The sequence below is a fragment of the Periplaneta americana genome, chromosome 7 (assembly GCF_040183065.1).
Source record: "Periplaneta americana isolate PAMFEO1 chromosome 7, P.americana_PAMFEO1_priV1, whole genome shotgun sequence".
Taxonomy (NCBI): Eukaryota; Metazoa; Arthropoda; class Insecta; order Blattodea; family Blattidae; genus Periplaneta; species Periplaneta americana.
In genome coordinates this window covers 64,734,416-64,971,005 of record NC_091123.1, presented here as the reverse complement: position 1 = coordinate 64,971,005, position 236,590 = coordinate 64,734,416, and the positions used below count along the sequence as shown (strand labels likewise).

Genomic DNA, 236,590 nt, shown 5'->3' with positions numbered 1-236,590 from the left:
TATTGCCAGTATGGTTGTACTCAAGTTATATCATTGTCCCATTCTGCTCAGTATAACCCCAGATCACAAATATAACAGATTGCTCATCCCTATGTTAAAATTGCTAGCACTTTCAAGAGAACAACCGCCAGGTTCGCCACCCTTCCGCCGTAAACCAACACGAGATGGCAGTACAGTCGCTAATGCAATTCAAATGGGAGTTATGACGTAACTACTTATGTAACAATTAGATGGCAGCACAGTAAACCCGACAAATGTTGTTGTCGTCAAAGCCTATAAGGCCGAGCAATCTGGGTATATATGATCTAGGGTATAACTTAACTCTTCGCCTTCGTTATTGCACCAACATAATCACTCTACCCACTTAGCACACCGGTCAGGAAGTAATTCTAAACTTTAAAAAATGTTCTCTTTCTGCAAACCTCTATTTCACAGTACTTGTTTCTGGTTAATTTAATGGGTACTTTTTCCCTTAGAATTTTTTTTAAATTTCGGAAATAGGTTGGATTAATTTCGCGAATATGAGGCATGTTCAATCGATGAAGCCAATTTCTTGAATTTTCTGCAATGCAATCAGAGAATTCTGAGCGGTTGCTTTGTCTTGCAAGTGCTGCACATCTTTGGAAATTTTATCACGGCATTTCTCCAAATCTTTCCTCCTGAACTTAGTTAATGATGAAGAATAATTCGCTTCCTTCACGGTTTTACTTTGTTCTGTCTAATCTGTCATTTCGTCTTTCTCCAGTCCCAAAGAAAAAAAACTCTTTCTGCCGATTTTTAGTGCGACATTTCTTTGGGCGGAGGACCAGAGTATTTATGTTCTTTTGATAGTTCTTTTGTTTCTAGATCATAGTGATGGATCGATTTTTCATCCATAGTTACAATACAACCCAAAAGTTACAATAATTATCAACAAAATTTCTGCAAATCGGCTCGGAAATTGTCACACTGAGTCGTGATCAGAGTTCAGGCAATTAGGTACCCATTTAACAGACAATGTTCTGCTACCAAAATGATCTTGTACGATGTAAAAGACATGTTCATGGGAAATTTAAAATCTCTAATATACGTTTGAACCCAATTATTCCAACCTTCAAAATCATATCATGCACGGCATCGATATCTTCTGAAGTGGTCACAGAAACACGATTTCCAATACGGTGTTCATCTTTGATCTCCGTTCTTCCTTTCTTACATTCCGCAATCCAATTTTTATGGTACATATTGGCCAACAGATCCAAACAAAATACCTGAGTTATTGGATTTCTTTATTGTCAATGGAATAGGGAACAATTATATTGATGTCGAATCTTGTTTTGATATTTGTTCTGATCACACTCCAATTATAGCCACAATAAGTGTAACAGTAATTAAGAAAATACACTCCCCTTCGCTTTACGACAAACATACAGACTGGAACTCTTTCAGAAGTTGGATAGAAAATTGCACCCTTAAACTTCCCCTCAAAACAGACACAGACATTGATACTGCCACTGAATATTTAACAGAATTAATTCAACAAGCTGCTTGGAGATCTACTCCAGTTCTGAGACCCAAAGAAGAAACTTGCATCAATTATCCAGAAGAAATAAAGAAGAAATTTTCAGAAAAAAGAAAACTACGAGCAATTTAGCAAAATCATAGACGACCTGAAGACAAAACCAAACTAAATAAAAGTATCAAAGAATTAGAACAACTTCTCTTTAAATTAAAGAATGAAACCTTCGACGATTATCTTGTAAATCTTAGTGCTGCAAATAGAGATGACTATTCCTTGTGGAAAATAACTAAGAAACTGAAATGTCCTCAGAGAGCGATACCTCCAATTGGAAAAAGCAATGGTGATTGGGCCAGAAGTGACTTAGAGAAAGCTGAACTTTTTGCAAGTCATTTAGGAAATTTTTTCACTCCAAATCCAGCATCTACAGTAAATTCCAATGATAATGAAATTAACGAATTTCTCAGTGTCCCACTTCAGATGTGTTTACCAATTCCGAGGAATTTCTCCAAACGATGTCAAGAAAGCAATAGAAACAGAACTACATCCAAAGAAGTGCACTGGCTACGACTTGATAACTACTAAAATTCTATTGGAACTCCCCAGAAAAGCAATTGTGTTTATTACAACTCTTTCTAATGGAATTCTTAGAACTTCTTATTATCCAGCACAGTGGAAAGTTTCTCAAATTATCTTGATTCCAAAACCAGGGAAACCACCAAATGAAGTGACTTCATATCGTCCAATTAGTTTGTTACCAATACTATCTAAATTTGAATAATTTCAAGGGAAAAATTGTTCCGGGGCCGGGTATCGATCCCGGGACCTCTGATTGAACGTATCAGCGCTCTGCCAACTGAGCTACCAGGGAACTCCACCCGACACCGTCTCAACTTTTCCCTTTATATCCACACAACTCGCGTGGGCTGACGGAACGCCAGACACCCACATCGAGTGCACACAACCTCTGTGTGACTTGGAATTGTGGTTTTCTGTTAAGGTACACAGTGACGTATATATTATGCAAATCTAGTCTTTCAGGTGAAGCTCCCTGTAAAGCAGATTTTAATAATTTGAAGGGAAAAATTGTTCCGGGGCCGGGTATCGATCCCGGGACCTCTGGTTGAATGTACCAGCACTCTACCAACTGAGCTACCCGGGAACTCTACTCGACACCGTCTCAACTTTTCCCTTTATATCCACACAACTCGCGTGGGCTGACGAAACGCCAGAGACCCACATCGAGTGCACACAATCTCTGTGTGACTTGGAATTGTGGTTTTCTGTTAACGTACACAGTGACGTATATATTATGTAAATCTAGTCTTTCAGGTGAAGCTCCCTGTAAAGCAGATTTGAATAATTTCAAGGGAAAAATTGTTCCGGGGCCGGTTAAATATTAGGTCTATGCACTATATCCAGGGATAGACAAAACTCCAAAGTAAAATTCCAGGTTCATTGTAATTACTCCAAATTCTGTTAATGATGTGTTATAATTGAGCCGTTCAGAGCAGAAGTGGTGTAAGTCAATTTTGACTTACACCACTTTTGCTCTGAGCGGCTCATATCAACTAGGCTAATGATTCGGTCGTTATTATACAAATTTAAATGACATGAATATATATTTTGCCTGTAAATGTATATACGAAGAACAGAGAGATTGAAAGAGAGAAACAAAACAAAGAAAAAGTAGGAATTGTATTTTGTATATTATTTATTTGAACCGTTCAGAGCAAAAGTGATGTAAGTCAAAATTGACTTACACCACTTCTGCTCTGAACGGCTCAATTATGCAGTATAAATTTCAATTTAGAGTGATGTTAATTGGATTTTTCACAGCAACATGAAACTTTAAAATGCAATTATCTCAAAACTTTAAATTTTGAGTTGTTTGTCTTTTGAACTGGGCCGTTAATATGCATAAATTTCCTTGCTAGACCTTTTCCAAAATAGGTAGGCCTACTTCATCACTGAGAAATACTCAATTTTATCAAAGCAGGAAATCTGCAAAACTTTGTATCACCAGTCATGGAGTAACTATTTTTCAAACAACACATTCTTTTCCGCGGTAAACGTTTTTGACATTGTTTATAACGGAGGTCCGAAGCTAACTGCGTAGGCTATATCAATAGGCTACTTCATGGTGTAGTTTCTCCTCCTGAATCTGCAGGATACATCGAAGGAAATGAGATGAAATTTATTACTTAAATTCTTCTGTGTTATATTAACACTAAAAAACACCAATCTGAATATACATATATTATAGATAAAACTATTATTTCAAGCAAATACCTTACTATAATAATACCGGACAGCTAGCAATTTTACGTGCGAACGACGCTGGTGCTGCTACCTAGGCGGCCGGTGTGGTGATACTCGTGAAACAAACTGTAATCAACTGCAATGGTGCTGGGCTAGTTAATAGTTTTATTAATTAGTGCTGTGTTAAAATGTCAGGGTGTATATTATGTGCTGTTTATAATTGCTACAAAATTACAGCATTACAAATTGCTCCAAATCGTACTTTCGATTTCCGAGGGATCATAAAACGTGAGTCAACAACATTCTTTAGTATGCCTAATTCCTTCGTCTTTGTGATGATAGAAAAATACAAATTAGCTTTTTTATCTAGACCTTATAAATGAATAGAAGTTAAAATGTATCGGAAATTTTAAGGTTTTATCAAATTAAGTTTTTTTGTTGTCCACTTGCCTTTACTAATTATTACAAGCATCACATTACTATCAGTTTTATCTTTGCAGTTGTCAGCAATGCGTATAGGGTAAACATTGGTAATTTCGTGGCAGTGGTTATTTCGTGATACCTTTTCTTTGCTCTTTTGTGAACTAACCAATGGTGTTACGAGATCCAAATTTCCGCCAAGGGATTGCATATATTGTCCAGTTTCCAGAAACATACAGCTAAGCTTTGTGTGACTATTGTAGTTGCTGCAGTGAGCTTTTATGTTTGGAGAGAGCAAGTTTGCGTCGACTTCTCAGGCGTACAAATTTTGTGGTTGTTTGTAATTACATTACAGGCTTATTACTAAAGGTAAACATATGATATTTGGTACAAAGATTTATAGTATCTTTATGAAATTTTAGGAAATGTTTTTGGAATTTTAGATATATCTGTAGTCGCCATATAGGCTTAGCTTTACTGATAGAAATCTTAGCTGTTTGAAATTTTGTTGAGCATTAAGTGTTACATTTTATATTATTTTAAAAATTGTATTACTATAGGAATTTTAGAAATCTGAAGATAAGATGTGATAACAAAAAGAAAACGGAGACGCAATGGGTTCAGTGTAGCTTCTGTTTGAATTGTTAACATGCTAAGTGTCAATGATAAGTGCTAGATGACTTACTTGAAAGAATTGTAACAGAAGATGGAACATGGCTCCACCATTTTGGACCGGAGACAGAGGCAGACAATGGAGTGGCATCATGCAAATTCACCAAAGAAATAGAAATTCAAAAGTACACCTTCGGCAGGAAACGTTATGGCTACTGTGTTTTTCGATTCAGAAGGACTCTTGCTTGTGGACATCATGCCATACGGAACCACCATTAATTCTGACGGGTATGTTGCAAATCTCAAGAAACTTCTAGTTCGACTGAGTCGTGTTCGACGACATCGGGAGAAGCAGGATGTTCTGCTATTGCACGACAACGCACAGCCATATGTCAGTCACAAGACCACAGACCAGATCAGAAAATTCGGATAGACAACACTGAAACATCCGCCTTACAGTCCTGAACTGGCACCATGCGATTACTATCTCTTTGGTAAACTGAAGGATCCCTTCGCGGAACGAGGTTAGAAGATGACTCCCTTGTGCACGCTGCTAAAGATTGGCTCAGACGTGTTGGTCCAGACTTTTACCGTGCTGGTCTACAGGCCCTCGTTCCTAGGTTACGCAAGGCAGTTGGAAGGGACGGGGATTATGTGGAAAAGTGACATTTTGTTCCTTAAGGATGCATCTACATTCTGTGAAAATAGCAAAGCTGTAGGATAAAAATATAATTTTTAAACAAATGTTATGCATTACTTTTGGAGTTACCATAGTAATATAAGCTATAGTAAAGTCCGTAATAAAAGTGTTCACCCTTTCAGGGCAAAGAAGATCCCTTTTCAATTTCAATGTTTACTTTTATTTCATTCTTATTATGTGTTGATATGTATTTCTATGTTTTCTTGCTATGAATATTAGACAGAATTACTATGTTTGAAGTCTTGTAACAATAAATGAGAATTTCATTTGACTTTAATTAATTTTTCGACAATTCTTCTACCTCTCACGAAATTATCAATGCAATATCACGAAATTACCAAGGTTATCACGAAATAACCAACCTTTCAGCTTAAGCTGTAAAAGTGGTTTTTGGCACATGTTCAAGAACGTATCCAATCTTTTATGTCTCCAGATTTGTACAGCAACTTATCGTCTTTTAGATGAAAAAATCGGAATAAGGATATATTTATACATTTGCATTTTAAATTAGTTTTCATGAAATTATCACGAAATTACCAATGTTTACCCTATAAAGCATGATTGTAAATTCATTCCTAATATCAGAATTGATTTTGTCTCACTAAAACATAGAAAAAAATGTAACAATTAATTACGGAAAGTAATATGAAGTATGCAATATTTCTCATAATATGCAGCTTTGATATAAGATAATAATTTTACATTAAATATTAATCAACATTTCTTAAGTGTTTCATATATTACTCCACATTTGTAACTCACGTTTTAAACAACAGTCAGAATCCCGCTATGTCAATGTTTTTTATATATGGACGTAATTCCATCCCGCTCCGCTAGATGTCAGGTCCGCGATATTTCGCACTCACGCCAATGCTGCTAGTATACAGCTGTCCGGTGTTATTATAGTAAGATATTTATTTCAAGTGACAAATAACTGCAAAATAGTAGCTCAATAATACATACAAAAAAGCTTGAAATATTTTGGCGTTGAGCCCTATTATTTTTGGAATGAAATGTTTTTATGCAATTTTTATTTTTAACCTATTTTTGGTGATTCCAGAACTTCCTAATTTGATAATAACGCTACTTACTCTATACTGAACTCAGAAAATTGTGTGTTTTGGATGATGCCTATATCATGGAGTGGAGGTTATCATTGTGATGTTGATGGTAGTGGTGGCGGTGTATGTTGATAATCGTTACTTTCCGGTCTGTAATAGAAGTCTTGCCTCAGATCTGAGCTTCTTTCAAACAAAGTGCATATTTTTCCTATTGTCTGATATTTGAATTATTCCTATAAAATGGATTGGAATAATATGCATTGATAACTGAAAGACTTTAAATATTTAGAATTTATACTTCAGGAATAAATTGTTATAAGTTGAAGTACCCAAATAACAGACACTTTTTTTTTCACTGCTTGTAAATGAGGATGGGAATAGATATTTTTAATCTGAACGAGTAGAATACATACAGCATTTCGTCTATTTTTAGAATTGACAATATAAATTTTAGTCAGTTTTTATTATTACTTCAAATTATAAAAAAGTAAAACTGGGAAATAATGATGTTTTGGAAAGGTGTTTGGAATAAGAGATACATGTGTTATTTAAGTTTATTTTTGAACATGGACAAAAATCATTATCATATGTCTGAAAATTGAAGCAATATATAACATTGTGAAATCATGTAGATACTTTAATAAATCCAGGAATATTTTAAAATTGAAGGGGTCAATGCAACAGTGGTCTAACTCCTCTCCTCTCTGTTGTTTATTTGGCATTTCTTCAAGTGAAATTAAGATGTTTACGAAAAGAACACAAAGTCGGTCAAATAGGACATGAATGTCTTATTTCGGCTACTATTGCTAACGTTAATATTTAGTTAGAGAAAGGAAAATGATACAATATTAAACTTCGATCTCCAAATTTTAATTTTAAGTTGATTGCACTTATTTTTCCCACCTCTTTAATTGACACAATTCTTATTTCGGTGTATTGAGCAAGTTGGACAAATGAAAGGTTCTTCATCAATGCTGCAGTCTTCGTGTGCCCAACGATGACATTTTGATCAACTGAATCTATTTCTCCTCTCTGGGCCCTGGTGTCCTCTGAAAAAAATTCCGTGCAAAACAAGCACTCTCCATCATCATAATTTTTTCCATCTTCCGAGTCACTAGAGTTAATTAATTCCATTCCCACATCGGATTCTTTATCACTGGACGAACTCAAACACTGCTTCTAGCACTGAGTTTTCTGTGGTTTTTGTTATTTTTCGAACAACTTCTTGCGAGCTCCATCTTTTCTTTGTTTTTCCTTATCTATACTCTCTCTGATTTGTTTCTGATAAGAGTTGATATTATAATAGCTCCTTTTCCTGCCCTGGATGACTTTACATGCGACTACCCACTGGTTGAAGCTTGCGGTTCTTGAAGTGGTTGTTGCTGCTGCTGTTTCTGTAACTCACCGTTTCCAAAGTCACCGTTTCTGGCGCGTGAAATAAGTAATGGGAACGTTAAGAGCGAATAACTTATCTTTGCCACAGTCTGAGGGCATTAAAGCTGACAGCTGTGGTTGGCAGATTGCTGACGTCACATCTGTTTAGACGGTGTTACCACTCTCAGTCTAAGTGGCAACAGATGCCACTGACTGGTCAGTGTGCTCAAGGACATATCCCAGAAACGCAAAGTGCGAGTGTCTTGCCTTTGACGCAGTCAGTGGGCAATAAGACTGGCAACTGTGATTGGCAGATTGCTTACGTGACGTGTTGGGTGTTACCGTTCTCAGCTACACTGGCAACAAATGCTCACTGACTGCTTTTTACTCAAGAACACGCGCTACAAGCTACACTGGCTGTAGTGGCGATATTTACACAAGTCCAACGAAATTTTCGAAACCAGGAATCACAATTAAATGTAATAGTTTTAATAATTACACAAGATTTTTATTTGAAATGTATAGAGAATATTTTACGAACTACTCACTTATGTTCTGATCTTTAAGTAAGGTAAATATTGTCGGACTACACAATTTTAATTGATTTTGGCTATTGATATTACTGTCATCTCAATGAATAATTAATTTTAGTCATTAATCATTTCAATTGGTAATTTTTGTAATGAATAATTGAGGACAATAGATAATTAGTGATTGACCTAATTTGTAATTAATTTTAATTAATAGTTAAATTAATCTTTCATTGGTTCTTATATAGTTATTGGTAGACAAACTGACACGACTATGTAGAAGCATTAACGCTTTTCGTACTCTCAAATTTAAGCATTATAATAATATCAAATAAAGATTCTAAATAAGAGACACTATCTCTTAATAGGACCCCTAGGTATCTCTTAATAGGACCCCTAGGTATCCCTAGGAGTAAATAAAAATGAAATAGCTACGCAAGGTCATAAATTATTATCTTCCTTATTAGCAATGTAGCTTATTACACCTATGCAACATTTTGCCAGCAATTTTCTTAAATTAATAATACATTTGTTGTAGCTTCCATTAACTGCTGTTCACTTCCTCAACAAAAACCACTAAAAAGTTCAAAGTGTGAAAAGTTACTTTGCTTGCTCTCAGTTTCGTTGCTTACTTTCAACTGAGGTTAGACAAAGAACACGATGCCTTAGAAGCACAAACATTGATTTACCATAGTTGTCGAGAGATGGCAAATTATACCAGAGAAGTTAACAATGTATCTCTTACTAGGGCCCTGTCTCTTATTTGGGTACTTTACCTTATGTTATTGTACAATTTATATGCTGATTGATCGGTATAAAGATTTCACGGAGACCGTGTTGCTGCTAGTACCGAAGAAAAACAATGCTAAGAAATGTAATGAGTTGAAGAAAATGTGTGAGATGCCATTGGACTACTGAGAACAATAGGCGAAAGATACCTCGAGGTAGAAAAAAAAAGAAGTGTATGTAGTATTTGTGGACTTGAAAAAGGCTTTTGACAGAGTGGATTGGAATAAACTGATGGGGATCCTGAACAAAATAGGTGTGGATTGAAAAGAGAGGAGGCTATTCTTTAATCTTTATATGAAGCAACAAGTCAAAGTCAGGATAGGAGGAGAAATATCAAAAGGAAGTGGAATATGGAGAGAAGGTAAATAAGGATAACCTTTATCATCTACCATGTTCAACATCTACTTGGAGGGTTTAGTGAATAATGTTTTCAGAACATGGGAGGGGTGATAGTAGGAGCAAGAGAAATGATTGCGAAAATAAATAGTAGGCCCAAATAAAGTACATAATATAAAATTACTCTTTATTGTTTCTTTCTCATTTAGCAGCAATATGTTGTTTACCCTGAATACACTTGAAGAATGAAGTGCATAAGATTTGCTGATATGGCGTTGTTAGCAGGTCCCCACCTGCTACGATACTATGGGACATGCTACTGTTTGATCGACACTCGAACCTATTCAAGTTCAAGACAGATTGTGAGTTTAGGTACTTTTATTAAAGATTTTGATATTATTATGTATAACAATAATGTTAGACAATTTTGGATGCAAAACTGTTGCTTTGAGAACGAATACTTTGAACATAATGTCTTGTCTGTACTGTATTTTATTGTACTTTATACAAGTAGTATATTTGTACATTATGATATTTACGAAATAATTACCCTTGTATTTTTATGATAAAAGTTGTTCTGTTTGCATAAGGTTCATACTACAATTTTCTCATCGAACAGATTCTTTAGGATATATCGATGGCCCAGAACCAGACTGTTCCATGTTCATTTTACTATTTTTTTTCAGAAGAGCTATTTTAAGCTTCTGACATTCAAAGCTTCATTAAACAATTTGGAATAGCTTCATAGCAACCCTATGGAAAGGAATATTTATAATTTTGTTCGATTCATATATGCAGACAAGAACTGGAACACAATGAAACACAGACTTCTGTCTTATAAAAAGTTGGACTTAGAACAGTCTGATTCTCAGCCATCGATATATCGTAGATATGTAAATTTAATTTTATGCGAAATGTAGTATTTATTTAGCATTAAATGAACACATTGATGAAAGACGCTATAGTCTGTACAATTTAACGTGAGATACTAAGTTGCAACTTAAGCATTTTTTTATTATCAATATCAATCCTAGAAATTTCATATCCAAATCAACCACCTAAGAATCTAACTAATAATACTAAAGTCTTTAAATAAAAAGGTAAACAAATTAATAAAGGAGTAGGAAACATAATTCATCTAAGAAAGCTACCCCCTATAACAGCCATAATTAATAAACCTAATATCCGTATTACTTGATTACCTGCTTAAATTTAGTGATTTTCTAGCTGATAGGTTCACTTTACTACTGGCAACAGTTTCTCGAATACAAGTCATCTTGTAACTGTTACGTTGGCACAATTTGAGAAATTTATCAATCGAGGCAAGCTACTCTAATTTCATCACTTTTATTCAGATGTCATATTGTGTGTACATTTTACATCGCAAGTATAATATAACATAACAGCTATATTGTGGAAATATAATTACTTTTGCTTCATATAGCGTCTTGTATATAAAGTTAGGCCTAATGTTTTCATCACTTAATGCAACTTCTTCTTAACATTAGTGCTTTAGTTTCAAGGTTGGTAGCATTGAAATGCCAACCATCTTTGATCTTTGATACTTCACCACATATTGTTTTGAGTATAGTATATAGTGCAATATAAGTGTGGTGAGTGCATCATTGCAAAATCGAAGAAAATTTTGGAAAAAAAATGAGGCATAAATTCGAGATTCTGTCAATGATTAGTAGCTTTGATCAGTGGATGCAAATGTCACAACTCTTATTCCAATTTTTTACAGAGGGCCTCTGTTTTCCTACAGAGACTTCTGTTCACAAAGTTGGAAACTGATCAGCAAGAAACAGGACGTTGAAACTATTCAATATTGCAGTAAACTTAGTATTAAATAAATATAGTTGAAATAATTAATAATAATGAGATATCCAAGTGAGATTAATAATTTCTCCCTCTTCGTTATCAGATTTTTATGTAATCTTAGTGTATATTCCATGAACTTGGGTTCTCTCGCTCTTTAGATGCTGTACCCCTTCATATAACTGCATACAGAAGCCAAGCACTGGTGAGACATGCTAAAGAGACGAATTTTGTGTTTCCGGAACCTGCAACAATTAAAAATATAAAAATAATAGGTATTAATGCTCACTTAACGTGTATAGGAATAAGTATGCATTTCTATAAATTTAGAGAATATCTACTCTTATTGATTTGTCCCTTGGTTCGTAGGTTGATCTGTTAATGGGTTGGTTAAGTGAATTTGTCTCTTGGCTGTTAGATTGATTTATCTCTCGATTGTTTGGTTGATTTGTCTCTATCGAATTTTTTTTTATATCTCTAGGATATCCGAAACACCTTGTGGAAGAAATTAAATCTCTCTATAAAGAAACTAGCATATGCTTAGTGATAGGAGGAAACTTGACAGAAGCGATTCCCACTAATAAAGGAGTAAGAGAGGGCTGTAGTATCTCGCCGACACTTTTTAATATTCACATTGACGACATGTTTAGAACATGGAAATCTTATGTTAATCCAGGAATATATTTAAAGAACAACACTTTCTTGAACTCCCTTTTATATGCTGATGATAAAGTAATTATCCAAGATAGTGAGGATAAATTACAGAAATCAATTTATGTTTTAAATAAAATAACAAAAGAATATAATTTTAAAATTGCAGCTCAAAAAACCAAAACAATGGCATTTAAAGGAAAATACCCAATAAGGACAAAAATAGTAATCGATGAAATAATCATAGAACAGTTTAATATTTTAAGTATCTAGGATGCTACATTTCATATGAAAGAGATATAGACCTGGATAAAAAACTTAATAACTTTCGAAATGTCTGTGGAACAATCCACAGATATTTAAAAAACAAAACAAGAAAAGATACACGGATAAAATTTTTCAATACAATCGCAGTACCCATGCTAACTTATGGAAGTGAAGCCAGAATAATGACAGAAAAAGATAAATCAAAAGTCCAGGTAGCAGAAATGAAATTTATGAGAAGTACACTAGGATGTACAATACAAGATAAAAAGAATAACGTAGATATACGGAAGAAATTAGAGGTGGAACCATTGCTGGAGAAATTAAAGAGAAATAACAGAAGGTGGTGTGAACATCTACAAAAGATGCCGAATTACAGACTGCCAGCTTTAGCAATGGGATATAAACCAAAAAGAAAACGAGATGTAGGAAGACCAAGAGCGAAATGGGCGCCGGAACAGGTTCAACACGAACCTAATCCTTGAAGTGAAGAAGAAGAAGAAGAAGAAGAAGAAGAAGAAGAAGATCTCTAGGTCTTTTTAATTTCCCGGTGGCATCGTGTGCAATAAATTTTTGTGTAAAATTTGTTCCATAACTCAGAATCAGAATTGTTACATCTCGAAGGATATTTCATGCTTACGTAAAACATTTACCTTTAACTCGAACCTGGAGTTAATGTGTTCAATAATGTGTAACGTAACGATTGACATAAATTACCTGTAATGTAACGTTCGCTGTAATTACTGTTTTCATTCCAATGGGAATTTCAACGTCCTCAAGAACTAAACAATATCATTGGTCTTATACTGTAACTTAATGCCTTTGTTCCAGGAATCAAGAATAATCCTACTTCTGTCTTTCAATTCAGTTCAGTAGCAGCAAATACTCCCTATAGAATACAAGTAGTTGTCTAATTCCGTAATACGTTTTCTTCACTGAATGTCACGGGGTTGGGTATCTTGCTAGGAAGTTCACCGATCTCAAAAGTAGGCGAAATATGCAACGGCAAAATTTTGACTGGCATTCGATTTTAAAAAGTATCGCGGAATTAGGGGTATTACGGAAAAAGGCAACTTTACCCTACACTAAATATGTACTTGGCTTGGTTTTACGAGGATTGGACCCAGGGGTCCGTACACTTAGGCACGTTTTGCCCCGTTTTGTGCCCTATAAATTCGATAACTGCCAAGTCCGACAATGGCCTAGATGGCATTCGTGAATCCGACGCTGACAGGTGGACTATCCTGTCTCAACTCCCTGATAGAGCCACGTCCCATTTCGCGGGCGAGTAGCCTAATAAGCTCCAGGAGCCACAAGCCATTTCTGATCATCAGACGGTGACTGGTGGGCCATCCTGCCTCAGCCGCTGATAGAGCCTTGCCTCATCCGCACACGAATAACCTGACAACGCCCGGGGACTCGGAGTTTAAGCTATTCCTATAGCAGCATCGGAAACCCGTACTACCTCCAAGGCTTCACCCCAGCCTATATTTATTATTGCAGATGATAGATGAAATGCGGGAAGGTGGAAAGTGTTAGTGGAATGGTAGAGGGAATCGGGAGTACCCCGAGAAACCCCCCTGCAAGATCTGTTTTGTCCACCACAAATTCCATCACGAGCCGATCAGGAATCGAACCCAGATCACCTGGATGGAAGACCAGCGCTCTATCACGTGAACCACAGACGCGACAACTGTAGTAACTTATAGCGTAGACCAGGGTAATTGTAAACACTTTTCACTGATTTCAAATATATTTCAACATTACATAACCCTCAGTAACGGTAAGCATGACAAAGAACATTGTATTATTTTTTTATCTTTCTTTTCCCTGAAAATGGGTTTAAAATAATAAGGTTGATTTTTTTTCATCTTTTAATTACTAGTTTACATTTAGCTCACCTGTTTTATTTTACCCGTTGGGAGGGGGTAATTGTAAACACCAATTTTCGCACGGGCTATTAGACACTGAACATTTTTTGTTCTGTTTCAGAAGAAAGAGCTGTACTCCTTCCAACTCCAATTTTGGTCACTGGTACATTTCGTCCCTTTAACCTATGATATATGACGATATAGGAACTCGTATCTCTCCTGAGCTTCACGATAACTGTAGTTACCATTTTTCACATTTGTGACAACCCTCCCTAAATCCTCTACAGTATAATTGGGTGGAGGTCTCTTTGCTTACTGAAAAGTACAAAATGTAACCATAGTAAAAGATTTATTAAAATTAAAACTATGTGGCAAATGTAAACACGTCATAATTTAATGAACTGAAGTTATGGGAGGTCTCAAAACCATTGTAATAAGTGTTAACTACTATACATTACCCATAAAAAAACATATTATTAAAAAATAGCACTGTACGTTTACTTACTTACAGTTACTCCTATTTGGCGCCAAACTGCTTTTTAGGTTAGCCAACATGTTAATTTAAATATTCCCCCTAATTAAAATTTTTATATTGGTAGTTTTGTATTTCTTATAGCATTTGTTTACAATTAGCCCCTGTTTACAATTACCCTCATCTACCCACTATTGCAGTAAAATGGGGAAGAATATTTAGATTCCTCAATATTATTCTTTGAGAGAAGCGGTCATCAGCACAGTGCACTTTCAGGCTAGCGTCTCTTACCCGCGGATAAGATATGCACGCTATGCACCCGTGGCTGCTGTTGGGATGCTTTCTCCCTCTCCCTTCTGCACGACGGTGCATATTCCGATACACTCCTTACCCGTTACCCATTTCAGCAAGTGCTGGCGATCACTTTTTAGAGCAATTTTCTTTCAAAATTAATATTGAAGTTCATCTTTTTTGATATGACGATAAAATCGACAACTTGAAGCAGAGATGCAGTCTACAGACAATCATGAAAAATAGAACATCTCGTAAGTTCTACTGCTTTCTCCCTTTACTGTACAATTTTGAACCTCAATAGTACAATTTTTATTAAAGTACCTGCAACGGATTTAATACGATGTAGATGGCAATACGATAGGCCTACCACAACAGTTTTAGATTTGTACAGTGCATTTTAAAAGACAAAATATGTATGCGAACAGTTTATTAAGTATGAAATTGATAAGCTTATAAAATGTGACTAGTTGCGTGAAATGGACCTAAAGTCGGATTTTTCATATTTTTTTATGGTTTCAAAAAGAGGCTGAAATACTGAGCATTAAAACAAAATCTGGTCCTAGGCGCTATAGTTTTTAATATATTACTTATTGATATTACATTATGTACCTTTCGAGAAAAATGCAATTACAGTTTTCATTTTTTTCTTAGCACCTATAAGAAAGATTTAGGTATTTAAAAAGCACTGTGTAAAACTTTGTCCTAGTTTAGTATATAAAAAAGCCTACAGGTAGCGCAAGATGTCAAAACGTATAAATGCAGTTTTTACACCACAAATTCGTTATTTTGTTCTCCTGTAAAATTTTCTTTTACGACTTTAGGTCTCTTTTCGCGCAATACTTTTCAATAAGTACTGAATTTTACTTATAGCATTAAAGCCGTACAGTTGTAGTAATTGTATAATTGTATTAGGACATAACAGCTGTTAATAATTATAGTAACTTACCGTATGTGTGCAGATAATTGAGATTTTGGCATAATTTCTATATATCGAATTTTCGATACCTCGAAACATTATCCATTTCCGAAAGCACTTCGAGATATTGAAATTCGACTGTATTTTAATCTTTTCTTCATGCATAAATAATAGGATGTGAAACTGCTGTTAATACCATCTAACATCGACAGGAAGAAGTAACGAAACTGGCGCCCGGTGTCCTAGGTGGTAGACATAAGAACTATGTCATGACAAACACGGCCGACTTGATGCTCCCTTCGCTTCTTTGTAGAAGCGAATCGAAGCGAGCATCAAGTCGGCCGTGTGGCAAAATTATGTTAGTCCTCCTTTGGTTCTCCACTTATCCGTTAGATGAGAAGACAAGATGAAATCATGAAAATGAAAAAAAAAAAAAAAAAAAAATCGAGGCAAATGTTCTGTCCCTGGATGCAGGAATGAAGTACGTGTGTGTTCCCTACGTGCAGCGTATGTTAAGCAATGTTGTTTGTGTTACTCGGATATATTGTTTAAATATTGTAAAATAGTAGATACCGGCAATTAAATACAATTTAAATTATGTAGTCTTTTGTTCTGGTTTCTGTTCATTTTTGAATACTTTCCACGCGGCTTAGTTCATACGTCTCATCTTTGCCTGAGCAACAGCCTAACTAACAGCGGCTGAGTATTAACATTACCATTAGACAACGTTGCTTAAGAACGACTTTGAAAGTCATTTCTATTTTCAGATAAGTAGTATAATGCTTAGGTATGTTTATTTTTATTGTTATGTCAGTCATCAAATTATCGGCTTATGATGGAAGTTTACGACCTATCAAATCATGATACACAAATAATTTATCACTATAGACGAGAATTTCATGCACTATAAAATAATATGGAATATGGAATATACTTATAAGAAGGGGATATCCTAAACACCTTGTGGAAGCAATTAAATCTCTCTATAAAGAAACCAGCATATGCTTAGTGATAGGAGGAAACTTGACAGAAGCGATTCCCACTAATAAAGGAGTAAGACAGGGCTGTAGTATCTCGCCGACACTTTTTAATATTTACATTGACGACATGTTTAGAACATGGAAATCTTATGTTAATCCAGGAATATATTTAAAGAACGACACTTTCTTGAACTCCCTTTTATGTTTATGCTGATGATAAAGTAATTATCCAAGACAGTGAGGATAAATTACAGAAATCAATTTATGTTTTGAATAAAATAACAAAAGAATATAATTTTAAAATTGCAGCTCAAAAAACCAAAACAATGGCATTTAAAGGAAAATACCCAATAAGGACAAAAATAGTAATCGATGAAATAATTATAGAACAGGTTAAATATTTTAAATATCTGGGATGCTACATTTCATATGAAAGAGATATAGACCTGGATAAAAAACTTAATAACTTTCGAAATGTCTGTGGAACAATCCATAGATATTTAAAAAACAAAACAAGAAAAGATACACGGATAAAATTTTTCAATACAATCGCAGTACCTATGCTAACTTATGGAAGTGAAGCCAGAATAATGACAGAAAAAGATAAATCAAAAGTCCAGGTAGCAGAAATGAAATTTATGAGAAGTACACTGGGATGTACAATACAAGATAAAAAGAAGAACGTAGATATACGGAAGAAATTAGAGGTGGAACCATTGCTGGAGAAATTAAAGAGAAATAACAGAAGGTGGCGTGAACATCTACAAAGGATGCCGAATTACAGACTGCCTGCTTTAGCAATGGGATATAAGCCAAAAGGAAAACGAGATGTAGGAAGACCAAGAGCGAAATGGGCGCCGGAACAGGTTCAACATGAACCTAATCCTTGAAGTGAAGAAGAAGAAGAAGAAGAAGAAGAAGAAGATAAAATCCCAAAATATGCATGTATTCATGCATTATCAAACTATAAAACATGCACGATCAAGCAAATAATACTTTAAAATATTCACTTTCAGTTTTGTTCCAAATTCCTTATTTCACTTTTTTTCACAGTTAACAACTAACAACATTTCTAAATTCGTTTCCATGAGGTTCCTACGCTTGTCAGTCAATATGTTTTTGTATGAAGAGATTTGCCTCTCTACATTGCAAGAAGTTAAGGGTGTAAACTTGAATGAACTTTTTTTCTGTTATTTAGTTGTTTTTTTTTTTCTTTTCCTTCTTCTATCCTGATTCCTGAAGCTAAAATAAGGCACATAAAAATCGAGGAACTGAGGTGTCCACCATTAAAACATGCATTTAAACTGAATATAATGTAGGCTATATTATATGCTTGATTAACCTAAAAATTGCTTAAACATGCATTATGCATGTTTTTATCCCCGAAAAGACAAAACATGCAAATATGCAGGTAAAAAGTATACATATTTGGAACCGGAAAGTAATAAATGGATAAGTACTAAGTTTGAGCTATGTCCTATAAAAACATGCATTTGCATGGAATTCTCGCCTCTATTTATCACAAACGTTTTCAAACTTTTAATAGGTTATCTCTAGGTAATGCATAATTACAATGAATAACAAAGTATTTTAAAACAAGGTCTAAAGATATATGATGATTAATAGTAAATAAAAAATATATGATTACATAATAAATAAGCGATAAAGTAGTGTATTAACAAAGGTGTACGTCAGTGTAAAATATAAAATGTGGTCAAGTGGGTTCTTAAACACAATTTGTTCCTATGTCACAGAGTAAAAAAGAACGAACAAAAAAACGAACGGCTCGCATTATTCTGGGCGGCTAATAAGCCACAACTTTCATGAACCAAGTCGCATGAAAAGGGGTAGACCTATACATGTATTTTAATAAGTTGTATTAGAACACAGTGTAAAATATAGGCTATTGTGTTTTTCTCAGTTGCATGTCAGGATCCTTACATTCTTTTATCTTCCTGTTGACTCCTATACGAATTTTCAGTGGAAACTGGGAGGAATATCAATCTGAATGATTTATATTAAATCAGGTGGTTTCAGAAGGGAAGATGTTTTGTGCACACAGTTTGCTTTTCGCCACTTCGCACACTGCTAGATATACGGAATAATAAAGTTATCACTGCACAAAACAGGTGGCAGCAAGAGCAATTTCTACTTTAGCGTCTCTAGCGTTTGAGACGGAAAGGTAAATAAGTTTTATATCTTAAGTATTCATCCACGTTACCTTTCTGAGAATTGTCTCGTCCACTGGCTTTAGCAGTATTTCTCGTGGTGACGCTGAAGATGGTAGGCGTGTAGTATGGTGTGTAGTAATCGGGGCTAGTTGCAGGATCGGAGCTTCGTCCCGTACTGGTTCCCGAGTTGGCGCTCAATCTGGGACTGATTCGTGTAGTCGCTTCAGAGGTTCTGAATTTCCCTGAACTAGTCCTAGGAATCTGGGTAGTGGTGGACTTCTCCTTTGTAGAAGGGGGCTGTGTCTTCGAGCAGTTTCCATATGTAGCGCAGTTGAATGGAAACCCTGCAGAGAAAGGATTAACAGTGTAACGTGGGAAGGAAGTGAAATAATAATAATAATAATAATAATAATAATAATAATAATAATAATAATAGTAATAATAATAATAATAATAATAATACTTTATTTTTTTTCTGGCAGAGTTAAGACCGTAAGGCCTTTTCTTCCACTCAACCAGCAAAAAGTGTACATACATATTAGTGAGCTTAAAAGTTACAAAGAACACAACAATTTGATTTCGATAAAAATTTACATTGTATACTAATGAATTAAACAGTAAAATACTATTAACTATTAATTAAACAATGAAATACAAACTGTGTGGCAGAATTAAACTAATATTTATTTATTTATTTATTTATTTATTTATTTATTTATTTAAATCCACCACTAACAGAAGCAGGCTTCCAGTTATAAGTGGCTTACATAGATGCATACACAAAATACATAATAAGAAAAAAAAACAAAGCAAACAACACAAACGAAAGAAAGAAAATACATAACGGTAATAGATGCTAGAATATAATATTGCAGTTAATATAGTGCTAAATGTCAATATAATGATACAAAATTATTTAAAAACTAGAGTAAAAATATTATTATACACTTCTTCATAATTTAAATATCTAAGGAAATACAATTCTTTTTGTATGAAATTTTTCAACTGTTAAACTGAAATCTAATTGAGAATCACAGTTTAAAGACAGAGAGTTGTATTACACATGACAAACAATGGAGGGTTCTTGAATAAAACTGTTCTAGGAATGGGAATAACAAAAGGTTGCCTATGACGTAATTCTGTTTTTTTTTTTTACATTGAACTGAAAGAATTTAAGAAAATCACAGTTATTCAATATACCGTTAAAAGTCTTATAGAGTAAAATTTGACTGTTAAATTCAAAAAGTAACTGATTATATGAAATTTGCTTGTCATAAGACGACGCGTGATGTTTTTTTAAAATATAAATAACGTAAAAAATCTTTTCTATATCCTTTCTATTTGTATCTGATAGGACTGGAACTAAGGTGACCATATTACAGACACATACTAAATTTTACATAGAATGTTAATATATTTCAAATAATGTTAGATAATAGGAACAGATTATTATGAGACAATTGTGTCCACACCTGTGGAGTAAAGGTTAGCGCGTCTGGCCGCGAAACCAGGTGGCCCGGGTTCGATTCTCCTCAACCTAATATGAGCAAATAGTGGGTAACTTTCGGTGCTGGACCCCGGACTCATTTCACCAGAATTATCACCTTCATGTCATTCAGACACTAAATAACCCAAGATGTTGATAAAACGTTGTAAAATAACCTACTAAAAATGAGACAATTGTGAAAATGCAGCTGTCTAAAGCAAGAAGTTACCATCTAGTCAGTTACAGTTAAAGTCCGTAGGATTAGAGTGAATTGCTAAGACGGTTATCCTTTAGGCTATTTTTTAAAGTATTTTTTGTCTTGCAGTCCCTAATACTTTGTGACAAGGAATTCCATTGTCGCGAGAGGGAGACTGTAAAATATGTTGAGTAACAAGATGTTCTATTAATAGGTACACTTAGCGTTCCACAGATAAGTGATCTGGTATTTATATCGTGGTTGTAGTCTAGATAAGAGAAACGAGACGAAAGATAATTTGGAGCTGAGGTGTGCAGAATTCGAAAGACTAAAGACAGAGAGTATAAAGTTTTACGTTTCCTGACTCGGATCCACAAAAGACTTAAAAAGGACGATGGTATGTGATCATATCGCCGAATGTTGCACACGTATCAGACGCACATATTCTGAACTCGCTGTAACTTGACTGACAGTTCAGAACTTAGGTAACTGAACAGAACGTCACAATAATGGAAATGCGGCATTACTAGGGTTTATACTAGAGTAAGTTTTAGTTCCTGGGGCAAGAAGTTTCTTAAGCGATTCAAACAGCGATTGGAGGAACAGATTTTTTTATTGTTTCTTTAACTCGAAAATTCAAATTCAGATTATTACATTATCGAACAAAAAACCAAGATTTTTACGACAGGTGAATAAGGGATTAATATGTTGTTAAGTGTAACGACTCAAAGATTACCGTTATTAAGAGAGTTAACTAAACATTTATGTCCAATAATAAAATTAATTATAGCTTGAGTCTTACTTGGATTAAGTGCGATTCCGAATTTGGTCGCCCAAGTGGAAACAGTGGTTAAGTCACAATTCAAATTATCAATTGAGTCATTGATCGTATTGGGTCTGTAATATATGTAAAGTTGTAGGTCGTCGGTATAGAGATGATACTGGCAATATTGTAAGTTTTTTGATATGTCATTAATGTAAAAAGAGAAGAGTAGTAGTCCTAATACGGAGCCCTGCGGCACTCCCGCCTTTGTGCATCGCCATGGGGAGAACTGATTATCAAGTGAAACACACTGTTGGCGGTCACGTAGGTAGGAGTCCATCCAGGTCAAGGTATTGTCTAACAGGTGCAAAGTCTTCAATCAACTTTGCAAGAAGCAGGACGATATCAACAGAACTAAAAGCATTGCTGAAATAGAGAAGAGTTAGTGCCGTTACTTCAAATCTATCCATAGCTTCACGGGTGTCCTCAGTACTTTAAGTAGAGCTGTAGTAGTGCTGTGTCCATGCCTAAACCCCGATTCATAGTCTTCATGGAGTTTGTATTCGTCGAGATATTCCGAAAGTTGTCTGTGTACAATATGTTCTAATGCTTTTGAGAGAGTGGGAAGCATTGATATTGGTCTGTATTGGTTTACTGTAGATGGTGTGTTAGATTTAGGTAAAGGTTTTACTAATGCCATTTTCCAGAGTGAAGGATAGGACCCAGTCATAATAGATGCATTGAATATATGGGTAACAGTCGACAGGATCACATCTATTATTTTACACAGGAGAGTGATATTCATATTGTCTACACCTTGGGCTTTAGATTTCATACGTCGCAACGTCTTCATTACGTCAGTGGGGTTAATGTGTTTAAAGAAGAACTTATCCCACACAGGTTGAGGATAAGATCTGAGAAATTCAAGAGTCTCTAGTTCATGTAATGGTTCAGGTGGAGCAGTGACGAAATGTCTATTCAGACCATTGAGTGACATGTTGATGTTATCTACCCGAGGTTTGCTTTTGTTAGATCCAGGGCATTAAATTTACGCCACATTTCTTTCACACTGACCGAAGGTAGAATAAGCGAATGTGCATGGCGTAAGTTAGCATTTCTTACTGCTTGATTACATTTATTTCTTAAAATTCTGAAATTATTAAAATCTCTTTAATTCTTGCTCCGTCTGTATCTACGATAAGCAGTGTGTCTGTCTGTCATGAGTAATTTTATGGCATCGCATATCCAGGGCGCAGGGCGTCTGCCAACTTGTCTGGTTTTCAAGGGTGCGTGTTTATCGTATAACTTAACTACCAGATCGTTAAATTTTTCGATTTTGTCGTCAATGTCTGGTAAATTCTACACTTCATTCCAAGGTAGGCCAAGTGCGTCATTGATTAATTCATCATGCTCAATATGCTTCAAGTCACGATATGATGTGATGTGAGGTTTATATTTTGGACAATACAAGAAATATTCTGGAAAGATAATGTCATAAGCTGAGGATTAGTCGTAGCAATAATGTCAAGAAGTATCTCCGACTCCTGGGTGTGGTGAGTAACAGCGGAAGGAAGGTTGAATATAATGTAAGACTCAAACATGTTATTAAGGAGTTAGGTACAGCTTAAAGGAGTAAAATTTTGGAAATATTCAACTTTTTTTTTTCCTCCATTACTGTATTTTGTGCAATAATAGAAATTAGTATGTATAAAACACTGTCCTTCTGCTATATGATAAACATGTTTTTAGGATTAAAAAAATATTTATATTTTTTTTTTCAAAATTCAAAGTGAAGTAATGAAGCGTTTCCCTCATAACACAAAAAGTATCCAACATTCTGTGATGAAAGTTTTTGTGTGTATTTATATGCATGTTATATCTACAATATGATGCAAAATCACTTCTCTGCCTTTGATTGATTGTCTGATAAAAATAAATTCATTTTAAAAAATGGTCAAATATCTAACACAAAATCAAAAAAATATTGTTTATTAAGGAATGTAGTTGAAAGAGCATGATATTGTAAACATGAGTTTCAGCAATAAAATAAAAGAGAGAGAACATGAAAAAGTTAACAAGTTTATGAGTTATGAGGGAAAAGCTTCATCACTGCACATGAATTTTGAATTTTGGAAAAAAATATAAATATTTTTTTTAAATCGCAAAAATATTTTTGTCATATAGCAGAAGGATAGTGTTTTACACATACCAATTTTCATTATTGTTCAAGATACAGTAATGGAGGAAAAAAATATTGAATATTGCCGAAACTTTCACTGCTGTAAGCTATACCTAACCCCTTAAGTTGAATTGCAGCGTAATTACGAGTACTTGAATTTAATAAGTTTGTATTGAAATCAACATAAACTAACAATATGGTCATAATGAGGTACAATATTAAGCAAAGGTTTCATTATTGAATGTATACCTACGTTAGGGGATGCTGAACATTTTTATACGTGGACGTTACCGAATGTTAGACATTTTAGTATATGAATATATACGTTAGGGGATGCTGAACATTTTTCATATGTGGACGCTACCAAATGTTGAACATTTTAGTATAGTGGACTTTTTACACATGGGCCATATCTCTGATCCATTGGTCCTTTGTCCTCATTAGGTTTTTGCATTGCTAATTCTATTTTCTCTAAAATTTACTAAATCTTACCCATTGAATACAGTATATATATTATTCCAGTTCATTGGAGCACATTACTTTATGTTTCAGTACTCCTAATAAGGGAACCTTACAAATCTGACATGTAGAATTTTCCAGTCTTGTACTCTTCGATACAAAAGGCTTGTAAAGAAAATACTATTGACAGAAATTGCATGACCCTCAAAACGAAGACTTATGGCCAGTTGCAGAAATGTTAATCATTTGTGATCGAAATTTCATCGATGGGTAACTGGAGTTTGACCGGCAATCAGTTACATTCTTGTTGCAGAAACAACAATCTATGTTTGATCGGCGATCAAAACTGTCATCAGGTTCGATCAGCAAATTTTTGCTGGTCAAATAATGATGCTCTGATCAAGTTTGTTCCCTGTGTTATATTTACATATCCATTTGATATTCTTTTGGAAAATATTATGCTATGGATTCTTCAGATGAAGAAATTTTTTAAATATATGAGCAAGAAATATTGTTAAGACACGGAACATACAAAGACGAGACGAGTTATATTTCATATTTGAAGAAAAGGAGTTTGAAAACGATTTGGTTAAGTAAAGAATCTTGTTGTTTGGCACTTTCAAAAATTGAAAGAAATATATGTAGACAAACTAAAAGAAATTATCCTCTGCCTCCAATGAATCAGCTTCTAATTACGTTAAGGAATTATGCAACTGGGACCTTCAGATAGTCTTGGGTGATATTGTAAGAGTGCATAAATCTACTATATTCTGAGTGATTAGAGAAGTTACCCATGAACTTGCTTTATTAGCACAGACTTATATAAAGCCTCCATATTCTGAAAGAGAATGTCTTGAAATTCACAGAGAATTTTCAGCCATATCTGGATTCTCACGAATAGTTGGTTATATTGACTGCACCCACATCCCCATTATATCACCTGGTGGAAATAATGCCGAATTCTACCGGAAGAGAAAAGGCTTTTCGATAAATGTGCACACTGTGTGTATATCAACATTAAGGTTTTGTAATGTAGTAGCCCGTTGGCAAGGTTCCACATATGATAGCACGATATTCCTCATTTGCAGATTACGTGCTCAGTTTGTGAATGAGGAAATGGAATCCTGTTTGGTGATGGCGGCTATTCTTGCTCTAATTTTCTGCGAACACCTTTGTCTAATCCAAGGACTGAACCAGAGGAACTGTACAACACAACTCAAATACGAACAAGGAGCTGTAGAGAAGGAACATTTGGGGATGTGAAAAGGAGATCTCCATGTTTATCAATGGGTCTTAGCTTCAAGCTGGGTAGGGAGTAATCATTTCTACGCTTGAGTGCATTATTACAACTGTTTATTTATTTTAAATAATACGCATAATCCCTCCATTATATTTAATAACAAAGATCTATCAGGGAGCTCAAATTTGGGTCTCTTGGTTTCTTCTTATTGGAATCACACATCATCTTGATCTCCTAACATCTAAAAAACATATAATAACAAATTTAATGTTCATTTCAACAGCTGAAGGTTGTATTGCGAGCTAATTTGGCGCTATTGCCATATTCATTTCTCGGTCAAATCGACAATCTGTTGACCATATCCATCTGATCGTATATTAACTTTCCTGCAACTCAATCTGTCAGTCAAGTAAACGAGACATCAACTGATCTCCGATCACAACCTGATTTGATCAACATTTCTGCAACTGGCCGTTAAAATAACAAATATCACTTGAGTAGGCCTAGTCTTTCAAGTCGGTGCTTGCGAATAAAGGATGTACTTCACATCAACGAATGAAACGTAAACATAGATAAGCGTAAGCGATAGAGGTGTGGCTGAATAAAGGTGGGAAGAAATGATATGCTCTGCTGGTTAGTATGGGTTTGAATCAGTGTTGCTAAATCTGGCGACTTTCAACTGTTTTTTTTTTTTTTGGCGACAATAATTCTTCTAACTTTTATATAGCACTTCACTAGTCTCTTCCTTAGTTCTTTTCCAGAAGTCCGCAGAAGATGCTCCATTTCTATTAAGAAATTATTATTATTATTATTATTATTATTATTATTATTATTATTATTATACAGTGTACAGGTATTATTATTATTATTATTATTATCATCATTATTATTATTATTATACAATACTTTATTACATTGCATTTTTGTCTGCACCAGATATTTACACACTTCAAAGGTTTCGATGAGGACTACTGTATGTTTTGGGTCATTAACTTACGGCTTGGAAAACTGTAATTTATCACTCCACATACATACATACATACATACATACATACATACATACATACATACATACATACATACATACATACATACATACATACTCTCTCGCTCTCTCTTTCTCTTCTTTTAACCGTTAGGCTTTAACACAATGGGACACAGTACTGCCAATTAGAGTTGGGCAACACGATTCTTTTTCAGAAGTCGATTCCAACGATTCAATCATACATTACGAATCGATTCTAACGATTTGTTCACGATTCTTTTCAGTCTGCGATTCTAACTATTCTTTTGAATCGTCAACGAACGACTCATAGGACACTTTCCTTTGCAAACAACGGATAGAACAAAAACGTTCTACATCTCTCACTTAGATACCATAAGAGGCGAGACATTGGATTGCCTCTTTCTCATTGGCTGGAATCATCTATCATGACCTCCATTAGTCTACAAAATTATCCAAGATAGTGTTTCTTAATCATAAGTTATCAACTGAACCTTATTATCAAGTACATTTTTTGCATTACTATTCTATTTAACTACGGTAAGCAAATTTCAGGTCCGTGTTCATTATTTTGCACACTTAACAAATGCAGTATTTTGATTTCACTCTCGCTCGGGAGCATTCGGTACGATTCGGAAATGTCCGCTGACAGGTTACATCAAACAAGTAAATAGAATTGTGGGTTACGATACCATGCCGATTCGTTACTATTCTTTTGAACGACGATTCATTACAATTCATTTGAACGACGATTCTTTGATACCACGAATCGATTCTTACGATTCTTTATTATTAGTCGTTCGAATGAACGATTCGTTCACGGATCGACCCAACTCTACTGCTAATGAGCGTAGTAAAACATGTCTATCTACCTGTTTCCTAATTCTCTCTATGATTTTCTGGGGGAAAAAAAAAAAAAAACAAAACAAAACAAAAAAAAACATCAGAATCGTGGCCAGCATCGTTGCTGGAAATGATTTCATTGCAATTTTTCCTACTTGCCCTTCTTTCGGTATAATAGAGGGGTAGATATTGTATCTTGTTCTTTGTTTGTTCTTGCGGTATTAGCTAATTGTCAGAGCAATGACACGCTGATTGATATTAATTCTCAAACCAAACGATAACAGATAAGGTGTACAAATACAATACGTACGTTTTTTTATTTCTCTTCCGCATTATATAAGCCGTTTTTTTTTTTTTTTTTTTTTTTTTTTTTTTTGTGAAATCCTGAAATATTGTATTCTATTTCCGCGTTGGGCACATTCTGCAGTTCACATTGCATATTCTATCCGCCGTGACTTGAGAAAATGTTGGCATTGCACAAGTTTCCGCCTTATTCACGTTCCGCCTTGTGCAAGTGTCACCGTATATGTAGATCTAATTAGCTTAGAGCCTTAGAGCAAACATTATACAAAAGCTGTACGTATATTGTAACCATTTCTAACATTATTTTCTTATTTATGAAACTCAGAATTCAGAAATGATTCACTCACGTGTGTCATGTGTTTGATAAGGGCTCTAATACTTACTTACTTACTTACGTGCTTACTTACTTACTTACTTACAAATGGCTTTTAAGGAACCCGAAGGTTCATTGCCGCCCTCACATAAGCCCGCCAGCGGTCCCTATCCTGTGCAAGATTAATCCAGTCTCTATCATCATACCCCACCTCCCTCAAATCCATTTTAATATTATCGTCCCATCTACGTCTCGGCCTCCCTAAAGGTCTTTTTCCCTCCGGTCTCCCAACTAACACTCTATATGCATTTCTGGATTCGCCCATACGTGCTACATGTCCTGCCCATCTCAAACGTCTGGATTTAATGTTCCTAATTATGTCCTCTAATACTATAACAAAGACAAGATCTCGGATTTTTAGGCTCGTTTAGCTAAATCTGGCTACTTTCAACTTTTTTTTTTTTTTTTTTTGGTGACAATTTCTTTTAAATTTTATATAGCACTTCACTAGTCTCTTCTTAGTTCTTTTTTCAGAGGGTTACTGAAGGTGCTCCTTTATCTATTAAGAGATTATTATTATTATTATTATTATTATTATTATTATTATTATTATTATTATTATTATACAATGTATTGTTATTATTGTAATACAATACACCTTGTCCGGGCTAGAGGTATCAAGAAATAATATTGTTCACAATTTATTAACAGAAGGATATTTTATTATTACTTTAGGGTAAAGTTGCCTAATTCCGTGATACCGTGATACTTTTTCTAAATTGAATGTCAGTCAAAGTTTTGTCGTTCGATCATAGCGCCAGACATCTTTCTCGAAATAGTGCATCTTTCGCCTACTTTTGAGACATCGGTGAACTTCCTAGCAAGATACCCAATCCCGTAATATTAAAAAAATTTATCATGGAATTAGGGGTATAACGGAATTAGACAACTTTACCCTATATGTTTGGCAAGGGATGTACAAACTCCCCAAGATTTTATTTTTATTATAACAACAATGCTATAAATCTATACAACAAAGCAAGAAAATTGAAGAAAGCAAAAAAGATACTATTTATCATTGCGATTTATGTCACGAATTTCTAACAGTCAACATCAGTCATTCTAATTGAACGTAAAATGTGGACACCACAGCAAAAAGTAAAGTAAGTGCTATGGCTTTGCTGAATATAAATCTGTTGCCAGAGTTCGAAGCAGCTTTCGTCTAGAATTCAACGTGGATACACCTACGTCGAAATCAATTTTGCAGTGGGATAGAACTCTTTAAAGAGACAGGATCCTTCATTCCACAAACAAAGATCCCAAGAAAAAATAACCGAAGAAAAGGTCGATCGTATACTAACTGCATTCAGCTCAAGGAAGTCCATTAGGCAGGTAAATCATCAGTTACAGATTCCCAAATCACCTGTTCATGAATTTCTTCAAACTACGTTAATACAGCTCCAGCTTCTTCACCGAATTCAGCCGAGCGATAGAAGATTGAGACAAAATTTTGCGACTGAAATTTTGCAACGCATTGACGAAAACCCTTCATATAGTACGTCCGCTCAAATGAGAGCCACTTGCACCTACCTTGAGCGGGAGGCGTCAGGTGTTTCAGTCTGGAAGCACGCGGCTGGTTGTTGGTACGCCAGCGCTGTAGACAGATCTAAGTCGGTGCTCCGAGAACAAGTTCATAGAGTATTTGGTTTCAGACGAGCCCGCAAATATAATGCAGTTAGCTCAGAACAAGGCAGAGGACAGTAAGTGTATATTGTGGCGTTTGTGTCCCATATAATATAAATCAAAAATAAAATAGCTCCAACGTCAAATAAACTTCTCAATGCAATGCGTAATAAAACACAAGCTACCCAATATGAGTTTCCGTATCAAAGAAATACTTTAATGGAACTATTACATTAAATGGGATTTAAATATAAAATTCATGGATCTCAACTAGCAGCAATGGAATCATTACGAATACGGATGTGGCGTTCCTCGTATTTACGGAATATAGAGTATTATCGACAACTGGGTAATGAAGAAGATTACTTAGACGAAACATGGTATGATACCCAGGACGGTGTAATGTGTTGTTGGTCAGATGGGTCAAGTTATTGTGATGACAATTTTTCTTCAGGTAAAGGACAACGAATGATAATTTTACATGCGGGGGAAAGAAATGGTTTCATTCCAGGAGCATTATTCGTTACCCACCAAAGTATGTGTGATGCCCCGGCTGATTACCGTGGGACTATGAATTCTAAAATCTTTGAAGTATGGTTTGAGGAATGTTTGCTAAAACGACTGGAAGAACCGTCTGTCATCATTATGGATAATGCCCCATACCATTCCCGTATTGTGAATCCTGTACCTACCACTAGATCAACAATATATAGATGTCATTAAAACGTGAAAATAACATCCCTTTGCCCACGCCAGTCCCAACAACAAAGTTACATCTGTTACAAGAGATAAAACATAGCCATTACAGAAAAAAGATGTATGTAATTGACGAACTATCACCGAAATACGGCCATGTTGTACTACGACTGCCTCCCTCCCACCATTGCCATAGAATTCGTTTGGTCGGAACTGAAGAGTAATGTCCGGTCAGAAAATGGATTGGGAAACAAATCTGTTCAAGAAGTACGTGATTTGATAGTAAATGTGATGGATGACATTAATAATAAAAAGCATTAGGTGAAGCATATTGAAAACATGTAAAGACAAAAGAAAGTGATTATCGCTCCTTAGAAGCTAGCTTGGATTCTTGTGTAATTGACTTAAATAATGACTCAACGGACTCTGAATAGGAGGTGTTTGTGTTTATTGCTGTATTTACAAGACGCATACGAAGGTTCACTTCAGTCTTCAGAAGGGAGAGATGGCAACGCAGCGTTGTTTACATGGAACCTGTTCGGAGTCGCGTGCCTACTTGCTTCCTGCGGTAAGTGTGGCCAATCGCACGTTACAAGTGGCTCTCATTTGAGCGGACGTACTATATCTTGATTCAGTGATGAAGCTACATTCTATATCTGCGGTAAAGTTAACCGCCATAACTGCCGCATATGGGGGTCCGAGAACCCTCGTGCTATAGTGGACCACCAAAGAGACACGGAAAATGTTAATGTTTGGATGGGGTTAATGCACAATGCAACTATTGGTCCATTCTTCTTCTTGGAGAAAACCGTGACTGGACACAGTTACCTTGAAAATTTCGCTGTGCCCCAAATCTCCCTTGGATCAACATTTCAACAAGACAGTGCTCCACCGGACTATCACCATGATGTCACCAGTTTCCTTCATAGAAATTTTACTCGTCGTTGGATTGGAAGAAGCGAACCCAAAGCATGCCATCAAGGTCTCCTAATTTTACTCCGTTGGGGTTTCATCAAGGACTTTGTCTATCAACAATATCCAATCCAAAATTTGTTATAATTGAGACGACGCATCAGGTTAGCAATTGACCTCATAACGCCTCGAATGTTACAAAACACTTGGAGGGAATTGGAATATCGTTTGGACATTTTCAAAGCAACAAGAGGTGCTCACATTAAGATATACTGAACTGGATGTAAAACTTGGAAATTTTTATATCACATTAAAACAAATTTTCATTTAATTACTCTCATGGTTAAGTCAGGTTTTTCTTTTATTTCTTGATACCTTCTGCCTGGACACGGTGTACTTCAATATAATGATAAAATGTCTAAAACACATCGTATATAGTCCTATGTACAAGGTGAACCAATTAAACGGGCGATTTTCAGATTCGTGTCTTTTCGGTTGTTATCGGGTATTTGAATTCTTACATTCAACAATCTGTTCATTCGATAGCATTTGTTTATAATGGATCGTTGGACGGGTTAACAACGTGCTTTTCCTATTAAGGCATATTACAAAAATAATGATACAATATCCATCACAATGATCCGATACCATCAGCCCATGCAATACAAATCTGGATTCAGAACTTTGAAGTAACTGGTTCTGCGTTAAAGAAAAAGTCTTCAGGCAAGCAGTTCTGTACGTACCCCGGAAAACATTAACGCCGTAAGAGTTGCTATGATCCGTATTTCTAAACGTTCTGCCCAGCATCATGCAATTTCACTTGGCTTGTCAAACACCAGTATACGAAGAATTCTTCATAAGGACTTACACATTGCATCCATACAAAATTCAAGTAGTGCAGACATTAAAAGATGCTGATAAAGTAAACCGCATCACTTTTTGCCAACAATTCTTGGATCTAAATGTTAACGAAGGCATTGTCCACAATATGCTGATGAGTGATGAAGCTCATTTTCATCTCCCTGGATACGTCAATAAAGAAAAGTTTAGATATTGATCACAAAATAACCCTTATGAAATGCATGAGGAACCATTACACAGTGTCAAAATCACAGTTTGGTGTGCAATCGTGTCATTTGGAATCATCGGTCCTTATTTCTTTGAGGACGATAATGGGACATCGGTTACTGTAACATCACAGCGATATGTCCGAATAATTCAAGAATTTTTGTCTCCACAAATATCCAATAATCCTCTCATCAATAGAGACACGTGGTTTCAACAAGATGGTTCGACCAGTCACACGGCTAGACTTAGACTTGAAGAATATGTGCAATGAAATGGGTCCCATCTTCGGGATGTAGTGCTCAAAAAATAAGAATTTCATGTGACACAGGTAAATGCTATTGTGTACACTTTAAATGTAAAGTGAAAGTTTCGTTTCAAAGTAATCAGTGCAATAATTATTGAAGTTTTAAAATCGCCCGTTTCATTGGCTTACTTTGTATAACACAAAAATGGTCATATGGACTGAGCGAGTTTTGGTATCACACTCCTCAATGGTAGCTTACTTCAGTTCCGAAAACACAAATATTTACATACATTTAACAAAAAATACTTATATCAGGATAATAACATACCTTGTGCTGAGACAGTAATTCCTATGAATACCACGGCTACGATGAAGATGCACATGCATTTTTGAAGTGGGTACTCCATTTTGAGGGTTGCCTGGTGTTCCAGTCAGTCGAGACGGCTGCAGCAGATACGTGTGAGATGTGCGATCCGGTATGGCATCAGCAATATGCTTTTGAATGTTATCAGGAGGAAGTTCTAGCCTTACCCTTGTTTGCTCAGTCTTGATCGGAAACAGAGGCAGTTTATACGGATCGGGCTCCACCTTTAACCGATAAAGGAGGGGTTGCTTTGTACAGGGCTCATCAATTCTTGTATTGCTCAACAGAATACAGAGGCCCAGGGAAACCAGAAATGATAACGAAGGACCAGGATAAACGGTGATTTTTAGTCGAGATGAGTAAAGGAATTACGAAAATTAAAAAGGTAAAGAATGAAATCTTGGTTCCCAAGTTACCTTTGGATAACTTTATGTAAAATCGTATATGTATGGTGTGATTTTATTAAATACAGTATATTCACGCATATACTGTGCACGCTAGCTTATCGCCGGCATGTCTCATCTCTAGATGACATCACAGTGAATTGAATTGAAAGAGAAGAAGTGGAAGGAGAAATTTAAAAGGTACGTAAAATTCGTCCTCACAAAGGGTTCAGGGCTGAAAGAAACTGAATATGTGAGCTCCAAGTCTGTTGGCCACTTGTCTCACTGCGGGTTACGCTGATCCACTGAAGAAGCTCTAGAAAATTTTGAAGAGAGAAAGTCGAAAATGGGCGTAACCTCTTAGGTACTACATACGCGAAGGAGAGGGAAATGTGATCAAAGTGATCACAGGACAGGACGAAGAAGAAATGGCGGAAGGTGTAAGTCTGCATATTGAAAGAAACTTTGTCATTTCGCAGTGCAGGTGGAGTCGAGAAGACTCGTTTGTTTGCTGTTCGGATGGCAGAAGTAAGCTTGCACATTGAAAGGAGCTTTGCCATTTCGCAGTGCAAGTGGAGTCGAGAAGACTCAGTCGTCTGTTGCTCGATGACTAAGGCAGGTGAAGGCCGTCAGAAGAGACACCGCGAATTCTAAATCTGCAAATTAAAAGGTTCTCTGTCCTTTCGCAATGCGACTAAATGAGTGACCTCGCCCATGTAACGGATATTATAGATTCTGAACCAGGGCATTTACGTCATTTTGTTAGAAATTGGGAAACTTTATAGGGAAGGGCATATAGATCCGTGTCCCATTTCTCTTAGGGCTCATCCCGACATTTGCCTTAACGCCTTAGGAAAACCACGCAAATACCTTAGGTAGGATGAGTTGTCTCAATATAAGAGACTATCCAATTGCCTTTTAGGTAGAGGGTCCATTGAATTATGACTTGAGTCTTGTTGAATCGTCTCAAAATAGAGACCAGCCAATTCGCTCTATGGTGACTCAATTAGAGGACTGCGTAACAGTCTTCTTCAATATAACAAAGCTTTGTTAACAAATTACACCAAAAATTTTGAGCCATGAAAGCTAGTTAAAATCTAAGAAAAATTTGAAAAGCTCGTGTCGTAGCCTATATTACAAATCGATAAGGAACTATTCAGAAGTATCATTTCTTTAATTGGCTAGTATTCTGAAACTAAATATAAACTATGTTGTGAATTCCATAGTTGCTTCGTACAGAAAGTTCTTTTCGACTTTTAACTATAAAATTACATTTTTGACCCACTTATCACAAAAATTGTTACAAAATCACGTCACTCTTTTAACTCTTTAAGACTGTACATTAGGATTCAAAATTGAACTGTAAAGAATCAAGTCATGTGATTTGTAACAATTGAATACCCCTGGAATCAGGTATATGGTACATTGTTTACCTATGTCCTTAGACTCTTAATCCGAGGGGCATTTAATTGTTGTGATAAATGCATAAGAATAATGTAAGTGTTAGTTGAAAATTGAAAAAAATACTATACAAAACAACTAAGGAATTAACAATACATTTTTAGCTTCAGAACACTAGCCAATCAAAGAAATTATACTTCCGAATAGTTCATTCTCTATTCTTTTACTCAGTGCTGTCATGGTAATTTTTCTCTTGGCCTCACCCCTTGTTTTCTCCCTTGAAATATATTTTACTCTTCTCTCTCCGAATATCCCTTAATGATTTTTTTAATATTAAAGAAGAAGTAAAGAAATTGTTTTGCTTTACATTTCAATTGTACAACAAGCTTGATTTAAAGAGTATACCATGTAGCCTCACCGTAGATGCACACTTGTCTCGATGAATCTTGGAGTGTGTATTTGCAGCACTTCTTGTTTTTCAACCATTATTTTATATAATTCTGGATTCCAGTGCTGCAGTGGTGGACAATTTTTGTTTATGAACATCAAACAAAATACATTAGGAACAGCAAGAGATTATCTAAGATCTGTACAGATCTCCGCGTACAAAACTTAAGCACCTATATGGCGTATGGCTCCATGTAGACAAAATTTTCCTTTCGCCATACGATTAATTAAAAAAAAATTAGGTTCCCATATGATGTATGGCCCCGTATGGCCTCCATGACAGCACTGCTTTTACCCTTAAAACTAAATAAAAAATTTATTTTACAAACAATTTCAAATTAGTGGAACTCCGAAAATATTGAGAAGATGACTCATGTTTATATGACATTTTTTGCTCAAAATGTCTTCGGAAATAAGCTCCATAGGTAGCTATAACTTCTCGTGAATCGAATAAATAGTCAATATTTTAGAGTATTTAGTATGGGCTATTCTGAGTAAGAACATGTGTCGAATTTTCACTGATTGTGGAATTACAGCTGTTTGAATGTGACGCATGATCCAAATCCCACATTTCCTGGATGATGGATTGGTCATTGTGGTCACGTACATTGACTACCAAGATGCCTAGACCTTATTCTTATCGATTTTTGTCTGTAGGGATGGATGAAAGGTAAAATATACAAAATTAAAGTAAACAAAAGGAATAGTGTTGGTCTCATAAAAGAACGACACTTACTGTCGTCAGTAGATCGAAAAAATGCATTGAACAGTTGAAATGTATTGTCACCATAACCTGTAAATTAGCAGTAAATCATTAAGTAATTTTGTCTTTCCTTTTTGCCACTTATAACGATTGTTATGCGTAATATTAAAACAGTTTCATCTCCATACCGACTGAAAATTGGACACATGTTTATGTGATTTTTTTACTCAGAATAATCTACACTAACACCCCTCTTGAAATATATACTATTCCTTGTGAATAATCCTGTACAGATTCAACTCTTGTACTTTGGACGTAGTAAGATATTGAAGTTGGGGAGTGAGCGAAAATTGCATATTTTCAGTAATTACGTAACAATATTCATTCTACATCTTGATAACACAACTTTTAACATCATATCACACGGAATAATATGTATTAAATTATGCCTTTCTCGTGTTAAATTTTACCGTACCTGGTTAACATGTTTCAGCTCGTTATGGGCCATCTTCAGAACTGGTTGGTGCTGATCTTGGCGCCTTTTGTTTGTGTTTAGAAGATGATGTCATAGATGATATTAAGATATATTATGGATCATATAGGAAACGAAAATAATAGGGAACTGGCAAAAATATAATTATGAACTGTAAAAGAATGCAATGACAAGTGAAAGAAAAGAACTAAAAAAAAAGAGGGCATGTATGTGCTCGATCCAGGAACTTTCGGGCTGCATACCTAATCACGTTATTCAATAGACTACACTAGACCAGGGAATTCTTTAGAATCACAGCCGCTTATGTAACATTTTCTTATATTACAAGGTTGAGAATATAATTCGAAAGCTAAAATCTTGAAAATTGACGTCAATTTGGCAGGATCAGGTTTTCGGGTGGATAGCCTAGCTCTAGCCTACTCATTTTCCTTATATCTAAAGGTCACAGCTTATTTTAAGATTATTTCCATAAAATATAAAGATAATTATAGTAGTACTGATATATTAATTATTTTCATCTTACATTATCATTCAATATTACTAAAATTATAACTATCTTTATATCTCACAGTCCAAAATACATATGATCAGTGGCGGCTCGTGAACTTTGGATTGGGAGAGCTGCAGTAGATTTCGGTACATACAAATTTTACTTCTTGATACCATTACTGATAAGTATAGGACAAAAATAAATGCACTACATATCGAAAAACCAAAACTTCCTGACTTAGTTGGGAGATGTCTGTAGGACCATTTGCTAATCCCTAAGAAAAACTAATACCATCGATTTCAGTCTGAATTTCAGATCGGCAGACCCTCAACTTACAATCTACCAGTTCATTCTGAATTGTCTAAGAATAACCTTAAACAGTGACATGTTCCAAATGATTTTTGAGAGGCTCGTTTAGATTAGTCACGAACTGTAGCAACCCACGAAACACATCAGGGTTCTTCGAATCGTTTTTTCATCATGTCCCCTAAGGGGAAGTTCATATTGGCCACAAAATTTGATACAATCAATTTTTTTTAAATAATTTCACGATTTTTTCTCACTTCTTGATTATGTTTGAGAATGTTTGTTCTGTTCGTTTCACTTAATTGCACAGCAGTATGAGTTGCGTAACATAGCCAATGAAACAACATTTTTCAGGTGAGACTGCGAAGATTCGTGCATTTTGATTTTTAGGGACAAATGTCCTAAATCTGTCACACCACTCCTAGTCCATGCAGTATCACCACCGAAGAGGAGGCAAGGAAAACAAAATACAGATTTTTTTTGTTCACATCCACGTAACCACAAATGCTTAGCTTAAATTTCATTACATATATGCTCTATTTCGACTGGCTGAAGCTTAAGTAAGATTTAAGTCGGGTAACGGACGACCCTTTAATTTCACTTCATTATATCAATATTCTCCGCAAGGGAAAGTTGAGAAAAATAAAATTAATATTCTGTAATTCACACACACTCATACTTGCACATTTGCACTGGTTAAGTTACGGCATTAAGACGTCACACCAAAGCAACACTCAGATATACTGATGGTCAACAATTTTCTAAAACTGGAAAAGAAGTCTCTTTCGTATTTTACGTGCTATATCAAAAGGATTCTACTCGTGCAATCATTTTGAGTTAAGGCAAATATTAGGTTCTGCTGGAGGCTGGATATATACGTAATAATAAGGCAAAAGAGAATATTAATTTCGTTATATTAACTCGATAAGATTCTACAACAATAAGTATGTGAAAAGAAAAGAAAAATGTTGTCATTAAGTTTCAAGGGAATAGAGAATCCATTTGACGCAGCATTACAATAGCGGTGTGGGAGGAGAGGAAAGATCCCTTGTTGCCTGGCTCTGCAACCACTGCAGCGAAATATGGTTTTTAAACAGCGGCAGTTTTCCTCTGTTTCCCTTCACCTCTCTACCCCCTGACCAAGCAAGACACACTCTCTATGAGCTGACCACCCTGCAGATCCCAGGACGACTTTGAATGCAGTATCAATTCCAATACAGTCGACGCGCAAAAAGATTATGCATAAGATAATAGTACATATTCCCGCCTAGATGAAATATAAAGCAATTTACCAATAAAAGCTGTAACAATTCTTCTAAAAATTAAAATAAATATTATTTTTATTTTCCTGTCAAAGCAGGGAGTGCTGCAGCTCCGCAGCTCTTATGGACGAGCCGCCCCTGCATATGATAAATGTGGTTTTACTCCCTAAGTATGTATTAATACATTATAGTCCTTCAAGCTGCATTTTCTTGCACATTAGAGAGAGTACAAAATTACACAATTTACTTTGGAATTGTTGTAAAAATGAACAGCAGGTCTGTTCCAACGCGATGTTCCATAGCCCTTTTGGCTCTTAGCTGCTACTTGTCCACAGTGTTGCGAACTCAAATATTCGGAAAAGCGCCACACAGTAGTTCAAACGTCTCTAGATTCCTTAGTATCATTAGAGGAAGTGTTATTTTTGTCGTTCGAGGGTGTTCAAAAAATCACTAAATCCCTATTTAAGCAACAGAAAAGATAAAAGAAATTTTCGCCAGAAAACAGTTTAAAATCCAAATTTAGCGACAAAATAGCTAAATTGGCACCACTGCAGTTGTGTGTCTGCAGTATAGCGTTGCTCAAGTCTAGATAATATTATAATATATTATGTTCCTAGACAACGTACAATTCTCGATTCCTCATACCTGCTCGTTTCGAAACAGGAGAATAGTTTCTATCCTTGCCGAATGTAACGATATCTTATGATGTGGATTATGGCAATGCTGTTTATAATGATGCTGAAGGGAATGTAGTGCGAATGGAAATAACAGATTTTTCACTTAATACTTTAATTGAATACAAATTACAAACATAATCCTAATAAAATTTTCGTTGAAATAATACTTTAATTGAATACAAATTACAAACATCATCATCATCATCATCATACATGACATTACAGCTCATTATGGGCCCTAGCCTTCTTCAGAAAGTCCTTCCAGACTTCTCTATTTGCTGCTAAATTCTTCCAATTTCTAATTTTACTAATTCTAATATTCTGCAAGACATCATCTTCCCATCTTAATTTCGGTCTTCCAACTTTTCTTGTTTGTAATGGTTGTGTCATATAGATCTTTTTAGCAGTTTTATTATTGTCCATACGTATCAAATGTCCAGCCCAGGCGAATCTATTAATTTTAATATAGGCCTACTTCACTAAGTCAGGTTCCTTATATAATTCATACAATTCACAATTTCTCCGTCAACGAACATAATAATTTCGTGTTTTATTTCCATCTTACGTTTAGGCCTACTACTACAACAGTATCTTCAATATTATCTTTTAATAATCTGTGATTAATATTCAATTAACAGGTTCTCAAAGTCAACGAAATTCTTATCACATTTAGCAGCCATTGTTATTATATTATTAACATTATTGACAGAAATACTTAATAATTTATTTTTACATTCTTCAAATAACTTATACTCCGCTTCAGCAGAAAATGCATCTGAAGGTCAAATACAAGCTCTTCTGCCGTCTCCCAGTGAATCTTAAAACTCCGTGCGGTATTGCGAGTGGGAGTTTTATCTCTACCCCAGCATGTCTTGAATCAGCATAGGCCACGCGGTGCCATGGTGGTACCTACTATATGCGTATAAATGAAAACATCAGTCTTTTACAGATTGCACAATTAATTTTTATTTTGTTATTGGGTTATTTTACGACGCTGTATCAACATCTAGGTTATTTAGCGTCTGAATGATATGAAGGTGATAATGCCGTTGAAATGAGTCCGGGGTCCAGCACCGAAAGTTACCCAGCATTTGCTCGTATTGGGTTGAGGGAAAACCCCGGGAAAAACCTCAACCAGATAACTTGTCCCGACCGGGATTCGAACCCGGGCCACCTGGTTTCGCAGCCAGACGCGCTGACCGTTACTCCACAGGTGTGGACTGCACAATTAACATACTACTGTTTTCAATACGGCTGAGTCATTGCTCTTTAAATTCGTGTCTGCTGTATTAATTGTTTTATTATTCTACATTTTTATTTAGCTAATTTAGTTTATTGGTTATTTTGACATTATAGTTATCTACTACACTATTTTAAAAAAAGGCAAATAAAAAGGACAATCTGATTTGCGAAGTCATACCAAAAAGACCTTTTACAATGTGTAGGGTAAAGGTGCCTGATTCCGTGATACCCCTAATCCCGTGGTAAAATTTCAATTGACTGCCATGGAGTTGTGATCTCTGACTTTTAAGTTTTTGAAATACCCAACAGATGCCAGGAGGTGTCTTCTTTTCAATCCTATTGATTACCCGCTTTTGAATACTGTAGAAGCAGTCGACTGCAGAAGCTTTTGTTCAGTGAAAGCTGGTTGACCAGTAAGTTTTTCTTTCTTTTGTGACCACTTCTGAAGAAACATTTTATATTTGAGGTAAGAATTAATATAGAATTATAAAAATGATATATTACTGTAAATTATAGTCAGCTGAATCAATGTGTATGATTTTTTAAACATTATGAGACAATAACAATGCTATAGGAGTTTTCCTATTTTCGGATTTACTTTCATATTTTCCTTCTTCGCTCACTCGACCAGTGATGCCAACGCTAAATTATGAAAATTAATGTTTATGAAAGAAAATAGTTCGTGGAAATAATAATAGAAATAAGTTATAGAAAACATCAATTATAATTATAATAAAATAATAGGGCATATATTTAACTTGATTACTGCTGTTAGAAATATAAATAATGAGAAATAATTGTGTTATAATTCAATTTAATCAAATTTAATTTTGTATTGAATTTAACTTTCAGTTTATTTTGTTTATAATATATTAAAATGTAATATGTATTCCTGTAGCTACACAAGTATTTTCTATGAAATTTGTCACTTAGGCCCTTTTTCTATGTTGTAATTTCTTGCTTAAACCATATTAAAACAATATACCGTGAGTTTAATGTGTTTTTCCAAATACACGTTTGTTTTCTGAGCAATTAATGAGGATTATTTTAGTATCACGTAATTAGGATATCACTCACCGAATTGGAAACCACTACCACAGAATTTGGATCCCTGTCACAGATTTAGGAGCCACTGTATAACAATGAAGAATCATGTGTGTATATATATATATATATATATATATATATATATATATATATATACAGTTTCACAAGTTTGATATATATATATATATATATATATATATATATATATATCAAACTTGTGAAACTGTTGACACTGAATGTTGTAAAAACTGTAGCTAAAGATCAAAATAACGTCATTTAGGCCTATTATTTGAAAATTTTTATTACAATTTTGGCATAAATATAGACTTTATTAAATATGTCACGGAATTAAGCAACCTTATCCCATAACTTTCTTAAAGATCTTGCGGAACATCCCAAAAAAATTGCCATCACTGATTTTGAGAAATCTCGAGATCTGGCTGCAAAAATGTGTGGAATTTCAAAACGAACTGTACACAAGGTTTGCGAGGAAGTATTAAAATCTACAGAACCTCTTCTGAAATTTTCTTCTCCTATGAAAACAATCAAACAACGTAATGTGACAGATCTCAATGATTTCGATAAAGATGTGTTACGCCGTACAGTAGTGTAGGTACTTGAATTTTATTACAGGAGTGAATCTCCGACTTTATCTACTGTAAATTAAGGAAAATTATGGCTTGGGTTTCAAGAATCACAATAGTCTATTTTAAGAATATTAATGAAACTGGTGTTTAAGTACAGAAGATATATTGGTGGAAAAAGATTTTAAATGGAAAGGCAAGCTAATGCAGAGGCAAGGGCTGCTATATTGAGAAGAATGCACAACATCCGATCATCTGGTGACACTAGGCCCATATTTTATCTGGATGAAACATGGATCAATAAAAACTCTTCGTTAAAATACATATGGAAGGACTCAAAATCATCAGGTGTAATGAGGATATCTATTGGAAAAGGGGGGAAACTTATTGTATGCCATGCTGGATCGGACAGGACTCGTTTTGTTCCCGAAAGTAGGCTAAATTGATATTTGAGACTAGAAACAATACTAACAGAATTAATTCAAAGAGTGGTTCGTGAAATTTTTTTTTAACATACGTATATGGACCAATGTCTCGAAAATATATATTTCTGATTTTTAAAGAATGACTATTGCACTGGGGGTTAATCTATTTTGTGAAAGCGAATATTAAACATTAGGAGTCATTGTCTTCATAATGTGGCTATTTCTCATTTTTAAAAGAACGGTCGTATTACACAAAGGGCTAAATTATTTTGTGCAGGCATATTAAACATTGGGAGTCAATGTCTTCATAATGGGTATATCAATTATATTGTACTGGGGATTGATCTATTTTATGCAAGCGTAACTTACGTAGTAAAAAATATAGGCATAGAGGTTAATGTTTTCATTCATAGATATAGCACGCAGCGTATGAAGTTCGCTGAAACTTCTCTTGCCGTAAACATATCTGAACCAAAGCGGCAATTGTGCATTAACCTTGAAGTGATTATTTAATTGATTCTTACTTTTCTTTTAGTAGCAATCAACGGTTTATAATACGTTGGTAGCAATACAAAAACAACGCCACAGCCGACTTGATGCTTGCGAAGAAGAAAAGCAAAGCGAGCATCAAGTCGGCCGTGACAATGCAAAAACGTATCGACATCTATTAGCAGCGGAAGTAACTTCTTATCCAGTGGTTTGTTATTTTGTCTGTAGATTTGCTTTCAGTAATGGACATGTGTTCATCCATTAAAATAAAGTTATAGAATTCATAACTATCTAGTAGGTATCTCAAGTTATCGAACAAATAGTGCTATCGAGTAGATATCTGACGTTCCAGAAACTGGCCATACAATCGATAACACGCTTTAAATCTGTCCACTAGATGGTGACATGTGTTTCCAGCTTGATTTTGAGCAGTCTTACAAACTTCGTGATTTTGATGGTACATTTAAGTAGAAAAAATACTCATTTACTATTGTCGGTATAGAAATTTATCGACTTTATAACTTCTCATTGGACAAAAATATAATATCTATCATCGAAAATTAAACCTTAAGAAAACCTTTAATACAATTTCTTTGAGGTCTTCCATGAATATTATTGCCAACACTGATCGTAATCTATTCCCTGAAAAAAATGACAGTAAGACGTGCAAGAAATTTCGATGAATTTGAAAAGAATCTAGTAATAGAATTAGTTTCCGAATATGAAGATATAATAGAGAACAAGAAAACCGATGGCGCGACTGTGAAAATGAAGAACGCAGCTTGGGAAGAAATTGCTTTGAAATACAACGCGTCGTCGTCGTGTCATACCGGGAGTCGAACTGCAAAACAACTTCATGCACTCTATGATTGTCTGAAGAAGATTGCACGGAAAGAGCTCAACAATGACAAGGTAATTATATTATTGGCTAAACTAGAGCTGAGATAGTTCCCTTCGTACTTCCCTTATTCGGTATACCTTGCACATACGAATCTGTAACAGGTTAGGTTTAATTAATACGAACAACTGCATCTCCCATAAAAAAAAAAGCTCTTATAAATTCGACGATTTTCACTTCCGAAATCACCGAAACTACCTCAGCGCTAGTTTAACCGAATGGTAACATTACAAATAAGAATAGCCTACACTCGTGGACACTTTCTCCAATCCATTTTTCACATTGACAGATAGTAGGCCTAAACCCAGTGTTTGCAGTAAACGGTAAAATTGTAGCCCGACATGACGGCCTTTTTCTTTTATGTTTTTTTTTTTTCCTTAAATGGCCACATTTCGTAGTTTTCCAAAAACGAAAATTACTGACAAATGATAGGAAGCATAGTAAACCCAAATTAAATGTTACAAATTACAAATTTCAAAAATCGCTAAAAATGTATAATTTTACGAGAAAAAAATACAAAGCAACTTGCTTTTCACATACGTAGCACAAAATTAGGCTTCTACTTTCTTTTTCCAATTTTCGCATAAAAAAAAAGTAAGGTATACCAAAAGCCTGAGCAAACCAAATCTAACCTACGAAGAAAGAGTAATGGAACAGAGAAAAATTCTCTCCGGCACCGGGATTTGAACCCAGGTTTTCAGCTCTGCGTGCTTATGCTTTATCCACTAAGCCACACTGGATACCCATCCCGGTGTCGGACAGAATCGTCTCAGTTTAAGTTCCAAATCCCGGGATGAGTATCCGGTGTGGCTTAGTGGATAAAGCATCAGCACGTAGAGCTGAAAACCCGGGTTCAAATCCCGGTGCTGGAGAGAATTTTTCTCCGTTCCATTACTCTTTCATCATATGATGACGCAGAATATCTGCTTGGAAATATCGTATGTAAGTTACTTCGGTACATTAAAATAATATACAAATCTAACCTGTCACTGATCCTAGACCTTACGAAAACTCGCTTTCTATCTATTTACTTATCTATCTAAAAGCGTATACGCATGGCATGCCAAAAGCCTGAACAAACCAAACCTAACCTCTCACTTATCCTCAACGTTAGGAGAACTTTCTATCTATTTATCTACCAAAAAACATATATGCAAAGACAATTTTCGGATAAAACGTCATGTCCTAACAGAAAAAATCGCAGTTCTTCAGTAGGCCTATTTAATAATGACCCCTTTGAAAATTTTCAAACCATCCATTGACAATTGTCGCGCAAATCACGCATTTCACTTGGTTTTGCATTCTCCATGATCGTCAACCAAAAGACTCAATGCTGTAAACTTCGAGAAATAGCCTACAATTAAATCTACCATCTACATGAACGCCAACTAGCGGGAAATCCATACACTGTAACATATTACGAAAAAACATTGCCACAGTGACAGTACTGTAACTTCACAATCTCATAAGCGTATGGGTCACTCACTCATTCATTCAGTGTTCTGCCCAAGGACAGGTCTTTCACTGCAAACCAGCTTTCTCCAATCTTTCCTATTTTCTGCCTTCCTCTTTGTCTCCTCATATGACCCATATAATCTTAATGTCGTCTATCATCTGATATCTTCTTCTGCCCCGAACTCTTCTCCGTTCACCATGCCTGCAGTAGGCAGTTTCTTCTCAGCCAGTGACCCAACCAATTCCTTTTCCTCTCCTGATCAGTTTCAGCATAATTCTTTCTTCTCCCACTCTTTCCAAGACAACTTAATTTCTTATTCTGTATGTCCACTTCACATGTTCCATTATTCTCCATATCCACATTTCAAATGCTTCTGTTCGCTTCTCTTCACTGTGTCCATGTTTCTACCCCATACATTGCCACATTCCATACAAAGCACTTTACTAGTCTCTTCCTTAGTTCTTTTTCCAGAGGTCCCTGGAGAGCCATATTTTAGATACCACGAAATGATAAAAGCGCAGAAATCAAATATACACAGAACAAACTTTTTATTGCATGACTACTACTTCTTGACCTTAAATGCACTCAAACGAATATTAACTTCGAAAATAGACCAATTATTTTTGTATTTTATCTACAGACACTCTTTCACTGCTTTCACTCATGCTGCAGTATTGGATTCAGTAATTCTTCAATAACCAAAATCTCAATGACTCGTAAAATACTTTAACTATCGAAATTTAAAAGCTTAACGTGTATAAATATTATAATAGGCCTACACATTAAAATATATTTCAACTACTGTTACATACCTGTTTGCTACATATGTCGCAGAATATTATTTTTCCATCGAAAGTGAATTGTGGAAATTCTTTTAGCCATTGCCGGATCAGAAATAGATGTTGCACTTCTATTTTTCGGCATTAAGCTGCATAGGATAACATCCTACAACTTAAAACTTCTCAACACAAATAAGTAGAGGGAAAGAGGAACAGCTAACAAACATTCAAACTAACCCATTATACAGCATTGTTTTTGAAATTCTATTTGACGAAAATACAACATTCCATCCATGATTGCATTTCCTGGTAGTGTTAATCCATGAAAAACTGACCTTTAATATTGCTTACACATATGAGCATGTGAGTAAAGAGTGAAATAACGAAACTTTACATTGATATAGGCATTTTAAGCCGAATATTAACAAATTAGGCTCTAACAATCATTTTAGGGCACTTTCAAACTATACGAATAGCTTTCAATTTTCATGAAACATAAATATTAATAGGCCTAATTATTTTTTCATTTCTCCTATAGTAACAAAATAGGCATTTGCCCTAAAATCCAATGTCTGCTAATAAGCAATAATTAAATGACATTTTTGAGTTCCGTATATTCACGTTTGCTCTTCTCTTGATTTTCAGATAGAATTTTATAAAACTGGAAGTGGACCATACCGTCCGAAATTAACAGAAACCAGCGAAAAGATTATTAATTTGTTAAAGTCACAGTTCGATTCTGTTAAATCTGCATATGACTCTACTGCAGATTACCTTGAGGATGGTAAGACACAGTGTAACCAGTTACAGTATACAGTTACGAAGCTCAATATGTAATAAATATGCATCCATAGATAGTTGCTAACCACTAGGATCGCTACTATTGCCTCATTACAGACAATGCGAAATAGTACCTACACAGTCTATTGTTCCTAGCAACCTCATCAACTCAAGCTTCGTGACTGTATATGCTAGACTGTGGTGTAACCTACATAACAAAGCTGTAAGGCTTCCTCAGCCTGCTACACAAGACTTTTTTTTTTCAGTGTATGGCTTAGGCCTAAGTAAATTATATATATCCTTAACATATCCCTACCATCACCATCACCACACTGGTGGATAGAGATAGGACAATATCTGCATATCTTACGAATTCTTGTCTCTCCTATTTCTCAGAGATTTTAAATTCATGTTGTGTTAGTTAAATCAACATTTACTTAATAATCATTAGGGTTGCCTAATTGCACGTTTTTGCTGTATTCTTACGTTTCTTTGGATGATAATTTGGCCTATCGGTTTATTTCCTCGTATAACACTTTCTTGTTCTCCTCCCCCCCCCCCCCAGAATTTGGCTCTGGTTAATAGAATTGGTTTATTGCTTTCTCAGTATCAAACTGCCTCAAAAAGAAAAAGATTATCACATAACGGACTGCTTATGATCCATAACAAGATCACACAAAGAAATAATGATAAATTTTATGGAAGCAAGACCAAAAAACTAACTCTTAACAAAATCTCTCTGAATTTGATGATTTCTATGACACTTCGCTTAAATATCTTCAAATCCATTACGATTTTTTACCTTGTAATAAATATGAAAGTCATTGACGTAACTCAGTCGACTGAGGCACTTGCCTGCTGATCTGGAGGTGTATGGGTTCGATTCTCACTGGGGTTGATTACTTGGTTGGGTTCTTTTCAAGGTTTTCCCCAACCATAAGGCAAATTTTAGGTAATCTATGGTGAATCCTCGGCCTCCTCTCGCCAAATACCATCTCACTAGCACCAATTCCATCGATGCTAAATAACCTAATAGTTGATACAGCATTGTTAAATAACCTAATAAAAATAAGTAAATAAATATGAAAAGTTGGGAGCTCTTTGAATAGGGAGATGAAAATGTGATTTCGAACGTGCACCTTAGCTTCTCAACCTATAAGATCAAGTTGTATGTTGTATGAAGAATTTTGTGAAGTGAAAAATAATTTTACTGAGTGTATAGCTAAAAATGGTTGTGTCTAGTGAGTAAAATTCTTCACATTGGTGATCCAGCAAAAAATTTCAAATATTTTCTGACTCATATGTTTCATGCTGAGTATACAAATCTCGAACGGATGTTTTACACGCTAAAGAATGAGTGAACTGATGCTAAGAACAGGTGCTCACCAGAACTGATAAATTCAGAACTTCAAATTGTTATCAATTTTGACATGTCCTAGTTTTTTTTAAATGTACATTGCATACATTTTATCTCCCCTCACTTGCATGTGTACAGCTGCGCTATGCACTGCCGTGTCTGCTCTACATCTGCGAGCTGGGAAAGATAAAATGTTTGTACTGTATATTACACATACATTCACCAGTACACGACATAACTCTCCACAGATACACATCATGCATAGCTTGGTCCACCGAAGTGGTGTGCAACTTGAAAATGGGTCATAGTTCTGCCATCTATCAGCAATATGCGGAATGCAATTTCTAGCGCAATAATTAATAATAGATCCCTATTAGAAACAACAACAACCAAATTTCTTGGCTTAAAAATCGATAATGTGTTAAAGTGGAAAAATCATATTAAAGAAATTACCCCCAAACTAAATTCAGCATGTTTTGCTATTAGATCTATGCAAAAGATAGTAAATATCAATACCTTAAAAACAATATACTTTGCATACTTCCACTCGGTAATGAGTTTTGGAGTAATATTCTGAGGAAATTCCACAGATAGTAACAGTATATTCCTATTACAATAAAGAGTAATTAGAATAATAGTAGGTGCCAAATCTAGGGAATCGTGTAGGACTATTTTAAAAAACTACAAATAATGCTTGTCAATATATCTTTTCATTAATAATCTCCCTTGTATGTAATCGTGAAAACTTTGTAACTAATTCAACAGTTCATAGCATAAATACACATCAAAAAATGACTTTCATACTCCATCAGCAAGTCTATCATGCTATCAAAAAGGAGTGCGTTATATGGCAGTAAAAATTTTTAATAGCCTCCCTATTGATATAAAAAATGAAATCAAAACATAAGATTATTTAGGGCCAAATTAAAGAAGTACCTAATTTCTCACGCCTTATATTCCGTAGGTGAATTCATGACATTCAGTAACACTTCATGAAATTGATACTAAAACTTTGTGTTGTACTAGTAGGCTATATTGTAAATCTCGTCTGTATATATTTCATCTAGACTGTGACTATAAATTAAGACTTTATAATAGTATTAAGTTTTTTGACTTGTTCCATATTCTAGCTGTAAAGCAATGTATGAATACCATGGAATGTTAATAAATACAATACAATACAATACAACCCGAATCACGCAAGAGAATTGGATAGGCATTGGATAAAGAAACACATGAGTCACTGAAAATATGTCGATAATATTTCCTTTTTTATTTTGAAAAGTGGTAACTTTAATAATACCAGTAGTCTATTTGTCATCTCCTTACAGTTTGCTGAATCTTCTGTCACTAACCGACTTTTATTTGCACTGTTCACTTACAGATTATATCATATTCAAGGTAGATGATGAACTTGATGCTATATCCACACATTCACAGTCTCCTACCACCAGTCATATTGTACAACAAGCTGAGGCATCTCACACTCGAACGGAACTAGATAGAGGGCAAGGTGAAAAGGAAACAGAATCAGCTGCCCCTGTCCCTGTCCCTGTGCCAGTAACAGTAACTTCCTCCTGCAGTGGCCCTACAGTAAATTCCACAGAACTCAATTTCACATTGGAACCAGTTACGCCCCCTATTCCTACCTCAGTATCTAGACCTCCATTGCGAAAAAGACAATTAGGAAATTCTGAAAAAAACAAGAGACTGATAGATGTAAAGATTAGAAGAGAGGAGACAAAAATAGGCCTGATGGAGGAAGAACAGAAGTTGAAGTTGCAACACATGCAAGAAGAGCACAGTAGAAGAATGGACATCTTACAGTGTGAGCTGGAAATGAAACAAATCGAACTTAAAAACAAAATGGACGAGAGGAACAAAAATTAGAAAAAAGAAAAAAAAAAAAAAGATATTTTGGCAATTGATGTGTGAAATTTCTAACTTTTACCTGTATATTTGCACCTATTAGTCTGAAAGTTTTACCACATACTAAATACTACAGGGAATGGAATATATAACTTTTCACTTTTTTATCATAAATAATTTATATATCGTCGCTTAAGATGCAAATGCTGTATCCCACAAAATCATAATCTTACAGTAGAGCGAAAATAAACTATTCTTTGTCACCATTAATTGCCAGCTTACATGGTATTGAAATTTTTTACTTTTCCGTGATTAATATTAAATTATGGTTTACGACAATTTTGCAAATAGATGCACATCACTTAGACGAATTCAATTGTACCAAAAACTCATTGTCGAACATTTTGAGGGTTACGAGTATTTGCACCTCAAGCAACAATATTATAATCTATTTTTTTTTCTAGTGCCATATAATAATTGTTCCGATTTTCAAATGTTACGTAATTTTTCTTTAAATCATGTAATCTGTTCCTAATAAATGTACAGTGTTGCCAGAAAGTTTAAGAACTCCTTATAATTCTTACAAAATGCTGCCCTGGCCTTAAATTATTAATAATGAATCTAACAATGTTTTTAACTGTCGATTAAGAATAGGAAAGACTAATTATTTTAGTGAAATTTCGATATTTATATGATGACTGTTAGTCCTTATAGAGAATTTATAAGTTTTTCAAACAAAATAAAAAATCTTACATTTTCAGTATTAAAGTTGAAAATGAATGAGTAACTAATTGGTGCACGATTCTCAACTGTTGCTGGATGATGTAGGATATTATCTCTTTAAATGAGTAAAGATCAAATATTTGTAAAAGAATACTCTTTGTGAATGTCTCAGTAGTTTCTAAAGTTTTGAAGGTTAAAAAATGGAGAAATTTTGTTATTGGTTGGTTCATCTGTAACTGTTGAATGGATCTGCATTCCTTGGGACCACGGTGGTAGGGGGGATGCAGCTGTGCAAACCTCATTGCTTGAGTCTGTGTGACTCAAGTCAAGATCGATACCCGCCCCAGAACAATTTTTCCCTTGAAATTATCCAATTCTGCTTCACAGGGATCTTTACCTGAAAGCTAGATATACGTTGCTGTAGGTACTTTAACAGAAAACCACAATTACAAGTCACACAAAGTTTGTGTGCACTCGATGTGAGTTTCTGGCATCTTGTCAGCCCACTCAAGGTATGTGGATAAAACGAGAAAAGTTGTTGTTGTTTTCTAATGCCAGGCGTTTGGCAATAAAGTAATTTGACCTCTTGCACTCCAATATTTTTCTAAGATATTATCATGGTCAGCCACTGAAGCACAGATTTTGAGGTGTTCCGAATCAATTTCTTGGTTTGAGTTGCACAATGGGCAGTTAGGGGACTGATACATTCCAATTCTATGCAGGTATTTGACCAAACAATCATAGCTGTGGATTATAATGCAGAGAGTTCCATTTTTTCCCTTGAGATTTTGTTTGTTGAAGTCTAAGTATGTAGATTTAATAAATCTTTTCACAGAATAATACGTAGATTTAGCAACAGGTCTGTAAGTAGCAGTGCTGCCCTTCTTTGCTAAAGCATCCGCATTCTTGTTTCCCAGGATTCCACAATGGGATGGTATCCTTGGAATACAATTCTTTTATCGAGTGATATTAATTGAGAGAGCATTTTAGTTATTTCTGCTGTTTGAGAAAAGTTGAGATGGTGTCGGGTGAAGTTCCTGGGTAGCTCAGTCAGTAGAGCATTGGTGTGCTAAGCCAAAGGCCCCGGGATCATTACCTGGCCCCGGAACAATTTTTCCCCTGAAATTATTCAATTCTTCTTCACAGGGAGCTTTACCTGAAAGCGAGATTTCCAAGAAAGTTCATGTACAGATTAAAAAATAATTGAACTTAAACATAAACCGTTTATAGCAAAAGCCTGGAAATATAGCATAACCTTGACTGACAGGTCATTTTAGGGTCCAATTTGATGGGAAAAACCCTTGGCTCAGCAGATTCTGTTAATATAGAAAAATATCGAAAATAAATAAGGCTATTACGCAAATCTGTATCATTAACATTTTATTATAAATAATTCTTGCCTTATCCACTTGTAGCATCTTTGCTTCCCATAGAAATCCTTCTCATCACCATTTACTTCAGACAGTTCATCTTCACAGGCACTTTGTTCTGAATCACTGTTGTAATCACTACCTATCAATTCACGTTCATTATCACTCCAATATCACTATTGTCCGACTCAAACCATGACATAATTGAAGCGTCGGCTGGAACAATGTTATAAGTTACATTTGGTAAAATTTACAGGAGCTGAAAAAATGTGTTCACATACGTTGTTCCAGGGTAGCAAACCTTTGAGTGGACAAATTTCACGTATTGCATTGATGGACAGTTGCAAGCCAAGGAGTATAGCAAGGTAACATGACTTATACACGGAAACATGCCGAATGAAGATTTTGTAACTTACAACATTGTTTCAGCCGACGCTTCAATTGTTTTCGAAAAGTTTTGGTCACTTGTACACACAGAAAACAATCGCTAATATAGGCATGCAGTCTAACAGACCTCTTCGAAACTTCAGAAAGCTATGGACAACACAGGCTGAATGGAAACATTCAACTGATTGCTCTAAACAATGGAGTTATATGAAAAAGGAAGGTATTGAGAACAGCAATAATGCCGCGCAACGTTAATCCGTTTAAATTCTATTTCTGTTGCGATCTCTCTGACTGTATACCTGTACTTACAGATTGAGTCAAATTCTCTTATATTAGGTGATATACCGTTCGATTACACATAAATTGTTCTGCACAATATGTCATGGGGAAAGTTGTTGCTTCAGTCAGAACAGAATTTAGTCATCTTGTGTTTTTCAGTCAGTCTGATACTTGTCGAGATTGATGAATGAAATTTTCTTTACTGTGGCAATTCCTACACCAGTGCATCTACAGTTGATTAAATTTTTAATTCTTATTTATTAAGACACCCCCATTATCAATTACAGAACACAGAAAATGTTTAACTTTTTTCACCATCTTCACAGTCTGTGTCCGCAATTTCTCTCCTTTTCCAATGACAAGGTTCTTTATGTGAGTCTTCTGAGATGAAGGACCAGGGTTTGAATCATTTTTTGTAGGAGTTCTTTGAGACAAAGAACCAGAATTTGAATTTTGCTCTTAATTTCTTGCCTCACAAACTTCTGTACCACTTAACCATGGCCGAAAAATGGAAAACATTGTTTCAGTCGATCACTGCACTGCACATACGAATATTGACATAGACCAATAGAAACTGAGAAATTTGTCTTTTGCTTAGAATGTTAGATACTTGTCAATGCTGAATTTTTCCTTAATGAGAGTCTGGTTGCTACTGTTCTTTTGTCGGTCTGAGGGTCAGTCCAATAAGTAAATGTTTGGAAAGGGGAGGCTTCTTTGCCATATCCAAAAAAAAAGAGGCTATCAAGGCTTGTTGTCCCTAACTATAACTTAACGATGCCTCCTCTACTGTGCACTTAAAGACAAAAAAAAATGTATGTATGTGTGATGTATGCAGTGAGGGAAGTGAGGCAGTATGCACCGGTATGCCCACTGGTTTCTATGGCTAGAAAACATACCGTTTGTGAAAAATGACATACCATCACTGAAAAAATGTGATCCATAAAAATTTGTTTATACATTTCTTCACAGCAAAGAGTGCTATCTATCTGCTTCGTAAATCTAAACCACAGCCTTCTGGAACTGTATTCAACATTTATTTAGACACGTTTATTTGATAAATCGACCCCTGGAATGCTTAAAAGGGTAGTATTTGAACTATAAAGGCTTATGGTGGCCATTGTTGCCAATTTAGTTACTGTGTCATTTTTGTTGTTGCACTTTTTATTAATAATTAATTAAGAGACTTTGAAGCTTTATTTTAAATGATTAGTCTCATTGGACATTACAAAATAATCTAATAAATAACTGAAGTAACGTGAAATTATTTCATTAAGAACTTTAATATGTTGCGTAAACTTAAAAGATTCGCTTTACCGACTGCAAAAAACAATTTATTGTATACATCATATTTGGTTTGTGTATGTTGTAAGGGAGGGAGTATACCTTTTTTTAATCGAGGTATGCCAGTAGAAAATCTTGGGGTAGCATACCCCCCCTCTGTTTTTTCCCCACTTCCAACACTGTATGTATGTATGTATGTATGTATGTATGTATGTATGTATGTATGTATGTAGGCCTAATATATTGTAGACAACGAGATTTAATTTTATATCAACATTTAACCACAGTCTACTATATACAGTCACGAAGCTCAATATGTAGTAAAAATGCAAACATGGGTAGTTGCCCACCACTAGGATCGCTACTATCGCCTCATCATCGCAGATCTCTCTCCTAGCAGATGACAAAATATGTTACACCCTACATCTAGGGTTACATTTTCGTTGTCGTGTTCTTTTGGAAAAATTAACACCTTCCTTCCAGTATTGAAATATTAAATGCATAAAGTTAATTTATTATTTTAATGAAGTATATTAAATTCCACCATAAACTCGAAGATACCTGCAAGAAATAAGTTAATATAATTTTTGTTTGTGCAAAACGAACTGAAATTTACTATAATAGCTTCACACATTCAAGATTATAGCGATAATTAACTATGAAACCAATAAATATTAATTTGCATTTCCCTTTACAACAATAATAATGGAAATATGAATTAATGGATTAACTTACGTGTACCGGTACTTGTAGTGTAGGCCTACGTAGTTAACAAAGTAGGATGAGGTTAAGCAATAATAATCACACCAGAATTGAAAATAAAACGTGATCAATCAATTTTATTGTAACAGACTTTTTCTACGTCTCTAGTAAAGCAATAAATAAAATAACAACAAAATTAACAGCTATAATTAAAAACATATCCTTCGGGAAAAAAAGTAGGCTAAGCAATAATAATCCCACCAGAATTGAAAATAAAACGTGCTCAATAAATTTAATTAAAACAAACTTAATTTTTCTACGTCTTTAGTAAAATAACACATAAAAATAACAAAATTAATAGCTACAATTAAAAATATATCCTCTGAAAAAAAGTAGACCTAACCTTTATTTCTCTGGAAATTTAGCAGCCTAAGTGACAGAACTTTAACCGGTATCTAATGTCCTTTCGGTTAGACTGAAACATTTCATTGTGAAATTTAAGGATATAATGTATTCTAACAGTCACAAAGAACTTCAAAATTAAGAGTTTTGTTTCTGCACAGCATTCTTGTGGAAACCCAGGAACCTTTCTGAATCTTTCGGAAATCGGAAAAAGGATAACTCTGGCCTCTTTCTCTTACTGCTGCTACAGTTTATAGCACTACAAACGTCTCCTCCTTGTCCCATTTTATTATTCCAATTATTATATTTTAGCCATTAACATTTTCATTGCAACCAATAACGAACATTTCACAAGCAATGTGAAATACGCAACGAGCTAGCACTCAATAGAAATACGACACAGTCCAAAGTCGACCATGGACAGTCTATTGTTTCTAGTTGCTAACCACTTGGAGCGCTTTATCACGAGATTTGCAAAAAAACACCTCAAGCTTCGCGACTGTATATAGTAGACTGTGATTTAACTGTAGGGTGTAAAATGTAATAGTATTATATAATAGTGATAATACATATTAAATTGTCGAAATAAACTAAGAAGTAGAATTACACCACATCAGTTCAGAATGAATTATGTGAAGCTGAAGCTGAAGCCAAGACATTTATTATTTCAAGATAATCCATTAAAATGTCATAGAAAAATAAACTGATTAATCTCATACATTATTTTTTGTGTTACTGAAATTATAATTTATTTTATGTAATAAAGTTTTTTGTTGTCACATAAATATGAGAAAAGTGATTTTATTTCTTAGCCTAAGTATACATTAATTATAGTCCTCCAAGCTGCATTCCCTTGGATATCATCAATTTGTATAGCATGATGATTTTCTGCCTCTGGTATCAGCTGTTCACTCACATCATCACGTACTTGGTCTCGTCTGTTAATTGCAATATTATGAGCAGCGTCACGTTGTTGACAAGTAACTCCATCAGTTAGCACAAACATAAAGCATTAATAGATGCTATAGAGTTAACAACAACGGAGGAAAAAAAATGGATGCAGTTGGGCAAAGGCAGAGTTAGTTTTACCAATTCTATTTGAAACATCCTCTGATATACCTCCATCTGCTGTCACTATGCTACCTAGATATGTGAATGATTCGACAGTTTCAGTTTCCTGATTTTGTATTTTAAACTTGGTTTGTGATTTAGCATTAATCTTTAACTCGTGTGTTTTGTGACCATTTACTTTCCAACCCACTATTCGAGATACTTCTACCAATTTGGTGACTTTTTTCTTGCATACCTGAGAAACAGTGTGTTAACAGATGAAATGTACATGCTGGAGTCCATGAGTGAGGTTAACACTTAAGTCAGTAAATAGAGAGTCACAAGAATCAAAATGGGGTATAATGAGTGTTTCTTTAGTGTAGACTGTAAGAAATTTTTCAGCTGATTATGTGTATGAATCAATCATATACTGCTATCGAATAAGTATCTGACGTTCCAGAAACCAGCTATAATTCACTCAAGAAGAGTCTGAATTGCTGTTTATTTCATTTACCATAGCAAAAATAGTGAAACAATTGAAATGGAAGTTTCTGTAAATTAAAGCAATCTTTTCCGGCTTTTGAATAACCATATAAGTGTCATTACAAGTAATGTTTGTTAATATTGTTTTTCATATAAGTGAAAATGAATTGAGAATTTTTAGTTTTTTGATGAAATTAAATGCGACGTGTAGCAATGGTGCAAAGCATTAGCAGCAGCATGCACTCCTTCAAATTACTTGAGGTACCGGTACTCCGGCTGCAGTGTTGCCGGTTTTCTGCAGCCACATTACTAAAGTTGAGTGATCTCTGTAGTTCTTTTTAGGTGACTAATCTAAACCTCTACTTTTATGATTAAATTATTACTAAAACATGGTCATAAATACCCCACACTACCCGAAAAAAAAAACCAACTCGCAATTCAAAATAATTTCAGGGACTTTGCAATAAAATGTTATTTTCTGAAACTGCCCACAAAAGAACAAATTGTTACAGAGTTAACTCGTACGTTCGTCATATTTCAGGAATCCTATCTGAGAAGGAATGTAATTCTGACAAAGCTACCAGCATAGCTCAGTCGGCTAAGGCGCTTGCCTGCCGATCCAGAGTTGCTTTCGGGCACAGGTTCGATTCGTGCTTGGGCTGATTACCTGATTGGATTTTTTTTCCGAGGTTTCCCCAACCGTAAGGCAAATGTCAAGTAATCTATGGCGAATCCTCGGCCTCACCTTGCCAAATATCATCTCACTATCACCAATTCCATCGACACTAAATAACCTCGTAGTTCATACAGCGTCGTTAAATGACCAAGTAAAAAAGAAATTCTGACATTGTTCGAATTTAAGCAGGGAAGCTGGGAAACTTCTTCCCTCCGGACTTTTTCCCCGACTTCTGTATTTCTGTATTCATTCCCAACTGAAGAAAGAAAATTCACCTCGTTTTAATATTATTTTTTTTATTGTTAATGTACATTGTTAGTATGCTTAGGTTTTATTAAGAGGGTTGACAATATTAATTTGCCAATTTTAACGTTGATTAAAAAAAAAATCATACATTGTTTGATGGTCAAGTAGGTTCTGTAATGTGAATTCCAATATGTTAAAATTGAAATTGATATTAATGTAAAACCAGTGGTGTTACCAGTACATACAGTTCCATTTGCTCTTGAACCTAAAGTTTAACAAGAATTAGACAAAATGGAAAACGTGGGAATTGTTAAGCTGATAACAGAACCCACAGATTGGGTTAATCAAATGGTGATTTGCCAAAATAAAAATGAGTCATTACAAATATGTTTAGACCACAGATCACTCAATAAGGCAATTAATAGGTCACATTTTCCATTTCCCTGTATTGATGACATCTCTGCGGAACTAGTGGGTGCTAAATATTTTTGTAAACTTTATGCACAATCTGGGTTTTGGATGCTTCCTTTAGATAAAACTAGTTCCCGATTATATATATTTCAAACGTTGTGAGCTAGATATTCGTTCATGAGATTATCGTTTGGACTAAACTGTGTCCCTGAAATTTTTTATAGAGCTATATATGAAATATTAAAAAACATTGAAAATGTCGTAACATTATCAAGATGGTATTTTGTTATGGGCTGTTTGCAAGCAAAAACTAAATATAATTTTGTTGTAAGTTTTAGAAAATGTAAAACAACAGGGCATAAAATTTAGTATTCAGGAATGTGAATTTTTTGTTAAGAAATAATTTTTGGGGGCACGTTTTTAGCTCAAAGAGTATGTTAGCTAAAGAAGATAAGATTAAAGCAATCAGGAAATTTAAACAACCTACTGAGAAGAAGTCTTTACAAAGAATGTTTAAGGGGTCACTATACTGAAATTTTTAAGTTTCTCATTTTTAAGGGTTCACAATAATGAATTCAATAACTACCATACTTATGAAGCTAGATTCACCAAATTTTGATCACTGGTATATCTGGTTAATAGTGACAAATGTAAAAATTTCATCTGTCTATGTTAAGTGATTTGCATTTTATTAAAATATTGAATTGCTCTATATAAGAAGTCCCTTGCACCACAATTTACATTATTCGTAACTGATATTTACTTACATGGATTGTTATATATATGGGATCAAAACTTACTATAGGGTTTTGCTGTAAAATTAATCAGTAAATTACTAGAAATTTTTAATATAAAAGAATAAAAAATAAAAATATTAATAATTATAATCAAGTTCTTCACAACGGGAAATTTTCTCAATCTATCCCCTTAAAGAGTGGTGTGCGCCAAGGATGTATCATATTTCCAATATTATTTATACTGGTGTTAGATGATTTAATGAACTCAGTAACCAAAGACCATGTGAGGGGTATTAGGTGGAACCTTTTTGAGAGTCTTGAGGGTTTGGAATATGCTAATGATATTTGTCTTCTATCTCGATGTTTCGATCATATGCAAGAAAAAGTTAGCAATTTACAATCAAAATCAAATTTAGCAGGTCTTAAAATTAGTATAAAGAAAACCAAAGAGCTCCAGATAAATTCGAGAACGTCAAGACAGCTTTTGGTTGGTGAACAAGTAATAGAAGCTGTGAACTCATTTACTTATCATGGAAGTATAATCACTCATCGGGAGGAACATCGGAAGATGTTATAAACAGAATTAAGAGAGCGAATGCTATATTTGTACAACTTTATCTCGTCTGGAGAAATAAATATATCTTCAGAAACACCAAATTAAAAATTTTTAGAAGTAATGTCAAAGCTGTTCTTCTTTATGGATCAGAGACTTGGCTCTCAAATAAAGCTATCAGTGCAAAATTGCAAACCTTTGTCAGTAGATGCCTGCGAAGAATTTTGAACATTTTTTGGCCAGTAATAATAAGTAATAAAAATCTATGGAGATTGGCAGATGAAGATCCAATTGAAGTACAGTAGTGGCAAAAAAACCGGACCGACCCTTGTAGCTGATTTCAGAGCCTTGTTCACTCCAGAGCACGATAGACTGGTAACTAAGATTTTCGTGGTTCGAATCCTGCCTGGGAAGGAAAACTTTTTTTTTGTTCCTTATTCAAATTTATTCCCAATACGTTTCAATTGTAGCGATATTTTACTACTTAATTAACTTATTCCCAGAACATGAATTTTACCAGCAATCGAAGAGTATTGGGAATAAATTTGAATAAGGAACAAACTAAAGTTTCCTTCTCAGGCAGGATTCGAACCACGAAAGTCTTAGTTACCAGTCTATTGTGCTCTGGAATGAACAAGGCTCTGAAATCAGCTACAAGAGTCGGTCCAGTTTTTTTGCCATTACTGTACAAATCAGAAGGCGCAAGTGGAGGTGGATAGGACATTCGTTAAGGAAACCGAGGGAGGTTATTGAAAGGCAGGCATTAGAGTGGAATCCCCAAGGAGCCCAAACAGTGGGAGTTAAGAGGCACATGGAGGAGATCTGTGAAAGAAGAGGTTGAGAGCACTGGAAGAGTGTGGAATGAGGTCAAGGCTATTGCTGTCAATCGTGTCCGATGGAGATCTCTCATTGATACCCTATGCTCCTCCAAGGAATGAAAGGACCTATTACTACTACTACTATAAAAAATTTCTAGTAGTTTACCGATTCACTGTACAGAAAAACCCAATAGTAATGTTTGTTCCAATGTATAAAATAATCATATAAGTGAAAATCAGTAAAAAATAATGTAAATTGTGGCACAAGAGATTCTTATATAAAGTGATACAATATTTTATTAAGATATAAATAAAATACAAACCACTTATCATGGATGAAATTGTGTACATGTGTTATTATTAACCAGATACACCAGTGATAAAAGTTTTGTGAATCTAGCTTTAAAAACATGGAGGTTAGTAATTTTAGTATAGTGTGCCTTTAATTTTACATCTAAATTTATTCCTAACTAAACAGATTTGGCTGTTCCTCTCAGAGAATTGATTAAAAATGACGTTGAATTCCTCTGGAACAAGACTCATGAGAAATTGTTTCAAGAATTATTAAATAAACTGAAGCACCAGTTTTACAGTTTTATGATCCAAACAAAGAGTTGACCTTGAGTTTTGATGCAAATTCATTTTGATTAGGAGCAGCTTTGCTCCAAGAAGGCTGCTTATATCTCTATTTATTTGTCTATGGCTTATACTGCCTGGTCATAAGACCATTCTAACAATACTTTCGTTGAAATGGTAGGTGGCAGCACCAAATATACTATGTTCATCCATATGACTACTCCAAGCTATGGAAAAAAAAAAACATTCTATCTATTTTGTGCCAGTGTGATGTATTGAAGTGTGTTAAGAATAATAACCATCAGAATTGTGTCAGAAACTCTTATGGATAAATTCGTGAAACCTCTACTTAGTAGTGTAAGGCAGTTCCACACAAAAAAAGTTTTCCGGTCCCCCCCCCCCCCATAAGCAAACAATATAATGGATTAACGAAGAGAAAGAGGAAGCTATTAGAGTCGCGAAACATAGTAATATTTTAATCACGTAGTACAAACATAAAGCATAGGACCTATATTCACAAGCAACATCTCTGGCCATAAGGAGATGCCATCTAGCGACAGTTTTTTCTATTCATGTTGCATGTTTGACCATTGAATGAACAGGCAGTTTAAGCAGCCATTGGATACATTGATGTGCTCAAGCAGACAGTGGTCTCCACATATGATCTGTGTATCTTAATGTCGTCTATTATCTGATATCTTCTTTTGCCCCAAACTCTTCTCTCATTCACCATTTTTTCCAGTGCAACCTTCAGCAGACAGTTTCTTCTCAGCCAGTAACTCAGCCAATTTCTTTTTCTCTTCCTGATCAATTTCAGCATTCTTCTTTCTTCACCCACTCTTTCCAACAAAGCTTTATTTCTTATTCTGTCTGTCCATTTCACACGCGCCATTCTTCTCCATATCCACATGTCAAATGTTTCTGTTAGTTTCTCTTCACTTCGTTGTAATCTCAATGTTTCTTCCCCATAAAATGCCACACTCCACACAAAGCACTTCACTAGTCTCTTCCTTAGTTCTTTTTTCAGATGCTCCTTTTTCTATTAAAAGCTTCCTCTGCCATTGCTATCCTCCTTTTTACTTCCTGGCAGCAGCTCATGTTACTGCTTATAGAACACCCAAGTCATCTTATGATATTTGTCGGAAAATAATGTTTAAAAAATTGGCCCTCATACTTATCACATTCAGGGAGATGGAGGAGGAATATATACAAGAATGAGATAAAACTCAATTATAAGGACAATTTTAGAAACAATTATTCAAAACCTCATCCTCCAGTTATTAGGTGAGGGAGTGTTGTAAAACGTAACAGATTTCTTTTAAAAATAAATTAAACATTGAGTGTTCTAATTAATGGTACTGTTATTTAGTTTGTTATGAAAAAAGGAAGATGTTATAAGTATTGATACTGATAGTTACAGTATTCATGTACATCAGTATAGTTACAGTAACTATCTACACTATGTGGTGATATTTTGGCTTGTTCTGAAATCAGTTAAATAAACTTTTTTATATAAAACACCACCCTTACATGTTTTTTTTTTTTTCAATTCGAACACTGCATTCTGAGCATTATGTAAAAACTTAAAACTTTGCCGTGAATTGCGATGATTTTTTTTTATAATTCACAGTATTTTATTAAGAATATCTCATACAAAAACATTAATACAAATTACACAGATATGATGATGTCTGAAACATGACAAACGTTAACATCTTAAAACTCAACAGTTTACTGTACACTGTAACTGTTAAATCTCAGACCTGTGAACATTATCTCTATAAGACTTGATAAAAATTGTATATTGAATAATTTAAATATTATTTTAAACTTATTCTTGCAAGGAACACGTTCACAGAAAGCAAAATCCCCTTAATTTTCACACGGATTACCTGCAGAAATCTACCTGCTAATACAAACTATAAGGCAGACACATTGGTTTGAGAAATAACAGAAAAATAATCCTAACATTAGTGCTTGGATAATCTTAATTTTCGCTAGTAGAAGTCATATCTTATAGACAGAGTGCAATAACTTGCAAGTCACAATTGAAGCATTTTTTTTTTTCACTCTGTCTTTGAAAGGAAATTAAATATGATGAAAGTCGGAGATAGAATGTCAATGTTTGATCTAGCTCTGATATCGTAAAAATATGTACAGTGTGTCCCGAAATGAATATCATACCCTGATTTCAGACTGTTACTGTTTTCCATTGATGCCACTGATTTCTGATTTTCCTTTGTAAGTAAGATGGTGCACTCTTAAAGTTTTGGTGACTATGTGCTTTAGTTCCCAAATCTGCTGCTACTGTAGCTACTGAATATGTGAAATGACTTCACTACAGGAAAAGCACAGTATGTAGTGTACAAATTTCACGAAAGGATCCTTGCAAGGGGAGTATGGTCCTTGTGGGGTAAAAGGAGAGGGTAAGCTAGTAACTCATTGCTTCTGAAGGAGCAGATGGGTGGAGGTGTTGTCATTGGCCGACTGGGACAAACAAAATTCAGTCATTGGCCGGCCAATCCCATGTTGGGGGTTGTATTCTATTGTATATTTGCATTCCACGGTATTTGTAAGTCACTTCACAGCTAGAATATGGAACATGTCAAAAAAATCTTAGTAGTAATATGAAGTCTTAATTATAGTCACAGTCTAGTTGAAATATATCAGAACAGTTTTATGATTACCGTAGTCTACTACTACAACACAAAGTTTTAGTATCAATACTTAATACAAAACAAAAATATTCATGAAACATTGTTGAATGTCATGAATTCACCTGCAGAAAAGAAGGCGTGAGAAATTAGGTATGGTACCTCTTTAATTTGGACCTAAATAATATTATGTTTTGAGTTTGATTTTTTATACCGGTATTCATAGTGAGGTTATTAAACATTTTTACTGCTATATAATACACTTCTTTTTGATAGCACGATAGACTTGCCGATGGAGTATGAAAGTCATGTTTTGACGCGTATTTATACTATGAACTGTTGAATTAGTTACAAAGTTTTTCACAATTACATACGAGGAAGTTTATTAATTAAAAAAAATATACTGGCAAGCTATGGGCATTATTTGTAGTTTTTTTTTTTGGAAATGGTCCTACACGATTCCCTAGGTTTGGCACCTACTACTATTCTAATTACTCTTTTTTGTCGTAGGAATATACTGTTACTGTCTGTAGAATTTCCCCAGAATATTATTCCAAAACTCATTACCGAGTGGAAGTAAGGTATAAGAACTAATAGCAAAACATGCTGAATTTAGTTTGGAAGTAATTTCTTTATTATGATTTTTTTTTTTTCAATTTAATTCATTATCAATTTGTAAGCCAAGAAATTTGGTTGTTGTTGTTTCTATTATGGACCTAGGTTAATTATTGCACTGAAATTTGCGAAGTTGAATTTGGGCAGGATTTAAATTGAATTATGTCAGTTTTGTTAGTTGCTTGTAAGAGTGGAGGAAAAACTCGCATTCCTTGCTCGGATCTTTTTCTGAAATGCGACCATATTCCCCTTGCAGGGATCCTTTCGTAAAATTTGTACAGTATATACCCTACTACCATCTCACTTACAAAGGAAAATTATAAATTGGCGACATCAGTGGAAAGCAATAACAGTCTCAAATCAGGCTATAATCATTTTGGAACACTCTATAGTATCGACTGCCAGTACATGTTCCTTGAGGAGAGGAAGTTTTGCGCAAGAGATAAATATTAAGGCGCGCCAATACACATTGTCAGTCAACAGTGAGATTAAGTAAACATCACTGGCGAGTAGAGTACGTAATATAAAAAAAGTGCAATTGGAAACTACTAAACGTTCTACGAAAGTATACACTCGAGAAGAGATAGAAGAGAGTTTCCTACTAACATATCAGAGCACTTAACTATCTGCATCATCGTCTTCAAGGGCACAATCAGAACACAGTGCCTATGTACGACATAAAATATTTCTTACTGCTAACAGATGTTTCAAATGAAAATATTTATAAAGACTGAACTCCATTACTTTTCATGTTTGCTGTAACTTCAAAATATTTGGGGAAATAAGTTCAAAAATGTTTCAATCAAATGGAAAACTTGAAATTAAGATTGGAATAAAAAAGTGACAACAGATGTACAAAATCCCTATGATGATTGCGTGAATATTTTGTTTCATTGTTTTGTATTTTATTGTTATTTCTATCATTATAGTTATGGATTTATATTGTTTAATATTTTTATTGTATTTTATTTTTGGTTATTAAAAATACAATTCTTCCTTTGATTGAGATTCTGGCTGATATGTAGACCTACAGCTATTATTAAGCAGTACATCTTACTTGATGATATGTGTCAGAGGAAGAACAATTGTTTGTATGCATCTGATTAGTGTAACATGTAGCTAATCGGCAATATATGCAATGGAGGGGGGAAAGGAACTGACCACTTTACCCGATTATCTCTTGGCTTAGTTGCTTCACAAGTGGTGCCTTGTTGATGTCACTTGCGAGGTTCAGACCTGTCTTCGGACATTTGACTAAACAGGAAAAAAAAAAGGATACAATTGAAATTTTCTTCTATAAAAATAAGCTCGTCTCTTATTACTTGTAAGTACATTATGCAAAGCTCGAAAGATGGTAGTGTGCATACGCTTTGATATGTGTAGCATCTAGTGAAGACTGCTTGAATCTCATGTTACACTAAAAGTGTCAGATTTTATCTTATCAATCTTATTGTACGGTACCTCGAAGACGTATTGAAGAAAAAAAAAAAAATACTTGCTGTCCGAAAATTTAAGTTGCAAATTCATATAAAGTGCAGTGACTTGTCTAGGATAACATATTGAAAGCTTTTTGTGTCTAAAAATTAGAGCAATCTTTGCCTCCACATTTATAAGCCAACAATTTAAAACTCAAGGACATGACACCAAAATCACGATCATGCTTAAATGATTAGCATCTGCCTGTTCAATTGCAAGTGGTCACCTGTCTCATGACGTCATATTCTTTGAATGATATTGGAAGAAAACTCATAATACATGAGAAAGTTTTATATGAATTAAAACTAAAAATAATATATTTCGGTGTACATACATAAAACATTAGTTACTGGTATTGTAAGAGCCACTATTTTTTTCTAGTTGTCTATCTTACAGTCCATCACTGCATATGGACTTGCATTCTTACCTCCACGGTTATCCAATTTTCTGTTTCTTTATTACGAGTGGTAACTCAGGTGTATTTCCCACAAGACAGATTTTCCACCTTCTGGTCCAGCTAATAATGCAAAAATCTTGCGTTCAAGTAGTCTGTTAAAAATTATATTCGAAAGAAGACATTTGCACTATTTCTGCAAGACATTTCTTGCTTTACATTTCCAGTTCATATTGCAGCTAACTTTTTTAAAAAACTTCATTTTGCACTACTTTTCATGGAGGCCTTCAATCTGATGACTGCAGAAGGATCCTTAGAATTACTACAGATTAGATTTTTAGATAAATCCTTTCATACAGTAAAATAAACTTAAACAAGTGTATTAGTCAGACTTTATCTGAATAATCATATTTAAAAATATATTACTAAAAATATATTGTGAAAATATTGAGAAGTTATGTTGGAAGTATCTATTTATATTTAGTAGAAAAGTTAATTTAACGATTTGAACACTAGATCACTGCAGATTTTGCTTTCTTGCAGTTTTCTGAAGTTTTTATCACTTCCACGTCACCAGATGTAAAGCTATGATACTCAAGAGGCAGGTTACAGACAAAATGCTGGTGGTTCCAGAACCTGGAAGAGAAAGTTGTTTTTATATATGAAGAGTAAAAGAATAAAATAACTTTAAAACTGTTAATGACTGTTTAAGGGAGGAAATGAGTGAAATTTTGGCTATTTTTTTTTCTGAGAAAAGCCCCATTTTCTGTATTCTATTTTTTTTTCTTTCTAAAAAAATAATCAATTAACTTTAATGTATATGTTGGCTAAATTTATCAACATAATCGTCCTCAAAATACATGTTTAATTATATTTCACAACTACAAACAGATTTTTGTGACTGAAAAATATAAGTACTTTAGTATGATTCTTGATATCTCTCAGTGCAGTCCCTACCCGGAGATCCGATTGAGGGACTATTTTACCTCAGGAGAATTTTACCTGGAAATGTACAAAAACTTGCCCAGACATGTTCAAACATTTTTAACAAGAGCCAGAACAGGTCACATTGTCACTCAATTGTACCTACACCGATTTCACATTTCTGATAATCTTACTTGTCTGTGGTGCAATAATCATGATGAAGATCTGGAACACATTCTTCTATACTGTCCATCCATAAACCACAAAAGAAGTAAATTAAAATCATCAGTACCAGTTGCAAAAGACACAGCCCTACAGTATATATTGACTACACCCCACCTCTGGCTACTAGCAACAGGCATCTAAGTATAATGAACACCCCTCATTTCTCGTGAAAAACAACAACTGAATAGACTACAGTGGACTATAGTGGACTTCATGTTGTCAGCAAACAGCTGGATACATTAAGAAGATTGATTTTTGTGACTGAAAAATCGACATTTTAAAATCATTTTTCACACTTCTATTTTTACTTCTTTTACTCGGTCAAATTTTGCAGACTTCAATAAATTTCATGCTAAGAAGTTGAAATTTTTAGAGCAACTTCAGAGAAGTATAGTTAACAAAACTACATAATTAAATATACTAACCAGACACTAAAAAATTAAAATGTTTAAACTGAATGGATTAAATTTTTTTCAGATCCCTCATACATTCAGAATTCAATTTATGGTTCTACTGTTAAGTTATATGTGTGTTAAAGATGCTATACAATTTTTTTCACGCCTGTAATGCATATTTCTTGGACATAGCTACATTTTGGAAAGTAAAAATATTTTGAAAAATGTTAATAATTCGAAAACTATTAAACTGATACCAAAGAAAATTCGGGTCATTAATACTAATAACATTACGTTGCTGTATACAAACAAATTAAGTCTCTAACTTTAAAAAATGTAGAAAATATAAATTTCACCCATTTCATCTCTTAAGCTTCAGTATATCTTTAGAACTACCGGTACTTTATGTGCAAAGCAGAAATTTGATTATGAATCTTTGTGATGATTATTGGATGTTTGATCATAAGGAGGACATTAATGACGATCAGGATGATCGAAAGTCAATTGCATACTCACTCTTGCAGCTGCGCTCATCAGCAGTAAGTGTAGATCCTGGTTTGCAATTGCATTTCTTGTTGTCATCGCAGATTATGTTCTGGTGGTCTCCATCGTCTTCCAAGTAGCACTCTGACTTGTCGGTACAACTGTCGTTTATACCTGAAATTACAAAAATATTATACAGGAATGAGAAGGACATATCAACACCAGAAACCAAAATAGTTGTTTGTAAAGGACTGGACTCCAGTAACAGCTACATTATATTATGTACTAATACCAGGGGATTTACCCCCTGTTGGAAAGTTATCCCCCTCTCATAAATTCTTATTAACATCCCTGCCAGGGATAACATCTATCCTCCTCACAAAATATAATTGTTTTAACACGAGTATACTTTATAAAGTACATTACAGACGTGGACAAATTATTAGACTAAATTTTTTTTTTTTCCTCACTGTTATTTATACTCGCTTTAACATCTTTGGTCATATTGCGAGTTAATCTTTGGTTGAAATCCGAAGGCCTGTGTACTATTGTTGAGACTGGTTCTATTGTTGTGAACTAGATGGCGACTATATACGTATGACTGATTTGTTATGAATATGATGTCGGTGATGAATGAGGCCGGTGATTTTCAGGGATGTTGTGGCCCGAATTTCCTGGCATTTGCCTTACGGTTGAGGAAAAACCCTGAAAAACCTCAACCAGGAAATTCAACCCGACCGGGAATGGAACCCGGGCCCTCTGCGTAAGATACCAGCATGCTGACCCCTACACCACAGAGGTGGTCTAAAATAATTATATGTGCAACGATGCTGTATTTATCGGTAGAAATAATGAACAAAAATGTATTTTGCACAGATATAATGAACAGAAAATTGAGTCTGGAGGTTACTAATATTTTGTGAACATTCCCTTATTCTTTATTAACACGTTGATTTTGTTAGGGATGCTGGAAACCAAATTTTGACATTTTCTTTGAACGTCAGCATCAATTAGCAGATATCAGACAGTGCTTAAATGAGTCCATGTTTTGATTTAGGCCTCTTTTTGTTCACTTTCTTCTTCAGTATAAATCACAGATTTTCAATTTCGTTCATGTCCGGTCTTCTTGCAGGCCATGGGAGAATATCTTCTGCAGTATATAATTAAAACACCAGTAGTGCCAACATAGCCAGAAAAAATTATACTTAACCATTGGAAAAATATACCAGAAGATGTAAACAATCATATTTACAACAATAGATACTCTGTGAATTATACTGATAGTTGATATGACGAATTATATTACGTTTTCAAGAAAATGTTTTACTCTAATAATTTGTCCACGTCTGTATAAAGTAAGCAAATAAAATAATATTGATGTATTATCATCACCGGCAAACTGACAACAATCAGGAACTTAGGAATTACACATCTCACCTTAAGCCTGGACATGGATATAATTATTAAAATAATCAAGATGCAACACAAGCAACTCAGTGCAACCAAGCATTGAGTGGTATCGAATGAAGATAATAATAATTGTATGTATGGTATTCTCTATCTAGGATTCTATCCCCCCCCCCCCCATCAGAAATCTTAATTCGCACCCTGACTAACTAAAGGGTATACCTCTGGTTGAGGTTCTGGCTGATACAAATCTCCATTTGTATGGAAACAGAAGGGTTCAAATTGAAACTGCCTAATGGCTGATTGGATACTTTGTATACCGGTACAAGTTTATTTATTTCTTACTCTTTACATCGTATCCAAAATATTAACTACACAAAATTAACAGTCATGGTGGTTTGTTGGTTCCCTTCATATCATGGAATATAAATAACATGCACTTTTTCATCCCTTTCGTCCACAACTTTAACCCTACAATACAGGAGCAGCAAACTTTATTTGGTACCCATAGTTTGTCTTGGTCTCCAAGTTTCACTTTATTTTAAACATAGTAGACTTTCTTCACAAAATCTGTTATATATCTGTTCAATACGACGTAACTTCCCCAAATGTAACAAAATGCAGCAGAATTGTTCAAACACTTTCATATAGGTATTGTAAGACTTCAAGTAATAATAATAATAATAATAATGATAATAATAATAATAATAATAATAATAATAATAATAATTGACATTACTGTGATGAAACGTAGCCATTGGAAGTAAGAATAATGAAGTAATGAATAAACTCACCTCTATACCACATCATGACTGGATCACACTTTTAAAATTAATTGACTTGACATCCATGAGCAGGCTTAAGATAAGATGTGTAATTTCTAAGTTACTGATTGTTGTCAGCTTGACGGTGATGAAAATATATCAATATAATTTTCTGTGTTTGTTTGTTTGTTTGTGTCTATAACAGGGCAAAGCCCCAATTACAATAGACAGTACAGATATTTGCTTAAAACATAAAATTGGAGATAACATGAAAAGAGAAATAAAACAGATATAAATGCAAAATACAAATGTAAATACAAATGTAAATACAAATTAAAAATGAAAAAAACAACAGACAAATAGATACTACCTAAATAAAAGACACAGATATAGATATAAATGAAAAATACAAAATAAAAATAAATGAAAAATAGATAAGTATAGATATCATAACCAAAAGATGTAAAATGTAGGCATAAATTACAAATTATAGAGTAACAAATAGATAACAATATTATTTAAGATCAACTACCTTCAGTATATTAATAAGAAAATGTTTATATTTCATGTAAGAAATGCTCAAATCTAGATCCCATGTTTTACATATTTCATTGAAATTTGAACACATTTTTAACACTGGTGAATTTTTATGTGCTGAAGAGTTTGGTTTCTATAATATAACAATTGACGATTTCTTAAATGTGATGTTCTAGCGTTAATCTGGATTTGTGATAATATATTATTCAGTAGACTGTTGAATATTTTATATAATAAAAGTTGCTCAGCAAATAATCTACGACTTCCAAGAGACATTGAATTAAATTCAGCAAGTAGATTGTTGAATTTAATTATAGAGTGTACTCGTATTGAAACAATTTTATTTTGTGAGGGGGATAGAATTTGTTCTTAGCAGGAATGTTAATATGAATTTATGAGAGGGGGATAACTTTACCCCACCTCCCTCCCCCGTTAATTCGCACCCTGCCTCTGCAACATCCACTTTGTCCACCACAAATTCTGTCACGATCTGACAGGGGAACGAACCTGGGCCATCTGGATGGAAGCAGGGTTGCCAGATGTCCCGATTTGGCGGGACATGTCTCGATTTTCATATAAGAGTCCCAAGTCCCGCTTCGATTCGAGGCGGGATGCAAAACGTCCCTCCTTTAGAAAAGTAACGTCATAATTGTATCGTTACCTAGTAACTACTTTGTTCTAGGCCTTACTAATTACAACAAATTTAAATTAATTTTCTTAAAAATGTAGGTTTTCATATTGGAAAAAACGAATATTTTGCCAAGTGTAAGGTTTGTAACAGCTAATTCATTCGTCAATATGATGTTTCTAAGCAATTAAAAAGAGACGTTCATCCCAAATGCATGGCAAAGAGAATGGAAAAAAGCTTGTTAAAAATGCTGAAGTCCAGTAATAAATATGTAGGAAGCTCTGTATACTGCACAGTATGTTAAATTATGGATTTCGAGCAGTAATATGGTACCGTAAAACGGGGTGACTTGATACGCTAGGGGGACTTGACACGTTTTGTAAATTGATGTTTCGGAACCGAAACATCAACCTACAAAATGTATAAAGTCCCTCCAGCATATCTAATCACCCCATTTTATATGCTGGGAGACTTGATACTTTTTGTAGGTTGATGTTTGTTGATGTTTCGTTTCGAAACATCAACCTACAAAACATATCAAGTAACCCCCTAGTGTATCAAGTCACCCCGTTTTACGGTAAGTCACAAAATGAATATGAATTCAGGTTTCAGTAAATGTTATGTTATTGTTATCAATTAATAAACATTGAAGTTTAAATATTTTGTTTCATCTAGTGCCATCTTTTGGAATATGTGCTTTAGAATTAATAAAAAAAAAAAAAAAAAGCTGGGGAAATCTTTGAGTCAGAACTACTATTAAGTCATTAAGTTAATAATTTGGCATAACATATTATTGCTACAAGCCCTTCAGAAAGATGCTAGAGAAACATGATGTAACTTACAGCCAGATAAATATTATTTTGTATTGGAAACATGTATCTACAATATGCTTTTTTAATTAAAATTTCAATTTTGAGATTCATATTAGTTTCTTTTAATGTATATAAAGGGATATTCTTTATTTCGTTTTTCATTTTTTTTTTGTAGTCATGAAAATGTCAACTCCGTCCATGTTCATACCAGTACCATTCGTTCTTTAAAATAAAATGTAAGTATCCTACTGTATATTATGATGAAAAAAGAATGTCCCTCTTTGGTAGATCTAAAATCTGGCAACCCTGGATGGAAGACCAGCACACTTGCACTTGAGGCCTAAAATCCTTGATTATTCATGTTTTATGATTCTCTCACATTAAACTTCATACTCGCATTAGTAATCATTGTTATCATCAATGTTACCCTACTAAGTACAGTACCTATCTGTAGTGAAACAAAAACACATTCTGTTAAACAGTCTTATTCAGAGAGCTTTTTGGATAAGTTACTTTTTTTCTCTCTATTAAAACATGAGGCAAAAGATATATAGTACTTTGTATATTTAACAACAAGTTTTGTCATTTTTGCAGACTTGTTAATTTGTAATGTTATTTCGAACTCACTAAAATCAAAACCAGTCACTGAATTTCTAATGAAATTGCACTTCAAAGGACTGAATTTGAAGTGGTAAGCGGTTGAAATTTTAAACCTTTCTTCTGTAACTTGCTTTTAACCTGAAATAAAGTGTCCGAGTTTAAATAGTATCCCATAACGATGAACTTCTAAGTAGTCTCTTGCCACTTACCTTTGCTGATGACGCACTTGATTTTAGTAGATGTAACATCATGGTGATTGGGTTTGCAGATGCACGTCCCTTGGTCGCTGCAAATCGAATTTTCGATGTTGGTATTGCACTGAATCGTCTCCTGACAAGGATCGCCCAGAGATTTGGCAACTGAAACCATTTCAACAAAACAGAACATCACATTTCTGCCTGAAGTAATAAGAAAATATTATGATACTGCAAATATCTATTTCCAGTTTTACAAATTTTACACTTTCCAACCATTAATACCGAAAACATAGATTTTTTGGAGTTTCTGCTTTCTGGTTGTGTCCAGCTGCGTACAGTCACTTTTATTTCTTTAAAGGATCTTCGGTTGAACTTTCAGAAATCACAACTTCTCCTAGTTTGGATTTACCTTATCTTCGGGTTGAAAAATGGTGAAAGTGAAATTCTACTCCTCCAAATGATTAGAAATATTTAAATCCATTTCGTTGAATAATTTAGATATATATAATGCTTCCAACAGATAGAATACTTATCTCAAACATCTGTGAGCTGAAAACAAGTGTAGACCCAATCTTCGAAAGGTAGAGTTTATCTACTGCATCTTTTCTGAAACTGTTACATCTCCAAACATTTCAAGAAAACTTGCCAGAACCATTGGAAGTAAATAGGAACTGCTCTTGGAACTGCATCTTTCCTTAAACTGTTACATTTTGGAACACTTCAAGAGAACACTGTCGGAACCATTATAAGTAGATAGGAACTGATCTTTCTTAAACTATTGCACTTTGAAATACTTCAGTAAAACTGTAGGAAGCACCGGAAGTAAATAAAGACCAATCTTAGAATTTTATCATTCCTTAGTCTGTTACATTTCGAAACACTTCAAGAGAATCATACGAACCATTAGAAGTGAATAGGGATCAATCTTGGAATTGTATCATTCCTTAAACTTACATTTTGAAACACTTCAAGAAAACTATAGGAACTATTAGATGTACGAGAAAAGATAGGGAGGGACTATTGTTGGAACTGCATCTTTCCTTAAACAGTTACATTTTGAAACACTTCAAGAAAATTGGCAGAACCATTAAAAGTGGATAGAAATAAATGTTAGAACTGCATTTTTCCTTAAACTGTTATATACCATATTGAAACACTTCAACAAAACAGTCAGAACTGTTGGAAGTGGACAGGCACTACTCCAGGAACGTATTTTCTTAAACTGTTATATTTTGAAACGCTTCAAGGAAACTGTTTGATTATTGAAAATGAATAGGGTCAACTCTTGGAATTTAAACACTTCAATAAAGCTGTCGAGGCATTGTAAGTGGAGAGGGATCATTCTTGAAACTGCATCTTTCCTTGAACTATTACATTCTGAAAAAACTTCAAGAATGCTGTCGCAGTATTGGAAGTGGAAAGAGACCATACTTGAAATTTCATCTTTTCTTAAATTGTAACATTTGAAACACTTCAAGAAATCTATCGGGATCATTGACAATAGACAAGGACTACTCCTGGAACTGCATATTCCCTTAAACTTTTAACTTTTATATTTTGAAACACTTCAAGAGAGCTGAATGAAAAATTGGAATTTGATAGAGGCTACTTTTGAAACTGTATCCTTCCTTAAAATTTTACATTTTGAAACACTTAAAATACTAGGAACAAACGGAAGTGAACAGAAATTACTCTTGGAATTGTATTTTCTTAAACTTTTACATTTTGAAATACTTAAAAAAAAAAACAGTAGACACCATTGGAAATGGACCTAGATGCTCTTGAAATTCTGGCTTTTCTTAAAACCTGTACATTTTAAGGTATGGTACTAGAAAACAGTAAGCTCCATTGGAAGTGAATAGAGATTACTTTTGGAACAGATTGAAAGGGATGATAGGGTACACTTAAATGAATAGAAAATCTATATTACGTTTTGTGATTAAATGCACGGTTAATTAGAAAATTAAGTTGGAAGTTTCAGTAGTCTGGCAACATAGCCACTAACACACTGCTCTTTTTTCTCGTAATACAGATGTAAGAGTTCAATGAACTCAGGTCTGTCTGCCTTAGTGAACTACCATCCATCTCCCTTTCCGGCTACAATATTGCAAGATGATTGTTTTCGGTCAGTGGCTTCAAATTAGAAGTTTTTAAATTAAATTTACACGAAAACCGTCCACACTATTGAAATACGGCAGAGGGATAAATGATTCTTTATTCAATTTTTTTATCGATATGGACAATAACCACGACCCTACTTGTAATATTTACCGAATAAGAAGATGTTAAAAATTTGGGGAAAAAAAAACTTTTTTTTTTTTATAAAACTATGGACTTTGCACCAATATGGTACCATATTACACTTTTTAGTTACCTGCAACATGAGCTATTCACTCTGAAAATCTGCAGCACTATTTCACTTACACTCTGTACAAAAGTTGAATGAGAAAATAAGTAGCATTTACATTATATTGTTTCTTATGAAATAGAAGATTGGTTTAGCAATGTGCTCACTCACCTGGCAGACACGATGTGTTCATTGGATGAGGGACGAACGAATCTTTGCAGGCACATAGGTTTACTACCTGAGAGCAGAAGGAATTAGGTATATCTTTCGTACATCTTTCGTCCAAACCACAACTTGATCCTATGGCTGGAAAAGAAAGTAATTATTTATCAACCAGTTTTTACATTCTCATTTGCATAATTCTAGCCGCTTATTTTTACCTTATTTAATATAATTATCTGATATTAAAATTTTTAATTTGCTGTCATTATCGAAGAGAACAGGTTGTTAAAAAATTAGAATAACACCACTGGTGGTGTGTTACAAGTGAGGGAAAATGAACTATAAATATGCAGTGGCACAGCAGCAAATCAAGAACCAAAACCTCAACAGAGGTGAACGATCGTCTAACCAGAACAGAGCTATCATGTGTTTAGTAGGATGCCTGCAGCTGTTGTAATTGGTTTTCGAAATCGGATTTCGCTACCTATCATAGCTCTCCAAATTCATCACGATGCTGCGTGGGCATCGGTTCCATACTTTGGCCGAAATTTCATGAGAAAATTTCTTCCCCCATGGATACGCAAACCAACACGCATTCTGTAATGGGAGTCCTAGACATGATGCCTTAAACAATGATGCTACAGCACAGGACTAAAATGTATTATACACCATCCAATTCACTTATAAATGCTTCAGATGAGAGGACGTGACCTATATGATACGAAAACTACTGTACAAGATGTAAAATTCATTCATTCATTTATTTTATTCCATAGATCTTACATGAGCAATGAAGCTTTAAGATGTGGAACAAGTCAAATATTTTACAATATTACAATTACAATTTTTACAAATTTTTATAGTTTTACAATTTAGTAATTTTCTACAATTTTTACAATTTTGTGCAATTTTTTACAATATGTTGGCGAGATGTAGTGAGATGAGGTGAGATCCGAGGATTCGCCAAAATATTACCCGGCATTCGCCTTTTAGTTGGGGAAAACCTCGGAAAAACCCAACCAGGTAATCAAATCAAAGAGGGGGGGGGGGATCAAATCAAAGCGGTTCATGCCAAGGACTCGCCATAGACCATCCGGCTTCAGTCCCACGGCTGTGGAAAAACAGGTGTAGAAGTCAGTTTTAGTAAGACAAAATACCTTTAAGTGTTGGAACTCCTGACCAAAGGATTAAATTTGTTGTCAGATAATACATACCATAATACAGTATGCGCCAAAACAAACTTCTTCTTCTTCTCCTTCTTCTTCTTCTTCCTCTTAAATTAGAATTTTATCCTGTTCTATTTCAATTGGTGCTATTGTGTTCGGAAGCAGGTACCAGTTGTCCAAGGCACCATTGATTCTTTGAGCAGTAATCTATAATCCACTCTAGTAGGTTGCTAGCCTCACTTGAGTGCGTTTTTCTGTAGGGGTCTGCTCCCTCAGTTGAAAGTTTCGGGTTTAAGGCACCGAAAGCTCGTCTTCACCCTCTCCCGTCTGCTACAACTAATGTTGTATTGCCTGGGGATCACAACGAGGACGTGGGAGTAGGATTCGCTGGCAGTGCTAACAGATGTTGCGTTAGATGGCATTACACAAGATTTTTGGATATCGTCTATCAACATCAACGGTATCCCTTGTGACCATACCAGCATTTGATCTCCAAAACAGACAATGCTGTAAATGTTTATTGAACTGAAAATTGGTACAATATAAGTACAAAATCAACATGAAGACAGCTCATTTTTCTTAACATTCTCTATAAAAAAACATGTTCAAAATGCTTTCCATTATGTTCCAAAGAATACTCACAACGTTTATGTAGGTTTCGAAACATGTTTGCAGATGTTGATTGTTGCAAGTGGCGAAAAAACTCTACGATTTTTCCTCGCAATTCCACAATTATTGTCGGCAGGTTCTGTCGAAAAATTGATACCCATACATACACATCGGGTGGTGTAAGGTCAGGTGAATGCTGTGGATATGAAAAATATGTTCCACGGGAAATTATGTGTTCACCAAAATGTTCCCGGAGAAAATTGAATGACTTTCTGGCAGTGTAGCAGGTGGATCCATCTTGCTGGAACCATTGAGTATGATGTGCAATGTTTTGTGCATGACAAAGTCTTCGCAGATCCCTCAGAAATGTTGTGATAATGAGGTTCCTGTACTGATCCTGGTTAACAGTCAGCGAATGTCCACCATCGTCTTCCACAAAATAAGGGCCAAGTACACCTTTGTAGATATAGCACACCAAATGGCGCTTTGCACTGATATCAATTTTCAAAGCTGTTCGCTTAAGACTTCTTTTTACAGACTGTAACACTGGGTCAGAAGCCGTCTATGATTATCATTATTTGTCACAGTAACAGGCCGACCTGTGCAGTCTTTTCTTTGAGTGAGGACACTTCCTGTATGGCGAAACTTACCAACAGCTTGTAACAAAACGGTGTTACACGACGGAGCTTTGTGAAACTTATCTAACAACCCTACTTGAGTGTCAGTCACTCTCTTTCCTGACACTCGCACACCTCCATTGTGTTTGCTGAATGTTGACTCTTGTGGATTCACTTTTTTAATGCTCTTTTTAATTTTTGCTACAACCTTCACTATTTTCATTTTCTCGCGGCACACCAACGGATCATCCGTGGCACACAGGTTGAAAATGGCTGCTTTAGAGTGACAAAATTACGAAAGAAACCACAAATACAGTATATAATAATCACTTGTTGAATCAATATGTTTATACAGAGGAGAAACTTGAGATCTTAACACACGGAGTATATCAAGAACATCAAGTGCCTTATACACAGATTATTGGAGAAATATGGGTGTGTTTCGAATTCAGGAAATTAGGAAGGTTAATGACGAGCACAATGAGGAGAAACAACTGAAGTGACGTGGCCACATAAAGAGAATGAGAGATGAAAAGTGGCCTAAAAGAACATTGAGTTGGATACCTGAACAACGAAAGAATAGGGGACGGGACGGCCTAAACATAACCGGAAGCAAGACGTCGGGAAGGCCATGACATCTACAGGTCTGAAGGAGGGAGATTGGAAAGGAAAGTATTACACGAGTGTGGGAAATGGCAAACGGCGACAACCCTAAACAAAAAGCTATCATCATCATCATCATCATCATCATCATCATCATCATCATCATCATCATCATCATCATCAATAATATCAGTTATAACCCTTATTCATTCATTCTTAGCGTTTGCCCAAAGGTAGATCTTTCACTGCAAACCCAGCTTTCTCCCATTTTTTCCTATTTTCTGCCTTCCTTTTTGTTTCCGCATATGATCCATTTATATCTTAATGTCGTCTATCATCTAATATCTTTTTCTGCCCCGAACTCTTCTTCCGTTCACCATTCCTACCAGTGCATCCTTTAGTAGTCAGTTTCTTCTCAGAAAGTGACCTAACCAATTCCTCTTCACCCACTCTTTCCAATATAGCTTCATTTCTTACTCTGTCTGTCCACTTCACACGTTCCGTTATTCTCCATATCCACATTTCAAGCGCTCCTATTCGCTTCTCTTCATTTCGTCGTAATGTTTCTGCCCCATACAATGACACACAACATACTTCACTAGTCTTTTCCTTAGTTCTTTTTCCAGAGGTCCGCAGAAGATGCTTCTTTCTCTATTAAAGGCTTCCTGAATCCCCCTCCCGGACATCCGAATGAGGGGATCGGTTACGTCCGCAGTATTTTACCGTGAAAAGACTCATCATGCCATGTTTGCAGTTTTTCTTGGGAAAGGTAGCTTCTCGTTGTTTTCCGTACACTACTTTCTCTTTCACATCTTAAAAAAGATCCCAGGGGGCCACAATGTGAAGGTGAGAAGAGTAGATTTGACTAATTAGGCCCTCCGAACTTCACCGAAATTCACCGAATGGGTTAAATATCAGTTGTATAATTAAGGGTTTTTGACCCGATCAGATACTGGGAAATTCCAATTAGCCTGTGTAATTTTATCACTTATCGGTAGGTTATTTCAACAGTCAGATATCGACGATACTGTTAAGTTTAACCACAGTTTAATACATACAGTCACGCAACTCATACGTATAAAATATGCCAACATTTGACAGCTGGCGTGACAGTAGCCCTCTAGCGGCAGGCAAGTTAAAAGTGTGCACACGACATATGATAACACATCAGAAAACGGGTTTTGCGTAATTTATTTTATATTTTTATGCTATACAGTAAGTGTATATGGTTCTTATTAATTTTACTTTAGAATCCTAGAAGAATTTCACACGCAGTTAATCTACAAGTTTCAGAAGCTGGGAATAAACGTAATTCTTTCTGCTCCTTACAACTGAATCATGGCCCTGATCACGTATCATAGTTTGAAATAATATAATTGTTCGTACGTGGATGGTTAATTCAATTCATTCCTAAATATATTTATGAATCATTAGAACTCTAGCCTATATTTCCTGTGAGAAGAGTCAAAATTAGTAGCTTCAAAATTGTAGGGCATATCTCGCAGGGTACATCGCGTGGTGAACTCCTCTCCCTATTTCCTGAGAAATTAACTATTTTCCATACCGCAAATTGGGGTAAACTCGGCCGCTGAGGTAAACTTGAAAATAAAAAAGGGGAAGATTTAAACCTTAATATGACAGACATTGATTTATGAAGTTCATTATTTTTCATCCCTTAAGAACCGGTATTTCCTTTATTATTTTGAGTCACAAATAGTGCTGATATTATGGTTTAAATTTTTATGGCAAGTTTACCGCATTTTACATTACATTTCCAGTTTTCACACATAAGCTTAATTTAAATTATCCTACCTATTTAATACGTAATTTACATGCACTTACTGTTAATATGACGTAGGTGAGAACAAATAAATGAACACACAGTTTTGTTGAAAAAATTGTAACTTCAATTAACTCAGAAAATGTAGGCATAATTTTATTTTCAGAGCAGAAGTGTCGTAAGTCAAAAATGGGTAATGAGGGTTAAAGTAAACATTCTTTGAAATACAGCGCAAAGTAGCAGTTAATAATGAATTTATTTAAACTATTAGTAGTCAGTGAATAGCACGAAGGATATATTAATTGCTACTTTGCGCTGTATTTTTACTTTAAACCTCATTACCTAATTTTGAATTACACCCTTCTGCTCTGAACGGCTCAAATAATCACTGGGAATGTAAAATCAACACCAATAACAGTCATGCAAATTATTACAGAAAAGATTGATTTTTATATTAAATTTAAAAAGGCTCTTGAGAACTTAATACATCTGCCACATGAATTTACATCAACACATCAGAAATTTATCCACACAGTCTGGATTTATTCAAGAAGTGAATATTTTGCAAAAGGATTACAATACTCCATGAATTCTTGAAAAATTAACACCATGATCCCTATTTGAATGCAATATAGCATTCAACTTTTGAAAAATATAAAGAAAAAAACACGAAAACAAAACTTATGGAATTACTTGCATTAAAAACTGTAGATACATTATCCAAAATCGGAATGGTTACACATTTACACATATGATCTCTGCAAAAAAATAATATACTGTAACAGGTATTTACTTTGTTTTTATTTAAACTCTCCTTCCTGACATACAAATAGGTAACTGATAACTAATAAATGTTTTATAGAACACAATACGTAGGCTACCTACAACGTGGATTATTGGTTATGAATGAGTTATGATTTTCTCTTGGTCTTTAGGGAATCTGAAGAACGACAAATTCGGAGATTTAAACTTGTTGTTACTGCAATTTTCGTCATTGCACACATTGCCTTTATTCCGACGCATGATTAAAACGTTATTATAACATCTCGCATCCCTTTAAAGCACGTGCTGGCTGAACGAGACTGTATCAACCCTATGACCAGTGCCTTGCCTGCCGCTTGGGCGCTAGTGTCGCGAATGTTGGCAGAAAAAGTGTTGAAGTTGCGTGACTGTATGTATTAGACTGTGGTTTAACAGAACAAAATTTTGGACATGTTCTTAAGTAGGTACAACGTTTTATCATGTTCGCAACCAGTAGACTTTCATTCTATACATATACTACCTGAAAGAACCCGACGTTGCTCGAGTTGTCCTTTTTGCTTCTTTTTTTAATTAAATTGGTTGTTAGACTTCTCGGAAATCTCAGAAACTCAACTATAGAGAACCAAAAGAATTGTCTTTAATAAGCTTTCCTCCTCGTCCATAAAGATGAATCTTTACATAGCGTCACTTACGTAAATTAATGAACTACTTAGCCAAATGCCTGAAAGGATTAACTCAATTTAAAACAACTGCAGATCAGGCAACAAAAGAAAACATTTCATCATGTGCCTTATTTTCAAATGTGTTTTAATTTGTATGTATGTATGTATGTATGTATGTATGTATGTATGTATGTATGTATGTATATATATATGTCTACTTATACTTACACATTTATTTATTTATTTATTTATTTATTTATTTATTTATTTATTTATTTATTTATTTATTTATTTATTTATTTATTTATTTATTTATTTTGGCGTAGATAAAGTCATCAGGCCTTCTCTTCCACATCACGAGAAATACAAATAAAATAATAAAAAAAAATCAAACTATAAATAAAGTAAAACCAAACGAACATATATTTAGGCTATAGTCACACAAACATTAAACGAATTAGCATTGTCTTGAAGTTCAGCAAAACAAAAACATACCTCTCGGTCCCTATAGGCCCACTTGGCATTGCATCAATGTTCTACAGATCTTAGGCCTAAATTTTATCTCTGCCGGTCAGTGACTGTTAAATTATCTTACATTTTATCTCTGCCGGTCAGTGACTGTTAAATTTCACGTGGCTTATCTTAGTCATGGGAGTCAACGTATTAAAAAGCATTACAACCTTTCTGCCGTCTACTTTCCTCCCCCCGCAAATGTGAGCTTGCACAGAGGCAGAAATAAAATAATTATAAGATCTGTACATTGATCTGAAGCTGTGCATTTCATGTAATTTCATGTCTGTGTGTGCTTTCACTTGAATTTCAGAGACAGCTGACGATAAACAGGGAATTCCCTTGTTCCCAGTCTGAACCCGTTAGGGTGTCATCGAGAGCCAAAATTTATCTGTCGTACCAATATATACGTATATAATTTAATTTATATTGGAAGATTTTTTACCCGTTGACCGCTATACGCTTATTTTTTTAATATGACTTGAGAAACTATATCTCACAAATTCAGAACATATTATATTAATTCTTATTTTATACACAGAATATAGATACAATATAAACTCGCAGTAAGTCATTTTTTGACAAAAAGACTATTATTCTGAGAGGTATACCAGTTTTTTTTTTTTTTTGGAAAGTAAGATAATTTGTTTATTTCCACAACGCATAACATACGATATTGGCAACGTGATTATACAGTTAGAATTTCTCAGTAAAACATTTTCGGACATGAACAACAATATTTTGAGAGACATATTTTATAATTAATACAGTGTTATTTTCAGTCGTCTTACGTACATTCACATGTTACATTAGTAATATGACAAAAGTATCACTGAATTGCTTTTTGATGTGTGTAAAGATTTTATTTCTTTCTTCTTTGTATAAAATATAGTTGAGAATGTGAAAAACACGGAGTTTTTAAGTTAATGTCTGCAACTTTGAGCGACTGTCCTTGAACTTAATTTTAATATGGCCATTACGAATGCTGGTCGCACTGAAATCGAAAGGCATGTTAGTGGGTATCATAGGAATGCGTGGGATAAAAAAATCTTCTCTTCCGTTTCGCCAGTAAATGTTGTCACTTCTATTACTACATTTTTTCACACCAATTCTTGTTCCATTACATAATTTTGGTTGGTCAATATTTCGCAATAGTACTATTGGTGATTCAATAAGTATTAAATTATATGGTAGCAATCTTTGTAGTTTCAAAGTATGCAAGAATTAAGTTGGACAAAACAGTCTGCTCACTATCTACAATTGCATCAAGAAATTCATAATACGATCCTGGAATGCGTAAAGATACTTATTGCATGAATTATCTAGTTTTAATCTTCATTATGTGTATCAATAATGTTATTTAATTTCGTGTTATAATTTCCATGGCCTCATGAAAGTCGATGTTGAATACAACAGACAATAGCCTAATAATAGTACATTATGCAACGAGCCTATAATGGTAGTAATTAAGAAGCGAGTATATTTATGAAACGAGCGCAAGCGAGTTTCATAATTTTCATACGAGCGTCTTAATTACCATTATAGTCAAGTTTCATACGACTTTTTATGCTCGACCATATTTCTAACTTGAAATTATTCATAAGTATTCATGTTATTCTTATCTGACTGGGGAGCGGAACTGACCTTGTGCAATATCTCGTAAATTGTGAGATGTGCGCAGACGCGAAAGTATTGATTTTTTTCGAGAAACAAATTCATTGACCTTGATATAATCTAGAGAGTAAAATAACATTAATCTTGATATAACCTTGAAATTGATTTAGACATTGAAAAACGAGATGACAAATTGAATTTATTTGAATATTATTTACAATTAACGCTAATTATTATAGTAACAGAACATAACCTTCTGCGACAGTATTGGATTTCCAGCCTCCGTGACGTTTCGCTAGTTGTCTTTCGATTGCATATCCGAGAATAATTGCGCTTTCATATTGCTACAATGGTGTTTTCTGATTGGCGGAACACCTGAACTTTAATGAATAGGTGTACTTTAATGAGGTCCATTAAAGGGCTGCTACCAGGTGTATAATTAGTACATATCGGCATGGTCGAGCATAAAAAACAATTGACTATAGAAGATTGCATTTTAATATTATACATGAATGTTTGATCGTCTTATTTTATTTCTATTTTTTGTTTTTTAATTAATGTAACATCCACTTGCACAATTTTAATGTAGCCTATGTTTTTCACCTGGTTATGAGGTTAAATGTGCAAACTTTGGCACATATCGGTCAAAGCGTATAGATTTGTATAGAGAATATACATAATAATAATAATAATAATAATAATAATAATAATAATAATAATAATAATAATAATAATGTTTTATTTTCGCTGGCAGAGTTCAGGGCATAAGGCCTTCTCTTCCACTCAACCAGCCTTCATACATACATACATACATACATACATACATACATACATACATACATACATACATACATACATACATACATACATACATTACAGAGTGAATCGTAAGTAATGTCATTAATTTCAAGGGGTTATTCTTTGAGATATATCAAACAAAAAAGTTTAATACAATTTTGCTCGTTTTTGCTTCCTTTTCGAGATAAAAATTGTTTCATATGAAACATTTCATAACGTGTTTTGCGTAAGTCATTAATTTAATTCCCATAATGCTCAATCAATCTAAGGGAGCAGAGTATTGTGATAATAAATGACTGAAAGAATTTTAGTTTTGTCCTTTAAATATGCAGAAATCCGAATGAATGTAACATTGTAAAATTCCTTCGCAGAACGAAAAGTTACAATTGTTCGGATCAAATTTCTGCACATTTAAAGAACAAAACCAACATTGTTTCAGTCATTTATTGTCATAATACCCTGCTCTCTTAAATTGACTGAGCATATTGGAAATTAAATCAATGGCTTACGCAAAAACACACAATTAAATATGTCATATAAAACAGTTTTTATCTCGAAAAGGAAGCAAAAACGAGCAAAATTGTATTAAACTTTTTGTTTGAAATAACATAACCTAAATAATATAAACAAGTGTTAGAAAGTTTCAATTAGGGATGATGAAATAAACAAGAAAACTTTTAATTAAGGATGATGAAATAAAAAATAAACATGACTAATTTTAAAAGGAACAATTATTGAAAGTACAATTTTCAAATTTGAATGTTTTAGTGGTCCGGCCGAGCTACGAACGCACTGTATATTTAATTTTTGCAGTTGATACTACAGTAATAGTATTTTCTGATACTATATAATGGGGGGAATCGTTTGTCAATATTTTCCTTATTTAACATTTTATAATAGGAGGTAAAAAATCTCGTCTTACAGGTGGTCATGTCTCTTAAATGTAACACAATGCTATCACAATGCGACAGTCGTATCTTTAGGTTATGGAAATCAACTGTCACTGCCTTAGTTACAATTCATCTTATTTGTAATCATAAAAATATCAATGTTCTCAAATATTTTATTTATTTATGTATCTGGTGTATTAAGAAGGAATTGTAATGATAAGACCATGCTGTGCCATTCTACTTCAGTAATGCAAAATAAAATGTGTTCTTGTTACATTCTAGCATTAAAAATAGTTTCTTGACATTAAATTTGTATATAAAAGGAAAAACTGTGGTCTGTCACTTAGGATTGCGTGTCCACCGAATTGTCACGTATACTTGTTACACCACGCGTGCACTTAGATCTAGCCCCCTGTCGATAGTTGAATAAAACTTTATATTTTGGTGGGGGTAAGATATATCGACTAAACTAGCGTGCTATGCAGGTATTTGTTGTTTCCTTCCATACTCATTAAATTAAATTAAAGCTGTATTTCAAACTGTGAAATTCTAGAATTGGCACAATAAAAATTGAAGTTTGTTCTAACTTTTGAACTTTTGTCGTGTCCCCATCTAATAGAAATTCACCACAAATGCGTTTTGTTCTTCAATTAGAATCCATATTAACCTAATATTGTTCTGATTTTGTTCGCTGATATAATCACTTATCGATAGGTTATTTCGACCGTCAGATGTCGATGATATTGTAAAGTTAGCACAAGAAAATTTTTAACTTATTCTTAACCACAACGTTTTATCATATTCGCATCCAATAGACTTTGTTTATAATATAATTTTGTTTAAGTTTTTGCAGTTGGTACTACTGTAATAGTATTTCTGATAGTATATAATGGGGGAATCGTTTGTCAATATTTTCCATCTACCTCGTGTATTGTTGGTGCTGAAAGAAAACTATACATTTGAAATGTAAAATGTTTGATCATTCTTTTAGCTTCAGCGCTTTATCTCACTGTAGAAACACATGTTATTTGCCTATTATAATCTGTATTAATCATATTCTTTTGATTTCCTTTGGTTAATGAATCGATTGTTGAGAGACTTTATGAAATGTCGGAAATCGACTTTTCATACAGCAAAATCTTGGGACTATTTTCATATTCTGAGTATTACAGTAGCGACATAGAGTTGACATTAATCACAACTGCAACTAACAAAAGTAATGTATTATAGTTCGTATTCATTGTTTCGTTATTTAGGAATACTCAAAGATTCCATTATTGATAGCTTTATTGATTTTCAGATATAGGTAGGCCTATACTGACGAAAACTGATCGCAGTAAGATTTTGGATGTGCATTTTTATACGCAGAATCTCATTTTCTTTCACTGTGGTTGTTCCTCGACTTTGGAATTCCCTACCGAGTAATGTCAGGGACTGTCAGACATCAAATCAATTTAAGAATAGGCTAACGAGATATTTTTCTAACAATTATTGTCAACAATAATAGCTGTTTCAGGTTTCTCAATGTTTAATGGTTATATATATATCACAGATAAATATCTAAATTATATTATTATTATTATTATTATTATTATTATTATTATTATTATTATTATTACCATTATTATTATCATTATTATTATAACTATTTCTTACCAGTGTTTATTATTGTCACACTAACATTAGTTATCCAATTTTCATTATTTACTTTCATGTTGTTTTATGATCTAGATATTAATGTAATAACTATGTAAGCAAATGTATTTAATTAGAATTAGAGTCTAGCTGGGCGGAAGAGAAGGCCTATTGGCCTTAGCTCTGCCAGATTAAATAAATAAATTATTAAATTATTATTATTTTGTTCATATTCAGCAGAAATTTATCAGGAATATATTTATTTACTAATCATTTTCGATATATTTGATAGTTTCGTTATATTTCTGTGCACTGATAACATTGGTTACCTATAGACTTTCAGATATTGGTGAGATTGATTGAAAGTTTCAGATTATTTCCTTTGGACTATTTAACGACGCTGTATTAACTGCCAGGTTAACTAGTTTTCATATACCCTGTGATAGCGAAATAATATTTCTCGAAATGGGACCAAGGATTCGTCTTGATATTATATGACATTTGCTTTGCAATTTGGGAAAGCTCGCAAAAACCCATACTACGTAATCTTTTCCAGCGGGATTTGAACGCACGCATGGACTAACCTCAGATAACGAGTCCAGCTCAATTATCCTTAGTTACGTCGGTGGCTACATACCACAAATCACTTCGGTAGGTAATTAGCTACATAGACATATACACACTATTCATATGTTGTGTCTGTGAGCCTCTGCAATAATTTCTTCTTCTTCTTCTTCTTCTTCATCTTCTTCTTCTTCTTCCGGTTTCATGACTGCTGACACCGTCTTCCGGAAACCAAACGCCAAACCTCCTTATCCATCCACTGCTCTGGTGTCAAATTCCTTGAAATCATGCGAGCCTGTACCCCTTCTATCCACGTCTCCATACATGATACAATAACTACTATGATAATCCCAGTCCATTGCAAACGTTCATATCCAGTGCTATGCTACTCGTATTCTATCATATTTCCACTCATTCCACCCTGTCCTATACTATGTTATTCTGTCGTATTCCATCTCATTCTATCACATCCTCTGCTATTCTATCCTATTCTACCTATTTCCGTCGTATTCAGTGCTATGTTATTCTGTCATATTCTCACCCATCCCACCCTGTTCTGTGTTATGTTATACTGATTTCATCCATTTCATCACATCCTCTGCTATTCTATCCTACTCTACCAATTCCTTCAAATCCTGTACTAAGCTATTCTGTAATATTCGCCCCATTTCACCCTGTCCTGTTCTATATATATATATATATATATATATATATATACAAGCCTTTTCTCAGCTTCTATTTAATCTAGAAAGCTGAAATTTTGTTCTTTTTTTATAATTAGAGACGAGAATTTCATGCAATATAAAATACCAAAATATGCATGCATTCATGCACTATCAAACTATGAAAATGCTCGATCAGGCGAAAAATACATTAAAATATGCACTTTCTTTTTGTTACAAATTTCTTATTTCACTTCACTTTTTTCCACAGTTAACAACTAACAATAATTTCTAAATTGGTTTTTTGAGGTTCCTACGCTTGTCAGTCAATATGTTTTTTGTAGGCTGAGAATGACCTCTCTACATCGCAAAAAGTTAAGGGTACAAACTTGAATGAACTTTTTTCTGTTATTTAGTTTTTTTCTTACCCTTCTTCAATTCTGATTTCTAAAGCAAAAATAAGAGACATAAAAATCGGGAAACTGGTGTGTCAAAACCATTAAAACATTCATTTAAACTGAATATAATGTATATTATATGTATAATTAAGCTAAAAATTGCTTAAATATGCATTATGCATGTTTTTATCCCCAAAAGGGCCAAAACATGCAAATATGCACGGAAAAAGTAGACTATACATATTTAGAACCGGAAAGTAATGAAATGGTTAAGTACCGTCAAACCGGGCTACTTGGACTTTACTTACCTTTGGAGTAACTTAGGTGAAAATATTTGTACAGATGAAAGTTTGCAGAGAAAAAAACCACAACTTTCACACCAAACTGTATTTTACATCGACGAAAACATTTTTTTCTTCTGGGTTCAAGTAACACCTTAAGGGTCCAAGTAGCCCGCTTTGACGGTACTAAGTTTGAGCTATGTCCTATGTTCCTATAAAAACATTAATTTGCATGGAATTCTCGTTTATATTTATTATATATTCTAACAATGTTTTTGAAATTTGTTAAGTTCTGGAGATGTTACAGAAGGAAATATACTGAAAATCGTTGAAAAAATATATGAATGGGGAAAAATTATTTTTCAATAGGGAGCTCCGCTCTTTAGCGTCGTAGTCTAAGGCATCCTGCCTAGGACTCGCGTTACGGAATGCGCGTTGATTCGAGTCTTCATGGGGAAAGAAATTTTCTCATGAAATATTGGCCAGTGTATGGGACCGGTGCCCACCCAGCATCGTGATGCACTTGGGGAGCTACGATAGATAGCAAAGTTCGGTTGCGAAAGCCAGCAATAACGACTGGATAGGTCATCATGCTAACCACACCATATCTCCATTTTGGTTGGATGATCGTCCACCTCTTCTTCGGCATGTGGACGTGAGGCCAGCAGCCGACTGGTCGGTCTGGGCCCTTAAAGGGCTGTAGCACCACGAATTATTTGTTATTATTTGCTATAAGTAGACAAAGAAAAACTACTGTTTCAGCATAAAGTCAAGTTATGTTCATGAGGTGTAATAAAACAGCTATCCACCTTCAACAGTTTTTGAGGAAAAGTTCCTTATGTAAGACTTAATAGTAACATTGTCAAGATAGGAAATCCCGTTTCCCGTTAAAGACGCACCGCCCCTGGTCCTGACCTATTTATGCAATCTATTTATCCTATGTTACCGTAACTCAAAATCATTCATCCTATCATAGCCATATTCCGGTACACTGTACTAACCGATACTATCTTACCACAGTCTAGTATATACAGTCACGAAACTTGAGTCGTGAGGGTGCTAGGAACAATAGACTGTGCCGGTACTATTTCGCATTGTCTGTAATGAGGCGATATTAGCGATCCTAGTGGTTAGCAACTATCTATGAATGCATATTTACTACGTATTGAGCTTCGTGACTGTGTATACTAGACTGTGATCTTACACTAAAATATTCTGTCGCATCTTTCCATGATAAAAAGACTTACTTGCAGGAGGCAAAGGGGCTTGTTGCAGGGTGTGTTCCGTGTTCCATAACACGAATATCCAGATCGCCAGCACCGTTACACAATTGCGTCCAGCCATTCTTCCACTTTGTCCTACACTCGTACCCAGTCTCGTGTGAACTCACTCAATCCATTATCGTCACTTATCTGCGGTAGATAAAGTTCTAATGAAGCTCTTTTTTTTATCTATTTGGTAACCACGTGCATAGGGGCGCCATGAAAATCTTTGCATAGATCAGAATTTAATACTAATTTTCCTATCATTGCTTCAACGTTCAAATCTCGCTCTAACTGCGTAGAAGGAGAAAAATTACGACTTGTAATGGAGAATTGACATGTCTGCATTTGCGAGAGAAATGTTGTCATAATATTGCTTGTAATGTTATGGATGTAGAATATTTGTAACGGATTCATGGGAGGCAATTAACACTTAGGGATAACTATAAATGCTGACAATGTGCATTTATAGTATCGAAAACAGAGCCAAGAATTCTATTTGTGTGGAAATGTAAGAAACTGAAGTGAGGAAAAATAAACTGTACGTAGTCTTATTACTGTTAGTGGAATTCGTAAATAATCCTTTGAACAGAAATTAAACATAATGTTTTGAGTGGAGCACGGAAGTGAACACAAGGCAAGACACAGACGGATTGAGCGAGAAAATCGAGAACCTGAAAACGATTTTCCTCACCTCACAATTATTCTTTGAAATGACATTCTTGAAAGAGTGGACAGAACATGAGAGCTAACATATATAATATACATTTAATAACACTGTAACACCACAGTCTAGTATATACAGTCACGAAGCTCAATACATAGGGAATATGCATCCATAGATAGTTGCTAACTACTAGGTTCGCTACTATCGCCTCATCACAGACACAGACACAGTCTATTGTTCCTAGTAGGCTACCCTCAACAACTAAAGCTTCGTGATTGTATATGCTAGGCTGTGATAAAAACTATGATCACATGCAACAGCATAATACACAACAAAGATTTTATATGATATAAAACGAACTAAATTTGTATATGAATTGTAAACAAATCTTCATATATTTTATTATATCAATATTTGTATTTTAATCACATAATATTTTTAATAGGACCACAAACAAATAAATTAAGGCATGTAAAATATATATTAAATCTTGTACTTTAACTTTAAAATTTTAACTCCATTGACGTTGATATTCAAATGTTATGCAGAAAAAGAGGTTAACGTATTTTAATTTGTAAAACAGCAAACGTATCTGATGATGTCGCAATCAAGAGCGATGAAAACGTTAATATGAACATTTAATTACGTAATATAAAGGAATTTTACCTTGTGTATGGCATGTTAAAAAAAGAATAAATCCGCTTAATTGAATTTCAGAGACTTATCTGAAAATTCCCTCAAAATGAATTGCAAAATTCTAGACATTGAGGCCTAAACAAGAAACTTGTTTTGCAAGCTTATTGTAAATGCAGATTCTACTACGAAAGCGATTTTTCTTATGGAGCCCATTACTTTATAATCTCATCAACTGACTTTTCCATCTCATACATAGTCCATTATTGAAAGCTCGAAATGTGTAGTCTGTTTTCAGAATTCGCCATTATTACCATATTGATATTAGAGAACAGCTTTCTTTAAAGAAGGCATCGCCACAATTCCGTTTTAATTGGTCTTTCTTTAACGTCTCAGTTTAAATTCTGAGGGTGCTATTCATAGACATTTCGCTAGCCCGCGCTACGAGCGTGCTAAACTAGCCCCGGCAATCGACTGGTTACTTGTACGGGATTCATATAATATCATATCGCTAACACTGGTTTATGAATATGAAAAACCTTAGTTCGCTGATCATCCACCGGAAGCCCACGCTAAGAATGTCTATGAATATGGCCCTTAGTTTTCTATATAGAATGAGAATGGTTTGAAAACACAATTATCTGAGGAGAATTGCATTGTTTACACTTTATTTATTACTACAAAATTCTAAAGAAAATTCAAGGAATGGAACACGTGTTCATTTGAAGAAGACAATTATTTTCGTGTTTACCGTCTTAACACAATATAACTTAATGAATCCTTTGCGTAAATGTAAGATGTTCCTAGTGTCTGCCTCCGCCTTTAGAGCATACCAAAGTTTGCTTTTCCTGTTCAGCACAGAAAATCATAATATTTTTTTTCATAAGTAAGTTGTTGAAATTGTTACGTAAGCCAATATCAGCGTTTTCATAAAGGACTTGATAAGCCTTGCCCCACTTCTCGCTCTTATTGACAACCTCTCTAGATAACAGACGACTGAACAAACAAACCCGGCCGCAAGTAGGGTGGCTCCCCTGGGATTTGTCCTGCAGAGATATGGCCTGCAAGCTTAATATGTTATAATTGTGAGAATTAATATTAACTTCCTTGTAATAATATCCTCTCGTTTCCTTTTCCTCTACATACATACATACACAAGTGTTCTGCCTGAGGGCAGGTCTTTCACTGCAAACCCAGAAATCTCCAGTCTTTCCTATTTTCTGTCTTCCTCTTAGTCTCCGCTTATGATCCATATAGGCCTATCTTAATGTCGTCTATCATCTGATACTGTATCTTCTTCTGCCCCGAACTCTTCTCTCGTTCCTCATTCCTTCCAGTAAATCCTTCAATATGCTGTTTCTTCTCAGCCAGTGACCCAACTCTTTTTCTGTTTCTGATTAGTTTCAGCATAATTCTTTCTTCACCTACTCTTTCCAACACAGCTGCATTTCTTATTCTGTCTGTACACTTCATATGCTTCATTCTTCTCCGTATTCACATTTAAAATGCTTTTAATAGCTTCTCTTCACGTCGTCGTAATGTCCATGTTTCTGCTCCATACACTGCCATGCTCCACACAAAGCACTTCACTAGTCTCTTTCTTAGTTATTTTTCCAGAGGTCCGCAGAAGATGCCTCTTCTCTTCTCTTCTCTTCTCTTCTCTTCTCTTCTCTTCTCTTCTCTTCTCTTCTCTTCTCTTCTCTTCTCTTCTCTTCTCTTCTCTTCTCCAAAGCACTTCACTAGTCTCTTTCTTAGTTATTTTTCCAGAGGCCCGCGGAAGATGCCTCTTCTCTTCTCTTCTCTTCTCTTCTCTTCTCTTCTCTTCTCTTCTCTTCTCTTCTCTTCTCTTCTCTTCTCTTCTCTTCTCTTCTCCAAAGCACTTCACTAGTCTCTTTCTTAGTTATTTTTCCAGAGGCCCGCGGAAGATGCCTCTTCTCTTCTCTTCTCTTCTCTTCTCTTCTCTTCTCTTCTCTTCTCTTCTCTTCTCTTCTCTTCTCTTCTCTTCTCTTCTCTTCTCTTCTCTTCTCTTCTCTTCTCTTCTCTTCTCTTCTCAGCAATAGAAATAGGTGAGTTCTAATAATCTCCACAAGTATAGCCTTCCTTATTCATATGGTAGGAAGCTGTAATCTGAGTGGTTTCCAGAACCCTTAACTTGTTATCAAGAAAATACAGATAGAAGAAGACAAAGAGAGTAAAGAGATTGCTATAGACATCCGACAAGGAAAACTCAGTGCGCAGAAACCAGAGGGTGTGACTGTCTCGCGCAGATGACATATGTTCCCGTTCCCAGCATGCTCTCACGTCTACTTCAGGGGGGTAAGAGGGGTATAGCATGCGCGCCGCGAGGAGTCCGAGCTGAGTTTTCTTTATAGGATACCTATAGGAGAACAACGGGAATACAAGACGAACAAGGGGAATACAAAGGCTGCAAGGGGAATACAACAGGAACAAGGGAAATTAAAAAAGAAAAGGAAAATACAAGGATAAGAAGGGGAATAAAAGAAGAACATGGGGAATACAAAAACAAAGGAAATATAAAGATAATAAGGGGAGTACAGTTCAAAGTCAAAACGTTCTCTCGTTTGATATGGATCTAGTGCTTCCAATTTGAATGTAGCCTACAGCTGTTACGACTTTCGAGTTGAATGTGTCCATAGAACTGTAGGTCGTTGAAAATCATTTCCTATCTTTTTTAATAATCCATCCTTCATGGAAAATTTATTATCGAGTTTAATTAACAACTTTCGTCGTCAGCTCTACAAATAAATACATGTTATTGCTCAAGCTGCAACAATTTTAATGAAGAGTGGAATACACGTATTAATCCTGAGCAACAGTTATCACTTATCACATTCTGTTTGCCACCTTGTAGGCCTAATATTATTATGTTTTAAGAATCCCGTTTGAGAACCATTCTCTCATTGACGTTACCACAATACGACACTCCTTTCAATCAACAGGAAATGGAAGTGGATAAAGCAAAAAAGGTGAGGATTCGTGGAATTCCCACAGTTCTCTTGAAACCGGATTTGAATGTTTGAGGTGTGTGTGTTGAACAACAATCATTCCAATGAAGTAGAGAAAAAAAATTATCTCTGTATCCCTTTTCATATTCAAATGTGAGATCAGATATGAAACCCAGTCATGTATCGGGTAAGGAGTCCTTTGCGGTATAGCGGTTATCTTTGATTGCTACTAGATCTAAAGTTCATGGCGTGACAAAAATCGTTGCCTAGTTTTCGTTTGGGATATAAATAATGCTACAGGTCCCGTTTTCTAGATTTAAGGTACTTATACACAGGGTTATCCCCCCCCCCCATTGGAAAGTTATCTCCCTCTCATAAATTCATATTAACATCCCTATCAGGGGTAACTTCTATCTCCTCCTCACAAAATATTATTTTATTATTTTAATAGGAGTGTACTTTATAAGGTATAAAGTAAGCAAAGAAAATAATATTGATGTATTATCATCGCCGGCAAACTGACAACAATCAATAACTTAGGAATTACACATCTTATCTCTTAAGCCTGCTCATGGATATAATTATTATTATAATCAAGATGTAAGACAAGCAACTCAGTGCGACCAAACGTTGAGTCATATAGAATGAGGATAATAATAATAATAATAATAATAATAATAATAATAATAATAATAATAATAATAATTGTATGTATGGTATTCTCTATCTAGGATTCTATCCCTTCCTCATCAGAAATCTTAATTCGCGCCTGCTTATACATAACTCAAATCAGACAAAGTATAACTGATGAGCTACAACAATGTCATACATTATTTAAAAAAAAAAAAAGAAGTATACAATTTTACATTTATAAAAATATGGCGATTAATTTGGACCGGCCGTACAAAAATGGGACAAGAGTTACTAATAAAGTAATCAGTGTCACTCAAACTGGCCGTATTTCCGTCATAGTAAAACATTTGAAAGTTCGGTACTATGTCAAAGATGCAATAACGTCCAACATCTCAGACAAACAGGAAACAATCCGTCGGATTGACTAGCAACAGTTAAAGTATTATGTAGGACTAGTTTTACCCCGTTTTCACTACTAGTAGTGGAACCAACAGATAGTCCTATTTCCCTGCCTTTCCTAATAGTTCTTAATAATGGTTCCAATAGATACAGGACTCGGCGTGGAAACATGAAAGACTTTGATTGTGTTTTACTATTTATTACAAGGACTCATAAGATAACACAAAACATTCATATTCAAGGTACATGGGAGATTCAGTTCAATTCAATTTTTTAATATTGTTCGCAGCAAATGGCCTCCCTTATTTTCAATACACTCCTCCATTACTTTACGTAGCAGTTCTTTGATAATGCCTGCGATTTCAACTTCAATACGCCTTTTCACCTCCTTGGTGATACGGGTCAAGATGCTGTACACAAGACTTTTCAAATGGCTCCATAAAAAGAAATCTGGCGCCGACAAATCCGGGGAACGGGCTGGCCATGATACATCTTCAAACCTGGAGATAAGAGGTCCTGGAAATATCTCACGGAGAAGGGCCATACTTATCCTTGCGGTGTGGGCTATTGTCCCATCCTATTGAAGTCATAAGTTAGTTACCCTGTTCTCCAGACGATCGATTTTAGGACGCAAATTCTCGATCATTCTCACGTAGCGGGCTACTGTGACTGCCGCTGTTTCACCATCGTCACCTTTAAAGAAGAAAGGTCCGAGTATGCGAGAAGACGACACAGCACACCAGACAGTGACTTTCGGAGAATGTAGTGATCGTTCATGAAGTTGATATGGATTTTCTGTTGGCTAGTAACGACAATTCTGTCGATTTACATCACCATTTAAATTAAAATGGGTCTCATCACTCATGAATAAATTCCTGTGAACTGTTTGATCCCTCAGCTGCAATTCCAGAAAGTGGATGCAAAACTCAGTCCTCAACCTTTTGTCATTTGCACTTAGCTCTTGAACATTAGCGATTTTACACGGGTGAAATTTCATGTCGTGAAGGATTCGTCGGTCTGTCCGTTCTGACATACCCAGTGGAGCGGCGCGATTACGTGCTGATCTCTTCGGACTGCGAATGACAGACATGCGCACTCGTTCCCTGTTCTCAGGTGTAATTACAGTACGTCGAGGTTCAGGTGGTGAGTTATCCTTCACTGAATCAATAATACGGAATTTCGTGTACCAAGACATGATGGTATTGTGGCATGGCACATTGCCTAGCCTAAATTCCCTACGAAAATTTCGTTGCGTTATTGTGGCAGACTATGTTTCAATATGCCACTCTACGCATGCAATACGATGTTGTATGCTCCAGCGATCCATGTTGATTAATCTCCAAAGCCTCTTCTTTCAGGTCACAACAATGTTACAATAATCACTGCGCATATGAGTTTATTACCCGCGAAAATCTTTCATGTTCCCGCGCCGGACTCCGTACATTTCCCTTTCTCTGTCTTTCCTGATAGTGGAGTCGACACATATCTCCAACTGGAACTGATCCAACTGGAGAATAATACTTAATAATGGATCTAATAGATACATTCCACTTTCTTTGCCTCTCCTGATTGTGGAGTCGACACATATCTCCAACTGGAACCGATCCAATATTGGAGAAAAATTCTTAATAATGGATTTAATAGATACATTCCACTTTCTCTGCCTTTCCTGATAGTGGAGTTGACACATATCTCCAACTGGAACCGATCCAATACTGGAGAAAAATTCTTACGAATAAATGTAATAGATACATTCCAATTCCTTTGTATTTCTTGATAGTGGAGTCGACATATAACTCCAACTGGAACCGATCCAATACTGGAGAATAATTCTTAATAATGGATCTGATAGATAAATTCCACTTTCTTTGCCTTTCCTGATTGTGGAGTCGACACATATCTCCAACTGGAACCGATCCAATATTGGAGAAAAATTCTTAATAATGGATTTAATAGATATATTCCCTTTCTTTGCCTTTCCTGATAGTGGAGTTGACACTTATCTCCAACTGGAACCGATCCAATACTGGAGAATAATTCTTAAGAATGGATCTAATAGATACATTCCACTTTCTTTGCCTTTTCTGATAGTGGAGTCGACATATAACTCCAACTGGAACTGATGCAATACTGGAGAATAATTCTTAATAATGGATCTAATAGATACATTCCACTTTCTTTGCCTTTCCTGATAGTGGAGTCGACATATAACTCCAACTGGAACCGTTCCAATACCGGAGAAAAATTCTTAAGAATGGATTTAATAGATATATTCCACTTTCTTTGCCTTTCCTGATAGTGGAGTTGACACTTATCTCCAACTGGAACCGATCCAATACTGGAGAATAATTCTTAAGAATGGATCTAATAGATACATTCCACTTTCTTTGCCTTTTCTGATAGTGGAGTCGACATATAACTCCAACTGGAACTGATGCAATACTGGAGAATAATTCTTAATAATGGATCTAATAGATACATTCCACTTTCTTTGCCTTTCCTGATAGTGGAGTCGACATATAACTCCAACTGGAACCGTTCCAATACCGGAGAAAAATTCTTAAGAATGGATCTAATAGATACATTCCATTTTCTTTGCCTTTCCTGATAGTGGAGTCGACATATAACTCCAACTGGAACCGATCCAATACTGGAGAATAATTCTTAATAATGGATCTAATAGATACATTCCATTTTCTTTGCCTTTCCTGATAGTGGAGTCTACATATAACTCGAACTGGAACCGATCCAATAGTGGAGAATAATTCTTAATATTGGATCTAATAGATACATTCCACTTTCTTTGTCTTTCCTGATAATGGAGTCGACACATAGCTCCAGCTAGAGAATAATTCTTAATAATAGATCCCTTTCTCTGCTTTCCCTGAAGTTGAGTCGAGACATTGAGCAGTTGCGCAGAAAGCGTTGATGGTGAAGAAATGGGTGATGAATTAATGTAATTTTATTGCGGTAGTAAAGACGGGAGTGCACTGGGAAAAGTTATCCTGAAAGAGTTGTTTTACAATATAAATTCCACTTTCACCCAACAGAATTTAAAATTGCTGTCCAGTGTGGAAATTCCATACCCTTGCAACTTGGCTAACAGTGAATTTACCTGAGATTACCTTCATTATTACTCGATCATTTCTTCTCACACAAGTTATCATACGATGCAAAGCGGGAAAGCTATTCCTACAGGAGCTGTTAATCAAATCTTTAAAATTGACGTGTTAGGATTTCCTTGAGAGACAGGAAGTAGGGTTACTGACAGGGAAACATGTGGTTAGTGGACACAAAGTCTTGCTCACCAGTGGACGGAATGTATAGTAGTTCACAAAATGGGGACAGTTGTTGCGCCTTTATCTTCTTGTAGCTTCGTAAGATCATCTCTTCTGGTTGTCCTGCCAGTTGTACTGTTATCACCATCTCACATCGCAGAAGCACAGTCTAGAGGTGAATTTTTGCTTTATTAATTTCTGTATCACAGTGTATAGACTTTATGTGTATAGTGGTTATTTTAGTACACTTTCAGAATTATTTGTAACTTTATTTTGAAAATGTATTAGATGTACCCTTCAGAATTTTTCGTAGGATATTAATTCACTTATAAATTTACAAGACTAATCTCAGTATCTTCAACATATATTAAACGTTATGGATTCACTGCCCTCTTCCGGTTTCACAAAGACTAGGTTAATTTCAAATTACCCTTCCAACTACAAATTTATACACAGTCGGTCTAATTTAGGCAGTGATCGAGTTAGAACCTAATGGAGTGAAATCATATTTCTCATTGTTGAACATTATGTTCTTTAGGAAAAGTTCTCGAGAAATAACGATAACTTGAATTCAAGTTTCACTTATTGTATGCTATTACAGAAAAGAAGATTTGTAAATTAAACTCTGGCGTAGTGAAGTGATTATGATCTTTCTTTCAGCAGCCATTAACGTAAAACAAAATGCTACTTTCTTAAAGAATCAATAAGTTAGATAGGATGAGTTTCAGTAAAAATGTGCATTTTGTTATTAAAATATGAAGTGCACTATTGTATACACTTTACAAAATAAGTAGCTATAGTATTATGAAATAAAATATCTTTGCATTACAATGCACAACACTGTACATAAGCTTAATAGTGCAAATAATTTATGATCAATGTAGGTATACATTCTTTATTATAGTGTAAATAGTGTATTCTAGTGTACATATTGTAAATAATAATTAAATTGTAAATAGTAGAGTAATGGTTAAAATGGCCCATATTTTGTTCTGCCCAAATTGACCAAACAACAGTCGCGTGATCCGGCTGTCAAGTATTTCGCTTGCTAGATGCACGTTCTTTGTCCAGTTAACAATTCCAGTAATACTTAATCTTGTAGCCTCCTGGGACAAAGTACGATCTCTAATTAAGACTAGAGAGAGGGAGTTTACTAAGTATACCATTATGTTAAGTGACTTGGACTATATTAAACCGAGTCGAGTCCTTAGCCTTGCAGTTAAATCTGTAAACAGATAGGATATTCACAGGAACAGGCTACTTCAGAAGCAGTTAAATCTGACTGAAGAACACACTGGAAGACAGTACATGCGAAATATCTAATTACGTTAACTCACTGTGCATAAGGGTGTTATTTACAATTTATATTCTTCCTGTAACTGGTCCCTCTTGTGTTTGATTCAGTGAAGTTGCACTTCTTCTATTGACTGAAGAGAGTCTGACAAGCTTGATTTTGAGAATTCTAAGTAGGCCTACTGTATCTTATTGTAAACTGGATTTATTACGATAATATTAGGTCACGGTTCCCGTAAGACGGCCGCCACTGCAATTTAAAAGGCATTTTGCGTGCTTCAATTAACCAAAATGAATTTTGCTGCTTTCTTCATCAGTGGTAGACATACAGTAAATAAACATAACGTTCGAATATAAGGATTGAAAATCCTAGAGCAACAGTGGAGTATGTTGGAGGTTCCCCAAAGGTTAATGTGTTTTGTGCTATGTCCTCAAAATGTGTACAGCCCCTTCTTTTTCCAAGAGAAATATATTACAGGAGTTTCTTATCTGGACATAATCATTCATTGGTTCATGAATCAACTGCACGAAGACAGTGAAAACTTCATTTTTCAACTGAATGGAGCACCATCCCCCCCCCTTGCCACTGGGAAGTTAAAGATTTCACTAGAACTTTTCCACAATCCTGAATTGGTCGTGCAACAGTTGAAAACGAATCTCTTACTTTTTGGCCACCAAGGAACCCCGACCCAACACCTTACATCATTGTTAATTGGGGTGTATGAAAGACCGGGTTTTAATTCCTTCTCTTCCTAATGACCTACTAATCTAGATGACAAAAAATGACATTAGAGCAGCTATTGAAAACGTTGATGAAGATATGTTACTGCGTGTTTGACAAGAATTCGACTATATCTCCTTGATATATATCTCATGTCGTAGAGTGTACATATCGAACATTTACAGGCTGTTGAAAGAAACTTCAAGAATGTACAGGGACATCATTTTATTTTTACTAACATTTCTAATATTAACCTGGCTATACCTTTGGATTAACGGTTGAGAACCGGAAACACCGTTTGCTACCCCTTTCCACTACTGGAGTTCGATGATACTGGCGTAAAATACAAATAAATCACTTTACTATGTATAGGAGGGAAGAAAAGTAGTTCATCCATTTACGTAAACTATTAAATATCGCGATTTTGAGTTTGATAATTTATATTAGTTTTTGTTTAATCAAAATATAGTATTGTATTAACAATAAGTGTTTTTTACTCACGAACTGAGCTATCCATTCGGACGTATTCATTATGCAGTGTATATTATACTGTCTACAGCACATTAGCGTACAATATAGAGAATGAAGTTAAATTGAAAAATAATCATAATATGAATATTTAAACATATTTTTGAAAATGGTGGCCGTTCATTTCGATACAGGCTTCAGCTCTTCTTTGCATATTATCGCATTATATACTATTGTACCTAATTCCAATTACCAGTTTCGTCCTTCGTACCAGTAACTGATGTTGAAATAATTCTGTACTTACTCTATAAAAGAGTAACTTACATATTGTAAATTCAATCTTCACTTCTGCCCGATTTGAAAAGATGAAATTACTCAGACATGCTATCTACTGTCCGTCCAAGTGGTTTTGTCGCAGAGTCGTAGAAAGGAGGGAAATCACGTGACAGTTAATTTCTTAATGAGAGCCTTTTATTTAAGTTATTTTAAATAATTATGTATTATGTAGACGTCCAATTCGTAACAGAAATTAATGTTTTCAGAAAAGAGCTAAGACAGCCCAGCCACTAGCCTTTACAGAGGGGCGAGCAGAAGCGGGGGGGGGGGGAAACCGGAATGCGACATAGGCAAACGGAAGACAGTATCTGTGCGAAAATATGATTCAATATTGAAAGCTCTTTCGTCACTAGAAAACGCGAACATATTTCTGGAACGTACTGTACACACCATAACTCAGTACTGTTTACTATGACCGTAAGGCGACTTTCACTGCATACGCGGCCTTGGTTCTGTGTGGAGGACGGTTGAAAGTTTACTAGTAGAGGAGGTGGGAGTAAGGTACATTCAAAAACTCAGGTATAATAAAAATTGAAGTAAAAATAGAATGATGTCCCTGTATTTACAAAACAATGTAAAGTGAATTTCGATATCTTAAACAGTTCTCGCACATTAACTTGTTGAAGTTGTCTATTTCTTTTGTAATCACCCCATATTAGATGTGCATCATTTCCGGATAAATTGGCTTGAAGACGCTGAGCATGAATAAAGTCTGTCCAATAGTTTAGGAGAAACCATTACACAGTATACAGACAGAAAGCATATCTGGAATAACTACTTCGTTATTTTGAATGTTTAAATATATTAAATAAATGCTGAAAATGTATTAAATAAATGCTACACCATCGTAATAATTTCTCTTCATATTTCGTATGAGAAAGTTAAATATCTAAGGTCACATAATCTGCTGACAAAAATAAATAATTTCCAGTATTGGCATTTCGTAACGAAAAAATGTACAAAAGCCTTTTATTTCAATAAGTAAATATTTCAATATAATGATTTACGGTACAGAAAATGGGGATGTTTATAGTGGGTGATCATACTATTAGGACCAGTTGATGAAAATCAGAAAACCCGTCTTTCGATTGTAGTAGGCCCTACACTGCTCTGTCGAAATAGGAGAAAGTCGATGTTTACCTACTTAGATATAACACGCGGAGCAAGTCCCCTACAATAGGCAAACATGATGTTTAGGTAGAGCATGAAAGTTAAGAAGTATTATGTACAGTAAAAAATTGATCACAAGGTAATGGATATTTAAGAGTTGTTAATTCATTATAAAAAGTGAATCTGATACAACGTTAATACAAATTAATTTTCATTCCTAAAATATATCTGGCGGCCGGATAGCTCAGTTGGTAGAACAGTTGGCTACGGGCTGGAAGGTCTGGGGCTCGATCCCGAGTGGTGACGAGATTTTCTCGTTGCTAAACTTCCAGAACGGCCCCGAGGTTCACTCAGCCTCCTATAAAATTGAGTACCGGGTCTTTCCCGGGGGTAAAAGGCGGTCAGAGAGTGGTGCCGACCACACCACCTCATTCTAGTGCCGAGGTCATGAAAGCATGGGGATCTACCCCCATGTCCCCCAAGTGCCTTCATGGCGTGGACGGAGATACCTTTACTTTTTTTTATCTAAAATATATCTATAAAATAAATAAATGACATCTAAATAAATAAATGAAAGAGTGAGTGGCTGAATGAATGAGTATTTACTTTGTCAAATATAGGCTCAGACGTGAACATTTTATGACATGATGCCTTACCGGTGTGCGGGGGCTTGGATTCTCCTCACAACAGACCACGTTGTACTGTTTTCTGCTTTCTTTAGACTCAAACGGGTGGAGCAATGTATTGGCAATAGTATTATGTTGCTTTCTCTTATTGGATATCATAAAGTACACATTTCAGTAATAAAATATGTCTTTTTCAACAATTGGGAACAAGTCGTGACGGTGGTCTAGTAGTTACAGCACTGGACTTATAATCCTGTGGACTCAGGTTCGATCCCCGATGTACCCTCGATTTATAACTTGTGTTGGGAAATCTCGTGGTCCAGGGGTTTTGTCCGAGAGCTCCGGTTCCCCTGTAACATCCCAAAAAATCTCCATCAACATCCTCATCTCATCTTATTGCGGATTTAGCGTAGACTAACTTCCAATGGCGCATTCTGGGCAACGTCTCTCAGTGAATTGTCTACACAACTGACTTCATAACGGGGAATGGCGGACAGTCAAGTACCTGCCATTAATTTAAAAAATTGGAAATAATCGAGTCTATTTTTGAAGTTCCATTGAAAATCCTACTTTTATCAAGTGGCCCTAATAATGTGATCACCCACTGTACATTTAGAAGTAGTTAATGAAAAGAAAATCCAATTCGTAATGAAAACACAAATGACGACTACAGAGAGCATTGTCCGGGGTCACCATAGGGGGTGAGTGTTCGGACTTGTTGGCAGAACTCTATTCAGTGGTTGTCGTTATGGCACTTCCTGGTCTATGTTCAAGTTCCTGTTCGTGCAAAGAAACGAAGTGCAAAATCTTTTCATGAAGTAACGTTTGCGTTCAGCACGGACATTCATGTCGGTAATGTCAATTTCCCGGTTAACATTTTGTCCTTCCACGAATTAAGTTTCGCTGAGAATATTAAAAATATATTTAATAATATGAGTAACTTAAGAATATACTTACAGTATCAAATATGTATTGATTTTTAACATAAGACATAATCAGAAAAATCATAATATGATAGCATACGATGTAAGGTCAAGATTTCTAAATTTTGTAAAACAATTTTACAGGACCTCACTAACTAACTACAACAACAGAAAGGCAGGCAACATAATTTGATCAGGTCTAAGATGGGTAAGAAGTTGTATCTGAACCATGAACTGCCACGGATGCAAATACACGCAAGTTCTTTGAATGACAAATCATTCATGAAACGAGAGGATGGTTGAAAGGAGAGAAGGCTGGTGGCTGGTGTTTCGATTAATGTTTCTTACTGGTTTTATCAATACTCAAAATTTCAAAGACACATGGTTAGACAAAGCAAAGTGAATGTATTTTGTTGATGGGATCTATGCATATTCGAATAATAATGAATATTTGGTATCATGCGATCGTCTCTCCGGAGATAAACCCTTCAGTCTCTTCTTGTAGTTATATCTGGGACCTATTTCACAAAATTTACAATTACTGTAAATTTTAAATTTGTTTGCAAGTTTTCAAATTCTGTTTCAGAATTCGAGTTTGTAAAGTTGAACTTTACAAAGAAAATCAAATCTTTACAAATGAAATTTTGCATTTTTCAAGTTGTTTTATTTCACATTGAGGGAGTGACTTTACAAATATGTCAAGTGTACTTGTAAAGCTAGTACATTTTCTACAAATAATGCCTTCGGATGTGTAAAGTTTTAAAGTACTACAAATTATGCATAAAATAAATAAATACGTATTTATTAAATTCATTTCGCTCTTTATCATCAACCATTTTCAACATCTACTATGAAGATTTAGTGAAGAACTGTATTTAGAACATGGAAGGAGTGATAGTAGGAGGAAGAAGAATAAAATGCATAAGATTTGTTGATGATATGGCGTTATTAGCAGAAGAGGAGACAATACTAAGGGATTATGCTACTGGAACTAAATGACAGCTGTGAGCAGTATGTGATAAAGATAAAAGCAAACAACACGAAGACCATGGTTATCGGAAGAAAAATAAAGGAAGTAAACAAGCATATTCTAAATGATGCAGTAGAGCAAGTGAACAGCTTCAAATACTTGGGGTGTACTATAAACAATAACATGAGCTGCTGCCAGGAAGTCAAAAGGAAGATAGCAACGGCAAAGAAAGCTTTTAATACAAAAAGGAGCATCTCCTGTCCTCTCGAAAAAATAACTGGGAAAGATGCTAGTGAAGTGCTTTGTGTGGAGTGTGGTGTTATATGGGGCAGAAACATGGACATTACGACGAAGTGAAGAGAAGCGACTAGAAGCATTTGAAATGCGGATATGGAGAAGAATGGAGCGTGTGAAATGGACAGACAGAATGGAAAGAGTGGTTGAAGAAAGAATGATGCTGAAACTAATCAGAAAGAGGAAAAGGAATTGGCTGGGTCACTGGTTCAGAAGAAAATGCCTACTGAAGAATGCACTGGAAGGCATGGTGAACGAGAGAAAAGTTCGGAACAGAAGAAGATATCAGGTGATAAACGGCATTAAGATATTATACGGATCATATTCGGAGACTAAGAGAAATGCGGAAATTAGGAAAGATTTAAGAATGCTGGGTTTTTAGTGAAAGACCTGCTCTTAGACAGAGAAGTATGAATGAAATGAGTAACTGGACACCATTACTAGTTAAACTAAAGCTATTGTTATTTAGCAGTCTAATGACACACGAATTTAATCAAAGACGACGTAATATTTTCCGGCCAAGAATTAACAACACATTCATATCACTATATAAATACAATGAAATGATTGAAATGAACCCATAAGAGTTCCGATGTAGACCTAATGGAAGTACTGCTGCAAGATATAGGACGTCACATCCAACAGGGAAAAGTGGAGCCCAACCTTAAAACAACTTCGCATTGCTTTTCATTGGATGAATACTAGGTGTCAGTTCCATGCAATAGCAGACATGTATGGAGTTTCTAAGTCTTCAGTGTTCAGGTATCTTTTTCCTCCCTTACCTTTGTTAAAACTGCAATTTTATTCTCATCAGTAGGGTCGGATTTCAGTGACCTAAAAATAGGATATAGGGGAAGGTGTTGTACCTTGGGTCATTTTTACATTTAGTTTCTATTTTTACCAAATTATGATTATTAGGTTGTCCAAATTATAAAATAAGATGAAGCTACTCTTTGAGATATCATTGGTAATCTTTATTTACGAATTTAATTACTCTGATAATATTTATATTCAATTAAATGTATACAAGTATAATGGACCAAGGTACAACCTCATGTTGTAGCCTACCTTGGGTCACCCGATGTTTTACCTTGGGTCACATTATAAATTTAGCCTACAAGAAAAGAAACAAGAATACAAATTGTGGATAAACATAAATATGAATGCAAAGTGTACATATCTAAAAATCACGAAACTTCTGGAATATAATAGGAAACAAATTAAAGATACAATTTCTTTGCAACATATTCATGCAATAATGCATTTTAAGCAGATAACAAACACAAAATCGATCTACTTAACATCATAACTACTGAAATCAACCGCGAATTGTAGTTGGGAAGTTTGTCTCTTAGATGAACCTTGTTGGTAGGGAGGTGGTAGCTTCACATCATTGTTAGCCCTGTACACAAACTCATTTTCATTAGAATCCTGCATATTTTTAAGTGCCTAGACAACGTAGTTTTCGAAATATCAAAATTTTTGGCAGCAGTTCGCACTTTAGTTCCATTTGTTAACACATCCTTTATAGCCATGCGAAGTGCTTCTACATCTACTTTTTCCCGCCTTTTTCCATTCTTGCTTCTTGGCATGGTTCTATAAAAATAAAAGTATGACGATATAATTTTTCCAACATATTGAGCAATAAACGATATTAAATTAACTAATAATTTATAATGATTTGTACACTTCTGCTCATCATCAGTTCAATGTTGTACCTTAGGTCGACCCAAGGTACAACGCTTCAAGTGGACCGAGGTACAGTTGTCAAAAGAAAAAGTGGCCGCTCTCCTGAAACAAAGTTTCCTTCGGGTATCTTCGCTACAATTCGGAGACAGGCGATGTTACATGTTGTTGTACCACGTTGCCTGATATCTACAGTTATGATTGAAGTATTTTGTGTGTTATTTGATAGCGTAATGGTAGCGTTCAGGCCTCTTATTCAAGAGATCCTGCGTTCGACTACAACCTCGTGCTTTTTATGTTCTTTTTTGTTCTGTTTTTTGAGAGAGACAAACTATATATAATGGCTCCTTTATCTTTTACGATTATTTTAGTAATTAACATCAGGTTCATTAATATATTATGCCATGACTTTATCATTATGATATTGTGGCTGCAAATGGAAAGAAAAAAGATTTTATTCTCAATAAAAATATCTTTCGTGGCATAAACAAAACAAATTTACTGGCGTCGGCCTTAAAACATTCAAACAATTAAGCGTTCAAAAAACGAAACAAAAATCCACAATTCAATATTTAGTCTATCTTCCTCTTATCTCGATCATCTTGCAGTCGAGTGGGCATGGAATCGACTAGTCTTTGCAAATAGCGACTGTTCTTAGACACGATATTCCAGGCATTCTGAACATACATACATAAGTGTTCTGTCCATGGGCAGGTCTTTCATTGCAAACCCAGCAATCTCCAATCTTTCCTATTTTCTGCCTTCCTCTTAGTCTCCGCATATGATCCACATATCCTAATGTCGTCTATTATTCTTTTCAACCAGAGACCCAACCAATTCATTTTTCTCTTTCTAATCAGTTTCAGCATCATTCTTTCTTCACTCACTTTTTCGAACACAATTTTATTTCTTATTCTGTCTGTCCACTTCACACGCACCGTTCTTCACCACATCCACATTTCAAATGCTTCAATTAGTTTCTCTACATTTCGTCGTAATGTCCATGTTCCTTCCCCATACAATGCCACACTCCACACAAAGCACTTCACTACTCTCTTCCTTACTTCTTTTTTCCAGAGGTCCGCAGAAGATCCTTCTTCTTCTATTAAAAGCTTCCTTTGTTCATGTTTGCAGTTTTTCTTGGGAAGGATAGGCCTAAATGCGGTAACATCCCGTTGCTTTCCGCACACCACTATCTCTTTCGCATCTCATTAAATTCCAGGGGGTCCAAGCGTGGAGATGTGGAGAGTGGATTGGACTAATTGGGCCCTCCGTACTTCACCGAAAGTCACGGCAAGGGTTAAATATTAATTCTATCAGGATGTTTGACCCGATCAGAGATCGGGAAATCTCAATTAGTCTTCTTCCCCCGCATCCTGGACTAGCTTCTACGAATCATCAGAGTGTGATTGGGCCAATTTTTCCGAAAATGTTTCCACACTTTTGCCCTCGTAGCTCAGCGGACGAACGTCGAAACTTAGATGTCAACGTCTCAGGTTCAATTCCTCGTTTTCATTTTATTGTGGTTCAAGATAGTGTAATGTAATAATACAAAAAGAAAAACTAATAGCAGTAGGCCTATTATGCAACTGGATTTTTCCAAACCCTATATTAAATTTATGTTATTTATATCGCCAAAGAACGATTACAATATAAATAACTTGAATATTATTTATACAGTATCACTAAAGAACGATAACAGAATATAAATGATAAATACCGGTTTGTTTAATTAATATAAGATATTATATAATACGTATTTAATTATCTAAATAAAATAACCTATTTTACAAAGAAAGATGTTTATTTGTGTTATAATAATTACTTACATAAAATACAGGTTATTTGTATTGCGAAAGAACAATAACAATATAAATAACTTGAATATTATTTTATAATGCTAATGAAGGAAAACAGAATATAAATGATAACTTCAATATTATTTATATCGCTAAAGAACGATAACAGAATATAAAAAAAACGTAATATTATTCATATCGGAATTTCACAGATTTATTACAGATGTATTTAAGAAATTGTAGAAGAATAGTAATTAGTAACAGTGTCCTATTTATTCTTCTTGGAGCCAAATTTGTAACTTTTGAAAGTGTGGTTACTATGTTGAAGTGTATGTGTTGTAACGGATGCTTGATTTGTTATGTATGTGAATCAGTTATGGGATGCTTGATGTCGTCGCAATGTCGTAATTATAGTTTGATTGTGTTTGTGTGACTATTGTGAAATAATTTATGATGTATGGTACGGAAAGCTGCATATTTGTGTTATAGAAGTGTTACGTATGTGTGTTGTTAATGTTTTTGTACGTTTCAAATTGATACCTGATATTTGTTTTGCAATCGCAGTGCCTAATTTACGGATTGTTTATATTTTGTTTACATCGCGTAAGCTAATTTAATTTTCTTTTCCATTTCTCTTTATGCTTATCTTTTTTGTGTATGAAACTATAGCCCTAACATACATATGTAAAATAGGGCTAACCCCCATTGGAGATACAATAATAATTATTATTATTCATATCGTTATAAAACGATAACAGAATACAAATGATGACTTGAATTTTATTCATATCTCTAAAGAACGATAACAAAATATAAATAACGTGATATCCATAAAGAACGATAACTGAATATAAATAATAATTTGAATAGCATTTACATCGCTAAAGAACGATTAAAAAATAAAATGAAAACTTGACGAAGGCCAGAACCCACAACCTTCGAATCATTAAACAAGCACTCTACCGCTAGTCTACGAGACGCAGATGTGGAACACTTTCATAGTTCCGGAACTGCTTGTACAAGCACATGCATCGTGTAACATCGCCGCGACCCGAAGTGGACTTTGAAAATATTCGCTGTTCACGAGTGCGGTCACTTTTTTTTTTTTTTTGACAGCTGTACAACTACTACTGTTTCAAAAGTTAGGTTATATTCTAACAATAACCCAATATACCATTCGAACAAGAAAGAAACAAAGATCTTACCTTACTATTGGAAATGTCTTGAATTGTAACACAGCCCCGTAAGAAAAAATAAAGAACACACTATAAATACAATACTTTCTGAGATCAAAAATAAATTTCTTCACAAAGAAAGCAAACCACTGTATCTGAAGATCACCAAGCTTTGTGAGAGGACTCTTGTGTACAAATATGTAACTTGATTGTAATACTTAATTTTTCAAAAAAACAGATGGCAGAGAAATGATGAATGACCCAAGGTACAACACCTTCCCCTATGCATGCATTCATGACCTAAAAAACTAAAAAATGTGACCAATGAAATTCGAAATATGACTTTATCAGTAACACATGTAGGCTATGTTAGATTTTTTAAAATTATCGGCATTACACATTGATTAAAATACAATGTCTAACCAGTTGGATGTTATATTTAAGCAAATTACTTCAAATGTCCTCTATCTTTAGAACAGCATGTTGGAAAGATACTGAAGAAGCAAGAAGCGGCTGAGAAGAAGAAGAAAGTTACGAACACTTGAAAATTGTAAGGAATAGCGTCGTGCATTGCAGGCGCTATGTTCGGTTCAAGTTTGTCGAGTACGGCGAAGTTCGATATTCACCGATGTTCACCCTGCAGAAGGAGGCCTGTCGTGTTTGTTCCACCTTGTTATAAACATAATCGCTGTCCTTCATTCATGTTTTAATCGCTTATGAATTTTAGCACAGATCTTGCGATCAGTTTTTCATATGAAATAAGACGAAGTTTTTAATGTCTTAGTTGCCTAACTCATGTTCAAACATTGCAAGACACTAATAAGAAAAATCTGTTTTGTTGTGTACAGCATGTTTTCGCTCACAGGGCCAAACAACAGAAACCTACCTGCTACTTGAGACCCCACATTCCACAGTCAGGGCATACTTTCTATTCATTGCATTTTTTGCGAAAATATATGTAGTTTAGAGCTATCCTGAAAAACGTTCATAGTATTGCATTTTACCATAGCTCGTTATGATTTGAATGACTGCATTAAATATGAGAAACGCGCAAAATATAACATTATGACGCGAATGTTTACTAAATATGCCATAAAGCTTAAAAAAAAAATGCCTAAATATATATACAGTTATTCCCAAAATATAACGTTAATATGCAGTTTCGTACTAAATATGCTACAAAATTAAAAACGGCTCAAATATGCATTTATATGCCCAATAAAAACCCTTCCACTTTCTTCAGAATGCTTGAAATCAAGTTTAAATCAGTCTGAAAACTGAAACAATTCCATAGGATAAAATATGACATGTCATGGAAATCCTCTCCTTACTCATCAGTAAAGGTTGGTTCACAATAAACCGTGAATGAAAACAACAATCAGAACGAGAACGGAAATAATGTTAAAATAAATGTGTTTAAATGTAATCATTCACAATAGTTAATTGTGAATGCTCACATTTAAATACATTTATTTTAACAATATTTCCGTTCTCGTTCTCATTCTCGTTTCTGTTCCCGGTTTATTGTGAATCAGCCTTAACCTGGAAGACAACCATACTGAACGATTCTGAATCTGTTGAACTTGGAGATTCCGATGGGTCACTTATATCGTAAAGCAATCAACGCATTGATGTTTGACCAATGACAACACGAAATCTCAGCGTTGTCAATATACCGAAATCTGGAGACATTTAAAAAAATGTTTTTGGCGATATTTTTTATTTTCTATTGTTAAAATATGGATTAGTGAACTTATTTAATCTATTTTTTGGTAAAATATAAGTATATCAATAATTTTATTTATAGCGGTAAAAATAGGACAACTTTAGAGCTTTGTTCCTTAGCGATTTTTCGTAAAATGTCGTTGGCGACATAGCAGTTTATTTCATGAAGCTTGTCAAACTTTATAAATTGAAGATCTCAGTACAATAATTGGGTTATGAACCAAAAGGCAACTTTTCAGGGGAGCAAAAACAAAGTTTCTATTCATTTTATTTTTTGGAAGAGCATATTACATGATCTTCAGTTTCTAATACTAAAAATGAGTTTATGAGAGAACCAATGACAGATTCTGATTCTATGAGGCGGGAATAGTAAGAAAGTTTGAAAAATCCGAAAATGCCACATTTGGTCGATAACCCACTTATTGTTCTGAGGTCTTCAATTAATAATAGTCTATTGCATTGTGAAACAAAGTTTACGAACACTTGTAATATATTTAACTTGTGATTTGTAAATAAAATTGTTAATTTCTAATTTGTTAACATTGTAAAACGCGTCCCTCATCGTAATATTCTTTACGTTTACAGGGGTCAGTAAGCATTCTGAGCAGATCTTGTCTGTTTTCCGGTATTAGTCGTTATTTTCCATCTGCCTGTGACGAACAATGTACACAAACTATGACGTCATCTGATAAGCTGGGCTTGGTTTGTACAGATTATAGGCCGTTCACAACGATGTCTTTACAGTGAGTCAAACGAATTCAACCTGGAAGTGGCAGATGTTCACTGTGTTTCTATTGGCCGAGAGCAGGAGAGCGCAGTAAACATGGAGCGATTTGTTGGACGGTAGAGATAGGAGAAGTTTTTCCTTTTCAGAACTTCCCCCATCAGTTTCGGTTTTACTGTAATAGTAAGTTTCACACAACATTTCGTATTAAAATTTCTACAAACGAATTCTGTCCACTGCTATGAACTCTTAGCTGGAACTATTATACCACCAGCACTGTAGTATTCCTACGTTGTCTGGGAAGAAGTTATAGGAAGTTGTATGACGTCATATATCTCATAATGAACGTTGGAATGGATTTAATTTTCATAGTATTGCAAGTTATGTATGAAACAGAATAAAAAATGTGTGTGTATTATTTTAACATTCGAATTTCTATCTCAAGATACTCATTCATTCACAGTTTTCTGCCCAAGGACAGGTCTTTCACTGCAAACCCAGCATTCCCCTATTTTTCTCAAGATATAGAAGATAAAAATGCATGCTTGGTCTGAAGGATACTTCATTTTGGAAATCAATTTTACGTGGGTTATATATTGTTCTCGCAAAGTCTGCTATTTCCCACTATTACTCCTGGTCACATACATATCAGATTGACCGTTCGATGTTATAAAATGGCAACATATAAAAGAGAACAACTGCTAGGATCTCCACTTTCGAAAATGAATTTTTTGGTAACGATCGATAGATGGAAATACAGCTGCAAGCTATTACTCTATGCCATACCTGCACAAACAGCGCTCAACGTGCGCGCGCACTCCTTGGGAGCGAGAGAGCCGTGTTTTCCGCTCGCCGAAACGGAGATAAAGATACGCCAGAATGACATAGACTTGCTATAGGTAAAGGAGAGGGAAACGACCACTCATTTATCTAGTGGAGTGCAGTGTGTAGGCCTATTCTCAGTAACTGTTTCACGTTGCTTACCTACTGCTACAGTACAGTATGGAGGAATCTAAAAGACGGAACATAACATTTAACATTTAACGATTTACAGCTCGAACTTATTGATCTTCATTGTGACCTAAGGGCTAAAGATCGTTTGAATAATACTACTAGCCTGGTTGAGTTTTACAAGACTAAACATTAGCAATAGTAACCACGACTACACAGGCTGGCTGTGAAAATGATTGCTATGTTTGGCTCAACATTTACATTTGTGAGCAACTGTTTTCTATAATCAACTTTAATAAAGGCAGGCATCGAACATCTGTAACTGATGTTTCATTACGATCAGTAGGCTACTGTTCCTTTCAACTGCCAACAGCATAAAACCTCGTTTTGATGTACTGATAAATAAAAATATAACAAAATGATATTGCACATTTAAGTAGCTATAGAATTTCTATTATTTCTGTAAAATAAATATTTCTTTATTAATTAATAATAGTCCAAGATAGTTTTGCAAACACTGAACGGAACTTCATTTTATGAACACTCTTACTAGTACTGTATTTTCTTTTGTGTATATTTTGTACGATATCACCCCTTCTTCCAGTCCACCCTTATACAGAGCGCAGCTAATATCTGCATTCCGATCATGAGCTGTGAGCCGGCTCGGAGAGCGCAAACCTTGTGCATGCCTGCTCTATGCATTTCCATCAGGGTTATAACGTGACTTCTTTTGCAGTCGCTAGATGACAGCATAGTGAAATTGATATAAGTTATTGTCTTGAAAGTGCTTTAGGCTGATCAATCTGTTGTATTTGGTGAGGGACATAATTTTCACAGTATGTAAGTTATGTATGAATAAGAATAAAAATGTATGTGCATTATTTTAACATAGAATTTCTATCCCAAGATATTAATTCATTCATAGTTTTCTGCCCAAGAACAGGTATTTCAGTGCAAAGCCAGCATTCTCCAATCTTTCTCAAGATTTAGAACATATTATATATGCGTTCTTGATCTGAAGGGTGCTTCATTTTGAAAATAAATTAAACGTGGCTTATATATTGCCCTCCCAAAAGTCTGCCATTTCCTATTATTACCCTAGGCAGAATATGAAAGCAATGTTTTCAATATGTTCTATAATCCGCAGTTTTGATTGTGTTGTGGAATTTACAGATTCAAGGCAATTGTTAACTTATTCTATTGCTATTATACCATTAATGAGGTGGGCGAGACCTCATTCATATTTGATACATTATTCTATTGCATTTATTTACATTCCATGGTATTCGCACATCGCTTCACAGGTAGAATATGGAACAGGTAAAAAATCTTAATAGTAGACTATTATAAAGTCTTAATTATAGTTACAGTCCTACAGTGCATAATAAAGACGTGAGAAATTAGATATTCTTTAATTTAGCCCTAAATAGGCTAATCTTATATTATGGGTTTGACTTTTTATATCCATAGGGAGGCAGTTTCAAATTTTTACTGCCTATAACGCACTCCTTTTTGATAGCACGATAGATTTGCCGATGGAGTATGAAAGTCATTTCTTGATACGTATTTATGCTATGAACTGTTGAGTTAGTCACAAAGTTTTCACGGTTACATACGAGGAAGTTTATTAATAAAAAAATATACTGACATGCCATGAGCATTATTTGTAGTTTTTTTGAAAATTATCCTACGCGATTCCCTAGATTTGACACTTAGTATTATTCTAATTACTCTTTTCTCTAGTAGAAATATAATGTTGCTATCTGTGAAATTTCCCCAGAATATTATTCCAAAACTCATTGCCGAGTGGAAGTTTGCAAAGTGTATTGTTTTTAAGGCATTGATGTTTACTATCTCTTGCATAGATCTAATAGCAAAACATGCTGAATTTAATATGATTTGTTTTCAATTTAATACATTATCGATTTGTAAGCCAAGAAATTTGGTTGTTGTTTTTATTAGGGACCTGTTGTTAATTATTGGGCTTGAAATTTGCGAGGTTGAATTGGCAGGATTTAAATTGGATTATCTTATTTTTGTTTCAATTTAATACTAATTTATTGGATGAAAACATATTTTGAGGAGAATTGCTTCCGCATAGATCTGCACACTGCTTTTCTGTCTTAATTTTTCTGTTATCGTTGTCGTCGAAATGATGAGATAAGTTTACGTAATGAGTGTCCATTATCTCCACTTCCACGTAAGGTAATATTTAACAATACTATCAGTAATTAATTGGTATATTATCAGAATCTAACACAAAATATTACATTCATTTATGGCGTGTAATTTATGTTTTTTTTAATCTATACAGTGTAATCTGATAATATTGCACAGCATGAATAAATTATTATACTTGCAGCATACTGTTCGTCTTTCTTTGAGTCCACTCTGAAGATGACGTACACGGACTAGACTTAGACTGACAGTGAAATTCGTGACAGAGAAGGACAATGCACCGCAGCAGTTGATAAAGCGTCGTGAAATAACTCACTAAAAAAAGGATTATGCAGTGTAGTGTAGCTGATGCTCACGATCAAGATAAAAGCACAGTCACGAAGCTTGAGTTGTGAGGGTACCAGGAACAATAGACTGTACCGGTACTATTTCGCATTGTCTGTTATGAGGCGATAGTAGCGATCCTAGTGGTTAGCAACTATCTATGGATGCATATTCTCTACGTATTGAGCTTATATACTAGACTGTGATAAAAGTATCCCCCCTTTACACATCTTGAAGGCGCATGGGGACATGAACGTAAAGCTCCATGATCTTGACACTAAAAATTGGTGCTGTGGTCTGCACTTTTCCAGTAGAGTACATAAAACAAAAAGTAGACACACCTGACTAAATTCACTTCTTCGTGTTTGATTTGAATGGCAATGCTCCTATGAACAGACATCAAGGATGTGACAGTCGGCCTGGATAGCGTAGCGTAGTCAGTATAATCCTGGCCTTCTGTGCCGGGTTCGATCCGGCCCAGGTCGAGGCATTTATCCTTCTGTGCTCGAGATTGCGGGTTCCATCCCGGGCCAGGTTGATGACATTTAAGTGTGTTTAAATGCGACAGGCTTATGTCAGTAGATTTACTGGGATGTAAAAGAACTCCTGCGGGACAAAATTCCGGCTCACCGGCGACGCTGATATAACCTCTGCAGTTGTGAGCGTCGTTAAATAAACCAAAATTTATATATATATATATATATATATATATATATATATATATATATATATATATATATATATAGGACATAGAGCCTTTCTTCTCTCATACAATTACACAAATAATACTTCAGACTCCTAGAAAATATTCTTTCAGATGTCACTGTAGACACAGGAATTGCAGCTAAGTTACGTGAATGTACAGTTTATATTCGGAAAGAGGTCCTTAGTACATGGAGATGATAACGCGTAAGCGCACAATCTGGTCAATCAACTTTTGGAATTACATACATACATACATACATACATACATACATACATACATACATACATACATACATACATACATACATACATACATACATACATACATACATACATACATACGTACATACATACATACTGTACACACACACACACATACATACATACATACATACATACATACATACATACATACATACATACATACATACATACATACATACATACATACATACATACAACTGGTGCCTACTTATGCAGATTCAAGCTGAGGTACAACCCGTCGTGTACGTGTGGAGCAGACGATCAGATCGTTGACCACGTCTCCTTTTCGAGTGTTCGAAAATGATCAAAGAAAGACTAGCGTTCCAGCGGGAAATGTTAAGAAAAATTGGCATGTGGACTTTCATAAAGCATAAACTAATGCAAGAACATGCGCATACATTCACAAACTATGTCAACGTTATAAAGTTAGACGAGTAAACGTAGGATAATTTAATCTAGGATAGATAAGAGTAGGCATTAGATATAGTGAAAGACTCTAATTTTCACATCAAAATAACAAACATACATACGCCTAGAGAGTGACAGAAACGAGGCATAATGTGTATTTTGTAAACATACAGGTAGCAAGGCATTTAGTATTACCTTTATTGTAATAGGACATGCCGTTCAACTAATACTAAAAAAAAAATACATACATTCATTACATAGTGTTCTGCGAAATGGTAGGTCCTTCAATGTAAACCCAGCATTCTCCTATCTTTTTCTGTTTTCTGCCTTTCTCTTAGTATCCGCATATGATCCATATATCTTAATTTCGCCAATCATCTGCTATCTCTTCTGCCTCGAACTCTTCTCCCGTTCACCATTCCTTCCAGTGCATCCTTCAGTAGGCAGTTTCTTCTTAGCCAATACCCAGGCAATTCTTTTTCTCTTCCTGATAAGTTCCAACATTATTCTTTCTTCACCCATTTTTTCTAGCAAAGTTTCATTTCTTATTCTGTCTGTCCATTTCACACTCTCCATTCTTCTCTGAATTTTATAACCACATTTCAAATGCTTCTAATTGGTTCTCTTCATTTCGTCGTAACTATTTCCCATGTTCCTGCCCCATACAATGCATGTTTGCAGTTTTTATTGGGAAAGTTAAATGCTGTAGCTTCCAGTTGCTTTCCGCACAAAACTCTTTCTTTCGCATCTTGAAAAATCCCAGGGGCCCCAACGTGGGTGGGTTTGATTAATTAGACCCTCCGGACTTCAGCAAAGTTCACCACACTGGTTAAATGTAAGATCAGAGACCGGTAAATTCCAATTACCCTTTGCCCCACCCACTGCGGGTAGGGGAGGAAGATTCATTGGCTCGTCCACTAGACATATATCACAAAATAATGCGGGCCTCCTTGGTCATGTGATTAGCATGGCGCAGGCACTGCTCTGGGCGCAGGGGCGCAGCAAAGACATCACAGGACAGTCACAAGACAACGGACAAACACCCAGTCCCGTGGACGGAAAATAAATTATCTGCATTACCTACACCGGGAATCGAACCTCAAACTGCGACAAAGTGGAATACTTTTGAGATGGGAAGTATATCCTGTGATAATCGTGGTCCAGATAAGTGTATTTAAATACATGTACGTTACTTTATAATGGCTCCAGTAATGTGTTGAAAGCTAAATATAAACTCAACATATTATGATGTCATTTCACCGTTCGGAATAATATCGCAGGAAGATAAACGCATACTCATAGCACGGCGGAAGTAACTGCAGAGAAAAGCTTTTGTCATGCTCGCGGGACGCGGTTAAACTATTTCCCGTTTAGTTCTTACTCGGTTGACACATTATAATTCTGGCTTCACGAAACTCAGTTTCTTGCTTCAAGGTTACGTTCCAGAGAATATTAGTTATTATAATATTTATTTACTTATTTATTAGTTCTTTCATATTAATTCGTTCTCCCTCCCCTACCTGTAGTGGTGTAGACGGAAAAGGGGGAAGTTAAACCTACTAAGGAAGAAGGCTTTATTTCCTTATTTGCATAGTTTATTTACTTATTTTCTTATTTATTTATTTAATTATTTATTTATTTGCTTATTTACTGTACTTATCTGCTTATTTATCTTATTAATTTATTTACTTATTTGTTTATTAATTAATTAATATATTTATAAGCCAATTTTACTTTAATGCTGATTCTCATTATTACTTTTTTTATTCATTTCATTATCGATTCTTTTCTATATTACTCTGGCATCAGTCATGGCATCATGGAAACGTATGTGTAAGATGAACCTTGTGCCTCGTAGTTTTCCACGCGGTCCATCTCATTTCATTCTCTGTGCCTCGAGGTTTTCCAAAGAATAGTCATGAAAATAGTGGTACATGGGTTATGAATAAAGATGAGGGGTTTGTGCGCGGCACGAAAAACACGTTGACTCCACAGGGAGCATAGGTGGACAGACAGGTGAACAACTGCGACCAGTGCAACCAAAAGAAATGCAACTACACGCTATCCTTCTGCCTACTTACCGTCTTTTAACAACATGAAACGAACACAGGCCTTCATAGTCCAATGCACTGCAGTGGTGAACAGACGTAGTGAGCAGTAGTTACCTACAATGGCGGAAACCAAGCAAACAAAGGATGCGAAATTAAATATAAATTGAAGATATAAAGTTCATACACCAAAATCACGGAACGATACCGGAAAGCATAACACAGAAACATCTGGTTTGGAAATATCCAAAGGCATAGCAATAATAAAAGAGGTGTCACAAAAAATCAAGAAAAGAACCTCCAGGACCGTGCACACAGAGAATAAAGAATAAATGGCAAAGCATTCTACAGAAAAATAAGGGCTATTTAACAATTTATACCATGCTGAAGAACGCAAAATCATCAGGCGATAGAACAGTATACTTCATATAATGCACCGTTAACGTCCTGTGACGTTGAAAGAAGCTTTTCGCAGTTCAAAAACTGTTTGACTGATCGATGACGACGTTTGACATTCGATAATTTAAGAATGTCTGTAGTAGTGCAGTGCAATTCGGCTTGTGATGGCTCTGAAGCTATGGATGAATCATAAAGGCAAGTTTCTTCTTCTAACTATACCAATGTTTCAACATATTCCTCATATTTGTATATTGTCATCTGATAGACCTTAACGGAGTGTTGCATTTGCCATTTCTAGGCTGTACTATTCGCGTGGTTTGTTTACGTCGGAAGTCAACTCAGACACTGTGCATACAGCTGTATAACGTCTATGCACACGCAACCTGACGACAAACCGCACAAATCCCTCATCTTTAGTTATGAATATACGTTAATATCAAACAATACTCCAGTGTTAAAGGAAATAGGCCTACATATATATTGAATTTTATTTCTTTAATTCGAGTATTTCCTCTGATTGAGGTTCTGGCTGATATGTACAGTTACCCTGAAAAAGAATGAGACGATTCTTGGTCGTCGGAAGTTAAAGTTCTACAGCGCGGTTCACTCGATATCGACGTAACGATACATAACATGAGAAATAGTACAAGAATTGTTACAAGGACCACAACAAGGACAAGGACCAGAATAAGGATCACGAAGAAGACTGCCATTTAAGGCCAGGATTTCACAACATAGCTCGAGTCACAAAATATCATTGCTTCACTGCACCGAATGGCAAATGCCTGCTAAGGGATCTACATTCTGGACTGCTGCTGTCACTGTCTTGTCTCGTTAGCTCATATAGTAGCGTGTCGGTTTCACTGTATGACCGAAACATCTCGTGTTCGATCCCGGGTAAAACTTTTTTTTTTATTGAGGTGTAATTAATTTGTTCAGAGTTCCTCGACTGTCTAATTTGTCGAAAAATATGGAATAATTTATGCCCAATTTCTGGGTCTTACAAGTGGGCTGAACCTCGTCAAAAAATAAATAAATCTTACTTGGAAGTTAAAAGTAATCTTCCTCAAACAAAAATCATAAGAAACAAAAAAGAGACAAGTTAACTTAAAATCTTGTCCACATGCCACCAGCTTCTATTACAGCTCTAAGTCGATCCGGCATGGATGTCACGAGATTGTGGAATAAGTTCTGATCCCCGGCGAGATCTTCCCAGGTGTCAACAACTTGATCCCACAATTCGTCTCGATTTCGAGGGCGTCGGTGGGCATAGGTGGCTATCCCTCTCTTTTTCAATTCCGCCCATAAATTTTCGATGACATTCAAATCAGGTGACTTCGGAGGCCAATTAATGATTTCGATCTCGGGTCTCCTTTGAAACCATCTTTGAATGCTTGCAGCATAGTGCACGGGATGGTTATCTTGCTGGAACAGCAATGTTCCTTCGGGAAAACGTTCTCGGGCGGAGGGAAGGAATATATTTTCCAGAATGTGCTCGTAAGTTCCCACATTAAACCGGCCATCGATGCATTCTATAACGCCAGGTCCATCGTAAGACATCCACCCCTAACACGATATGCTAAAGCGCCCCGATCTTTCATGTCGGTGCACATAGCGCTGATCATGTCGAAGACCATCCTCACGATAGACACGGACAGGACCTTCGTAATCACTCGAGATGGTTGTTTCGTCGGAGAAAATTACATTTCTCCAATCGAAATCCACTCGATTGGTAGCGAAGGCAAGATGATCGACAGCTTGTGCTTCCCCCAATATTTCCATTTGCGCAGCCCTCCGGCTCCTAATACCGCGGTTCCTCAACCTGCTGATCACAGTCTGTGAAGAGCCGGGAAAGTTAGATGCTGCTCTTATTTCGTTAGCAGTCAGAAAGGGGTCCTGTCGAACTGTCTCGAATAAGAGAGCATCCACTGAAGATATCCGCGAACGCCCAGGAATAGGGCGATTTTCGACCTCCCCTAAATTTTGGTAACGATGAACCCACCTCGCGGCTGTACTTCCAGGAACACCGACCAAACGGCCAGCATATCTAGCCCCATATCCAGCCTCAACTAGAGCTATAACTCGCTGTCGTTTGCGATCATTAACACTTAATTTCAGGACTTTGTAAAACTCTATTTCAACGTTACTTAGCTATTTCAACGTTATTTAGACCAAAAAATCGTTGTGTAGACTAAGGATCGAACTCGCACTCTTCTACACAACACGCAGAAGTCTTACCGTCTGAGCTATTGAAACGACATGAAAGCGTTCCTTTCTGTGCGGTGTGTCGATCTAGTCATGAATGTCCATTGTCGATTTAACTACACGATTTATGTATATATTTATCTTTTATTTACGTAATATTATCATATTTTTTGCAGTTTTTGAAGTGAATTTCGGAACGATGCTAGTAACAAACCAAATAGCCTGAATTTAAGTAACTCAATATTCGTTATCTTGTGTATCAGTGCTCTGGTCTCCGATCATGCGCAGTGTCTTACATCTGAGACTTAGGAATATTCAATCGTCTCATCCTTTTCCAGGGAAACTGTACATCTATTATAGGTATCCTACAAGCAAAACTCAGCTCGGACTCCTCGCGACGCGCATGCTATATCCCTCTACCTCCCCTCAGTAGGTGTGAGAGAATGCTGGGAACGGGAGCATACATTATCTGCGCAAGACAGTCGCACTGCGCACTGAGTTTTCCTTGTCGGATGCCTTTACCAGGCAGTACATCTCACTAGACGATATGTATCAGAGGAAAAACAATTGTTTGTATGTATCTGACGTCTGATTAGTGCAGTACGTAGCTAGTCGGCGATGTATGCAATGGAGGGAGACAGGAACTGACCACCCCTACCCCATTACCTTCCGGCTTTGTTGCCTCATGAATATCGCCTTCTTGGTATAACTTGTGAGGTTCAGACCTGTCTTCGGACAGTTGACTAAACAACAATTCGAGTATAGACGTTTTACATAATCATTGGTATTTCCTTAAATCCTCTGTCAATTTTTTATGTTGTTAGAGAAACTCTTTTATTGACGTTCCTTAAATGGGATAGTGTGAACGAAGTGAGTCAAATGGCCTTTAGGTTACGAGCTCACATAAAAGTTAAAATAAGTTCCAAGAGTCCTTGTAGGACGTGATCATCATCGTGTTCCTTTTATTTGATAGTACTTCCTCTCTCATTCATTCATTCATTCATTCATTCATTCGAGTCCTTTTGTCAGTTATTTTACGACGCTGTATCAACTACTAGACGGTCAGCGCGTCTGGCCGCGAAACCAAGTGGCCCGGGTTCGATTCCCAGTCGGGACAAGTTACCTGGTTGAGGTTTCTTCCGGGTTTTTCCCTCAACCCAATTTGAGCAAATTATGGGTAACTTTCGGTGCTGGATCCCGGACTCATTTCACCGGCATTATCACCTTCATCTCATTCAGACGCTAAATAACCAAAGATGTTGATAAAGCGTCGTAAAATAACCTACTAAAAAATCAACTACTAGATTATTCGACGTTGGTCGAATTGGTGGTGGTATTTGGCGAGATGAGGCGAGGTTTCACCATGTAATTACCGGACATTCGCCTTACTGTTGAGTAAAACCTTAGAAAAGGACCCCGCCAGATAATGTACCCAAGCGGGAATCAAATCTACTCCGAGTGGAGTTGCATATTAGCAGTCAAACGCATTACCGCCCAAGCTACGCCGGTGGCTTCATTGGGCAAATATTCTGATGCAGCAAAAATTCGATTTCGAGATTTTGTAAAACTATTGCAGCATTCACATCGTTTTATAAGGATTTTAGTCTTCTGTAACTTTTTCTATCTGCTACGGAACCGGTCTCTTCAATATTTTACAATCTTCCACAATGATTACAAATTTCACGGTCCATACCTAAATCCAGTCCCGCGCCGTGGCGTAGCGGTCTAGGGCATCCCACCTAGGACTCGCGTTACGGAATGCGCGCTGGTTCGAGTCCTCAATGGGGGAAGAAATTTTCTCATGAAATTTCGGCCAGTGTATGGGACCGGTGCCCACCCAGCATCGTGATGCACTTGGGGAGCTACGATAGGTAGCGAAATCCGGTTGCGAATACCAGCTATAACGGCTGGGGGATAATCGTGCTAACCACACGATACCTCCATTCTGGTTGGATGATCGTCCACCTCTGCTTCTGCATGTGGGCGTGAGGCCAGCAGCGGGCTGGTCGGTCTAGGCCCTTCACGGTCTGTAGCGCCACGGATTATTATTATTATTATTATTATTATTATTATTATTATTATTATTATTATTATTATTATATACCTAAATCCATTTAGAGTTCTTCTCATTCCGCTGGAACTATCACTATTACATTCATTGGTCAATTCGCATTTGTCGGGGCAAAACCATTATTTTCTTCATCCCTCTTAGCCCCAAATATTTTCATAAGCACCTCATTCTCAAACAGCCTTAACCTCTGTTCCTCTCCCAAAGTGAGAGCTCAAGTTTCATAACCATAGGTACAGGACAACCGGTAATATAATTGTTTTATAAATTATAACTTTCAGATTTTTTGAAAACAGACTGGATGATAAAAGCTTCTCAACCGAATAATAACAGGCATTTCCCATATTTATTCTGCGTTTAATTTCCTCCCGAGTATCACTTATATACGTATTTTGTTACCGTTGCTCCAAGATATTCGAATTTTTCCATCTCTTCAAAGGATAAATTTCCAATTTTTATATTTCCATTTCGTACAATATTCTGTTCACGAGACATAATCGTATACTTCGTCTTCTCGGGATATACTTCCAAACCTATCTTTTTAAAGCCTTGGTTTTCTGAACCGACGCATGCGAGATGCGAGGTGCGAGGCCCGCCTCGCACAAATCCGGACTAAGCGAGAGATAGTGAGTGGTTTCTATAACTGCAACGTGCGAGGTCTGCGTAACTCGCAGTTATAGAAACCACTCACTATCTCTCGCTTAGTCCGGAATTGTGCGAGGCGGGCCTCGCAACTCGCATGCACCGGTTCAGAAAAACCAAGGCTTTACTGAAGACATTACACTGGTAAACTTAAAAACATTCATGTCCTAGGTAGTATTCGAACAGATGATGGTGACTGCTTCTTCGCAAATTAAAGCTAAGAGTTTCAGCTATTGCCTACACCAGGCCTGCACAAACAGCGGCACGCTCTTTCGGAGCGGGAGAGCGGTGTTTACCGCTCGCCGAAAGGGGGAGGAAGATAACGTCAGAATGACAGACTTGCTATAGGTAGAGGAGAGGGAAACGACCACTCAGCTATCTAGTGGAGTGCAGTGTGTAGGCCTATTTTCAGTAACAGTTTCACGTTGCTTACCTACTGCTGCAGTACAGTATGGAGGAATCTAAAAGACGGAACATAACATTTAACGATTTACAGCTCGAACTTATAGATCTTCAATGCGACGTAAGAGCTAAAGATCGTTTGAATAATACTACTAGCCTGGTTGAGTTTTACGAGACTAAACATTAGCAATAGTAACCACGACTACACAGGCTGGCTGTGAAAATGATTGCTATGTTTGGCTCAACATTTACATTTGTGAGCAACTGTTTTCTACAATCAACTTTAATAAAGGCAGACATCGAACATCTGTAACTGATGTTTCATTACGATCAGTAGGCTACTGTTCCTTTCAACTGCCAACAGCATAAAACCTCGTTTTGATGTACTGATAAATAAAAATATAACAAAATGATATTGTACATTTAAGTAGCTATAGAATTTCTATTATTTCTGTAAAATAAATATTTCTTTATTAATTAATAATAGTCCAAGATAGTTTTGCAAACACTGAACGGGAATTTATTTCATAAGTACTCGTAATAGTACTTTCTTTTGTGTACATTTTGTACGAGATCACCCCTTCTTCCAGTCCACCCTCATAACAGAGCGCAGCTAATATCTCCATTCCGCTCATGAGCTGTGAGCCGGCTCGGAGAGCGCAAACCTTGTGCAGGCCTGGCCTACACCGTAATCGCAGAAAGAAAAGTTGCGGTTTTAATTTACTTCTGTTGTTATCATTAAAAACTCTTAAGAACCCGTGCGTTAGATGGTTCAAACGGAACTAAAGATGACGGACTATTAAAGGCGTTAACAATTTTATTGCCATCATAATTCATTTGGAAGAAAAATGCGTGTAAAGTTAATTTTATTAAATAATTCTGCCTGTGATTGAAGAGGATCCAGGCAAAACTTGCGATTAAATTTTCGCCATTATTAATATTCCATTCTGACATTAATCACCGTTGACTATTATAGTATCTTCAGAGTAATTAATACTGTACCTTCTTACATGGGCGTCTACTTCAGCAATGGAATTCTTAAAAGTGCCTTGCCTGCAGAGTCGGGAAGGATTGCAAACAAAGCAACTATTGCAACAGTTCTGATCCTAGTCAGTGTAAGTCTCTCTTTGCACTCTAAGTTTTGTTACATTTTATTATAAAACGATATATTTTTATTTTTCAGCTTATGGCAGTTGGTGCAGACTTGACTCGGGTTGTAGCTTCGAACATGGTTTCTGCAGAGATCGTAAGAAATGCGACTGTGTCGACAACTACACATACAACAAGACGTCAAGAGCTTGCGTTATAGGTAAGAGACTATCAAGGGAACGTTATAATATGATATGATATATTTTATTCCATCAGCTTACATCGGTCGTAATGGCCCTTCACATTTCTGTATACAGTGCCATCACTCCCTTGGATACATATTCTGCTTACGCTGTTTTAAACATCCGGCTATTACATATAAATGACTCTGATCACTTTTCTACCACGTCTCTCCCTTCTTTTTCTAGTATTTCTGGCAAAAATTTCAGGATCAAATCATATTCATGCTGAGAATAGACAAAGCAAAGCTGATTTTTGTCTTCCTACATTGAATAGCGAAAAAATCCAATGACTTTTCGATCTCAGCTTTCATCTCAGAGGTTCTGAATTCCGACACGTGAGATTGTGTTCTGCGAGTGCCATGCAAAGTCTGCACCACGTCACGAACTTCAAAAATTAAATATCATGTGCATGCAGTGGATATCTTTGACCTCAATTCTTCGTGCAGCTAATGGTTAGAGTTGGGCATTTTATCCACAAACTTTGATAATGCCGGATTGCAACCCTTGTGTGTAAGATATGCATCTACTAACAAGGCAGAATTCCATGGAAGCTACCTCTGTGAAAGTGTGATTCCCGGCAGTTCTATTCATTTTGTTTGATATGATTCTTAAAGCAGCATGTGTTAATAAACCTAGAATCGCACTCGGTGTTGCGGACGAACCTTTATCGTAAGATTTTGTCTTCGTATTGTGTCGAACGGTATTTGGCTGTTGTTTTGCTGTCTATATTCAGTGATTGAGTGACAGTTGAAATGATACCTTACATATACTTAATTACAGCTTTCAAAACACCCAGAGATTCATTGCCGCCCTCACATAAGCCGCTCTTGGTCCCTATCCTGAAAAAGATTAATCCAGTCCATAGCATCATATCTCATCTCCCTCAAATCCATTTTAATATTATCTTCTCATCTACGTCTCGGCCTCACCAAAGGAATTTTTTCCCCTAGTCTTCCAACTAACACTCTATATGCATTTCTGGATTCACCCATACGTGTTACATTCTATGCCCATCTGAAACGTATGGATTTAATGTTCTTAATTATGTTAGATAAAGAATACAATGCGTGCAGATCAATAGTTATGCTCAAATGAATATACAATGTTAAAATTGAAATATACCGTCTATGCTTATCTAGTATTATATGATTAATTATAACATAAACGTTTTCGGCACTAATGTGCCATTTTCAAATGTATGAGAATTTGCCTAATTACATGTTCAAATAGGTGCGCATGAAGTGTGTGAATGAAACATATAATGTGTATCCTGGTGATTTCATGTCACATATAAAACAATCTGTTTGTAGATAATTAATGATTAAAATTAAAACACACACTTATTACTAACATTTTAAAATTTGCTGCAATTACCCATCAATTTGTGGAACACTGGGGTTTTTCTTGACGTGTTGTGTGGTCAAATGCAGTTATTCATTTACTTGAAGAGTTGTAACCTTACACTAAGATATTCACTATTAAAATATTAAAATTCTTTGTGTTGGTTAGTTATTATTGCAATGTTAATAATAACATGAAATTATCAAATGAATATGCTAAATACATGGAACAACAAATTATATGCAGAAATGTACAATGTGGGTAAAATCAAGAAGTAAATTATTCAATAATATAAAGACATAGTTAATAGCGTTATGTTGTGTTCAAATTTATGAATGTACACAATATTTATCAATCAAATGCATAAGTTGGTTTGGATTAGTAAGTATCATATAAATGTATAATAACTGAGGTTAAAATATAAATTGTTTAAAGTTAAAATACAAAGACGTGACTACAAGCTTGTTACTATAAAATTCTTCCGAAGGAAGGAATGTCACGCATCGAGGTTCATCATGGCCGAGTTTTACTGCAACACATATTGTACATTTCTGCATATTATTTGTTGTTCCATGTATTTAGCATATTCCTTTGAGAGTAACTGTTGATCTGAAGATGGCATCTTAATGCCGAAGACGTTACTCATTTAATAAAATGTACTATAGTAATTAACATTATATTGTACTTTGATAAGCAAATAGACGGCCCAAAACAATATACATACTTACATGAGTACATGCTGTTACAAAAGAAACATTACAAATGGGGTATAGAAATTCTTATACATTCAGAAATTTAAAATAAATATTATAGTCCAGACACATGATCTGAAGACATTAATTAATCAATTTAAGCACAGAAACTTAATCATAAACAAAAGTAAAATAGATCTTATGAATTCAGTATTTTCTAACGTTAAAATAAAAAAAAAAGGTTCAGACAAGTTTGAGCTACGCGACATCGAAAAAAAAAAAAAAAAAGACAGGTTTTAGTAACATTAACAATTATGAAATGAATTATTTCTGAAGTATATTTTCTGACAAGTTACAGGTGTTTAAAGTGATTATATTCATTATACCGTCGTAGCAGTGATTATCGAACTCTGTCAAACATTACTGGCCTGTGTCGAATTTGATAAAAAGCAGCTAATATTAGTAGTCAGTTACTCCCTGGTGTCATTTCGAGTGGTGTACACTTCACAAAGAATAAATAAGGAACGTGAAGTCGGGTGATCACGCTGGCCACGCAACAGGTCCCGCTCTCCCTATCCATTACTCCCCGTAGATGTTGTTGAGTTATGCTCGTACAACTAGACTGAAGTGTGTTAGAACGTCTTAGAATCACATGTCCTCGCACATCGTGAAGGGTACATGAACAGCGGAAGTGTGTTCCGAGGGCATTCCATTCAAGCGGAGCAGCAAAATTACAGGATACCTGTCTGGAAGAGTACTTGAAGAAATAAATTAATAATTAATTTCATAATTAATTGTGAATCTGTATTTTTTCGATGTCGCGTAACTCCTAAACGAGGCATCGGAGAACATGAGTTGTTTCACGAAAAGTGATCCTGATTGTGAGGTCTATTGATCCCCAGAGTTTTTTTCTAGAAACACCCTGTATAATTCAGAACAGATTTTAATTTTAAAAAACCCTGTAATATAGGAAAACATTTTTGTAATGTTAACAGCCAGTTGCAATGCCGACACTGATTGTAAGGGCGTGGGCTGGGTCTGCAAGAACTACAAGTGTGACTGCGATGATGCATACTATTTGGAAGACGAACAGTGCACGAAGAAGAAAGGTGAGTGGTATTTTAAGAGTAATAAATTAGATTGTCATCACATCATCAGGGTAATGAAGTCTAATAGGTCTACTTTATAAGTACCTCCACATAAGAAATGCAAGCATGTACCTCGGGAAAAATCATGCGTTTCTCTCCCTGAATGTAAATATAATAAAAAAGGTAAAGGTATCCCCATAACATGCCATGAAGGCACTTGGGGGGCATGGAGGTAGAGCCCCATGCTTTCCATGACCTCGGCACTAGAATGAGGTGGTGTGGTCGGCACCACGCTCTGACCGCCTTTTACCCCCGGGAAAGACCCGGTACTCAATTTTATAGGAGGCTGAGTGAACCTCAGGGCCGTTCTGAAAGTTTGGCAACGAGAAAAAATCCTGTCACCACCTGGGATCGAACCCCGGACCTTCCAGTCCGTAGCCAGTTGCTCTACCAACTGAGCTACCCGGCCGCCATGTAAATATAATATTGTTACTATAAAATTTTAATTGTTGTATAATCCAAAAGTAATCATAACATTTTTATAAAAATGATTAATTGTTCAAAAGAAGTCTTAAAATGTAGATCTGCCATCCATTAGAACTGAGAATTACACTGAACTCCACTAAATAAATTAATGAAATTTTAAAAATTGTGTTTGTAAAGTGAGTACACGAAGTTGTTTTGTGGTATGGTACGGTACTTTGTTCTTGTTAACTATTCCTTCTATTATTTTCCTTATTCCTATTTTTCCTTATCTCTTAATTTTTGGCATCTTTCTTTCGTACATTTTGACTTATAGGCCTAAAATCCGTTTTTGGAATCTGTCGACGCATTTGGGTAGAGCCGATGAGAAACGAATGGGCGAATCCTATCAGTGCGGGGGTGTGTTCCGGGCTGCATCGTCTCGCCGCCACTATAGGGTAAGATGCGCGTGGCAGAAGGAGATGGGTAGTGTGGCATTTTAGACGCTCGACTTCAAGCAATGCTTTCCCCCCCAGAGCGGTCATTGGACTGGTCCCCTCCACTCACCATTTGTGTAAAGGACTTGTTTCATCCTCTGCAGTGTACAGATTCCAGAAACGGAGTTCATATACACAGTGTCCGGTACAATCACTACCGACAAGAAAGTTTTATAACACTATAACTCAGTAACAAACAAATTAATTGTTTGCTCCAAAGACAAAAGAACTCGCCAAGTTTTCATTATGGCCACTCCGTAATTCCATTTCTCGTGATTTTTTCTATCTGTTGAATTATTGTAAGATTTATGTTATTCCTTTCGCTGTTGCTGACGTTTCCGCATTGACACGTCCATTTTCAGTCTGCTGAACCACACAATGTGCACATGTGGAGTTTTATTGGATACCATAAAATTTTGTTGATTCCTCTGTCTTTTGCAGCAAACGACGTTTGGATACATTTATCGGTTGTTGAGTTACAAAACTTTCTTATCGGTAGTGTTCTTCCCGAAGCTCTGTATTTTATCTCTAGCTATTTTCATTTCATTTATCCAGGTGCACATGTGAAGTTTTCTTGACCACCATAAAAATGTGCTGAATTCCTCTGTCTTTTGCAGCAAAAGACATTGTAGTGTTCTTCCCGAAGCTCTGTATTTTATTTCTAGCTATTTCCGTTTCATTTATCTAGGTGCACATGTGGAATTTTATTGACTACCATAAAATTTCCTGAGTTCCTCTATCTTTTCCAGCAAACGACATTTGGATACATTTGTTGGTTGTTGAGTTATAAAACTTTCTAATCGGTAGTGTTCTTCTCGAAGCTCTGTATTTTATTTCTAGCTATTTCCGTTTCATTTATCCAGGTGCACATGTGGAATTTTATTGACCACCATAAAAATTTGCTGAGGCCTTCTGTCTTTTGCAGCAAACGACATTTGGATACATTTGTTGGTTGTTGAGTTATAAAACTTTCTTATCGGTAGTGTTCTTCTCGAAGCTCTGTATTTTATTTCCAGCTATTTCCATTTTATTTATCCAGTTATCTCTCTCTCTCTCTCTCAATATCTACATTACATCTTGTTTCTCTTGACTTTGTGTCCCATGTGTCTTCATGTTCTCTGTTGCGTGTTGCAGTTGGTCTCGACCATGCGTGTGCTGTTGCTTCCGACTGTGGCCTCGTCAACAGCATCCGGAGTCTGCAGTGCCTGAATGCGCGATGTAGTTGTGAGCTTGGCTTCCGGCCCACGGCCAACAAGACAGACTGCGTCCCTTTAGGTCGGTCTCGTATTGAATACACATCTATTTGCGACACTCTTAGTTGATTCATATTGATGTATAAAATATTGTGATTTGTGACTTTCCAATTCCAGTGTTTTGCTCTTCTATTCGTAATAGAACAACTGAGGAATACAGTTTTGTGTTTTAATATTTGGTAGTGAATTTAATTTTAGTGTAAAAGTTTACATTTTTGTTGAGTTAAGAACACTGTTGTTCTAAAATGGCCATCCGGTACTTCTAACGTACTTGATTTCAGAAATTCTAGTCTATACAAAATGTCAGCTTTCTAAAGAAAAATCTTATTAGTAGCTTATTTAACGACGCTGCATTATCTACTTGGGTAAGTTAGTTTTTTTTGTTAGATTTGTACACTTATACAGAGTGTCTCGGAGGAATGTGAAATACTTCAGGATAATATTGTTTCGGTAAACCTCATTGATTTAACCTGATATAGCTATGTCCGAAGTCTAACAGTTGGAGGGAAATTAAGGGGAGAAATACTGAAACATCCTGCGCTCCCGTGTACTATACTTGACGTGTTACGCGAGATCTTTTGTACATGGTAGCATCTGAGCACCGCTACGCCAGCACAACACACATCACTAAATCCATAGTAATTTTCTTGTGAGAGAAGGATTTAATTAAATCATCAACCCTCCAGTGAGGATCAGAATACAGAACAGTTAAGGTTTTAAGTCGATTAATTAAAAAAATACTAAATTTGGATTTGGGATTCGCTTGATGCCAAAATGTCATATGGACAAAATTACCTTTCTTGAAAATATAGATGATATTGAATGATATGTAAAAAGTCCCTAAGAATTCGTAATAGGATGTTTTGTATTTGAAAGACTTGGAATTTTAATTTCACTAATAGTTTGTAGGTAGACTGTGGAAGGGAACCTCTCGCTCCAAATAACATACCTTTGACGACCCACTGATTAACAGGTATGTTATATTTAGAAGAGAGGAAAGGTAGGCATGGTAGATATATTTCTTGTTTTTCCTTGTTGACCTCGTCCGCTTGTGAGAGGTCTCTCTCAAAGTGGATGGTTGGATCTAATACCATGGCCTTATCCTTAACCCTGTCGATGGCTATGATGTCCGCGCGCCTGTTGGAATCTGCGGGCGAAATGCAATGAACCTCTTCATGAACCTCCCAATCAAAGTGTCTTAGGACTTCTGCAATACTCTATGATGTCTGTTGTTCCGTAGCAGCTCGCTTTTCCTGCAGAATCCCAATACGTGACCAATAGTTTCTGTCTCGTTGTAGTCGGCATGCCTACAACGGGTTGTATTAAAGGATCTTCCAGGAACTTACTGAGTTTGTACTTAATTAAGAAATAAACTTATTTGCACAGCATAAGCTGCGGCAATTTTAATAATTTATCATCATATCACAATGTTCTAAAAGTAGAAATACATCTATAATGCCTATCTCCATTTAAAAGTTCGCCCGTCAATAACTTCCCAACAGTTACATTTCAGACACAGGCATATCAGGTTAAATAGATGTGTGTAACCCACACTACATATCCTGAAGTATGTTACATTTCTCCTGAGACATCCTATATATGAAAATTTAAAAATATTTTTCAAATTTTAAGTTATGTAATAGTGAGTAAAGGAAAAATTATGCAATTACAAGTTATATCTGACCCTTAAAATACTAATAAATTATCCATTATATGGCTACAAAAATTAGGTACCGTACGTCAAAAGAAGGCTGCAACTTTTTATGTATCTGCAGTTTTTAAAGCAGATTTGTAATAATTTTCTGTGTGTTTAAGTAGAGATCCCTTGAAAAGCAGAATTATTATTCATTCTTTCTCCTGTTCTACAATCTCTCTGTGACAGTTCCGCCGTGTTGTTGCAGTTGGTCTGGGAGGCAACTGCAGCGTGTCAGCAGAGTGCGGCCTGTTCAACAGCAGCCGACGTCTACAATGTCTGCACGGGCGTTGCATCTGCGAACACGGTTTCAGAGAAATTTTCAACAACACCGACTGTGTGCCTATGGGTCAGTCACAATCTACACCAAGTTATATAGAATATAATCGTTAGGGACCGTTTTTTTAGGTTTTTGAAAAGAAGGGGTGAAACCAAGCAGACGGCCTCTCAGATAAATAATTAACTCAAACGTTTGTAGATATCTATAGGCTATATATAATTTGAACTGGTAATGGAAATTACGGGAAAACAGCTGAACGGATTTTAATAAATGACTCCTCATTTTGAAGCTTGGAACCCAAAGTTTTTCAGAAAAATAGTAGTTTTCAGAGAAATGTGAATTTTTCAACATAATTTTCCTATTTTCTAAAATCCATCTGTCGTCACTAACTAATTGCATTTCAGAATAAAACAAAACACACACTACAGTAAACAATATTACACGAAGGCCATGATTTGCAAGAATGCTGACATATTTACAGCTTAAATTAAATTGGTTATTAAAAACTTTAAGACTTACTAAAAATAATTTACAGATCTGATTCTGCGGTGTGTAATTTTCTGAGTATAGCTGTGTATTGGATATTAAAAACTACAAAAATTGAGGTGGTAGCAAACCTGACATTTTTTTTTAACTTTCACCTACAATGCACAATAACCTGAAATAGCTACTGCTTTACTCCCACATTAAAAAACCGACTGATCGTCCTGACATTGTTACTTGCGTTTTCGCTTTCAAACTAAAAAAAACTGAAGGTATATAGGTTCAAGAAAAAGTATTTGGCATAAAAAACTATTCAGAGGGAGTATGTTTCATTATTATGGAAGCAAATAACTTTCAGAATGTCTGGTATTCTTCATTGAAAATAATTCTGAAAAATGTTTATTTGAACGTCTAATGAACTTAGTTTGCAGCATTTGCTGCACAAGCCACTAGTTAAATATAAACAACAAATTTAAACCAATAAGCCTGCAATAAAAACCTCGCAATGAAAGCATAGTTCTGTCAGAATAACATCTCTAATACCCAAGCACATAATAAGGAAATTCTACAAATTTCCTACTAATCCATAATTCAGGTCATATTAACAAAAGAATCGACAATGTTTTATTTGCGGTACTTTTCACTTGAGAGTCCACCATTTTGGAGCAGTAGACACAGTTTCTGACTGCGAGCCCAGAATCGAATTCTGGCTGGGAAAAGTTTCCTGATTGAGGTTTTCTCCGAGGCTTTCTTTCAACTCATTAAGAGCAAATGCTGGGTACCTTTCGGCGCCGGACTCTGGTCTCATTTCGCAGTCATTATCACCTTCATCTTCATCCAGCCTTCCCACTTTTACACACGTCATACTATCAAGTGACAGCAGAATCCAACCTAATGGGTACCTCAACCTCAGAATAGGATTCTTCATCATAACCGCCAAAAATTAGGCATAGGCGCTACACGTCAATACGCGCAGCGTTAGAGAAAAAAAAATCACTTGATTTTTTTCCGGATCTTATTTTTCAGTTCTTCCAGAGTTGTGGATTATTTTGTACACTTCATCTTTTAAAGTTTCTTAATGTTAAAAGTCACAAAGAGTTAGGCCGAAGAATCGAGGGAACTATAAATTCCCATTCATAAATAATTAAGTCCTAGAATACTCTATGAATATGAACATAAAACAGTTGACTGTCACAGGATCCTGTTGGAGGAGAAGTATATTTTTGCTTCTTTCCTCTTTAGTTTCTTGTTTAAACAAAATATGACTCGACGATTTTGGAGACTGTGTTGAATGTAAAAATGATAATCGTGAAATACGATTGCATTGTTGTTCACAATTAAAGTTAAATAACGCAGAAATATGCTTTGTAAACTTATTTTTCTGGAATGTCTGACAGAAATTCAGAAATGGGAAGTAGAGCTACGCACAATTTTTAAATTGGACGATTTGAATTTAAGAGCAATAGATTGCTATGATCAAGTAATTCTAGCAAAATCAGAAGATTAATAAAGTAATATTTATTTATTATATTGAATAACAAAAGTCTACACCTGTGGAGTAACGGTCAGCGCGTCTGGCTGCGAAACCAGGTGGCCCGGGTTCGAATCCCGGTCTGGGCAAGTTACCTGATTGAGGTTTTTCCGGGGTTTTCCCTCAACCCAATACGAGCAAATGCTGGGTAACTTTCGGTGTTGGACCCCGGACTCATTTCACCGGCATTATCACCTTCATATCATTCAGACGCTAAATAACCTAGATGTTGATACAGCGTCGTAAAATAACCCAATAAAATAAATGAATAACAAAATACCTTTATCTTTAAAATAGTGCATATTATGTCAACAAATTATGTATCACATTCTCTAATATATTATTCTCTGGAACTTACAGGATATTGTGATCTCAGTATTATGCTTCAAATTGTTAATAGTGTACGAACTTATTTGTATTCACTTATTGCTTCACAAACGCTTAGGATAAAGTCATATATTGACTAGTATTATTTGTGGTTGTAGTAGGCCTAGTAGTAGTAGTAGTACCATTACATCTTATTTAACAACGCTTTTACTGTAGACGTTATTCAGTGTCGAGATATGTTTACAAATCTGGTAAACACAGGTGTCATACTCTTTATCAGAAACAAGATAAGACATGTTTCGAGATCATTTTTTCTCACGATGGCTAGTATTCTATTGAAACCGTACTAGAAGTGCGTTAATATGTCGAAATGTCACTGGAGAAGTTCTTCATGATAGTATTCATGCACCATACAACGGTATGATGATGGCCAACATTAGGATACGTAGTTCGTATGCGGAGAAAAGAGGAAGGCGGAAAATAGGAAAGATTGGAGAATGCTGAGTTTACAGTGAAAGACCTACCTTTGGGAAGGACATTATGAATGAATGAATGAATGTAATGTATAAGCCACAAGACTTTATTGCCGAAAGTTGATACACTAAATCATCGCTAAGAGGGTTATTACTTGCCCATGTCATTTTCCAAACGGAGACGTACGTATTTAAGCGAAACTTGTTTGCATGTATACACCCGTTAGAAGAAGTGCTAAGTAATAAAAACTCTTTATACAGACGTTTAACTGTCTTATACTTACACAGTGAGTAGCTAGTTTATACGTCATGTGTAAATTCGTTAGTAATAATCGCTACATACGTCGTGTATAACAGCATAACTGTTACAGAGCTACGTCATAGTTTCGTCATTACTTCATTGCGAAAGGTAATAGAATATCTGAGATTCTCTATTGCATCCGGTAGAGCGCTCTAGTGTGCCGTGTTAATTATCGATAGAACAACTGGCCCTGATCGATTACCACACTATATTTTGGCCAAAGAGTACAAGCTTACTTACTTACTTTTAAAGGCTTCTCCACTTTATAAGCGGTTGCCTTGGATTCCCTTTTTCCATTCTTCTCTGTTATTCCAGGATCCATCTTCCAGACCTCTAGCTCTCATTGCTTCTATAATTCTTCCCCTCCACATATATCTAGGCCGTCCTCTTTTTCTTCTTCCAGGTGGAGACCAATTCAATACTTTCTTGGGCCACCTCTCATCTGACATCTGTTGCACGTATCCAAACCATTGTAGTTGTCTTCGTTCCATACGGTCGATTATATTTTCTTGTAGGTTCAATTCTTCCATAATAATGTCATTCCTAACCTTCTGTAGACGAGACACCCGCAAGCTACGTCGTAAACCATCCATCTCCACTGCTTTAATAGTATTTTTTTGTCTTTCATTCAATGTCCAGCCCTCGGCACCATATGTCAGAATAGTTTCTACTATCACATTTAAAATCATCAGCTTAGTCTTATGTGTTATGTTCCGACTCCAAAGGACTCCATTTAACTGCTTTATAGCAGAGCGGCCTGAGACACACGATTTTCAACATCTCTCTTACATGTACCAGATTGATGTAGTACTGATCCCAAGTATTTAAAATGGTCCACCGCCCGAATTACACCATTCTCTAAATTCAAATTTCTACTTTCTCCGCCGACAACCAGATATTCTGTCTTTGTAAAATTAATATTTAGACCTCCTGATTTATAACAGCTTATTAACTTTTTTGTCATGAAATTTATTTCATCCCTTTCTTGTGCCATGATGACCTGGTCGTCTGCAAAAAGTAATGAATGTATAATCTTATTCTTAATTTCAATTCCCATTAAGCTACAAGACCTATTCCATTGATTGAAAACAGTTTCTAGATAGATCTTAAATAGAGATGGTGACATTCCACATCCTTGTCTCAGTCCTTTAGATACAGCAGACTCTGAGAGTACAAGCTACAGCAATATTATTCTAATTATTCTGTGCTCTTTGGTTTGTTGTTCTTGGTTACAAGGCAACCATCATTATAAAATGGCAGTCGATACTGTTAGAGAGGCGTTCATTTTTTCTCTAGGGGCCTATATACAACGCTTAAACAAGGGGTTTCGTGCATATAACTACTGCAAAGGAATTTCCATTGTATAGTTACAGACTGTTTATACATCCATCGCTTATGTATGGTTTATTAGTAACGTTTTCTGTCCAAACTCTACGTAAGCCTCATATAAAAACTATACACGGTTTATTAGTAAGACCATAATAGATCACCTCACTCTGTCAAAAAGAAGTTTACGGCTCGCTCAGCCACTAGTCGAAATAATTATGACAGACAATTTTGACAGGAGATTTTATAGAATAAAGACAATTGATACAAGGATACTTCTAGAAAATTTTCCCCATCATCTTTTTTTATCTCCATAAGTTCCAGTTGGATCCGGTATAAATAGCATATTTGAATGAGTTATTTACGAAAGGGCCTAAGTCACTAATTTTGTGAAAATGAGTTTGTAATGTAATAACTGCTTTTTGGGTGTAGATACATCGATTCAGATATGAAGAGGATAAGTTTCACACTCTAATGCTTAGTAGAATTTATGATACAATTTTTATTTCAGCCTTAATTTAAAAATTTCGGCCTGTAAGCAGTTATTTCTTAAATTGCTAACAATTTAGTATTCAAGACTTAGGCCCTTTCATAAATAACCCATTCATTTATTGAAACCGTAGTCTAAATGAAATTCGAAATATCCACCGGATGGATTTGAAAGTTATGTAAAATACACTCTTGGTTTGATTCGCAGTTGGTCTCGGCAAAAGCTGCAGTTTGAACGAAGAGTGTAAACCTACGCTCAGCGCGAAACCAACGGAGTGCTGGAAGGGAGTTTGTTCCTGTAAACCAGGTCTCAGGGCGACGCCCAGTCTGGATTGTGGTCCAAGTGGTGAGTATAACTTATCTGCAACATCAGATACCTACGATTTATCTGAAATATATTCGGTAATTTTGTTACGTCTTACGTTGACAGAGCAATCCCAAACTTTCAAAGAGGGAGACAGAGAGCCATGCTCCTCCTTTTCCCAAAAAATTCAAATTAAAAAAGAATTCCATGAAACTTATCATCTTCTTTTCTTGTTTATTATTTAACTGCAATGTTAAAATGTACCCGTTGCGCGAAAACAGACCTGAAGTCATGAAAGAAAGTTTTACAGGAGAGCAAAATAACGAATTTGAGGTGTAAAAACTGCATTTCTATGTTTTAACATCTTGCGCGAATTATAGGCCTTTTTTTACATACTAAACTAGGACATAGTTTTACACAGTGCTTCTTAAATACCTAAATCTTTCTTACACTTGCTAGGAAAGCAAATGAAAACTTTAATTTGCATTTTTCTCGAAAAGTACATAATATGTATATCAACATTCAATAAGTAATATATTAAAAAACTATAGCACCTCGAACCATGAATTTTTTTTAATGCTCAGTATTTCATCCTCTTTTTGTAACCACGAAACACATAAAAATGAAAAAAACCGACTTTAGGTCCCATTTCCTGCAACTATAGATTGACAAATCGAACTGAAACCCTGACCGAGTTACTACGTGAGCGCTGGATGTCTTGGGGAGGAGCAAGTGAGAAAGCACTGGGGGAAGGGAGAGAGCACTATGCACTATGTACTTGCAGGTCCACTCACAGCTTGTCAAACCTGCTAACAAAAGCATTAAAAGGTTGACTAGTTGTCTGTAATGCTAGCATAATGGAACCTTCCTAGCCGACAGTCGAGGCAAAAATGAAGAATCCGTTATTGTGGTAATACTGGAGAGTGGTTCTTCTATTGGTCGCGATGCCCACACACACCCTCTCAGATATTTACGTGGTGATTGGTGACTGAATGACGAGGAGCGAGGGAGAGAGAAGAAAGAAAGGGAGAGATTCCAGAAGTTGGCGTGTTTTACGGGGTTTCACTTGAAGTTGTCAAACTATAGTCACAAATATAACGTCGATGAAATCGGCAACAGCGAGATGGTATTTTAGACATATCGATGGTGAACAGCAACCTTACGAGGTTCGGTTTTAAAGAAGAACGAAAAAAAAAAAAACATTTTGATCTATTGATAACGAAAAAAATGCCTCACATAAGTTAATATTAAAATATATTCATGGAAAGTTTGTATTCATGCCTCGACATAAGTGTGTTTGCAGAAGATTCGGAAATACTTTTTTTTATATAGGGATAAAGTGAAATCTCATTTAGTTCATTTTTTATTTTTTGACATATGAGATTGCTGTTCAACACCATCGATATGAAACCGAGGATTCGCCATGGATTACCTGATTCATAAAAAAACACAATCAGGTAATCAAGCCAACTCATGATCAAGCGCATATTGCATTGTACTCGTATTCTGTTCGTAAGAACACATCAAATGCCAAATTGTAGCAAGTAAAAATTCCTGGCCACACGACAATGAATTTCACGACCAATAATTTTTCAGTCTTCTAAGTTATCTTTTCGTATTTAGACAGAAACTTTGAAGTCTGTACCTATATTATTCTATGTTAGGTGTGTCATCAGAAGGAGAAAAGATGAAGTGTTGCATTGACTTTGTCCTGTATTTGACGGAATATGGATTCACTACTTTGACCCTGAAACAAAATATGGTCCTAGGTGGTCTTGTGATTATCAAGCTAGCAGGGCCGAAACCCTGTCAATGGCGGTGGATTTTAAAGGACGATGAATTCTTTAGCATGGCTTCCACCGGGTGGGAAATAAAGCAGGTCATAAAACATGCCTGTCCCTGATAGATTCTGCCAAAATTGGTCGCTGATTTCTCGGCCATGTTAAATTTTGACGCTCAATAAGTTCTGAGGCTGAAAGCGTCGTTAATTTGAATACTACTCCTGAAAAAAATTAAATAAAATGTATGCAGACATTCCATTTCTCTTACCAGAAAAAAAGTCGAGCACAGAAATCATCTGGGAAGTTCTGGTTTCAATTTTCGAGATAAAGAAGGTATTGTCATGGTTGATTTTCTGAACATGATATTCTCAGTGCTGAGTATTATTATAACATTTAAGACGATTGCCAGAACTGAAGCGGAAAATGGAGAAGCTAAGCAAAGAAGTCATCCTTCAACAGAGCACTTGCAATTCAAATGATATTGCAATACTGTGAGTTTGAACTGATATATCATCCATCATATTCACTACAATTAGTCTGAATTCAGTGTTTGAGATACAGAAGGACTTATCATGGTTGATTTCCTGTAACATGGTATCATTCCCGATGCAAAATATTATTACAACTTTGTAAGATGACTTCGATAAGAACTGAAGCTCAGGAGGGGAGACAACTGAGCAAAAAATGCATCCTTCAAAAAAGTGTTTGCAACTGAAGTGACATTATAAGACTGTAGGTTTTAAACACATTGTGTCATTCACCAGATTTGACTTCATCAGACTATTTTCTGTTTCCAAATCTCAAACAAGACTTGGAAGGAAAGAACTGAAGCTTAGGAGGAGGGAAAGTTGAGCAAGCAATGCATCCTTCGAGAAAGTGTTTGCAACTCAAGTGACGTTATAAGACTGTGAGTTTTAAATATATTGCATCATCCATCATATTCACCAGATTTGACTTCATCACACTATTTTCTGTTTCCAAATCTCAAACAGGACTTGGAAGGAAAGAACTGAAGCTCAGAAGAAGGGAAAGCTGAGCAAGCAATGCATTCTCCAAGAAAGTATTTGCAACTCAAGTGACATTATAAGACTGTGAGTTTTAAATATGTTATATCATTCATTATGCTCACCAGATTTGGCTTCATCAGACTATTTTCTATTTCTAAACCTTAAACAGGACTTGAAAGGAAAGAACTGAAGCTCAGGAGATGGGAAAGCCGAGCAAAGGGTACATCATGTATGATTTGAGGCTTTCTCGGCGTTGGTTCGCTAATATGTTTTCGCGGGATATCAGCCGAGTTAAGATTTTGGAATGCTCCAAGCTTTCGACTGCTATCTCTGCAGCCATCTTCAGGGAAGTGATGTCCGAACAGAAAGTCGAAAGGTTATATAGATGTGGCTGTCTCAGGTGAAACGGGATTGGTTGGCGGATCGGCCAATCCGGGGCCGGGAATTGTCATCGCTCGTAAGCTCCGCCCCTCCCGGGATTACTGCGTGAAGTTTGGCGGGCGGCGAGCCCTGTTCCGCCGGTTGGAATCGGTTGCCGTCCTCGGTCCGTGATCTTCATGACCTTGATTGTAAGAGGGCCTGAGTTGGTCTAAGGCCGGTGTCCATGCCTGACTGAGCTGGAGCCCACTGTCTCTGTTAAAGTTGTTTTTCTCCAGCTTGATCTCTATGGCCTCCTTGATTGTACGATCCCAGTAGTGGCTTGATTTGTTAATGACCTTGGTGTGGTCAAACAGTATTTTATGCTCCTTTTCTATGCTGTGTTGCGCCACTGCAGATTTTTCCGGGTAATACAGCCTCAGGTTCCTCTTATGTTCTTTGATTCTGTCTTCTACTGTGCGGCCAGTCTACCCTATGTATACTTCGCCACACTCGCATGGAATCTTGTAAATCCCTGGAGTCCTTAAGCCCTGACTGTCTTTAACCTGACGTAGATGACTCCGGATTTTGCTCTGTGGTTTATGGATGGTTTTGATATTAACTTTCTGGAGGATTCTGCTTATTTTGTGTGACACGCTCCCGCAGAATGGAATGAAAGCTTTCTTTGTCGGTTCTTGCTTGCTGTCTAAGTCTAGACCAACTCAGGCCCTCTTACAATCAAGGTCATGAAGATCACGGACCGAGGACGGCAACCGATTCCAACCGGCGGAACAGGGCTCGCCGCCCGCCAAACTTCACGCAGTAATCCCGGGAGGGGCGGAGCTTACGAGCGATGACAATTCCCGGCCCCGGACTGGCCGATCCGCCAACCAATCCCGTTTCACCTGAGACAGCCACATCTATATAACCTTTCGACTTTCTGTTCGGACATAGAGTTGAGCTTAAACGATATTTTCAAGTATCTGTGACAACTGTGACTGTGACAATTAAATATCTGTGACTTTTATCTGTGATTTTGTCACACCGATATTTTATATCGCTAAGTAAGCACGATATGCATGAATTACACCGATATTTTGTCACACCGATATTTTATATCGCTAAGTAAGCACGATATGCATGAATTACACCGATATTTTGTCACACCGATATTTTATATCGCTAAGTAAGCACGATATGCATGAATTACACCGATATTTTGTCACACCGATATTTTATATCGCTAAGTAAGCACGATATGCATGAATTACACCGATATTTTGTCACACCGATATTTTATATCGCTAAGTAAGCACGATATGCATGAATTACACCGATATTTTGTCACACCGATATTTTATATCGCTAAGTAAGCACGATATGCATGAATTACACCGATATTTTGTCACACCGATATTTTATATCGCTAAGTAAGCACGATATGCATGAATTACACCGATATTTTGTCACACCGATATTTTATATCGCTAAGTAAGCACGATATGCATGAATTACACCGATATTTTGTCACACCGATATTTTATATCGCTAAGTAAGCACGATATGCATGAATTACACCGATATTTTGTCACACCGATATTTTATATCGCTAAGTAAGCATGATATGCATGAATTACACCGATATTTTGTCACACCGATAAAAATTAACAGGAAATATTGAAGAGCAGTGCAATGTGAATACGATTTCTCTATACACGCCACACCTCAGTGGTGTATATGGGAAAATCCAACAAATAAGTTATGTACATGTACCATTAACAAATAAATACTAATCTAACTGAACAGTAACATGTAAAAAGTTAACCTCATATACCAAGAGGTTTTATCGTAGTTGATTGTAGATATGGATCAGTTGATAATTTTTAATGTAGTTGAGTGCGGAGAAATTGAGGTTATGTGATTATCCTAATCGTTTTAAAAATTGATCCTTTTTATTGTATATAATATAATCGATAAATTATTTTAAGTCGTGCATTAACATTATAATATTGAGTCAGAATAAAAATTAACGAAACATCAGTATTCGGAAAAACAATGGAAAATAATTACAGAACAAGACAGTTGTTCAGACAGGATTTTACACAAGATAAAGTTTTGGTAAACAATGGTATTATTATTATTATTATTATTATTATTATTATTATTATTATTATTATTATTTAAATCGTGTAATCACTATATCATTTATAATAAGATGGTGACACTAGCGCTGTAGTAGTTTCGGCAATTTCGGATGTGAAAATCATTACATTTATAAGGAATTTTTTTGTGGAGAGACAGTTGCTCAGGTTAAACTAGAGCTGAGGTAGTTTCGGTGATTTCGGAAGTGAAAATCGTTGAATTTGATTGTTTGTGAAGATGCAGTTGATCGTATATCCAAGGCATAACAAAGCCTAAACTAACCAAACCTAACTTGTCACAGATTCGTATATGCAAGGTGTATAAGGTGAATACGAAGGAAACTACCTCAAGGTTAGTTTAGCCAAGTAAGTTTTATCTCGTTCGGTTTTAATTCTATAGGTGCTGTTGTCGGCTTGTGAGAAATGCTTCGAAAGTTCGGAAGAGCATAACGTTCAGTGACACGGAGTGAACTAACATGATTTACGTTTGATACCCCTTATTTTCAAATGTAATTAATTATCCCATTTATGTGTAAGTGTAGGTCTATTTTAAAAGTGAGCAAGGGCAATGAGAACGATTTGTTGGAGCAGTGTCTGCTAGATGTCAGATCTTTTTGGAATTTATAAAATTGACAATTTTTGCTAACTACCCTATATTATTGTATTTAAAAGTTGAAAATTACTTGCAAGTTGATGATTTTAACAATATCTAGATAAATATCACTAAATATCAAGTTTAGAACATTGATTAGGCCTATTAATTGGGTGAAGTAACACCCCACACGAGTACCAATGTTAGGAAGCACTGTGCGATTTCCTAAGAGTTAATAACCATAAACAACATACCGGTAGTGAACTTATTACAAATAATTTTATTTTTAGTTTAATTATTTTAATTAATACTACCCTGCACTGTTCGTGTTAGAGCTATACATTAAAACTGGATCATACATAAATGAGAGAAGTACATGTAAAGTTATTAAAATAATGTAGGCTCCTGTAACTATTCTGTTTGTAATTAATAGTATAACTAAAAAAAATTGTTACTGCGTAAAAATTGAGTGGAAAATACTTACACATTAATATATATTCACAGTAGTATGAAAATGTGAAGATCTCGGGGAATATATAAAATATTTATAAAACATATATTCAGACTTAATATGAAAACAAAATGTCAGATTCATGATTGTATTATTATAATGCCGCTAATAACTTTGCAACACATCATCACTTTGAAAAAAATAATATTGAAAAACAAAGTATCACGAAAAAATAATCAAATACCACCGCCCGATTGCTGTTATTGTATCATGCGCATGCGCAAACCCACGACGTAGAGGAGAAAATATCAGTCGCAGACGTTGCAACAGTCACAGAGTACTGAATACGGAGCAGATTTCGATAGCGATATTTTGTCACAGATATTTCGCGTCTTCAGTCACAGGTTTATCTGTGACAAAAAAATACCTGTGACAAAATATCGGTTTGTGAAATATCGGCCATCTCTATTCGGACATCACTTCCCTGAAGATGGCTGCAGAGATAGCAGTCGAAAACTTGGAGCATTCCAAAATCTTAACTCGGCTGATATCCCGCGAAAACATATTAGCGAAAGGGTACATCCTTTAAGAAAACGTTTGCAACTTACGTGATTGTAAGACTGTGGGTTTTAAATATTGTATCATCATTCATATTCACCATATTTTGCTTCATCGGACTAGTTTCTGTTTCCAAACCTTAAACAGGACTTGTAATGATAATATGAACAAGAAGTTAATTATTGGTCTCAGTCAAAACTTCTAAATTTTCTTTCAGAGAGTATGACAACTTTCTGATCTTGCGAATGAAAGGAAATTATGATGAAAAAAAATATGGAAATCAATTAAATCCTGACATATTTTGGGTGGTGGCATAAAAATTTAACAACCTTCTCTCGTACATTAAAAGACAGTACGTTGCAACAACATTATGAATGTCGTCATGTGTGTCATTGTGTTACAGTGATTGGTGGCGCGTGCTCCGACGACCGTGAGTGCCAGTTCGCACCCAACAGCACAATATGCGTGAACAACACGTGCGCGTGCAAAACGTTCTTCGTGCCTTCAAAGAAACGTAATGATACGTGTTTACAATGTAAGTATCCCCTTCAAATATTTATTATACTGTGCCAACCATTAAAGTCTTGTAAATAGCTACGTTCATTAAGACTGTTAACCTTAAATATGTATTAATATTTGACTTTCTTCAATGTGAAAAGGAACCTCTATAAGGTTTCAGTGTTACTAAAATTATTAAATTAGAGCCAGTGGCGGTTCGTGCCAAAAATGACAAGGGGTTTACTACTTTTATGATCAACAATTTAAACAATATCTCATTTCTGAAAAATTAAAAAAATTGCTACAGTTCTTTAAAGTAGATAATTGCCTTAAAATGAGTCTCATGATGATGATGATCATAGCGTACTTATTTCCTTCTCTTCCACCGAAATTATTAAAGCATTATTATTACTATTATTATTATTATTATTATTATTATTACTACTACTACTATTATTATTATTATATTATAACTTTTGTATTTGTATTTATTGTAGACCTGGTTGAATTGAAGATAAGGCCACAAGCATTTAACGCCGCCGAATAAAGTGTATTCATATTTCCATAGGCCTATTTTTATTGCATACAAATCTTCATATTAATAAATATATTTTTACCTTTCTTCTGAACTCAAGACTTAGTAAACCAAGTAAAGTGTTAAATGTATCCGAAAGAGTTAAAAGAAGAAAGTCGGAGATAGCAATGTCAGATCTTGATCTTGACATTCTTTTCATTTTTCTCAATTTCAAAGTGTGACATGGTAATGTTTAATCAGCGTAGATGTTATTTATGTACTAAAAATATTTTAATTACGTTTCAAAACTCACGGTTAACTCGAAAACCTTAAACAATGAAAATATTGTGAAAACAAATTTGAAATCAGAGCGATGATTTCTATGAGAATCCGCAGTTCTAACAGACAAAAGTGGTTACTCTGCATACGAAAGTCCGCAAGGCAATAAGAAAAAAAAAAGTATTTCTTTAACCAGTAAAGATTTTGAATAGCAGCCACTTTTAAAAGTAATTTCCATTCTTTCTAAACATTTCTTTCTCTTTGACCCCCTATCTAACGTGAAAAATAAAATTAAAAAACGTCACTTATCATGTCAATGTCTATTTTAGACCGTTCACTTCGAAGTTAGTATTGTTTCTCTCACTTTCCAAAACAGATTTTGATTTAGAATTTTTTTTCTATGCTTTCCTTAGACATTTATCTATGAATCCTAAAAGTTAATTGATTGCCTCTCATAGGAGCTATGACATGATAATATTTAACGGTGCGACAAATAGCGCCCTCGTGTGCTTTCTACGAACGCCAATGAAAGAACGAAAATGGCGGGCGATTATATTCAGTATTTATCTAGCTTTAAGAAGTGTATAACGTCATGAGCAGCGAATGACAAGACGCACACGTTTAAAATGTAGCCGACCTGCGACGTGATTGGCTGCCGGACATAGAGCGACGCGACTATAGTAATTGGCTCTTTTTACTCTTTGCAGCAGCCGCGATGGGCGTTTTCTGCGAAGAGTCACAACAATGCGATTCAAGTAACTCGATGTGTGAGAAGAATATTTGCGTGTGCAAGAAGGGTTACCGACTAAAGAAGACCGAATGCGTCAAAGATACAGGTATGATCTGCTTCACTTTATATTTGTTCCTTGATATTTATTTTTTTATTACACGAGGGCGAATCGAAAAGTCTTTGCCCCAATTTTTTTTTCAGCCACAATAATAAACCACTAGTTTGGACATCCGCTGTTGTAGACTTAGGCCGTCGAGCGCAAAACCGCCACCGGACAGCAGTCTTCGCATCAGGAAAAGCACCAAGGAGTTCTCGTGGACAACGTGGTTCTCCTTCATGACAACGCCAGGCCTCATGTGGGAAACAGTCGCCCAGCTGGAGTCATTCAGGTGGAAGATTATGGAGCATCCACCATATAATGCAGTGATTACCACGTGTTTGGTCCACTGAAGAAGTTCCTGGTAGGCCAGAGGTTCACTTCCGACGACGACAACGCGACGACCACTATCCGGCGTTGGTTCCGCGCTCTACCGGTCGAATTCTACAACAGCTGCATCTCCAAACTAGTGGTGCGATGGGACACATTCCTGAACCGCGGTGGTGACTATGTGGAAAAATAATCGAAGATACTTGGAACACTATCTGTATGTTTATTATTGTGGCATAAAAAATAGGGCCAAATACTTTTCGATTTGTCCTCATACATAAAGAGGAAATATTATGGATTTGAAGATTTTCACGAAAACACACCTTTTCATCGCGACTGATAATATAAAATGGCTCTGGGAGTCCTATTCGATTAGTAATTATTTTTGTTGAACTTATGAAATAATGCACAGGCTAATGCAGAGCGTTTGCCAGGAACAGATTTCGCTCAGGTAAATTCCTATAGACGTTTACTATTACAGATCTATACTTGTTTTTTTGAAAGATGGGACATCGGAGCGTTACGATCGGAAAAACAACTGAATGTCACATAGTGTGGTAGGCCTGTTGCTATGGTAACAACGGTTGAGTTGCCAAACTTACCGTTCCCACGTGGTTAGTGCTTAATAGCTCTCTTGACGATATTTATTATGCACACAATGTTAACATTGGTACGTTTCGTCATTGATTCTCTGTCGATTTTTGTATTGTTTTCTTACCTTCGCGTCAATTGTCAATGAATGTTTTAACGTCAGCCATCTTAACGACTATTGCTAGCTTCCATCAGCTGGCAGCGTGGTAGTCCATATTGGCAACATGGCACTGTAGTTCTAAGCTCGGCCGCTTAACTGTCATGTCCCATCTTAAAAAAAAAACAGGTATAACGCGACTGCCGTACGTGCAAGACGGAGCTTGGTTGGTAGTTGGTACCCCGACCGGTTACCTAGTCGGAAGGAATGCCCGAACGTTAAGCAATGGAGACGTGCAAGAAGAAGCCTGGTGGGTAAACTGCTACGTAGCCTGTTAGTCCGCTGGTAGCTCGTAGAATGAATCACCTCATTTTTCCAGCTACTAGGCAACTAAATGTCTTTACTGCGCATACTTCCGTAGAACTTCCCCACGTGCTAAACGCCTACTGCCACGGTCGACTCTAGTAGAAGGTCGGAAGGCTCAACTTGGCAACACTATGTCGTCTGCTGTTGTCAGTCATACTGTTGTCATATTTCGTTAACAGAACCAAAGAGTTTTAATGTTAGTATCAGAAGAAAACCGTTAAAAAGTTAATCATACGTCGTACATGGACTCAGTATAATACATAACGGATTATAGATTGATATATACATTTGCAACAAAGTAAAGTAAACCTTTTATATATTTTTAAAATCTTGAAAAATGTACTCTCTTAAAAAATTGCTGTAATTTAATACAAAGATTCGTAAGGGTTATGTCGTGTCTTAATTATTTTTGTCATTATTTTCCACATGCTATAGTTTTATATTAACCACACAATACTTCCATTCTGGTTGAATGATCGTCCACCTCTGCTTCCGGCATGTGGGCGTGAGACCAGCAGCCGCCTGGTCGGTCTTGGCCCTTCATGGGCTGTAGCGCCATGGATTTACTTTACTTTACCTACAGTCTTATATTATTTATAAAAATATTCCGTTACATTAAGTACAAAACTCAAACAAGTACAATTCATAGGCGTGAATATTCAAACATTTTGTTACATTGTACTTTATTTAGGTCATATACCTACGTTGGTTTTCAGCCAGAATTAATAGATCTATCGACTTATGCTAGGCCATCTTTTTCAGACTTCAGTAATATTCATTTATAAAAAGACACTGTAATAATTATATGAGCCGCTCAGAGCAAAAGTGGTGTAAGTCAAAATTGGGTAATGAGGTTTAAAGTAAAATTTCTGTAAAATACAGCGCAAAGTAGCAATTAATATGTCCTTCGTGCTATGCACTGACTACTAATAGTTTAAATAAATTGAATATTCATTGCTACTTTGCGCTGTATTTTACGGAATGTTTACTTTAACTCACATTACCCATTTCTGACTTACACCACTTCTGCTCTGAACGGCTCATATCTTCAAAGGAATCGTGTCTTTATTATTAGATATTATCTTATTTCCAACTTCTATACTGCAGTTTTATATTGTTTATCAAAACATCATTCCATTACATTACATTACATGCAATATTCAACACATATTGTACAATTCCTAGGCCAAAATGTCTAGGTCAGGGCTGTACATTATATTAAATTGTATCTTATTTAGGCCTACATTTTTTACGTCTTTTTCTAAAATGTCTGCAATTCTCTCTTATATACTGGTTTACTGGCAGCTATGACATCATTCCTTACCTTTGAAAATTATTTAATTACGTGCATAATGCCTGAAAGTATTTTATCAACAAGTTTAACTTATTCCATCGCACGTGGGCATACATCGTTTACAAAGCCAACATCACTACACAAGACTGTTTTTGAGAGTAACTTCAACAACTTCTTTTGATTTCCATATTCTACATTAACAATGTTTGAAATCAATGTATTTATAATGCAGTAGGCAATTGTTGCAATGTAAAGTATAAAATTTGAAGGAAGAATAAACTCCTTCTCGATTCAGTATAAACATAAATAGCCTACCTATCTTGATTGTTGGTTTCTTTCCCTACCAAGTAGGTAATCAATACAAAGTGAGCAATGTAACTTTGAGGACACCTTGAAATAGGCATAAGCTGATATGTTAAGGAAGGCTGGATGTATCAGCTTCAAAGTTAAAAGTATCAGGGTCTTGAATGAATAACTCTAAAAAATTGAGTTACCGGTACATCCACCATTTCGTTTCTTTCTGGTTCTATATCGCCTACTATTTCAAATTTTTCCGAGGACCATTTTAGAAATCCATACTTGGCTGATTTCATGCAAAACTTAAAAAGAAAAGCTCAGCATAAATGTAAATACTCTTCAATATGCGAAAGCAAAACTTAAATCGCATAATACACCGCGCGCTCGTAAGAAGACTGATCCCTGATGCACATGTTGCCAAGTTTCCGTCTTCCGACCTTCTACTAGAGTCGACCGTGCTACTCCTCGTCATTTCGACGCGTATAATGGATTAGGAAAGTTTAATTCCAAATAATAATAATAATAATAATAATAATAATAATAATAATAATAATAATAATAATAATACTTACTTACTTACTTACTTACTTACTTACTTACTTACTTACTTACTTACTTACTTACTTACTTACTTACTTACTTACTTACTTACTTACTTACTTACTTACTTACTTACTGGCTTTTAAGGAACCCGGAGGTTCATTGCCATAAGCCCGCCATTGGTCCCTATCCTGAGCAAGATTAATCCAGTCTCTACCATCATATCCTACCTCCCTCAAATCCATTTCAATATTATCTTCCCATCTACGGCTCGGCTTCCCCAAAGATCTTTTTCCCTCCGGCCTCCCAACTAACACTCTATATGCATTTCTGGATTCGCCCATACGTGCTACATGTCCTGCCCATCTCAAACGTCTGGATTTTATGTTCCTAATTATGTCAGGTGAAGTATACAATGCGTGCAGCTCTGCGTTGTGTAACTTCTCCATTCACCTGTAACTTCATCCCTCTTAGCCCCAAATATTTTCCTAAGAACCTTATTCTCAAACACCCATAATCTCTGTTCCTCTCTCAAAGTCAAACTCCAAGTTTCACAACAATACAGAACAACCGGTAATATAACTGTTTTATAAGTTCTAACTTTCAGATTTTTTGACAGCAGACTAGATGATAAAAGCTTCTTAAACGAATAATAACACGCATTTCCCATATTTATTCTGCGTTTAATTTCCTCCCGAGTGTCATTTATATTTGTTACTGTTGCTCCAAGATATTTGAATTTTTCCACCTCTTCGAAGGATAAATCTCCAATTTTTATAGTTCCATTTCGTACAATATTCTAGACACGAGACATAACCATGTACTTAGTCTTTACGGGATTTACTTCCAACCGTATCGCTTTACTTGCTTCAACTAGAATTTCCGCGTTTTCCCTAATCGTTTGTGTATTTTCTCCTAACATATTCACGTCATCCGCATAGACAAGAAGCTGATGTAACCCGTTCAATTCCAAACCCTGGCTGTTATCTTGAACTTTCCTAATGGCATATTCTAATGCGAAGTTAAAAAGTAAAGGTGATAGTGCATCTCCCTGCTTTAGCCCGCAGTGAATTGGAAAAGCATCAGATAGAAAATGGCCTATACGGACTCTGCTGTAAGTTTCACTAAGACACATTTTAATTAATCGAACTAGTTTCTTGGGAATACCAAATTCAATAAGAATATTATATAAAACTTCTCTCTTAACCGAGTCATACGCCTTTTTGAAATCTATGAATAACTGATGTACTGTACCCTTACACTCCCATTTTTCTCCAATATCTGTCGAATACAAAAAAAATTGATCAATAGTCGATCTATTACGCCTAAAACCACATTGATGATCCCCAATAATTTCATCTACATATGGAGTTAATCTTCTCAAAAGGATATTCGACAAAATTTTGTACGACGTCAACAAAAGTGATATTCCTCGAAAGTTATTACAGTTAGTCTTGTCCCCCTTCTTAAAAATAGGTACGATTATGGACTCCTTCCATTGATCTGGTACAATTTCCTTTTCCCAAATTGCAAGTACAAGTTTATAAATTTCGCTAGATACTGCCCTTCCACCCTCTTGTATTAATTCTGCTGGAATTTGATCAATACCTGGAGACAATAATAATAATAATAATAATAATAATAATAATAATAATAATAATAATAATAATAACAATAATAATAATAATGTTTATTGCCAGAAAAATACAATACAAAGAAATTGTAAATTTACAACATTCTAGCACTCCCCTAAAAGAGTGTTCTCGTGCTCAGGGTAGTATTCGATACATAATAAATGCAGACGCATAAATTATAACATAAGAACATCTAAAAATTTATCATGACTCATAACAAATTGCTTACGTACATTTTTAAATTTCGAACTGTTGGAGAAAAATAAATTTGCGTATTTCTTTATTAATTTGTTATAAATTCTAGGGTAGATATTAGTACTTTGGTTGAAAGAACTGCTCGTTACACACTTGGGTTCCAACAAACGTATTGTATTCATGTTTTTGGTTTTGTTTGTGAGTATATGATCTCAAATATGTGTAATTTTTACATAGGCCTATAAAATTTAATAATGCATTGATATAAATTTTATGTATTTTCAAGACTTTGAATTCTAAAAACAATTTTTCGATAGGATAACCAATGTTTACAAATTTTGAAATCAGTCTCAACCTGACCACCAAAGCCCATATCTTATTGTAAAATTGTGAGATGAAGTATGAGTTGAAATGGATACTAATAAAGGTAAAGGTAGCTCCTTCACATGCCATAAAGGCACTTCGGGAGCATGGAGATAGAGCCCCATGCTTTCTTGATCTCTGTATTAGAATGAAGTGGTGTGAAATGGATACCAGTAATAAGTAACTTTGTAAATGCATAATTTATATTTTACAAAAAGTGACGATTTTAGAAACAATATAATTACCGGTACTGACCTTTTGGCAATTAATACGTATTATTTTATCAATACTGTATACAGGATGATTCACGAAGAAAGGTTAAAAAATTTAGGAGTGAAAAAGTTCATATGAATATAGGTCCGTTTTTGAACGGTTACGGAGATATGGCTCTTTAATTTCACAAAAACTTCTGGGATTCCATTATACTAACTCGCATTTAGAGACAGATAACGGACAAATTTAAAGTTTATATTCACGTATGCTTACATACCTAATATTCTAGATGTCGGGGTCGATGTTTTCGCACATTTTCAAAGGTACCTCCTCCTGCTTCAATGCACTGTTGCGCTCGAGCGTGAATAGCGCTCATCACTCGAGAAAGTTGCTCGTGGCTGTTCTTTAAGCGGAGTGCAGCATCCAAAATACGGTCGATTAGTGCCTCTCTCGGTTCCACCTTCCTTTGGTATACCAAGTCTTTCATCCAACCCCATAGACAGTAAATACTCTTCGATATGGTACCCTTCTGTTCGGAAAGCGTCGTTCATATTCAGCGACGGCACGCTAGGAACTTCCATCTCACAAACCATAAATATACACAATATTGGCATATTCTGCCGTCGAAAATTTATAAGGCATCTTGAAAAACACAACTTAACACTTCCGATAACTGTACCTGTATAACTACTGTACTTTAGGTAGTTGGCTGAACTGCTGTGAACTGATAAGTGATAGTGTATTTGTGTTATGTGCGGATTCTGTGTCATTACATCAGACAAGGGCAGGCGATTCGACATTTGTAATGTCTCATCACCCGGTTTGTGAGATGGTTTAACTTATCTTATCCACATCACTCACAATACTATGTCATTCATTGCGATCCGTGACCTTGTCTCACATCTCACGTCAGCAGCATATGGTAACGTCTGATTCATATTGGGGCAAAAAAATACATCTAGCTCCGCCATCGTTCGAAAACAGACCTATGTTCATATGAACTTTTTCACTCAAAATTTCCTAAGATATCGTATACTAAATGTTTTTACCTTTCCTCGTGAATCACCCTCTATATATCAGAATGAACTATATGAGATTTAATGAAAGGGTTTTATTATGACGCTTTCCAGAAAAGTGGAATTATTTATGTGATTATTTCCTTACTGAAAATACCCAACTATCTAAGGAACGTTTATGTGAACCTGAAGACCAATACAATCCATCCTGGCACTTATATAAATTCTTATTGTTTTTTAAGGACAATTTTGAAAAAGCAGAGTAAGTTCAGCTACACTGACTGGCAGGCGCAAACAAGCTTCGTTCTCATCTCCCCGATCTTCTGCCCAATCACCAGCTAGCTTACGAGCGACCAGCTCGGTAACCAGCCAGGCTCCGTCTTGTACACTCCAACTTTCTGCCCGACGACCAACTAGCTTACGAGAGACCAACTTGGTAACGAACCAGGCTCCGTCTTGTACGTACCCTTAGATTCTGATCGCTCTCTAACCAAATTCCCGTAGAGTCGCATTAATTTGACCTGAACCAAGCCTTCGTGAGCCTGTAACAAGTGTAACATAACACAAATGTACGCAATAAGTGAGACATCTTGTAGGGAGTATTCCAATGATGCGGAAACAATTTTATGTTTTAATGTTTTCTGTTTCAGCATCAATGACAAGAGACAATTTGTGGTTTGCTGTGGCCATTCCTCTAATTTCGTCGTTGTGGTTGTGATACAGTTGGACTGTGTATACAAATTGCATAACTTATCAGACGTTGGAGTTAGAAAAATTCAAATGTGGAAGTGAAAGTGTAAATTTGAGACGAAACAATACAGTTGTTCTCTCTCCCAACAGCGTACCTGAACAACAGCAATCCTATTACCCTGAAGTGTCTGCTCAGTCATCTTCTTTTTACTTGAAGCACTTGAACCTGCTGTAAGTTATTTACAGACACAACTTGTTAATAGTATCCGAAGAGTTGAAATCGACAGATGATTATCACTTCTTAAAAATATCTTACTATGATAGCAAGTCAATAAAATATTATTATTCTCTATGCTACTATTTATTTAACCCTTTTAGGTCGAAGGACCAATTTGTCGGTCTGAGTATAATAAAAACACAATTTTCTTAGGCTAATCTATGGACTTCAGGTTTTCAGTAATTTTAGTTCTCGTAACAAAGATAAAATTGAAGCACAAATCGAATAGACTTCAAAGTATTTTTGTTAACAATGATCGACGTCCTGAATAAGATACTGGAGAATAAACAATCAGTATGAAAGTCTGATTTACTGTCACTGAGAATAAATCTTAAATGAAAAGTATTGAATAATAATTTAATAGTTATTAACGTCTAAAAAATAAATCTTCAGAAAACATTGATATTTATAAATAATCATATAAACTTAATTCTTCTCTAATTATCATTTAACGCATCAGAAGTTGGCAAATAAAATTATTAATAAGACACAAGCTTGGTATTTCTATTATAGTTTTATACCGGATGATACTGGACTAAATAGGGTCTTTTCGAGAAATGATTCAGGCAAGGAAATTTAAATATAAAAGTGGTTGTTTGTGAACTGTTTTTGAGATATGCATATACTAATAAAAGCAAACAAATGACAACATTGCAAAACGTGTTCACGTAACAGTAACGGTTGAGCCGCAAAATTATGTACGTAAGTGGATGAATATCCTAATGCATTACAGAAGGACATTGGCGACTCTGCAGTTCCTCCTTCCCTCTCTAGTCTTGCTTAAAATGTACTTCTACCGTCACTGAATGCACGGTTACCACGTCTTTTTGTCACTTACTTTGTTACCGATATTTAATGGAATTGCTACAAAACAGTCAATGTTACGCAACAAACAAGCAAAGGACACATTTGTTGGTATTTGCTCTACAAAATACTCCAACATCACCTCTCTAGCATCTCACGTTTTTCTGTGATACGCATTCCAAAAATTCGACTATACACCGTCCGTAGAATCTGTAGAGTGCCTGTCACAAAATGAGACTTCTGGGCAACTGGCGTAATAGCTGGCTGGTCCAATGAGTAGTGAAGTCGCGAAAGAAATGACGTGAGAGAGGAACGCTATGTGAACTCTCGCCCGTTCGCTAGCTACCTTTGGGGAAGGGAAGGAAGCAGGCCCCCCCCTCTCTCAAGTAACGTCATGAGCAAGTTATTCTACAGAATCCACGGACAGTCTATAAACATGCTTCTTTTCTAAAAACTTGTTCAAAAAAACCACAATGATATTAGACTTACCGTAAAAAAAACAGCTTGTTACAAAACCCCAAAATAAGAATGGATTTGAGGGAGGTGGGATATGATGGTAGAGTCCGGACTGATCTTGCACAGTGTAGGGACGGATGGCGGGCTTATGTGAGGGCGACAATGAACCTTCGGTTTCTCTAAAAGCCATAATTAAGTAATTATGCTTAAATCACTACCCTGATTCATCTCTCGAAAGAACCTTATTTAATCCCCATCCACCTTATATGCATATCTGACTTTAAAAGGGTTAAATGAGTAACGATTTCAACTACAGAGGTAGTTTAATGTTGATTTGTATTAGCTATGACGATGGTTGTGGTGGTGGTAATTGTGATTTTGATGGTAGTGGTGGAGGAGATGGTGGTGGTGGAGTGTGTCGAAGAACAAAAATATTTTTGAGACAGAAGAAACTAAAATTTCATTTTCAGGAGATACCAGGTAAGATTCTGTAGAAAAATTTGTCCCAAAGACCTTTGGGCTTCTCACGGTAATGTCCTGTGAAGTATGCTGTTATTATCCGTTTTGAATTTAAAAATGTGTGTTATGACTTTAACTAACAAAGAAAATAACCTACAAATATCGAGATTTTAGACTTTTACGGTGATTGTGGATAAAAGCAGACTCATGTATTCCACAGCCATCCGGGTCACCGGAATATCGTCTCTTCAGATAGGCAATTCCAACTATAACGATGGCTTATTTATTGATAAATGAATATTTTTTATTTTGATTCTTCTTTATTACAGTGATTTATATGTTTGTACGAAGTAGGTCGAGCTAAAAACATTTGTGATTTCGGTATCAGATGGGTTTGTAGAAATATTCATTCAAAAGCTTAAACGAAAGATTAGTGCACAGTGGGCTATTTGTACTTTAGTACCATAGTTTAAATATATATCCTTAAACCAGAAAAGTAAACGAAATATTAAATTTAATTAACAAATTGATTAACAAATACGATGAGTATAAATGTAGAAATAGTTAATTTGACGTAGCCTAATTGTAGAGTACTTAACTGTGGTGTTAATTTCCAAATGAATCTATTCTCTGTAATGGCACATACAATTGAGACCCGGAATCCAAGAGGGGCCCAAGTCCATTACATCAAACTTTTGGGAAATTGAAAAAAAATGTTTGCTGTTGCTACAAAATGCCTCTGACTAATTATTTTTTGTTTCGTAAGTAGATCTCCTTTACATCTCCATGGCAACAAACTTCTACTAATTATTTTGCATGAGAAATAAATTTTGAAAATGATTAAAATATTGGGCCCCTCTTGGATTCCGAGTCTCAATTTAAAAACAACTCATTGACGTCATATTAATCTGTGACGTGGCTAACGAGAAAGATGCTTTTGTGAATCGTTTCGACTGTCAATTGCATTGTTGTCTCGAGACTAGACCTTATGGAATGAGAAAATGATTATGAAGTAATTAACGAGGAGGCTTCATTTTGTTAAATTTAAATGCTGGGAGTAAGAAGAGAGAAATGAAAAGAAATATCAAACTTTTATTTCAAACTCCAAACACCTTTACAGTCTCGACACAATAACAATCATTAACAATATAAACGTTTTATGTACATAATTATAGGAATTCGATAAATTCCCTGACACTTTTTTCTAATTTTTTCATCAATTTGGTGTTACGTAATATGAAGAAGTTCTACATTCTGAGAAAAGAAAATTTACCTGTTTTTCATTGTTTTATAACTCTGCCACTTTTAACTACTGTACGGATAGACTTAAAAGTGAAACAATTTGTTTCTTGTATTAGAAACGTTTATTTTAAGACGTCTCGATAACATTACTATTATCCATATCTTAAAGATCAAGTTGGAGATATCATTATGATGTAGCAATACAGTAGATAATGCAGTAAAAATAACTTCTCGATAGCACTCGAGTATCTTTCACGTTCATTCTAAACAATTTTCTTACGTTTGCCTCCAATTTGTAAAAAATAGACACTTGAAGATTAATTTGTGATTATAATATGCTAGTGCTATAAGATCTTTCATTTACCCTATATTTCCATTCTTTAACGCCAATTTTGTTTTACTTAAAATTTTATAGTACATCGATCGCGGCTCACTAAACATTTAGTGGGTGCTGTTTTCTAACACGTAGGAGTTGCGTAATTTTGTTGCAGAGGAAAACATTCTCGTGCACGGCCTGTAGTAGTAAGTGTAAAAACATAGAATAAACTTCCGGTGTATTTTAGATTTAAAGTAATAATTGTTTAAAGAAATTTGCATTCTGCGGTAACCATAGTTTTAGAGTTTATAGTATAAAGGTACAGTACATCAGTTATTCATACATTTCAAAAAGGCATATGACTCCGTTAAGACAGAAGTTTTATATAATATTCTTATTGAATTTGGTATTCCCAAGAAACTAGTTCGATTAATTAAAATGCGTCTCAGTGAAACGTACAGCAGAGTCCGTATAGGCTAGCTTCTGTCTGATGCTCTTCCAATTCACTGTGGGCTACAGCAAGGAGATGCACTGTCAACTCTACTTTTTAACTTCGCTCTAGAATATGCCATTAGGAAAGTTCAGGATAACAGACAGGGTTTGGAATTGAACATCAGCTTCTTGTTCATGCGGATGACGTGAATATGTTAGGAGAAAATCCATAAACGATTAGGGAAAACACGGAAACTTTACTTGAAGCAAATAAAGCGATAGGTTTGGAAGTAAACCCCGAAAAGACGAAATATATAATTATGTCTCGTGACCAGAATATTGTACGAAATGGAAATATAAAAATTGGAGATTTATCCTTCGAAGAGGTGGAAAAATTCGAATATCTTGGAGCAACAGTAACAGATATAAATGGCACACGAGAGGAAATTAAACGCAGAATAAATATGGGGAATGCATGTTATTATTCGGTTGAGAAGCTTTTGTCATCTAGTCTGCTGTCAAAAAATCTGAAAGTTAGAATTTATAAAGCAGTTATATTACCGGTTGTTCTGTATGGTTGTGAAACTTGGACTTTGATTTTGAGAGAGGAACAGAGATTAAGGGTGTTTGAGAATAAGGTGCTTAGGAAAATATTTGGAGCTAAAAGGGATGAAGTTATAGGAGAATGGAGAAAGTTACACAACACAGAACTGCACGCATTGTATTCTTCACCTGACGTAATTATGAGCATTAAATCCAGACTTTTGAGATGGGCAGGGCATGTAGCACCTATGGGCGAATCCAGAAATACATATATAGTGTTAGTTGGGAGTTAAGTGCACCCAGGATAAGCTAAAGCATCTAAAATTTTAGTGGCAAAGGGATATATCTTTTAACAACTTTACACATTAAAATTAAAATAAAAAATTTCACGGAATTTACGAAAGTTTAAGTACTTACAAACACATTTTCTCAAAAATAACTTATACTCATTTGCTTCTGACCCCTCACTTCTGAGCTTTATATTCTTTTCTAAGCATCACTATTCAATCCTGGTTTTCATGTAAGAGAATAGAGGCCAACATTAATTCATAAAATGAATAATAGCTTTCTTTATTACTCCAATTTAATGTCTGTGCTTCTCAGAACGAAGCAAGTGAGTTAGGTCAGGAAAACGGCTTGAGTGCATCACATCTGCATAATTTATATAATGCGACATTTCATCAGCTGATTTTTCATCACGCACATGCCTTTGCGTCATGGCACGTTGTCATGGTTACTATCACGTGCCAAACAATTCCTGTGGTTAACGTGAAATATGTGGCAGCCGACATCTTCCAGCAATACCGCCATCAGGTGGCTCAATCAGCAATTACTACACGTTCACACCACAACACCATTGTTATCTGCCTCTCTTTGCACTGAATGTTTATCATGACTTGTAATACAATTTACATGTATATTGATATGAACTTTGTTATAAATTTAAGTTGCTCTGTACTAATGGTTGATAAATAGCAAGTCATTGTAAACAAACTAGAGGAGTTTTCAAAACAAGCAAAAAAGACATTGATCAAATGAATATACTTACCGAAAATTATTAAGAATAAGATAATGAACTTTCACTATTTAACTCATATTTTATTAAAACTGTTCAGTAAGGCCTTCCCCAAGGTACTGTTCTTGGACAAATTTTATTTCCAATTGCAAATAAAGACAATATTAATTACAATCGACTCCCAATAATTCGCCATCTTCTTTTGGCGGAAGCGGTGGGCGGAGTAACGTCATTTCCGTCTTTACTTTACTCTCTTCCTCTCGCTTAAAACATTTGCGGTCTAAACTTAATAGAAAATGAGTAATCCAAAATGTTTTAACAGGTTGGTCCGAAAAATAATAGTCAAAAGATTTTACCTATTTAGATACCTTTTTCTCATAAATCTTCGTAGAAATAGAGCTCTGAAATGTTTACTATATAACATGTGGATTAAATAATCTTTTAATCAATTTAATGAATATTTGTTTAAGCAAATTTTTAAATGACGTAAATTTTATTATAAATTAAATATATAATTACTTTTTCCAAGTAGTATGTTCTCATTAAGCCAGCACAAATTGAAAGAACTATCGGATATGTCTGGGAAAAATGCACCTAATTGATTACAAGTGCATGGTAATTATTTTGGGTAGTATTGTAGTCTTATATGTAAAAAACTTATAAATTAAATGATTAGTAGTACACAAAATACGTAATATCGTAAACGTATTTCTTCTTTGTATTATATTTACTGTATTTATTTGTTTTCCTTTGAAAAATGGAGAAGTTCAAATACCTCGGAGCACCAATAACAAATATAAATGACATTCGGGAGAAAATAAAACGCAGAATAAATATAGTAAATGCCTGTTATTATTCGGTTGAGAAGCTTTTGTCATCCAGTCTGCTCTCAAAAAACCTGAAAGTTAGAATTTATAAAACAGTTATATTACCGGTGTCCTGTATGTTTGTGAAACTTGGACTCTCACTTTGAGAGAGGAACAGAGGTTAAGGGTGTTTGAGAATAAGGTGCTTGGGAAAATATTTGGGACTAAGAGAGATGAAGTCACAAGAGAGTGGAGAAAGTTACACAACGCAGAACTACAAGCATTGTATTCTTCACCTGACATAATTATGAACATTAAAACCAGGCGTTTGAGATAGGCGGGGCATGTAACACGTATGGACGAGTTCAGAATGCGTATATAGTTTTAGTTGTATGTCCGAAAGGAAAAAGATCTTTGGGGTGGCAGAGACGTAGGAGGGAGGATAATATTAAAATGCATTTGAGGGAGGTGGGTCATGATGGTAGGGACTGGATAAATCTTGCTCAGGATTTAGAACGATGGCGGGCTTATGTGAGGGCGGCAATGAACCTCCGGGTTCTCTAAAACCCATTTGTAAGTGTTTATTTATTTTTATCTTATAGGGACACTAGTTTATTGTGACATCATTTATTTAATCCCTTCGATGACTCTGTAACCAAGGTCAACTGTGTTAGCTTAATGAGATTAGAATCGGATCCTGTAACGGATAACTTATTCGTATTTATTCTGATTCTTCAGAACAGTCTTATTGTCAGAGGTTTTTTGACTGAATTATTATTTGAACATAAAGTCAAGCTACTATTGGGTATATGCGCAAGACATAGTACAGAATCAGTTAATTCAGAAGGAAATATGTAATTAATATTTGTATTATAAATTTATGAGACCGTGTAAAACTGTAATTTTTTTAGAAGTCAGCCATTTTTAATTACTTGAGACTCCTCGATTGAAATTTCCATATAAAAAGCCATAAAAAGGAGCTCCTCGGAACATATAATGAGGTTCCAGGAGTCGCATTTTGGACAGCCCGAATATACAGTAGATAGCTTATCTTGGCAGAACAGTTGTAAGTGTGAGGGTGCAGATCAGGATGTTGCACAACGCTTAGCAAAGGCAAATGGTGTCTTTGTATAGTTATATCCAGCTTGGGAATGTACTAATTTATCAAGTAGAACAAGGTTTACAAATGTCTACATAAAGTAAACTGAAGAGGCTATAGCCTGGGACAGCAAAACTCTGAAGCGGCGACAATTTTTTACTTCTTTGTAATAACACGAGGACAACTCTGGGACAGACATAAATTCAAAAGCTATTATGGTTGCGGTAAAAGAATGTTAACTGTTATAAGTAGAAGCTGGGATTTTAGACCCAGTAATGCTTCGTTTTAAACACAGAATACATATGGGAAATACCTGTTATTATTCGGTTGAGAAGCTTTTATCATCCAGTCTGTTTTCAAAAAATCTGAAAGTTAGAATTTATAAAACAGTTATATTACCGGTTGTTCTTTATGGTTGTGAAACTTGGACTCTCACTTTGACAGAGGAACATAGGTTAAGAGTGTTTGAGAATAAGGTGCTTAGAAAAATATTTGTGGCTAAGAGGGATGAAGTTACAGGAGAACGGAGAAAGTTACATAACACAGAACTGCACGCATTGTATTCTTCACCTGACATAATTAGGAACATTAAATCCAGACGTTTGAGATGGGCAGGGCATGTAGCACTTATGGGCGAATCCAGAAATGCATATAGAGTGTTAGTTGGGAGGCCTGAGGGAAAAAGACCTTTGGGGAGGCCGAGATGTAGATGGGAAGATAATATTAGAATGGATTTGAGGGAGGTGGGATATGATGATAGAGACTGGATTAATCTTGCTCAGGATAGGGACCAATGACTTATGTGAGGCCGGCAATGAACCTCCGGGTTCTTTAAAAGTCAGTAAGTAAGTAATGCTTCGTTTCAGGTTTTTATTATATCTAAAATACGCTTTTATAGGTATTTTGGTAATGTATAGAAAAATATTTAGGACATGAGCTCTTAATTTTGGGCATTTTAAGCAGATAAAGTTCATTTAAGCCTTCAAAATGTTTCTTTATTTAACGACACATTGAAAACCACTCAAAACTGAGTCAGTTTTTACTGTACTGCTAAATTTAATTACAGAAGAATAAAATTAATGATCTGTAGAATCGTTTAGGGGCATCTCTACATGCTAAGGATAAAGGTTAATTTTGGTGCCATTTATGCAAATTTGTATTCTAATTTTTTCCTCCTAATATATGTGGACGTGTTTTTCGTACATTTCACATAGGCTATCTGGTGCCAATGTGATCATTTTATATCACTGTACTATTTAAAAAAATACTAATTGATGCCGAAGTGTCGATTTCTGCCATAATGGGGAAAATTTCGACATACTTATTTACTTACTTACTTACTCACTTACTTACTTACTTACTTATTTACTTACTTGCTTGCTTGCTTACTTACTTACTTAGTTACTTACTTACTTGCTTGCTTACTTACTTACTTAATTTATTTACTTACTCACTTACTTAGTTACTTACTTACTTACTTACTTACTTACTTACTTACTTACTTACTTACTTACTTACTTACTTACTTACTGGCTTTTAAGGAACCCGCAGGTTCATTGCCGCCCTCACATAAGCCCACCATCGGTCCCTATCCTGTGCAAGATTAATCCAGTCACTATCATCATATCCCACCTTCCTCAAATCCATTTTAATTGGGAAAGATTTCGACATAGTATGACAAATAGGAAACACTTTAAAACCCAACACTTACAACACAAATTTTGTTTCTGAAAAATATATGTTTTATAATACTCTTACTAGAGTTAACTACTTGCGATGACATTTCCCACACCTGTCTCGTGAAACCATTATTTTTTGGCATTCTCCAACATACTGAACACAAAGTTCTCTAGCTTTGTCATCATAATAATAGCCACTACATACGGCACAACAGAATTTTTTTTAATTGCCCAGATTGTTTGATGACCTAGCTCCATCCCCCTTCACGCCGTGCATTAGATAGCTCCCTTCTGTAGGAAAGCCTAACTTCTTTTTGCTGTTTAGTCTCCTTCAGCTGTTTCCTATAGTTTTCAGAAGTAATTAAGTCTGATTTTTGCAGTTTTATTACTCTTTTGCCACCAGTTGGAAGTGTTAGCAGCGGAACTCGCGACAGTTCTTCAAAGGAAGTATCAGTAGGTGAGGAACTGGACAAACCTAAATATCATTGTACATATGGTGTCTGTGGTGTTCTTGGGAGAATTGTAATGTCTTCTTCAACGCGAATTTCACATCAATTTTCGGCTAGAACCAGATCATATTGAAACATGTTATTCTGCAGTGCGTCAGACTGCCAATTTTTTACGTAATTAATTGTTAATCTATATAGCCTTTAGAATCAAGGCTAAGAATATGCCGAACTAATTGATCTTCCATGTTTGTAACGAGAGTTGTGCCTCTTCCTATTTGTCCGATACCAATGAAAGTTAAAATATAAAGTTTAATTAAGATTGGTTCAATGGAAGATGAGTAGTTTCATACATGCAGGCAGACACACAGAAAAACAGATAAACAGACAAAGTGGCACTAAAAGCTCTATGAAGGATTGCGAACTATCCAGAGACCAAGCACAAAAAAATTTTGATAGAGACAGTTCCCCAAGACTTCTCATAAATACTGCAGGCGAAATCAGGGAGAACTCGACACTATGTGCAGAGGTGCACTCATTACGAGTGACTAAGTGGCCGGGATCCGACGTAATGAGCGCCACCTTAAATCACTAAGTGATTATTTACGCTAATCATAGTGTGCTGGACATTGTGCCACGGTCACACATCTGTGACACAGTGCATGAGGGTTGGCCACTAAAGGGAAACTAAAAGGTGAAACTTAAACTGAGAGGATTCAATCCTACATCGGAACTGGAATCCGATGTGGCTTAAGCCTTGGTTTTTCTGAACCGACGCATGCGACGTGCGAGATGCGAGGCCCGCCTCGCACAAATCCGGACTACACGAGAGACAGTGAGTGGTTTCTATAACTGCGGGGTGCGCAGACCTCGCACCTCGCACTTACAGAAACCGCTTACTATATCTCGTGTAGTCCGGATTTGTGCGAGGCGGGCCTCGCACCTAGCACGTCACTTGCGTCGGTTTATAAAAACCAGGGCTTAAGTGGATAAAGCGTCAGCACGTAGAGCTGAAAACCCGGATTCGAGTCCCTGTGCCGGAGAGAATTTTTCTCCGCTCCATCCATCCTTCATGCAGAATTCCTCCACAGAAATATCAAACGTACTTCGGTACATCACAATTTTCCAGACTGTAATGTTGAAGTAACTGTTCGAAAATGCACAATGACATTTCAATTTTTCTCTTTTATTATCATATATACTATATGCTGATTACAAATGTTAAAAAATTGTTCAAAATTAATCATATTTGTAGTAGTTACAAGATATCCCCTGTTCGTACTACATGTTATTTAAAATACTTTGGTATTGCTAAGGTTAATACAATTTGAAGAGTCCACTGCAAGAATGATGGATGTCACTTTCTTGTCGAAAACGAACCAAGACTGTCAATGCATAGCTTAAGACATAGAATGTACATACAGAGTTATATGGCATTAACACTGATAGCCATTGTCCAGTAATGATCGGAAAATCACAGTTAAGCTTTGAGCGCTAAGCATTTCAAACTTTCAATTGCGTCTCCTGCAAAATGTATTCCAAATGACATCCATCATTCTTGCAGTGGACTCTTCATTTAATATGTTATATCTCTTCATAAACAAAATAGGTTTTACTTAAAATGTGATATCTAAGTTATAAGCAATATGTCATATTTTTACTCTGTATATTTACTTTGAAAATGTAATAGGCTACTTTACGCACAACGTGCAACGAGAGTGTGGAAGTACCTTGTAAGTAGAAGAAAGTTACTGCCTCAGTAATGTCCGAACCCTATAGAAATATCATGGTCAATAACCTAGTGAAGCATAGCTAATTAATCACTAAATTTTCTTCCTGCCTTTTCATGGTGGCACGCGATGGGAAGGTCCATAATCACTTCCTCGATGCGATGAGAAAGAGCACTAGTATATTAATCTCTCTGTTCTAGCTAAACAGGTGATTCATAAACATGAATCTCGGTGCTAATGGATTTATAAGCACTTTTGAATCGACGTATTTTAATAACATCAGCATACATATTTACAAAGCTCCGGGCTTTTAAAGTAGGAACATGCGTGATGTTTATCCGCAACGTATTTCCAGTTCCTTATATAGAACGTTTTACACACATCTGCGTTACGGCACCAGACATTCTGAATCTGTTGTATCCAATTATGATTACAAAAACAGCTCTTTGATAAATCCTGGAATACAAAACCTTAAATTAGCAATTTCTGCATATATTTGTGATTCAAGTAACCCTTACCATTGTGCTGTGTCTTTGTCGCTTAAAAGACTGAAGTATACCCAAGGAAAAAATGAATATTCTATCACGCTAATAGTGTGTTACGTGAGGTAATTAATGGTCTTCGATAAAATCACAACACGCCACTCGACATTCATATGTTTTTATGCCGTTCCACGTACAAGGAAACAATTTCGCACACAACAACCTCAATATAATTTACTACTTTCATACGTTTGGATGATTGATAATGTTAATTTCGAACTGAAAAATGTTATTGGTAGAATATTACCAAAGGCATATGGTTAATGCAACTTCAGTAATTCGTAACAAAATGATCTGGTTAAATATTTCAAGAACTCCTCTCAAATAGAGGTAAGTATAATAAGATTTCTGTAAGGACAGAAGAAATGAAAGATTCGTGAAGAACTTCTTGGATAGAAAAATAATTGACACTATAATATAAGCATGTAAAATGCGAAGATTTTTCGAAACGTAGTGTAGGTTAACACGAATTTTCTTCTAGAATGCTTTAAGGGGACTGGGTAGACTGTTGGCTGTTGTGTAGGAGTGAAGAAATTTTGCTATTACTCTTCAATTTTTGAATATACCAATTTACAGTTTTTACAGCATACACACAACATTTGCACATATATTTTGGTTTTTTGATCACACTGTACAATATGAAATTTGTCCTTTTTATAAAAATATGTGTATTCGATGTATTTTGTGGTCGCAAAAACGAATCTGCAGTTAGTTTTTATCCAGCACGTACAGTTGCTCCAAAACAGAAAGTTATTTAATGTTAGTGAAATGTTACACTACTTTCACCTTATGGGATGCAACATGTCACTGAAAGTACACTTTCTAGACAGCCACCTGGACTTCTTGCCAAAAAACCTTGGTGCTGTAACCGATGGACACGGGGAGAGGTTTCATCAAGAAATATCTACCTTCGAAAAGCGTTTCTGTGGAAGGTGGAATGCAAGTATGCTGGCTGAATATTGCTGGTCAATCATTAGAGAGATTGCAGAAGCTGTCTACAAACGTAAAAGATAAAAAAAGACATTTTAATTTGTGAATTTTGGCCAAACAAATGTTGCTTCATGTGCTAGTATAACAAATTTGTGTAAATGAATGAAGTGCGTCTATCATAAAAATGGTAAGTGTTAGAAAATTTTGGTCTTCAGAAACGAATTCAGCACCTCTCATTTAGTTAAAATTACATAGTTTCATCTAAAGGACAGAAAAAAAGTTTAAATTTGTTGTCCAATGTTATCTTTCTACCTCATACACTTGATTAAAATTTTAAACCAGAGAAATATTAATTAAATTTAAGTTAAAAACATAGGTATTTAGGAACATTTTTCTCAGAAACCCTTTGCACTACATTTTCCTAAAATTTTAAGCATATTTTTAATGCAGTTGACTATAGTTGCTGTCATTTTCATCACATTATGAGTATTCATTCAATATAAAAAAATATTTACAATCCTGAAAAATATTATTTAAAAATTTTCAAATTTGTTCATATATCCTGGCTGTAAAATCCATAATAACTCTAACTACATGAAAGTTGCCTTGCGTCCTCATTACTATTTGAAATAGAAATATGAAATTTTAGCCTCCTAGGCGAAGTAGTTTCTGAGAAAAATGTTCCTAAAATACCTTAGTTTTTAACTTAAATTTAATTAATATTTTTCAGGTTCAACAATTTTTATAAAATGAAGTATATGAGGTAGAAAGATAATCTAAATACCAAACCATAACTGCAAATGTTGTGTGTATGCTGTAAAAAGTTTAAATTGATAGATTCAAAAGTTGAAGAGTAATTGCAAAATTTCTTCACTTAAATACAACAGCCATGTATAAAGACAAGTAAAATAGAAAGGGAAGGAACATGTGCTTGGCCTTCGCATTCGCCTCACCTCATTATGTTTTACATACTTAAAATCTTTACTATAGCCTATTCAGCCCGTCATGATCTGAATATTAATTCGTTAATTTTAAACAACTTTATAAAATTAAATTTCCAGCAGCATAATAAGTTTTGAGCATGACTCGAAAGTTTGAAGACTGTAAACGTTACTTCTTGGAAAATGAAGACTATTACATTATTTTCATTGAGTAGGGACAAGAGGGTGGAAGTGCATTATATAGCGAAATTTATAAACTTGTACTTGCTATTTGGGAAAAGGAAATTGTACCAGAACAATGGAAGGAGTCCATAATTGTGCCTATTTTTAAAAAGGGGGACAAAACCAACTGTGGTAACTTTCGAGGAATATCACTTTTGTTGACGTCGTACAAAATTCTGTCCAATATTCTTTTGAGAAGATTAACTCCGTATGTAGATGAAATTATTGGGGATCATCAGTGCGGTTTTCGGCGTAATAGATCGACTATTGATCAGATTTTTTGTATTCGACAGATAATGGAGAAAAAATGGGAGTATAAGGGTACAGTACATCAGTTATTCATAGATTTCAAAAAGGCATATGACTCGGTTAAGAGGGAAGTATTATATGATATTCTTATTGAATTTGGTATTCCCAAGAAACTAGTTCGATTAATTAAAATGTGTCTCAGTGAAACATACAGCAGAGTCCGTATAGGTCAGTTTCTATCTGATGCTTTTCCAATTCACTGCGGGCTAAAGCAGGGAGATGCACTATCACCTTTACTTTTTAACTTCGCGCTTGAATATGCTATTAGGAAAGTTCAGGATAACAGGCAGGGTTTGGAATTGAACGGGTTACATCAGCTTCTTGTCTATGCGGATGACGTGAATATGTTAGGAGAAAATACACAAACGATTAGGGAAAACACGGAAATTTTACTTGAAGCAAGTAGAGCGATCGGTTTGGAAGTAAATCCCGAAAAGACAAAGTATATGATTATGTCTCGTGACCAGAATATTGTACGAAATGGAAATATAAAAATTGGAGATTTATCCTTCGAAGAGGTGGACAAATTCAAATATCTTGGAGCAACAGTAACAAATATAAATGACACTCGGGAGGAAATCAAACGCAGAATAAATATGGGAAATGCGTGTTATTATTCGGTTGAGAAGCTCTTATCATCCAGTCTGCTGTCCAAAAATCTGAAAGTTAGAATTTATAAAACAGTTATATTACCGGTTGTTCTGTATGGTTGTGAAACTTGGACTCTCACTCTGAGAGAGGAACATAGGTTCAGGGTGTTTGAGAATAAGGTGCTTAGGAAAATATTTGGGGCTAAGCGGGATGAAGTTACAGGAGAATGGAGAAAGTTACACAACACAGAACTGCACGCATTGTATTCTTCACCTGACATAATTAGGAACATTAAATCCAGACGTTTGAGATGGGCAGGGCATGTAGCACGTATGGGCGAATCCAGAAATGCATATAGAGTGTTAGTTGGGAGACCGGAGGGAAAAAGACCTTTAGGGAGGCCGAGACGTAGATGGGAGGATAATATTAAAATGGATTTGAGGGAGGTGGGATATGATGATAGAGACTGGATTAATCTTGCACAGGATAGGGACCGCTGGCGGGCTTATGTGAGGGCGGCAATGAACCTTCGGGTTCCTTAAAAGCCATTTGTAAGTAAGTAAGACTATATAACAGAAACTTACCGAATACGACCGTGTGACTGAAGTTTGGGGATTAACAGACGTTGCAAGGTCACTCCCATCCCAAGGAAGGCCGGTCAGTCATCACATGGTAGGTCATTCATTCCTTACTTTCCGTTATCCATCAATTCTATTGTCATTCTTCGTCAGTGCTCCACTGAACGTGCGGTAGTGTGGTGTCAGGTTTACCTAAGTGCAAAATGTTTTCGAAACGACGCAAAGTCGAAAGTGAGTGTAGAAAGTATAATGAATCTTGGCTCGGTAATTATTTTGTGAAAGAGCATGAAAACAAAGTGAACACCACAGAGCAGAAACCGTATGTCGACAATTTATTATCTTCAAAATACCAATTACACACTTCTCATTAGGTGAATAATAATTATGTATGCTCGTTTATTCAAGTATTTTTCAAAGTTAAGTAATCCAGATTTTATAAAATTAATTAATTTAATTATAGTCTGTTTTGTTGTAATATCAACAAAAATTACACCTGCTTTTTTTTTTTTAATATTAAGTAGGCTGTAATGTGGCCCGAGACGAATCACTAGAGTAATTATTGGCCCCTCATGGTAGAAAGTTTAGGCGCCCTTGATAGAGATGATTAATTTATTATGATAAAGATGATTCTCTTCACTGCTGCGCTGATATCACATATAGTTCTTATCCTCTTATCACAGCATGGTACTCGTTCTAAAAATGGCCCTTTATTATCTATGCCTTGCCATAAAACAGCTCACTGTTCTTCCTCTTTTACAGTATCAACAATTCGTTTCTGGAACTGCCTACCCAGCTCCCTCAGGAACTGTCGAACGATATTGCAATTTAAAAGTGTATTGATTAAACACGTGACCAGTATTCAGGTTTAATTCTCCTTTGTGTGTATATGTGTGTATATATGTAATTTTCCTCAGTGTTGTATAGTTATAATTTACATTTGAATTTGTTATTCTTGTAATTTGTAATATTGGTTCACTTACCGCTTGGATATTCACTGAGTGTAATTTCTAGCCTTGTATTATTTTGTAATTATTATTTAGTATGTTCGCATTATTTTACTCGACTTGTGCTTGTATAACTATATAAATTTTTATTAATGTTCTTTAAATATTAGTATGTAAAATTGTACCAGCTTATTTTGTTTCTGGCTAAGTGGAAGAGAAAGCCTGATGGCCTTAACTTTTCTAGAAAAAATAAATAGGTATTATTATTATTATTATTATTATTATTATTATTATTATTATAAAATAGATATTAAGTTGTCTCAGCTATTCAAGACTAATCCAAATACAAAAATTACAATCCCGATCAGATTCTGTAAGATCGTGGTAAACAAATTGTTGTGGAATATATCGCCTTCAATAAATTCCTTTGGGTTTTTTCTTATTATCGTTGTATCATCGTCTTGTCTCTGAATATTCTCCAGCGTTTGAATAAGGAAGCTAAATAAGGAATTGTCTATCAATTATGACACAGGTTGTATTGACGAGAAGTTTTGCTTAATTGCATTTTTATTATCTTAGTTTTTATGAAATTAAAAAATAGAACATGGTTACAATAGGAGCAAATAATACAAGAGTGCGGTGCTGACAAGCATGCTTTCAGGTTAGTAGAGTCTTTGTGATTGTTTAGGCTCGGTATTGTTCACGCAGCCACCAGTTGCACCATCCAGTAGACTGCCAGGGCCACCAGTGATACTCGCAAGTCACTGGCCCCGCCGCCATCAGCTGAAACACAAACATTTATACATTTCAATAATAATTATTAATAACGTGACCAGCACTTTGATATTAATTACATGCAGTACCTTATTTGATATTTTAGACAATTGAATGGTTCAGAACCATAGTGGGCCAAGCGCCATTTTCTAAAACTGTAGAAAACAAGGGTTAAAATGAAGTTATTACCATACTTCAATGGAAATATATAGTAAGTTATATAAAGTATACACACTCAAACTAAGTGATATGTTAATCTTCATTAAACTATGGTGTTCACTTAATTTTAACCTTTACTTTCTTCGTTTTTAATAAATGGCGCTTGGCCCACTATGGCTCTGAATCCTTCAATTTTAGCTAACAATATTTACCCTTATTGCAAAAATAAGGTATATACTTAATAGACAGTTTTGGTTGTAATGATTTGAAATTTTTCTCTTGGTCCCATATAGAACAGTGGTCGGCAAAGATGACGTCATATAAAGTACAATCGTGGCTAACGAGAAAGACAGGCTTCGGCACGAATCGGAGTCACGTGATTATCATGGTGTAGCCACGGCCATCTTGACAATCACCTAATATAAATACATGTTCAAAGTTCTAAAAAGACAAAGGAATTGCTATATTAAACTCGTGTTAAACTTGCATTTATATATAAACTTTTCAATGTCGGCCATGTTATGACTAAGAATGTGACGTCGCGCCGTAGCCTGTCTTTCTCGTTAGCCACGGGAACAAAAAATAGCCTGCAAAAAACAGGAGGAGGGAGTTATAAGAGGAGAAGGCGAGAACACGTTCACTATTGCACTTGAAAACTTAGTAACTTGAAATGAACAAGTGATGGCTAAGGGAAGGAGGATCATGCCTTACTCCTCCATCTTGCTCGTATATTAAGCAGTTGACTCGCGAGTCAAGAAATGCCGATCACTGATATAGATAATCCTAGCTTACAATACTTGACCTGGTTACAGTAATATACCGGTACATAGTAAAATCACAGCCTAGTATATACAGTCACGAAGCTTGAATTTTTTAGGGTACTAGGAATAATAGACTGTGCAGGTACTATTTCGCATTGTCTGTAAAGAGGCGATAGTAGCGATCCTAGTGGTTAGCAACTATCTATGGATGCATATTTATTACGTATTGAGCTTCGTGACTGTAAATACTAGACTGTGGTAAAACTCCGTTAAGCCGGTCTCCGTTAAAGCGTAGATTGCTTAATGCGGACAAGCGTTCTGAGAAAATAAAATTTTAAACAGGTAACTCCAAAACAAATGATTGTACTCACGCGAGACGAGTTTAATTTGCAGCATACAACGTAGCAAAAAATAAACTTCCACATACTAATAGTACATGAGGTATCTGCATGAACTAAAATTGAAGGAGATGTGTGACAAACATAGAAAGAAAACAGTAACACAAGTGTTATACTTTATTTGAAACGTGAATTGCAGAAATCTCATATGTCCATTTCAGTAAATTTTTCAGGAGACACAAAAACTGATTATCTTCAATTATATTTTAAATGACTATTGTTTAATAAAACAGAATAATAAGTTTTGTGTTTGACATACAAGAACTTCAATTTTTTTCTTCAGCATCTTCTGAAAAAAAAAAATCTGAATTGTCTGGACATGTGGACTTTCTACAATTGATGACTAGTAACAATCATTTTATTTCTTTAAAATAACTTTTAGACGAAGAAGACAGAGAACGGCTATTTTGTTATCTTATAAATAACTTTAAATTTATATTTAAGCCAAGAAATAGAAAAAAGTGCACAAACATAGAAAACTGCAAAATTATGTGAATAGCATATTCAATTCTTCAAATTTCCTTAATCCAATAAAAACAAAGAAAAGAAAACTAAATTTTGTTTAGTTTCTAAAAAATTCTACATGCTCTGGATTTGTGGTATTCTTGCAATTTCCTGCAATTCATTGTTATTGCCTCTGTTAAATGTACACTGAGCACTAGACGTGTGGGATTTCTACATCACTTGAAAGATCTAGGTATGAATATTACAACCATACGAGAAACTGAATTTGAGGAAAATATTTGTCCTGTAGGTTTTCTGCAATTCATGATTCAGTCATTTTCTTATTATACTGTGCAATTACTTTTATTCATGAAATTGTCTCCTATATTACTTCCGTAAATCCGGACAACTGCTAATCTGGAAAATTATCAGCCCAATTAGTCCGGATTAAGGCGGTTTTACTCTAATTATTAATTAATCTTTTTTACCATATTTCAACACATCTAATTACCGTACATAATAATATAATATTATTTAACATTTCACAGACAATATCAATTATAACATACAGTGTAACAAAGCAATCTACCAGAAATAAAAAATATATGTAAATATATAGTACATACACACATATGTCGGGTAGAAGGGATCTATTTTATTTTATTTTATTTTATTGGGTTATTTTACGACGCTTTATCAACATCTAGGTTATTTAGCGTCTGAATGAAATGAAGGTGATAATGCCGGTGAAATGAGTCCGAGGTCCAACACCTAAAGTTACCCAGCATTTGCTCGTATTGGGTTGAGGGAAAACCCCGGAAAAAACCTCAACCAGGTAACTTGCCCCGACCGGGATTCGAACCCGGGCCACCTGGTTTCGCTGCCAGACGCGCTGACTGTTACTCCACAGAAGGGATCTAAATAGGTTCCTTTTCAGAAATGAATCAGGGAATGGAGTTAAACGTAAAAGTATAAAACGATTTTCGAGATATTTATAATACCACTAAAAGCGAACAGATAGCAACACAACATTGCACCACGTGTTCATGTAACAGTAGCGATTGAGTCGTGAAATTATATACCTGCATAACTGCACAAAAGGTTCAGTAAACAAACGGGTCGCAGAGGGACATTGTTGGCTGTGCATTTGCTTCTTCCCGCTCGTCTAGCTTCTGACTTGCTTTCACCGTCACTGAATGCACTGTTGTCACGTCTTCCTATCACACATTTTGTAACCAATCTTCAATTACGGCCAAATCATCAATATTATACAGTAACTAATTTTAAAAGGACACTTTTTTTGGTATTTTCCAACATCACCTTTGCAAAGTCTGCCGTTTTTCTGGAATACACATCCCAGAATTCAACTAAAAATGATACTATGCACAAAATCCGTGTATAAAAAACACAATGATAACTTATTAGACTTCTATGTTCAACTCACAGTCCTGAGCCCTGAGACCACATTTAGCCCCCTTCCATCCTGTACACATATACACACACTATATATGGAGAGATGAAAATAAAGTGACACAAGTGACCAACAGGCTCGGAGCCAACATAGGTTCTTCCTCATAGCCCCAATTAATTTGCTATCCATTTAAATATTCTACTAAGTTATGATTCATACTGTGTTAATTAATACTGAAGTTAGAAGCGTGTATTGCTCGATCCCGGGTAGTGATGGGATTTTCTCTTTGTCAAATTTTCAGAACGGACCCGAAGTTCACTCAGCCTCTTATCAAATTGGGTATTGGGTCTTTCTCGGGTGTAAAAGGCGGTCGGGGCGTGGTGCCGACCACACACATCATTCTATTGCGGGGTTCTACCTTCATGCACCCCAAGTGCCTTCATGGCATGTGAAGGACTACCTTTACCTTACCTTGTATTGCAACGAGATTTGCTTTTCTAACTGCAAATTCCTTGATCTTATATACAAACAATGCTTAAAAAAGTACATTCCATAAGTCGGCCTGAGTAGTAGTGATGGCCTTCTGTGCTCGAGATTACGGATTTTATCCCGACTCAGGTCGATGGCATTTAAGTGTGTTTAAATGGATAGACTCATGTCAGTAGATTTACTGGCATATAAAAGAACTCCTGCTGGACAAAATTCCGGCACACCAGCGACGCTGATATAACCTCTGCAGTTGCGATCGTCGTTATAAACCATATTTTTTTTACACTCCATAACTCTACATATATTAATAGAATGGAATTTCAAACATCAATGCCAAAGTAGAGTAAAAATATACATAGATAACAATTATAAACTCAGGTAGATTTTCTCAAAAGAAGGAAATGTTCGGTTGGAACCTGGTCATTCTAATACAGGGAAACAAAACTGTGCTACAATTGTAGCACACGTCACAAGCAGGAACATGTAACTAACACCTTCCCTTCAACCCTCGCGTCAATGTAGGGTAGGGAGAGAAGAAATATGTATTCAGTGTGCTTGCCACACGTCACAGAAACGTCATTGAAGGCTCCGGCCTTATGGACGGGGGAACAAAATCTTTCCCCATGCTTCCACCCCTCTCTTCACCAGTTCTGCATTCCTGTTCTAATGCAACGGTATCTTGCGACTTAATCTTATCAGAAAATGTTTCCGCAAGCTGTCAAATCATTGAACACTCAATTCGGAAGTAGTTCCAAAACTTAGGTTGCCACACGTCACAGAAACGTCATTGAAGGCTCCGGCCTTATGGACGGGGCAACAAACTCTTTCCCCATGCTTCCACCCCTCTCTTCACCAGTTCTACATTGCTGTTCTAATGCAACGGTATCTTGCGACTTAATCTTACTAGAAACTTTTCCCGCAAGCTGTCAAATGTTTGAACACTCAATTCGGAAGTAGTTCCAAAACTTATCTGGATTGTCTCTTAAATCTGAAAATGATATACATACGGAATCTACTTTTGTAAGTCTTAATCAGTGAATGGATGTATCCAACAGCGCCCCTCTTGTTTCAAAATGTATATTTTTGTACACAATGTAAGCAAACATTACACGATGGCGGTAGAATGTGTACTTGCGTCATTTCACGGAAGAGTGTGCATTGAGTTTTGCGATGCAGGTCCGGCCACGCAGCGGTACCGTATGTTTAAACAACAGATGTGTGCACTGGGCCTTATAGTACCATTTCTGTACTCTATGCGCATTTTGCTCCTCAGCGGTAGCGTCACAGTCTAGTATATACAGTCACGAAGCTCAATACGTAGTAAATATGCATCCATAAATAGTTGCTAACCACTAGGATCGCTGCTATCGCCTCATTACAGACAATGCAAAATAGTACCTGCACAGTCTATTGTTCCTAGTACCCTCATAAACTCGAGCTTCGTGACTATATACTAGACTGTGATAGCGTGCCGAAACAACCCGCAACATATCAGAAGTTTAACGGGCCGATGTAATCCGGAACATGTAATAATTATTGGCAAAATAAAGTTTAAATATTATAATCTATTATATAATTATATATAATGAACCGTAAGTAATGTCATTAATTTCAAGAAGTTATAAGCATTCTACGAATCCTCTGCCATCTTTTCCTATTGACTTTCATATTACTTTATAGCCTATGTATAGTGAGACAATACTGCAATTTTTATTTCGTTTCATTTTGTAGATTTTAATTATATTTCTTTTTTTATTTTATGCCTTAATAATCTACAAACTATTTTACATATGAATTTTTTTTTCTCTAAATTAAATACGAAATAAGATTTTAAAATTGAGTATACGAAGATAAAGTTAATACTGTTTACATACTATAAACTCGGTCTGATTTATTTCCTCTTAACATTTTATACCGGTTCTGCGTCATCACGTACGTCATATTTCTCTTTAATTTATGAACTGCACAACGCGCTCTGGGCCAAACTTTGTTTTAATAGTGAATGTGCTCATAAATTTTTATAATGTTAAACGTATGCAAATTACACAACTGACGTTTTCAGAAGGAATATAAATTACTCATGCGTCTTATCATTGTAACAGAGAAAAACATTTCAAATATATTGCATACGTAACTTTATATGAACGTTCATCAAGCCATGACGTATTTAATTGTAGCAATCCTTACAATAATAATTTATAAATATTTAATGCCTACTTCTTCCGGGACAGACTATGTGTGGTCTAGAATAGCGTTTCTCAAAGTCTGTTCCTCAAAAAAAGATCACGAAATATGAATCAATAATAACATAAAACATCATCAATTTATTATAATACACTCAGGGACAAAAAAAAACCTGACACTTTAATATTTGCTGGTATTTTGCAAAACATTATCTTCTCATACAATATTATGGTAGCCATCTGTTGTTATGGAGACGTGTATACATCGTTGATTGTTTTTTGTTTTATAAACAAGCCATTACAACTAAATATTCCAATTTTGCTTTCGGAGTCTCAGCTATGACAATTTTGTCTCAACCATTTTGTGCTTCATTATCGTTATCATTCGTTATTTCTTTATTTTTACATTTTCTGAGTTTAAGTGGGGTTGTAACATTTGTCTTAAAACAAGATGCGACCTGAAGATGTGGCTCGAGCTGTAGCCCTTTACGATGATGGACGCAGTGTACGTTACATTGCAAATGTTATGAATATGGCTAGAAGCACAACCCATGATGCCATAAAACGGTATAGAGAGACCCTAGAATATACCAGAAAAACAGGTTCGGGTCGTCCAAGAGCTACAAATCCAAATGAAGACAGGTATATGGTGTTGAGAGTTCTTAGGGAGAGCAACCTGCCAGCTACTAGTGTAGCCCAGCAATTTGTTAACATGCATGGATGCCCAATTTCGGCCAAAACAGTTAGAAGGAGATTGAAAACAAGTGGACTGATATCAAGTAGACCTGCAACTGGTCCCAGACTTCTCAGGATGCATCGAGTTGAACGACTGTGTTTTGCAAATGATCACAGGGATTGGAGAAATGGACAGTGGAGCTGTGTTCTGTTCACCAATGAGTCCCGTTTCAATCTGTGCTCACCTGATGGACGTGAAAGAGTTTGGAGAAGGAGGGGAGAACGATTTTCACAGTGTTGCATTTCCGAAAATGTGCCGTATGGAGGTGGTGGAGTGATGGTTTGGGCAGGAGTGTACAGATGTTCGTACAGAGTTGGTTTTTGTTGAAAATGGAAGACTAACAGCTGATAGGTATATAAATGAATGTTTGGCTGATCATGTTGTGCCATTTGGTCAATTTGTAGGCGATAATTTTGTTTTAATGCATGATAATGCACGGCCGCATATTGCCTGCGGTCGGAGATTATCTCCAAGAAGTGGGAATCCATGTTCTTCCATGGCCAGCAAGGAGTCCAGACATGAACCCAATTGAACACGTGTGGGACATGCTGGGACGGCGTGTTAAGAATAGACGACCGAGACCAGAATCGTTACAAGAGTTGAGGCGAGCACTTGGCGAAGAATGGGAACTTATTCCTCAAGAAGACATTGCTAACCAAATTGAGAGCATGCCAAGACGTATGGATGCAGTTATTCAAGCCAGAGGGGATAATACCCGTTACTAAAAAGAGATTTTTTAGAGGCACCATAAAATGAAAAAACAGACCAAACGATGCCATAGTTATACGCCCTTTGTAATTTTTTGTAAATTTTCTCATCAGAGATTTTTTTTTCAAATGTTGTCGTATAAGGTGCTAAATGAAACATTATTTTGTTTAAATGGGTTTTGTTTCATTTTGAAATAATTGGCAACAAAATACAAGCAAATATAGAAGTGTCCGGTTTTTTTGTCCTGAATGTATTATGAAAGAGTGGGTGAAGAAATAATGATGCTGAATCTGATCAGGATGAGACAAAGGAATAGGTTGGGTCATTGGCTGAAAGGAAACTGCCTACTGAAGGATGTACTGGAAGGAATGGTGAAAGGGAGAGGAGTTCAGGACAGAAGAAGATATCAGATGATAGACGACATTAAGATACATACATCATAAGCGGAGACAAAGAGGATGGCAGAGAATAGGAAAGATTGGAGAAAGCTGGGTTTGCAGTGAAAGACTTGCCCCTGGGCAGAACACTGTGAATGAATGAGTACACAGTAATGCTTTGAGAGATTATATTTTAGTTTTCTTTTGTTGCTAACATAAATATACTGTATTATAAACATATTTTTTGTTTTGTTTACCTTCCACTTACATCAGCTCGCCAACTTATTTCAATAAAGTACTCACTTCTAACTTAGTCCTAAATGGTCGTGGAACTATTAATAATTGAAAGGAATGTTTATAATAATAATAATAATAATAATAATAATAATAATAATAGAAAACATGAAATATAAAAATTGGATATGTATTTATCCTTTGAAGATATGGAAAAATTAAAATATCTTGGAGCAACAGTAACAAATATAAATGACACTCGAGAGGAAATTAAACACAGAATAAATTAAGAGTTCAGAGCCAAGTGGGCTAAGCGCCATTTATTAAAAACGGAGGAAGCAAGGGTTAAAGTTAAGGGAATGCCAGAGTTTAATGAAGATTGACATATCATTTAGTTTTAATGTGTATACTTTATATTGCTTGCTATATGTGTGCATTAAATTATGGTAATAACTTCATTTTAACCCTTGTTTTCTACGGTTTTAGTAAATGGCGCTTGGCCCACTGTGGTTCTGAACCCTTCAAATATGAGAAATGTCCGTTATTATTCTGTTGAGAAACTTTTGTCATCGAGTCTGTTTTCAAAAAACTGAAAGTACGAATTAATAAAACAGTTATAATACCGGTTGTTCTGCATGGTTGCGAAACTTACTCGTAGACCGTCACTTTGCGAACAGAGGTTAAGAGTGTTCGAAAATTGGATGCTTAGAAAAATATTTGGGCCTAAGAGGAATGAAGTTACAGAAGAATGGAAAAAGTTACAAAACGCAGAACTGCACACATTGCATTCTTCACCTAACATAATTATGAACATTAATTCCAGACATTTTGAGATGGGCACGACATATAGCACGTATGGGTGAGTCCAGAAATGCGTATAGAGTGTTAGTTAGGAGACCTGAGGGGAAAAAACCTTTGGGGAGGCTGAGAAGACGTAGGTGAGAGGATAATAGGTACTAAAATGGTTTTCAGGGAGTTGGGATATGATGGTAGAGACTGGATTAATCTTGCTCAGGATAGGGACCGATGGCGGGCTTATGTGAGGGCGACAATGAACCTCCGGGTTCTCTAAAAGCCATTTGTAAGTAAGTAATAGCAAAACAAAAAAAAAATGGATGACAAGGTTCCACGATGATGTTGTAGGTTAAATGGGGTCCCGCTGTGGAAAGAGTTTTGAGATACACTGATTTCAAAAGCTTCATCTTAGTCTGTTGCCTGGTCTGCCATGTCTGATTTATCAGAAATCATCGCTGAATTGAATCATGAGATATTATCCACATGAATTGTAAATTCAGTAACATACGCACAAAAACATAATACATAATAGAGTTTCTTTCCGGATTTCTCTGTAATATAATTCGCCTTCATACTCACAGAGGGCACGTCTTCCGGGTGTGATACATCCCCGATAGATGGCAGACCTATCACGAAGATGTATTGTTCGCGCCAATTTACATTTGTACTAACTGTTGCAAAGACATCGTTATATATTTATTTTCCTCGCGTTTGCAATCCATCGATGCGAAAAATGTTCGTTAAGGACAGTCTGTCATTCAGTTTGTCTGCCTGCCTCCTGTCCGTTTTTTCAAAGACTGGCTGATATTAGGGTGCGTTCACGGATTGTGACGTTACGGCTTTGATCGAAAGTTCCGTCATACGAATTTTCGATTCGGTGTATTTTATGTGATGTGTTTATAGTATAATATATGTAAGCGGGCCCGAGTTCAAATCCTGTTTGGGACAAGTTACCTGGTTGTGGTTTTCCCAAAGTTTTCCCTCAACCAATTCGTGGCTAGGCTAGTCCCTTCATTGCATCGCCAGCGACCTTCGGAGAGTGCTTGTGAATGATAATCTATGTGTCGCCGAATGTTCGCACTCTTGTTTGAATACAGGACGCTCCACCGTGAACTTAATCCGGACTATGGTAATAATGATAACGACATTTGAATAAATGAGGACGAACTGAATCCGAGGTCCAACGTCGAGGGAAGATCTTGGAATGCGGCCTTATCATATGCAATGAAGGTGGAATGGTAGGGGAGGACTAATGCAACAACCAGCACGTTCGCCGGATTTTACTCTCTGCGATTTTTGGTTATGGTGTATGCTGAAAGATCGTGTATGAGCAACCAAGTCACTTAATGTTGACGATCTGCGAGAGGGAATAATGGATGTAATTGCAGCAATTTCACAAGAAATGTGCATCCAAGCTATGCATACCACATGTGTTAAACGCGATGGTGAACAAATGGAGAAATATTAAAGTTCGTGTGTATAATTATGAATCGCTATCAATTTAATTAACATTTTTAGAGACACGCTTTAGGTATATGTATGTAATTTTCAGAAAGGATATGAAACATGGAGCTTCATGTTTTCTGAAAGAAAAGAAATTTAATTAAAATAAATTCAGTCTCATGAATAATAATCAATATAACATTAATAAAACACAATAAATAGAAACAAAATGAAGAAAAATATTTCATACCATAAACTGATTTTCTAGCCATAATTGCCGTATTAAAACATAAATTCATAAATTGAAAACATTGTCGCTCTAGGTGACAGAGTCGGTATAGCGCTGGCCTTCTATGCCCAAGGTTGCGGGTTCGATCCCGGCCCAGGTCGATGGCATAAATGCGACAGGCTCATGTTACTAGATTTAGTGGCAGTTGCGAGCATCGTTAAATAAACCATAATTTTAATTTTTGAAAACATTATTATCAAACATTCAAATACAATTTCTATGTAAGCTACTGAAAGTTATGGAATTACGCCGTTAAATCAGTTTGTCGTATTCAAATTAAACTATCCAAAACTCTTTCCACATCTATGTCTGATAAACCGTATCATTCACCATGATATTTATAGTTAGTCATCTGTTTCTTGCCTCTTCATAACAACAAGGAACCACAGACCTTGTAATTTCCCACCCCTTATTGTGAATAACCTTGATGGATCTTGTTTTATGTCTTCACGTAAGACAACAACATGATTAACTCTTCGATCAAACAAAGCAAATGTAATTGGACGGAGTTTCGCAATAATAGACCAACCGACAATTTGAAAAAAAAAATATATATATATATATATATATATATATATATATATATATTTGCACAAATCTGTTGATGGCAGGCTAACTTAACTCGGAAGAAAGAATGCGATATCTGAATTTTGCTACTATTTATAAGCAAAAATTTCGTTTACTGCATAAAATTTATTTATTTATTTTGCTTTGAAACATGAATTCAATTGTTGGTCTCCTTTTAAAAAACGATTAGCCTTTTTTGGTACTATTTGTGCTATTTTTTGCAATAGTAAGTTACAAATGTTATAATACTTCTTGCATAAAATGTTTTATTAAAAAAAACAGATTTATGGCAATGGCCAATATCTCAAAACAGTTTTTGGCGCTTGGATGAATATTACTAATCACCGACCAATTTATCAGACACGCACAGTACGAGGGTGCAGGCGTCTCATTTCCATCGGCGATAATTTGAGGGGGCAATATGAGAAGTGATGGTGAATATTAATTAGAAATGGAAAGAGGCGATCAGTGGTCGTGTAAATTGAAACTATCTCAGTATTGGCCTGAAAGGACTTGGGAAATCACGAAAAACTCAGAATAGCTAGCTCCTGGGATCGAATACCAGATATTATATCCTAAGTATAAAGACGGGAATGACAATCAATATTCAAACTTGCTTGAGAAAAATGTAGTAATGTTCTGTCGTACAGTTGCATGCCTGTATTGTTTTAGTTTAATCTAGTGGTCGCAAACAAATTAAGTATGGGAATTAGTGCGAGATTTTAAGTGTTTGCGCCGGGGCATATTAGATGCATCCAACGTTTTGAAGCTAAGTATTGGCTCCATTATCACAGAAAATTGGATCTGTCATTAATTGGATCCATTACTAACAGCTAAACCACAGTTTCAAATCATAACACAGAAGACAGGGTTTGAATTTCAAAATTGTGAGGTGAGCTACACATTACAAAATATTAATTACTAGCCGCACCCGTGCGCTCCGTTGCACTTGTTAGAAATAAATATAAAGTAATTACATAATTAAAATAGGACATTTGGTCCAGGGAATATCCGTGTTTGATAGCAGGATAAATCGTTTAATATGTTACTTAATTGAAATTGTATTTAAATAATTAAAATACGTCATTTTGGTTCAGACAGCACTCCTTTGGTGCAAGGATAATTATTTTAACATGTTCCTTAATTAAAATAAGATCATTTGGTTCAGAGAACATCCGTTTTTGGTGCAAGAATAATTTGTCTAATATTTTTCTAAATTAATCTTCGCTGCATCCTTTAACAAATCACTCCAAAATAATGTCAATATAGAGTGGATTGTGTACGAAGATAATTTTTATGTTGACCTCACTGTGAATCTTTTTTTTTTTTTCTTTGCTAAGTTTATTTATATATACTTTAACATCTGTGGTCATGTAGCATGTTTGGATGTGAGTATACCAGTAGGCCGTTTTTACTCTTGTTGAGTTTCCGTTTCTATAGTGTGTTGTAGGTGACTTGTGTTCATATAACTGATTATAGAGTTTAATTAATGTTTATCATATTGGTAATTGCGGCTTTGAAAAGGTAACAAACATCCAGACAGACAGAGAGACATACAAACAAAAGTTTCAAAAATGCGATTTTCGGTCTCAGGATGATTAATTATACAGTAGGTTATTTTACGACGCTTTATCAACATCTTAGGTTATTTAGCGTCTCAATGAGATGAAGGTGATAGCCTAATGCCGGTGAAATGAGTCCAGGGTCCAACGCCGAAAGTTACCCAGCATTTGATCATATTGGGTTGAGGAAAAACCCCGGAAAAAGCCTCAACCAGGTAACTTGCTCCGACCGGGAATGGAACTCGGGCCACCTGGTTTCGCGGCTAGACGCGCTAACCGTTACTCCACAGGTGTGGACTTAATTATACGTGTTAACGCCAATTATTTTTGGAAAAGCGAAAATTACCAGAAAAATTTCGATTACAGATTTATTAATAGTATAGATTATACTTATATTAGACATATTGGCTACTCCACCGGCAAAGATTATCCCCATTGATACATAAATGGGACGTCATATCTGATCGGCTGCAAATCCCGAAAATAGTATCAAAATAAATGTTCTTCCTTAACTTCTGGGTCGTAAACGATACATCCCTCTAGATAAAACCAGAAAATTGTTCCCCAAATTTGGAGAGATTGTAAGTATAATAATTTTATTATACTTCAACACAAGACTTAAGCATCTCTACCCAATTTTAAACACATTAAAACTTCCAAATCTCATTTCTCGATCTCTGTTGACATACATAAAAGGCCTGAACGGCAGTTTCTTTATCGATATCCATGCACTTTGACCTTAATTTCAAAAGCTAGTACCATTTCTTCATCGCCATAGAGTGAATCAATATTTAAGGTGTGTACCTTCGTGTAAGGAACCCTTTCTTTCTGCGCTACAATGTTCGTAATGCCTGGATCTTGATGAACAAGCCAGACGATATTCGCTAGACGGATGGGAGAATAACATGCCAGAAACCATTTCTTCGTATACAGGGTTGTGTAAAACTCTTTTATCCGGTGTAATCTTGAAATTTAATTATTGTTGCATCATTTTATTCTTCATTATATTCAATCTAGTCTTAGTGTGGTTAACTGACAGTTTATGACCAAAGAAGGTCGTGAAAGAGAACGCCATTATATAATTTGGAGCAAAATTATAAAATTGTTTCCAATTAGGGAGAAAATAAAATTTGAAACAATTTTGGATTATGCAAAAGGGATTTGGAAATGATTTCTTTAATTAGTAGCTCATTGAAGGATTTCGTAATCCTTTAAATTGGTAAGGTACTTATGGCGTTGTTAGCGGAAGAAGAGACGATACTAAGGGATAGTGGAGCTAAATGACAGCTGTGAGTAGTATGGGATGAAGATAAATGCAAACAAGACAAAGACCATGGTTATCTGAAGAAAAATAAAAAAAGATAAACATGCGAATTCGAAATCAGGCAGTAAAACAAGTGGAAAGCTTTAAATATTTGGGGTGTACTATAAGCAGTAACTTAAAGTGAAAGGAAGCGACTAGAAGCATTTGAAATGTGGATATGGAAAAGAATGGAACGTGTGAAATGGACAGATAGAATAAGAAATTAAGCTGTATTGAGAAGAGTGGGTGAAGAAAGAATGATGCTGAAACTGATCAGGAAGAAAAAAAAAAGAAATTGGTTGGTCACTGGCTGAGGAGAAACTGCCTGCTGAAGGATGCACTGGAAGGAATGGTGAAAGGGAGGAAAGTTCGAGGCAGAAGAAGATATCAGATGAGAGACGATATTGAGATACAATGGATCATATGCGGGAAAGAAAAGGAAGGCAGAAAATAGGAGAGATTGGAGAATGTTGGGTTTGCAGTGAAATACCTGCCCTTGGGCAGAAAACTATGAATGAATGAATTGGTACTATAGGTACAGGAGGAACTTGGGAAATCACTTAGAACCCAAGTCAGGATAATCGGCTCCTGGGATAGAACACAGAACCCCTACCCAAATACAAAGAAAGAATGATAACAATCATTCCATTGTGTTCGCTTAATTTATGTCTTTGTTGTGCTATACTATTCTAAATATAGATTTGGAAATGTATTTTTGGGGGACAGGTCAATAGGGATGAAGAAGTGATGTTAGAAGGCAAAGTCAGTGGGTAGGCCTACTAACTTCTTTGCCTACTTGATGTCAATCATTTTAGAAACTTTATGTTTTCGTGTCATACAGTAGCTGTGAACAAAGATTACTTCAGCATTCAGGCGTACTATGTATAGACCTAGATCTGTTGTTAACATCGTAGAGTCGAAATAAATAATGGCACTTCTACTTTTAGATAATATTTAGGATCTTGATTAATGTACAGGTCCACAATACGTAGTTCCTTAGAGGGTCTTGGTGGTGTGTTTATTTCTGCCTCTCAAACAATGCGAGTTACAGCAACCAGTCAGCCTTAGAGATGACGATTGAGTGCAGACAAAATTATACCATACAAACAACAAATTAATCAAATAGGAAATATCATACATTTTTCTGGACCATTACATACATTATGAACAACACCATCACAACAACCACCATCACCATTATTATGGTTACCACCACCATGAACATCACGATTATAATAGCCATCATCACCATCATGATTACCAGCAACATCCTGATTACCAAACACGATCATCTTCACCAATATGCACACCATAATCACAATTTATTATGAACGCCACCATCATGATTACCAACAGAATCATGATCACCATTACCATCATCATGATCACCAATGTATGATCACCACCACCATCATAATCACCCCTACCAACAAGGTCACCACCATCATAACACCATCAAGATCATTACCACTACTACGATCACCAATATCATAACAACCACCACCATCACCATGATCACCAACACATCATAATCACCACAATCATGATCACCAACACCATCACATTCACGACCATCATCATGATCACCACATCATTATCACCATCTCATAATCACCACCATCATGGTCACCACCATCATAATCACGACTTTCACCATGATCACCTCATCATAATCACCACCATCATAATCACACCATGATAATCACCACTACCATCATCATCACCATTGTCATAATCATCACATCATGATCACCACCACCATTATAATCATCACCGCATCATAATCACTACTATCATCATGATCACCACTACTTCATAATCACCACCACAATCATGTTCACCGTCATCACCATGATCAATACTGCATAATAATCACCACCATTATGATCATACCATCGTGATAACAATCGCCATCGTAATCATCACCAACATGGTTACCACCACCCAACCATTCCGACCACCTTCAACACCATCGTAATTATCATCACCACCATGTTCATCTGCATGATTACCAATACCATCATCACCACAGCCATGATAACCGCCATCATAATCACCATTACCATCATGATTACACCACCTCATTATCATCATTATTATCCCGCCCACCATGATCAACATCATCGTCATTTTCTTTCATCTGCTTCACAGGGAGCTTTAGCTGAAAGCTAGATTTGCATCATCGTCATTAGACTATCATTTCCACCATCATGATGAGCATCACTATCATTATCATCCCCACCATCAATATAGTTGTCACCATCACAACTGCTATTGTCATTATTATCGAATCATCATAAACAACATTCATGGAGACAATAATGTGTAATACTGTATGAAGAATAGGCATCATCATCACCTTGAACATTTTGTAAGACGTATTTTTTCTTCTTGTTTTTCTATTTCATATTCTTTTCTGACAATAACTGCATATCCCACATGCTTTCGCAAATGTAAAATGAGAAGCAAAAATGCGCTAAATGGGTTAGAAGCTGAGAAATCAATTGTATAAAGATAGATTAAATAGCAAGGAATGGAACTGCTAGGAAATTAGAAGGAAAAGATCAAAATGTGACCTGAAGTCAGCGTGCGAATTAAGATTTCTGATGAGAGGGGGATAGAATCCTAGATAAGAATGCCATATATAAAATAATAATAATAATAATAATAATAATAATAATAATAATAATAATAATAATAATAATAATAATATAACATTATTATTATATAACATTATTATTATTAATATAACATTATTATTATTATTATTATTATTATTATTATTATTATTATTATTATTATTATTATTATTATTATTACGGCTCAACGCTTGGTCACACTGAGTTACTTGTCTTCCATCTTCATGTAATTCCTAACTAAGTTATTGATTGTTGTCAGCTTTCCGATGGTGATAATGTATCAATATTATTTTCTTTGTTTACTTCATACTTCATAAAGTACAGTGGACTCCCCTAAGTTCGACTGAACAGAATTGAAAGTTCATTCCAATAAGGGTAGTGGGTGTGGCAGGTGAAATGAATACAAATTCTTATTGGTTATCCATCGACGAATACAGTACTGTACTTGCATTTCCTGCCCGCCCCGAGACTTGTGTATGCGCTTCTAGTACCACAGTGGGTTTCGACAGTTCCGTCTCACAAACGGTACAATGCAGTCTGCCTCCTGCAGTGGAAGGAATAAATATTGTACCTTAAAGGAAAAATTAAATATTCTAAAACGTGTTGAAGGCGGAGAGTCTCTGTCTCAAATAGAAAAAGAAGAATTAATTAATTAAAAACCAGTCATTAAATATGGCTGTCCTAATCAATAAAATATTCTGTTTTCCTTTAACAAAAGTATCACTACAAGACACAGAACCAATTCCCATTCAAATGGCAAACCCATTTCTTAGTGCCTGTATAGGGGCGTGTCTAATTCTCCTACGTAAGCAGTCGAACTATATGATGTCGAACTTAAGAGCTTCCACTGTATACTCGTATTAAAACAATTATATTTTGTAAGGAGGATAGAAGTTAACCCTGGCAGGGATGTTAATATGAATTTATGAGAGGAGATAACTTTTAACGGGGGGGGGGGAAATCTCCTCACCCCCCCCCAGTTAATTCACACCCTGCCAAAAGTAGAACGGTAATGGATAAAATACGAGACTAACACTATGTTGAGAGAAAGTACATAATAGGAGTAGTAAGCACAATAAGCCTCAGGCTGCAGTGCAAGCCTTTGGAGTCCCTCCTCCGTACAAGAGAGAGAGAGAGAGAGAGAGAGAAATTAACAAATAATTGTCCGGAAACAAAGTCCTGTAGCTAAAGTGCATTGAAGGTATGAATAAAAAACAAAGTTTAATTGGTCCTCACCTGTTATTATATAGATGTAAGAGTGACAAAATGTAAGAACATTCATTATTGCAAAGTTTACGCAACGTAACGTATGAATCAGACTCGCTATTAAATGCCTAATAAAGTACATTAATGCTGGATGTAGGTCAGCCAAAGGAAATAAAGAGGTTATTTTAGTCTGTCGTGCACCCTTCTGGAAGTTATGTGACGTGAAACATTCTCTTGTCGGATGTGAGAACTGAGTTTGCATCATTAAAAGCTCATAAAACAACATTCGCAGGTAAAAGCATGGTCTGTAATGTTCGTAAGAAAGTCTGTACAAAACACACTTTACTATGTTAACTCTATATTTATTGTCCCCAGGCTCGCCGTTTTTAGAAGGCTAGAACTCCGGATTTGAACGCCAGGGAACTGGGTTCAAATTTAGAGTGGCCAAACTGTAATTTTTTTAGTCTCCCTCGGTAGCGTAGTTGGTATAGCGCTGGCATTCTATGCTCGAGGTTGCGGGTTCGAACTCGGCCGAGGTCGATGGCATTTAAGTGTGTTTAAATGCGACAGGCTCATGTCAGTAGATTTACTGGCATGTAAAAGAACTCCTGCGGGACAAAATTCCGACACACTGACGACGCTGATATAACCTCTGCAATTGCGAGCGTCGTTAAATAAATATTAATTTAATTAATTAATTAAACTGTAATTTCTGAGAAATCAATTTAATGTTCGGGGTAGGAACTACCATTTACGTTCTTGAAATTTCAATATTTCTCTAATTGGATAACCATTTGTTAAAAGGGCAAAAACTATATTATTTTCCAAAATCACTATTTTAGTTTAAAATGCTGTTTGAATGTAGACACAGATTTATGTTAGGAGGACAGATACATATGTAATTAAGTGGCAACTTTTGCCTTAAATAAAAGCAGTCCGTGTTTTTATTTGTTGTTTTACGATACTTTATCAACTGCTTTGTTTATCTAGAAGGTGATAATTCCAGCGAAATGAATTTAGTGTTCAGCGCCGAAAGTTACCCAGCATTTACTCTTGATGGGTTGAGGGAAAACCCCGGAAAAAAACCTCAACCAGATAATTTGTCCCCACCAGCATTTCGTGTTAAAAGGGTCGTTTTAACAAACAACACAATGCACTTGGAACTTTGGATGTTGGCTGAACTCCATCAATTTTATTATTTTAATTGAAGCTAATAATGAGGTTTGTGGTCATTGCTGCAGTAGATGTCTTTGACTTAACACACAGCTATATAGAGTATTTCAAAAAAGATTTTACAACTTTAGAAGCCTATAGAAATTTATTCACATGTCTTACAGAAATGGTTAAGGTGTCATTTTAAAGGACAATACATAAAGTTTCCATCAAGCAGTTATTTTTATTCGATGTGACTAACGATTGTGATATGGCAGATATCCAACTTATAGTGAATTTCTTGCCACACACGAGCCAGTAGATCAGGAGTTATTTCTGCAACTGCGACAGTAATTCGATTTCTCGCCTCAGCGAGATGGGCAGGTAAAGGAAGAAAGAACACTCGATCTTTGACTAATCCCCACAGGAAAAAGTCGAGGGGGTCAGATCTGGTGAGCGAGGTGGCCGTGCAGCTGGTCCTACACGACCAATCCAACAACCTGGGAAACACCGATCAAGTAGCTAACGAACCTCCGAGCGATAGTGAGGTGGTACTCCATCTTGCTAGTAGTGAATGCGTCCGTCTTGGTCATCCTCGTCAGTCTGCGGAATGAGGAAATTTTCGAGCATATCTTAATACACAATACCGTCTATGGTGAAATTCGTACTACGGCAGTACATAAATCAATATACCCTTATTGTGTACGATAGGATTCTCTGCAAAAGAGACAAGGACAACACTGAATTAGAAAGAGACAGCAATAGGCTCTGGCGCTCAGCATTCGCGTCACACTTTTAAAGCATTGAGTTGTGCCTCCAGTTTAGTATAGAGCTCACTGGTGTTACACAACAGATGCGTGAAATAGTGTTTAGGGTGCATAATTTATTTCAGAACGAGTCTCACAGCCTCAGTTGTTCCGAGTGCTTGTCTGTTAACAACGTTTCCATGTATCAGGAGCATTGCTACGGCTTGTGGAATTGAGGGGGTCAGCGCAACAGTAGTCTAATCCTCCTCAATGCGAAAAATTAAATATTGAGCCTTCTATTGGTTTTGACGTGAACTATCTTCCTACGAAATGGAATAGCTCAATCCACCATTATATAGCTTGTTAGGAAGCATGTAAATCCCCCCTCCCTTAAAAAAAAAAATCACTTATACCTATTGGCTATATAACTTTAACTTGCTTTTGCTACATTAAAAAGTGGCTTAGACCACTGTTGCGCTGAACCCCTCAATTGATATTGAAACTATACAAACAACCTTAGATCATATATGTAACAGATATGTCGGGGTTATAGACTTTGAGGTTAACAACTTTTGTCAGGTTCACTACGCTGCCATCTTACTTACTTACTTACTTACAAATGGCTTTTAAGGAACCCGAAGGTTCATTGCCGCCCTCACATAAGCCCGCCATCGGTCCCTATCCTGTGCATTTAATTGTTACATAAGGAATCACGTCATAATACCCATTTGAATTGCATTAGCGAATGTGCTGCCATCTCGTGTTCGTTTACGGCGGACGGGTGGCGATCCTGGCGGTTGTTCTCTTCAAAGTGCTGCCGACTTTAACGTAGCGAGGAGTTATCTGTTACATATATGATCTAGGAAACAACTTAGAGTAGTTATTACCCACTGTGTTATTGAAATATTACTGGTAAAGAACTCTAGAAAGGCACTGAGGAAGATAGATGGAAAATGAGAATACAGAAAAAGAAAGAAAAGTAAGAAAAAAAAAGAAGGAAAATACTCGGAAATGAAGAAAATGTTAGAAATAGAAAGAAACAAACATAGAAAGAAAAATGAAAGTAGATAGAGGAAAGGAAAGAAAGAAAGGAAGAAAGAAAGAAAGAAAGAAAGAAAGGACGGAAGGAAGGAAGAAAGGAAGGAAGAAATAAAGGAAGAAAGGAAGAAAGGAAGGAAGAAAGAAAGGAAGAAATAAAGGAAGAAATAAAGGAAGAAAGGAAGGAAGACAGGAAGAAAGAAAGAAAGAAAGGAAGAAAGGAAGGAAGAAAGGAAGGAAGAAAGGAAGGAAGAAAGGAAGGAAGAAAGGAAGAAATAAAGGAAGAAAGGAAGGAAGAAAGAATGGAAGAAATAAAGGAAGAAAGGAAGGAAGAAAGGAAGAAAGAAAGGAAGAAAGAAAGAAGGAAAGAAAGAAACGAAATGAAAGACACGAAAGAAACGAAACGAAAGAAACGAACGAACGAGCAAGCTAGCAAGCAAACAAAATCAGGAAGTAATAAAGGTAGAAATGCAGAAAATGAGAGTTACAAATAAAGAAAAAAAGCTACAAATGAAGTTGGAAACAAAGGATGGATTGAGGCCAGAGAGAAAGAACACAAGAAACAAAGAAACAAGAACAAATTATAGAAAACAAAAGTCCCACATGATAGAATTAGTCCGAAATCCTAGACTGAGGACGTTGAACTGATGGCAATCGGAAGTGGCTGGAGGTGCGCAGACGGGAAGCGAGTTGTCATTACCTCGGAGCCATATTTCACTGCATGGAGAGCATTTCCGCTTGACCACTTCATTTTCTTTACTGTTCCCGCAATAAAGTCAAGCAACACTCGCGTGAGGCGATAACGACCCGGGTGCGAACTCTGCTTACGTGCGTGCTTCGACCCCCGGCGCGACAAGACTCTGCAAATTCAGGTCAGATTGAGTCGTGATCCAATTACAGGGCCACGCGTGCAGTTGGGACGCGTGTGATGGATTGAAGTCCGCCTGTATTAGAGATGAACGAAACTAACTGCCGCTCTCGCTCGCTGTGTTCGTTGCATTTGTCTTTCGAGTCTCGTCTAGTAACTTTTGTGCGCTTCGAGTCTCGCTCATCATTCTCGAAATAGCATTTGGTCGACGTGGAAAGATTTCGTAACTTTGAATAACATACATCATTGAAATAAATAACATTAGAGATTTTGCAATTCATTTTGCGTAATTTTCAGAAAAGTCTATGAATATGTTAGAAATTTATTTTTTCAGTCGTTGACTTTACTACTTTATATATTTTGTTAGGTGTTAACCTTTACATAATAAATTGTGTGATGTATGAACGTTTTCGTTGAGCATGTCAACATCATCAGATACACTTTGTCATTTTACAATATCAATACTCTCAGTATTATCTACACAATCTACACATACAATACATGTTTACTATCATATGGGGATAAAACCTATTAAAAATTATATGAATTAGTTTTATAATGTTCAATTGTGGATACCCCAACTGTCAACAATTCAAATATACTTATATTATCATGGATATATTCTTTGCAAGTCATCACATGTGAATGATATTATGAACGATATAATGATATGAGGCTAAAAGTAAGATAAAATATAAAAATAGAGTTAGCTCATTTTTATATTTTATCTTACTTTTAGCCTCATATAATTACATCGTTCATAGTAAACATGTATTGTATGTGTAGATTGTGTAGATAATACTGAGAGTATTGATATTGTAAAATGACAAAGTGTATCTGATGATGTTGACATGCTCAACGAAAATGTTCATACATCACACAATTTATTATGTAAAGGTTAACACCTAACAAAATATATAAAGTAGTAAAGTCAACGACTGAAAAAATAAATTTCTAAAACATTAGAGATGTTTAATTAATACAAAAAGACAAAAGAAAACATTACCACAGATATCAAAATATTCTAGTTCTACTATCAGATATTACCTATGGTTATATAAATAAAAAATAATTCTCAAATAAATTTGAATTTCTAAGACACATAAAACATAACGTTAAATAAAGCGGTTTTTTTTTTACTTGAGATCGTATACTTTAGATTCAGATTTTTTTTTAATAATAACATATACATAAAAACGTTACATTAAAATACCCCGAAAGAGCAAAGCTCGTGTTCGGGGACAGTTCCGTTACATAGATACACATACTTTGTAGACAAAATACTTAAGAAAAAAGCTCACATAAAGATGATAATAAAATTAGTAAATAATAATACTAGTAATAACTGAGTGAAAAAAGAGACGATGTTGAGATTGATGGATTAATATTAAATTATTATTAGTAGTATAATTAGTGCAGGTCATGTTGATATAGTAACCAAGATAAAATAGAAAAATACACTTAGGATAGAAATAAACTTGTTTTACAATACATGGTACATTATATATATATATATATATATATATATATATATATATATATATATATATATATATATATATATATATAGAGGGAAGTCTGTCAAATACATTTTTTAATTCTGGATCTGAAAATTTCATTGCTTAAAGTAGTCAATTCTGGATGAAATTTTATTATCGAATTATATAGACGTGGACCATAATTTGTACTGTGTAGTAAAGCAGCAGATGTGAAACATTTAGGTTCAACTAATTTAAGAATTTCATTTCGTCTTGTAGCCTATTATGAGCATGTGCCTGAGCTCAAATTTCATTCTATTTTTATGATAGAATTTCACTAAAGAGTATTTATAAATTTGGTCAATTCTAAGAACATTCAATTCGGAATGGATCAAATTTGTTGGATAATCCAGTCGCCTTTTCAAACAAATTTTGATTATACGTTTTTGCAACATAATTAGAGGAACAAGAGCAGTTTTTGTAATGCCTTGATCTCAAACATACGAACAAAAATTTCCTATTTCTTTAATAAGGGCCTAGTAATTAAATAAAGATTGGGGAACGGATTACTACACTGTAGGGTAGAGATCAGTGGCGGCTGATTGACTGAGGCAAGTGAGGCCGGGCCTCAGTCACTTGGCTTAACTGAAATCAAATTTTGTTTTTATGTAATGTATTAGTTATTTGAATGAAGCATATATCGCTGTAGAAGCATTTGAAAACTTTGTGATGTAGATAGACCTGTTTTGCAGTCAAATTTGTTCCTGAGGCCAGGATCGCTCGTGCCGGGTCTGCTTCTGGATTTTCGTTGTCTTCGCGGGCTTTTGACGTTGCGCTTTAAACGTTGTAACTGAGGCACAATTCGTCTGGCCTGGTCAGGTTTCACTCCTCTCAACCCTGGGCCGGTCTCAAGGGTAGAGTGGGGTGGGAATAGGGTGACTTGTCTTCCTAAATAGGCCATAAATAACAAACATTCCAGCTCTTTGGCAGGCAGAGACCCACACTATTCTCTCCTCTTATGTCTTAGTTTATGACTTAAGCGAGGGTGTTGTACTATTGTACTTCGTGTAGTGAATCTGGGCCAATGTTATTATGCATTTCGGGAAAATATAAACAGAAACAAATGCCAGAAATAATGCTGGTGTAGTTCATTCACTGTTAGAGTATCCTTTTTCGAGAAGAAATAATATTGAAAGAAAGGAAGTTTTAAATAAAGAGAGAGCCGACTGAGATACCTACGACATCACTGACAATTTTTCTGACAGATAATCTTAAAACGCGAGTTTCTATTGCATCCTGGTATGGCAACATAAATAGTTAAGTGTGGTGCAAAATAAACTTCTCTGTTTTCCTTGTTTGTTGGTGTCAAAGGAAAAAAATAAAAAGAAAAGAAAGAAAGGGAAATTTCAACACATAATATGGGTTGCTTCATCACACTGAAACTCGCAGCATAACAGCTTATTTGGTGAGTGAAATTATTATTTTCATTGCTAGTAATAATAATAGACTAATAATAATAATAATAATAATAATAATAATAACAATAACAATATGGTAATAATGATATTAATAATACTGTATAACAAATATAATAATTATCATTTTCTATCGGAGGCACTTAAACTAGTTGCATCTGGCCTCACCGAGGATTTCGATCACCGGCCGCTACTGGTAGAGATTATGTTTCAAATAGGCTACTTGAGGCCGGGTACACACAGAATCAGACTCGACGCGACGTTACGTTTTGCTTTACAACACCTCGCGACAGCTTAAAACTGTCTGCTCGAGACAACTGATTTGCTGTATTTGGTCATTATTTCCTAAAGACGTTTAATACGCCTAAAAATCTATGGGTGCTATTCATAGACATTTCGCAGCACGCGCTACGAGAGTACTAAGCTAGCCCCGGCTATCCACTGGTTACTTGTACAGAATTCAAATCATATCCTATCGCTAACACTGGTTTATGAATACGAAAAACGTTGATCATCCACCGAAAGCCCGCGCTAAAAATGTCTATGAATACGGCCCTATACGATTGAAAGAGTCTTAAAATTAAATACTACTAATGTAGTGCACAAACGTCATTTTGTATGTTTATGACTACTTCACGACTCACAATAAAGAAAAATAATGTATTAAATCAATAATGAGTGATAGTATAGACCAGAGAATTGGACTTACTACAATTATTATTGTTATTAATTATTATTCACCTGGTGTTTTCATCTCATTTGCAGATCTCGGGAAATCTGTATACAAGGAGGGTAGCCTATAGTAGCATTGAAGCACCGGTGGACCAAGTGTGTGAATCTCAGGGAGGATTATGTTGAGAAATAAAGATTGTTTCAGAATAGTTCAAGTTTAATTTCTGGTATGCAACCATTTAATATGCTGGTAAAATTATATTCTTTGTAGGATGTATTCAAATCAAAGTTAAAATAGTAGGGCCTACAGTCTATATATCACAAATTCAGTAACACGTTTTTGGCCTAACGTTGTGAAGCCAAGCACGAAATACAATTTACAACGTCGTGGAACATTTAACCCAAAAGTGTGTTACAAACAGTGGCGGCCGGTGAGGTATTCTGGTGGTGGTGCCAAAAATGAAAATAGGTTGTACGCAAATCTCCCTAGTGAAAGTAATAATCCCAGCTCACGTTCATATTATGTTAAATAAAACACATTAATTAAACCAGCTGTTTTACCAGGTGTACAGTTAATAATGCATCTATTAACAATTACAATAACATTTCCGAAGCTAATAACGAAATTTACAGATACAGATTATGCAAAACTTTCTCAGTATTGTTAGTCAAATACAAATAACTTTTCTAACTAGTAAAATTACTGGCAAAACACACGAGATAAACAATTATATAGATAATAAATGAACACGTTTGCACTTTATTTAACAGGTCGACAAATCCAAGGCAGCAGCCTGAATAACACATGTTCATGTCCTGCACAGATCTCATGTATCGTTAATAAAAGCATCAATACTAGCAACAGTGTAGCGATATTTAGTTGCCGCGAAATAAAACAAATATTACACGACTTTAACAAATAGTGTTACCCTATATAATATGAAAAAAATATATTAACTTTCTAAAAAGAACCATGACTATCTCTGCATTTAATATAGGCCTAGTTAAATGGATAGTAATTTACACATTCCAATCCAAGTTGTGTTCATTAGTTTTGAATTGGCAACATTACATTAAGATTTGGCGCGGAATTTTAACTTGTGTTTTAGTGCAATTTTGCGCTTGATGGTTCCCTGCCTAACGTCTCCAACAACCCTGCCATCTACCGAAATTTCTGCATTACCACGTTCTAGCGGGCGGAATGTTAACTATTGAGTCAAATTGAATTCGCCTCAAAGTCTGCCATAAGAATCGCATATGAACTAGAATCAGTAGCCTTTTGTACAGTGTTATATAGACATAGACAGTGCCACACCGAACTGGCTCCAACGTTCGGAGAAACGCTGCAAGAGTGCGTCCCGACCTGTGCGCACGCTCGTTCAGAGAAATACGTATAAAATGTGTAGAAATAAACTATTACAACTGCTTTTCAGGATATTATTTTCTGTTCCTTTCATTGGTGGTGCCAAGGCACACTGGCACTATCCCAAAAGCCGCCCCCTGGTTACAAAGTATACCAGTGAAAGAACCGGGATTTCAAAGATACACTATTGTCCGTGTCTGGAATCTGTAGACCTGGAAGACAAAGCAAGTCCTCTGCGCATATGGTGAGTGGAGGTGGCTGGGCCAATGACAGTTCTGGCGGGGAAAACATTGCTTGGAGGGTTACGAGCGATAATATCACCTTCTGCCACGCGCATCTTACCCCTCAGCAGCTTAGCGCCGGTGCTGCTCACAACACATTCCCGTACTGCTAAGCTCCGCCCATTCACTTGTCTTCGTCACCACCCAAATGCGCAAGCTAGGTCTACAAATTCCAAACACGGATTTTAGTGAACACTATAGTCCGACAAGATGAATGGTTATTAACCAGCAGAGCGGAATTTTTTTATTGAAACATAAAACAGTACATTAACCGAGCATTCGGGAGGTCCCGGATTCAAACACAGTGGCCGGCCAATCTGAGTGAGGTTTCCCTTAGTCACAAAAACAAATACCGGATTGTATATTTACATACCACGATTCATCATCGCCTAAATCATCAGTATTATAAACATTAATCACAACCCAAAAAATCAGTTACACAAGCCATCTACAACACACAATAGAAACAGGAACTCAGACAATAGTAACAACGGCCTACTGGTATGCTCACAGATCCTGAACACTTAAAAAAACAGTACGTTGAGAACTTTCTTTATTAAATTATAAAACTTTGTTACTTACATTGTTTTCTATTTAAGGTTATAAACCTCGAGCTTCCTATGCCCCTGGAATTATAACCTGCAAAGAGTTTCAAATGCATTCTTTCATTTGTTTTTCTTCGACCCACAAAATAAATGAAAGACAAATCTCTTTCAATCAATGAATTTGACATCCGGTACAGGCAATCAGCTTTTCCTTTCTCCACCGCTTGTAAGTCCCTTATATAATCCATAAGCACCCTTCAGACATAGCCTAATCGCTCTTAAGTAATGGCTTTCCAGCATCCTGGTTCTTATTTTCTCTTGGTAAAATATTTCTCAACAAACAATGTCGAGGTTCGATGCCGCTGGAAAATTTATGGCGTAAAATATTGCAGAGGATTTAATTTTATTATTTATATACATTATTTAAAGATTATGACATTCTTAAAACTACTGAAGATATGTAAAGAACAAGATTTATATAAAAATAAAACCACCATTTCTTCCACAGAAGTGAACTGCAATAATTTGTGTAAGGAGTGATTAAAGTAAAATTAAAATATAACCTCCATTTTGCAACGAGCTTCCGAAATAAAGACAATTTCAACATCTACAATTCAAGCTATTTGTTTAGAGGTATGTATCCTGTCAGAACGTTGGAAAATTCTCTGTTCTACTCATAATAAAACTCAATAATACTCATTCGAGATTGCAGAGACAAAATCATTATTTTAATAAAGAAATATACGAAAGGAAATAACAATAACCTTTAGAGAAATAGCTTGCATAGCTTTAGTAAATCAACCCTAAATTAAAAAAATTAAAAATTTTTATCGTAATCTTAAGCTTCATGCTCTTATGACAGATAATGCGTTTCTATTATTATTTTTACCTGATTTTAACAAATGTGTGTAATTTTAAATATTTCTGACTTTACAATAGCCCTATTATTTCCTTCCTAAGCTAATTTCACTATCACTTTGCTATCATTATATCATCCTATAACCCCTAATTGCCTCTCTCAGCGTTTCTCAAACTTTTCTGAAGTGGGGACCAATTTTTTAAGTCACAACAGTTTCGCGGACCACCTTACTCTTGTTCCCCTCGAAAACAAATTTATCATTTATGTAGCATATTTCAATAATCAGTATACTTACATTTTAATGTAAAAATAACTAATTAAAATTAATGTAATTCAATTAATTTTATATTAGTATTAACTAATTAAGTTAATATTAATGGAATAAAATTTCTTATATCGTCATTTTCAAAAACAGAAATAAAAAAAAATAATGCAGAAACATTCCTGATTTTCAGCAAGTAAAGATGCAATTTGCATGTTCTATTATTGGTGTACGACGTACAGTACGTGACCATTTGAATGTTCAGACTGGGTGTCAGCAAAAATATTAAGAAAATCATAAATACATGAAAAGGTTCGATACTTTGGTCCTGTTATGAATTCGGGTGGTCCCTAGCTGGGTAACAGGCACAGCGCCAGATTTGCACGGAAAAGATGGCGAGAAACATCACGATCATAGTGCTTTAAATCCCTCTTTTGTTGCTGAGAGTAGAGTGGGAAGGCGATAGACGGGTAGGGTAAATAAATTTCATAAAATGTCAGTACTGGGAGAAAAAGTGAAAGACGATTGCCATGTGTCATTTAGAAACTCTGCGATTTTCAGCTATAGTGTGATACACAATTCAATTGAATTTTATTTTTTCTTCTGTCTTTTTTGAAGGACCACAGAAGACTAGAGTTAAATAACGAAAACAATAGTTATTAGAGGAGAAAAATTCGCTCCGGCGCCGGGGATCGAACCCGGGTTCTTGGTTCTACGTACCAAGCGCTCTAACCATTTAGCTACGCCGAAGTTCAATCCACCGCACCGGATCGAATCCCTCTCCTCTAGTGTTTTTCCTTTTGTGGCCTGACTCCAGGTTCGGCGTATATGTTGACATATATAATAAGTCAACACTAGAGGAGGGGGATTCGATCCGGTGCGGTGGATTGAACTTCGGCGTAGCTCAATGGTTACAGCGCTTGGTACGTAGAACCAAGGACCCGCGTTCGATCCCCGGCTTCGGAACGAATTTCTCCCCTAATAACTATTGTTACCATAACAGATAAATTCTGTAGGACCAGAAATTAATCTTTACGTAGTTAAATAAGGAAAGTCAAGCCATCCATACCCTAAAGCAAAATTAACTAATAATTAAAATTTAATATATTCATATTTATTGTTGGTTTCATACATTTCCCGAAAAAAATTTCCAAAAGACTTGTAGTTATCATCAAATTATAAACACAAAGAAGATTGTGAACTGCACTTTTTTTCGTATATTATCCATCTTAATAAACTCATACTTTAAATCATTGTAAATAAAGTACCGGTACAAGTACACTATTCTTTTAACGAATCATGTACCCTGATAAACTCAAACGAATGACTAAGCGATAGGAGAATATTAGAAACGCATTTTGCCTGTACCGGAAAGCAAAGTATGGGCTCTTCAATTACTCCGATTTCACATTGTAGTATTAATAATAATAATAATAATAATAATAATAATAATAATAATAATAATAATAATAACGTTTAATTGATTGTTAAGATCTAGGGTAGCCTATATATTATTAATTGTATTAAGTACCGGTAATACATAATTTATCGTGAGAAGTTATAAATGCAATAACACAAGTTGAATTAAAAGCAGTGCTAGTTTCAAATTTCTAAATTCCCATGCATTTGAGTTTATTAGAACGTATGCAATTCACGAAAGCATTAGTCTATTTTATATTATCGATATCTATATATAAAATCAAATAATTATAATTTTTAATTGTTATTTTCTCAATAATCTGATTCTAACTTATTATTTAAATTACTAACTTTATTATAGTTACTTCGTTATTTACCTGAAATTATTCACATTACAAGATTAAACGTGAGAATAATTGGCTGTGCCTAATTTCTTTAATATTATATTTATTTAGTTATATATTTATTTATTTATTATTTATTTATTTATTTATTTGCTTATTTGCTTATTTATTTATTATTTATTTATTTATTTATTTATTTATTTATTTATTTGCTTACTTCAAGTTTTTTAATTTTCTAATTATATTTAACTTTTATTACAGTAGCTAGCCCACACCTGTGAAGTAACGGTCAGCGCGTCTGGCCGCGAAACCAGGTGGCCCAGATTCGAATCCCGGTCGGGGAAAGTTACTTGGTTGAGGTTTTTCCGGGGTTTTCCTTCAACCCAATACGAGCAAATGCTGAGTAACTTTCGGTGTTGGACCCCGGACTCATTTCACCGGCATTATCACCTTCATTTCATTCAGACGCTAAATAACCTGAGATGTTGATACAGCGTCCTAAAGTAACCCAATACAGTAGCTATGTTCGTTACTGTAGTTCTTTTCTTAAAATTTCAAAACTCGAATTAATGAACATAAATTGTTACATAGGCCTACAAGACCATTTATAGTTGCATTATTATTAAGGTTCAAAAGTTTATTTAATCTCATTGAGTAATTAAGAAAATAAAAATGTTTATATTTATTTAGTCATTAAATTAAATTTATATCCTCTATCTAAATGATTACGTAATTTTGAAAATTATTATTTAGGTACAATAATAACATATATAATTCTTAATAATATAGAAAAGGAAACTGAAAATTAAATTAGGTATTATACAATTTTATCAATGAGTGACTGGCTAAGTAAATGTATTATTATTTGTATTGTTATTATTATCGTTATTATTGATATTATTAGCTGTAGCAGTAACAGCAATGGTATTTAAGTTTCAGTAATACAGTATGAAATTTTTAAGTTAATAGTGAAATAACTGATTAAATTATTTTGTGCGAGATCGTGCGTATTTGCTTGGTTTCCGCACAAAACCAATCCGCGGAAAGTGTAAAATTCCACATTCAATATTCCCAACCTAACACACATAACAATTTCCCTCTTCTTACCGCTTAAGTGACATATTGATTTTACTGCTTTAGGCTTTTAACATATTATGCTATTTTTAGAGACGTTTAACATAGTAATAATTATAAATTGGAAACTTACCACTGCAATTTCACCTACATTGCACTGTTAATTATTGTTTTTAAATATTTGCAAAAATTAAGTAAACTCTACAACTCCACTAAAGTTACTGCATTCGTGATGCAAGTAACATTAACGAAGCCGTAAAAAAATCAACAAGATTCCAGATGCCGATGTTATTACTGCAATATGTTATATAAATAATAATGTTAAAATATTAAAATGAAAAATAAATCATTACATAACCTTATCGTTTGTTTTAAGTTCGCATTTATAGACTGGGGGAAAAAAAGACAGACGTATATCACGGCCTGCTGGAGTATAGTAAACACAGAAAACATTTTAAAGCAACAATGTTGAAGATAGATATTTTTGTTTTGCAAATTTGCCGTCATTGAACAGAAACCAAGATGGAGATTTTATTGCAACTAATTAGAAATTCCTCTTTCAGGTATGTAATAAACGATCTTCGCACAAAATAATGTACGATACACGAGTGGTATGTTTTCTTTCAATTCTCGGAAATTAAAAAAGCTCAACTTCGTTTCGCTTTTTCAAACTTTTCCTCGAACATGAAAACTTCAACATACCGCTCTTGTAACGCATATTACTATTTCTACTATTTATATTTTAATTACCTAAATAATAAATTTAAGTCACCAATTCTACATTTATTTTATTAGTTATTATATTATTATTATTATTATTATTATTATTATTATTATTATTATTATTCATTAACTTTAAATAGCTCAATAAGTATTTTCATAGTAGGATATTCATCTCAAAAAACTTGTTTATAAAACTGATTTATACATTTTTGTAACTGATTGAACAAATTCCTATACTTATTTCCTTATTTAAGTTTCAAAAATTTAATTTATAAATTTTAGTTACCGGTACAACATTAATTATTGTAGTTATTTCATTAGAAAGTCTCATTTGTCTAATATATTTTAGTCACTAAATTAAATGTTAAAGTTACCCCTACGTCATTATAACATCTCAATAATCTGATTTGTAAATTTTAGTAAATAATTAAATTATTAGAATTATTTTTAACTTTAAAGAATAGCACTAATAAATCGCAGTAATTGCATACCTTGGATCTTCAAACTCAAGAGTAAGAATGCAACGAGGCAGATCGTCTTCACCGCAAGCATCCCCATCGAGCTGCTCTTTACTATGTTATCTGGGAAATCCCCGAGCCAACTGTTGCGACCAAGCTCTGCACATTTATTTCAGAAGAACTGTTCCGTAAATCGCGTGAAATAACACTCCTCAAAAGCGAACTAAACGAAATTCAGTAGGGGTAACTAAAGCAACGACCTCTGAGCTTTCACAACAATTTGTATACTGCTTTCAACGGGAAATTCACGTGGCTTGTGACAAACACGCGCGTTACAGATCAATAAAGAGGTGAGGCGTGAGCAAACTCTTAATGTCAATTTTATAAATAGAAAAAAATGAGTAAGTGTACTTTCTTAAGCAGAAAGGTACTTAAATCTTTTGATTGTATACAAGCTATGATATGAAGGACAGAAGGCAAGACGCACGTCATGCTTCAAACAAATTATAAACATGAATGTAAACTGAATTAATTAGAATTTAATTAAATTGTATATCCTTTACGAGGAAGTAACCTATACATAAGTCCTTAGTTTAACTTGTAAAAAGTTACTGTAATAATAATAATAACAATAATAATAATAATAATAATAATAATAATAACAGGATAACAGAGGGGATTTAGAATTGAACGGGTCATATCAGCTTCTTGTCTATGCGGATGATGTGAATATGTTAGGAGAAAATTCACAAACGATTAGGGAAAACACGGAAATTTTACTTGAAGCAAGTAAAGCGATAGGATTGGAAGTAAATCCCGAAAAGACAAAGTATATGATTATGTCTCGTGACGAGAATATTCTACGAAATGGAAATATAAAAATTTGAAATTTATCTTTCGAAGAGGTGGAAAAATTCAAATATCTTGTAGTAACAGTAACAAATATAAATGACACTCGGGAGGAAATTAAACGCAAAATAAATATGGGAAATGCGTGTAATTATTCGGTTGAGAAGCTTTTGTCATCTAGTCTGCTGTCAAAAAATCTGGAAGTTAAAATTTATAAAACGGTTATATTATCGGTTGTTCTGTACGGTTGTGAAACTTGGACTCTCACTTTGAGAGAGGAACAGAGATTTAACGTGTTTAAGAATAAGGTTCTTAGGAAAATATTTGGGGCTAAAAGAGATGAAGTTACAGGAGAATGGAGAAAGTTACACAATGCAGATCTGCATGGATTGTATTCCTCATCTGACATAATTAGGAATATTAAATCAAGACGTTTGAGATGGGCAGGGCATGTAGCACGTATGGACGAATCCAGAATGCATATAGAGTGTTAGTTGGGACGCCTGAGGGAAAAAGACCTTTGGGGAGGCCGAGACGTAGATGGGAGGATAATATTAAAATGGATTTGAGGGAGGTGGGATATGATGATAGAGACTGGATTAATCTTGCACAGGATAGGACCGATGGCGAGCTTATATGAGGGCGGCAATGAACCTACGGGTTTGTTAAAAGCCATTTGTAAGTAAGTAATAATAATAGGATAATAATAATAATAATAATAATAATAATAATAATAATAATGATAATAATAATTAGGCCTACTTTATTGGCCATTGAACATTGAACTTAGTCCATGTCATAGGAACTAAAAGCAAAAACATGTTACATACTAAAAAAATTCGTCAAGACTATATGACCTGTGATCTAATAAAAATCTTTTATCAGAACTTTAAAAAAATGTTAAATTTGCTATTCTGCTCAATCGTAGTGTACAATTTTTTTATAGAAATTTACACTCATTATTAAAAAATTATTCCGTGTCTTAGTCAATCTACAAATGGGAGTTCGTTCTCGTTCTAATATTGTAATCATGAACATCTTAAACACTTATATAACTAGGTTTCATTAGATGAACATAATAAACACACATATACATATGTTCCGTTCCAGGTAGCTGAGAGACGAAACAAGACCTCTGCACAAGTGATATGTGGGAGGGCTAGGGCCAATGACTGCTCTGGGGAGGCATTGCTTGAACGAAGCGAGCAATCGCTTGCAGGGGGGGATAATTTCTGTCTGAACTCTGCTCTACCTTCTAGCACGAGCATCTTGCCCCTTAGCGGACTCGAGCTGATGCTGCCCGCAATACACTCTGTCACAGATAGACTCCGCCCCCATATGCGCGAAGTTACTCCACAGAAAAAAAATGTTATGTTTTATTTAACGACGCTCGCAACTGCAGAGGTTATATCAGCGTCGCCGGATGTGCTGGAATTTTGTCCCGCAGGAGTTCTTTTACATGCCAGTAAATCTACTGACATGAGCCTGTCACATTTTAGCACACTTAAATGCCATCGACCTGGCCCGGGATCGAACCCGCAACTTTGGGCATAGAAGGCCAGCGCTATACCAACTTGCCAACCATGTCGACACTCCACAGAATTCTGGGACGGAACATACATGGAGAGTCAAAATTGAGAGATCCCTAAACAATTGTCTACATGAGGCAGTAGATAGAGAGGATGTTAAAATTATAATTGCCTTCTTTCGTAGTACAAATACTTATCTCTCTGGCATATTTAATAGTGTGGCGTGGTGTGATCCTGTTTTTTTTTCTTCTTTAGGGCAACTCAGTAGCAGAAATTCAACTTTTTTAGATGTACGGTGCAAATGTAATGTTACGGAAACGTGTGGGTTTGATGCTTCCGATGGGAGGTACTGGACCTCGCTTCCTACAGTCTCGATCTGGATCCAGTGTTTTCCATCTCTTCGGACCGTTGAAACAAGTGTTTGGACAAGCATCGATGTCGGCGTAGAAGAAATCTCTGTCAAGTCCTGAAGCCACGTTATGACTGCTTGCTGGACGGTCGTATCGGTATTGAATCGCTTACCACCCAAGTGCTTCTTCAACGGTCCAAAGAGATGAAAATCCCTGAGTTACAGGTTAGGCTGTAGGGAGGATGGTCCAGTACCTCGCACCAGAAGCACCAAACCCACACTTGTTTCCGTGACATGACATTTGCACCGTACACCTCAATAAGTTGTCGATGAATTTCTGTTTGTGAGGTGCCTTTCAGACACAAAAATTGGATCACACCACGTACTTCCACTTTGATTTTGTTTCCGTGTGCGCAGACATCTTAAAACTGATATTGAGAGGGTATGACGCAACATATGCGTCATCTAATGACTGTGTGATAAAGCTGCTAGTTGCTACCCTGGTGGAAAATTCGAACAGGAGAGGAATATGTAAGCCGTGAGAACTCTTGTTACCTTAATCAACCTCGTACGATAAGAAACTTATAAGAACGGCATATGCCACCGTCACCGATTCAACACTTTTACCAATGAGTAATAATTCTAAATAATCCCCGTGTCACATAAATAATTGGAACCTTTCTAGACTTGCAAGAAAATGTTTAAGAGAATAGATATCCGGTTTTTCTCCGGCTATAATACGAAAGACGGAAAACAGTTGAAGTGCATTTCATCAACAATAATGTATCAGAGATTAGATTGGAGCAATAAATCGTGTAGTATCTTAACTGCAGTGTAACGAGTTATCAACGCTACCGCTTTTCCACGCACTGTTTAAGTCTTCAAATGAGCTGTTTTACGTACAAACACGAAAGAGTAATATTATAAACTGCTTTGCGTGCGCTTCCTTGAAAACAGTGCACAAAGTCAAATATTATGTTTTGTTAAAGACTAATTGCTAACAAACTAATAGAAACAACTGCTGTTAGAACAAACAAGGAAATTACTACAATTACTGAGGAATATTTTTAGTTGAATTAATCATTTGTGAACAATACAATCTAGTGATTCTGCTTCCCAAATATCTGACTGAATAATTATTAGACTGGGGAATTTTAGCATATTCGTATGTTTTATTCCTTTGTACAAATCGTATGCTACCATTATATAAATGTATTTCAAGTTATTTGTAACCAAAGGTCAAGATTTATAGTGCATATATATATATATATATATATATATATATATATATATATATATATATATTGCATATTTACAGAGTGTTAAAAAAGTATCAAATGTCTTGTTTCGTAAATGTGACATTGTTAATTTTATTTAATGTGTTGGTGTCAGTATCTTTTAGTGCTGCAGAAAGAAAATTCATTACACAGTTAGCCAAAATTATACAGGTGGTATGGGCAGTCCACTAAATAAAAAATATAGTAGTGTTATATTTTAATTCTAACATTTTCCAGAGAAAATTAATTCTATTTAATTGTAAAGTGAAGGGTTGATAAATTCACCTTAACAAGGTCATGGGGTAACAGCCAACAGGATCGGTTAATATCAAACAAGCATTATCAGTGAAGGTTGATATCATTTGCAATAAAATTTAAAGACAGATGTGGACGGGATTCATGGATTTTCGGTGCAGGACTTCGTGATATTTATTTAACTTACAAGGGAGCGAGATAGTCGCGAGAACAGCTCTCTTATTTGATCAAGAAGGTTTACATACCGTCTGATTTCTTACAGTTCAAGGTTTGTTGCTCAAATATTAAGATTAAATTGGACTCAATGTCCTCACTACTGGCAACTATCCATCCTACAAACATGGTACGTTATTACATTAAAGCGAAAGTTCGAGACAGAACAGAACTGCATTAACGAGAGTTGATCTCTATGCTGTAGTCCTGATCTATTTCTAGTTGTACTAAAATTTCTATTTTGTGGCACACAATTCACAAATGACTGAAATGTGTTATGGCTACACGCCAAATTGAAAGTTTGCACATGTCCTCGTTGGCTCGTAGCAAGTGTTCAAGTGGCCGGAGATGCTGCATCAGTACTGAAATGGAGCCTGTCAGCAAAGAGCTATGATTAAATACCTTCAAGAGAAGGGAATGTCTCCATCCCAAATTCATAGGTACCTTTGTATAGCAAAAAGGTGGTGTCAAATGTTTAAATGTGGGAGAACATCTGTGAAAATGAATATGGTGGCGACCCTTCGAGAACTGTCACAACACCAGAAAACATCAATAAATTGCATTATTTAGTGCTGCAAAATCGACGAGTCACAATCAAAGATTTAGTAGAAGAACCAGGCTTCTCATATCATAGTGTGCACAATATTTTAGTAAACGAATTGGGCATGAAGAAAAATAACTAAGGTGGGTGCCGCGAATGTTGACGCCGACGCAAAAAAGACAAAGAGCAGAGCTCTGCGAGCAGCATTTAACTAATTTTAGAGTAAACAAAATAAAATTGAAACGATATGTGACTATAGATGATACATGGGTTCACCACTATGACTCTGAAACCAAAATTCAAATTTGGAGTGGAAACATAAGGGTTCACTGACCCCTAAAGAGTTCAAGTAGGCAGAGTTTTGCTCGCTGTCTTTTGGAATACCTAAGGTGTTATTCTGATAGACTATTTGCAGAAAGGAGCCACAATAACAGGCCCTTAATATACAAATTTAATTTAAAAATTGTAGGATGCTATCAAAGAGAAACATCACGGCAAGTTTAGGGGAAAAATTTTTTCCAACAAGACAATGCTCCAAGTCACCAGTCCTTAGTTGCAATGGCTGCAATTTCAACAGCAGGATTTGAATTGCTGGACCACCCCACCCTATTCTCCAAATCTGGCACCCAGCGACTTCAGACTATTCCCAAAACTCAAAGAACACCTGCGTGGGAAGAAATTTTCGTCCAATAATGAAGTCATGTAGTCCGTAAACCAGTGGTTTGCAGAGGTTGGACAATCCTTCTTCCAGGAAGCTATGGAAATGTTGGAGTATTGCTGGGGAAAGTGCATGAATTTAGTAGGGACTATGTGGAAAAATGAGGTAAGATTTTTTTCAACTATAAATTGGTCAGGGCTACAGCATAGCGATCAACCCTCGTAATTCTCTTGTATTTTGTTGTACCATTTTCGTAATTTGACTGCTTTTATTGTTTATCTTCTGCATAAAAATCATTATTTAGCAGCACACATACAAATATCTTATATTACACGACAGAACTTTCAACTTTATCAGCGAAATACTGAATTAAACGTCTCATGCCAATTTCAGCAATCATAAAGCGCATATAATATACCTTTCAATATAGGAGAGATGAAATATTTATGGAGGTGGGAATTTGGTAGGGCATATTCTTTTTAATAATACTACGTTTAATAATAATGATAATAATAATAATAATAATAATAATAATAATAATAATAATAATAATAAGAAGAAGAAGAAGAAGAAGAAGAAGAAGAAAAAGAAGAATAGCCGAAACCAAATATGAAAAATATTAATACAAAACTAAATTAATTGTTTATAATTTTGCTTCTCAAGCATTTGACAAGGACGTTTATTATTTTATTTAAAGTCTTTATGTTGAACTACGATTTAATTTTAAATCACTCTCACCAGTCGGATCAGGCATTGTAGTTTTTGATTGGTTGTTGATTGTTGGCGATATAGGATATATATAACTATAAGTAATGAGTGAACTATAAGTAATGTCATTAATTTCAAGGGGTTATTCTTTGAGATATTTCAAACAAAAAGTTTAATACAATTTTGCCTGTTTTTTATTCCTTTTCGAGAAAAGAAATGTTTTATATGAAATATTTCATTGCATGTTTTGAAAGTAACATTGATTTAATTCCCAATATCCTCAGTCAATTTAAAAGAGAGGAGTGTGTTATGATCATAAATGATTGAAAGAATTTTAGTTTTGTCCTTCAAATGTGCAGAAATTTGATTCGAACTGCCAGAGGTATGGTATTCGGACTTGCTTGCTGGAGATTAATGCTTGGTGCAGCGGGTGCTAAGCGGCTTAGCAAGCAGTACAATCAGGGCACAACTTATTCCATAATGGGTGCACAAAAGCCTATTTGGGATGCAATTCTCAGGAATTATCCCGTCTCGCCCCTTAAATGCCAATTTTAATGCCAATTATCAACACCGCATGGGTAATAGATATGTTTGTTTGCTTTTATGAATAAATTGTAATAATAAAATTACAGTCTTCTAATTGCAATAATGTTAGGCACAACTCCTGCTTTCTCCTTTAACTTGTTGTTTCTTCTCGCAACAGAGCTATGTTCTTCCAATCTTATCGGTTTCTAAAGAAAGGTGTACTCGCTCATTTATTTTCTTTAGCGCTTTGCTGTCACTCACTCCGCAAACTTTTATCTTATCGGATATTTTTCGCGTGTTTAAAAGTATTAGTCACACATTCTGCTATGCATTTTATTCTATCTTTTTATTATGTACTCACAGGCATTCATGTTGCATATGCAGCAGTTAAGGTGCAGCTTTGGTACCTATACTGCAATCGTGGTTTAGATCCGCCTTCGACACGGATCTTTGCCGCCTGTCAAAGGGATGTTCGTGTTTATCTTATGTCGAAATCCGGAGACATGTTAACTCACATCGCTGGAATTCCGTGGATTATCTGTCTAGTGTGAGATAATGAAATACCTCAAAGAGCAAAAAGGTTAAAAAATTTGACATGAGTAAACTGGCTAAGTAGACGTGGAGAATTATAATGAAGTCGTGTAGACTCTGACCTGAGGAATTGTATATTTTAAAATTTTCGGTAGTATAGCATAATGTTGTTTTTTGTTTATTTTAGTAGGTTATTTTATGACGCTTTATCAACATTCTACGTTATTTAGCGTCTGAATGAGATGAAGGTGAAAATGGAGGTGAAATGAGTCCGGGGTCCAGCACCGATAGTTATCCAGCATTTGCTCATATTGGGTTAGGGAAAACCCCGGAAAAACCTCAACCAGGTAACTTGTCCCGACCGGAGGTCGAACCTGGGCCACCTGGTTTAGCGACGCGCTAACCGTTACTCCACAGGGTGTACTAGATAACGTTTTACATTTATTACCAGCAATCAGAATTATGCCTCAATTGAGGAATTAGATGGAATAAAGGCGTAACTCGGAAAAGTGCTTTTTTGAGAAAAATTAAATTGAAAATTTAGAGTAGGTTTTGCTATATTAAACTACTTAAAATATGACATTTTTTGCTTTTCTTTAGTAAAGTAGATATTAGAGAAGACAAATCTATGTCTGAACATTCATCGGATTTATAAAATAAAACCATCTACCCTTCAATAAGATTGATCACAAGGATCCAGAAAACAAATAGATATATCAAATTTACAATGAAAATACATACAATAAATTTCAAAAGAAAATTAAAGTGAATCATATTACTTGAAATAGAAATGGAATTGCAAAATTTGAAGTGATTCCTTTAGAATTTCTCTAAGGATTTTTTCAATATTGTAAAATGTGAATCCATTTGATTTATAGGTGTATTTGGAGATGGTACCACGAACTCCAAAAAGAAGATATCGCTTATATTTTAGAAACAGTTATCGAAATATAAATTAAGGTTTACGCCCTTTTCCCATCAAACCAATAATTCTTAACTTTCCTGTAAATTAAAGATTACTTTCTTAAAAATATGACTCCATTATTGAAATGTATGTTTATGATTAATACTATTTAATACGATAAAAGCCAATAAAGTACCTTATTTATCACAAATATGACACTCAAATGTTCTTCTTATTTCAATAAGTCACTTTCACTGTCGAAAGAAAATTCATCTTCTTCGGCACATTGTTGTTGGTCTTGTTGGATATCTTGAGGTGCAATTTGCTCATACCATGCCCTAACTGGATCTGGGACAAATCGGCAAAGGCTTCTAACATCAGGCAACTTGCCTGCCGTCACATTTGGTTTTTCTACTGGAGTCAACACTATTTCTTCAGGAAAAGGCTTATTGATATACCGGTACTTCAAGGGTGTTAACATCGTTGTAGAACTGTTCCATCAGTACACCACTGCAGCCTCACATACTATTGCATTTTGAAGAGAAATTTGCTCTTAGGTTTTTGATAAAAGGAGTCCATGAGATGTTACTTCCAGTCTTTTAACACTGCACTCCCTCAATGTCTTGGAGAGGCTCTGGATTCTTCCTGCATACACTTAAATCATCAACATATTCTTCTTTGGCAGTTGTCACACCTGACTTCAAACTGTTGCCCTCACTTCCATAAAGTTGATATTGACTTTAACCTTGGTGAGAGAGAAATTCAAACAAGGGTGGAATTATTTATATTGTACTCGCCAACCTTAGACGACCCCAGCTCAGAGGAAAGAAGTCAAAGAAGTCACATCAACATGCTCTCGATGTTTATGTAATGCAGTTGGCCGCGTCTGATAACTGAATTGCTTTATAACAGCGTTGCCAAACATAGACGGCCTCACCCCGAGTAGAGAGGTCAACTTATCTTGCCGCAAGAGATAACTACTAACTTCTGTGTTAAAAAACGTCGTACTTGCCTCAACCCAGCGGCTGGGCTATTTCAGAGTCATGATGTGAATCGCTGCATAACTAACAGGCATGCACCGTATGATTTATTATGTTTTGGGTAAGGCACGAGTCAGCAGAGTGGTGAGAGTGAGGTCGTCTAAGCTTGGTGAGAACAATACATTTGATGGAAAAAGGGTGTAACCCCTTTGACGCCCTTATTCCATTAAACTCCTGAATTATTTATCATATTCATTTCATAAAATGGAATATTTTTAGTATTTGAATTTCTTCATTATTTTCTAATTTTAAGAAATAAAGAGAAGTATTTCGTTGATTTAAATATATATATATATATATATATATATATATATATATATATATATATATATATAAGCAAGATGTGTCACTGAACATGGTTACTGGTCATAGAAATCAATTTAAGTTGAGATCAGAGGCTCTATATTCATTCATGGAACATGGAATGTGAGGACTCTTCTGCAAGCCCTATATTATAAATGTTAAATTAATACCTTTAATTAGGTACCTTTATCACAGAAAGTATTATAGATATCTCCAACAAAATTTTACTGGTCAATTGCTGTTCTCTCAAACGTACTGAACTCTTGTTTAGAAAATGTACTTTTTGAAAATAATACATTATGATTTTCTTTTTAACTTTTTAAGAAAAATGAAATTGCATTAATATGCATGCACAACAAAGCTTTAATCCAAATTACCTGAAACAAGGACTCAGAAATCAAAGTAATACTGTAGATAAGCTGTAAAAACTTCTTTCTTTTAACAATTTCATCTTGTTGTGAGTTTTTCCGATAAGCAAGTTACAATATAATAAAGTTTTAAATGGGCCGTCTGTGATTAACATCAGACAATTAGTGAACCCATTAAGAAACGATTTTATGGCTTACTTTATACATATTTTAACATCATAGTGCAACCAAGTAACGTCTTAATATAAAACTGGTTTATTCCATTTGACATAGTTACTACTATAAACGTCAATTCAACCACAACGTTTACCAAACAACGATGGACGTCATAGCAGCAAAGAATAATGTTTTTAAATCAACTGTTTTAATTAATTGTGTGTAAATGTTTTTGTATTTCATGTTGTATTTTAAATGATAATGGGTATATAAGTTATTGTGCACACATAATTATCATGTCAATATTACGTGTATCTATTTGACAGTGTAACTAGGCAGAATTTTTCTACATCTGAAGATGGCACACACCAGTGCCGAAAACGTTCATGTTATAAACTAATATAATTTATATAAATTAGATAAGCACAGACGGCCCATTTAAAACTTTATTATATTCTTTCTTTTAGCTATTTCAGTTTCTGAAAATAAGGTACATATCTTATGAATTTTTAACTTCCGAGAAGCTGAATTATATTAAATTTATTTCGAAAATTCACAGAAAAAAAGTCAGCCATTACAGTCTTGAACAATTTCGCCAATTTACGAAACAAACATTCAGGTTAAAAATACACCAACCCAAAAACTTTTTATCCTGATAGTCTCAGAGATATCTATATTTTTAAGCAATAGTGCGGGATGAGAAAATAGTAGGACACTTTAAACGTATTACGCAATTAAAAGCATCTACAATTAGAAATGTTCTACAATTTGGAATTTCTCATTAGAGATCTTTCCTTCTCCACTCTGTCCTGGAGTAGTGATCGACAGAATTTTTGTCATCACACTTCTCTAGCTGAAGAGGCGAATTGAAGCCGAAACAGAGAAAACGCAAAACAACAAATAGAGTTTACATTCTTAAAATACAAGTTTGTGTTTTCGCAGATCTTTGCCGAAGGTTTGATTCTTTGATTGCATTTGGTATTATTCTTTGCATTCTTTGGTTCTTCCAAAGGCTTTGGCATGTGATACACAAAATGGGATGATATTCTTTGACCCAGTTCTCTAACGAGAAATTCCAAATTGTAGAATTCGATACATCTTCACAAATGCTATTGCTTTGTCTTTTGACTTTGCTTTGCAAATGTTTAAAATTGTTCAATCTACCAAATTACGCAAAAAATTCAAAGTAATTATTTGGGGCAAAAAAAAATTCATTCTTTAGTTTATTTCTGTTCTCGCCTTAAAAATAGGAATCGAGCCTGAAAACTCCTCGGTTGCCCACAACCTATATGTTTAGTAGTTAGCAGTCAATGCAACTTTACGGATTATTGGATGAGTTACGACCAATCGTTCAGGCCTGCGTGAGACGGGTTGGTTTCTATCTATAGCTAATTATTTTCATAGGGCAAACATTATTCCCAGATTTCCAAATGCTTCTTTTTTTCCTCTTTCATGACAAATTTTTTGTAAAATCATACCAAATTCTGGTATAATTTCACACATCATTTATCAGCTTAAATTCCCCAGTACGACAGCCATTCCAATAGACATGCACGCAAGACTGTTCGACAGTCTGGCATTTATTACGGGTTGTAACTCGTAACCGACACACTTCAGGATATATGTTCTTATTTTAAAATTGATCTTACGTTCTCTCTACGCTCTTCGCACAAAAATTTTGCGATGTAGATGATTAGAATGAAAAGAAGACGGAAAATAAGAAGAATATATTTTTATCCACCTAACACCGAAATGTTGAGACGTCGTAAAGCATCACCTGCGTTAACCAATGGTAAGGATTGAAGTAAATTTTGAATAGCTATCAGCTCTCACTAACTGCTCAAACAGTGTCGTAGTTTGTCTTCACGGATAAAGTGTAGCATAATGACAGCTTAAAATATTGTAGCTTACCCCCTGAAACTATCTGTGTATGAAGGCCTCGATGCCACTGATAGCAAGGCACATCTTTGTGGAGATTTAGACCTCTCTGCAGTGGCGGTTCCTCGGGGGAGGGAAGGGAGGAACGTCCTCCTCACATTTTCTTCTTTTGAAAGTAAATACCAAATAAAATATGTGCCTTGAAATTCGAGGAAGATTCGATAATTTTTAAGTTCACGGCTATAAGAAAAACTCGGTTGATCGAGTTTTAAACGACGCGACGCGCGCTCATGTGCTGTAGAAAACTGTGAGAAAGATGCGAGGTTGTCTGTGTAGAGGAAAGGCACTCCATTCCTCCTCTACTGCAGTTAACACACATAGACAACAGCGCACTACCGGCCTGAGAAAGATGCAGAGTTTTAAAGCAAGTAAATGAACGGAGAGGGAGGAGATCCTCCGCTGAATCAGTCATGGGCGGGAAACAGAAACAGACTGGTCGTGCAGCAAGCTCGCTACCGCTGCCACCTAACGATGTTGCATTCATCCGGACTATAACACATCCATCTAGGAGGAGACACAACAAAAACAGTTTTAACGCAAAGCTAAGAAAGACACCATGTAAACTTTTTTTTTAAATTATAAATCAAAAATATTATTCATTGCACTTCACATAGGCTACTATTCATGGTTTGAAACTTTCGTGGATATTTGAAAGTTAAAGTCGGGTTTATGTAAAACAAAGAGGAAGTAGTTTTACGTAGTTGGCCCCTGAAATTCACTTCTATTCATTGTTTACTAGACAAAGCAACAGCCAAGTTGTCAGTTTTGTACAAATATATTTGAAACTGAAAGTAGGTACTCCAAACTACACCATTTTTAACATAAAAAATTAATCGGCTATAGGCAGCTTTGAACAATAATGATACTATGACTTTACAAGAACTGACATTCTTCAAAAGTATGTGATACTGAACTTGTAAAATGTACATGTGGCAACACAGACCACGTGGGTGGGTACAGTGTTCTCGCTTTCCTCAGATTATTTCCCATTCCTATTTCCATTTCCGTAAAACGGTTCCGGTTACGAGTTAGTAGCTAGTCTCTTCAACACGTGTGATGCTATTGTGTGCTCGAAAAATGCTACGAGGTTGTGAATTTCCTTGTAATTGTTAATTTGTGCAATTATTCAACAATGAATGGAAGTGAAATCATAATATATTTTGGACAATTTAGGAAACTCAGTTTACAAGAACAGATTATTGCTATACAGAAGGGAAGGCCAACCCCAACACTAACTGGTCTTACATGTATGCATGTAGGCTAATTTGTAGCATGTTTCATTCAAGAACGTGTCATTTAGTGCTGTTAATTTATTTCCTCCTCTTAAGAAATATGCAGGAGCCGCCACTGCCTCTCTATGACTTAATGTTCAAATAGTGTGGTAGGTCTTCTAAAATTATATGAAGGGTTCAGAACCATAGTGGGCCAAGCGCCACATATTAAAGACGTAGGAAACAAGGGTTAAAATTAAGGTATTGCCATAATTCAATGGAAACATATTATAGCAAGTAATGTAAAGTATGCACATTAAAACTAAATGATAAGTCAATCTTCATTAAACTATGGTATTCACTTACCGTTAACCATTACTTTTTCCGTTTTTTAATAAATGGCGTATGGCCCACTTTGGCTCTGAACCCTTCATATTTTACAGTCAAACTTCTTTAAGTCGAACTTTTGTAACGAACTCGATTATTCGATATCTCGAAGTAATTTTAATTACCCGGCGAAATCATATATAATTTTCATGTAATATTTTTTGTATATCTTGAAACTCTATTATTAGAGTTTTTCGATACATCTAAAATCTAAAAAATCAGTTACACACACGCAAGCCTCTACAACACACAATAGAAAAAGGGACTCAGACAATAGTAACAACGGCCTAATGGTATACCCACAGATCCTAAACACTTAAAAAAACAGTACGTTGAGAACTTTCTTTATTAAATTATAAAACTTTGTTACTTACATTCTTCTTCTCTATTTAAGTTTACAAGCCTTGAGCCCCCTGTGCTCTTGGAATTATAACCTGCAAAGAGTTTCAAATGCAATACTTTCATTTGTTTTTCTTTAACCAACAAAAATAAATGAAAGTCAAATCTCTTTCAATCAACGAATTTGACATCCGGTACAGGCAATCAGCTTTTTCTTTCTCCACCGATTATAAGTCCCCATAAGCACCCTTCAGACATAGCCTAGTCGCTCTTAAGTAATGACTTTCCAGCTTCCTAGTTCTTATTTTCTTTTGAGTAAAATATTTCTCAATAAACAGCGTCGAGTTTCGATTCCACTGGCAAATTTTTGGCGTAATATATTGCAGAGGATTTAATTTTATAACTTATAGCATTATTTAAAACATCCTTTAAACTAAGAACAAGATTTATGTAAAAGTAAACCTACCATTTCATCCACAAAAGAGAATTGCAATAATTTGTGTAAGGAGCGATTAATATAAAATTGAAATATAAAAAAGACAATTACAACACCTACAACGCGTTGAAAAATTCTCTATTCTACTCAAAATACACTCAATAATACCAATTCGAGATTGCATAGACAAAATTATTATTTTAAATAAGTGCCGTTCACAATGTTCTATGTGTTTATAATTTGATAAATATATTAAATTTTAATTATTATTTAAAATATGCTTATGGTATGAATGGCTTGACTTTTGTTATTTAAGTCTATTCTTCAACTAGATATGCAATCAGGGGGTAAAAGTATGATAAAATGATAGCAAAGTGAAAGTGGAACAAGATTAGCATGGAAATAATAGGACTTTTGTAAGTCCTGATAATTTAACATTACATACATTTGTTAAAATAAGGTAAAAATAGTAACAAAAACGCATTTTCTTTCACAAGAGCATGAAGTTTAAGACTACGATACACGTTTTTAATTTTGTAATTTAAGGTTGATTTACCAAACCTATGCAAGCTATTTGTGTATAGGTCATTGTTATTTCTTTTCGTATAGGCTATTTTAACGAATTATGTATCCAGATAAACGCAAGTGAATGCCTAAGCAGTCGGAGAATATTAGAAACGTATTTTGCCTGTACCGGAAAGGAAAGTATGATCCCTTAAATTATTTCGAGTTCGTATTTTAATAATAATAATAATAATGATAATAATAATAATAATAATAATAATAATAATAATAATAATAATAATAATAATAAAATGTTTAGTTGATTGTCAAGATCTAGGGCATATTATTATTATTTTTATTAAGTACCGGTAATATACACTAATTGTTAAGATTTATAAATACAATAACAAAAGTTGGATTGAAAGCATTACTAGTAAGCTTACGTATGCATTCCACGAAAGCATTGCTCTATTTTATATTATTATTATTATTATTATTATTATTATTATTATTATTATTATTATTATTACTATTATTATTATTATTATTATTATTATTATTATTATTAAATGGATAACTGCAAGTAATTATATTTTTATTAAATTCTCAATAATCTAATTCTAACTTATTATTTTATTAATAACTTTATTATAGTTATTTCGTTATTTATCTTAAATTATTCATATGACGAGATTTAAAAAAAACACGTGAGAATAATTAGTTGTATCTCATTTCTTAAATAAGATGTTTATATATATATATATATATATATATGTGTGTGTGTGTGTGTGTGTGTGTGTATTTATTTACTTGCTTATTTATTTATTTTTATTTATTCATTTATTTATTTATTTATTTATTGCGCGTCTTCTTAATTTCTCATTATATTTAACTTTTGTTATAATAACTATGTTTGTTATTATAGTTCTTTTACTAAAGTTTCAAAACTGGTATTAATTAACATAAATTTAGTAGTTCAGCTTGTTACATACTAGTCCATTTATAATTACAGGATTATTTGTCAAAAGTTTATTTAGTGTAATTAAGTAATTAAGAAAATAAAAGTGTTCATATTCATTTAGTTATTAAATTAAATTTATGTAGGCCTATCTAAATGATTACATAATTTTGAAAATTATTATTTAGGTACAATAAGAGCATATACCATTCTTACAAAAATGGAAAATTAAATGATTATACAATTTTATCAATGAGTCACTGGCTAGGTAAATGTATTATTATTATTGGCAATATTATTATTATTATCGTTATTATTGACATTATTAGCTGTAGTGGTAGTAGTTTAAGATATTTAAGTGTTAATAATACAATTTGCAAGTAAATAGTAAAATGAATTATTAAATTATTTTACTACTATTTATATTTTAATTAGCTAATTAATAAACTTAAGTTACCGATTAACTAAATTTCTACATTTACTTTATTAGTTATGTTTGAAATATACATTCGTTAATTTTATAATCTCAATAAGTATTTTCATAGTGAACATCTGAAAATTGCGTTTATAAAACTAATTTATACATTTTTGTAACTGATTGAACAAATTTTTATACTTATTTTCTTATTTAAGTTTCAAAAATTTAATTTATAAATCTTAGATACCGGTACAAAATTAATTATTGAAGTTATTTCATTAGAAAGTCTCAATTATCTAATTTATAAATTTTAGTCAATAAATTAATTGTTAAAGTTACCTCTATTTCATTATGACATCTCAAAAATATAATTTGTAAATTTTAGTAACTAATTAAATTATTAGAGTTATATTTAACTTTAAAGAATAGCACTAATAAATCGCAGTAATTGCATACCTTGGATCTTCAGAATCAAGAGTAACAATGCAACGAGGCAGATCGTCTTCACCGCAAGCATCTCCGTTGAGCTGCTCTTTACTACGTTATCTGGGAAATCTCCGAGCCAACTGTTGCGACCAAGCTCTGCACATTTATTTCAGAAGAACTGTTCCATAAATCGCGTGAAATAACACTCCTCAAAAGCGAAATAAAAAAAATTTCAGTAGGGGTAACAAAAGCAACGACCTTTGAGCTTCCACGACAATTTGTATACTGCTTTCAACGGCGAATTCGCTTCACGTGGCTTGTGACAAACACGCGCGTTGCAGATCAATAAAGAGGTGAGGCGTGATCCCGGACCAGTTGTACAATAATACTCATCAGACATGAAATCAAAGTCTTAATGTCAATTTCATAAATAGAAAAAAATGTTTGTGTACTTTCTTAAGTAGAACGGTGCTTAAGTCTTTTGAGTGTGTAGAAGCTATGACATGAAGGACAGACATACGTGATGCTTCAAACAAATTATAAACATGAATATAAACTGAATTAATTAGAATTTAATTAAATTATATATCATTTACGAGGAAGTAACCTATTCATAAATCCTTAGTTTGACATGGAATAAGTTACTGTAAAGATAATAATAATAATAATAATAATAATAATAATAATAATAATAATAATAATAATAATAATAATAATAATAATAATAGTAATAATAATAATTACTTTATTGACCATTGAACATACGTGTAATAGGCCTTGTCATAGGAACTAAAAGCAAAAACATGTTACATGTTAAAAAATTCGTCAAGACTATAAGGCCTGTAATCTAATAAAAATCTTTTAACAGAACCTTTAAAATATGCTAAAATTGCTGCTCTGCTCAACTATAGTGAACAATTTGTTATAGAAATTTATACTCATAATTAAGAAAAAATTATGTGTCTTAGTCAATCTACAAGTGGGACTTACTAAATTCGTTCTCGTTCTAATATTGTAATCATGAACATCTTGAACATTCATATAACTAGGTTCCTTTAGATGAACATAATTCACACACATATTATACATAGACCGGAAAGTCAAAATTGAGAGATCCCTAAACAGTTGTCTACATGAGGCAGTAAGTAGAGGCGATGTTATAATATAATTGCCTTCTTTTGAAGTATAAATACATCTTTACAGCCACTACTATTTCCCCATAACAAAATTATTTAATTGAAAGAACTATAATAGACACTGTTTAAGGTATTTAAGCCAATGCACTTTTTCAGCCCCTTTAAAAGAAATATATATCTACACAATTTGCTACAGAGCTCTTCAGTATGTCTCTTCCAAGTCAACTTACTATCAACAATAAAACCCAGAAGTTTAATAGCTTGATCACTGATGGTACCAATATTCTAGAATGAGTTGAGTCTTGCACAATAACTGAAAGCTAGTGCAAGATAAAACAAATTATGTTAATAGGTAAAATGTAGAAATTGTATTTAAATAATAATATTATATATATATAATAGCTTGATCAGATCCCTGATTATGTCGGAGACTAAAATTAACTGTTTGAGTCTTTGTCAAATTGATACTAACTTTATTTGTATTAAGCTAAGTTATTAAGTTATCTATAGTATTAGTATCGTCAGCAATTAATTTGTGGAAAACTTCAAACACAGTGACATCACCTGGATAGAAGACAGTCCGTTAGAGTAACCAAAATTGCAAATCATTGATAGCAATTATAAATAAAAACGGCCCGAGGATAGAACCTTGTGGAACTCCGGTAGAGACATCCGTAGATGAAGAACAACTTGAACAACTTGTTTTCTATTGCCCAAATATGAAGAAATCAACTCCTGTTATACCATAGAATTCTTATTTCTTTAATAAGATTTCAATCAAAAAGCTTTAGTTAAATCACATAATGTGGTCATGTCCTCCTTCTTTCTTCAAAGATATCTAATATCCAATTAAACTAGCTGAGCAATGGCTTGAGTGTATCTCAAAACAAATAAACTGTTATTTATACAACTTAATCAACTTTTAGCCCCAGATGCTATTTTTAACTTTTAACCAAGATGCTTATCACAACAATTATCAAATAATTCTAAGCCTCATAAAGGAAATGGATTGTCTTGGTCTTCAAACGACTCTTCCACAGTAGAGTAGAGGAAGCAAGACCTGTCCTGTGCCCTTTTCATGCCCCGTGGCTATATCACCAGTGGATATGGAGGGGGAAAATAAGTTTTAGTTTGAGATGAACTTCCGAGTCGGTAGATTCGTGTAATATTAACCAAACTGAAACAAACTTTCTGATCGCTCATCTTTTCCTCTCACACGCAGCTCACCTGCCAGGTCTTGCCTCTCGATCTGTACTCTTGCTACATTATTAGATGAAAAGGAAATAAGCTTTCATCGAAGTTTCCAGTTTCCAATATTTCGAATGTTCTTTTATTTTTGAATCATAATGGTGGATCCATGTTTCATCCATAATTATAATATGATCAAAAAGTTAGAAGATTCCTCTTGAAAGCAGGTTTCTAAGCAGACCGTATAGCAGTGGAAACCCTCATCCGCCAGCCCGAGAAACATGCGACATATCTTTCGGTAATAAAACGCATCTACATTAGGAAATAAATCAATATCTCTGTTCCGTAAACAAATTATGGCAGACATTCTAAACGTTAATAAAAATAGAAAGGAAATAAATAAAGACTAGCCAGATTAGCCTCGAGCTCGGGATCTCTCCATTAGCAGTCCGATGTTCAAGCACTCAGCTACTGAAACTCGCTGGTGAAAGTTGAAAAAAAATAGATATATTTAATACATAGATGGCGTACACCAGATTTCACTGTCAATTGCTAGGGAATTAAATAAGTGTTGTAATACTCGTATTTCACTTTGCTCTACTTCGTTTTAGGTCCTTAACTTCCACCAGAAACGGAATAAATCAAAGTCGGCAAATCCAAAAATGTATCCTCTCATTGCAAGAAATTCGGAGTGTTAAGTCATGTGCGTTTCAACTACAGGCAAACAATGTTTGAAGTGAAATCAGCGAATAGGGATTATAAAGAATGGACACAGCGAATTTTCCTGCGTTTTGTTTCTCTGTGCGCCGGCGTTTAGTTCCACTTTCAAGAGCTAGAGGTTAGTATAATCGAGTATATGCTAACATAATAATTGAGTATAGAGTTGATACACAGGATCCAAACATCGCCTACCTTATTGCATAATCCAGTAACGCTTTGCTTCAAATAAATTCAAGTTAACAGCTTTCCTTATTTCTCAGTGACAAACTAGTTGTAATAATAATTTTTTATATTTCAGATATAATAAATTATATTATAAAATAATATAATACATTATAAAATTAAGTATCGAATTCGTTTAATATTTGTATATAATATAATATAGGTATATGGTTTTACTTCTCATAAGAGTTTTATTTTTCCATTTTCAGTGCTATCAAATCATTACATATTTTAATTATTGTTGGGGTCAACGTCTCAACTCTCATTATAAAGGAACTCTAGAGCCTAGACATTACAGTTAATGACGGATTTATTATTTTATGGATCCAATTTATTTTATTTGAGTACATAATGTACCTAGATGTGTTAATTATATGTGTTATATTTCCGCTGTGTCGACTGCTAGCTGGTGTGATGTCAGTGCCAACTCTAGGGAGAAAGCAGAATCTCACGCTCTAGCTGGCTTGAAGGTCATTGAAATCAGTCCGGCTACATCAAAGGTACCGACGCGAAGTGTCCATACTTAACTACCTATACGCTGGTGAAATTAGTAATGGGCGATAGTCAAGTTCTAAATATCGATAGCACTATAGTGATAATTTTTTTCGATATATTGAAATTGCGATAGTCCACAAACATCGTTCAAATTTTAACTATGGATAGCACTATCGTAATGGTTTCTTTCTCGATAGATTTAACTTGCAATAGTCGACAAACATCGTCGATATTATCGATTGCATCATTGAAATATAAATCAAAATGTTCGTAAATGTGTCATGTAGGCATAGTAATAAAAGTAGTGGATATGTACAGAACCATAGTAATTACCGTAATTTCACAAGTTCAAATAAACTTTAATTTCAGACAAAAATGCAGTATCGTATAATAGTTATTTAGACAACTAGTTAGGCCTACAAAAGTGGAGCTTTAGTAACGAGAGGATCAAGTTAGAACACGACCGGAGGGAGGAGAGAGTGTTCTACTAACCGCGAGTTACTAAAGCTAGTTCTGTAACGTGATGACTACAATATTTTATCTACATTTCGTCTAAATAACGAAAATTATTTTAAAAAAATATGTAGAAAATAAATTTATAGTAATTTGTAGTTCATTTGAGACGGCCAAAGCTTACTTAATTGTATGTGGAATCTTACTATAGAGCAATAAAGTCAAAGTGTTGCAGTGTGAAAATGTCAAGAATTTGAAGCAGGAGTCCTTGAAAAGCAACTCCTCCATAAACCGCACAAATCTGCCATATCTCCCATGACTCAAATTTCTGTCCTTTTCTTAAGAAACCGACAATCAAAAACTCATCTACATTGAGTGGTGTCTTGGATTGTTTATATGACAACGATTTATTAATAGTGTATCGTAATTGCAGACGATATGGAAATATTTAATGAAGCTTCCACATCGCCATTGATGCTGTTACACTTTATCTTCAAGGTCTGAAACCTGATCTCTTTGATGAGGAGTTATCAGTGCACGTGCTTACATCGGCTTATCAACAAGTTATATTATACTTTAAATGTTATAAGAAACTAGGGTCTCGGAGAATGTAGTAATGACTAAGTTGCATGAACATTTTTTCTGGTAGAAAATAGGGCAGAAAATTACGTTTCGTATATCTACCAGCGAACCGCATACCACACTGTACAGGAACGAATTTAGCGAGGAGGTTGGGGACAAAGGGGATAATTTCATATTCAACCAAAAATCCCAGATAATGAAAATATAATTTGTGCGAGATCGTGCGTATTTGTTTGGTTTCCGCACAAAACCAATCCGCGGTAAGTCTAAAATTCCACATTCAGTATTCCCAACCTAACACACATAACAATTTACCACGCAATTTCACCTAAATTGCACTGTTAATTATTGTTTTTAAATATTTGCAATTGGATGATCGTCCACCTCTGCTTCGGCATATGGGCGTGAGGCCAGCAGCCGGCTGGTCGGTCTAGGCCCTTCACGGGCTGTAGCGCTACGGATTATTAAATATTTGCAAAAATTAAGTAAACTTTACAACTCCACTAAAGTTACTGCATTCGTGATGCATGTAACATTAAGGAAGCCGTTTAAGTTCGCATTTATAGACTGGGGGAAAAAAAGACAGACGTATATCAAGGCCTGCTGGATTATAGTAAACACAGAAAACATTTTAAAGCAACGATGTTGAAGATAAATATTTTTGTTTTGCAAATTTTCCGTCAATGGACGGAAACCAAGATGGAGATTTCATTGCAACTAATTAGAAATTCGTCTTTCAGGTATGTAATAAACGATCTTCGCACAAAATAATGTACGATACACGAGCGTTATGTTTTCTTTCAATTCTCTGTTTTGTTTCTCTTGATATTTGTATAGTCACTTAGCTACTTGTTTCTAGATATTTAATCATTTTCTTTAATCACTAATATATTAGGCAGTCAATATACTGCATTAGCACTTTTTATGCCATTATGACCTTATTTTTCTACTTGTATTTTCTTTACTCTCCTCTTTTTACATTTTTGCATTTGTGTTGTTTGTATTTGTACCATATTTCTAATTTTATTTATATTTCTTATTTAATTCTTCTCTCTGCATTTTTTTTTGTATATGCCTATTTATATTCTAGTAGTGCGGTAGAGAAGGCCTGATGGCCTTAACTCCGCCAGATTAAATAAATAAATAATTCTCTGTAATACGAAAGAAATATAAACAATAAAACATTATTAATTTGCGTATTATTAAGTACCTGTGCGTATAGTTTAAATAAAAAAATTAAAAAGTGATGGAGAATTTATGGATTTCCTCGGATTGCGTGAAACGTTTTTATTCATCCTTTCGTTCATAGTGTTCTGCCCAAGGTCAGGTCTTTCACTGCAAATCCAGCATTCTTCAATCTTTCCTATTTTCCGTCTTCCTCTTTGTCTCCGCATATGATCCATTATCTTAATGTCGTCTATTATCTGATACAGTCTTCTGCCCTGACCTCTTCTCCCGTTTACCATTCCTTTCAGTACATCCTTCAATATGCACTTTCTTCTCAGCCACTGACCCAACCAATTCCTTTTCCTCTTCCTGATCAGTTTCAGCATCATTCATTCTTCACTCACTCGTTCCAACACAGCTTCATTTCTTATTCTGTCTGCCCACTTCACACGTTCCATTCTTTTCCATAGCCACATTTCAAATGTTTCTATCCGTTACTCTTCACTTCGTCGTAATGTCCATGTTTCTGTTCCACACAATGCCATACTCCAATCATTAATTTCTTCCTTAATTGTTTTTCCAGAAGTCCGCAAAAAGATGTTCCTTTTTCTATTGAAAGCTGCCTTGGCCATTGCTACCCTTCTTTTGACTTCCTGACAGCAGCTCATGTTACTGCTTATAGTACACCTCAAGTATTTGAAGATGTCCACTTGCTCCACTGCCTCATTTAGAATTCGCAAGTTTACCTTCTTTATTTTTCTTCCTATGACAATGGTCTTCGTCTTATTTGCATGTATTTTCATCCCATATTTCTCACAGCTGTCATTTAGCTCCAGTAACATATTCCTTAGTATGATCTCCTCTTCTGCTAACAACATCAGCAAATCTTATACACTTTATTCTTCTTCTTCCTATTATCACTCCTCCCATATTCTGAAAACAGTTCTTCACTAAATCCTTCAAGTAAACATTGAACAGGGTAGGTGATAAAGGGCATCCTTGACAAACTCTCCTCCCTATTTCACATCTTTCTGGCATTTCGTCTCCTTTCCTGACTTTGACTTCTTGTTTCATATGAAGACTACTGAACAGCTTCTCTCTTTCAATCCACACCACTGGAAGGATGAGTCTATATTATCCAAGAATTATATCATGGAACGAGCAGACCGTGTGGTTAGATATAGAGTAAACAACACATTTTCTCGTCGAAACACATCTGCTGAAGAAGAAGTCGTACGAGTTGTATTAGAATGTTTGGAAGGGGATTTCCTGAACCTACACAAATATTGAAACGACGGCGATTTCCTGAGACTACACAACTGTCGAAACAATGTGTTGTTAAATTAGATAATAAGTGTTAATAAGGATGAAATATTTCGGCTAATGTACAATATTAGTGAGAATGAGCTCAGCGAGTATCCCATAACTTCATACATCGCTGCATCTTATGTAGGTCTATAGAACATTGTTGTTGTTTAATCAACTGTCCGAAGATAGGTCTGGATCCCACAAGTGACGCCAACAAGATACCACTCATGAAGCAACTAGACCAGGAAATAATGGGATAGGGCGGTCAGTTTCCTTCCCCTTCCATTGCGTACATTGCTGACTAGTTACATATTACACTAGTCGGACTTCAGATGTATACAAAGAATTGTTCTTCCTCTGACAAATATCGTCGAGATGTACTGCCTGATATAAATACTGTACATATCAGCCAGAACCTCAATCAGAGGTAAGGAAATGGAAAGAATCTTATCTAAATTTCAGAGCATTTGATCAAAATGTCCTCCATTCATGTAGGCCTATAGAATATTAATGTAGATGAGATTTTTCAATACATAATTCAATAGTTACGCGAAAAATCACTTGCCAGATATAGTACCGTGAAACGGCAAGAATGTTATCCGTGATAGATGGGGATCTGTTTGGCCGAGAGGCGGCAAAAGTGCACTTCCTAAGATTTGACTCGCCCTGTATATTTTATTATATTAACTACAAGTGGATTTAATATTATCTCTTACAAGTTTCTGCAGTTTAAAATGGTCGCTCAATAAATGCAATAGCAATATAACACCTATCTTTATGTTCTGAATAGACTTGTGTCATGAATTTGCATGTACCCATAGGCTAATTAATGGGCAATAATTGCCTTAGAACCCTGTTGCAGTAACACAAATATTTGAAGAAGGTTTAGTTACTTCATCATATTAAATCGCATGTCACAAGGCATGGAAAGCTAGCCTGAAAGTTCGTGCAGTGGCACACTTGTCGCTCGTCATGCGATTCTGATTTACTCGTACTGGCTACGAGATGTGAGATCAATTCGCTGTGATACATAGGGTCTATACATATGTAATTCAATTAGAGACTTGATTTTGTGACCAGATAGCCTTTTTATCTATGCGCTCCAACGAACAAAGTTTTGTTTGATGTAAATATTCATGTACATATTAACGTTCTAAGTAAATTGAAGAAAGTAGATTTTGTTGAATAAAAATTGGAATAATTATTTTCTCTCTGTTTCAAATTCAAATCTGAGGAATTTATACCTATATCATCCAGAAAATATATTATTTTTACAGCATTTTTGGATTTCTATATACAGCCTTCCTATGATTTCTTTGTCTTTCCCATCTATTTTGCTGTTTTATTGTCATTCGTTCTATATTAGAAATTCTTTCCAATTCACTTTTCTCTGTTTTATTTATTTATATAACTTATAAATGCTTAAATCTTCCTCCAGTTGTATATATCTACATTCAGCTGAATGTTGGCGTTCTTATCTGGCTCTTATGCCTACATTTATTTCCATGCTTTTATAAATTTTAAATCTATGAATGTTAAGAATTTCACCGTTTTATAGAATGTAGATATTACAGTGAATATTACATTAAATATGGATTTGTGTCGAATATGTGATCCATCTTTTCCCCTCTGCATTATTTGCAATGAAACTCAATCGAATAACTCTATGAAACCATCCCTACTCCACAGACACATGGTAACCAATCATAACGAGTATAAAGAGAAATCAATGGAATGTTCGAAGTTAATACATAATTTTACACAAACAACGAAGGTGGCATTGACGACATCGTAAGAGTTAGCATTGCTAGTTGCAAAAATAAATCACGGTATGACGCAGTTGAATCTTTTATTGTTCTTGGTGCTTACATTATAGCAGGTAAAATATTACAAAGAATTTCGCTACAAGTAATAAAATCAATTTCGAATTTTGATACAAGCATAGGGCGCAGAATTCATGGCGTGGCACAAGTTGTTGTTGAATAAATAGTAGGAAACAAACTGGTTAAAAGATATGCGATTCAAATCATTGAGAAAGTAGAATCAGAAAGTACCGGAACTTCGGTTGGCAACGCCATGCTCTGCAGGCAACTTCTCTTGTCTGTGTGATATGTGGCCTAGCCTCTAGGCTTATAGATTCAGTGTGCCGACCAATCAAAGTAGAAAGTAATGCTTGAAGTGCTCTTCGATATCCAGGGTCTCGTAAATTTTGAGTATATTTCCGAGGGTCGAACTGTCAGTAAGGAGACGCATGTTGCAGTTCTTCTGCGTCTTCGTGATTCAGTTCGACGAAAAATACCCAATTTGTGACAAGGACAGAATTGGGTTCTTCATCATGACAATACCTCAGCACATAGGTCACTCTTGATGAGCGAATTCCTCGCACAGCACAAAATACCTGTCCTTCCACAGCCACCATATTCTCCAGATCTTGCTCCAGGAGATTTCTCCCTACTAGTAGAGTCAAAACGTAACCGAACATTTTTATAAAACTTAGTTGCAGATGACATGTAACCATTTACACAACAGAACCTTCAAAGTACGTCTCCTTGGCAGTGATACACTTCTACCAGCGTCCACACCACTTCTCCAAACATTCCTATAGCCAATCTTTGGTCACTTCCTGCACAGCGCACGTCGCATGAATTTTCACCTCTTCGGCTGACGCAAACCGCTGTCTCTTGAGTAGGGATTTGACCTTTGGAAATAGGTAGAAATCTGCTAAATTTTGAAAAGTTCCTAACTCTATGAGAAAATGTATTCGACTGAAACTGCAATGCCACTGTAGGATGTTATTTCATGAGACCTGATCCTTTCTGATAAAGAGGGAAACAATACGCCTGTACGATCCTGTATACTTGGATCTCAACAGCGGAAGAATAATCTCAGTTTAATAAATAATTAATTAACGTTTTAAGAAGAATGTGGCGGCCCGTATGTTCCTTCCGCTTATTCGAATGTATTACGTTTAATTTTTATCTTCTGCAAACATAAATTATGTCTGAAAACCAAACATTTCTCCATCATTCTCAACATTCGCTATTCACTCACGTTTTTCGTTGTAATTATTGTGTATAGGTGACCCTACTCCAATACTCTTGCAGTTGTGCCCTGTAAAGAAAAAACAAACACAGTTAGCCATATTTAATTATTTTGAGATTTAAGTCTAAATTCGACCTATAAACTGAGAAAAAGTGTAACACTTTTACATAAGATGAAGTTCCTAAAGTTGATTATAGTTGGCAGCATCATAGTTTTCGTTATTGTAGCAGCCGATAAATGCCACTTTCTAAATGAAATAACTATAAAAGAAAATGTTGACGTCATACGTTGTTGAGCTAACATTCTTACGTGCAAGTGTAAACTAGACGAGTCCACTTATTTATTTCGGTAGTTCTCTGATTCATCTTTCCACAAACATAATAGAAAAATCAACATATTCATGAAATATCGTACCTATTTTGCTTCCTCAGCCATGTTTTATTTTTTTTCTGTAAATGCTGAAAACATAAGTTATTGTTAAAATGGTACGATAACGTAAGTGCCATATTTATTCTGCAATTGAGGCGCCTTGAATCAAACTGCACTTTCTCCAAATTATTAAATATGGGATTAAGGTATGTTTCAGTGCAGAATTTTACAGGGAATGTGATAAACTCTTCGTTTGGAATCAAACAGGAATTTTTCTGCCTTAACATTAGTAGTAAAATTACCATGTGGAGTGTAATTGCACTAGTTTTTCTTCTTTTCTGACAAATCTGATTTTTGGATTAAGTGCAGTTTGATTCTAAGCAACTCAATTATATTATAACGTATACACAGTCACAATAATCTTGATCAAACGCCTTCCATTCACCAAACATATTTGTAGTATGAAAGCACTCTGACGTGATTAAATGGCTCAACAAAAATTATTAAACTTTTTATTTAAGACACTTTAAGTAAGCGAAATGTTGTCTTATTCCTGTGTAACGAATGCCATTTTTGAAATTACATGCAACTTCATTGCCCAGATGCGACTGGAATATATTATTTTTCAAGTTGCATAGTCATTTACTTTGAACCAGTCAAATTTTCTTGCTCAACTCGACATTGCAAGCAATTAGTTCCATAGCGAACAGTATGCACCGGTATTGACGGATATGTGGATAATAAAAGGAACAAACTGACAAAGGAACGAACTGATGGATGTATAAATGGATTTATGGATGGATGGACGAATTGTGGATGATGGATGGATGGATGGATGGATGAATATATTATGTATGGATGGGTAGAAGGATGGACGAACTAACGAAAGAAACTGATGGATGGATGGATGGATGGATGGATGGATGGATGGATGGTCGGACAGGTGAACATATGGACTTACGAACGGATTGAAGGATGGGTGGATGGATGGATGGATGGTCGGACAGGTGGACAGATGGACAAACGAATGGATTGATGGATGGGTGGGTGGATGGATGGATGGATGGATTGATAGTCGGACAGGTGGACAGATGGACGAACGGGCGGATTGATGGATGGATGTATGGATGGATGGTCGGACAGATGGACAAATGGATGGACGAACGGACGGATTGATGGATTGATGGATGGATGGATGGATGGATGGATGGTCGGACAGATGGACAGATAGACGAACGGACGGATTGATGGATGGATGGATGGATGGATGGATACATGCATGGATGATTGGGTGAATCCATGTATGGATAGATAGATGGATGGATGGATGTATGGGTGGTTGGGTGAATGCAAGTATGGATGGATGGATGGATGAATGGATGGATGGGTAGGTGAATGTATGGATGGATGGATGGATGGATGGATGGATGGATGGATGGACGAATTGATGGATAGATAGATAAGTGGTTACATTTATGGATGGTTGGGTCAATGCATGTATGGATGGATGGATGGAGAGGTGGATGGGTGGATGAATGTATGGATATAATTATGTATGAACAAGTAAATGTGGTAGAATGTAGTAGATTAATCGATGGATGGCTAAGTGGATTTATGCATGAATGGATGGATGGATGGATGGATGGATGGATGGATGGATGGTCTGACAGATTGAGAGAATAAATGGACCGACGCCGTACAGAAGGATAAATACTTGGAACATGGATGAATTAAAATAAACTGTCAAACATGTCATATTTTTCGATATTAATTTGAAAATTTTGAGATCGTTTATACACAGTTATCTATATATACATGTCAGACCTCTGCATGATTTTTTACTCGCATAATAGCATGCGTTCCTAACGTGAATAAATGTCTGTGGTCGCATGACTTTTGCAATGTAGAACTTGAAGAATGTCGTAGGCATCACAGAGAGCTGAGGACAGTATATATTTTTAAGGACGTAAATATCTTTCCTTATGTTTATTAAAGTGTAACACAGAATAGCCATGAATTCTGCAAGAAGCGTGCTTCACTAACATGCTACTAAATGCTAATGATTTTAACTCTGAATATGTATAACCATATGAATAGAAATGTGTGTAGTCTGATAAAGTTTTCCACTGTACCATTTGGCTAGCGGAATATCAAATATATATAATATAAAACTTGTGTTACAATGATAACAGAAGCTTTTTCTTTGCAGCTTTTAACTTTTCGCAACAATTCACTTCTTAACGTGATAATATTAACGTGATCAGAATTTTGTTTAACTAGCTATTATTCAAAAGAAATAAAAAATATAATCAGTTACTATGTACCAAAAGCAGATAAACTGAGTTTCTGGTTTGCACACAAAAAGAGTTTCCATAATCGCAAGAATTAAGATATTTGACTTCGTTCATATGTTTCAAGTTTTAATTAAGTGTAGTATCTGGACTTCATGTACATGAAAGAATGAATGAATGAATGAACGAATGAAATGAATGAATGAATTAATTAATGAAGGAACGAACGAATGAATGAATGAATTAACCAATGAAATGAATGAATGAATTAATTAATTAATTAAGGAACGAACGAATGAGTGAATGAATAAATGAATGAATGAATGAATGGATGAACGAACGAAATGAATGAATTAATTAATTAATTACCGAATTAATTAATTAATTAAGGAACGAATGAATGAATGAACGAACGAAATGAATGAATTAATTATTTAATGAACGAATTAATTAATTAATTAAGAAACGAACGAACGAATGAATGAACCAATGAAATTAATTAATTTATTAATTAAGGAGCGAACGAATGAGTGAATGAATAAATGAATGAATGAATGAATGAACGAACAAAATTAATTAATTAATGGACGAACGAGTTATTTAATTAATTAAGGAACAAATGAATTAATTAAGTAATGAATGAAGGGATAAATGAATTAATTAATTAATGAAGGAACGAACGAATAAATGAATGAATGAACGAAATGAATGAATTAGTTAATTTATTAATGAACGAACAAATAAATTAATGAATTAATTAAGGAACGAACGAATGAATGAATGAATTCATTAATTAATTAATTAATAAAGAATTGAATGAGTGGACAAATGAATGAATTAATTAAGAAACGAACGAACGAATGAATGAATTAATTAATTAATTAATTAACGAAAGAATGAACGAAAGAACGAAATAACGAAAAACGGACGAATGAAGGATTGAGCGAATGGGGAAACGGAAGGGAAATATTTAAAAGGTCCTTGCAAGGGAAATTGGGGCTATGGGAATTGATCATGTAAGATCCAAGCCTCTTAGCCACTTGGCTCACTCCTATTTTTGCCGTTCTATATAAAAAAAGTTAGAGAATTTTGAAGCGGGAAGTCAAAAATGGGCGTAACTTAACAGCTACTACATGAGGACAGAGCACGACAGAACAGCAACAAATAAGGATCGCTAAAGATATTAAAAGCTTGTACAGCGAGTGGCGAGAGGGGACGCCGCTGTCCTCGCAAGAGAAGGGTTCCTAGGCCTTCCGGTGTGCGAATGCCACTCGAGTAAACTCGATCTAGAATGCCGAAGGCACTATGCGAAAGCCAAGGCTCCGATTTCACAAGGCTTTAATTTGGAAAATGCCGAAAGTTGTGCTTAGGGGGACAGACGTAGGTCCCATTTCTTTTGAGGCTCATCTCGTCTACCGCTAGGGAGTGTCTGACCGTGAAGCGATCGGGACTGGGTTCAAATACTGGTTCGGACAAGTTATCTGCTTGGGGCTCTCTCCGAAGGTTTCCCTCAACTAATTGAAGCAGAATTGCTGGGTAACTTTCGACGTTGAACCTTGAACACATTCGCCATCATTTAGCCATATATCATTATCATCATTACCATACGTAAAGATTAACTTTTTGGTCCTACAAAATTGTTCGTGGTAACCATAACAGATAATTCTGTAGGACCAAAAAAAATCATCTT

The 236,590-nt window shown here is 35.3% G+C and overlaps 4 protein-coding genes and 1 long non-coding RNA gene across 6 annotated transcripts; 2 read left to right on the top strand and 3 right to left on the bottom strand.

Moving 5' to 3' along the window:
• Positions 1 to 9,743: 9,743 nt before the first annotated feature.
• Positions 9,744 to 32,911, bottom strand: LOC138703164 (uncharacterized). The gene is made up of 3 exons (XM_069830826.1): positions 32,736 to 32,911; positions 19,070 to 19,363; positions 9,744 to 11,645 (listed from the first exon to the last, which is right to left on the bottom strand). Exons 1-3 carry the CDS (start codon positions 32,812 to 32,814, stop codon positions 11,575 to 11,577), a joined length of 444 nt encoding a protein of 147 aa, XP_069686927.1. The 5' UTR covers positions 32,815 to 32,911; the 3' UTR covers positions 9,744 to 11,574.
• Positions 32,912 to 42,799: 9,888 nt separating this feature from the next.
• LOC138703162 (uncharacterized) lies at positions 42,800 to 55,790 on the top strand. The gene is made up of 3 exons (XM_069830824.1): positions 42,800 to 43,632; positions 46,499 to 46,637; positions 49,375 to 55,790. The coding sequence occupies exons 1-3, from the start codon at positions 43,372 to 43,374 to the stop codon at positions 49,878 to 49,880; spliced, it is 906 nt and encodes a 301-aa protein (XP_069686925.1). The 5' UTR covers positions 42,800 to 43,371; the 3' UTR covers positions 49,881 to 55,790.
• A 9,807-nt stretch (positions 55,791 to 65,597) lies between these two features.
• On the bottom strand, positions 65,598 to 90,131 carry LOC138703163 (uncharacterized). Its single transcript, XM_069830825.1, has 5 exons — positions 89,972 to 90,131; positions 75,183 to 75,317; positions 72,677 to 72,826; positions 67,753 to 67,893; positions 65,598 to 66,328 (listed from the first exon to the last, which is right to left on the bottom strand). The coding sequence occupies exons 1-5, from the start codon at positions 90,066 to 90,068 to the stop codon at positions 66,252 to 66,254; spliced, it is 600 nt and encodes a 199-aa protein (XP_069686926.1). The 5' UTR covers positions 90,069 to 90,131; the 3' UTR covers positions 65,598 to 66,251.
• Positions 90,132 to 98,562: 8,431 nt separating this feature from the next.
• Positions 98,563 to 155,655, top strand: LOC138703160 (protein draper-like). 2 transcript variants are annotated; one of them, XM_069830818.1, is made up of 9 exons: positions 98,563 to 98,737; positions 126,190 to 126,315; positions 129,366 to 129,479; positions 131,552 to 131,692; positions 133,572 to 133,712; positions 138,782 to 138,919; positions 146,168 to 146,299; positions 147,763 to 147,891; positions 155,469 to 155,655. In XM_069830818.1, the coding sequence occupies exons 1-9, from the start codon at positions 98,623 to 98,625 to the stop codon at positions 155,534 to 155,536; spliced, it is 1,104 nt and encodes a 367-aa protein (XP_069686919.1). In that variant the 5' UTR covers positions 98,563 to 98,622; the 3' UTR covers positions 155,537 to 155,655. The 2 variants fall into 2 exon arrangements, with proteins under 2 accessions (XP_069686919.1, XP_069686921.1); XM_069830820.1 differs by lacking the exon at positions 155,469 to 155,655 and adding an exon at positions 155,061 to 155,200 and having other exon boundaries at positions 98,566 to 98,737.
• A 16,758-nt stretch (positions 155,656 to 172,413) lies between these two features.
• LOC138702700 (uncharacterized) lies at positions 172,414 to 222,201 on the bottom strand. The gene is made up of 3 exons (XR_011332865.1): positions 221,958 to 222,201; positions 219,221 to 219,280; positions 172,414 to 172,652 (listed from the first exon to the last, which is right to left on the bottom strand). It is a non-coding gene; the product is annotated as an uncharacterized lncRNA (long non-coding RNA).
• Between the last annotated feature and the right edge of the window lie 14,389 nt (positions 222,202 to 236,590).

Excerpts from the sequence above, each read along its gene's own strand:
- LOC138703164 (XM_069830826.1), bottom strand. The coding sequence starts at position 32,814 with ATGGAGTACCCACTTCAAAAATGCATGTGCATCTTCATCGTAGCCGTG. Across the intron at positions 19,364-32,735 it reads AATTACTGTCTCAGCACAAG|GGTTTCCATTCAACTGCGCT; the intron begins GTATGTTATTAT and ends CTTTCTCTGCAG. Across the intron at positions 11,646-19,069 it reads ACGAGACAATTCTCAGAAAG|GTTCCGGAAACACAAAATTC; the intron begins GTAACGTGGATG and ends TAATTGTTGCAG.
- LOC138703162 (XM_069830824.1), top strand. The coding sequence starts at position 43,372 with ATGACAGTAAGACGTGCAAGAAATTTCGATGAATTTGAAAAGAATCTA. Across the intron at positions 43,633-46,498 it reads AAGAGCTCAACAATGACAAG|ATAGAATTTTATAAAACTGG; the intron begins GTAATTATATTA and ends CTTGATTTTCAG. Across the intron at positions 46,638-49,374 it reads TGCAGATTACCTTGAGGATG|ATTATATCATATTCAAGGTA; the intron begins GTAAGACACAGT and ends GTTCACTTACAG.
- LOC138703163 (XM_069830825.1), bottom strand. The coding sequence starts at position 90,068 with ATGGCTGGACGCAATTGTGTAACGGTGCTGGCGATCTGGATATTCGTG. Across the intron at positions 75,318-89,971 it reads AGCCCCTTTGCCTCCTGCAA|CCATAGGATCAAGTTGTGGT; the intron begins GTAAGTCTTTTT and ends TTTCTTTTCCAG. Across the intron at positions 72,827-75,182 it reads GAACACATCGTGTCTGCCAG|TTGCCAAATCTCTGGGCGAT; the intron begins GTGAGTGAGCAC and ends AAATGGTTTCAG.
- LOC138703160 (XM_069830818.1), top strand. The coding sequence starts at position 98,623 with ATGGGGACAGTTGTTGCGCCTTTATCTTCTTGTAGCTTCGTAAGATCA. Across the intron at positions 138,920-146,167 it reads TCTGGATTGTGGTCCAAGTG|TGATTGGTGGCGCGTGCTCC; the intron begins GTGAGTATAACT and ends ATTGTGTTACAG. Across the intron at positions 146,300-147,762 it reads TAATGATACGTGTTTACAAT|CAGCCGCGATGGGCGTTTTC; the intron begins GTAAGTATCCCC and ends TACTCTTTGCAG.